The sequence below is a fragment of the Lynx rufus genome, unplaced genomic scaffold (genome assembly GCF_022079265.1).
Source record: "Lynx rufus isolate CCGP_SWC_20201006 ecotype Redwood Valley unplaced genomic scaffold, mLynRuf1.p SCAF_2, whole genome shotgun sequence".
In the NCBI taxonomy this organism is placed as follows: domain Eukaryota; kingdom Metazoa; phylum Chordata; class Mammalia; order Carnivora; family Felidae; genus Lynx; species Lynx rufus.
Window position 1 is genome coordinate 60303872 of NW_025814834.1, and position 288358 is coordinate 60592229.

General features: G+C 40.8%; 1 protein-coding gene across 8 annotated transcripts; it reads right to left on the reverse strand.

Annotated features, from left to right (window-relative positions):
- Positions 1-4565: 4565 nt before the first annotated feature.
- On the reverse strand, positions 4566-139293 carry RAPGEF4 (Rap guanine nucleotide exchange factor 4). Of its 8 annotated transcripts, none has more exons than XM_047084119.1 (27): positions 139218-139293; positions 134646-134665; positions 101869-101922; positions 101455-101561; positions 97357-97478; positions 89241-89424; positions 73316-73400; positions 71033-71093; positions 68419-68495; positions 67834-67980; positions 65669-65784; positions 59623-59711; positions 55124-55202; positions 40959-41109; positions 39157-39245; positions 38160-38190; positions 37876-37954; positions 36330-36476; positions 34487-34584; positions 28794-28919; positions 28194-28372; positions 25219-25309; positions 20860-20910; positions 18771-18858; positions 18298-18362; positions 7867-7921; positions 4566-4745 (listed from the first exon to the last, which is right to left on the reverse strand). In XM_047084119.1, the coding sequence occupies exons 1-27, from the start codon at positions 139273-139275 to the stop codon at positions 4618-4620; spliced, it is 2577 nt and encodes an 858-aa protein (XP_046940075.1). In that variant the 5' UTR covers positions 139276-139293; the 3' UTR covers positions 4566-4617. The 8 variants fall into 8 exon arrangements, with proteins under 8 accessions (XP_046940075.1, XP_046940069.1, XP_046940068.1 ...); XM_047084113.1 differs by having other exon boundaries at positions 34487-34551; positions 139218-139290; XM_047084112.1 differs by lacking the exon at positions 101869-101922 and having other exon boundaries at positions 139218-139290.
- Positions 139294-288358: the final 149065 nt, after the last annotated feature.

Sequence of the window (288358 nt, forward strand, 5' to 3'; positions counted from 1 at the left end):
CTCAGCTCTGCCACCGTGACCTTCCCGCCCTTCACACTGCCGAGATTATTCCTGCTTGAACATGTTCCTCTCTCTCTGCTTAGTTAGCATCTCCATTCTTCAGAGTATGCGCCTACTGTCTCTTCCACAGGAAACATTTCCTCACCTCAGGTCAGGTTAGATCCCCTATGACAGGTCCTTGCAACACCATATCCTTCCCTGGAAGCGTGCTCATATTATTTGTTCGATTATTTGATTAATCCTCTGTCTTCCCTGCTAGGTGATAAGCTCCAGGAGAACAGGAACCCTCTAGTTTTTCTCACCATTGAATCCTGAGCTCATAGAGGGCCTGGCACGCAGTAAGCCCCTTGACCATTATTTGCTAACGAGTGAGTGAATAGAAAGATAACTAACGGAGACTAATTAAGTTAAGGTCTCTTCAAATTAAGTTAAATGTTTATAAGTCAGTTTAGAAGTGACTTGCCCATCCAACACCAGCTGTTCCGGATGCAGGTGTAGGGCTCAAGGGTAGGCTGCCCAAGATGGGCCACTTTGGCATGAAGATTATTTGAGTTAAAAAGCAATCAAACCCCAGCAGATTCAGGAAAAGCTCTTTACTTCCTCTCTCAATTGCATAAAAGAATTTAGATAGAGGACCTGCTCCAGGAAGAGAGCTATCACCCTACGTAACTACAGTATAATATGAACTAGGTACTGTAGAGAAGGAGGAACCTAGCAAGACCTGTTTGATCAAAGTCCTCTCTTTGTCCCATTGTTTCTGAGTGGCCCAGCAAACATTTGTTTACCAAACATAGACTTCTTTTCATTCTTTCTGAAGATTGCATTTCTTCCCTTTGAAGACTTGGCCCCCTATTCCCTTCTCCTTAGTTCAAGATGATATATATACCTCATTTTGCCCATCTTTAAAATTTCCATGTCTGTGTGGGGATTTCCCATGAGTATGCTATTAAATTTGATTTTCTCCTGTTAATCTGTCTCGTGTCAATTTGATTCTTAGTCCAGCTAGAAGAATCTTGAAGGGCAGAGGAAATTCTTCCTCCCTTACCTAAAACAAATAGAGAAAATTAAGATCATTCCAAAGCAAGAAATGTAATACATTTTAGATTGACAGTAAAAGGAAACCTATTGACGGTAGGTAGGGGTTCATTTTTACCACATTGCATATCTATGCTGATTTTTTTAAAAAAATTATAAGCACATTTTGAAACCAGAATACATTTGATTTTCTCACACTGGTGGTCATTGATCTGCATTCATATTTGAGAAGAAATGGGGGCGCCTGGGTGGCTCAGCTGGTTAAGCACCCGACTTTGGCTCAGGTCATGATTTCACAGTTTGTGGGTTCCTGCCCCACGTCGGGCTCTGTGCTGATAGCTCAGAGCCTGGAGCCTGCTTCTGATTCTGTGTCTTTCTCTCTCTGCCCCTCCCCTGCTCAAGCTCTCTCTCTGTCTCCCAAAAATAAATAAATGAAAAAAAATTTTAAGAAGAAAAGCCACTGAACTCAGGAGAAATCTATTTAACCTGCAAAGTATTCAGAAGTTGCTGGAAAAGCTTAGCTCCTGTACAGTCTAGTGACCTTGTTAAGCAGGTATGTTAAACACTCAAATGTATAATTTTCTACAGGTGTTTTTGGTAAAAACATTCTTTTTTCTTTTTCATGTCCTACAGCAAATCTCATTATCCTTCTTGTGACCCTGTAGGCCTCTCATTTTCTTTTGGCTTGTTTGCAAGTTTTGAAATATTAACTGCATCTCCTGCTTCAGGAAAGGTTGCCTGGCTACTGTCCATTTTTAGAGCGTTAATTCTTTTACTTTGCCATTGCTACTTGGAATAACGGCATTTAATGCATTTTCAAAGAACCCAGGCATAATTAAAAATCTCTTATCTTTATTAAGTACAGCAGTAGTTATTCTCATTTGGAAGACTAAGAGGAATATACATTGGGGGATATGTATCAATTTTGAATCATGTTGAAACTAAATTAAAATGTCAAAAGGTGTCAGTCATCATGAAATTGAGGGAAGAAGGCTGTCAGACATAGGATTCCAGCTTTTTTTTTAAATTTATTTTTATTTATTTTGAGAAAGTTACAGAGAGCAAGCAGGGGAGGGGCAGAGAGAGGAGACAGAATCCTAAGCAGGCTCCATGCTGTCAGCACAGAGCCCAACACGGGGCTCGAACTCACGAACTGTGAGATCATGACTTGAGTTGAAATCAAGAGTCCAATGCTTAACTGACTAAGCCGCCCAGGCGCCCCAGGATACCAGCTTCTAAGTGAGGTAGGAATAAAGAAGAGTAAATGAGCAAAAATGCCCAAGGGACTGGCTATCAGCTTCATCTCTCAGCTTTCAAAATTATCTAGAAAGGGAAAACTATATAATGGTGAAAATTTGTAGCCAATATTGAGGTCTACGAGATAGTGAAATGCTGAGCAACAAAGACATCAAGAAAATTTATTCAGTGGCTTTTTAAAAACATTCTCTAGTAAATTCCAGACACTATGCTCCACTAGGCAGGAGGGAGAACACTGCATAAAACAACTCCCCTGGGGACCTTGAACTATGATATAAATGAACACAGAAAGGCATTTGCCTGCTTTAGCATTTCTCAAAGTGAACGTCCACTGTGAGATGTTAGGAGAGATTACAGCAGGACTTCTCAGACTCTTTAATATGTTAATGAACATTGGGAATCATTTCTAAGAATGGGGTAATTATGCAGTGGTTCCTAAATTTATTTGAAGATACCATCTTGGTTTTGTGCTTTTGCTTTGCAGTCGTGGGTCTGTTTTTGGAGGAACAGTTTGTGAACTTGTGAGACCAGTCTAGCCTGAAACACATGCTGGAAAATGCTAACATGAAAAATGGAGACATATTTGAGCTTTAAAGAATTTTAGAAATCTCTTCATCAAATATTTACTAAGTGCTTGAATCACTAAGAAACGGTATGAGGCCCCATATCAGGCAGCTCTAAAATCCAGAGCCTTTTCATAGGGGCTAATAGCCAAAAAGCGGAATGACTCAAGTGTCCATCAACTGACAAGTGGTATATTCATATAAGTGAATAGTATTCAGCCATAGAAAGAAATGAAGTGCGGATACATGCTATGGCATGGATGAACCTTGAAAATGGTATGCCAGGTGAAAGAAATCAGATATAGAAGGCTACATATCATACAATTCCAGTTACACAAAATGTGCACAATAGGTAAATCCAGAGACAGAAAGCAGATAGTGGTTTCCAGAGACTGGGAGAGAGGGGATGAGGTGTGTCTGCTAATGAACATGCGCTCTCTCTTAGGAATGAGGGGAATGTTCTGGAATTAGTGACGATGGTTGAACTACCTTGTGAATATACTAAAAGCCACTGAATTTTACACTTTTAAGAGGGTGATTTTTATAGCATGTGAATTTTATTTCAATTAAAAAAAATCTGAGTCCCCACCATACCGAATGGTTACCCCTCCCGTATTATAGGAACTGAGAACAGCACAACCTTTTCTTGTCAACAATTATATTTAATGAAGATACTGTTATTTACAGAAGATATACATACATACAATTCCTACGCATTAAATGTAGCCTAATTGTGAAAAGAGGAAAAAATGTACTCCAAAATTACATACTAAATAAAATAAATAAAAAGTAATCATTTGGCACAATATCTATTATATAGCAAATAAATAACTCTATACCATTGATTGAATGAACTATTTACAATCTATTTGAAAGTGCAAAACAATTGCTGAAAATTAAGATATCTGTAATAACATTTAAGTCCAGAAAATATGTGTTTTTTTAGTCAGTAACAATAATTAGCCAATAGTAAAGATTTTTAATGCCCAGGAAAATATTTTAATTTTGAAAAATGTTTTGTGCATATTGTGCTCTTTTGAAATGTTCTTTTCTTATCTTCACGCTGGCAATTTTTAGAACCTTGGAGTTTCTTAGTGGAATTCTTATGTATGTAATCCTGATTTGTGAGTTTAAAAAAGTTACATTGTAAACATAAATATTATTCTATATATCATCCAGAAATTATGGACCAGTCCTCCCTAAATTACATCAATAGCCATAATGTTTTATAGTAATGTGGTTGGGTTCAATTCCTTCAGAGGTAAGACTATGAAGATGCTAGAATACAAGTTATGGTTTGGATTTATGTGATTCCTCGACACCTTCCAAGACCCCCATGCTCCAAAATCAAGGTTGAGATAAAATTGTGAAACTATACCACCACAGCATTTGTAGCACATCTCACTCGGCCAACTCTCTGCGAAAAACTGTCAGGGGCTTGATATGTCTCTTGACAATGGTGTTTCTACCATTATCATCGGGACTTAATTTATGTTTCAGCAAAGAGGATGGCACAATTGGAAATAAAATAGTGTGACTACAAATTGGAGATTCCTATGCTAGAGTGTGAAAGCTTTATGCAAGTCAAAGAATTTCTTCTCTTACTATGACGCTGGTACGCTGCAGCCCTGACATGTCTCAGGGTGCGTTTCTGCTTGTTTTGTAGAATTTTCTAGTGACAATACAGTCAGTAGTAGCATAAATGGCATTTTTGAAAGACTGTGGACTGGAGGCAAACCACTGCTCTGGGCACTTTAAATGTCTACGGTCGACGAGGCTCTAATCTGTGTGACATCTGTGATAAAGTTCTCTGGTTGTCAATCACATTTAATTGCCGGACATAACTCCGGACATCCTGATGGTTCTTATTAGCTTGAGCTGCATCAGGATCTGTTGAAAGAGAAGAGAGCAAATTGGCATTGTGTAATATATGCATATAAGATACAGCTTTATTTTCTCCAATTATTTGTTACATTTACCATGGATTCCAAGTTTCCATTGAAACCTTTCAACATACCATATTCATTGAAATGTTTCCACTGGGATATTCCATCTCCTCTCTCCTACCCTTTTCTTCTCTGGAATCACCTATTTTGATCATTTTCCTTTGTTGTAAAAAAATGGCACCAAATTAAAGTGAAAGCATCACCTGATAGCCCCTGGTTATACATTAAAAATTGCTTCCTCTTTCCATCCCACCTGTGTCTCACACTCAGCTCTCTTCTCCCTTTGATACAGACAAGGACTAATGGCAAAAGACGTACTTTTTTTCTTTTTTTAAAAGTATTATTTATTTATTTTCGACAGAGAGAGAGAGAGTGGGAAGGGAGGAGAGAGGAAGAAAGAGAATCTCAAGTTGATAGGACAGAGCCTGATGTGGGGCTCGAACTCACAAACCATGAGATCATGACCCGAGCGGAATCCAAGAGTAGGACGCTTAACTGACTGAGCCACCCAGGCGCCCCAAGACATAGTTTTCAGTAGCTCCTAACAAAAGTGCTTAACACCTGGGCTGAACTGAAGCAAGCCAGTGAGATTAATAAATCTGACTCTCCTTGTTACTTGCAAAGAGTATACAGTATCACTGCATAGATGTGTGCTCTTCGAGACTGTTCACGTGTAAGGAAAAGCTCAGCTCATGTGCTGAAGTCATAACTTCTGCTAGACCTTCGATTTCCTGATGCTACTTGTTCAGAAATCCCAATTACTATTCTATTCTCACCTACTTCCCCAAGCATGTAAGCAGTGGAGCCATCTGAAGTTCACAGATTTCTCCAAAACCAGGCTGAAAGAAGAACCAAATATGTGTCCAGAGCCCTCTGCAGAGAATATATATGGGTGAGGAAGGCCAAATCTGACAGTGGTGAACTGGAAACCCAGGTCCCTTTGAAAGTGACTATTCAGCTCCCGCATGATGCTGCTGTCTGGGAATCTGCATTCTGAGTTGCCAGATCTTCCTATTTTTCTAGAGAAATGAGAAGTCTGGATTTCTTTCCTGGAATTTTTTAATGGCAACATTATTTCCAAATAAAAGGGGAAACATGTTCTGTGTAGACCCAACACTTCTGCTGCGGTCCATGGGCTACTTCTGCCCCATGGATCACCAGTAGGGGGCTCTTTTCTAAGCAGGGCACTGACATCACTCCCAAAGACAGTTAGAATGCCATCTGCATATGGGGTGGAGGGTAGTGTTGCAGGTCTGAACACAGAATAGCAGAGAGAAAATACAAAGGCCCCTACTTGCTTTAGGAAGAAACTCATCAGTATAATTATCACATATAAATAATACCACAGTGTTTAATTCCTCACTTTTTCCCTGGCAGTGTACTCTATATGTACAATATACTGTAATTACATTGTACATATTCCCACAATGTTTACAAATCTATTCCTATAGCTTTATCTATAGACTGTTGACTTCAGAGCTGAGCAGCTGTTGTTTACCAGCAGTTACTGATAACTTCAACATATGCAGTGGATATTGTGTGTGTGTATATATATATATATATATATATATATACACACACACACACACACACATATATATAAAATCCCCCCAGCCCACCCCCACTTTTCTAGGAGAAGATGTAGGAGAATGTAGGATTTACTTCCAAAGAAGCTTATGGAACAAAACATATTCTATCACAGTTCTTCGATCTCACTGAGAACCTTCCCAAGGCTACAAACCCTCTCAGGCACAGAAATTTTGTGTTTCATTTCAGGAATTTCCTAGAGCCCCAAAGGGCCATGGGTTCATGGGCCTTGTTGTAGACTGACATCACTTATATATTCTCATATTTCACTTGTATGGCTGCTTTAAGACCATGTCTTTATACATACAGTAAATTACTAGATGAAGAGATGTGAGACATTTTAATCCTTGCAGAATCGACGCAGGAACGGTTGACGACATGCAAGACTATTCCCATTTTGGAAGGAAGAGGAGGCACGGTCATTTGAGTAAAATTTTTAAAGGGCTACTTGCTCCCTAAGGAAAGATTACTTTTCATAGATTTTTTTTCCTCCTCTGTACATTAAAAAGTGAGCAGTTTTCAGTTCTGGCATCCTGCGTTAGCAAACCCTCACTTTGAGCCAGTCCTGGGCTAGGGAGGGTAAAGACAGCTCTGGTTAGTAAATTGAGAAACTTTTAGCCTCTTTTAGCACAAGGTTTATTGGAAGGGACTGTACTGAGCCTCAAAGTCACGTCCATCTCAAATGATCATGTTGGCTTAATGAGCCAAATGACTTCAAGTGACTCATACAATGAATTTAGCAAAGAACTTTTATAGGGGCCACCTTCTGACTCCCAGCCCAGCTCGAGGGAGCCAAAGCTCCACCCCCACCCAAAGTCCCAGCCCAGGAGACAGCAGCACTGGTCTGGCGAGCTGATCTGGTTCTGTGATGCAACCTAATCCCCATCGGTTTAAGGTTGCTATTTATTATTGGTAATAGTTTTATATTAAAGCATTGTACGGCAGCAGTTATTTTGCTATATGTTCAGATTTAGGAAGAACATCTTAAATTCACCTGAGAATACTACAAATAGAATATGAATTCCTGCTATGGGACCTTTTACAAATGTGTTATAGCCATTAATGCATTCTTGCAACACCCCAAGAGACAATAAATATTATCTTTCCCAGTTTATAAACGACAGAACTGAGTCATCAGGAATTGATGTGAGTTTCTCCACATCAAGCAGTGAGTCATAAAGAGTTGCTTTGAGGCAGGATTCGTTGGTGATCATACCTTAGTCGTCTCTAGTCACACTAGAACGAGCAAATTTATTCTCTTTAAGTTCATTCATAAAATAGTATTTCTAGGGTTAGTTTCTAGTTCTACAGCTAGAAAATCCTTCAACTCAAGGCCTCTATCCCATGAGAATTCGTGGTCCAAAGTGCCCCTGACACAATCAAATACTACCCAGACTTCTAGAATGTCTCGGTAGCCTCATTAAAAAGGACTTAATCACCCAGATCTAGATTGCAGCACACGGTAGCATTTAACTTACTGAAGGGCTGGCTCCTGCAGTATCTCACTGTTCTGGCAGTATTCGCAATCATGCGCTAAAAAGAATAGAGAAAAAAAGGAAGAATGAGATGCAAGTAAGCTTAGTGTATAGCCCATAAAGGAAACCAAACCATGATTTATTTCAGTAACACCTGAGCCCGTGAAAAACATTCTGTTCTGAGACATTGACTATCTGGAGGCAGCTGGTTGATGTAGAACAGGTTTCATTACTTGAAAGAGGCATCTATAGTCACACATACAAGGCACTTCTCAGATGAGGAGTACTAATGGCATAATTCTAGTTGAGTTGTTTGTGCCTCTGACATAAAAATCAGTCTGTTGTTTCTCAGACCGTGTCTTACTCCTCAGGACTCGTTTTCACCATCCCTTCCCAGAGGTCACTGTGACCTTGTAAGCGAATTTGTGACTATCTGAGATTTGGAGAAGGGTTAGCTTATCAAGTGCCTCATAAGAAACAGGACTCAGTAATGAGGCATTAGATTAGACTGAATATAATCAAAATATTCTACCTATACATTTTTCTCAACTCTGTGCATTACTGACCCTTCTAATCTTCCAGCCAAAGTGTGTGTTTTAATGTTAATCTCAATTATCTGATTTCCTCTCTCCTTCCTTCTTCTTCCTTTCTGATCATAACACTAATGTGTGCACATTTGAGAAAATGAATAAAAGTTAAGAGCAAAGTAGAAGTCACTTAGAATACACCTTACAGAGTCACTTCATTAATATTTTAGTACAATTCCTTCTAATGCTTTAAAAATAAGTAAGTAAAGGGGCGCCTGGGTGGCGCAGTCGGTTAAGCGTCCGACTTCAGCCAGGTCACGATCTCGCAGTCCGTGAGTTCGAGCCCCGCGTCAGGCTCTGGGCTGATGGCTCGGAGCCTGGAGCCTGTTTCCGATTCTGTGTCTCCCTCTCTCTCTGCCCCTCCCCCGTTCATGCTCTGTCTCTCTCTGTCCCAAAAATAAATAAACGTCGAAAAAAAAAAATTAAAAAAAAAAAAAATAAATAAAAAAAAAAAAATAAAAATAAGTAAGTAAAAATTTTTCAAACAATTGAAGTCATATTTTACATATGTATTTCTGTTGTGATATACATTTTTTTCATGTGGCATTGTGACTGTTTTCCATGCCACTTGCATTTTAAAGCATTTTTAAAAAACGAGTAGGTATTCAACTTTATGGATGGATGGTAACTTATTTAACCTTTGTTAATTTTGTCATTAAGTGATCCTCTCAATTTCTTTGTAATGTTTTGGTTGCCATAAAGACTTACAAGTGAATTTTTTATACTGCACTCAGTTTAAGACAAAAGAAGAAAGGAGGAAAAATATGAAGGGCAGAAACATGGGGAAAAACATCCATGAGACCATTTCTCAGCCAGAATGTATGCACATTTCTTGCTGATGGTATTTGAACAGCAGCTGGGACCCCCAGACTCTGTATATTGTCTCAGGACACCTTTGCTACTCAGACTCTAAAGGGGGTCCCGCGGAGATGGTGGATTAATTCTAACACGAGCAGAAAATTGATCAGGCTCCAGCCAGGGAAAGAGATTTTCTTATCTCTGAGTGGCCATGTAATTCTAGTCCTTGCTTTCTTCTCTCATGGACCCTTGGCTTGCCAAAGTATACAAAATGACTGAGAAACCTTCTGTAGTGTTAAAACAGACAAGCAAACAAAACCCCAACTTATTTGGCAGGGAAAAAAAAAACTCACAGAAGAGTCAAAGCTTTACAAGTGTATGTGAACACTGATCGCAGCCTGCTGAATACTGAGGCTTTGCGGACTCTGTCAAGTATTAAGTGATATGCATCTGCACTGGGTAATTTCTCATACACAGAGAGGCAATCGGAAAAGTTTGAACGTCATTTTCATAAAAGATCCTAAAAACCAGCATGTCTGTTGGTCAGCATGTGAAATATACTACAAATACCTCCAAGAAAACGTAACATACAATGTAGAATTAGCCTCTGATATATGGAGCCCTGAAATAAACAGTAACTATGATAATTTTCCTGCTAATTTACTGTAAGTTGTTTTTTCACTTCTGTAAAGGCTTTGCATCGGAAGGGCACGAGTATATTCTGTGTGGAATTATTGTAATTCTTCAGATACTGAATGGAGTGTAATTACTGAAAACCCAGGGAAATGCTGCCAGAGTGCCCCTCTGAAGAATAATAAAACAATTAGCAGGGGTCAGAAACCTCTTCCTATACCATTTTGTAGGGAGCAATTGTTCTGCTTTTTAGTTTTGAAAGCTAAAACATTTCATTCTGACTTCGGTTTTAGACTACTCTTTACAGCTATACTCTGAGGCTTCATAATTTTTAGCTCATTATGTGGTTTAAAATGTGAGAACAATTGTTTAAATCAGTAATTTCCAGCTCTGGAGTTCATTCTACCTTTCTAAATCTTTGATTAATTCTAACAATGGTTTTAATTTTGACGTATCCTTTTTAATTGTACTCAGAGGTAACTTCAGTTTAACTTTGAAATCCAAACCTGGCTTTGCAACAAGGCCCATTGTTTTCCTCCGTGAGGTCCGCAGGGAAACGCTGCAATATGTAAACCCTCGGTAACCGCCTGTGAACCCCACCAGCACTGCCAGGCGATGCATAGTTACGGAATGCTTTCACAAGGCCAAAGAAGGGTTAACTTGATATTTTGACTCCACCCTCTTTTGCACCCATGGACACCTGCACTATGCTGTTAACAGCTGCACCCAACTACCAGGCTCTCTCCTGGGTTGCCAAAAGAGGCTTCAGAAGTCCCCTTCTTCAAGTGTCTGCAAGGTGCATAATGCCTTTTATAGCCTGCCTATCAACAGCAGCTTCCCACCGTTCGGATGCATCCAGCGGGAGCTACTCATTCTCGCCAAGGCCAGCCCCTTCCATTTTTAGACATTTCTAACTATTAGACATTTCTTTATCATTCTCAGTCAAAGTCATTTTCCCTCTGCTTTTCACCCACCGATCCTCGTTGTGAGCTCTGGAGCCACAGCATATACATTTAGTTCCTTCTTATCAGGACAGTTCTTCAAACACGAGAAGACAACCATTGTGGATGTCTCCCCACCTCCCAAGTCTTTTCTGGTTCAATCTATATATTGCCAATTCTGGGGCACCTGGGTGGCTCAGTCAGTTAAGCACCTGACTCTTTTATTTTTTTAATTTTTTTTAACGTTTATTTATTTTTGAGACAGACAGAGCATGAACGGGGGAGGGTCAGAGAGAGGGAGACACAGAATCTGAAACAGGCTCCAGGCTCTGAGCTGTCAGCACAGAGCCCGACGCGGGGCTCGAACTCATGGACTGCGAAATCATGACCTGAGCTGAAGTCGGCCGCTTAACCGACTGAGCTACCAAGGCGCCCCAGCACCTGACTCTTGATTTCGGCTCAGGTCATGATCTCTCACGGTTTGTGAATTTGAGCCCCGCCTCGGGCTCCATGCTGACAGTGTGGAGTCTGCTTGGGATTCTCTGCCTCTCTCTCTCTCTCTCTCTCTCTGTGTGTGTCTCTGCTCCTCCCCTGCTCTCTCTCTCTCCCCCAAAATAAATAAATAAACTTCAAAATAAAATAAAAATTGTGAAGTATTGCCAATCACTTTAACAATTTTCCATAAGACCTGTTTGGGTCTTTTTTTTTTTTTTTTTCAACGTTTATTTATTTTTGGGACAGAGAGAGGCAGAGCATGAACGGGGGAGGGGCAGAGAGAGAGGGAGACACAGAATCGGAAACAGGCTCCAGGCTCTGAGCCATCAGCCCAGAGCCTGACGCGGGGCTCGAACTCACTGACCGCGAGATCGTGACCTGGCTGAAGTCGGACGCTTAACCGACTGCGCCACCCAGGCGCCCCTGTTTGGGTCTCTTTAAGGCAGTCTCTAGCACGGTGCCCTGGATTAAGCAAATCACAGAGTGCAGAAGAATTATTTTCCTTCCTTGATCTAGATGATGCTACAGATCTGAGTCCACAATTTAAAGAAAAGTCACCTTACTGACATCTGTTGAACTACTAGCGGATAAAACCTCTGAACCCATTTCATTGAGCTGCTGTTTGGACACAGCTTCATTCTCTGTAGATGTGCAGTTGATTTCTTGGCCCAAAGTGGAGGATTTTGCATTTATCTGCTTAGAGTCTTTCTATCCTTCTGCAGACTTAAGCCTTACATGTTGTTTTTGACGGCAAACAGCCATTCATTCACTGGTGTTCTCAGTTAAGGTTGGCAGAAACTAAGGTTAAAGAGAAACACAGGCTTTGTTATCCAACTACCACAGCAGGGATGAAGCCAAAGATTATACCCTAGGCTCGCTGATCCTGCCGGAGCAGGCTGGCCCGCCTGGAGCAGGCCAGGCAGCTTTCCTATAATGCCAGGCGGTGGGGAAATACTTGCTTACTCCAAGGCAGAGCCTCCCATCTTTTTCCCCCATCTCAGCAACCCTGAGGTTTATGACACACTCCCTTTCGAAACTGGCTTATTAAAATAGCAGTTTGTACGTGGGGGGTGAAGTGAGGAGAATATGCTCCTTTCGAAGGCGTTCTCACCATCAGTATAGGTGGACGGCGTGACCCCCCCACTCCACACCTGAACTCATTTTGATGTGTCCCCACCACCCCCACTGGGAATCTCCACCTCAGAGTTGCAAGGGCCCTCGCCAAGAAAGCAGTCCACAGTTAGAAGTTAGAACCTTGGGGTTCCACGTTTCAGATTGCACACAGCCACCCACTTTTTCCAGAGACTAATTCTAGGTCCAGGTCTTCAGCGTTTATTTGCACAAATTAATATGTTCGTGCGGTTCCTCACCTGGGAGGCTACGAGATGGGCCCATAGGAAGGCTGATGAATTTCCCTCAGGACATGAACTCATGGAGGGAAGCTCAGGAAGAAAAAAGGAGGTAGCAAGCCAAGGACTCTGTAACTACCCTCAAGTTCTTATTTCTTTAGCTGAAAACAGAGCGATTCAGAAGCAGAAGTCTCTCCCAGGGCCTGCCTTACAAGATGCCCAGTACAAAGGTGCTGTCCATAGGAAGGGGCGAGTGGCTGTCTGCACTCCAACCCGGCACAGGCAAGTGGCCCTGAGGCTGCAGTTCCAAACACATTTCCCTCCAGCTCTGATGCAGGTAATTCCCCTTGAATCCTGTGAAGGGTCGGAGGCACTTCTCAGACTGGGCCCTTGGCCTGGACCTCCCTGTTTACCTTTCTGTGGTACCGTGCCCTCAGGAGGGGGCTGGCCAACTTCTGCCTTTGTGCCTATCCAGACAAGTTGATAACCTAGCAGGCTGTCTCCAGCTTTTCTGGCCACCTCTATACTGACTTTGGTCCCCCGGGCCCAGCTTTCCCTTAGCTCTCCCATCCTTGAAGAGGAACAGGCTTTTCTGTCTATTTTTCAAGTTCAGACCAGCAGGCCCTCCAGGCAATGCCACCTTGCACTGTTACACTCTCTTGACCTCCCTCCCACAGACAGACAGCTGCCAGGACAGCCTCCCTCTTCACAGGCTATGTGGCCTCTCAGCTCGGAGTCCTTTGAGGAGCCGCTCCTGGACTTCAGCCCTCTTTTAAATGCCTACCCTGAACAGTTTGGCCTTTCCTTCTCTCGCCACTTGAGATCTTTGCCAACCTTGTTCTTAATGTTTCCCGTGTTACCTTTTCTTATTTCTGCCCCTATTGATTTGACTCTGCGTCCATCTGAATGCCTATCAAATAAAAAAAAGATCTCTGTCAATAATTCCTTGCTGAGCATGTGTAAAACCACATCTATATCACCTGATTATTTTATCAGATCCTCATATATTTAGGACAGGACTTTTTTCCCCACAAGATCTAGAAATATATAGTCTCTCACCTACAAGGATGGTGCCCATGATAGCAACCAAGTAGAATTAACTGCATGGTAAGGAACAGAGATAAAAGACAAAAGGCCCCGGAGCTCAGCCAGGCTCCACTATATGCATTTTTGAGGAAGAACCCTGAGCCCCGTCCCCTGGCTATGGATCTTTAATATCCAAGAGGTGTGTGACATACAGATATGCACATGTAACGTGCAAGATGCTCACGGTACATTGTACATATCATGGCCATGGGACATGGTAGCTCAGGTGCCTGTCCAGGCAAATGCAGACTATTGTGCTTCTCTGCATTCAGGAAAGGACAATGAGAGGCAGACACAGCACCACAGGTAGGAGGGGAGGTAGGATGATGTCCAGTTAGGAACAGAAAGAAGGCTGAGGGAATCATCTTGCATAAACTATCAGTAATGCAAAGTGCTTGGGAAATTCCGCTTAATCAAATGTTCTAATAAAATAGAAAACACTATTTGGATTAAATCCCAACTGGAATATAACTGGGTTATTCTTTTATTGGGTGCTAGAGAAGTATCAGTGAACAAAACTGATTAAATACCTGGTCTAGGACACTTATATTCTAGTGGGGAAGACAGACAAGTAAAGAAGAATGTTTGAGGGTGGTCAGGAAAGAGCACTTGGAGGAGGGGACACATGAGCTGAGACCCAAATGATGAGAAAGCCCAGATAGGTGAAGACTAGCAGAGAGACAGTTTCAGGCAAAGGTAGCAACTCAATGCAAAGGCCCCGAGGCAGGGAAAAAAAAAAAAAAAAAAAAAAGAAGAAAGGTTGGTTTTGCCAACTTGGATTGAATACAGAGAAGATGAAGTGTGAGGTGAGGCTAGATGGTGCTCAGAGTAACAAGTCTGGATTTGATTACATTATGTTGTTGTATTTAACATGGTTTTGTTTTCCTCTTGATATAGCTCAAGTTACCTCTCTTTGTGCCTTTGGACATCTCTTTTATTACTATTGTAAACTAGTTTCTATATCTTTTTTTGCTTTTAATATTTCACATATTTATGTTTTACCTTCTTCACTATAAATAATTTCCTAATGGTCAAAGATGATGGGATTTCTTTGCATTTCCTAGCAAAACCTTTTGCCGGAACAGTCAACACAAACTGCATTGCTTTGAAACATATTTTTTGGAAAATCTGCTTTTAGCCCAGTTTGTGAGTTCTATATAAAGAGATAAACTTGCAAGGTCCTCTTGTAGGTTTTTATTGTGTTGGAAAGTTCTGAGAACTGCATGTATTTGAACATTTTGATTTTTACTTGGAGGTTCTTTTCTCCATAGCTTGATATAAATCCGATGCTTTCTCCATGGATCTTGTAATAATATTATTGGTGATAGAAAACATATCATTGCTAGTTATGTAATGCTGTAATTACTGATACAGAAATAAAAGGATTCAAAGCATTTCTCTTTCCTCAATGAGTTAGCTTCTGTTAATGTTTCCAGAAGTGTAGAAGCTTGCCCCATGCCTCTCATTCCAAATAAAATGACTATCTTAAAATAATGTTCATAAATAAATACACCTAAATATGGGTATGTCTGAAATAGAACCAACCTCCTAATACAGTAGCATCCATGGCTATCAGCATGCTTTATGCAGCCTGGGATAGTGGCAGCCAGCCAGCATATTATCCTCTAATCCATTGCTAGTCTACCTCCTAAATGTTATAAATATTCATGTATGCCATAGAAAGATACAAAGGGCTTTATTCAAACATTTTTTTGAATACTCCTTTATGTTCCCCCCAAATGAAAGAATGTCTGCCTTTTTTTTTTTTTTTTTTGCATAAGGATCAGAGTGTGAATTCTCTTTTGTTCATACTCATAAATCCTGAAAACCAATATGCAACAAATTCTCTAATCCTCATTTCATACCTCAAGGGTAAAAAGGTTCAAAATAAAAATACTTAGGGCTGGCACAGTAGTTTGCTGTGACTGGGCAATGCTGCCACCAAGAAAAGGCATCTGTGTTCCTGGCTTCCCTGGTGACTTCTGCCCCTGGCAGGGGTTCCCTCTGGGGACACCGCCTACCAGCCCCACAAAGTCTGCCAGTTCTGCTCACCACCTTGGCCTGGCTGATGAATGACTGGGAAGTGGTGTGGACATCAACTTGAAAAGAGAGTTGTATCCTTCCCAAGACACACAGCATCAATGGGGGGCCACTAGTGGGAGTTGTATGTGGCAGGGGTGATGCTATGGGAACAGGGGTGGGCTTGTTTATGGGGACAGAAGGTGGGAAAGCTAACAACAAGTGCCAGGTTGGTCAAGGTCAGGTTTAAAAAACATAATCAAATCTTGTTTTGAAATTCCATTTCATTTACCAGAAACACTAAACTCACAGAAAGGTAATTGTAAAATTAAACTTTCTCGTGGTATGATTTATTAAATGAAATACAATTTATAGTTGCTATAGTAGAGAACTAAACAGTTCTCTTTCAGTACTCCCTTCACTCTCTTCACCTTCTCCCTTTCCCCTTCCCTGTACCTGCAATGGGGTGGTGCTGGTCTGCCATTTTGGACCATGGTGATATGGCAAGGGAGGAGAAGCCGGGAACTTTGACTGCTTCATAAGCTATCACATTCGCTTAGACATTCACATGAAGAAAAAAAAAACAACAACTTAGCTTGCTTAAGCCATTGTCAATTTAGGTTTCTGTTATCACAGCTGAACTGCTCTCCCGGCCGTTCAGTTGCTTTTAAGTTAAAGTGGAATCTCTCTGAGAACGGGATGTGAGGAGCAGGGTATGAAGGGTCTCCTCTCACAGGTAGGCATTTAAGAACCCATGGCTGTGGGCATGAAGTAGAGAACTGGAGAAGTGGAGAAGGGGAATTCTCTTAATATCCAATGAACACGACTCTTCCTTTGAAGGTTACGGAGGCAACACCAAGATCTAAAAGCCCAGATGAAACAACTTTCATTCTCCGTGACAGATAGTTTTGCTATCCTTGTTTGTTCTGTTCAGTTAACTTTAATGATCAAAAGTTCTAAAGCTCAGTCAACTCTTTAGGGAACTCTGACTTCTACGCCTCTGTGCACATGTATATTTTATAGTCAAATAGTTGGCTCAGCTACCCCTCAGTTTGCATTTCTGCATAAGTGATCTGGAAGGTTCTTTACCTATTTGCTAAATCTTTCATTTCTGGAAAACAAGTTTTGAGAAATCAGGGAAATATGTTTAATTCTCCATACTAATAAGTGAGCAAGACAAAAGAATGTTTTTTCCTTTGACCAAAGAATTACTAAACTGACACAATATTAGAGATGTTTGTACTCTGCCTTTGGAGGAGAAGACCGCTGAGGAAATATTTGCCATCTAGTATGGAGTCCTTTTGAGGAGGTGTGAACTCATGTGCTATTTCCTAACAAGCCGAAGACATGGAAACCTGTTGCCCAGCAATTGCTTGACCTTTTCACCAGGCTGGGCTTGCTCATTCCCAAAGCTGGATGGTCCAATCCTTACAGGATCACTGCATGATGTTTCCAGTTGCCCTGGAGTCATACATACCGGCTGGATATCAAGGAATGATGAGAAGAACAGTTTTCTGAGAAGAATTCTATAGCACTCTATGGCATACAGGAATGCTTACATGCCCTGGACCCATTGACAATCTCCAGACATGGAGAGAGTAGGCATGATCGCTACTTCCGGTTGGGGAAATGGACGCACAGAGAACTTATGGGGCCGCTATGGGGGACGAAGCTGAGAATTGAACCTCATGTCTCCTGAACTCCCAAGTCCTGAGCTTTTCCTGCAGTGCCACATTCACCACTGCAAACCATAACCCCAGGCAGATGCTTACCCACACAGAGATAAGGCTGTAACACCCCATCCATCCAGGCTGCAGCCAAAGGATTTAGAAGACAATGGAGCATTCCATTAACATGCACTTTGTAGCTAAAGATAGGTTTTGGCACGACCTGCTTTATTGCTTCACGGAAGATAAGAAAATAAACTGCAAAGTAACCAATGCCAGATAACAGCTTTTCCTTGATGAAGGGAGTTGCAGAATACTGAATACGTGCCAGTTTCACTTCTGTTATTTCTTTAAAAAATTGTTTTTGGTTGTGAAGATTTTCAAGTTCCCTCTCTGAACTTGGGTGAACTTTATTTATTTATACATTTAGATGAATACTCCGCAAGAAAGATCTGCCATGGAGTTGCCTTTTACCTACGTGCACTAAAGTCAGGCTCAACAGATAAACAATTCAAAGGCATCCTAGGGAAGTCTAGCTCTACAAACCTGACAACAAAACAACAACATAGAAGTCACTCTGGAACATTCACGCATTTTAGCAACAGGCAGCCAAGGACGAAGCACACGGCATAAAAGCTAGCTGCTGCTGTGAACTGCAGCACAAATGCCATTCAGTTGCACAAAAGAGAACTGACAGGCTAAAATAGGTAGCCAATTTGAGCCGAATATTTCAAAACTCCTTTATGCGTAACTACCTTTTTAACATGGCAGCATATATGGAAATTATTTCCTTTATTAGTACAAATGCAAATTTTATTTTAAAGAAACATTGTGGTTAAGGTTACAATACCGTACGTACCATTTTTTCAAAGTTTACTAGATTGTCAATGAACGTCTTGTTCCCCTCATGAGTAAATGTCATATCTGCAAAGAAATAAAAGTCACATTCTAATCACTAACAGAAATATGTCATACTAAGAAACCACAATAGCACCATTAGATTATGCTGGAGGATTTGCATAACACTGCAGTTGAAGAAAGCTGATAATAGTTCCTTTTATGTTAGGTGTTTAACTTTTGAAAGCACTTTACCTGAGATTAGTAAAATTTCCAAACTAACTGTTTCCCTAGCAAGTCTTGCAAATCATGGATCCCTGCTGCTCCCGTAATCTTCCTAACACTTTCAGAAAAGTCAAGGGGGAGAGGAGGTGATGAAGAAGGTGCAAGGGGCAGGACTGTTCTTCCCAAAGAGATCAGTCTGTTGAGGCTCTTGTTCGTTTTCTTCCCCACACACTCATCACTGGCTTGACCTGTGGGTTCCCTCAGAATTACCTTTAATGAGCAAAGGCATGAAGGGGATGAGAGGAGGCTCCAGCTTAGCTACTGTCAGCCTGTAGGCCCTGTGGTTTCTAGAAGGATCCTTTAGAAAAACAAAGAGATGCTGGTTAATGACTAATGACACACATACCACCCCCTCTGCCTCCTAACACACCTAGGTTTGTTATCCCACAATCAGATAGTTTTCAACCAAGTGTAGCTATAAAAGAAAGGTAGACTTGGGAACGCAAGCCGGTGCAGCCACTCTGGAAAACAGTATGGAAGTTCCTCAAAAAAGTAAAAATAGAACTACCCTACGACCCAGCAATTGCACTACTAGGCATTTATCCAAGGGATACAGGTGTGCTGTTTTGAAGGGACACATGCACCCGCATGTTTATAGCAGCATTATCAACGATAGCCAAAGGATGGAAAGAGCCCAAATGTCCATCGACGGATGAATGGATAAAGAAGATGTGGTCTCACTGGGTGTTGTATGGAAACCAATTTGACAATAAATTTCATAATAAAAAAACTATGAAATGAACAGAAAAAAAAATAAAAACTACTTGTAAAAAAAAAGAAGATGTGGTCTATATATACAATGGAGTATTACTCGGCAATCAAAAAGAATGAAATCTTGCCATTTGCAACTATGTGGATGGAACTGGAGGGTGTTATGCTAAGTGAAATTAGAGAAAGACAAAAATCATATGACTTCACTCATATGAGGACTTTAAGAGACAAAACAGGTGAACATAAGGGAAAGGAAACAAAAATAATATAAAAACAGGGAAGGGGACAAAACAGAAGAGACTCTTAAATATGGAGAACAAACAGAGAGTTACTGGAGGGACTGTGGGAGGAGGGATGGACTAAATGGGTAAGGCGCATTAAGGAATCTACTCCTGAAATCATTGTTTCACTATATGCTAACTAATTTGGATGTAAATTTAAAAAAAAGTAAAAAATAAAACAAAAAGAAAGAATTAATAACCTGGAAAAAAAAAACACTTGCCGGTTCATAGCACAAAAAAAGATTCTTAATCTCTGTTCTTCAATTTCTCACGTGTAAAAATGGAGCTGATAATAATGAGAGCTACCTCATAGGATTGTTTGGTGATTAAATAAACTAATGGTTACAAATTACTTTGCTCAATCCTGGAACACACAGAGTTCAATAAAGATTGGTTGTTATTATTAAAAAAAAAAAAGAAAGAAAGGTAGACTTAAATTGATTTTTGCTTTATTTATTTACTATTTTAAAACATTTTTATTTTAGAGAGAGAGAAAAAGAGAGAGCATGAGCCAGGGGAGGGGCAGAGAGGGAGAGAGAGAGAATCCCAAAGCAGACTCCATGCTCAGCACAGAGCCTGATGCTGGGCTCGATCCCATGACCCTGGGATCATGACCTGAGCTGAAATAAAGAATCAGATGCTCAACCAACTGAGCCACTCAGGCACCCCTGAGTTTTGTTTTAAGACAATTTCCCGGCTGACATGAAAATAACTTGCTTTTTGTTTCGTTTTTTGCTTGAGAGGGAGATTTGCCTGCAGGGACTGAGGGGAGAGACGCCCTTTGAGAGCAAATACAAAATGTGTAAAACAAACCCCACCCATGGGATCCCCCTCTCCCAAAGCACCCCCTCCTCCCTGGGAGTTCTGACTCCCCTCCTCTCTGCCTTGCACAGCCAGCCCCATGTGCCCTCTCTGAGACCATTCCATCACTCCTACCAAGACCTACTCGCTCCTTTTCTGGTGTTAACACCTCCCAGCCAATGGGGAACAATAATTTTGGCAAGCCAAGGAAAATGCAGCTTCCAACCCATAGCCAACCTATGCTAGGCGGAAAGGATCCTATTACACTGCTTTTCTTAGTTACACAAATTGACCTTATGTGGGACATAAGTCCTCTTTAAGTTGGTTCCTGAGGGTGCCATTCATTAGTCAGACATGCTTGTTTTAGCAGCACTAAAACGGGATCATAAACTTCTTAAAGTCATACAAGGACAGGTAAAATTTCTGAAATGAGAACTTCAATTCAGCTAATCAGAAACTGGATTAATGCAGACAGTGAACAGAATAAAGGAGCCACTGTCACTTACCATTAAACTTTCAAACTCCGCATAGAACTTCTTGAACTTGCTTGGCAGTTTCTGTTAATGAAACGAAAATACCACACTCATGTGTCGGATTCAATATCTAGATCTGTATCACGTGTTACCATTTCTAGGGGAAATGTATTTCTTTGGCTCTTAATCAAACATCTCTAAAGCAGACCAGACTGTTATCTGTCTTGTCATTTGAGCATATTCTGGAATATAGAGAACTTACCTTTTAAAACTCTTAACCTCGTTGAAACAAAAGTAACTATGGATGCTTTGGTCTTACTGTTTTTATAATGTTTTCTAATTATTCATTAGGAGGACTGCACTCTCAGACCATAAGTGGTTTGGAATCACCGCCTCCCACACCTTAAATTCTCCGATTCCCACAGTTAGGAATTTAGACCAAAGAATATTAGGATTAAAAGTTTTAGAAACCACCTATTTCAATCCTCCTCCTCCCTTACAATGTAAACTCCATGAGGACAGAAACTTATCTGTTTTGTTGATTGCTATCTCTTCAGTGCCTAAACAAGTGTCAGGTACATAGTTACTGCTTAATAAATATTTATTTGAATAGATTAAACCTTTGCTTACTATAGGGAAGAAATTAAGTCTCACAGCTTTTTTTATTACTATTTTTTTAATGTTTATTTATTTTTGAGAGAGAGAGAGAGACAGAGTGTGAGCAGGGGAGGGGCAGAGAGAGAGGGAGACAGAGAATCCCAAGCAGGCTCCAGGCTCTGAGCTATTAGCAAGAACCCGACTCAGGGCTTGAACCCATGAACTGTGAGGTCATGCCCTGAGCCAAAATTGGATGCTTAGCCGACTGAGCCACCCAGACACATGAGGTCTCACAGTTTAAATGACAGTTTAAAAGACATGCCCAACGTGGCACAGCTACTGATGGCCAGAGCCTCTGTAATTCACATCACCTGCCCCTTTCTAGGGCTTCTCTTACATACTTGTGCTTTTCCACACAAGCATTTCTCCCCCCTGATTTCTCTGACCTGCTGTTATACAAAAACTGATGATTCTACCAATTTAGTACCTGAGGTAGCACCGTGGCTGTACCCATATATCGATTGACAGAAGGAGGCCATTATCGAGTCACCTTTGAATTTACTGGCTCTCACTTTGCTTGGGTCCTGAGATCTTAGTAACCCTAACTTCTCTCCTCTGACAGGGCCACGCCAAGGCAGAGCAGCATGGCGTGCATCCTCTCCCGAGTCTGTGGAAGCACCGTCCTCGGCCCTAGAGATCTGGAGTTCAGCTGTGCTTCCCACGGGAAGTCTACCGGCAACAACAGATTCACCAGTTCGGCTTCTGCAATCACAGGAGAGCTCCTCTCTCTTCCTTCTCTCTCATAGCTGAATTAGTTTGTCATCTTCCCATTTATTTTTTTTTATTTTTTATTTTTTTTTCCAACGTTTTTTTTTATTTATTTTTGGGACAGAGAGAGACAGAGCATGAACGGGGGAGGGGCAGAGAGAGAGGGAGACACAGAATCGGAAGCAGGCTCCAGGCTCCGAGCCATCAGCCCAGAGCCCGATGCGGGGCTCGAACTCACGGACCGTGAGATCGTGACCTGGCCGAAGTCGGACGCCCAACCGACTGCGCCACCCAGGCGCCCCTGTCATCTTCCCATTTAAACATCTGTGCAGGGGCGCCTGGGTGGCGCAGTCGGTTAAGCGTCCGACTTCGGCCAGGTCACGATCTCGCGGTCCGTGAGTTCGAGCCCCGCGTCGGGCTCTGGGCTGATGGCTCGGAGCCTGGAGCCTGTTTCCGATTCTGTGTCTCCCTCTCTCTCTGCCCCTCCCCCGTTCATGCTCTGTGTCTCTCTGTCCCAAAAATAAATAAAAAACGTTGAAAAAAAAATTAAAAAAAAAAATCTGTGCAAAAATCTTACTAGTCTCCCACATGTCCTCCAAGCTCATTTTCCTAGTACCTCGTTTCAAGTTAGGTCTCTGGGAAACCGGATATCCTTGCTTTGAGGGAATGTCCAAAGGGAGGAGAGCTGGGAGAGGCATCAAAGGATGCAAGAACCTCATTCCATGTGTAGTATCCAAATCACCACGTTAGCTGATAACTTTCTACGAACACAGACTACTTTAAAAATTTGAAGTGAATTACATTTTTGGCTAGATTGGTCTTTCTACCTCTCTTTCTTAACTGGTGTTTGGGTCAAAGGGCATAGGGCAACACATATTTTTGTGGGTCTTAATACTATTATCTATGCACACCCTGTGCCTCCAGAGCAACGATTCTCAACTGGGCTCAGGTTTGCACCCCTCCCCCCAACATCCACTGGGGGCCATTTAGTGATGTCTGCACACATTTTCTGTTGTCACACCTGGGTGGGGTGGGGTGACAGGTGCTACTGGTAGGTAGCAGGCTGAAGCCAGGGATGCTGCTAAGCATCCGACCTCACACGGGACAGCCCGCAATGAAGAGTCATCTGGCCCACGGTGTCAATGCTGCCAAAGCCCAGAAAGCGCTCCAGGATTTAACTCCCATTTGCTTAATCTCAGAGTGGTCTTTCCCCTCCAAGTGGGACCATTCCCTTTGCCATGAGGTTTAACTCCTTCTCCCGTTTTGTTCACTGACGGTTTCACGTGTGCTCTGTAGTTCCGGGTGGGGGAGGGGAGGGCGGTCAGGCGCCGGCTGTCACACTGCCCCTGTGAGAGGGAGGCATCATGCTCTTTGCTGGGGCCTGTATGGGAAGCGCATGGATTTGGGTAGATCAACCCGAATTAAGGATGCTTACGAATGAAAGGTCTTCCTACAGAATGATATAATATTTCACCTTATAAAATAAAATCTTACGAATGAGGAGGGGTTTTCTCTTTCGGCAACAGGCCAATAGCTCACAGACTGATGGATTTCTTCATATTCCCCGTTAACTTTCTCCTTTTGCTGACTGCACCATCCTGCTCAACCCAAATAGCCTCCTATTTTTCTCTTTAGACAAGAAAGGAGACTCTGGTCGTGTTTCCACCGTGCTATGGCCTTGATGTCTGGCTGCTGTTATGTGATACTCACACCTGCCTTCCGGGACCCCTGTAAGGCTTTATACCTTCCTTGATTTTCCCAGCCAAACCATCTAGACCCCGCGTGGGCATCAGTCGCTGGAAACAGGCTGGGGAAAGCAAACTGAGAGGGAACCCTAGGTTTCCACAGATTCCAGGAGCCTTGGGCCGCACGACAGGGGAGCCTGCATAACGGCTTCATTGCTTCAATTCAGTGGCAGCCCTAACTCCGTCCTTTTACCAGCTGGAAGATGATACAGCTGCGTGGCACGCAGGCCTCACCAATTCCCTCATTCCTATATTCAGGGGATGAGCTGCTGTGTGCTGCATCTGCCTGGAATTTTAAGAGAAACCCAAGACAGAAGAACTTGTGAGGACCTGTCCTATAAACAATGGAAACATTTAGGAGAGACCGAGAAAGAAAACAGTTTCAAGAGGGAAGTGGGGAAGGAAATGTTTTAAGGAAAATATTTAGAGATGCAAACAGCTGCCTTTGGTGCCTTTTAAAAGCACCCTTGCAAATTAAGTCTCTGTTACCTACTCCTTGACCTCTTTTTGCGTCCCACTTACACATACTTTTTTATTTTTAGTAAGAGTCTATTTTTGTGTGTATGTTCTATTAGAGATTAGTATTTCTTTAACTATATACCACACGTAGGGGTCAGGCACATTTTGAGTACTTAGCTGATGAAAATTGGAGATGTGTACCACAAATTAACCAACTGTCAACAAACCATTAATCATATTTGCTATAGAAATTCACAGCACACCTGCATAACTTTTGCTCCAACTTGAATATCAGCCAACTGTTGTTCTTCCATACACAGAGCCGACGGCCAGGCGGTTAAGAGATACTTAGTACTCAACTGGGCCAAACAGTTGGCCTTCTGGCTAATTTTCCCTGCAGCAAAATGACTACTTGGTTAAAAATGGATCTTCTGTCCTCTCTTAATTATAGATAAGGCTAATTGCAAAAGCAATAAGCAGACATTCCAGAGAACAGAATCTATGAACAAAAAAACCTTTGAAATCATCCAATCAACGATGGTGATTCATGTTGTACGTAGGAACCAGATGTATTATTATTTACATTGTAGAGACCAAGAAGCTAAGACCCCCTCATCGCCCCCCTACACAAAAGGACAATACCTTTTTAAATTCACACTCTCAGGCAACTGGAAAAAGGAAGACAGGTCACTTCCCTCAAAGTGTCCCACCTTTTCCATTGTTATACCAGTGTGAGTGATATTTCTATTCAAAAAGCTCACTGGTGAGCCTGTGTTTTTATTCTTAAGGCAAAAGTCACAGCTGGATCTCAGCTGAAGCTTACCTCCCACGTGAGTGCCAAGCGGCTTACAGCAACATTACTTAGCCCCATGACGATGGCAAAAAAGGAATTCAGATTTTTGTACTCCTTACAGCTGAAACACAAGAGGCACGTGTTTGAGTAAAATGCCACTTTTGAGTGAGATTTAAAAAACTTAGAGTTCTATTTTCTGATAGTCATTAATATTCGTCAGGACTCTTTATGAGAACAGGCAATGATAGATTTAATGCACCGTAGAAGTTCCACTTGGATGACCATGTTCGGCTATTTGACTTCCCACTGTAATGGTTCTGGCCATCTAGGTTCAGGTTCTGAGAAGGAATTGAAAGACCCCTACCCTGGGGATCGTTACTACGATCCCAAAGCTTCCTAAAAGCCTCATTGGACATGGAAGGAAACATCTCATGGGATAAGAAGAGAAGTAGGCAAAACGTCCTCAAAGACATTCAGACTTTTAGCCTGAAATTGGATGCCCCTCTGGCAGCCTGAGAGAGGAACTAGGAGGTCATATTGCTACAGCCACCATAACTTCTACCTGCCATGTGAATGCTTCTAATTTGTTGAGAAATATCAATTTACAATCCCTATGAAGCTGAGAAATAACCTAAACAATTGACCTAAAAATAACCTTATTTTCTTTGCATTTAACTGATGTCAGTGAGGCTGATCAACTTGAATCTGTACTTATGCAACTATTAGCCTTTATGAGTATATATTTGGGAATAAGAATACTGTGGAACAATATCAAGGATTCTTATTAGAATGGCAATATTAAGCCTAGGTACTTGATTTAACTTAAAGAAAAAAAAAAAAGGAATCCCTAACTTCCTCATACTAGCTCCTTGAAAAGGGAAAGAATTAATTTTTCAACAAGTGCAAATCCTTTACCCAAATCAATATGGTCGACTAAGTCGACTGCATCATAATTAAATCCTGTTCAGATGAACATTCTTGCAAAAGGCTAATTAAATCATTGCTTTTGCTGCCTGTGTTATCCTTACAGAAGAAGCAATGAGTGATTCTTAAGTGATCTCTGTGGAAAGAGGAAAACAGATTTCAGAAAAGCTATCATGTGTCTTATCTCACTGGTGAAAAGGTAAGCAAGGACTTTGCTGTGTTGGGGCAGTGGCTCTCAGGTCAGGGGCTGAAAGGAGTTTCAGAGACCCCCTGGGGTGGAAGGGGTATAACATCATGAATATGTGTTTGCTTTTGTCCTTTCCATGTGATCTTGAAAGGACACACAGGCACACAGACCTGCCTTTCTGATCACTGCTCTGGTCAGTGTTACCAACTGACTTTATCGCCTTAGGGAAGTCACGAAATATCCCCATGCCTCAGTCTCCTCATCTGTAAAAGGGGATGATAACACTTGAACCCCCAACTTCATAAAGTTCTGGGCAAGTCGAAGAGCTTAAATAGAATTTGTCGAAGTTCTCTAAAAATACCACGTAAAGCATGCTACTGCCCCCCAGATTTAGATCACATTCTTGTAGATCTTGGTTTATGAGAGTTCATAATCTTTTCCAGCCAGGCTGTGTAAACAGTTCCACTGTAGGGCAGCACAGCTTAGTAAAGGTTAAATAATATAAAGCAATTTATACCCAGGGCCAAAGCCACCTACTCATTTCCATAATCAGAAGGAAGAAAGGTAAAAAACACAAAAACATTAAAAAAAATTCCTGAGTTTTTGAAAGGCTCTCTTATGTTTCCACCATAAATAACTGGGACTGGGAAAGCCCAAAGGTTGTGTGGTCTCCCACATAGGTGTGCAGATTGCTGTTCTCTTCCCCCTGCTCCAGCCAGCACTGCCAGGCAAAGGTGAAGACCGGATGTGCTCTTTACCACAGGAAAGCACATATGTTCAGAGTTTCGGTTATCCCCTCCTTCCAAATATGCAAAGGCACCTGTCCCTTGCAACAAGGCTGTTCAGTCTCCTAGAAAAAATGGCTATCCTGTGAACCAGAAATTCATAAGTAACATTTTACCAAATCTTTCTTCAAAAAGGCAGCTTTTCCAAATTAAGAGATAACAGCATTTGAATCTGAGGGTTTGGATAGGCTGTTGAACCCTCAAATTTTTGGCAAAATAATTCGGAGCATTTGGCAAACTGGCGTGTATAAAATGTCAAGCAGCATTTACTTCTTTGTTTAGCTCTGGAAATCAGACTCTGTATGGGATCTAAACTATTTGGCTCAAGAAAATTGCTAGCTGGGGTCACTTGTGCTCCCCACCTTCCTGTGCTAGAGCTCCCTGAATTTAGAAAGAAGTCTCCCAGCCATGGGCCACATTTAGCATTTTATTTTTAGCACTGTGGTGATACCAAAAACATGGAAGTAAACAGGAGGTTGTCAGGCATATCTAAATAGCAGGAGAAGATTAAATTCATGTCAGGGAGAAATCTAACTGGCCCCTGCAGTAAATAAATTGTTTCCCATGAAGTGCCATTAAATAGAATATTTATAAGTTGCTTGCTTTTTCTGATGTTGATGGAGATGATTTTCATGTACTAGGTTAGCTCAGCTTTATGCATTTTACTGATTTTATTCTGGCTAAGTTGGGCCGTGCTGAGGTACATGCATGTTTCTACTGCCCTCTACTGGCGAGATGGTGTCATGTTGGACATTGACTTGAACGGCCTTCTAAATACAACTTTTCTAGAACTTTGTTTGCTGAAGGACTCAATAAACTGGAGGAGGCACAAAGCCACGGTAGTTCAGAGCAAAAAGAGGTCACAATTTTGACTTCAGCAGCAGTGCTATAAGATGGTAATTTATTATGTATTGATGTCCAGTATTCCAAAAGCCATATGAAATGAATCTTTTACAAGAGTTCAGTTATTCTGAAGCTCCTGTGATTGTTCCTCGTGCATAAGAAGATCCTATATCTTGCTTTTTTTTTTTTTTTTAAGGTGCAGCCTAAGGGAACAAAATGAAAATGCAGCTCAAATGTTTTTCTCTTCTTAAGCTAATGATACTTACTGGGCTGCTATCTTAATAAATTTTTTTAAGAGCTGAACACGCTTGCTGGGCTGAGAACAAAGGCAAATCTCAGTGACAACCCAAAACTGAATTTCATTAAATCTCCTCAGGAACAAATCCAAGTTTGCTGTGGTCTTTTTAAAATTATGCCTTCCAAATGTGTGATAGATTAGCTCCAGCTAGAAAAGAAAGGAAAACAATTTCATTTCTTTGTTTTTCAATCAAAACACCAATGAGGCTTCTCTATTTGTCAAGACAAATTGACATGGGTCAGCACATGTGAATACAATCACTGGCCAGGATTCAACTCGTACCACAGAGCTAGAGGGCTTCAGGGAGGCTTGTTAAATATATAACTATACACGAGGTGCCGTTGGCTTAATATACTCAGGAAGACATAGCTTGCTGTAAACCATTAAGATTTTTCTTTAATACTCAAAGACTTTACAATAGGCTTTATTAATCAACTCAATATTTACAAAAAGGATCATGTGGTTTCCACATTGCAGCACATAACCGACATTGGCATTGGAGTAATGCCAGTAGACTTCATCCAGGATTGCAATGGTGCCTACTAATTCTCTCAATCGAGCACCTTACCTCATGCACACAGTTGAAGAGTTCCCAATCATAAATTGTCATCTGGTATGCTAAATCTTTGGAGCTCATCAGTTCAAAAGTTCCCATTGTTCCAACAGTTGGGCCTTCCTGCTCTGGCAAGGGAGTCTATGAATAATAATGCAAAAATACATCAGAATCTCAGAGCAGAGAAGTACTTTAAACATTTTTTAAATTGGATTGATTTATTTATTTTTGAGAGAGAGAGAGTGACAGAGCGAGTGAGGGGCAGAGAGAGGGGAGAGAGAGAGTGCAGAGCCCGGAAGGGGCTCGACCTCACCGGATGAGGGGCTCAAACTCATGAATCGTAAGATCATGACCTGAGCCGAAGTCAGACGCTTAACAGACTGAGCCACCCGGGGGCCCCAGATAAATACTTTTAATGCTGAATGCTTTATGGAGGGCCCGAGGGGAAAGGATTCTGGAGATGTTTTCAGGAGGGTCTTGAAACTTTGATTTTGCCCAGAGGAGAAAGATGCCTCTGCTCTTAATGCCCACTAGCTTCAGTGCCATCTCACTGTCATCAATTCCAGGGACTGAAAAACGTGGACCATGGTAATTAAGATTTGGGAAGGAGTGACCTGTGCTGGGGCCTGGGAGATCCCTGGAAACAACGCCTCTTGTCTGGTGAAGATATAAGAATTTCTTGGGGAGGTTTTCCTTCTGTGTTCCACTGAAGCTGTTCTGGAGCAGGTGCTGGCATGGCAGTTGTGGACATTTAGCCACAGCACTCCCTACTGCGGCAGGAGCCAGAGACTGTGGTGACGGTGCTGTCCATCCAGCTCTTACAACACACTGCCTGGGTTACTAGGTGACAGAGGGCTCTGTGCACTGAGGTTACATCTCCACTCTCTGAGACATGCTGAGCCAGAAACGATATCCACATGGTCAAGGTGTTTTGGGCTAGGGCATCAGAAAACCAAACGCTGCTACTTTCTGGAACGCCCTCATTCAAAACTTTCAATCCCACTGACTCATCTCACCTTGTATTTTTTGATAAATGACCTAGAGTGTTTCTCCTCAGTAAAACGAATGATTTGCATACATTGGAAACTTATGTATAATATGTGAATATTTATGGCTCTGTAATATATGTCCAAAGTTACAAAGGCACATGAATGGAAGGGGAATTTTCCATAAACCACAAGAGACTCAATAATAGAGAACAAACTGAGAGCTGAGGGAGGGAGGTGGGTGGGGGAAGGGCTAGATGGGTGATGGGTATTAAGGAGGGTACTTGTGATGAGCACTGGGTGTTGTATGTAAGTGATGAATCGCTGGGTTTTCCTGAAACCAATACTGCACTGTATGTTAACTAAAATTTAAATTAAAAAAAAAAGAGAATTTCCCTAATATCACGCTAGCCATATTGGGATATTCAATATTTAGGTTGGAAACCCGAATATTGTGCAAATTCTATCATCCTCGTTATCATCATCATCATGCATAACCACTATATTCCTCAAGTGCTCACTGCATTCTGGACACTGAAGAAATGACGCATTCAGGATGTAAGTGGTCCCTGCAATATTAGTCTAAGGGAGGAGTGAGCCCTGACCAGAGAGTACCGCTCTGCACTCAATAAACAGCTGCTGCCATTCATTTGTGGGTATAAAGGACAGACAGAATCAACACACACCTGACACCCAGATACAGACAGACACGTGGGAGAACATGAATGGGCTTTTTGAGAGTTAGTGGGCATTTCGAATGAATTTTGCGGCTGAAGAGGTTCTTGGAGACCAAGAAGCCGGGCTGTAAAAGATTCAACAGGCAAACCTGGGTGGGTTAGAACAGCAAGGTTTCCCCAGAGCACTCAAGCTGGTCTGTTGAAAGATAGCAAGGGAGGCAGGAAGGTTGGGAAGCTGTCATGAGACGTGTTTATCAGAAACAAAGAGCCTAGGGGAACCAAACAGCTTTACAAAGTCTGTGAGTACCAGACAAGGGGCTGGGGTTTTGCATAGACTGGCTTCAGAGAGCAACAGACTCTAAATGCAAACCTCACTCTAACTCCACAAATTCCCTTATCTCCTGAATGTCTGTTTCTGGCACTGGGAACTCAGTGTCACAGTACCGGGTACACAGGCTTTTTAAGGGGATTGAACGGGAATAATTTGAGTGTATCCCGTAAGCACAGCGCCTGGCACAGAGAAGGTCCCCATTCGCAGCCCCTTCCAAATTATTGTGTCCCCGCACGTACTGCAGCAATACAAATGTCCGGGGAAGCAGGATCTGTACAATACCTGGATGTAAGAGCTAAGCACTGTTGTTCCGGATTCACACTATGCAGGGCATGGACGGCAAGGAAGAAAAACATTTACTCCCAAGTTTTGAAACTTAGGGAACTGACCTGAATCTATGGGTAAGTAGCTTGTGGAAGCAAGTAAGGAGAACGGTTTTAAGCAGGCCAGGTCTCAGGTGGAAAGTTGGGGACACTTTTAAATACTGGGCCTGAGGACTCCTTGTCAGGCTCAGACAGGCTCTCCACGTTTTCCCTTTCCTCTTGCAGCTGCTGCTGTGAACAGCAGTTCTGTGGAACTGCCCTCCTGCTCTCTCCCTCTGCAGCCTGCCCAGCTCTCCGACTCTTTTCCCTGGGGCCTCATGGCTTCTCATAGAGGGGAGAAACCAACCCAACAACTGTAGGGACGATGCCAATATTAAAAAAATAGATCAGGGGCACCTGGGTGGCTCAGTCGGTTAAGCAGCCGACTTCAGCTCAGGTCATGATCTCGCAGTCCGTGAGTTCGAGCCCCGCGTCGGGCTCTGTGCTGACAGCTCAGAGCCTGGAGCCTGTTTCAGATTCTGTGTCTCCCTCTCTCTGACCCTCCCCTGTTCATGCTCTGTCTCTCCCTGTCTCAAAAATAAATAAAACGTTAAAAAAATTAAAAAAAAGATCAAATTCTTTAAGTCATGGATGCTGGTCTATCACTGCTGCATCCCCTTTGAGAGAGTAACAGAATTTCTTTTTTTCGAGTGGGCAGGGCTTACCAAGCCTTCTCCCTCCTTGACAAAGGGCAGGCTGATCCCTTCCCTCCATGAAACACAGAAGAGGCAGTCTAAGTGGCCAAAGTGGCTCTTCTAAGTGAAGTGGGGAATTTACATGCTGATCCTGGGGGCCCAACAGATCACTTCCTTGCTCCACTTCCTCATAGATGGTCCTATGGAAGTTTCCTACCAGATGAAGCACAGCAGAGATTCTGTGGGGTCTACACTACACAGGCAGGTCTGAATACTGCCTATCCTGAGGCACAGAACTCCCATATACTCTCCCCCTGGGAGAACAGCATTGTTACCCACCCCCCATCCCCCAATATCCAGTTGAAGAACCTAAGATATAAAAAGGATATGCTGATTGTCAGTGACAAAGAGATGGCTAAAGTAAGCTGCCACCCCAGCATCCCTCTTTCTCCCTCTGTGCCTGGCTCTGCAATGGCACTTGTCACATTGGATTCTCCTTACACTCTGGAGTCCCTCACTATACTCTGAGCTCCTTGAGGCACAAAAACCATGAAGGATTCGTCTTCAAGACCATCCCAGAGGCAGAACCATCCATGATGCCTGGAATGATATAATAGGCCCTAAATAAAAGTCTAAGGAACTAGTGAATTGGTAAGAGTAGAACCAGATTACAGTATAATGGGATTTTATTATAATTTGTCTGTACTCACATTTATGCTCAAATAAAGTGTCAAGAGAGTAAAGCTGCAGGTTCCAAGCCTTTAACCAACTAGGATAAATTGATGGCAATCTGCTATTTCTAGACAACACAATTTAGCCCTACGATTTGTTCTGCTCCAGGCTGTTTGTGTTAGTCTCATCTCCCTAACATGACCATAACTGTCATAAGAATGGAGTCTCTGGGCTGACTGGTCTAGTTCTAGTGTCACACAGAAGCCAGCATAGCACCAAGTACAAAGCAGACACTTCCTAAGTATGTGTTGATAGATCAAAGAGTTTGGCCAACATTCTGTACTGCAGAGTCATCTTGCATACGTTCTTCCTAGAAAGACTGTCCTCAGAGAAATCTTTAGAAACCTGGACAAGGCCCCATGTCTCTGGTGTTGTGAGGCAGGTAAGGTTCAACCATTTCTTAGTATGATGACGTAAAACTGTGCTTCAGTGGATGGCAGAGCACAGACATGGAGGAAGCTAACAAGTTCATTTCCCCAGTACTTGTTGCCAAGTAAATGCCTTTCAATTACTCAGGCCTTAAAATGGAAGACTAGCAAGGACTAAGAATTCATAAGGTTGCAGGATGATGTGCGGATAAACAGAGGCTTGAAAAGTCAGTATCTTGCCCTACAGGGAGCTGGAAAAAGTCCATACTGTCCATCCAGACACCATGTCTTTGGATAGTATGGCCAAGAACCAGTTGGCAAGACAGGCTGAACGCTGTGTGGCCAACACATCACGCAGCACCTGTAAATAGGGCTACAGCCGACCTGGCTTATGATGGTGTTCATTTCCAGGAGAGGGCAGCACGACTCATTTATGACAGTCTCCCCCCCAATCCCTCAGTGTTGGGAAATACCTTTTAGAAAGCAATGAATGTAGATGACTAAAATTCTAAATGAAGAGGGCTGTGTGTAGACAGATCTTCCAGTACCAGTGGTTGAGGCAAGCAAGGGTGCTCATGGGCAGTGACGGATGCAGGACAGTCAGAGAACGAATGCCATGTCTGCTAAGTTCCCCTCCAGGCGGATTTAAGATACAACAGTTGCATTGCAGTGCACAAAATGGCTCCCCCCAGACTAGAACACAGAATTACCATGAGGCCAAAGCAAGCTCTAAAATGTTCCTGAGAGGAGAGGAATCTTGATTTCCTTCTAATGTCTGTTTTGATGACATTTGAATGTATTTATGCAACACTCATGTGGTTAAATTCTCTGAAATGTGAGGCTGGTTACCTCTCGCTCCTGTGTTGCACTTTTCTTAGTAAAAGCAGCCCTGTGTGTCCAAAGATGGAAAAAACTAGTTCTCGTCCTCTGAACTGGCCCCATAGGTTTTCCAAGATACGTTGAGAGCTATGCACCAACATGTCTAATTTTTACAGGGTAAATAGAAATGAACCCTACCATAAACCCTACCTGCATAAAAGAGAGTAGGTTACTCCGTTGCTAACATGAGCCCATTAATCCTTTTAATTTGCAGACAGCTCTGTGTGGGCTTGGAACAAATATTTTAGAAACTCAGGGAAGAAAGGGCTGGCCTCTGGTATTTCCTACACAAGTTAGACCACTTCCAGGAAACAGAATTTTTCTTAGACTGGAGAGTGGCTTTGCCATAATACCTTTTCTACATCTCCCTAAGGAGTATGATACATTGCAATATCTGGTCTTAAAAATTTTTTTTTCTATCCTGGTCTAAGTATTCAGATTTTTAACATTAATATTTAAATTGGAGGGATTTCAAGGAGGTGATTTACTACAAACTGTTCTAAAAGCTGAATTAGGCCCCAGTCATGGTGCTACTTGGCTAATTTTCACGAAAGAAAATCTAAAGCTCAGAGTGTATCAAATGAACACCTGAGGCTTACCTAATAGAGCACAGAAAAAGAAAAAGCCGAGTAATATTCAAGAGTTTTTGGCAACTAGGTTCAACGTAACTGCAAAATTAAGCTCCAGACAAGTTTTTCTGATTGCAGACACTACTCTGAGGAGGCCATCCACACCTACCAGTGAATCGAATTGCTCTCGCGGGCAAGCAAATAGGCGTCCATTAATGGTGAGCGTCGTAAATACTGAAACATCATTAGGTTTGAGCACCACCTTTTCTGTGAACATAAAAAGCATGAGATTGCCTATTAAATGCATCTGAGATTTGCTGCACTGCCCTAATCACACCAACAAATTGCCGGCTCGGTGAATTACCGGAACACGCAGAGCGACTGCATAAAATACAGTCCTGAAGGGACCCACTGAATAAAAAAGACACGGCATTCATGCAGGCACATGACACTCAGAATGCCATCAGAAATGACCACAAAACAGGAATGGAAATACCCGAGGGTCAATTCCCCCAGTTCTGCGCTGCAACTGTAATTATATATAAAAACCACATTTGCTATTTATATAACAAATTATGTTTCCAGATGGTAATAATGCCCAGCACTTTGGAGATGGAAAGATCACTTGTAGAAAACTTAGGGGGTTTCTGAGATCTCAAATAGATTTTAGATGTAAAATTCACTATTATTTTTTCACTCAGTCCCTCATTTGGAGGGCAATTGCTTTACCTGGATTAAGCCTCCTATATTGTAAAAATTAATTCATTCAACAGATATTTATTTAGCATTTACTATTTGCTGGACACTGCTCCTAGTATTGAGGATACAGAAGGGAGCAAACAAACAAACAAAAATCCCAGTCCAAAAAGAGCCTGCATTGCAGTGAGGGATGCGCACAGTGAGAAAGACAAACATATCAGAGAGCGAGTGGCCAGGAGGAGAAAAAAACAATAGGGAAGGAAGCAAGGAAGTCTGTATAAGCAGGAGAGGATACAATTTTAGAAAGAGAACCAAAGAAAGCAAGGAGGGGGCCTCGGTCAGACACTGACATTTGGGTAAAAAACTGAAGGAAGGTGAGGAAGGACCCAGGATAGCTTGGGAAATGTGCCAGCGGGATGGGCGAAAAGGGACATCCTGGGTCCCGTGTGACTGGGGCAGAAATGGAAGAGGATATCTAGGGAATCCATGATGCATCTAAAAATCCTGCAGCAGTAGAATCATTTGCCTTCAGACATGGCAAAAATGGCTTACCCGATCCTGGAGGATCCCCAGTGGCTATGAAATCATTGCCAGACCAGATGGGCTTACTGCTCCTTCCTCTGGACTCACTGCAACGTGTGCGGACGGTTCCAAAACTCTTGCCAGTATGGATTGTAACTCGTTACTAGCTACCTCCCGCCCGCCACAGCACATCCCTCCGGTCCCAGTCATAGTCAGTGGCCAGTGGATATATATGGTGAATGAATATATGACATTTCAACAACGCATAAGGTAATCATGTAATCCCATGGGGAAAATATGCTTATTTTATCCGATGAGTTGAGCTCCTGCCCTCTCTACAGGGTAAGGAGGGGAACCATCAACAGATGGGAACAACTAGACCATGACCACCTCCAACTTCAGACTTCTGGAAACCTATGGCCTGTAGCTTCACGCCAGAGGCCCTCTTTGGGTCCACATTTCTCAGAGCTCGAAGGCCTTAAGCTTTTTTGTTTAGGGTTTACACAGAAAGAACTCCAGGCTGGCATCCACACCAGAGTCCTCAGCTCCAGCTGGCCTCAGATCACTTCACCTTTTTCTGCTTTATAGTGGGTACCTACAAAATGGGGCATATTAGACACTTATCCAGCCCACTTCTAACCGTATTATTTTGTTATTTGTGGGAGTACACACAAGCACCAATTTGTCCCTCTGGATCCGCTTGGATGGGCCACGCTAACTCCTGGCAGGGTTTCTCATTGGACTGGACATTCCATTTTGCAGAAGCCCAAAGTGCTAATTAAGGCTGTTACCTCCTCCAGAGCTCATCTTGACGATGATCAGGCCTTCCCCAGAGCCTAGTTTGTCAGCAACTGCGCTGATGACTTCCTTCACCGAGGCGGCCACCGGCACCCGAATGGTTGTGTAGGTGTGGTCCATGCAATAGACTTTAAACAGAACTATTGGGAAGGCAGTAACAATATGGCAAATTGGTCTTGGGAATTCTTAAGAAAACCATCAGCAATGGGAAATGTTTAGATATCCTCCCAAATTGGCATCGTCTTGTCACTCTTACTATTGTATCTATTTGCAGTCACCTATGCCTATGCCTGCCCGCTTCCCAAACTCCTGACCTCAGCATTGGTCTGAGAATAGGTACACACGTGGCTTCCATCTCCAACTCAAAAAACGATAGCAGGGGTGCCTGGGCGGCTCAGTCGGTTAAGTGTCCGACTTCGGCTCAGGTCATGATCTCACGGTCTGTGAGTTCGAGACCCACGTCGGGCTCTGTGCTGACAGCTCAGAGCCTGGAGCCTGCTTCAGATTCTGTGTCTCCATGTCTCTCTGCCCCTATCCCGCGTGCACTCTGTCTCTCTCGCAAAAATAAATAAACATTAAAAAAAATTAAAAAAAAAAGATAGCAGATTTTTGTGAAAAATCCATATAGAAGTGATGGGAAAAAATGAAGTATGTGTAGGCCTGTTTTCTGGGTGTGCCCTTGTCTGTAAGGGTTTCTTTTTCATAACACAGGAAGTGCTGTGCTGTAGGCGGATTGCTGGGTCACTGCTGCCTGGTGTGGTGGTGCAGAGTCAACATGAACACCTCTGCAAACAGGAGTGCTTCTGTCTAGGACGTGAACACGCTGACATTCCTGCTCACTTGTTCACTGCTTTGTGTACTCTGGGGCTGGGCCACAGCACTTGGGGTACTGAGCTCAGCAAACCCATATACGACACCTACATGCTCACCTCTGAACACAAATCTTGGAAGCAATTGCAGCTACTGTAAGTCTTGGGTTTAGAGGCACTCCTAAATTACAATTTGTGGCTTCAAATGAAAATGTTATCATTATTATTAATTTTATTTTGGTTGTGATTCTCTAGACAAATCTTTAAGTGACCAAATGGTAATCGTCAGCATCTGCACCTCCCTGATGGCTGCCAACAAGGCTGTGCTCAGGATCAGAGTGCTTCCCCCTGGGCAGGAGTCCTGTTCTGCAGATGACCCTGGCCCTTCTCCTCTGTGTGACATTGCAAAGTGCCAGCTGCCTTCCTGCCAGCTCTTCCCAGAGGGGCAACCTTGACAACTAGTTCGTGACATAATCTTTCCTTCCTTCAGGAAAAGGTGGTAGTGAGGGAGAGGCTGAATCAGGGAAGTGTGGACCAGCACTTCCACTCAAGGCCCAGAGTTCAAGAAGATAAATAATCGGAACGCAAAAGGGCACCTTCAAGCAAACTATTTGGAGTGCCAAGACATAGTCCAAGAAAAGCTATTCTGTGGGGCTGAGGGTTCCCGGGGGGAGATTTTATTCTGACTTTGAGTAATCTGTACAACCATGAGTTGGAAGACACGTCTCACCTTCATCAGAGCCGCGGACAGGCTGGCGCTTCTGGGCTCTCTCATCACCTGTGTTGAACTGTTGCAAAAGAACTTTGTGCTGTAAGAGTAATAACAGCTTTTAATGACCAATGTATATTTGCAACCCTGAGGAAACACACCCAAGAAATAGCCAGAGTCAAGAAATGAGGAAAACATATTTTCTTTTTACAAACACATCACTTTTCTATATTGCGCTATAATATTTCTGGAGAATTGTTATGCAACAGGGCACAATTAGAGAATCCTAATCCATTGTCACTTACCTTCTTTTGTGGAGCCTTTGCATCTTCTGAACTACGAGAAAGAGAGAAAGCACATTATTTAATAGCATTGGTACCGTTATTTTGAATTACTTCATTTGTGTATAACTTTAATCTTACATCACAAAAATGAAATGGCAGCAATCCTTAGGGAGCAATATGAGCCTCTTAATTTTTTTTTAATGTTTATTTTTGAGAGAGAGAGAGAGAGAGTGAGAGAGAGAGCAGGAGCAGGGGAAGGGCAGAGAGAGAGGGAGACACAGAATCCAAAGCAGGCTCCAGGCTCTGAGCTGTCAGCACAGAGCCTGACATGGGCTCGAACCCACGAACCATGAGATCATGACCTGAGCTGAAGTCAGACGCTTAACCAACTGAGCCACCCAGCCACCCCAAACCTCTTTATTTTAATACCAGGAGACCAAGCACAGAGGAGACACAAAGAGATCAGCTCTCATCACAGGCAGATCCCTGGCAGAACTGATGTTGAAAACCATTTTCTAGCTTTCAGGTCTTTCTAGCAGCAGACACTCTTTCCAGTATTTACTGTATGGCTCAAAGTACAGTGTGTGAAACCTTCCATGTTTTCACTAAGAGGACACAAACATTCACCAGCAACAGCTCTGGCAGTAGAAAGTGAATTTTCCATAAAGTAATTCCTCCTAAACTTTCTTTAAATGCCACTATTACTGGATTCACTGTCTCGAACAAAAAGGACCCAAGTTTACTGAGTGAGATGCCCCATAGGAAGATCTTTGCCTTGTCCCAGGCTTTCTCTTGGCAGATGTCCAGCAACAGAAGACAGCTGAGCAGAACTTCCCCCCTCTTTATCTGGCCTCATCACACCTACGCCTGAGGCCCCGTCCCCTCAAACCAGAACACTGTGTGCCTGCTGAAAACTGGCTTTCACCTTTTGGGGGCAAAGGGCTTTTTGTAAGATGTTTGGCCTGAGAGGCAGGCACTTACTTCATGAAAACACACCCAAAGCCAAGCCCCTCCTTACATTTGTTTGACAATCTTCTCTAACTCGGGCAGTTGCTCCTTGAGGGCAGCAATCATCCGGGCATCATCTGATACAGACACATAAAACTCCTGTAATTGGCAAAAGTCACAGGCTTTTAATAAGAATTGCAAAGGTGCACAATTCTGTAAAGATCAATAAAGATGTGTCCTTATGTTATCTGCTTTGCTAGCCATCTCCAGACTATGGTTTCACAGACTGGAGACGAAAAAGAAAAAGAAAACATTACAATATGTCTAAATTCAAAATTGCAAGTGAGAAAAGGATTTAGAAATAGGTAGTGGTGAGGGTTACATAACATTGTGAATTAAATAATGCCACTGAACTATGTCCTTGAGAATGGTTAAAACGACAAATTTTATGTTTGATATATTTTACCACAATAAAAGAACTCGAATTGTTTTTTAATTGCAAATGAGTTGTTCATGTGATATTTATCGGAAAGGCAACGTAATGCAATGTTTCAGAATGGGTCACTTTATAACCTACGCTTCAAGAGCACTTTTTCACCTCTATTTTTTCAGGGAAATTTTAACATTTATTTTAAATATTATTTTAGCATTTGTTGTTTAATATTGCCCACTGATGGTGGTCGATTTTTGGTAGTAAAATGCTGGCATAGTCTTCAGTACCATACTGAAGTTATGCTGAGTTTGTACCAACTCAGGACTCTTTATGGACGTCCTGGGAACTATCCTGATGGCCCGGCAGCAGCAGCTGGGCCCTGCTTTGTTGAGGAGCAGAAGATGACAACTGTGGCAATGCCTTCTTAACCACCACTGTGGTCCATCTGCAAAACAGTCCTTTGTTCAACCTGTAGAGGCCAGGAGTCAATGTATGAGCCAGGCTACTGTTTTTCCTTTATATTTTCAAAATACTTCTTTCCACAGCTTTTGGGGACACTCATAGTTCCTCTTCCTCCCTTCCCCACCAATCTGCCTGCCAAATTACATGATTACACAGGAGAGAAGGGGTACATTCCTTTTGGATAATTCATTCTTGAACATACAGACTGATAAAGTTTGAAATAGAAGCCACATTGCCTTTTGCCTGCATAGAAGATCCTCATCTAAGTTTTGGAGGACAGAGTGAGTCATCAAGGACTCAGTGCCAGGGTCAATGTTGCAATGTGGGGCTGGGACCATGGGAAGGAAAAGGGAAGTTCAGCTCAAAGCAGTGCTTACAAAATAAATCGTGTCCCTTTGGAAACCACTTCATGGTCCTAGAAAGTCCTCAATAAAATGATCTGTTTCACTCCACTCAAAAATAGGTACCATTTGATCTAGTAATCCTATTTCTAGGAATGTAACCAAGGACAGATCTACTTGCTGAAAAAGGTTCACTGTACTATTATTTGAGGAATGTGAAAACTGTAAATGATGTAAATATTCAACAATATGAGGAAAAGAAGTATATCTGTGGCAGAGCTACTCAAAGGTCATTCGAAATTTTTATTAGAAAGACTGTATTGACATAGAAAAATTCCTTATATAAAGTGGAAAAAGCAGCCTACAAAATGATGGGTACTATGTGATTATAACCATAGAAAATACACAAAGAAAAAGAGACCAAATGAAAATACATTAAAATGCTAGCTGTTATTGAATGAGTGGCCGGATAATGGCTGAAGTTGTTCTCTATTCCTCTCAGAGTACCCTTCTGATGAACATGTTAACAGAGAAGAGAATTTGCAATCACAGTCTCTCCAGGGAAGCTACCATGCTTATGGAGAGTCCTGGATCGTAAGACAAAGACGTACTCTGGGAAGGGATGACCCCACGTACCTCGAGGAAAGCCACGGCCACATCATCCTCTTGTAGCACGTCCCCGTGCACGGCGGCCCACTGCAGCACCAGGCGGATGACTCGCCTCTTATTGTTGAGGGTGTAGTCTGTTTTCTCCTGCTCCGTGCCTTGTGAAGGCTGTGCGTGGTAAGTGCCTCGGAGTCAAGGAAGACATCTAGCCATTTCACACTCATTTCACTGAGCTACTTGCAAAGGTAGAGAGTGACAGGTCCCGGTTTCAGAAAGCCAGCCTTCTGGACTGATGGCATTCCTTCCTCAGGCCCACAAGAGAAGCCCCGCCCATGTAAAGATTCTGGAGCAAATGCATACAAACCTTTGCTAATGTCTGCGGACTTTGACATGACAGTTGTCCAAGGAATGAGACTTGCATGACTCCACCTGGACTTGTGTGTTGACAGGGGTTCTTTCTGTGCCTAGCTCTGGCTACCACCACACTCCCTGCCTGACCTTCACCTGGCCCTTCACCTCTAGGGTAGGGAATGCTTCCTACTGTTGCTTGTCTCTCTAGCTTGTCCCTTGCCATCTCTTTTTGCTTCCCAGAATTCTGCATATATCTCTATTAAGCCACTTCATTGTATACATTTCAGCTAAACCCTTCTGAGTGAGCATCTAAATTCTGCTGGAGCTGTAATTCATACCAGGAGTGCATGGGGGAAAGTGAGGCTGGAAGAAGACAGGCTCTCCCATTGTTAGGAAGAGGAAGGGTTCCTACCATATAGGTCTGGTAAGGGACTCAGACACACTCTTTACATCATAACTTCTCCTGTCTAGAACCACAACATAACTCATATTGGCTTTTTGTGCATTTATGGCTAGTCATCTTAACTAAACTAGAAGCTCCTGCAGGCCTAGGAAGATACATTAAATACCTTGTATTCTGTACCATGCTTAGCACAGTGACTTTCAGCTAGCAACTGTATTTATCCATCAATACAATAAATACATAATTGAATGCCCACTATGTGTAAGGTAAGGGCTTCTGCTCTCAGTTTACATTCATGTGTGTATTACAGTAGAGAGAATATAGTATGTGATCAAGAAAGATTTTAGATTAGACATACCATTCCTTTTTCAGTGGTTTATAGTAGTTCCTACTGCAATTAGACAATTAGTTCATGGAACAATTTCCTCTTTATAATTTACCCTGTATCTTGCACTAGAGTACTTCAGTTAAGCATCCTTCCCTTTCTACAAGTGAGCAAACTGACTGTAAAGGAGCAAAAATAGCCAGGATTACATGGTGAGACTATAGAGTTGATTTTGACCAAGACTCTTAATTTCCAACTACTTCTCTTCCCCATTACACAACACCCCTGTGCCTCATAGTTGGCTATAAGACTGGCTATGCCTTAGCTTACGACCATGACTTAAAAGGCTCAGTAGAAAACTGCCTTGTGGCAGTGCTGTGCTTGAGACCTAAACCAGTAAAGGGCCTTTTCTAAAGGGACTATAAATAATCATGATCAAGGTAAATGACAGAACCTTAAAGCAAAGTTTACTGCATGTAAATGGGTTGCAAAATGACTTTCATAAATTGAGCACAGGATTCATAAAAAAGAAAATTGCTCAACCTGTATTGCTACAATTCTTTCTGAGCTTACAATAAAAAAACGGGAAGAAAGATCACTTTGTGCAAAAATTATTTCTTTTCTGATTAACCCTTAGGTCTCTTGCTTGTATATACACACAACTCAGTTTTTCTTTCCCAAGAACTGCAGTGCTGGGCACTACATTTTATCACTATTTTTTTTATGGTATCTTAGCAACACAGTCTGGCACACAGTGGGCACCAAATGAGTTATTCTTGACTGATTGGAAAATACATAGTGTTCCACCCAAGAGTCAGTAAGAGAGAGGGAGAGAGAAAGAGATTGTTCTTCTTACTTGCACAAGACTGCAATGGTTTGGAGTATTAAGGTTGATATCAAGTGGATATAATGCTAACTTTCCAGGTTATTTTGACTTGGGACTCAGGAAGTAATGCAAACGCTTGTGAGTTGGATACAGTGCTATCAGCAGCATACCTGTGGCTAATCTATAAGGCCTTAGGATAGGATACTAAATTTACATCATCTCTGTGGGTCAGGACAAAGATTTTTCTTGGCTTCTTTCCTATGGGGGAAAATCTTTATTTTGTCTGCAATGAGACAGAACACAGGATTGGAAGAATTAACATGATGAACCTATAAATGTGTATGGAGCTTTATAGTTTGTAATAAATATGCCCAATGCACTCACATGATTGTATAACGCTCTCTATAAATATTTACAGATGAAACAGAGAGAAGAGATCTGCCTGAGGCTGTTCAGTGGATAAATGGCAGGGTTTATAAATCCAGACAGGGCTCTTTCCATTGTCATCACCACCACCCCGCCCCCAGTCCTAAACAGTGGCTATAGTGACTGGACATTAGTGCTTGGGTTCATGAAATTATTGAGAATGATTGCATCTGGGAAGCAAAAATCCTAATGAGAAAAATATTCCTGTCTTTCTTTCTGCCTTCCTTCCTTCCTCCTTCTTTTTTTGCCTAAGTTCTAAGTTTCCCAGAGCCGACAAGTACTTTCTAAACCAGCTCTGAGTGTCCTCTGCTCTTAATGAGTGGTTCCACAGCCTCCTGGGAGCCAGCAATGACCAAATCCAGAGGGACGAGAATGAGGCTTGCTTTCTTTTCTCATGAAAGTTAAGTATTTTTGCCTCTGGGAAAATAAAAGGAAGCACTGATTTATTTCACAAAGTCTCCCTTTCCCCTCACAGATGTTACTGGAGGTGGGGGTAATAGTACTTTTAGAAGCGGAATCCAGAAAGATGCTCAAGGACTCTGCCCCTCCACAGGCAACATATTGTTCTATTCCTGAACAGTCTGTTGAGCCAGATTCTCAAGGGGCACAGAGAACACTTTATGTAATTGATTATACCTGAAATGCTTATTGATGCAGTATCGGGGCTTCTATTGATTCTCATAACACTTTCACCAGGCTTTTAGGAGATTTATTTTGATATTTTATTTAACTTTTACAAAAAAGGTGGAGAGAGGGGAAAAAACTATATTCCCTTCAGATAGCAGCCAAAAGGGGAAAGAAATCCTACCAGGTCCCTTGTCTTAATGCGATGTAAAACAATGCAACCTAAAAAGAGTAACATTTCAAGTATAGTTTGTTTATACATTCAAACACATCAGGAAGGTTGCAGAAACCATTACCTTTTTTGGCTAAAACCAGAATAATGCATTAACCACTTGATGGATAAAGTTCTACATACACGGCATAAAAATCTAGCTCTTCTCTAGGACAAGTAACAATTTAAAAAGGATTATCAACAGATACCACACATATAAACTTTTTTTTTCCACATAAGTTACTTTTAACATCTGAAGAACACTATCTGAAATATATACATGGCTAATGTCTATGTTATGTGCAGGTTAGCAGAGAAAATAAAAATGATCAGGAAATACTTGGATTAAGTAAGGCCGTGACTCCTGAGATCATGACAGTTAAGTTCAGGTAAGAAGCAATATGGCAGGGGTGCCTGGGTGGCTCAGTCGGTTGAGCATCCAACTTCAGCTCAGGTCATGGTCTCACGGCTCATGAGTTCAATCCCCACATTGGGCTTGCTGCTGTCAGCGCAGAGCCCACTTCAGATCCTCTGTTTCCCTCTCTCTCTGGCCCTCCCCCAAATATGCTCTGTCAAAAATGAATAAAACATTAAAAAAAAAAAAGCAATATGGCTGCTTGAATTCATGGAGAAAAAGACACAGAAAGATAACACGGTGTCACATAAAGTGCCAGTTAAAAGTCCGTAAGAGAATCTAGAATTATTCACTGAATTTTTACTTTTATTTTTTATTATTATTTTTAAATGTTTATTTATTTATTTTAAGAGACAGAGAATGCACAAGCAGGGGAGGGGCAGAGAGAGAGAAACAATCCCAAGCAGGCTCCGCGCTGCCAGTGTGGAGCCCAGTGTGGGCTCCATCTCAGGAACCATGAGATCATGACCTGAGCTGAAATCAAGAGTCAGATGTTTAACCAACTGAGCCACCCAGGTGTCCTTTACTGAACTTTTATTTTATTTTATTCAAAAAAATTTTTTTCAATGTTTATTTTTGAGAGAGAAAGACAGAGAGAGAGAGAGAGAGAGAGTGCACACGTGCACGTGCACGAATAGGGGAGGGTCAGAGAGAGAGGGAGACACAGAATCCAAAGCAGGCTCCAGGCTCTGAGCTGTCAGCACAGAACCTGATGCGGGGCTCACACCCATGAACCGTGAGATCATGACCTGAGCTGAAGTCGGATGCTCAACCAACTGAGCCACCCCAGTGTCCCTGAATTTTTATTTTAAACACAATTAAGAAAAGGCCTTAATAGTCAAAATGGCCAAAGTCATCACGGACACAGTTGATTTCAGATGGTTCACAGAATCATAGAATCTGTGAGTTGCAAAAGCCCTTTGATTTTACCTCCAACTCCACCACTTCAGAGGTAAGGAAACTGAGGTAGAATGAGTTTAAAATGATTTTTTCCAAATCTATCAATGGGATTCTTGGGATTAGAACTCAGTTCTCTTATCCCTCTCCCCACTACTCTGTTTACCTATGTTGTCACATTTTGTCTGATATTAGTATCTCTTAATGCTAACATATATTATGTATGCAGCAGAATTAGGTGATTTAGAGGTTTATTAGGCAACGGAGAAATTTGTCTCAGATGCAGAAACTGATCCCCCTAAATCCTCAAAGAAGACAAAGCACATACAGAAAATCAAGTGTTAATTGTTACAACTCCCTGACAATCTGACAGTCAGGGAAGCAGAGGGTTTCCACTGTTCCTCTCTGCTGTAGCTTCAACCCGTGCTCTTGTCCAGAACCTGCTGATTTAAAAAGCAGTGGCTTGGGGGTACCTGGCTGGCTCAGTCGGTGGAGAATGTGACTCTTTTATTTAATCATTAAAAAAATTTTTTTTGTTTATATATTTGAGAGAGAGAGAGCGAGAGCACACGGGTCAAGTAGGGGCAGAAAGAGAACAGAGAGAGAACCCCAAGCAGGCTCCATGCTGTCAGCGCAGAGCCTGATGTGGTGCTCGCACTCACGAACCGTGAGATCATGACCTGAGCTGAAACCAAGAGTCTGACACTTAACCTACCACCCAGGCACCCCTCAGTGGAGCATGCGACTCTTGATCTCAGGGTCCTGAGTTCAAGCCCTGTATTGGGTGCAGAGCTTGCTTAAAAAAAATAAAAAAATAAAAAGCAGTGGCTCATTGCTATTAACCAAACATTTGTGAGGATTCAAATCCTAACTTGAGGTTTCTCTTCTTATGGTAATAAGATTTTTCACCATCTGGGAGCATTAAATCAGAATCCTTAGCAGCAGGATCTGGAAACATAAAAAGTCCCAAATGTTTGTTGATTGACTGGTTACCTTAATTCAATCACACTGTTTGGGGTGTTATATATAACCCAGTTTTCTAGAACAAACAAACAAACAAACAAACAAATCACAGCTCCTTAAAAACCCTTTATCTACATTATCTGAAATTCCATTTTGTCAAGATGTCAAATACAGATGATAGATACATCCTAAATAAGTTCGTATTCGATATCACCAGGTGGACTAAGTCCACTAAGTACCAAACATCGGACGCATCTTTGAAACAGAAGCTTTTAGATACTGGGTATTTAATCCATAGGAACACAGACTTTCAGAATGACTAAACCTTTGTCGAATTGGACCAGCCCCTTTGGCACCACAAACGTGGCTGAGGACAAATTGGATCTGTTCTCAGGGAGGATTAGAGCCGAGAATCTGGAGAGGTGAAGGCCACAGTGTAGGCTACGGTCTTTCTACCCTGCCAACAGCAGCCTTAATATTCCATTGAGTCATTTTCCTCATGCCGGCTCTGCCGTTCAAACACTGTAATTATTTCATATATTTTTACCTAGTTATTATCTTACTCACCACAGGCACCTGTAATTTTTCTGTATTTTTTTTACTGCTCATTTACTTATTCTTAATTCAGCTAATAATGGTTCCACGTATTAAAATTATCAAGGGGAAAGTAAGTGAAAACCACCTAGGACGTAGAGGCAGCAGATTCATTACAGCCTACAACAGGGAATAAAATATTATGTATACTTTTTGCAGTAAGTACATGCTAATTATGCAGCTATTTATAAAACACTTATCAACATTCAAACTGATACTCTTCAATGTTGTTGTTTTTTAAGCCCTGCTTTGCATACAAGATCTCTGCTTGCAGCTGAAAACAAACTTTGGGGGTCATCTGCCCACTGACTAGACAAAGCTTAAGTATATTCTTTACATTATGCTACATTCCTTTCATAATGGCACCGTAATTTATTTCTGTGGGCAATATTTATGTGGGGCTTTAAGGTTTATAATGTACTTTCACACACAGAGCCTCACTTGATCTTTACAACAACCTGATGAGCTGGGCAGGACAGGTATAATTACCCTTTCATATAGACGGGGTTCAGAAAGGTTAAGGATAATTGCTGAGTAATATAGTTTGTAAGACGCAGGCATTAAACACAGAGTTTTCTGACTTCAGAGCTTTTGCTTTTCCCACTGTGTTATGGGGCCTCTTTACTACCTGCTTGCCTTTGTGGAGCACCTCAATATCCTGAGCGCTGAATCTATCCCTTCCTTCACGCGGCACGTGTGTGGAATGCAAGTTCTGGAATTAGACAGCCTGGGTTCACAGGCCAGCTTCCCTACTTACAAACCATGAGACCCTTGGTCGGTTAATTGACCACTTAGGGCCTCAGTCTCTTCATCAGTAAACATCATAGGACTGCTGTTAAGGATGAGATGAGACAATACTGGTAAACCATGTAGAATAGTATCTGAGACATATTAAGTGCTCAGCAAGAGTTAGCCACCATCATTATTATTGATCCACCTCTGGAAATAATGTTGCATCTTTTGGATGGGTGATTCTTTTGGGGATTTTTCACAGGACCCAGCGTTTCTGGGTTTAACTCTGTGATGCTATTCCCATCACACAGCTGCTCCTGTGTTTGTGTCAGCCTATGAACTTGGGCTTGTAGGACTGCTTTCTGTGCTGTCATTTTCTTTAAGTGCCTCCCATTTTCTTGCTCAGAATTTTATTTTCTCACTGATTTTCAGAATTCTCTGCATTTTTGGAAGCCTCTAGTTCTTGGCTATTCTTTTTAGTCTTAGCTCAGGGGCTAGTATTCAGAGTAGAGAACTAGGATGTAGAGTAACACCCCACTGCTGGGTCAAATACTGTCCTAACACTGACTAGCTATGTAGCTTGGGGGAAAATTACATGTCTGCTCAGCCTCACTTCCTTAGTGTAAAAAGGGTACCCATCCCATGGTGTTGATATGAGGCTAGGAAAATGCATATATAGTACTTTGTAGAATATCTGATAATATGGTCCTTTTCTCAGAAAGAGGGCACCATGATCACATCATATTACCATCAGACCAAGTCTACTTTATTGAAAATAAAAGTCCCAAGTTGCATACCTACAGAAGTAAATTGCTCTCGTAGCAACATATGGATTAAACACCCACATAACCAATTGGGGGACTACAATGGTAAAACTTGGCTTCAACAAAATTTAAGCTCACAACTTCCCTTAGACATCTAAATAATATTCCTAAAAACTTGGCTTAATCTAGATAATAAACACCCAACACTGTTTTGTAAATAGCCAACAAAAAACCCCCAAACTTGGGGGCGTCTGGGTGGCTCAGTCAGTTGAGTGTCCAACCTCGGTTCAGGTTATGATCTCACGGTTCATGAGTTCGAGCCCCAAGTTGGGGTCTGTGCTGACAGTTCAAAGCCTGGAGCCTGTCTCAGAATCTGTGTCTTCCTCTCTCTCTGCCCTTCTCCCACTCATGCTCTGTTTCTGTCTCAAAAATAAATAAACATTAAAAAAATAAGAAAAGCAATTTTTTTTTCAACGTTTATTTATTTTTGGGACAGAGAGAGACAGAGCATGAACGGGGGAGGGGCAGAGTGAGAGGGAGGCACAGAATCGGAAACAGGCTCCAGGCTCTGAGCCATCAGCCCAGAGCCTGACACGGGGCTTGAACTCACGGACCGCGAGATCGTGACCTGGCTGAAGTCGGACGCTTAACCGACTGCGCCACCCAGGCGCCCCAAGAAAAGCAATTTTTGATAAAAGTTCCTCCTAGGGAATACAAGTGAACTTATAAAGAGAACATCCTAGGACAGTTTTACAGAGAAATAAATGATGGAGGCCCTTCCTTTCAGTAAAGGAAGGTGTTGTGTTTGCTTTGTCTCTGTGTAAGAGATACACAGAGGTATATGAAGGTAGTCTTAGCTGAAACTTAGTGGCAAATCTGCATTCTATTTTTTCTCTTTAACTCAAGAAATGAAATGAATTATTTCCATGCCCAAAGCACAGAATTTGTGTTGAATACTAAGCCAAAAGAAATTAGGATACTAAGAAAAAAAATTTGACCAAAATTATTGCTGTATTTACATTCTTATAAATTTAAATATAAGCCATTGATCACTTAAGATTCTTTCAGCTGTAGTAACAATCTGTTCTGAATGACAAGGACCTGTATTTGCTGACATAACAAAGAATCTTCAGTAGGTTAGCTCCAGGATTGGTACCAGTGCAAAGGTGCCATCGCAGACCCATTTTCTTCCTGAGTCTCCATGCATGTCAGCTTTGTCATAGGACTCTTCCCCCTCGTCATTGTACGAAGGCAAGGTGGTCACTGGTAATTGGAGCTACAGGCTTCCTGCTCTCTTTCTTAAATATTGAGAAAACTTTTTCCTGAGAAGCCTCAGGAAGCCTCCCTTTGACTCTCATTGGCTCAGTCTACTTTGGACATGCAATCAGAGAGCCAATCACGGCCAAAGCTAGTCAACCCACTGAGACGACCCTGATGGCAACTACAATGTCTAGTGCAACTAGAATTATATTAGTGGCACATAGAGTTTCTCCAAATATTTGCTAGTATATGTGGAATTCTGGCTCACTTGACTCCATGTGCCTTGATTTCTCCTACATGTAAAAGGAAGTAAGTATCATACCAGTCCTTTTGAAGCCTCACAAGTGGGGGCTGGGTTTTGGAAAGATAAAGTAAATGATGTAAAAATGCTCCAAATCAGGGGGCGTCTGGGTGACTCAATCGGTTAAGCGTCCAACTTCGGCTCAGGTCATGATCTCATGGTTTGTGAGTATGAGCCCCGTGTTGGGGTCTGTGCTGACAGCTCAGAGCCTGGAGTCTGCTTCGGATTCTGTGTCTCCCTCTCTCTCTGCCCCTCCCACACTTGTGCTCTGTCTCTGTTTCTCTCTCTAAAATAAGTAAACATTAAAAAAAAATAAAAAATTTAAAAAAATGCTCCGAATCAAGGATGTAGTTATTAAAATTCAAAATAATATTAACTTAGTTGTGATCACTTACTGAACTGAAGGCCTGCATGCATTTGTGCAAATAAAAATACGATAGTTTAATCATAAAACACAAAATTAAGACAATAGGGGAACAGTGCAGTAATAAATATCAAAAGCATTAAAATATTACATATTCCTTGCCTTTGCCTTTTAAAGTAAGTGACTGTATAAGTGGGCAAAGATTTAGCTGTGAGGATGTTGATTCATCCTTTTGTGTTTGTTATAGGCAAAAAATGTGGAAAAAATCTAAATATACAATAGGAGGAAGCTAATAAAATAAATTATGATATATCTATCATTTAATATTGTGAATCAATAAAAATGATATCATGTTTTTCTCATGTATCTGTGTCACTCTGTTGCCCAGCACTATATGACATATTGTGTTTAATAAGTATCTATGGAATTAACTGAAAAAAGGTATAGTTTCATATATATATATATATATATATATACATACACACACACATATATACATTATATATGTATATATACGTATATATATGAGAAAGAACATATTACAAAAAAGCATATACAACATGATCTCACTTATATAAGACATCTATATTTAGAAAATAGTGTGGAAAAGTAGTTGATGGCAGAGAAAGATATTCATAAAATATTTTCTAGTGACAAAGCAGACAAAATTACTTACAGTCAGATCCTATTGTTATATTCAAAAATATATATCTACATGTAAAGAAAAAAGACTGGAAGGATACATACCAAAATATTAACAATAGGAATACCTGATAGGGTTATAGGTGGCTTGACTTTTCTTTTGAAAGACCAGTGGAAAATTGAACTGAATTTTAAGTGCAAATTTTAAAAAGATTAAAGAAACTAAAGATGAAAAGTACAGAAACTGAACAAATATAATTTTAAAAACTCATTAGAAAGCACTTGTATTCATCCGGTGAAATCGTGTTCCAAGCATAGCTAATGAATAGAGATTTTCTCTCATTAGCACATAAAAGGCCTGAAATATTAATGTTAAACAGAGTTCTACCATCTTCCTTTGTGCTAAAAGCAAAATTGGAGGTGACATACAATGTGGATTAAGGACAGAAATAGGTGTCAGTGGCTCAGGGCTCAAATCTTTTCTGTACTAGTAATTACTTTTCTCTGAGCAAATCATAATTTTTCATTATCCTAGTTTATTGATTTGGAAAAAGCGCAGTGAAAATACTGACTTCTTCACAGGGCTGCTAGGCACAGTCACAGATATTAAGTACTTTGAAAACACTGAGCCAAAGCAACTCACTTGAATGTGAGTGCTTTAATGGAACGGGGTTAAGGATTTCGCTATCCCTTATCTCATGTCAACAATATGGGCGTTAACCTACTTGCTCAGTTTTACATTATTTCTCCTGTCACTTGTGCGCAAGGCAGTAAGCAGTTTATGTGTATTTGTTGTTTTCTCTGTTTTGCCACCTATTTCTCCACTCTCTCTGTTTTCCTTTACAGGCCATCTCTGGGGAACTGCCTATAAAGTGCTTTGCCTTCCTTTGACCAATATGTCAGCAGCTACCCAATCTAGGCCAACTAGACCCTCCTTCCTTGGGATGTGGGAATGAGGTGAAGGCCTAGGATGCTTGCAGCAGATTTGCCCCAATAGCAGGGTCTTTACTTGTTGCTTCTGAGGCCCCTTTTGAAAGCTGGTGCTCCTCAAGGATTCCTTCTATTTTCTGAGTTAACCCATATTCCTCTGATGAATTCCTATATTCCTTAAGATAGTCACCATTGGGGGATGCCTGGGTGGGTTGGTTGGTTAAGGGTCTGCTTCACCTCAGGTCATGATCTCGCAGTTTGTGGGTCCAAGCTCTGTATTGGGCTCTGTGCTGACAGCTTGGAGCCTGGAGCCTACTCTGGATCCTGGTTCTCCCTCTCTCTCTGCTCCTCCCCTGCTCACACTCTCTCTGTCTCTCAAAAATAAACATTAAAAAAAAAAAAAGATAGTCACCATTGGTTTATGTTACTAATGACCAAAAAATATAGGTTATATAAGAAGCCCATATAACATGTCCCCGGAGGAAAAGGGCACTAAAAATCGAGTCCTCAGCATAATATAGAAACACTTGCATGATCTTCAGGGAGTAAGCCTTTTCTGTTTGCTTGCCTGCAGCAGGGTGAGCCCCTGGTGTCCCCAGGATGCCCTCCCTAGGTGTTACAGAACAGCAATTCTTGTTTGAGGCTCTCGTTCCCAAGATCTAAGGACGAGACTTATGCTGTCCAACACGGTAGCCATAAGCCACATATAGCTATTTAAATTTAAATGAATGAAAATTAGGTAAAATTATAAATTCAGTTCCTCAGTAATAGTCGCTAATTTCAAGGCTAGTGGATACTGGTCTAGCCCAGAAATAGGAAACTTCCATGATTGCAAAAAGTTCTATTGAATGCTTGATTTATTTGGCTTCACCAAATTATATCTACGTTGCTTTGAGCCACCTGAAACAGATAAACATGTATCATGCAATACATTGCCAAGAAATGTTGTTAAACTCCATAGGATAAACTTTTTTAAGAAGTTTATTTATTTATTTTGAGATAGAGAGAGAGAGTGCATGCATATCTGTGCATGAGCAGGGGAGGGGCAGAGAGAGAGAGAGAGGGAGAGAGAATCTCAAGGAGGTTCCATGCTGTCAGTGCAGAGCCCAATGGGGGCTCCATCCTACGAACTGTGAAATCATGACCTGGGCGGAAATCAAGAGTTGGATGCTTAACTGACTGAGCCACCCAGGTGCCCCTGAAGGACAAACTCTTAAATAAATAATCTGTGAAGAAAAACAGTGACACGCTTCAGGCTTGAAATCCTAAGGCCTCGATGAATCATGGCTCTGCCACTTGCCTTGGGCATGTCACTCTACTGTTTTTGAGTCCTGGAATTCTCATTTGTAAAATAAAGCTAATATTAACCCCTATAAGGACAAAGTAGTATAATATGGACCAATGCTATTAGCCTGACAGAGAGTTGATTCAAAATAGAACAATGAAGAGAATCTAAGTTCTCATAGGACCAAGAGTGAAAGAGGTGATCTGAGGGCACTAGGTAGTTTAGATGACACCCAGCCATCCTGGATTCCCTCCATCTACAGAGAAAAGAATCAGGATTGGATATCACAGGCCTCCCCTGATTCTACTGTTCACTTCTGTGACTTCCTCTCCTCCACCCAGTACCCTTTTTCACACACCTCCCTACCTGGACATAGTATGGACTTTCACTCTGGGAGCTTCTGTTTTAAAAACAAAGATCAGTGCTATGAATGTTCTCAACCAACTCTAAAGGGGAACAAGCTAAAAAATGAAGAAATAAGAATTTGCAAAAAAAAATAGAAGCCTGGTGTTTGGGGTTTTGAGTTGTAAAGATAATATGACATGGCCCATATACTGTCTCGCTCTTCTTTGCATTTTGTTTGCCTTAATCTTATCAACATGCTAACTCTTGGGAAAAAATAAGTCTGAATTCAATGGTGGTTTTTATTTTTTCTTCCAAAAAGTCTCAAAGGTCTCATAACAATTATTATGTATGTTGTTAAAAGAGCACAGACAGATCCTGAATGTGTTAACTTGAGAAAAACCAAATATAAGCCAGAAAGAATATATAATGTATGTAAGTCTCATTAAGCTGTCATTACTTGGAAAGATAGTTTCCAGGCAAATAAACACCCAAATCTCACTCTTGCAGCTTCTTCTGAATAACACATTCAACTCAAATCTCCCATCCTCACACATTCTGTTGACTTCAAAGAGAATTATGAGTGAACAAGGAAATGAGAATCAGGTAGGGCAATTATAATTCTGAAAAAGAAAAACATGCAACATTGATTGGATTGCTCGGAAAAAAGAAAGCCATTCCTCCTTCAATATATTTAACTACTCAATAAGCCAAAGTGTTTTGGGGTCTAAATTTTTGTTCCTTTGAAAAGAAAGTAGAGTTGGAAAATATACTGTCACATGACCCCCAAAGTTGAGGGTATAACTGCATAGCATTCACCATTTTTATTTAAGTTCGACTTAATTTTCTGAATGCTGTCTCTGTGCCAGAAACCGTGTACCAAATGGTCAATTCAGCAGACTATTAAAAAGCTGCCCCCAAACAAACTCAGTGCTCAAGCTGCCTAGGGGAACTGCCATTAGAATGCCAAGGTTTGTGTGACTTAAGGCAATGTGGTAGTAATAACAATACAGTGAAAGAATACATTTTGTATCTAGAGGAGAGCATGGACTAGGACAGATGTGAAGGAAAAGCTACCCCATGATGATAACCTGTATTTATGTGCAAAAGGATTAATACTGGCGCTTAGAGGAAGAACACAGGCAGGCCCCGGGCCATGCTGCCAGGTACCCTGCAGAGGTACAAAGTCTGCCTCCAAGGTTAGGGAACTGTCCCTACTAATACTCTCTAATAACACTCTTCTCCATAACTTTCTTTAGGTTACCTCCCAGGTATGTATCACTTTCCTAAGGTAACTCGGCTCACATTCCCCTACACAGGTAATGGGGAGGAAATCCTGAAACACGGCACAACAAAACCATGCTAGAGAGGGCTGAAGCCTACGGCGGGGGAAAACTGCGGGCATTTCAGAGTTTGACAAAGGTGGACAGCATGACCCTGCCTGGGTCATGACTTACCTTCAGAGAATGAAATGAGATAATGACCATATACATGTGCAGTGTCTTCAAGGGAACAGAGGTTTTTCACAACAAAAGGATATTGGGCCACCAGGGCTGGGCAAAGCTGGGTATTTGGCATGAAAACACAGTGCATCATAACAAAGTCATTTAAAATGGAATCTGCAGGGGGAAAAAAAGGAAAGCAGAAAAAGAAATTAGGTTTTTGCAGAAATCCTTAGGAAAGCAAGAGTGTCTGTTTATCTGTTCTTGGTCAATGTCAATGGTTCTTATACATTGGCTTGGGGGATTGTGGTTTTACTGTACGTAGAGATGCTGCATATAAAAGATAATAATGTTGGGGCACCTGGGTGGCTCAGTCGGTTAAGCGTCCGACTTTGGCTCAGTCATGATCTCACAGTCTGTGAGTTTGAGTCCCCGCGTCGGGCACTGTGCTGACAGCTCAGAGCCTGGAGTCTGCTTCAGATTCTGTGTCTCCCTCTCTCTCTGCCCCTCCCCCACTTGTGCTCTGTCTCTCTCTATCAAAAATAAATAAACATTAAAAAAATTATTTAAAAAAAATAATAATGTTGACAGGCTTGAGGTCAAAACACAATTTCTTAGGAGAGTGAACAAAAAGTATAGTATTTTTTAAAAGAGACTGCCTTTACAAACAGCACTGGTCACCTTAGCCACAATGTATATATAAAAAAATACATGTAATTAAAGAGCCACCCATGGGCATCCATGCATGCAGGATTAAGACACGGTCATTTCTTTGTCTACGTGACAGCATACGTCTTTTGTCAACATCTGTTTTCCTTTGTATCTTTATCACCCAGTTTCCAGAGGGAGCAATGAAAGATCAGAGGCAATGGATTTCTAGAAGGAGGTGATCAGAACAAAAAGTTGGTGAGAGAAACAAAAGAAGAAAAAAAAGGACAAGATAAACGCTCTGAGCAGTAACTGAAGCAAAATGAAAGCTCTCTAGTACAGTTAGAGGGTGGCTGTCCTATATTTGAAGCTATTTTGTCAGTAGGTAAGCAGGGGGATGGGTAGGGAAATAGGTAAGTCCCAAAGAGAAGCTTCATTTTGAATTCAGGGCTGGTTCCTCATTGCAAAGACAGCAGCATCCAGTCAGCATTGTTGGGAGAGCAGGGGAAGGCAGGTGTTTAGAAGTACACTTGCTGAAACTTGCTATCTGAGATGCTATGTGGATTCTGATTAAGAAATGAACTATACTGGCTGGGGTTGGTGAGACTCTTCATATAGAAAATGGTAAGAGATGTGAAAATTTTAACTGAATACATTAGATTTCCAATGTCTATGTTTTAAATTAAATAATATTTTAACAAAAGAGATATAATTGATAGGTAACGCTGTGTAAGTTTAAGGTATATGACGTGTTGATTTGACACATTTACATATGACAATAGGATCACCACTGTAGCGTCAGCTAACACCTCTGTCAGGTCACATAATGCCATTATACTCATTTACATATAAGTGATGAGTGTAATCCTCCGCGGTTGTCAGTTGGCATTGCCAGCTATTTCAGTCCTATTATTCAGTCCCAGAGAGGAAGCAGAGCAGACACCAGACTAGCTGCATGGAACTTCTCCCCTTAAGTACAAAAGGAATCTGGCTTGTCTAAGTTTCACATCTAGGCTTGCCTTTAGACATTTTAGATATTCTCTGAGGACAGGGGAGTAATGCTTGTTTATAAGGCTCTCAGAAGGACTAGGCTGCACAGGAGTTTAAATTTTGCTAAAGCAGAGATTTGAGTTGGGGACTCCAAGGTTGGTGAGCTGGTCACCTAGCAAGGTAACAACCCAGCACCCATATTTTACTGTGGCTTTCTTGTTCTCTACTCATAGGCATGAACTCTTGAGGACTGATTTAAAAAAATCATTTCCTGCTAGAAAATAATTTCTCAAGTCACTCAATGACTAATGCTGGTCACAGAAATAAAAAATTTAGGAGACTAATAGGTCTTAGGGAGAAAATAGATGTTTCGGTAAATTAAGAGAATGTACTGTCAGACCCAGGAGTGTTTATTTCTATGGTGAAAACCAGTTTTGCTGTCAACTCTGACATTTCTCACTGTATTATAAACCCATAAATGCCAAGGTCTTTCCCTCTACTGCATCTGTGTTTCAAGGGCCTACTAGCGTTACTTTTAGGATGACTATGGCACATTCATATTTTTGATTATGAGAAAGATACTGATTTATTCTTTATCTCCAAGCCATGAACATTATACTTGTGAGAAAGAATCCAAAAAGCCAGCAGAGAATGAAGTTTGATACTAAATTTTGATGTTAACCTAGTTCTAACAACAAAAATGAAAGGGTCAGGAATCACATTCTACATGCCAGCCACAAAATGCACTGATTTCTAGGCTTCAATTTTTAGAAAGCAATACTCTAGTCCCCACCCCTCTTAGAGGTGACTTTAAAAGAAAGGATATATTTGTTCTTCATGGGTAGTAAAGATCTTACAGATCTTTCCTTAGATGCCATAGTCTCTAATGTACCAGAATCCTCCTTTTCAGTCAATATTTACTTTACAGAATATGCTGTTTCTTGTACCAGGTAATCACACATTCTGGGCAAATACTTTATCAGGGGTATGGGGGGATCTGTTATATTTTTCCTGACCTCAGGTTCTAGAAAAGTGGTTTATTTGGGGTTAGGTATGGCCCTAGAAACAAGGATTCCCCATCTAATGGGTCCATTGAGGGTTTCCTTTCTCAAAAAAAAAAAAAAAAAAAAAAAAAAAAAAAAGGTTTTATCACACTTTTCTTGCTCAGACATCTTCGACCATTCCCCAATGCTTATCTTTGTATTTAAGACCCTGTAAGATCTTAGACCTTATTCTTAGACCTTGCCCTTTTCCTCCTACTTATGTATATGATAGTCTGGCAGAACCAGACTGCTTGATGCTCCTTGCCCATTTCTAGGTCAGCACTAATGTCCTTCAGTATGGAAGGCTTTGTTCCCAGTCTCTAGTCACTAACCTCCAGCCTTCCTGCAGGGCCACTTCAAGGCTATATATTCTCCATGACACTTTGCCTCAGGTACCCTCAGCTAGTCCCCTCCTGAAGCACTGGCCACATTCTGCCTTATGTTCAAGTTATTTGCAGATTCCTTTATGTCCTCTAGCAGGTTATAAACTTCCTGAGGACAGGAGGGTGACTTTTTTCTTCACCTTGCCCAGTTCAAAGCATCCAGCTTTGTCTCTGCCCAACAAGATACTCAACAGATATTGAACCGAAAATGAGTGCCCTAGAGTCAGAGATCCTGGCTTTTATATCCACTACTCCCCAATTAATTTGCTACACGAGAAAGCAAATCTCAGATAATCTATTTATAAAATTAGAAGCTGGAATGAAGAGATAAAATAAGAAGTAAATCAGTGGCAAAATACTTTTAGGAGATATATAATAATAATGATGACTTTACCTTGAGTATATTGCAGAAGTGATGGAACTGGGCTTTGAATTATTACTAAATATTTGAGATAAATCTTTGAGTTTCTTTTAGTGATAAATGTTCTTCTTTGGGCTTAATATGCTTAAAATATTAACCTATTATTCTGAGACAGGCCAGTAAGACAGGATTTTTTTTTTTTAACTTGAATATGGGTTGTTCCAAAGTCATGTACAAGATGGTAACCAAAATGGAGAACGATATCATAACTCTGAACACTCAGGTTCAGTGGTGAGATTCATCTCATTCATCCTTGAATCTCTGTGTCTTAGTCAACAGGATTGTTTCACTGTAAGGTGGTATTATGAGTTGAATTTTGTCCCCCCAAAAAGGCAGGTTGAAGTCCTAACCCTCAATACCTAAGAATGTGACCTTATTTGGAAATAGGGTCTTTGCAGATGTAGTTAAGAAGAGGTCATTAGTGTGGGTCCTAATTCAATATGCATCTACAAAACAAGGAATGCCAAGGATCGCTGGCAAACCACCAGAAGCTAGGAGAGTGGCATGGAACAGACTCTCCCTCACAGCTCTCAGAAGGAGCCAATGTGCTGTCACCTTGATCTTGGACTTGTAGTCTCCAGCACTGTCAGACAATAAATTTCTATTGTTTAAGCCATCTAGTTTGTGGTACTTTGTTATGACAGCCCTGGGAGACTAACAGGTGCTGGTGTTTAGTTACACCCTGGGGCAGCCCAGGGTCCAAGCCTAAGAATCTACAACCACAGACAGAATCATTTAACTCTCAGCTGGAACAAGGTTGTGCCTTTTAGGTAGACAGCTTCAAATTCCTTATGGCAATAGATAGGATTTGAGTTATTAACTAATGGATGTCTATGAAAGTCTATTCTTAATATGTATAAGACTGAGCCATCTACAAAAGACAGACAGAATTTGAGCAGGCAGAGGAGGGTCTGAAAGATTGTTCCCTGACTCAGCCACGCAGGAATGCTCTTCTAATGTTAATACACATAACTCCCCTCTAAAACTGTTTGGATACACATACTGCAAATGAATTCAGGATTTTTGCTGTTGTTGTTATCTTTTTTGTTTGTTTGTTTTTACAGTGCTCTGCATGGATTTAATGGACACACAAAACTGTTCTCGGTGTTTACCTGTTGCTTCATTTAAAGCTGGCTCAAGGCGTATTGTTTCTAGAAAATGCTCTAAAATTTTTTCAGGTGTTCCTGACATCACAGTATACCTGGATAAGAAATAAAAACATCATCAGTTTTTCAAAAGTGGGCAAATCATTAATGAATGACTTTTCACATATCTAAGTTTTTTGTGTGTTTTCTGTTTTGTTTTCGTTTACTTATTCCTTGTTTGAGTCCCAGAGAACCATTATGACTTAACTTATGGCCCACATTCTCCTTATGGTAAGAGAGACCATGTACCTTGCCAAAGCCACACAGGAAGACAATGAAAAAACCCTTCACGAATTGAAGTAGTTACTAAAACGTTATTCTTTTTTCCCTACATGGAACTGAAGTAAACTTGGAGAGCGGCTCTAGCAGGCTGGGAACTGAGAAGCTTCAGCCTTGCTCCAAGGGGAATGGAAAGGAACATGTAAATCACAGGGCAGTTCGGGCCAGGCAGGGGGAGCTGGCGAGGGCAAGTGACAGTAAACTAGGTTACCCATATATGGGTTATTTGTAGCACAATCTCGGTCCCACATTGGATTCCCCTGCCTATTTCTGGAATGCTCTGTCTTTCCCAACTGTACACTGGTGTGTGCTTTGGAAACACAGCTAAGAATAAAACAAGAGAAAGGAAAACAAAACCCCAAACGCCACTGAGCAAACAAACTCCAGTAGCATCTGGATAGGAAATAAATCAACACTAGAAAATCCATAGATTTATTTCAACGTAAAATGTATATTATTTGGGGGTAGGGTGTGTTAGTCATTATTTCAGAAGATCCATCCGTGGGTTTCATCAACCAACAGGACAGGATTTATTTTTTAAACTGAATGTGGGCTATTTCAAAGTCATATCGAAGATGGTAACAAAGCAGTGAATGAAGCCACAGGCAAAATACATTAAGGTGATCTGGGCACTCCTATGCTAAAACTCAGACTTTGCTTTTCTGCTCGGAATTTCACATAAAGCAAAATGATGGGAAGAAAAACAACAATGAAAAACAAATGTTCAGAAAGCAGTGGTATGATTCGGCTCCAGGAGGACTCAGATTTCTTTGTCTCCTCACCAACACTCTTTCCTTGCCTGTTTGAGACCTTGGAGGAAGTGTGCTTAGATTCCAAGAACATCTCTAATGTATTAATCCTCAAGGTCTTAACCTCCTGCCTGAGGGAGTAAAGAAGAAGCAATCCAACACATAGCCCCATGCATGTGAGAACAGAGACTGAGTGAAACAACTCTGGTATTGAATGAGTAGCAAATGCACTCTACCCGGATGGTAAGGTGACCATTAGTTAAGACTATTCTATGTGTGCATGCTAGTGTGTGTGTGCACTCAGGATCAAAAAGAAGCTGAAGAGTTAAATCTTTGAGGAAACCTGACTTTGGAGCCTAGAGGAAGAAAGGGGGAATAGGAAAAAAAAGATCTATTTTAACCTCACGAGTATCACCCCTTTCTCAAAATAAATAAGGCAAAAGACAAGGGTTTTACCTCTTGTAGGCAATGGCTATTTGAGGAAAGGAGAGGGTGTATCGATAATGGCCTTGAACACTTAAATGGAGAAAACCGCTGAGTTCATTCAATAATTCCTGAAATACCTGATCCTTGGATAGTACTCTCTAGGCAAGCTGGAAGATGGGTGGCATTGACCACATTAATAAGGAATCTGGCTGGAGAGGGCATCAGCATCTGTTGAGTATTTCCTACGCCCCAAACAGCTAGGTGGGCACTGAACCATGTCGTCATTGCTTATTCCTGCTAGTTAAATATTATCTTCATTCTGCAGATGGAGAATCTGCTGGGCAAGGGGAGGCCGCAGGCCTATGGTCACAGAGTTAGTAAGTGCCAGATCTCTGCTGTGAGCCTGGTCTGGCTTCGGAGCACAAGTGTGTGTCTTGTGGCCCGGCTCTGCCTGTGCCCCAAGACGCTTGGGGCAGAGGGTATGTCTAGGTACCTGGAGCTCATTCTGAAAAGGAACTTGTTTGTGTCTGAAAACAAGTTTTATTTAAATAAGATGATAAATACATTACACAGAACACCAGTGACTTGTATTTGGCATGGCACTGGGCAGTCGTCGCTAGCAGGCTGTAAGCTTTCTGGCTGGTTACATGATGGGTATTTCAGTTTGAAATGTGTTCCCTCCTCAGAAGTTTAACTCTGCCGGGTTGGCTTAACATTCTGGTGTTCTTGGTTCGGACATCCCTTAGCTAGAGTATTTATGTCTGGCCACAAAGAATGAAGACCGAGGGGGCAAACCAGATTTCCTATCACCTCCTTAGAGAGAAGCGACATCTCTGCCCACCTCATCAGTCTCAGACACCAGGAGATCTTGCTTTTGCTACCAAGGGCTCCCTCTAGTGGTACAGCTGCTGTGGCTGCCTTAGCCCATCCTCTCCCTCCTCCGCTCCACAGAGGGCAGTGCAGGTGTTGATATTCTTAGGTCACGGAACTCTGAAGAGAAAGAGCCAGGGAGCTTCTGGCCAGATGTAGCCATCTGTGAATTTGTAGCCCTGGGCTTGGCTGAAACACCATATTATTGCTTTGTTTCAGGCTGGACACTGCCAGACACCCTCTGCTTGACCTCTGTTTAACTGAGGGACTTGAATCCCAGACAGCACGGCTTTTTTCAGTTTATTTCATGAAGGAGCTATTCTAGTCCAAGTTAAAAAGAAGCCCAAATTGATTACATTATCCAAGCTGTGGGCTTTTAAGCCTGTGACAGAAAAATCTGTTCCTAATGCCAAGTCTGGAAATGAGGACACTTCTATCTGCACCTAGAACAACAACTTCTATCTGCACCTAGAACAACAACAACAAAGGATGGAGGGGAGGAGAACCTAAAAGAGACTATCTTTCTGCAAACAAGATGGACCTGAGCAATTGGGTGGTTGATAGTCTAAGGAAAAAGCAACACAGTAACTAAAGCAGAAGCAGTCCCTTTAAATTCTCTCTTTCCTATTAAAATCACATAACCACACAGCAGAAGATAACCAAAATGGTAAATGTTTGAGAGCCTGAGATAGTTTATTCAGCATGAGAAACACTGTCTTGATATTGATGTTTTAATATCACACTCAGAGTTGAGTGGCTTGGGCAGTCAGGCAGCTTTGAAAATTTAAAATGTATACATGAAAAACTCTTCTGGATTTCTCAGGGGAAAAGTTAATCAGAAAAATAACATTATGGGGCACTGGGTGGCTCAGCTGGTTGAGCGTCCAACTTTGGCTCAGGTCATGATCTCACAGTTTGTGAGTTCAATCCCTGCATCAGGCTCACCACTGTCAGCGCAGAGCCCGTTTTGGAGCCTCTGTCTCCCTCTCTCTCTCAAAAATAAATAAACACTTAAAAAAAAAAGAGAAGAAAAATAACATTACAACTGGCACCAATGTGATGACCCTCTTTGAGTTCAAAAGGGATGATTTCTGAAAAGATGGAGGCCCTATATGTTCCTGAATTTTAAGTCTACCCACAGACATCGTTGTTGGCATATTGTCAAAGTTATCCAGAACATCAGGCCAAAATTCACTTACATGGTGCCGTGCCCCCTTTAACTCTGGTCTGGCATTGAGAAAGCCCGACATGGAAAGAGACCCCTCGAGAGAATGACTTTTTCCTCTTCAGGGAGCTGATCTTGCCCAGCGCATTATTTTGTGCTGACGGATATTTCTTAAAGGGTGCGCTGTGAACATGCACACGTTTTTGAATTATATAAGAAATCTGGATCGGTCTACAGAACACAGAAAAGGAGATGTAACGGAAATCAGATCCAGGCCTAAAATAAACTGAATACATGAGCTTCTCCTCTTCTGTTCCCTTTAGTTTGATTTCATAAGAAAATCTATATTTGGAAGGCGCTCTGAATGGACTATGTTGTAACAAGCAAACGCTTTTGATCATTCCCCCATGGTATGAAGAGGTGAAAGAAGCAGGGCCTCCGGGGGACTTCTTGGTCAAATGTTTCAAGGTTAAGGAGAATTTTCAAGGCTTACTTTTTCAGGTGGTAAAATTTTCCTGAGACATCTGAGGCATTATTAAAGAATGCAGATCTACACTGTAAAATGCTCCAGATATATTTAAGCACACTAAAGAAAATCAGTGGGGAGGGACCTAACCTTCGCATTAAAAATATCTTCATTCTCGTCTTCCATGGGCTGAACGGATAACTGTTGAAAACATTCATGAGAGAACATTTTCAAGAATGGGTAGCAGCGGAAAAAAAAAAAAACAACATGAAGAATTCTGGATGGCAGTTTACAGATTTGGAAGTGAAAGAACAGTTTTTTATACAGTCTGTTTTATGTCAGCCCTTTTGAAATATATTGGTTTGCAGTGTTTACATGATAGTGTTGAGGATACAGTATTTACGTACTGTATATTGCCATAGTAAGCTTCATGGCTGAAGGAAGAAAAGCATTGAAGTTGTCAGCTGGAATTGCTGCCAGCTTTACCATTACAAGCTTTGTAATCCTGGGCAAGTAGCTGGCTTCTCTGAGCCTGCTTTTTCCATCGGTAAAAAGGAGTGTGTAGTCAGGATTACACGAAACACGCAAAATATATTATGGCTACTCAATAATATTCTATTTCTTCCCACCTTCTTTGAAAATACGTTGATTCATCCAGATGAAAATGTCTGAGCTTTGGGCTTTGAGTCTAAACAATAAAAATTCATCAGTTACCGTGAGTGGCCTGATTAAAGGGAACACCCCATTTGTGTTGCAAACAAAGGAAAATTACTTGGGATGCATTCTTTTTCAACATATTATTTGGTGACACTTCTTTGGCTACAGGATTGGTGTTTTTGTTATTCTAAGATTGAAAATTAATCTTTATTTTAAAAACAAGATTCTGCAATCTTTCACAATTTCTTAAAGCTACATTTCCTTGTTCTCCTGTCTTACTATTCAAGTGTTTGTACATTTGATGGAAAAAAGCCTCATGTAAGAAGTTGCAACAAAAGGGACGCCTGGGTGGCTTAGGTGGTTAAGTGTCTGACTTCAGCTCAGGTCATAATCTCGAAGTTCGTGGGTTCAAGCCCCATATCAGGCTCTGTGCTGACAGCTCATAGCCTGGAGTCGGCTTCGGATTCTGTGTCTCTCTCTCTCTCTGCCCCTCCCTTATTCATGCTCCATCTGTGTCTCTCTCCAAAATGAATAAACATCAAAAAAATAAATAAATAAACAACAAAAAAAAAGAAGTTGCAACAAAAGATGGAACAGGATATAGGCATACTGAAAGAGGCTCAAGTTAAATAGAGAACCAAAGGGCGCCTGGGTGGCTCAGTTAGTTAAGCATTTGACTCTTGATTGTGGCTCAGATCGTGATCTCACAGTCGTGAGATCAAGCCTCGTGTTGGGCTCTGGGCTCTGTGCTGGGCATGGAGGCTGCTTAAGATTCTCTTTCTCCCTCTCCTTCTCCCCCTCCCTGCTCTCTCGCTCTCTCAAAGCAAACAAACAAAACAAAACACCCTGGGAGCCTAAGAAGTGTGAAGCGAACACCCTTTTGATGTTAGCAGTATTGAGTACAGATGAGGCCAGATGGATGCTTCTAGACTGCAATCCACAGACGGTCTTATATTTTAAGTCTGGGTTCCTGCCAAAGATGCTCATTCTGATAACAAGATGAAAACACTTCTCAAGAAATCCCACATGTGAAATTCAAATACCAAAGGTTCTTATCACCTCGGGGCCTACCTATCCTCTGTGTGGCCTGGCACTCCTATTTCCATTGTTCTCGCCGCCTTCTGTTCCAAAGCTATCACGGTTGAACACTGTATGCAGAGAGTGTCCTTAGCGTAGGGGAAGAGTATCCTCTGAATTACTCCAGGCAGCACCAAGCTCAATGCAGTGCCAGAAATGGATACATTATACTCCACAAGATGTGTGATTAGTCAATAGAGAGAAAAAAAGTCACACACACTGCCGTCTTCCACAAAAAAGGAGAGCATGCTATTGTAGAAATGATGATACCATGTGAAAAGGTTAATCATAGTCTGGCAATTGCAGTGTTGGATGCAAACCTACTTTTGCTGAGGCTGTGAGTTTCCTTGATTAGAAGCCCTGTTCCCTGCTGGGACCTTCTCCAGCACCAAGACATCTTGGTCATGTTCTTTAAGTCTGACTGTATTCGCCTCAACGTCCTGCAAATACAAATTACACCACATACAGATGCTGCTGTTTTCTCAGACAATGAAAAAAATTTCAAATGCTTCAGAAACTCATTTGGTGCTTGTGATGCTAATTGTTGCATCTACAAATTAAGTCATTTTCAAAGTCAGGGCTGGAATGGTCACAGATAGGACCAGATGAGGTTTGAGGCATATGGTTTTAAAACTCTGCTTTTACCCCAGATTCAGAAAAACAACCGAGTAGAGAGGAGTGTGGTTGTACTGTGAGAAACCTTTCAGAGAGGGTGGCATAACGGGAAGAGAGGGGAGCAAGTACACTTATCCTTAGAAAAATACGTGGCTTTCTTCTGAGGGCGTGTCATTTTCACAGGCATGCACCTTTTCTCTCTCATCAAAAGATTCTGTTTGTTTTTTTAAAAAATCAGCTCGAGGGGCACCTGGGTGGTTCAGTTGGTTAAGCGTCTGACTTTGGCTCAGGTCCTCGTCTCACGGTTCATGAGTTCGAGCCCCACATTGGGCTCTGTGCTGACAGCTCAGAGCCTGGAGCCTGCTTCAGATTCTGTGTCTCCCTCTCTCTCTGCCCCTTCCCCACTCATGCTCTGTCTCTGTCTCTCTCAAAAATAAATAAACATAAAAAAAATCAGTTTGAAATGTGTTAAAAACATTTTTCAGTTATTTTGAATAATTTTATAAACCGTATCAATGATAATGATCCTAACCTGATTCTTTCCAAGAATTTTTTTTGGCTAAGTGTAAACTCCATGTGTGTAAACTTCAAAGAGTTACTAAAGTTTACCTCTAAATTTCAATGTCACTTGAACAATTAAATTAAAAATCTTGACAGACTTTTTTTCATCATTTGGTCCCCATTTTAAAAGAGATAACAAGTCAAATTCCGTGAGGCATTTTTTTTTCTATATTATTCAATGGTATAATTTTAAATTTAACTTTTTTTATTAAGGGAACACATTTCTAAGACAAACTTTGTTGTCAGAATCTTGTCCTCAAAGGCAAAGGCTTAAGGCCGTGTGAGAATAGGTGTTCATACATAAGGAACGGAGAATGACATTGTGAAGCATCATTAAGTAAGGCTGAACGTACCAGTAACTGCATTTAGAACTTCAGGGTAGGATAGAGAAAGATGCTAAGGCTGGGAGAGACAGAGAAGAGAGTGTGCTCAGTGTAGGAAAAGAGCAAAATGACCCTAGAGGAAACAGTCTCCCAGAGTGAACTCAAGCTGGGGCAGGCTGGACTGCAGGCCACCTGAGAGGTCAGGGCTGACGGGACACTGTCATCTTTCCCAGTAGTCCACAGACAGTCTTTCTAGGGATTGTGTGTGTGGCAAGACCAGGGACCATCTCTTCTCATCCTCACCCACTCTCACAAATACTTTATTGAACAAGCTTTGAGTAGGCCCATCTGCAGAGTCAACTTTAAGTGCAATTTCACATCTCTGTCACCCCAGTTATTCTTCGCCTACCCGCTAAAGTCTGAAATTCCTTTAGTATGAATCAAATTGACATGAAGCACTTGAAAATGCTTGATTGGAGTAACCATGGGTGACGTTAATTCCCACTAAAATGTAATCACTCAATAAGTGAGGAGAGGATGTGATGATACAGGAAAGCTTCAGATTTGGGAAGAAATAGGAGGTGGAGACTAAGAAAGTCTAGGATGGAGAAAGACCTGGGGAGTGAGGTAGGAAAGGACACAAAAGGGCAAGCCTAGAATTGCCAAAGAGAAATGGCTCAGACTTTGGCATTTGGCCAAGGCAGTCCCTAGATTTTTTTTTTTTTTTTTTTTAATTCTCATGGGCCAGTATGGGTGTGTCCAATTATTTGGTGTGGCACACGTGCCATATTGGCAGCTTTACTGGAATATCACCCTTGGATCCCAGAACGCACACCAGCACACTGAACATACCAGGTTTAGAACCAAGGCTCTTTGTTCTTAGAGCGTTCAGTAGTCACAGTACCGCTCAGTTAACACCACACTCTGATCTTCGCTGGTCTGGCAAAAGGAAAAATGGGATACTTCTCAGCCACACTGCCTTGGACTCACCCTCAGGATCCGGTTGAAATCCTCCTTGTCCACTCTTAAGAAATGGCAATTATCTTCTCGCAAGACGATAGAAGCAGCTCTTGGGGCATCGTTCACTAGTGCTAACTTGCCAAAGTCATCCCCCTCATGCAGGGTACAGACCACACCCTGGAGGGAGCAGAACATTCAGATGAACAGGATCCCTGAATCTGAGCAGACAGCCACTCACCTCATGCCACAAGACGCCCTTTACCCAAAACACTGTATATAAATGGACTGCGCCAGGGATGCCAAAGGAGAGTTACAGAATTAGATTATAATGTTTTATTGTTCTTTCATTTAGTGATATGGGCTATGGCCTAACTAAAATGTACACATTTAATGTATTTATTTTAAATTGATACAACATCTATAAGGAGATGAGCCCCAGAAAGTTCAACTCGAATGAGTATAATAATTTAGATAATCTGTGACTGGAGATGCTGTAATGTCTTTTCTACACCGAGTAACAATGTTGTTGCAGGTTTAATTGTAGCACTTCCATACTTAGAGCCACACTAGTAAATGGAGCATAATAAAGTTTCACAAAGAAAAAGATATACATACCTTGCCATAAATGACTACATTCACTGATCCTTTTAGAATAATGTACCAGGAGGTGCCTTCTTCCCCCTGGTTAAACACTAGACACAAAAAGATGAAAAGACTTATGACAAGAATAGAAGCACATCAATATAAATTACAGCTTATCAAATCATCATTTTTAAGTCCCCAGAATTATACATTTACTCCAGAAGGAAAAAAAAAAAGTCACTGGCAAATACTAACTTATTCAGGTGGAATGGTATTTCCTTTTCTATAGAACACGAAAGGAACATAGATACCACGCTACTTGCTAGGCTCTAAAAGGTACGGATTTACTATTGAGCCATGTGCCAGCAATCCATTTCTTAAAGCGATAAATACACTTTCCCCTACAGTCCATCAAAACTTATTACGCTATTGAAAATAGTTTTTAAAAGTAATCTTCACGCTAGTGTGTGAAGTTTGAAAACGTGCAAATCAGCACTACATACTGTTTATGGATAAGTGTCTATATGTTACTAAAAAATGAGTTGTGATAACACTCACTGCACATAGGGTAGGAATTACCTTGGGGAGGGAAAGAAAACAATGAGATAAAGGAAGGAACAAGAGGGCTTCGTTTGTATCTATAATTTCATTCTTTAGAAAATATGAAAAGATAGTATCATGTCCGTGTTTGATGAAGATAAAAAAAGGTGCTGGTAATAATCTCTATTTTTTTTGTTGGAAATACTTAAATATTTCTAATAAAATGAAAACAATCAGTAAGTCTGAATGAAAAAACATATATGAGAAGTTAAGTCATCAGTGATGATAAAAATAAAAAATCTTAAAGTGAACCATTAAAATGTAAAGAGAAAACATTCTTCCTAAAATTAATATCCATGTTAGAAATACCACTATTGATGACTGGAAGTAAAACATTTTGAAATGTAATCTTTATGACACTTTTTGCTTTTACGATTCATGTTCCTGCTTCTTTGACTAACACAGTCTGAAGAAAGAACAAGATTTTCCAAAGAACCTCTCTTGAAAAGTTAACAGGTGTCCATTTAAAAAAGCGTCTTATGGGGCGCCTGGGTGGCTCGGTCGGTTAAGTGTCCGACTTCGGCTCAGGTCACGATCTCATGGTCGTGAGTTCGAGCCCCGTGTCGGGCTCTGCGCTGACAGCTCAGAGCCTGGAGCCTGCTTCAGATTCTGTGTCTCCTTCTCTCTCTGCCCCTTCCCCACTTGTGCTCTGTCTCTCAAAAACAAATGTTAAAAAAAAAAAAATTTAGAATGAGCAAATATCTGGACTTGTAAATTGCCATTAAAATGTATGGTTTTTTATTTATTTATTTTTTTAAATTTTTTTTTCAACGTTTTTATTTATTTTTGGGACAGAGAGAGACAGAGCATGAACGGTGGAGGGGCAGAGAGAGAGGGAGACACAGAATCGGAAACAGGCTCCAGGCTCTGAGCCATCAGCCCAGAGCCCGACGCGGGGCTCGAACTCACGGACCGTGAGATCGTGACCTGGCTGACGTCGGACGCTTAACCGACTGCGCCACCCAGGCGCCCCAAAATGTATGGTTTTTTAAAAAAAATTAAAAAAAGATAAAAAAGCGTCTTATGTTTCACGCAATTTAAAAAGTGTCAGTTTAAATGGAACGGACGTTTTTCTTTATTGCAGAACTTTGAGAACCTTAGTATGCTCAGGTGTCTTCTGACTCTCCAAGGGAGATTAGAGAAAGCGGCCTTTCCTGCCTTGAGTAGACCAGGAGCCACATTTACCAAGAAGGATTTTGTAGAACTTGAGGAAAAGGATGGCTTAAACGATTCTGTTCACATTTACTAATATCAAATTGGAACGTCTTGCTTCCAAATGCCCTCACAGAACTAAACAAGTTGGGTTCTGAAGAGATAAGAATATATTAGCCCTGCATTGGTATTTGGGGCAATGAGTTTCTCTCGGGCTCAGAACTGGTACAGCAAGTGAGAGAAGAAAAACCAAGCAGGGCGATTTGTCACTCTAACTAGGGATCTGGAGAGACAGACTTGTTCTCTGAAAATCAAATTGAAGTGAAGCTGCGTGAAAAGGTCCTTGTAGGGTCCTTCCTGAAGAGCAGTGACTTCACCCCACCCTCTTTATTTAAAAAAAAAATTTTTTTTTTTTAACGTTTATTTATTTTTGAGACAGAGAGAGACAGAGCATGAACGGGGGAGGGGCAGAGAGAGAGGGAGACACAGAATCGGAAGCAGGCTCCAGGCTCTGGGCCATCAGCCCAGAGCCTGACGTGGGGCTCGAACTCGAGGACTGCGAGATCGTGACCTAAGCTGAAGTCGGATGCTCAACCGACTGAACCACCCAGGCGCCCCATACCCCCACCCTCTTTAAATACTGCCTTGAGTCAGCAGGGAGCCAGTGGAGACTCAGGCTGCCAACTGTTACCAACCTGGTACCAGAAAACCCTAGGGCAGCATAATAACAGGCACATGCTGGGAATAGTCGTGAGGCTCGAGAAACCGAACTGCCACATCATGTCCTTCCAGGTCTGACCTGGCCCCCCAAGAAGGAAAGCATTTGCAGTCAGGTTCCCATGGCATATGCTCTTGAGAAGCTCGCCAGGCACAACGTCCCATTACGTTCACTTACACACGGTTCCTCCTTTGGCATGAGACTCAAAAATGAGAACACCTGCTAACTCTCGTTTCACCTAGAAGAAAAAGAGAAAGAATTGGAAAGGCCAGATTGGGGGGTGGGGTGGGACTTGTTCTCCTGAGCAGTGCTGAATGTACCCTTCTGTTCACACAGCCATTTCCCACTTCGCTAGCTGCTAGTCTCGTCTAGAACCACTTTCACCAAATTTGCCACTAGATTCACTTATTTTTGGGAGAGCATAAGCAGGGGAGGGGCAGAGAGAGGGGGACAGAGGATCCAAAGCAGGCTCTGCACTGATAGGCTGACAGCTTGATGCGGGGCTCAAACTCATCAACCGTGAGATCATGACCTAAGCTGAAGTCGGACGCTCAACTGACTGAGCCACCCAGGGGTGCCCCTACCACTAGATTCATAACGCTCTGACAAAAGCTATCTTATAAGCTAATTCATTCAAAACAGTCTCCCCAGAAACCATTTAAAACATGGCTTCACATGTGGGGCGCCTGGGTGGCGCAGTCGGTTGGGTGTCCGACTTCAGCCAGGTCACGATCTCGCGGTCCGTGAGTTCGAGCCCCGCGTCAGGCTCTGGGCTGATGGCTCCGAGCCTGGAGCCTGTTTCCGATTCTGTGTCTCCCTCTCTCTCTGCCCCTCCCCCGTTCATGCTCTGTCTCTCTCTGTCCCAAAAATAAATAAAAACGTTGAAAAAAAAAAATTTAAAACATGGCTTCACATGTATGAACTAGCTAATTTCGCTGCCAGTCTTCCATCTTGGGTGAGAATATCATCGGACCCTGCTGCTATGAGAGGCTCTTCCTTGCATCACACATACTACATCACCACACACACACTGGAAAATTCAAATGAAACTTCAATGTGCAGGCAGATTTATATTCCTACATAGCTAATTGTTTTAAAATCCTAAATTATGGTTGCAAATCTTGGCTCTAATTCCCTAAGAACAAAGTGACCTCAGAATTTCCCCCAGTGCCTGGGTACCTGGGGTGTGAGCTAGAAGAGGAGACTCCCCATAGTCCTTTCAATTCCACCATGCTGAGCAAGTCACAGCAGGGGCGTGCTGGGGACCTGGAGTGCAGGCAGGGAAAAGGAATCTCCCCTCACTTCTGTCTACAGCATGAGCTCATGATACCTACAAGGTGCAGGGGCACCCCAGCTGAGGCGCCCAGGCACTAGACCTATCCCCACCTCCCACGGACAGAGTGAGGATGACAAGGGCAGTGGTATGTGGGAAGGGTGGCTGGTCTAGACTACACCCCTGAATGCCCTATGTAGGTAGGTGAGCAAGCTTCTGGACCCACAGTAGTGCAGCAGGAGAAGGATGGGAAGGCAGCTCCATCTGAGTTGAAGGGGGAGGGTTTGGAGCCCTTCTGCTTGGAGCTGTGGCAAGTGCCTCATTGCTCTCAGCAGAGACCTGACCTCTGCCCCCAGAGAAAGGACCACAGACATTGCTACCATGCATGTGGTAGCATAATGCCAGCAAGTAAGCTGGGAATGATAGGCAAAGCAGGTATGTAGATATTGCTGAGGGGCCTCAGAATATGATCTGTGAATATTGAAAGAACTTCTATTTACTATTATTATTGAATTATTAACATATAGGAGACTTGTGCTACCTGGAAAACACATTCCTATATTTCTTCTATAGGAGGATGTATTTCTGTCCCTATTCAGAGCCAAATTTCTGTCCACTGCCTTCCTAAATAACTTCATCACGTAAAAGTTCAGAGTCAGACATAGCCATTGGGCCATTTTTCACTAATGGGCCCTGCTACTGTGTCCTAACATATCTGAGGCAATGTTTCCTTGAACCTTCTGCTTCCTTCTCCATAGGGCAGCACACCTGGGCAAAGCCGGCCCTGTGGGCCAAGACAGGCCATCTTGATTTTTCTCCTTCCTCTATATTTCATGGAAGGGTCTCAGAGTTCCCCTTAAGGTCTGGATCTCTTGTCAAAGTGTACAGATTCCAAGATTCAGGTTTTGAAGAATGAAGTACATTTTCCAGTCTTACTCACTCGCTCATACTGCTTCAGGGTTTAGGGCACATGAACAACTACTAACAACATGGTAACACTTGATCCCATTTGGGGACTATTCTTGAGTGTAACTTCCTTTATGTCTCATGAGAGAGAGTAGGCATGATTTATGAAGAATTCAGGCATTCCTTCACCACCACCCCCATGCCAAAATACACTCCTTCATTGCTAACAGTGCATTCAACACCTCCCCCTCCCGAGCATGCTCAACAAGGAGACGACCTACTGTTGTAGAAAGATGGGATAAGGCCTTAATGTGAATGAGCTCTTCATAGATAATCTCTAGGTCATCCACGGTCCTCTGGCCAGGTCTACAAAGAAAAAAGTAAGAAAAAAAACAAAGAAAAAAAGTCATCACAAAAGCTTGAGATATAGAAATGGAGTACAGTAATGTGTTTAGGGATTTCCTAGGAGAAATCTCTATGAAAAGACTTTGACAGAAGAAAAGATCCTGCCATTAGAACCCCTAAAGGGATTTTTGAATTGAATGTGTTCCTTGATGGAAGAATGTGCATAGTCCTCTTCCCTTCCAATCTGAGGGAGGAACATCTCCACTCACATTATAGTTGGCTAACTTATCTCTCACTCTGTAGATGATTGCTCTAAAAAATTGCTTGTCATTACCATCAGAATCAGGAACTGCAAAACTTGTCTTTTAACGCAACTAGGAACAATTGATTTCATTAGCTGGATGACTGATCCAAATTCCTTGGGATCCTGTGTGATGTCTTAGCCTAACAGAATAATGCTGCTGTTACTATTGTTTCAGATGATGTAATATGTTTCTAGACAGGACTCAAATAGAGGATTAATGTAGACTCAACATTTTCTTACTTATCCCTGAAAAAGTGAGGGCATGAGATGAGCAGAAAGCAAACAGCAGTGTTTAGGATTAGTACCAAAGGGAAAGAAGGAAGGTACACACTCTCATTTCCCCAAATCTGTTCCATGGATGACAGCTCTTTCGTGGGATGTCAATCAGTGTATGGGTTTTTTTTTCTATAAATTATTTTTTTTTATATAAATTGTTTTAAACTAGTATCCAACAGCCTGCCTTTGAGGATAGAATATGGAAGTGTTATGGACGTTTTGGCATGGGAGGACTGAGTGGATTCCTAACCATCTTTAATGTGTGTGACTATTCTGGAATCACTAGTAGTGTTCAATTACACACCAATGATAATCAATACGATTGATCAGTAATTTGGGTGTTCTATTGCTCCCTGCAATATAAGGAACCCTGGCTAATGTGTTTTTGAAACTTCAAAACAAACAAAGGGGTGATCAAATCTCAAAGAGCTATGTGGAAGGACAGGCAGCATTTACTTTCCGCTAACTGTTGCAATCATGTATGTTACCTATTCTGTAACCATCAGTCTGTTTTCTGTATTTTGTCCTGAAATTCCAACAATTTATGATATTACTCAATGTTACTGTATGTTAAACATGTAAACCTTAATGAGCTACTGATGGTATTTCATCCTTAATTGCATTACATTTTAAAAAGTGTTCCTTGGTCGGATAAATTTGGGTGTGTTGGAGTACTGAACACAGCACTGGATTTTGAGTATGCAGATCAAGTTTTAACCTCAGTGCAACCACTCAGCAGCTATGCGGCATCAGTCTCGGTCTCATCTGCAAACTGAGGACGATACCTTCCTGAGAGAGATGCGAGAGCCAAGGAAGTAGCGAATGTGAAGGTGTTTGCATATTTAAGTGGGAAAAAAATAGCAAAGTGATTTTCAAAGCTCAAACCCTTGTTTAAGTAGCTTTAGGGGCGCCTGGGTGGCTCAGTCGGTTAAGCGTCCGACTTCGGCTCAGGTCATGATCTCCTGGTCTGTGAGTTCGAGCCCCGCGTCAGGCTCTGTGCTGACAGCTCAGAGCCTGGAGCCTGTTTCCAATTCTGTGTCTCCTTCTCTCTCTGACCCTCCCCCGTTCATGCTCTGTCTCTCTCTGTCTCAAAAATAAATAAACATTAAAAAAAAAAAAAAGGAGTTTTAAACAGGGGCACCTGGGTGGCTCAGTCAGTTAAGTGTCTGACTTCAGCTCAGGTCATGATCTCACGGTTGGTGGGTTCGAGCCCTGCATTGGGCTCTCAGCTGACAGCTCAGAGCCTGGAGCCTGCTTTGGATTCTGTGTCTCCTTCTCTCTCTATCCCTCCCCCACTCACGCTCTGTCTCTCTCGCTCTCAAAAATGACCATTAAAAAAAATTTAAAAAAATAAGGTAAACAAACAGATAAAGTATATATACTATCACAGATAAAGTATAACATGTGGGCCAGCAAATTACATCTAAAACTAAGTCATTGGATAAGCAGTTTGAGCAATCAAAACTGAATTGTGAATATCCTGAAATAGTTGATTGGGTTAAATAATTTTGCTGCCATATTATATATCATGTAGGGAGTTGATCGAGTGGGACTAACTGGAGGAAGAAAGCTCTATGCATATCTTGCACATTACCTTCTCAAGGGCAGCTTTGATGCAAACAAAAGAATATGGTATCTTTCTCTTGTAGCATCAACAGAGGATGTTTCCTAATCCTGACTATTCAAAGGGACACGTACTAAATCCGTGACCCAGGGGGATGCCAGCCAGCTTTACCTCCTGTGAAGGATCACCACTGAAGGACACAGCTGTGCACCAATCCAGTGCTTCAGGGCAGATCTCAGACAGTATGGGACCCAAAGATACCAAAGAAAAAACTATGGCCATGGGGGCTCTAAAGGAGCCAGCCCTTCTTAGTAAGGGGCCTAATCTACTACTTGACTTAGACATGGGGATTTTGAAACTGGGACCCTTGGAGATTTAAAAGTCAATTGAATCACCCCAGCTGATCTACCACGATAGAGGCAGCTAATGTGAAAGTCTCAGGTAGGCATAATAGGATTATGGCTCTTCAGCATGAGGAGCGGCCCTGCTGTTCCTGCTACTTGACATCAGCTGCAAATAGCATGGACCCTCCTAGAAGCTTGGCTAAAAGGGAAAACAGTTGCCAAGTCTCATTCTCACCTCCATGGGGAGGAAGAAAACTCAGCTGGGAAAAGAAAAGGTTAGAATTTATCTCTAAAATCTTGACAGATTCAAAGTTGGAAATCCATTCATTGTGGAAATCCAAATCAATGTGAAATCCATTCTGATCAACTCTTATGGCATTAGAATCTATAAATCCTATTATATTAAAACTGATTGTGTATGTCAACTATACTTTGATAAAAAATAAAATGAAGGGGCTCCTGGGCTCAGTCGTTTGAGCGTCTGACTCTTGACTTTGGGTCACGTCATGATCCCAGGGTTGTGGGATCGAGCCCTATGTCTTAGGATTCTTTCTCTCCCTCCACCCCTCTCTCCCATTCATGTTCTCTAAGATGAAAAAAAAAAATGAAAATGATTATATTTCATCCAAGAGTTAAAACATATAATGAAGAGCTGTCCAGTCCTCAATGCAGCATATTGCAAATTTGACGCAGTGGTTCAAGGTTGCCCTGTGAGTCACGCTAGGTCGTCTTAGGACCTGCATCAGAGTGTGGGAGAGGAGAAGTGAAGACAGTGACTCTGAAGAATTTCTGAAATCTCTTCACCGCCCTGCTGCCCCACACAACTGAGCACTGCCTGGAGCTCCACTTACCCCTTTCCCTCCCTGCCACTTACCACCCCCGTCCCCCCCCCCCCCCCAATTATTTCCCAGTGTCTTCTCTGGTCTGTTATTCTTTTGTTTACTGCCATTAGCTCTGTGCTCAGTGTGTTCTACCTTCTCTCCCTGGGGAAAAAGACAAAAAACCCCACCTTTCATCTATGTAATGCTGACACCTAAATCTTTATCTCCAAACAGACTTCGTTCCTGAGCTCCCAGAGTTTTCTGGCCACCTCCATCTCCTCCTAGATAAGCCATAGTGCTCCCTCATCATCACACAAGGATCTGTGAAGCCAGATCTCAATCTCCCACATCTTCCAGACACATTCATCTCCCCTCTCTTCACACCTTACCTCATGGCTCTGCTCTCTGCTCCAGCCATACCAGACATCTCTGTATCCCTCCAAAATGCTAGGCTTTCTCGTGTCTCCAAGACTTTCCACATGCTCTTTTCTTTGCTATATCTTTTTCTGCTGCAAGCCCAACTCAGATGTCATCTCTCCCAGCTAAAATTGGTTGTTCAACCCTTATTCTTCCATGGCACATGGTCCTGCTGCTGTGGTGATTACAACATACTGTGAAGAATGCTCTTTGTTTAAATATCCATAACTCTAGTCTGCTCTTCTCAAGAGAAGCAGCATCTGGTAGTGCAAAGGGCACTGGATTGGAAGCAGAAACTGGACTGGAGATCTAAATCAGGAACTTCCTAGGTATGTGATTGGTGTAATGCCTTGTTTCTGCATCTGTAAAATGGGAATAATTAATACGATTGTCATAAAGATCACAGGAGTTAATATACGCAAAGTATTGATATATTGGAAATAGAGCACAAGTGCAGGATGGCATTATCACCAGGGTGGATGTTCAATATGAATGAAGACACACGTTCCTACAATTCATGCTGAACTGAGGGTCTACCCAAGGGAGAAGGCAGCAGTATTATGGACCAGTTCTTGTTCTGTGCCCAAGGGAAATGGGGGCTTATGCTCTGCCATCCTTCCTATCAAAGGTCAAGTAAGATGACGTGCCCATGACACAACTCACTTTTGATATGGCACACGTTTGTGTCATGGCAAATAGTTCATTAATAATGAAGGAAGGACATAGGGTGAAAATATTGAACCTCATCTCTTACTCCAAATCCCATAAAATGATAGAAAAGACATATTTTCTATAGGATTATAGATTTTATTCATCCAGCTGTGAGGAAGAAATTACCACATTAGACCAGCTGAAGTCACTCAGTAGAACTAAATCAAGATCAGTGGCAGCTTGGACAGAGGTGACCACCCAAGACCAAGTAGCACCTGTGGGGCTCAGCCCTTTTATGGCCTTATTTTTATCTACCATGCTAACGATCTGATTGGAAAGGTATTTTATAAAATTTTTAAATGTTTGTTCATTTTTGAGAGAGAATGAGAGAGAGCATGGGCAGGAGGGGGGTAGAAAGAGAGGGAGACAGAATCCCAAGCAGGCTCCACACCAGCAGCGCAAAGCCTGATGCAGGTCTTGAACCCACAAACTGTGAGATCATGACCTGAGCCGAAGTCAGACGCTCAACCGACTGAGCCACCAGGCACCCCTGGAAAGGTATTTTAAAATCCAAAACAGCACTGAAAACAAACAAGCATCACCATCACCACAAACCACATAATAGTACTATGGGCAGACAGAGTTTTAGGAATTCTTGGGTGACAGAGAACAGATAGGGATAAAACGTGTGAGAAATGACTGGAAGTGGCCACAGCTCAATATTCACAGAAAACCACCACAGGAGGAAGACAGCAGATGAGATAAGGGCAGGACAGGGTCAGAGTGGTTCATCAAAAGACTGCTTCTTTCGGGTCAGTGGCCTCTTTTCCCAGGCCCCACAGTGAGCAGTGGGCAGTGGCAGAGTTTATTGCCAGGCTAAACCTTGAGACCTGCTCTCTAAAACATGCCCGGGGAGAAGCCTGAGAGAGAAGCCCTGGGCCCTCCTGCCGGACACAGAGGAGGAAAAGGAGTAGCAGCTCTCCCAGGAGCAAAATACCCAGAAAGGCCCCATTCCTGGGAAATCCTCCTTAGTTTGGCAACTAGTGGGAGGAAGAGGGGTGGCTTCAGCTTGCCTGCTCCCCCACGTGCCTCTCACAAAGCAAAGCCTGCTAGGAAACATGGCCTCCGCTGCCTTCAGGGGCAGCTCTGATGGGGATGCAGACCACACCTACACAGAAATCCATGTGGCGGCTTATTCTACCCCCTGGTTCCCCATTCAGCAAAAGCCACTCCGGAGAAGTAAACACTTCCCTGGGGACTTGCTGGGTGCTGTGGAGAAACCCATGGCAGCTGTTTGAAACAGGATGGAACAAAGCTTAAAAACAGTTTAGTCTCCGAGTCCTAAATAACATTCAAAATGAAAGGAAAAAAAAGAAAAGAAAGCTACAATCCTGTGGTCTAAAGCGGTCAATGTAATCACAGGGCAGGCCACAGTTATTTGGCAATCCACCCAGGTAGCAGTGAACTTTTTGGTTCTGTTTACAGCCAATGTTTTAATGAGGTGAGAGAAGCTAGGACTGCAAGGTGTGAGGGGACTTACTCTAAAAAATGAGTATATTCACAGTCAACAAAGCAATAAAAGCATTTGTGAGAGGTTTGCCACAAGCAAACTCACTGACGTTTCAGGGGGCCTTGACTTGTTGCTGGGACTGAAAGTTGAGGGAAGTCCCAGGGAGGAGGTCAGATGGAGCATGGGCGGCCAGCCTATGCCCACGAAGGTGGATCACAATCCGAGCCCCTCTCCTATCCCAGGTGGATCTTCCGGATTGTGGCAGCGATGACGGAAAGGCAGCCCAGCCTCTCCCAAGGCCGCCAGCTCGGAGCTGCTGTGCCATCTAGTGTCTCAGAGAAGATTCCCCTCTCTACTCAATCTTGATCTGCAGCTTTCCCCAACCCCCCCCCCCCCCCCCCGCCAAAGGGCACCTGATAACAACTAAAAGTGAGCCTTCCCCACCACAATCACTGAACAAAGTCACATTTTAAAAGCGGGTTTCTCATGGCAAACAGTGGCATTAAGCACCTCTCACGCTTTGGTCTTTACGGGGGTGACAGGGAAAAAATGGAGAAGAGGTCCTGCAAATCAGACCCCAGCCTGTTCAAACAGTAATGAAAGGGTCCCAAGGACTGAAGGCAATTTGGCTTTCAAGAGTCAAGGGAACACTGTGCCCCAAGCGGGAGGAGGGAACCCCATGCACCTTCACAGAGTAACCTATGAGGCTGGGGAAGTGAATTGACTCTCTGGCTGCTCTGAGTGGCAGCCGGTGAATGTACCTGGTCTTTACTTGTCCTTCTCCAGATGTCACAGGGAGAGATATTAGGCATCCCTGCTTCTTTACAAATCTGCGTGGTGCCACATTGATGTGGATTTGTCGGATCCTGCTGTGGAAAGGCCTAGTTTCTGCAGGGGATGCATTCTGGCAGCAATGTCTAGTTACAGACAAGATAATAAACGGGGATGGATGGAGAAGCAGTTTATACATTAAAGGATGGGAGGGCTCAGGTGATATTGGAAGCTGCTGGTAAATACAGTTTTATCAAGGAATTTATCAAGGTCAGAGACTGAGCTCCTCAGTTATTGGAACGTGGATAAAATGAGGGATTCGTCCAGACACCAAGCAGCACGTGGGCATGGCCAGTGGTAAAATATGCAGGTGAGAGAATAAATAAGCCATTCTTCTAGACCTGTCGTCTAGTAGACCTATTCTCTGGTGCATGGGAAAAAAAGCCAGAAAAGTCAATGTTATAAATATCTAGTAAGCCATGGTCATGCTTCAAAATAAAGGAAATGCTTTATTATTTTTTTTCTGAGGGGTGGGGGTAGGAATGCTTTATTTTTCTTGCAACACTCCACCTCATCCCACCTCACTGTCCTGCTTATAAGTCATTTCTCAAACGTGGTCATCTTCCAACACCCTTAAGATTGTGAGAGCTCACCTCTTTCCACTTCCCTTAAAGGAAGTTTGGTTTTATTTCCCACCCTCTTATGTAATAAACCAACAAAACGTGTTTCTTTTCTTTACCTCCCAGGATCCTTGCTTCTTAAGAGTTACATCTTCCATGTTAGAGACATTCCAGGAACCTGGTGACTGGACATTTGCAGCGTCCTGTCCAGATCTCTCTGCTCACTTCTCTGCCACACCACCACCCCTTCGCCTTATCTTTAACCCAGAAAAGAACATTTTAGGTTTATCAGATGCAATTAGGCATTTTTTAGTTCTGATAGCAAAGCCTATACATCCCTATGTACATTCTTTCCTTTATTTGTGAGGTTAGAAATGAACATTGTCCACCATTGCAGTAAAGGGCAGATGCTTTATGAATATTTGTGAGAAATGAAGTCACCCTCATCAAGACATGGGTAAGGAGCCATAATTAAGGCCCCTGAGTGCTAAGTGTTTTTAGGACAAAGTAATTTAAGGTTTTTCATGTTTAGAAATTGAATATGCCCAACATACTTCCAGCAAAAGTGGTTACTATGGGGACACACTAGAAGTTTAATATTAAACCTTTTAAAAGGTGCAAGTACAAATATTTTCCTGCAAAACATCTAAGCAGCAAGTTGAGAAAACAACAAATTTAGATGGCATCAGAGAGTATAGCTACCTGCCTTCGTGTATGATGCATATAGATAATCAGATAGAAAATGCAAACAGTTTTTGAGGAGGTGCTATGTATACACATTATTACTTTTTCCTTGCAAAAACTCATTCTTTTTTTTTTTTTTTTGCAAAAATTAATTCTTAATCAGGGACAGATGGACTACCTATATTTCTTTGGATTTCACTTCTTATTTAATAAACACCCTAGAGAGGGTGAAGTTGCAACCTAATAAAGAAGATTGAATATTCTCCATGAAAAAAAAAAATGGAATGAAATTGGCTTTGGAGTAAGCAGACATGGACTCGGATCCTGGCTCAGCCACATATACTTCCATGTGATGTCAAGGAAAGCACTTGACATCTACTAAACTCAATTTCTTCAAATGTAAATCGTGGATAATAACATAAGTCCTATTCATTCCATAGAGTGGTTTTGAGGTTCAAGGACATGATGTATATAAGGTCACTATGTAAACTATACAGTGTGATTCATACATTAATTATTAAGTTTTGTTTGTAATTCCGGCCAGTGGGTTGACGTGAATATTTTTCTAAGTAGATGACAACGCTTGTACTCCACTCAGGTCCATGAGGTCGTAATTGAGTAAGATGAGATTAGTCTGTCATAATTATTATATTTTTTTAAGATTATTTATTTATTTTGACAGAGAGAGACAGAGAGAGAGAGCACGCACAAGCAGGGGAGGGGCAGAGAGAAGGAGAGATAGAATCGGAAGCGGTCTCTGTGCGGTCAGCGCAGAGCCCGATGCGGGGCTCGAACTCACAAACTGTGACATCATGACTGAGCCAAGATCAAGAGTCGGATGCTTAACCGACTGAGTCACCCAGGTGCCCCTGTAATTATTATTTTTAAATCAAATACCCATGACATCTTTCCTCACCAATGCTCTAAGAATAAACCCAGCAGGCCATTTTGAATCCTGTTTGGCTTGGGAAAGGTGATAGGCCACAGTAAAGAATACAGACTCCAGAGTCAGACAGACCCGCACCGGATCCTGAGTCCAACACTTTTGGGATAAACACAGGCAGGTGATTTAACCTATGCCTGTTTCCTAATCCATAAGATGGGGATGGTATTAATAATTACCTCACAGTTCTGTTGCAAGAACTGAATGAGATAATTGTTGAGCATAGTGCCTAGCATAGGTAAGCTCAATAAGTGTTGGCTGTGATTAAATATAATCGTATTTGTTTTTCCCTTTACAATCTCCTTGTGAAGCTGGGAGAGGGCAAGCCGGTATTACTAAACTCACTTTATAGTTTAAGAGATTTGTCATCTGGAGATGTTGGGTTCTTATTAGTGATTTGGTAAGATGAGAATCCAAGGCTCTGGAGCCCAGTCTTGCTTTCACTTTATTTGGCAGTTTCTTGGGTCAAATGCATGTATCTCAAATGCTGTCATTAAATTCCCAAAAAATAATTAATTTTAACCTCACAGAACTCAATATCTTGCATTGTGTCTTTAGTCTCAGCATTCTCTACAGACAGCAGAGAAACCTGCCGATTGCAAAGCGGACCATCCACACCTCTCTTTAATGTTCTTCAATGGTGCCCCAAATGTCTATAAAATAATAGTCAGTGCATACAGAGTGCATAGCTGACCCCCCTCAATTAGACCTGGGCCTACCTCCCCAGCCACATTTACTAGCACTCTTGGTCTGGGCATTCATTCACTCTGAAACAGCTTATTGTTCCCTGCTGGAACTTTCCTGACATCTTTCTGGCCCCAATCCCACCTCTGCACTCCTGTCAGGCTGTTTTCTTTCTTTGTTCTGGCAAGAAGAACACTAAAATATTATTTTTGCTGCTGTTATGAAAGGGCTTGAGAATGAATTTAAACATCCAACAAGGACTAACTGAATGTATTAGAGACATTCAGAGGATAGCCTATTATACACCTCTTAAAAATCCCATCCTTGAAGAACATTTAAGGTTAAGAGAAAAAACCCACAATATATGGCCCTTTGTAGCAACATGGATGGAACTGGAGAGTGTGATGCTAAGTGAAATAAGCCATACAGAGAAAGACAGATAGCATATGTTTTTGCTCTTATGTGGATCCTGAGAAACTTAACAGGAACCCATGGGGGAAGGGAAGGAAAAAAAAATAAAGAGAGGTTAGAGTGGGAGAGAGCCAAAGCATAAGAGACTCTTAAAAACTGAGAACAAACTGAGGGTTGATGGGGGGTGGGAGGGAGGGGAGGGTAGGTGATAGGCATTGAAGAGGGCATCTTTTGGGATGAGCACTGGGTGTTGTATGGAAACTAATTTGACAATAAATTTCATATATTGAAAAAAACCCCACAATATATTACTAAGTGTAAAAAGTTAGGAATTTAAAAATAATAAGAAGGACAGGCACCAAAATGTTAACAATTATCTCTGGGAGATGTAATTGTAGGTGTTATTTATTTTTCTTTAACTCTTTTCAGTAGTTTCCAAATTTTCTACAATGAACATATTGACTTTAACAATAAAAAGTCAGTAAAATCTTATAATGAACCCTACACTGTAAATGGGCAGCTGTATCCATCTTCTCTCCCAAATATGAATCTCAATGGCAGTGATCCAATGGCTGGCTTCATGTAAGCATGAGGGATAAGTAGTAAATTGTCTTTAGAGAGGAGAGGCAATAAACCCAAACCTAAGAAATGGACCTCTTAATGCAATCATTTCTTCTGGTAAATTCTATAAGCTTTCATTTAGGGCACAGCAATCTTTCCAGAAAAAACAAACAAAAACAACAACAACAAACCAAAAACAAAAAAAAACAAAAACAAAACAAAACAAAAAAGGCAAAGTTTTGTCATGCAGTGAAAGAAAAGATTCACAGTGAATTTCTTATTTCATAGAGATTAGGATCTTTAAGTCATGTTTCTCTCTTTTTTTTTTCATATTTCTCTTTTCATCTGATTTGCATTTGAGGATGAATTTCATAACTTTGAACATTTCTTAGCACATCCCAACAGAAATCAAAACCCTAGGAACCACTGACTTTAGGCTTGCTAATCTGGGTTCCCCTGAGGAAGCAACTTTCCCTATAATTATCAGGATTTCAAATTTCACACCCTCAAAAACAGCTTGGACAGAACAAGACCCTATTAAAAGAGGCTCTACTAATTTAGAAAGAAATACATAGCCTCTCATATGCCCTCTAGAGCAAATGTGTGGAACAGCAGGTGGGAGCTATCTTAATGCAGCCAACTAACATCCCCACTCCCACCTGGTATTTTCTCCTATCATTTGATCATCTGAATTGTTTCCTTTTAAACTTATGCCCCATAGCATATGTTAGAAAATATTAGTTTATCATATGAAATAAATGAACTCAAGTTTCTGGCTTATTGGGAAGATTCCAGAATCTGCCAAGAATTCTTTTTGTTGATTCTCTTTCCCTTAGCTATGTATATTTTACATGTTTATATATTAAACATATATATATATGTTTATGTATATATATATGTGTATATATATATATATATGTAAGTATATATATATATTTTGTCCTTCTGGTCAAGCCAACTAACCTATCTCTTTCTGAACTACTTAAGCTTCTAGGCTTTAAGGAATTCCCGAATTGCAGATCTACCTAGAACTAGATTTGGCAAATGGCATCTACTTCATTTCCCTCCCACTTCTAAGCTGGTTTCTGATAGACTATGCTAAACAGCGGGACATCATGTCTCACTTTTCTTGGAAGAAGAGGTTGAGAGGCATGTACAGCAAGAACCTTCTTTGTCTCTTTTTATCCAGCTAGCTGCAAGTTTATAACATTCTGCTTATCTGGTCACTCCACATCTTTTTGCCCATGGCCCCCTATCCAAAATATCTGCTCAAAGGTAAGCAGAAGGAACATTTCTATTGGCAAGGATCTCCACTGTATCTACTCGCTGTTGGGTAACCTCTTGCTTTTAGACTTATAAACAAAGCAAAATCAAAACAATTAGCTCCAAGAGCTCATTTTAGGTTTGATGGCTCTGTCTGTGAGCTGCAACAACAGCACCATCAACTGTCATTGTTCTATAGCACTTGCCCCCCAGTGCCATCCAGGTCTGCACCTGTGAAACCAGGATGGGCATTGTGAGTCACTCTGCCTGCCACCACATAAAAAGCTAATTTCACATTCGGGATGTATGTTTTTTTTTCAATACCAATAGCAACAAGAGTATGCCAAAAAATTTCCCCTGAAGCTCTATTCTGTTTTTTAAACTACAGAACATTCTTTCATAGTTTGACAGTTAAAATGCTGCAGTTAATGTAATAAACAGAGAATTTTTCTAAGTAGCCTGTCAAAACAAGTGACACTTTTTTTTTTTTTGCTAGCGAGTCTCAGATTCAGAACAATGGGAAGTACCTTTCAAAGCAACATCTTCATTATACAATCAAATTCTCAAAGTAATCTTCTCATCAAAGAATATTGTGTTATTTCTTTCCCAGTAATTATCAGAGTTCTGCAGCCTCTCTGGCAGTGGTGACTATTATAAAATGCAGCTGTGCTGAGTTTAAAAATTGGGGGGTCCTGCCCTGGTCGACATGGAGCCAATGCATCTCATGCCTCCACATTTCCTAATGACTTGGCTATCTGGGCAGTAAAGCGCCAACATTTCCAGGACCTTTACACATGCCCTCAGGTTTCTAGGAGCAAAGTGCTCAGGGGGTCTCTTTAAGGACAGCAGTGATACTGGAAATTCTTGATCACCTAAGCATATTTTCTTTCCACGTAAATAAATTAGACGCTACAAAGGTTATTATCAGACTCCCTCCACCCCAAAAAAGGTGTATGTGTGTGTATGTGTGTGTGAGTGTGTGTGTGTGTGCATGTGCATAGGTTTGAAAGTCTGTCTCAAAAAAATTAGATTCCTTCTTTTTCACTTTCTCATCTCTTGGGAGCTGTCATTCCAATAGAAAGAAAATCTAAGACTATTAAGTCAGAAGAACTACCAGTTCGATTCCAATTTTGTAGTTTGATAAAACCTGGAAAGGTAAGAAAATCCCAAGGGAACTCAAAATGATATGTCTTGGAATACTAGTATAACCTGTATGTTCTAGTGATAGACTGGAAAAATCCAACCTTTGGAATATAGTTTTCTCTGAAGAATCTTTGGGCTGCCAAGGATCATGCAATTCAGTGCTGTATGCAAGAAAAAAAGCACAAGCACAGGCTCTCTTTCTAAGGATGACTCAAGAAACCAGCTCTCAGGGTCTTGTGAGGGTGAATCAAGACAACAGCATGAATGTTTCTAGCACACAATAGGCACTCAATAAGTGTGTTTGTTGCACCAGATCCTAATTTGGGAGTGCCTCACCTCCTGGATTATAAATTCTCCAAAGGCAGGAACCATTTTATTATTATTATTTTTTAAAGAAAACCTCTTGGTACATGTTCAAAAATCTTTGTGAGTCAAATGGCATTTCTGCTTCCCTTGAAGCAACTAAGAGCTGCAGGAACATTAGCTGCCAGCAGACATTCATTTGTTCATTCGTTCACTCAGCAAAAGTTTATTGGTGGTCTATTTAGTGGAATGCACAGAGCTAGGAATATGGCCTTTTCTAACTTCTATGCCAGATTAAATCCCCCTTCTCCATATTATACTCTATTAATGTACACTACATTTTCCTTTGTAGCATGTACTGCAGCTATGACAAAATGATTCCTTGCCTAACTAACTATTTAAGGTCTGTCTCTTGGACTACGCAGAAAGCTCCAGGAAGGAGGTGCAACCCTCTTGTTCGATGTTTTAGGCTTAGCAACTAACATAGTATCTAGGACAAAATAGGTGTTTATCAAATATTGGTGAAGTGAACAAATACATGAAAAAAGAAATGGGATATGTCTTTGCCTTTCAGAAACTCAGTTTAAAGCAATGTTTCTCAATAGGAGCATTATTTTCAGGATAGCTCCTTATTTTGTAGGGTCCTAGGTATTGTTGGGTGTATTTGGCAACCCTTGGTCCTAACCACTGCCCAGTGAATGGCAGAAGTGTGCCCCCACATGTACTGAGGCAACCAAAACATCCTCCCACACTTGCAAATGCCCCACTGATTCAGAACCACTTCTGATTCTGATTCTGTCCCACTTCTGATTCAGAACCACTGTATGGCTTTGACTTGAATGAAAGAGGCAAGAAGAGCAAGAAGGGGATGGATCTAGGAAATGATGAGAAAGTAAAAATGATGGACAATGGGACATAGGTGTGTGGGGAAGGGAGAGAGGAAGTGGACTCACATGAAAGAAAGCACAGTTTGGAACGGTGTTCATTTGAGTTCTCCATGCCTTGATGATTCCCTTGTGTCCCCTTAGCCACCCACCCCTGTGATGTTTCAGGGCAGACAGAGCATAAATCAGCTGGGCAAGGTTCTTGGATACTACCCATAATTAGGTCAGTGAAGTTCTGGCTTTTCTGTTTGATAGTTTGGATTTTCCCATACAATTTTTGTTTGAAGAAAGGGTTTTGAGGATAAAGGACCAGAACCTAACCAGTGTTCTAGAGTTAAACATGGTGGTGTTAACTAGGATAAGGGCAGGCCTATGAAACACATGGAGGTGGACATTAAGACCCAAGAGAAAGTCCTGACAAAGGAGACATCGCATGACAACAAGTGAAATATGTTGAAGAAAGGAAACAGAGTAGCACTAAGAAGTACTATAAGTTGGCATGAGGGGCAGATATTGAGGAAGTTGGCCTAAGGGGCATGGCACTTTTGCAAAGTGCCCCGTGGACATACAAGACATGTGAAGTTTAATGCACTTGTTGAGACCCACGAATAAATGGAGGTTGGCCATGCCTGTGACTCAGAATCGACATCCACAGCTGCTGGCACTGGCCACAGGGTGGAGGGCCATTTCATTCCCAGAAGAAAATCATAAGCCCGTGCATGGTGGCCTCAACACCAAGTGCCAAGTCATGCCTTATTAAAAAGTTTTCCCCAAGATTGGGACTGTGGCATATGCTTCTTTATATGTCTCACAGCAACTGGGAGAGTTCTCTAAGTACAACAGGGGCTCAGTACATTCTTTCTGAATCCATCTGATTAAACACTTCAGAATCCTCCAGTTTAGCTGATAGGTTGTTACTGAAGGTGAGGTGGGTTTCAGTTGAGATGGAAGGGAGAGAGCATCTTACTAGTGGGAGGAGGTCTTGAAGCACTAATGCAGCAGTGGTATTCTCTTAGGAATGTGTCTTTAAGCTAACGAGCAGAAGGTTCAAAATGGTGTGAAAGGATGTGTTGAATGAATGAACGAACAAAGGCACAGGCATGATGTCTATGGTTCTGATGACCTCCGCCCTATTGCATTAGAAAGACAGGGGCTGTCACATTCTGGCATGGAAACAGAGCAGTTTCTGTTCGTCATTGCCCAAAGGTTTTTTTTTAATGTTTATTTATTTTTGAGAGAGACAGAGACAAAGTGTGAGAGGGGGAGGGGCAGAGAGAGAGGGAGACAGAATCCAGAACAGGCTCCAGGCTCTGAGCTGTCAGCACAGAGCCCGACACGGGGCTCGCACCCACAAACCGCGGGATCATGACCTGAGCTGAAGTCGGACACTTAACCAACTGAGCCACCCAGGAGCCCCCTAAAGATTTTTTAATATGTGGACTTAGTTTTGACATCCCGAACCAACCACTAAAATTCTGTACAGTTTTAACTCATGCAAAAGGGAAATGGATTTATCTGGCTCAAAAGTAAAATAGAAAAGAGACAAACACTGCTGTGTCCCACCTCCAGAGCCTCCCCTTTGGCCCTGAGTGCAGGCCAGGACCTGGGAAATGAGCCTGCTTTCCTGTGGCCCAGGTGAGCGTCGTGCTTCCGCATGCCCGTGGCCCCAGGGGACTGGCACAGTGTGCGCACTGCGCTCTTACTCACGGTTTGCGGAGGGTCATCCTCATGTGGGCGTCCGGGCCCATCTGCGACAGCAGCAGCATGGTGTCCTGCAGCTCCTCATCACACTCCTTCTTCTCCTCCTCAGTAGGCAAAGGGGCATCCTCGTGCTCGTCATCCAGAAATCGATAAAATAAATATTTGTCTTGGAAATGGTGTTCCTGGTCCACTACGTGAAACATGAAGGCAAGGATCAGCTGTTGTCCCTCTGCCTCACAGCCCCGTTTACCAGAAGCAAATGGCTGGTGTCGGGCAAGAGAGCCAAGTGGCAGCAAAGCGGTGAGACTCCTCAGCCCTCTGACCCCGCCTCGCCCAGGGCCGTGCAGCTGGAAGACATGACTTCCCAACTGCGGTCATGCAGGCTCTCTCTGACCCGCCCGCCACTGGCTGGCCCCACCACGTTCTTATGAGAACCTGCCAGCTTTTCTGAGATGAGCACTCTGACCAGCAAAAATTGCCTTGGTGACATCTTCTGGCATGTGGGACATGTGTCCCAAACAGGAAAATAACCAACTGCCAGATCATGCTCTATAATGGTTTTCGAGCACAGACTTAAAACAATCTTACTCGACTGTAGACTAGGAAGATGGCGGCGTAGGAGGACGCTGGGCTCACCGCGCGTCCTGCTGATCACTTAGATTTCACCTACACCTGCCTAAATAACCCAGAAAACCGCCAGAGGATTAGCAGAACAGAGTCACCGGACCCAAGTGCAGACGAGAGGCCCACGGAAGAGGGTAGGAAGGGCGGCGAGGCGGTGCGCGCTCCACGGACTGGCGGGAGGGAGCCGGGGCGGAGGGGCGGCTCGCCGGCCAAGCAGAGCCCCCGAGTCCGGCTTGCAAAAGCGGAGGGGCCTGACGGACTGTGTTCCGACAGCAAGCGCGACTTAGCGTCTGGGAGGTCATAAGTTAACAGCTCTGCTCAGAAAGCGGGAAGGCTGGAGGACAAAGGGAGGGTGAGCTGCGGAGCCCCCGGACGACAGAGCTCAGTTTGGCGGGGAACAAAGGCGCTCTCCAGCGCCATCTCCCCCGCCCATCCCCCAGCCAAAATCCCAAAGGGAACCGGCTCCGGCCAGGGAAATTGCTCGCTCCGCGCGAACACCCAACTCTGTGCTTCTGCGGAGCCAAACCTCCGGCAGCGATCTGACTCCCTCCGGCTGCACAGGGCCCCTCCTGAAGTGGATCACCTAAGGAGAAGCGAGCTAAGCCTGCCCCCCCTGCCGCCGTGCACCTTGCCTTCCCACCCCAGCTAATACGCCAGATCCCCAGCATCACAAGCCTGGCAGTGTGCAAGTAGCCCAGACGGGCCACGCCACCCCACAGTGAATCCCGCCCCTAGGAGAGGGGAAGAGAAGGCACACACCAGTCTGACTGTGGCCCCAGCGGTGGGCTGGGGGCAGACATCAGGTCGGACTGCGGCCCCGCCCACCAACTCCAGTTATACACCACAGCACAGGGGAAGTGCCCTGCAGGCCCTCACCACACCAGGGACTATCCAAAATGACCAAGCGGAAGAATTCCCCCCAGAAGAATCTCCAGGAAATAACAACAGCTAATGAGCTGATCAAAAAGGATTTAAATAATATAACAGAAAGTGAATTTAGAATAATAGTCATAAAATTAATCGCTGGGCTGGAAAACAGCATACAGGACAGCAGAGAATCTCTTGCTACAGACATCAGGGGACTAATGAACAGTCACGAGGAGCTGAAAAACGCTTTAAAGGAAATGGAAAACAAAATGCAAACCGCCACAGCTCGGATGGAAGAGGCAGAGGAGAGAATAGGTGAACTAGAAGATAAAGTTATGGAAAAAGAGGAAGCTGAGAAAAAGAGAGATAAAAAAATCCAGGAGTATGAGGGGAAAATTAGAGAACTAAGTGATACACTAAAAAGAAATAATTTACGCATAATTGGTATCCCAGAGGAGGAAGAGAGAGGGAAAGGTGCTGAAGGGGTACTTGAAGAAATCATAGCTGAGAACTTCCCTGAACTGGGGAAGGAAAAAGGCATTGAAATCCAAGAGGCACAGAGAACTCCCTTCAGACGTAACTTGAATCGATCTTCTGCACGACATATCATAGTGAAACTGGCAAAATACAAGGATAAAGAGAAAATTCTGAAAGCAGCAAGGGGTAAACGTGCCCTCACATATAAAGGGAGACCTATAAGACTCGTGACTGATCTCTCTTTTGAAACTTGGCAGGCCAGAAAGAATTGGCACGAGATTTTCAGGGTGCTAGACAGCAAAAATATGCAGCCAAGAATCCTTTATCCAGCAAGTCTGTCATTTAGAATAGAAGGAGAGATAAAGGTCTTCCCAAACAAACAAAAACTGAAGGAATTTGTCACCACTAAACCAGCCCTACAAGAGATCCTAAGGGGGACCCTGTGAGACAAAGTACCAGAGACATCACTACAAGCATAAAACATACAGACATCACAATGACTCTAAACCCGTATCTTTCTATAATAACACTGAATGTAAATGGATTAAATGCGCCAACCAAAAGACATAGGGTATCAGAATGGATAAAAAAACAAGACCCATCTATTTGCTGTCTACAAGAGACTCATTTTAGACCTGAGGACACCTTTAGATTGAGAGTGAGGGGATGGAGAACTATTTATCATGCTACTGGAAGCCAGAAGAAAGCTGGAGTAGCCATACTTATATCAGACAAACTAGACTTTAAATTAAAGGCTGTAACAAGAGATGAAGAAGGACATTATATAATAGTTACAGGGTCTATCCATCAGGAAGAGCTAACAATTATAAATGTCTATGCGCCGAATACCGGAGCCCCCAAATATATAAAACAATTACTCATAAACATAAGCAACCTTATTGATAAGAATGTGGTAATTGCTGGGGACTTTAACACCCCACTTACAGAAATGGATAGATCATCTAGACACACGGTCAATAAAGAAACAAGGGCCCTGAATGAGACACTGGATCAGATGGACTTGACAGATATATTTAGAACTCTGCATCCCAAAGCAACAGAATATACTTTCTTCTCGAGTGCACATGGAACATTCTCCAAGATAGATCATATACTGGGTCACAAATCAGCCCTTCATAAGTTTACAAGAATTGAAATTATACCATGCATACTTTCAGACCACAATGCTATGAAGCTTGAAGTCAACCACAGGAAAAAGTCTGGAAAACCTCCAAAAGCATGGAGGTTAAAGAACACCCTACTAACGAATGAGTGGGTCAACCAGGCAATTAGAGAAGAAATCAAAAAATATATGGAAACAAACGAAAATGAAAATACAACAATCCAAACGCTTTGGGACGCAGCGAAGGCAGTCCTGAGAGGAAAATACATCGCAATCCAGGCCTATCTCAAGAAACAAGAAAAATCCCAAATACAAAATCTAACAGCACACCTAAAGGAAATAGAAGCAGAACAGCAAAGGCAGCCTAAACCCAGCAGAAGAAGAGAAATAATAAAGATCAGAGCAGAAATAAACAATATAGAATCTAAAAAAACTGTAGAGCAGATCAACGAAACCAAGAGTTGGTTTTTTGAAAAAATAAACAAAATTGACAAACCTCTAGCCAGGCTTCTCAAAAAGAAAAGGGAGATGACCCAAATAGATAAAATCATGAATGAAAATGGAATTATTACAACCAATCCCTCAGAGATACAAACAATTATCAGGGAATACTATGAAAAATTATATGCCAACAAATTGGACAACCTGGAAGAAATGGACAAATTCCTGAACACCCACACTCTTCCAAAACTCAATCAGGAGGAAATAGAAAGCTTGAACAGACCCATAACCAGCGAAGAAATTGAATCGGTTATCAAAAATCTCCCAACAAATAAGAGTCCAGGACCAGATGGCTTCCCAGGGGAGTTCTACCAGACGTTTAAAGCAGAGATAATACCTATCCTTCTCAAGCTATTCCAAGAAATAGAAAGGGAAGGAAAACTTCCAGACTCATTCTATGAAGCCAGTATTACTTTGATTCCTAAACCAGACAGAGACCCAGTAAAAAAAGAGAACTACAGGCCAATATCCCTGATGAATATGGATGCCAAAATTCTCAATAAGATACTAGCAAATCGAATTCAACAGCATATAAAAAGAATTATTCACCATGATCAAGTGGGATTCATTCCTGGGATGCAGGGCTGGTTCAACATTCGCAAATCAATCAACGTGATACATCACATTAACAAAAAAAAAGAGAAGAACCATATGATCCTGTCAATCGATGCAGAAAAGGCCTTTGATAAAATCCAGCACCCTTTCTTAATAAAAACCCTTGAGAAAGTCGGGATAGAAGGAACATACTTAAAGATCATAAAAGCCATTTATGAAAAGCCCACAGCTAACATCATCCTCAACGGGGAAAAACTGAGAGCTTTTTCCCTGAGATCAGGAACACGACAGGGATGCCCACTCTCACCGTTGTTATTTAACATAGTGCTGGAAGTTCTAGCATCAGCAATCAGACAACAAAAGGAAATCAAAGGCATCAAAATTGGCAAAGATGAAGTCAAGCTTTCGCTTTTTGCAGATGACATGATATTATACATGGAAAATCCGATAGACTCCACCAAAAGTCTGCTAGAACTGATACATGAATTCAGCAAAGTTGCAGGATACAAAATCAATGTACAGAAATCAGTTGCATTCTTATACACTAACAATGAAGCAACAGAAAGACAAATAAAGAAACTGATCCCATTCACAATTGCACCAAAAAGCATAAAATACCTAGGAATAAATCTAACCAAAGATGTAAAGGATTTGTATGCTGAAAATTATAGAAAGCTTATGAAGGTAATTGAAGAAGATTTAAAGAAATGGAAAGACATTCCCTGCTCATGGATTGGAAAAATAAATATTGTCAAAATGTCAATACTACCCAAAGCTATCTACACATTCAATGCAATCCCAATCAAAATTGCACCAGCATTCTTCTCGAAACTAGAACAAGCAATCCTAAAATTCATATGGAACCACAAAAGGCCCCGAATAGCCAAAGGAATTTTGAAGAAGAAGACCAAAGCAGGAGGCATCACAATCCCAGACTTCAGCCTCTACTACAAAGCTGTCATCATCAAGACAGCATGGTATTGGCACAAAAACAGACACACAGACCAATGGAATAGAATAGAAACCCCAGAACTAGACCCACAAACATATGGCCAACTCATCTTTGACAAAGCAGGAAAGAACATCCAATGGAAAAAAGACAGCCTCTTTAACAAATGGTGCTGGGAGAACTGGACAGCAACATGCAGAAGGTTGAAACTAGACCACTTTCTCACACCATTTACAAAAATAAACTCAAAATGGATAAAGGACCTAAATGTGAGACAGGAAACCATCAGAACCTTAGAGGAGAAAGCAGGAAAAGACCTCTCTGACCTCAGCCGTAGCAATCTCTTACTCGACACATCCCCAAAGGCAAGGGAATTAAAAGCAAAAGTGAATTACTGGGACCTTATGAAGATAAAAAGCTTCTGCACAGCAAAGGAAACAACCAACAAAACTAAAAGACAACCAACGGAATGGGAAAAGATATTTGCAAATGACATATCGGACAAAGGGCTAGTATCTAAAATCTATAAAGAGCTCACCAAACTCCACACCCGAAAAACAAATAACCCAGTGAAGAAATGGGCAGAAAACATGAATAGACACTTCTCTAAAGAAGACATCCAGATGGCCAACAGGCACATGAAAAGATGTTCAGCGTCGCTCCTTATCAGGGAAATACAAATCAAAACCACACTCAGGTATCACCTCACGCCAGTCAGAGTGGCCAAAATGAACAAATCAGGAGACTATAGATGCTGGAGAGGATGTGGAGAAACGGGAACCCTCTTGCACTGTTGGTGGGAATGCAAATTGGTGCAGCCGCTCTGGAAAGCAGTGTGGAGGTTCCTCAGAAAATTAAAAATAGACCTACCCTATGACCCAGCAATAGCACTGCTAGGAATCTACCCAAGGGATACAGGAGTACTGATGCATAGGGGCACTTGTACCCCAATGTTCATAGCAGCACTCTCAACAATAGCCAAATTATGGAAAGAGCCTAAATGTCCATCAACTGATGAATGGATAAAGAAATTGTGGTTTATATACACAATGGAATACTACGTGGCAATGAGAAAAAATGAAATCTGGCCTTTTGTAGCAACGTGGATGGAACTGGAGAGTGTGATGCTAAGTGAAATAAGCCATACAGAGAAAGACAGATACCATATGGTTTCACTCTTATGTAGATCCTGAGAAACTCAACAGGAACCCATGGGGGAGGGGAAGGGAGAAAAAAAAAAAGACGTTAGAGTGGGAGAGAGCCAAAGCATAAGAGACTGTTAAAAACTGAGAACAAACTGAGGGTTGATGGGGGGTGGGAGGGAGGGGCGGGTGGGTGATGGGTATTGAGGAGGGCACCTTTTGGGATGAGCACTGGGTGTTGTATGGAAACCAATTTGTCAATAAACTTCATAAAAAAAAAAAAAAAAAAAAAAAAAAAAAAAAAAAAAAAAAAAAAAAAAAAACAATCTTACTCTATAGGGATCAGGATTCGTATTTTTCTTTCCATATGTACTGTTTGTTAACATGTCTGCACTTTAAAAAAAAGTTTAGAGGGGCACCTGGGTGGCTTGGTCGGTTAAGCATCCGACTTCGGCTCAGGTCATGATCTCACGGTCCGTGAGTTCGAGCCCCGCATCGGTCTCTGTGCTGACAGCTCAGAGCCTGGGGCCTGTTTCGGATTCTGTGTCTCCCTCTCTCTCTGACCCTCCCCCGTTCATGCTCTGTCTCTCTCTGTCTCAAAAATAAAAACAAACGTTAAAAAAAAATTTTTTTTAAATAAAAAAAAAGTTTAGAATAAAATTAATTGTTTGAACAAAACTGACGAGACCGAGCTTCTAGGTCATATAACCCTAGGAGTAACTTAGGGTAATTTCCATCCAGTTCTGATTTTAAAAGTTTTGTTTTCCCCTTGTTCCTTTTAAAGAAAAAGACTTAGATCTTGGTAGGACAGTCAGTGAACTTGGCTCAGGATCTCTCATTTCTATGTCTTAGAGACGCAGACCCTCAGGACCCATCCCAAACCTGCTGAGTCAGAATCTGCATTTTTAACAAGAGTCCCAGATGGCTTGAATGCACATTAAAGTCTGAGAAACACAGGTGAAGCCATCATTAGATTCTCAGGCCTTGGTAAATTAAACGAACGATTTTAATGGTTTGTCAGTTTGGAAAAGTGGTCGTTAAAGCAAATGGCATGAGCAGATCAACCACAGTCACACTCCAGTCCTGAACAGCTACCCTGCCCCACGATAGCCCCTGCGGGTGTCAGGGGCTGCAACAGTCGAGCACATTCCTGATTTTAAATACGGTCATCCCGGGGCGCCTGGGTGGCGCAGTCGGTTAAGCGTCCGACTTCAGCCAGGTCACGATCTCGCGGTCCGTGAGTTCGAGCCCCGCGTCGGGCTCTGGGCTGATGGCTCAGAGCCTGGAGCCTGTTTCCGACTCTGTGTCTCCCTCTCTCTCTGCCCCTCCCCCGTTCATGCTCTGTCTCTCTCTGTCCCAAAAATAAATAAACGTTGGAAAAAAAAAAATTAAAAAAAAAAAAAGAAAAGAAAAAAATAAATAAATACGGTCATCCCGTGTGGATACAAATTGGCTCTCCCAGATAACGCCATTGTTAAAAGGCAGCTTCTGAATTCATTACTTCCTTTTCCTGCCACCAGCCCCGCCGCACATCGCATTGCTCTTCATTCTGCCCCTGCATCAGGATTGCTATGCTCAGAGTATAATCACACTACCAATGAACCGTGAATGCAAACTAATAAACATAATTGGAACTGATGCACTCGGGTCGCAATTTCATTTTCCCTTCATACAGTCTCCCATGTTAGGGGGGCACGATGGCGGAACATAGCAATCAATAGCATCCGCTCGCCGCACTCGTATTGCTAAATGAAGATGCCGGCTCTCTAGGCCCCTAAAGGGACCATAATTCCTTTTTGGCCCATTTGGGAGTGCAGCAACAACTTACCCAGGGAAAGGGTTTTCCAGGGCCTGGGGCTCATCTTACCGTGGGGCTCATCTTACCGTGGTTGAGAACGCCGTCTTCTACCAGCACTTGCCACATGCCAACAGCCTGAGTTCGGGAGTGGACACAGGGAGTCTGCTGCAGCATCCAGTCCACCAGCTCGGTTCCCACACAGCATTGCCTAAGGAGAGGGGAACACAAAGGATGGGAAGGCACACCCTCGCGGAGGAAGGCTGGGAGATGGCTTCTGAAAGACCTGCCCGAAACGCTTGTGCTCCTCCACCATAAGAGGTCTCACTGCAAACAAAGCATGGCATGGCGTGGCCTCAGGTTCTCAAACTTTTGTACAAACCAACAAACCACTCAGCTCATGAGGGAACCTTCCAAGCAATGAAAGAGCATTACACACTGCAGCACCAGGGGGTACCGAAGGGCCACTAGATGGGGAGTGTTATCTAGCAAGCTAAGCCCAGGGCCAGGAACTCTCTTGTCTCGCTGGTCCCGGAAAATCTCAGTGTAAAACGAGCGCAAAGTGACATCTGACTTCCTTCACCCGAGCCTGTGAGGAACGAGTTAATGTTTGTGAGGCACTTGGAGGTGCTCCACGAAAGGCGGTGTATAAGTGCAAAATTATATAGCACTTTATATTTTCAAGTAATACTACTGATCTTCCCCAGAGGGGTGTTGGGAGAAACAAGCAATTAGCGATGCAAATCTCTCTGAAAAAAGTCCTATGTAATGAGCATCAGCACTTCTGCAGAGCTTGTCATCTGAGGAGCTCCACATGCTTTCTGCATAGTCACACATTCACCCCTAAGTTGCCCCTCTGTGGTAAGTTCGTCAGGATGGGTGAACTGCGTTCATTAGTTAGGAAACATATAATTAGGAAATACTGAGACCTTCAGTGGGGTGAGGGAGAAGGGCAGGTGTTTGTGGCATGATGGTTCAGAGGAGGAAATGGAATCTTGAAGCCCTAGGAATGAATCCCAAGGGCCAACACAGGAAGTCACAGAGCAGCTGGGGTCTTTGCTACTGGTGGCCTCCCATCCCGGGCTAAGGATGGCACCATCTCTGGGGGGTTGAGCTCAGGAGCTCCTCTCTAGTTTAAACTGGGAGTTTCCTGGTGCTGTGCCACTTTAGGAAGAGGCTTAGCCTGGCAGGAGTCATTAGATACAGCACTGTGTCTGCTAGACATTAGCTGTGTGAGTCTGGCCATGTCGTTTAAACTCGCTGGTTTTCAGTTTTCTCACCTATAAAAAAAAACGAGGACGAAAAGATGGCCCCTAATGTTCTAGGAACTCTGAAATCTGTCTAAGCTCCTGGGATGCCCTGATTCAGGTCCAATCCTAGAACATTTCACAAGCAAGATGTACTGAGGAGGCCGTCGGATTTCCAGGGCTACTCTGAAAACAGTCTACACCCACAAAAAGAGCTTCAATGAGCAAAGGGGGCACCTAGTAACTATTCATTCTGAACACAGGAACTGTCAAAACATGGCTCTTCTAGTTTCAGAATTTATTAACAGGAAAAGTGTCATAAAAGTATAAACTAATCAATTCCATGTGGCTTTTAATTCAACGATTCTCTTTACTAAGAGGAACTCTGAGATGATCTCAGAGCACCTGGGTCCTTGCTCAGGGTATGAGAATCCTGCAGTCAGCATACAGAACAAAGACCCACAGCTGTGCCACTTGCAGCTGATAGAATCACTGAGTTTCCTCTCCATTAAAGATCTCTAGCCACTTTAGAATCGACAGCAGACCTTAGCATGGTGATGACTTGGGGGGATACCGTGTCTGGGGAGCCTGCAGCCATGATATAAGCAGGTGGGGAGGAGGAGAGAGATGGAACTAGAAAGTACAAGATGTGGGGCAAGGAACTTAAACTGGGGTGCAGAAAAGAGAAATCATGCCTTTGGCTTCCAAATGAGTCCATGGGTTATTACCAACAGATCATTAATTTGTGTCATAGGGTGTGGAATACACACGACACCTGTATTTCAGGGATTGAAAATGTTAGTATGATGGAGCAAGAAAGAGTTTACGGCTTCTGACTTCTAGTTTCCATTTTGTCCTAAAGATGACATATTTTAACGGAATTTCCCTAATGCAAGTCCACACTTGGAAAAGCATAGTCACATCTTAAGTCAGGGGAAAAAATAACAAAGACTTAAAAAGAAAAAGGTCCTTTAGCCATATGAGATTTTGAGATTCACTTGAGGAGTTAAAGTGCTTTAACTCTCTCTGGGAATATGTAACACATGATTTTTGTTATTTTTTTTTTAAAGTTTGGGGGTACCTGGGTGGCTCAGTCGGCTAAGCATCCGACTTGGGCTCAGGTCATGATCTCACGGTCTGTGAGTTCGAGCCCCGCGTCGGGCTCTGTGCTGACAGCTCAGAGCCTGGAGCCTGCTTCCGATTCTGTGTCTCCCTCTCTCTCTGCCCCTCCCCCACTCGTGTTCTGTCTGTCTTTCTCTCTCAAAAATAAATAAACATTAAAAAAAAAGTTTATTTATTTATTTTGAGGAAGAGAGAGAGACCGAGAGAGAGAGAGAATATTGTGCTGTCAGCACAGAGCCTGCTTGGGATATTCTCTCTCTCTGTCTCTCTCTCTCTTTGCCCCTCCCCTACCTGTGGGCATGCATGCTCTCTCTTTCTCAAAATAAATAAGTAAACTTTAAAAAAGGGCTGGATGAATAGTCTGTCTTAAGAAATGGAATGTGTCTTCTTGATAAGACTAAAGTGTTTCTCAAATCCCATCTCATTTCCAAAATTCTCTTCAAGATGAGGTGAATTAATGTAACAAATATCCTGTCAGTTTTAGTCTTATAAACATGTTCATGACAAGCACAAGTGGAAGAGTGTTTGTTTTTGAGGAGTGCAGAAAAAGTGATCCAAAGAGGAAGAATTTGCCTGTTTTGCCATCTCTGTCCTTGGGAAACAGACTGGATCTTGAGGCACATGTACTCAAAGGCTTCCTATAGGGTGAATGAGGTCTAATTTTACAGGTTCTATCATAGTTGACAGTCATAGAAATATATTTATCCTTCATGCTAACTTTAAAATTTGTATCCTAGCTTTCACTGTGTCTTATGAATTTGGTTCATGTGAATCAAAAGGGTTTTGACTCACGCCAAGTCTGATGGGTTCTGAGGTCATGTCTAGACTAAATGGGAGAGTTGAGTGACTGCTAAAAAAGGGCTATGAGGGTAAACCACGGGTGCAAGGAGAAAGTGAAAGCTTGTGTGCCATGCATAGGCCATTCCAGTTCCTAAACCCATGGTGAAGTGAAAAAAAACCAAAAGCTAAAAGATCAGACATGAATCCTCAGTTGACCCACCAGTGTTCAGTCATCCCAGGAGATTCAACTACATAATTCCTTAACTCCAGTGACAGCTATAGTGACTCCTTATTCTAAATAATTATAGACGTGATACAGTTGTATACTCACTATATGCGCACTAGAATGAAATCCTACAGTAGAAAGTAAACTCCGTAAAGAACATTGTATATTTTATTCACTCCTGTATCCTTGGGGCTTAGAACACAATAACATCTGGTGCCCAGTAGGTATTTAATACATTTGTGGGACGAATGAATGGTAGAATGAATGAAAAGATCACTGAACTTGGAAATCAACCAAGGTTGGTTGGCTTAAGCCCTGGCTCTGCCATTCACTAGACTTGTGACTTGGACAAGGAAAACTATTTACTCTCTCCGAGCCTCACTTTTATCATCTGAAAAATGGCCTAACACCTACCTAGCAGGGCTGTGGTGAGGATGAAATAGGATAACAGGGAAAATGGCCTGGTGGAGGGCTTCAAGCAGAAATAAATGCTAAGTAAATGTTAGTTTAATCTCATCTAAATCTAATAGTTCCCCTAAAAAAACACTAGCGAACAGAAATGGAAAAGTTTTCTTCTCTTTGTTTATCACAATTAAACCAATGTCCAAGCAAATTAGTTTAGGAGTAACTGCTGGGAATATTAAGGATAATTAAAGCTAAGCAGGGATCTAAGACAAACTTAGATCTTCCAAAACCTGGAGGATTATAAAACATGCTACCCATAGATGGAAAACAAGAAAACGCAAGTTTGTTCCAGTGTCACTAAACATGAATCTGAGGGAGGCCACAGCCTTTAGAATTATTGCACATACCTGTATGTCTTTAGGTGGTATTTTCTATCTCTTATCATGTGAGGTGCTCGAGAGAGAATGGCATTTCGTAAAATTTTTCCAGCCCTGAGGATCTTCTCTGAAGGAACCTGCATTTTAATCAGGTGAAAGGAGGGAAAGAGGAAGAGGGAGAATTTATAGAAGGAAAACAAACCAGATGAATACTTAAATCACTTTCTGACTCTGCCTTGAAAAATACAACTCATTCACATATTTACATTGTTCACTTGTATGACATGTCCCTTTTATTTGAGAACTGATACACACTGAATAGTCGTTATGTCTAGAAAATGCACCCGAGGTCTCCTGATGTGATGCTCTGACATACTGGCCGCCTCCAGTGGTTACCTAAGAAGTTGGTTCTGAAGGTTCATCAACCCACCTACATCCCATTACCTTGGTAATGGTGTTAGCAGGACGAAGAGGAACGTGAGGTTCAATGAGAGGTGTCTGAAAAATAAAATGTTAAGGCAAAAGAAAATTAAACAAAAAGTACACTAAAGAAAATTATGGGTTGGGGGATAATAAGAAACATCCATTTTTATAAAACTCAAAATAGAATTAAAAAAAAAAAACAAGAGATAAAATCTGCCTGAATAACTTGAATGCAGATGCATTCAAAGGGCAAAATTAGACCTTCAATTTGCCAAAATTTAAATATAAATTATTAAAAATGAAAAAAACCAAACAGATAGGAATGATTAGATGTTTGCAGGCTTAATGAGAAGGGAATCAATATCTACTCAAAGCATAACAAACATCAGAGCAGAAGAAAAAGCAAAACAAGATAAACATGTATGGAGATTAAAATGACCTATCTCGGGAGATAGGGATAAAGTACTGAATTAGAATGGAAATGAGCAATTTCATCCTCTGTCATGTAGTTAAGATTCTTTTCCCTCAATTTGTATTTTTGGAAAAAAAGTTGTAATTTCTAAATGATACTTCTTGGTGGTTTTATGTACTCAAGTTCCGAGGACCCACTGGGGCAGCTAGGGCACCATCTCTGTCATTTGCAAAGTGGTATACAGTTTTCAGGATTCCGTGACTGAAAGAACAGCTCTAGGATACAGATTAAGCTGCCACTATTATCCACATTCTTCAGATGAAGGTGCTGAATTGCGATCCTAGGAAAATGACTTGCTACACAGCTACACAGGTAGGTCCCTTAGTCCTGCCAAACCCTTCCCTCTAGTTCTCTGTGATGTCTGGCAATGGCATTTCCAAATGGAAGAGAAAGATATGTGCAGTTAAAGATGGTGGTAGGACCATTAACACAATGCTATTTATGTCACTTCCAGAAGGTTTCAAATGATGATGGGTTTAGTTATGAGATTGTGATAGGGCAGAAATAATGCCTCCCCCTCCCAAAGACGTCCATATCCTTATCTCCAGAACCTGTGACTATATTAGATTACATGGCAAAAGGGATTCTGTAGATGTGGTTAAGTTAAGGCTCAAAATAGGGAGATTATCCCGGTGTTTCCTGGTGGGCCCAGTGTGATCATATGAGCTCTTAAAAGATGGAAGAGGGAGGGCAAAGCATTAGAACTAGAGAGACAGCAGTGTGAGTTGGACTTGGCCTGATTTTGCTGGCTCTGCTGATGGAAGAGACCAAGAGCCAAGGATGGAAGGCAGCTTCTAGAAGATGGAAAAGGCGAAGCAATATATGGCTCTTCCCCTAGAACCTCCAGAAGGACTTGGCTGCCAACACCTCCATTGTTAGCCCAGTGAGACCCATTTCAGACTTCTAACCTACAGCATTGTAAAATTATTAATTTGTGTTGTTTTAAGCCACTAACCCTGTGGTTAATTTGTTATAGCAGTAAAAAAACAAAAAGCAAAAAACTAATACGGACATTATTATACTTTATAATGAAAACTCTACTTTTTGCAAACTGAAGCCATTACACTGAAAATGAATCGGCAGATTTTCCCTCTAGTCCTAATTTAAAAAATACAACCAATGGAGGAAATAAAAGTCAATATTAATTTAAAATACTTTATGTACCTAAATACAAATATGCATGTATAAACATATACCTTCCTTTTTATCAACAATACATTTCAGATGAGTTGCTGCTTTGGATATTATAATAGAATTAAGGAAACGAGGGACAGAATGGAAAGCTTTAAGAAAAGCATAGGTGAGATGCAGATTTACTTAGAATGAATGAAATCTCACCGACTTACTTAAACATTTTCATCACCTCCCTGGCATCAAGGAGACTTTTTTGTTCCTCTTGAAATCACTAGAGCACAGGTGTCAAGCAATATTATAGTCTTTAAGCAGCATAATGTTTACAACCAGCAAAGAATCTAGACCAAGGAACGTCAGCGTGGTCCAATTCAACAGGAGCTTTAAACAGAGACTGACTTTGCCCGGAAATAGCCCACATTCCCTTAGGGCAGTCCTCTAGATGGGAGAGCTACCGTGCCCTGTGTTTGTACTACTTCCTCAAAGAAGACAGAGCTGTGTGATCCCAAGTCACCTGAAAAAATGTTCAAAAGCACCAGACCAGCATGCATCAGGGCTCTGGAAATGTGTGCAGTTAAAACATGCTGATTATTTCCGAGTTGTGAGTTCCCAGCAGTCATGCGTCCCACCTCTTTACATTGCATGGGTTGGTTTATATGTCCAGGACTATGCCTGGTTGTATATGTAAATTGTAGAAGCTTCTGGTTATTCTTGAAGATAATAGAAACCCATTTCTTCTTCCCGTCTTAGAAGAGGTACAGACATACGTGGTCTAGAGTAGATGGATGTGAGATTAGCTTCTGAGGCGATCTTTTCTTCCCTAGGAAAAAGTTGACTTTCCTTTGCAGTAGTATTTGAGAGGCTGGCTGGGCTAGAGGTCAAGAAGATGCCCATGCTTGAGGACTACTGATGAGTATTTATTCTTTGATGGTGCAATGAAACATTATTTGAAGAGTGAATCTTTTCATTTGTTTCTACAGAGATGGCTATATTTGAACAAAATGCTAAAAATGGTCCCTAGGTCAGTTAATCTGGATAGTTCACTTTTTGATTCCTTTGAAAGTATTACGAAAGCAAAGGAACCATCAGGTTTCAACCAGAATTGTTCCTTTGATTTGTAACTTCTGAAGAGGTAAAATGTAGGCAACATTGCCATTCAGCCTCATAATCCTGGTACCAGTTCCAGGACCAAGAGGCTATTTAATCTGTTGAAAGGCAGCGTTCTCAGAACCTTCCTTGGCTCAAAGATTTTGTTTAGGGGTAATGCGATGAATGGATGCTTTGAGAAGGGGACAGTCTTTTTATTTAAATAAAACCTCCAAGGAACACATGCAGGGTGAAAGCAGGGAAAGTTTTATTTTGGGGGAATAAAAATTTGTCTTTGAAAGGGAAACTATATCCAGTGAGGCAAGAATCCATGTTGTAAGAACTATAGTGGTGTCTAGCAGCCATAGGTGGTGAGACAGAGGGCATCTGTGACAGGCAGACCGGGTCTCTGAGAAACAAAATCACTGTTCAATGCCTGCTCAGAGACCCCTCCATTATGAGTGTGGCTTTATTGCTTTTGTATCTGCTTATCTCCTTTTTGGGTTCCCTTAGCTTTCAAAGTAAAGCTCCTTTTAGGAATTTCACCTTAGCTGTGCCTTAGAGAAATGAGGAAAGGAATGTCATTTCACAAATGATTAGATTAAATGGGGGAGGGAAAAAAAGCAGGATAATAATATTGGTGAGAATTAAAACAAGAAAAGCAGCCCTAAGGGCAAGACTAAGCATTTCCTGTGTCAGGCTTTTTATACACGCTGTCTACACATGCACCTTTAAATCTGTTATCTCGTTTTTTATCGAGAACTAGAGCCAGAGAAATATAGGGACTGAGTTCATTCAGCTAATACCTGGAAGAGCTGGGGGTTGAATCCGGGTCTATCCCACTCCAGTATCTATGCTGCAGATACAACAACCCCATACCACCTGCATTTTTCTTTGAGAGACATTTTTGCTCACCCTATGGATGAGTTAATGTTCTGCTTACTTCAAGTCCAGTGAGAAAAGTGCATCTAAGCCCTTCTAAGTTCTCAGGTATCAGACCTGACTTTAAGAATCTTTAGCAGTAAGTATTCACTGTGACCCACTGAGATGACACATTAGCACTGATGCATCATGCTTGGTCTGAATTAACTTTTTAAAAAGCGTGTTTGTTATGATAGAACATTTGGTATTGAGGAGGAGCTGTCCCACCAGGGCTAAGACAAATATACCAAGGACATGGGTAGCAGTCAAAGGGTAAGCAGGATAATGAAGCCACTCAATACTTCTCGCAGGGGTAATTTTTTTTTTTTCAACGTTTATTTATTTTTGGGACAGAGAGAGACAGAGCATGAACGGGAGAGGGGAAGAGAGAGAGGGAGACACAGAATCGGAAACAGGCTCCAGGCTCTGAGCCATCAGCCCAGAGCCCGACGCGGGGCTCGAACTCACGGACCGCGAGATCGTGACCTGGCTGAAGTCGGACGCTTAACCAACTGTGCCACCCAGGCGCCCCTGCAGGGGTAATTTAATGCTGGGAACTGGCTTTATGGATGGTGGAGGACCTGCAAAGGCAAATGGGTAACAGAGATGCCAAATCCAGATGTCAGCAGAGCAGGAAGCCCTCCAGTGGGGGACAGAGGGACGGGAGACTGAATTGGGCATCCTGGCAGAAGCTGGAACCCCGGGGGGGGCCCCCAGGTCCTAGCTGTAGAGGTGCTGCTAGGGATGCTGCCCGCCCTCCCAGGGCCAAGAGGGAGGCAAGAACCCTCTTGCTTTCAATCTCCCTCCAACCAGGGGCCAGAGAAGTAAGGAAAAGAATTTCACTTATAAATGATTAAGTTACACAGAAGAGAGAAAAAGGTAGCATGGTGGTATTAGTGAGATGATCCAAGTAAGAAAACCAGTCCTAAAAGCAGAGCTGTGGCCAGAGGAGCCTGGGAAATACTCTCTGCAGAAGTTGGTCTCCTTGTGATACACAGCTGAGTGCAGGAAGGGCAAGAACTACTTTAAGGACAAGCAGACCCAGGACCTGCACAGCAGGGTGGTGGCAGTGGCCACAGAATGGGGACAGGGCTGCCACATACCAGTCCTGTCACCCTTTCACGATTCCACGTCCTCCCGGGCATTCTTCCTGTTGCACCACGGGCAAGGAAGGTGGACAGTGAGCTAGCAGGGTGAGGCTTCATTAATGCCTCTTTGGTGTGTTTCCTAGGGCTGCCCAATGTTTTGTCCTATAGCCAGAAAACACACATCACAAATAAGCCCAAAAAGGAACAGACCCCTCCCTGATTAAACTGCATACATTTCAGCACATCAATCATGTGCTGAGGATAAAAATTCTTCTTCCCCACCTGGGCATGAAAGAATCCAAATTGGTCTGTGAAAATATGATCCTAAAAAGCTAGGCAGAGAGAACAGATAAAGGCAGAGGTATTCAGCTTTCTCTCGGCTTTTCTTGGCTTTCTCCACCAAAGACTTCCCTCAGGATTGACCATAATTGGTTTTTGTTTGTTTCTGGAGAGGGGATGCATTCTACTGCTTTTTATTATATTTATATTACTACTGAAAAGGAGAAACAGTGAGGGAAAATATTCCTTTTGGCACCGGAGCCAATTCAGAAATACTAATCAGGTGATGAAAAATAGGAATTTAGCCTCTATTACAAAATGCACAATAACTCCCCAGTAGGTTATAATGAGGTATAAGGCACGGTAATAGGTCTTATGAAAAACCATATTCAGGCCCTTTTGAAAGGGGGTAATTCATTTGACTCGAGTGTTTGCTCACAGAAGCCTTTTGCGAGGCACAACATTTTAAGCCATGAGATAAGAATAACAAGCTAGATTGGGACCCAAAGCTCATGGCAGAACTCTGGCAACTCAGTGCAAGAAAAAGTCTTGTAAGTCTACATCCAGTGTAATGCAAGTATTTACTAAAGTTGTGTTGTGTGCAGAACAACGTGCTAAGCTAAAGCAGAAGCCTGATAAAGTACCCGGTCTGCATGAGCTCTTGATCCTGATGGGAAGGCAAAACTTCTGGGGGTTAAACAATTAGGGAGACAATAGGAGTCAACAAACAAAAGCGACGACATTCTAGATTTCAAATTTCCCCTTTCCAATTTGAAGTGAGGAAATCGCTAGAAAGCGGGGAAAATCATATTCTATTTTTTAGTGGAAATGCTATACTTTTAGGAGTTACATTCCTTGGCATTTTGAAATAATACAACTAAGGCCTTAGAAATATATGTCTCATGAGAATTGTCATTTGTGTCAGCACTCTTTGGTTAACGGTATGAAATTAAAGGCCTAAGTCAGACTTATAAACAGATTTCACCACTCTGAAATGACTACCTAAGTTTTCCACTTGTTAAATAATGGAAAAATAAATCATCTATAGACTTTTTGGTTTCTTGGGTAAGCCTTTTTTTTTTTTTTTCTTAAAGTTCTTAGTTCAAAATTGGGTTATAGATTCCCAGTTTCAGCTTTCACATGTAGAAAGATTAAAAGTTACTACTGCTGTCCATACAACAAGAAAGAACCAAACAAAGTGAAAATAATGGTTTTTCTGGGGCCCATCAGAGGACTGAGATTACAGGGCAAACCACCACCCCAGAATTGGGAGAGACAAGAGAATCTGGGGTCACACCTGGGATCTGCCCACCTGGAACAGAGGCCACAGACTGGTAGGTGCCCTTAAATGGTGTGCAGTTAATTAAATGAGAAAGCTTTAGACTGTTGTGTCTCTAACATCATAGCAGCCTGCTTAATTAAGGAAACTAAAATCTAAGCCTGTACAATCACAAATGGCCAACTAGGTTTGAAGCCATAGCAAGTCAGTAATTTCTTTACTTGGCTTCCATCTTTTGAGTATAAAAGTATCTCCCTGAAATCCTGTCAGTGGAGTGCTCCTGACCACTTCCAGTTTGGGGATGCCAGATTCAAATCAATTTTTGGTCAAAAAAACCTTTTCATATTCCTCAGTGTATGTTTTAACAGCGGTAATTCTGATGAATTGCTGAAGTGACTCGAGAGTGAGAAACTCCTGGGGGCGGGGGCAGTCTTAGGTGGGCCCCTACACTTTTGTGGGTTTTACCTCCTGGAACCTGACCAAGTCCTCTTGGTGAGGAGCCGAAAAAGATCTCCTAGTGGCTCTGGCAGGAGAAGGGAAGAGAGTGTATTTTGAAATACACCCAGAGCATTCTCCATACCAAAGGCCTACTGTCCTGGGAGAAGACTTTACGAGAACCTTATCTTACATGGGGGAAGGGCATTTCTCTAATTGTAGCCCCCTCTAGTCTTTCTCTTTCACCCAAGGAGGAAAAAGAAGCTAAGAAACTGCTGGGAAGGTCACAATGCAGGGACACAGACCCACTAAATGCCTGAGCCTTAATGATAAGATTATAGGACATTCCCCTTCCCCTATAAGCCCCTACCATACCAGTATAAAAGCAGTGGATCACAGTCAAAAGAGTTGCAACATGCAGACTCTATCTAAGGAGGAGTTCTTAGGGAAGCCAAACACAACAGAGACAAAAACAGGGCACTAGAGGAATTTGAAGACTTTGGCATTTATAGCTACAACAAACATTGAACAATGCCCAACTCCCAGGCTGATTAACACAAAAGTCACACTAGCGACATATTTATCTTAGCTCCTATTACTCAGTATATCATATCTGGCTTTCAACCAAAAATTAAAAGGCATACTAAAAGCAAGGAAAAAACAGAGTCTGAAGAGACAAAGTAAGCATCAGAATCAGACTTAAGTATGACAGGTTTTAGAATTGTCAAGCAGAAAATTTAAATTAACTATGATTAATACATTAACAATGGAATTGTATTCCACTAATAATACTAATAAGAAAGCAGATAATATGAAATAGTGGATTGGGTAATATAAACAGAGAGATAGAAACTTCAAGAAAGGAACGTCTTCCTTCCTTTTTCCTCCACTGACCAGCAACAAAGAAGGTAGAGCAGAAAGGGGTGGATGTGGGAGAAGGCAGATCATACCTCTCAACCCACCAGCCATGTTTCTTCAGACACTAGACATCAGCAAAAGCTGGAGGTTTTAGAAATGAATCCAGTAAGTTATTTTGTGGAATATATTGACAAACTGATCTTAAAGTTTATGTGGGAAGGCAGAAGACTCAGCATAGCCAACACAATATTGAAAAAGAGGAACAAAGCTGGAGGACTCACACTGTCTGATTTCACAAGACTTACTATGAAGCTACAGTAATCAACACAGTGTGGTATTGGTAAGCAATAGACAAATAGGTCAATGGAATAGAATAGTTAGCTCAGAAATAGATCCAAATAAATATAGTCAATTGATCTTTGACAAAGGAGTAAAGGCAATACAAAGGAGCAAAGACAGTCTTTTCCACAAACCGTGCTGGAACAACTGGACAACCACGTGCAAAAAAAAAAAAAATGTGGATACAGACCTTTAACCCTACACAAAAATTAACTCAAAATGGATCACCCACTCTAAATGTAAAGTGCAAAACTGTAAACCTCGCAGAAGACAACCCCGGAAAAAACCTAGGTGACCTTGGGTACAGTGATGACTTTTTAGAACACAACACCAAAGGCACAATCAATGAAAGAAATAATTAATAAGCTGGATTTCATTAAAATTAAAGACTTCTGACAATGTTAAGAATGAGAAAACAAGCCACAGACTGGGAGAAAATATTTGCAAAAGACATGTCTGATAAAGGACTATTATCCAAAATGGACAAAGAACTCTTAAAACTGAGCCATAAGAAAATAAACAACCTGACTTAAAAATGTACCAAAGACTTTAACAGAAACCTCACTAAAGAAGATATACAGATAGCAAATAGGCATAAGAAAAGATGTTCCCTATCTTATGTCATCAGGGAAATGCAAATAAAAACAATGAGATACCACTATATACCTATTAGAATGGACAAAATCCAAAACACTGACAACACCAAATGCCAGCAAGGACATGGAGCAACAGGAACTCTCATTCACTGATGGTGGGAACGCAAAATGGTGTAGCCACTTTGAAAGTTTGGCATTTTCTTACAAAACTAAACATAGTCTTACCATGTGATCTAGCAATCATGCTCCTTGGTGATTACCCAAAGAAATTGAAAGCTTATGTCCACATACACAGAAAGTGAACTAAGAAAAAGTTATATGATATATAATTCCAACTATATGACATTCTGGAAAGGCAAAATTATGGAGGCCATGTTAAAAAGATCAGGGGTGCTTGGCTGTTAGAGCACACAACTCTTAAACTTGAGGTTGGGAGTACAAGCCCCACACTGGGCACAGAGATTACTTACAAAAAAAAAAAAGGATCAGTGAAAATACTTTGTATGATACCATAACGATGAGTATATGTCATTATACATATATACATAGCTATGGGTTCAAACCCACAGAATGTACAATATCAACAGGGAACCATAATATATGCTAGGGACTTTGGGTGATTATGATGTATCAACGCAGGTTCATCCATTGTAACAAATGCACCCCTCTGAGGGGGGATGTTGATTTTGGGGGAGGCTATGCATGTGTAGAGGCAGAGGGTATATGGGAAATCTCTGTGCCTTCCCCTCAATTTTTCCATGAACCTTAAACTGCCCTAAAATATAAGCTCTTAATATAAAAAATGGACATGACTAATCCATAATAACTGAAATATATCTTTAGGGACCAAAGAAACAAAAACATTTATGGATTAAGACTGAGGTATTTTTATGGTTGCCATGTATCAGTGAGAAAGAAAGTATTCAACTCAATGTGGTTAAGAGTGATTATTGGAGAGAGGGGATTATTTCATGTCACTGAGTTGAGACTCCTCAATCCAACCAAATCAATATACAAGTTCATATTTTTAGAAAGTGGCTTTTAAGTTGTGGGAACTGAAGTCTGTAGTTTTTAGCCGTAGGTTGTAGTCTGTTTGGTCAGGCTTATAGATCAGAAGAGACTTAAAGTGTACTGAAGGCTGCGTGGTGAGTCCATGAAACTGGAACAAAGAAGTGCCTACAGGAAAAGGTTGCCCAGAAGCTTCTGGTGTGGGAAGTCTGCTTCTCTAGCAGGTGCTAACAAATGGTTCAAACTTCCCTCCAGCAGATTCTAATGCAATGCGGCAAGATGACATGTTTTTAGAAAGATTCTGTCAAGCCCTAATCTACAATAAAGATTGCTTCTGATTTCTTCTAGTTGTGGGAGAGAACCTCAATTAGCTACTAATCTTTCTTTTCACATATAGGATCTTTTGAGTGTTTGCTTTCCAGGAGGTGTGTCTAAATGTCTATTAGATACCCCTAAGCCAGATATTTAGACGCAAAAATAAGATGCTAACTTTCTGGAGAGGCACCCATTTTTATCAGTTGGAATTGTTCTATTTGAGGTCAGACAGAAACTCGTTCATTTTTTTTCCCTTATGAATTGGCCTGATTAGGCTCAGATATTCATATAATGATAATAGCAACATATTACTAGTAAATCTTTATTTCAGGAATAGGGGCTAAGAGATGCAAAATAAGCCAACTGTAATATTCCACAGCAGTCACTGTCTATTGTGACATGTTTAACCCTCACAACTATGATTTTCATGCAAATATAAACTTATGGATTATTAAATATCCTTTTCTTTCTCTTTCTACAAATTTCAGCCTCATATTCATCATTTGCCCTCTCTTCCATTACAAGAATTCTGTCCACAGAGCCAGAATTAAGTACTGCGAATCTGCCTATTCCAAATTTGGGAATAGTTTGTTGAGCACTTTTGGGAAATAGAAAGTGAATGTAAGACTTAGAGACAGTGTTCAATTTTCAAAACTTTTGTAGGATTAGTGCTTCTTAATCAAAGAACTAGAACACCCTCACATTTCCTTTTATAACTTCAAATTTAAATCTGGGCATGGTACATACGGAAGTTAACATTTATTTAATAGTTTAAAATAGAATGAATAATAAAAAAAAAATAAAAATAAAATAAAATAGAATGAATATAGAAATGCTATGTTTGAAGTTCTACTTTCCCTGAAGCCAGGGGGTCAGGCTCTTGCTGGGTACAATCCAAAGGCAAGAGAATAGTGTTCATCACACATTTTGGAAAAGTATCTCGTGCTGAAGATGCTAAATGAATTGACATATACAAGCCAATATAAATATATATTCTGTCCCCTACTCCTCTCCCACACAAGAGGAATATACATTGACCTAACCTTGCTTTTTTAATGTATCTTAGAGATCATTTCAAATCAGAACATAAAGTGCTACCTCATCCTTTTTCTGGTGTTTCTACATGCACTTTTGGGAATGCCATTGTACAGATATGATAGATAACTTATTTAACAATCATTTATTGACAGACATGTAGCATTGTTAACCCTGAATTTACTGTATGCGTGATGAAGGATAAAGCACACAAGAAATTATGAGATATCTAAATCTATCATCCCTGTGTCCTTGAAAACCCAGAATTCTCACTGCGGAAGAGAGATCGATGTTAGGCTTCAAATCAATGACCAAACCAATAGCAATGAACATCTTGAGTTTTGAAATCAAGATTCTTGGGAGAAATGGCTGATTCCAGGGGCAAGGAATGTCTAAGATGAGCCTGGGCCATCTTGTCATACTCTGCCCATCCTACAGCAGTATACATGCATCCCTGCCCCACATCTGGCACTCTCTGTCCCTCTTCCTATAGTGCTTATTGTACTTGGCATTTTATAGACTTGTTTCTGAACTGAATTCTCCATGGTAATGTTAGCTCCATAAGGACAAGAACTTGGTTTTACTCACTGTTCTACCCCCGGCTCTTGGCAGCTACTCAACAAATATTTACTGAATGAATGGAAGAATTTCTTCATTGATTCATTCTTTCTAGCAGGTTTTGTTTGTAGGTGAGTGAAGAGGAAACTCTGTGAGAGTTGGCAATGGGCAGTTTATGTTCAGTTGAGGGGTTTGCGAGGAGTTGGTAAAGGGGACCTTATGTGTTCAGGTATACGACAGAGTGGTGAGAAGAAACTCACTGTTTCCTTTGCCACTGTGCTGTAAAGAAGCGGGTTCAATGACTTGCAATTGAGTAGAAACTTCCTGATAGGACTATTAAGTTATGCCGTTTCCCCCCAGCTTTTGGCTTTTTAATGGGCTGGGTTTTGTGTCTGTTAACATGAGGAAAAAAATCAGTGCTGCTCAAATTTTAATATCTGTATGAATCACATGAGGGTCTCACTAAAATATAGATTTTAATTCTACTGGTCTGGGGCGAGACCTGAAATTCTCCATTTCTGCAAAATGATCTTCATTTTGTGGATCACTGCTCTGTGATCCACACTTTGAGCATCCAGGAATTAGAGGACTACCAGCAGCACCCTTTGAATCCATAATGTCATAATCCCTTACTAAAGTGTGAGTGTTTCTTAAACATTGGGTTTAGTTGATGCAACTATAAGGTCATCACCCTAACAACATTTATATGACCCAAATAAATCAGTATGTTTTCTAGTTAAAGAAATAACTTCCAAACCATTTTTATTTATTTTTTTAAATACTCAAGGACCTTACAGGAAAATTAAATGCTTACAATTTATTAAAGGAAATGTATTTGGCCTTTAGGAGTATTTGACTAATATATACTTAACATTCACAAATAACACACTTTAAAACTTCTAAATTACAAATAATTCATCTCAACCAAATTCATTACATAAACACTTAATAAGGTTTCCAAGCATAGGTGTAACCCAGCATAATTCTTATACTCTCCTCCTCAGGGATTAAGGGGAAAAGTAATCGCATTCAATATTTATGTAATTAGTATTCGAAAATGAAGGAGTGTTCACATATGAATCTAAATATCAATGGCATAAAGTAGTTTCAGAATTTGCTATGTACCTCAGTCTCTGTCCTTATTGTAGGTGGATGAGGCAGAGAAGGAATGTATTAATGGACAGTAAAACATTCAGAGACTCTCTGGAAAAGCTACAGAGACAGGCTGAGTGATGACCCAGCCAGGACCAAGGCCCAAACCACACTGCAGTTTCCCTTGGCCCAGCCTCATGGCCTCTGCCATGGGGCATCACTGAGACTCACCAAGTGTACATGATGGATCCCAGAAACTCTGTCGCTGCTCACCCTAAAACCCAGCCTTTCCCCCTGCTACCCTCACCCAAAGAAATGGATTCTGCAAAGACTGGCAGAGTTTGGGTCACACAGTTGTGTTTTAACTGTGGTGCCAAACTTGTAAAAACTATTTATATAATATATAATCAAAATTGCATCTATCTTACCTATCCTGAAAAACAGCCAAACTTCCTATCTCTTAAAAATTTGGAAGTATTTTCAAACAAAAATTCTTACAAACCCATTTAGTATAAATTAACCCTTAAAATTATGTAACATAGTTAACACACATATAATGACATATAACGTAACGAAACACCATGTTCTATAATTCTGAGTAAAACTGTGTAAATATCAGTTTATTCAATGGATATTTGAGAATGTCCTCTGTACTATGCTAATGTGACTCAAAGGAATCCAAAGGGGATTATTCTGGTAAATTATGCTGTTTGGTTATAATGCTAGATTTGGATTACAAAATGTTTAAAAATGAGATCGGCCTAATTAGAGACACACTCTGATACAATTGGGGACGGCACAGAAACCACTTAAAAAATATCAGCCCACTACAGGTGATTTTTCTCATTCTCTGTGCTTTGAAGTTTCATAATCAATGCTGTTAGATGAAACAATTTAAATGGCCATCTGGGGAGATTAGGGATCAGGTGTAAGTATTCCTAAATTTCTTGATTTTTAGGGAATCTATGGAATATATTTTCTATAGACATCAACTGTGTCCTGAGTTGACCTTTGGGCCCTTCTGCATTTCTTCAGTCTCCATGACTACAAATATCTCAAGGCTTGTGCCACGGTTATGCACATATCTATTTCTCCAAGTACAGCATGAGCTCCTTAAACTAAAAAATTGTGGTGTGCCTGCATGGGTCAGTTGGTTAAGCCTCTAACTCTTGATTTCAGCTCAGGTCATGGTCTCAGGGTCTTGAGATCAAGCCCTGCTCTGGGCTCGGGCTCTGTGCTGGACACAGAGCCTGCTTGGGATTCTCTCTCTCTCTGTCCCTCCCCTTAGCACTTGTGTGCCTGCATGTCCTCTCTCTCTAAAAAAATGTTAATAAATAAATAAATAAATAACAAAAAAAAAATTGTGTCCTTGTTATCTTGGAATCCCTGTGGTGCTTTGTTCATAGAGATTATTCATTAAATATGTATTTAATACATGGAGAAATCTCTGGAGCTTTCCCCTGGCAGTGGTATGAAAAGAATGGAAAGAATTTTTCCTCTTTTCATTTCTCAAGTTCCAGTTTTGCTCTTCAGGGTTGGATATGTAAAGATTAAGTTTATTGGCTGTTAGCAATCAATTTATGGACTATTTTCTTTTTGCTTCTTCCTTCCTGGGAGTAACATTTCTCCTCAGTTCAAATCTAAAGTAAGGTGTTTCAGGTTGGAAGAGAGAAACATTAATTTCAAGTTGACCTTGTATTTCCTTTAGATCAAGGAGGTTCTAAAAAGCAGATTGTCCTAGAGAAATGAATATAGCCATTGGTTTCTGTATTAAAACTAATAAATATTAATGTGGAACAAATTAATTAAGATAAAACTTTCCAACAGGAAAACACAAATGCGTTTTCCTAGCTTTTAAATGCATGCTTTGCAAAATGCCCGAAGCCATTATTTTAATAGCATAGTAACTCCCAATTGGGAAAGGTAAAATAATTACCATGAAAAAACAGACTTCTTTGTCCATGAATTGAAAATCATCCACTAAATGGACTTTTATACAATCTTCTGCATGTAGGTGTATTTGTCTGTATTGATTGGAAATTTTAAAAGACTTCGTTTTCTGTCTCAGGCAACCCAGTAGGTTAAAGCTATAATAATAAGCACAATTTTAGTGCCCATACAGGACAGGAACACACAAATGATTTCGATAACCTGTACGGGCTCGGGAACCCGATAGTAGCATTTGATTTACGTCATATAAAATTCCTGGAATAGCAAAAACCTATTAATGTTTTCAAGAAACCTTTTGAGCCTTTACAAAGCTCATCAAAACAAAAAATATCAAAGTCCGAGAGAGCGTATCATACAAAGTATGAAAACAAGGCAGGAAAGCATGTATATTACCTTAAGATACCAGTTCATTTCACAGCTGGCTTCTACACCAGGGCCCCTAAACACAGTCTTCTTTCTTTTTCTCTTTTAATCATCAAGTTGCACTAGTGCAGATGCTGGTGTCATGAGATACGCAAACTGTGTATCTTAAAAGGCCAAAGAAATAAGTAGAGTGATATATGAAACGTGATCTATGAAATAAAATTTGATTACACTCATAGTTTTCTTCCTCTCCCTTTCTGTATTTTTCTAATTTTCTGGAGTATATAGAAGAAGAAGAAACCCAAATTTTAAAGCCTTACTATTACTGGAGAAATAATAAGCTTATGGAGCCTTAATCATACTTTAGAAACCTGGCATTTCTACCTCAGGGTCGGCAGCTTTTTATTCAAAGTAATTTGAAAGCCTTTAGAAATACTTGAAACATCTGCGAGTACAATGAGAAGGAATCAAATGTTATTGTTCTTTTATTGACTAGAAACTTAAACTGTGGACATGATTTTTTTTTTCCTTTTTAAGTAAGATGAGGATTACAGCTCCCTCTGTGGACTTATTTTCACAGGGTCTCTTGGAAGGTGAAATGTTCCGGTGCATATACAGCAAAGCTATTGAAGCCCCTTGATTAAAGCTTTCAGCCAGACTGGGGTTAATGATTAAAAGATTTGCTGATTTACAGGCTGTTTCTAGAGAAAACACCAAGTGTCTCATTCCCATCTGCCGCCAGTACATGAGGCTCCAGATTCTGGAAGGGTTATTTTGCAGCTATGAAACAGAACCGCCTAATGTGGGAAGGTAGTCATAACTGGCTGTAAAGGGAACACAGACCTGCTCTGGGCACCCACCCAAGACAGTAAGAGAGGACTCCATTACTGGAAGGAAGGAAGGAAGGAAGGAAGGAAGGAAGGAAGGAAGGAGGGAAGGAAGGAAGGAAGGAAGGAAGGAAGGAAGGAAAGGAGGGAAGGAAGGAAGGGAAGGAGGGAGGGAAGGAAGGAAGGAAGGAGGGAGGGAGGGAGGGAGGGAAGGAAGGAAGGAAAGAAGGAAGGAAGGAAGGAAGGAAGGAAGGAAGGAGGGAGGGAAGGAGGGAGGGAGGGAAGGAGGGAGGGAGGGAAGGAAGAAAGGGAGGGAGGGGAGGAGGGAAGGAAGGAAGGAGGGAGGGAAGGAGGGAGGGAAGGAAGAAAGGAGGGAGGGAAGGAGGGAGGGAGGGAAGGAAGAAAGGAGGGAGGGAGGGAGGGAAGGAGGGATGGAAGGAGGGAGGGAAGGAAGAAAAGAGGGAGGGAGGGAGGGAAGGAGGGAAGGAGGGAGGGAAGGAAGAAAGGAGGGAGGGAGGGAGGGAGGGAGGGAAGGAGGGAAGGAGGGAGGGAGGGAAGGAGGGATGGAAGGAGGGAGGGAAGGAAGAAAAGAGGGAGGGAGGGAGGGAAGGAGGGAATGAAGGAGGGAGGGAAGGAAGAAAGGAGGGAGGGAGGGAAGGAAGGAGGGAAGGAAGGAGGGAGGGACGGAGGGAGGGGACAGCCTCAGCTGTTCACATGTCTTAGCTAAAAGTGAGGGAAACAATCTCCATGTGATTTAATTTTGTACTAAATTATCTTATTTCAAAACTTTGTAAGTAAAATGCCCTGGGTGGTTCAGTATGCCTGAAAACGCCATAAATTATTGATCTGTTAGTTATTAGTTGGTAATATCATTGCTTTTTCTTACTTAGATAGCCATTTTGAAAACTACTTCTATCATTAGGAGTTTAAACCTCAGTGATCTTAGAATATTTTTAAAGAAGAAGCCCATGAGGGGTACCTGGGTGGCTCAGTCGGTTAAGTGTCCAGCTCGGTTTCAGATCAGGTCATGATCTCATAGTTCGTGGGTTCAAGCCCTATATCTGGCTGTGTCAACATTGTGGAGTCTGCTTGGGATTGTGTCTCCTTCTCTTTCCACTCCTCCCCTGATATCTCTCTCTCTCTCTCTCTCTCTCTCTCTCAAAAATAAATAAATAAACATTAAAATTTAAAAAAAATGAGCCCATGGGAATCTTTAGAAAGATACAGAGCAGAGAAAACTCTGAGACTATATAATTCGTATGAAAACTGGTCTCAGGATATAAATGTAATCATAAACCGGGGTGAAGGGGAGATCATGAAAGTGGTTTTCTTATCTGATTTGGGGTTGTGGGATAGGGTTCCATTCTTTTCTCATCTCATCTGCTTAGGGCCTTCCAGAATAGGAATACAGAAAAGAAGACGAAGAAGGAAGGTTTGTGGATTCATCCTATAAGAGACTATTCCAATCTAAGGGGAGAATAAGAACAAATATTTATTGAGTGCTATGTGCTAAGTGTTTCACATGAATTATCTTTTCGTGGTGGTGGTGGGGAGGTCATATAATATATAATAGTAAGGTTTTTTCTCTTTTCTCTTTTTTTTTTAACGTTTATTTATTTTTGAGACAGAGAGAGACAGAGCACGAATGGGGGAGGGTCAGAGAGAGGGAGACACAGAATCGGAAACAGGCTCCAGGCTCTGAGCTGTCAGCACAGAGCCCGACGCAGGGCTCGAACTCACGGACCGCAAGATCATGACCTGAGCCGAAGTCGGCCGCCTAACCGACTGAGCCACCCAGGCGCCCCTATAATAGTAAGTTTTTTAAGATTTTACCAATCCCCCTTTCCACGTCCCCCCTGGTACCCCTCAGTTTTTTCTCTATAGTTAAGAGTCTGTTTCTTGGTCTCTCTCTTTTTCCCCCTTTGCTCATTTGTTTAGTTTGTTAAATCCCACATATGAGTGAAATCATATGGCATTTGTCTTTCTCTGACTGACTTAGGAAATCTTGCTTATTGCAACACATGGAAGGAGCTAGAGAGTATTATGGGTGAAATAAGTCAGTCATGTGAATTATCTTACCGAATACTCACAACGATCCTTAAAGAAGGTACTCTTATCATTCCCATTTCACAGATAATGAAACTGAGACTCAGGGTCATATGGCTGGCAGGTGGCAAGTCTGGCACATGAACCCTCTGGTTAGCCACTACCCTATACTGCCTGCTGCAGAAAATGTCCTTGGCCATCTTCCTTGTGAAGTAACGGCAATTTTTAAAAAGAGCCCATCTTGATCACGTCCTTTTCTATTTAAAACCCTTCAACGGTCAGAGAGGTCTTTTCCTGCTTTCTCCTCTAAGGTTTTGATGGTTTCCTGTCTCACATTTAGGTCCTTTATCCATTTTGAGTTTATTTTTGTAAATGGTGTGAGAAAGTGGTCTAGTTTCAACCTTCTGCATGTTGCTGTCCAGTTCTCCCAGCACCATTTGTTAAAGAGGCTGTCTTTTTTCCATTGGATGTTCTTTCCTGCTTTGTCAAAGATGAGTTGGCCATACGTTTGTGGGTCTAGTTCTGGGGTTTCTATTCTATTCCATTGGTCTGTGTGTCTGTTTTTGTGCCAATACCATGCTGTCTTGATGATGACAGCTTTGTAGTAGAGCCAAAGCATAAGAGACTGTTAAAAACTGAGAACAAACTGAGGGTTGATGGGGGGTGGGAGGGAGGGGCGGGTGGGTGATGGGTATTGAGGAGGGCACCTTTTGGGATGAGCACTGGGTGTTGTATGGAAACCAATTTGTCAATAAACTTCATATATAAAAAAAAAATAAAAAAAATAAAACCCTTCAACGGTTCCCCTTTCTTCTTGAAACAAATCCAGACTTCTCAATGCTGTCTAAAAGCCTCTTCCTAATTTCACCCCTTGCCTACCTCTCCAGCCTCGTTTCCACCATTCTCCCCCTTGCTCCAATTGCTCAGAATGTTTTCCAGTCCCTCAAAAACACCAAACTCTTCCGTTCTGGAGGTTTTGTGCAGTCTGTTCCCTCTGCCTTTAACCTGCATTCTCTTCCCTTTTCCTGACTTCCTCACCTTCAGTCTCAGGAAGATGTGCCAGGCCCTCTATTAGGTGCTTCCAGAGCTTGTAGCTGCTCCCACATGTGACCACTGAGCCCTTGAAATGTGACTAGTCTGGATCTAGGTGTGAGTGTGCAGTACTTGCTTAAGTTTGAAGAGTAGATACAAGAAAAGGAGTGTAAAATATTTTGGTAATAATGTTTTACATTGGTTACATGTTGAAAAGGGAATCTTTCAAGTACCTTGGGCTAAACAAAATATATTATTAAAACTAATTTCACCTGTTTATTTTTACTTTTGAAAATGTGGCTGCTAGAACATTTTAAATTACACGTGTGACCAGCATTATATTTTTTATCAGACCGTGCTTCTTTAGGGCATCTTGTACTTCCTTTTAGTTGTAGTAACTTCTTGACTTCCTGATTTTTTTTTTTTTTTTTTTTTTTTTTTACCAGAGGGAAGGTCATCTCTGTTTTATTCCCCAGTGCTGAGAACAGAGGCTGGCATAGCATGCTTGAATTGTTGACATAATGTCAATGTTGACTCCTTATACTACAGTGTGAGCTATGCATAGTGACTACCTTCTGAAGAGTTCAGTATGGAAAGAGGGGTGAGGGAAGAGTGCCTTTACGGTTGAGAAAATTTGAAAATACTACCTTAGCTAGGTAATCATAGTCAATGGTAAATCATATTGATAGTATGTATTCTTTTTTTTTTAATGTTTTTATTTATTTTTGAGACAGAGAGAGACAGAGCATGAGCAGGGGAGGGGCAGAGAGTGGGGGAGACACAGAATATGAAGCAGGCTCCAGGCTCCGAGCTGTCAGCACAGAGCCTTACGTGGGGCTCAAACTCACAATCTGTGAGATCATGACCTGAGACCAAGTCGGACGCTCAACTGACTGAGCCACCCAGGCGCCCCGATAGTATGTATTCTTAATGTGATGTGATGAAAGTGGACTATAACTTTGTGGTCTTGCCCCCAAAACCCATAATCTGAGTCTAATCTTGAAAAAATATATCAGACAAATCACAACTGAGGAACATTCTCTAAAATGCCTGATCACTATCTCTCAAGTCTGTCAAAGTCATCAAAGCAAGGAAAGTCTGCGAAACTGTAGTAGCCAAAAAAGAGCCTAAGGAGACATGATCACTAAATGTAAAGTGATATTGTGGATGGGATAGTGGAACAGAAAAAGGATACCACATAAAAACAAAGGAGATCTGTAAACAATGGTCTTCAGCTAATGATAATGTAGCAAATTGGTTCATAAAAACAATGCTGAAACATGAAAAACTTCCAACCCATAATTCTCTGTCCAGTGAAAATATCCTTTAGGAATTAAGGTAAAATAGAGACATTTTCAGATGAAGGAAAATTCAGTAGAATTCATATCCAGCAGACCTGTTCTACAAGAATTTCTAAAGGAAGTTCTTCAGACAGAAGGGAAATAATACCACAGGGAATCTTAGAACATCAAAAATGAAGGAAGAACAACAGCGAAGTGACCAAAAATAATCCCAGAAACAGGAAGGGGATTGTGTGAAAAACCTAGCCTTGACAAGATATGGCTGACACAATATTAAATAATAAAAAAGTATTTTAAAAAACTTGATTGAAAAAGTAGAATATTAAACTATACATGCAGTATGAACTAAATTTTGTTTCTATATGTGTATTTGTTTCTGTATGTTAAAAACAGAAACACACAGAACTCTGGGTGGTGGCATCTATGAGAGATTTTTAAAAATACTTTTATGTTTCCAAATATTCATCATAAGCATTATTACATTTATGATCCGTAAGAGATAACCATTATTTAAAAAATTCACTCTCTCACTAGACTTCATTTGAGACTCTTAGCATAAACATTTCCTTTTGGGCACACAATATAAGCTTCAATGATTCATCTGAATGTAAATTTGGCTCATTGGGTTTAAAGACTTAAAATCAAATAGATAAAAAAGAAGAATTCCTGTAATATTCTAGGACAAATAGGATTGCTTATGTCATCTACTGGTTCAGAACCCACATCTAAGTAGCTCAAAAGATTTAACAAGATCAAATCTTGTTAATTTCCACATCATACATGTTAAGACAGTGAAAAAGAAATTATGATTCCGACTGAATGGAATGCATGGAATTTCTAAAGCACAATGCGTATTGCAATCAAAGCCATTGCAAAATGTGATGTCAACATTATTCTCATAAGTCTTCTGTCCTATTTCTTCATAAACAAGAGATGAAGACTAACCCTAAATGAGATATTGATTGCATTATGATGTTATCTGAGTACACCAGAGGAAGGGGACTGATTTTTTAGCAGTCAGCTAAATGTGCCTCCCTGAGGAGAAGGAGTGAACAGGTACTATTTCCTGTTCCCCCTTCATTAGGGCACAGACTTTCTCCCCATCTTCAGACCTGAGCCCACAGTGGTATCTCACCCACACTGGCTTAGAGTTGGAATGAAGGGGCCACCCTATGCACACTAGATCTCAGTCAGTGTCTTTCCCCAAGGTTTTCTAACTGTAGTTGCTGGGGAAGAACCAGGGACTGGTGGTGGCCATGTTTACAGGCTTGCAGAGAAGTAGAAAGAAGTAGAGGCTTTGGCTTCTGTTAGCAGAGGGCCAGCTCCACACCTGCTCTTCCTGTGGACTGGGGATGTGAGTCTTCAACTTCCCCTCTTGTTTGCTTTTGAGGAGGCCTGATATGGATTTCTGTCACCTGTAATTTATGTAGTCTGACGTTATACAGTAACTTAGTAACTGCATTCTTATGAAGAGGGAGAATGTCGGGGGGTGAATAATACAACATTTTCTTGGAAATCCTTTGCGTTCAAGTGACATGGCTCTTACAATGCACAGACAACGTTAGCACTTAACTCCAATCTCTGTCAGTAGCATTCTGATATAATTATCTGTTTACCTACTTCCCTCCTAAGCTGTTTAGGCTGTTAGGCTGTTTGCTCTTTGAAGTCAAGAATTAGTTTTATTGGACTTGACATCTCTAGAGCCAAAGCATGTGGCTGCATGGCACATAGTAGGCACTTAATAAATGTTAGTTGATTTTAAAAGGATTACATAAAATATGATCACTTTTCATCCTATTATGGAATTATTTCTTTCCTTCAAACTTTATTAATTGGAAGTTTGTGGCTAGGCTGGAAAAATTAATTTATTTTAAAAAAGGGGGTTATTAGCCCATTTAGTAGTATAAGAAACTATAAAAGAGAATGATTATAAGCTAATTAAGAAAGCAAATTGTTTCAAGCAGGCCATAGCCATTTAAAATCACTGATTCATATAGAAATAATTTGTGGGCTCAGTTACAAAAACCATCCCTCTACCTATTCATTAAATTAGGTCCCTGAGGATGTCTATTGAGCAACGCTTTGTTAGCTTGATTCATTTACTATTTGTACTTGATATATTCCATAAATCAACCTGTTATTAATTTGAAAGGTGATATCTGCAGTTGTATACAGAGTTTACTTACAAACATAAATTATCTTAAAATCTACAAAATGTAATGTGGGGGGGGGATGAACTTAATAAAATCCTTGCTGATTTTTGTCTCATTATTTTTATTTTTTTCAGACACATTCTAATTTTGTTCATGCCCCAGGCATATGCTACTTAGTATAAATACCCAACATTTAATCTCATTTTCACTCTCTGATGTTTATTATCATTAACTATTGGCTGGACAGAGGGAGAGTACAAAAGCCTAATTATATTCCTGGATGCTTTCTAGTACAGTGACCTTCAAACCAGGTCTCTAAACTCCCCTAATCCTCAGCTTTCCCTTTTATAGTTGTTGGCAACTGCATACTTCCATGTGGTCAGGGCCCAAACCCTGAAGGCGTCTTTAACTCCTCTCCTACTCTCTCACCTCACATTTCATCCATCACTCTTATTTTCAAATCCATCCAGAATGCAACACTTCCCACACCTCTCCTGCAAGCACACCATCGTCACTCTCTCTCCAGGAGGTACCACTGGAGGTACCACTAGCTGCCTAGGAGTCAAAGAATTCAGTGACCTTGCTATTTAAAACTATTTCCTTCTCATCTGCTGGTTTGTGTGAATGAGATTTCCCAGCACTTACCCATATAATATCTAAGAAGAAGAACAGAATTGATGTTAAACCCATTGCAGATATATAACGAAAGCATCCAAGGCATTCAATGAAGCATTTCCAATAATAATTTACTTTAATACTTAGTAATTGTTTATAAAAATCTATAAAATATTTAATTTCCTTCGACAGTTGTGTACTACTACTGTCATAACTCAGGCCAGAAGAAAAATTTTCACAGACAGCTATAGTCATAAGAAAGATTTAAAATTTACATACTTCTTTTTGATACATGAAAGTATAAAAGGGTAATCAAGAAGAAACTTTCAATCAAAAATGCATCACAACATGGAGATGCCATTTAACGCTGGACAGGTTACATCTGAACAGTTAACATGAAGAAAAATTATCTTCTATTTTAAGACACTGTTATGTTTGAGCCTTTGTTTTTGCTGTTGACTCTGTATGTTAACTAACGCATTGACACAATTAAAAGGTAATTTGTTCTGGAAAAAATACATTACAATAAATTCTGTGGGGGAAATAGAGCAGGAACATGATTTAAAGGAGGAAAAGAAATAACATAATATTGCTAATCGTTAAAGAGTGTGTTTACAGTTTTTAAAAATGGTGACTAGCAAATTGTTTCTCGTAATGCCTAACTCTGGTATAATACACAGTAAACATTCTATAAAAATTTGCTGATTCATAGAATCACTTCTTGGGAAAATCTGTTTGATTTACAGGATTGGAACTCAGTAAGTATCTTTCTATGGACTTGCAAACCAGATACCCCTTCTTTCAGGAAAGTCAAATATCAACATATTAGATTAGAAGACATAAATAGAGGAATGAATGAGATGGATATTCTGACTAATTTGAAAGTTTCCAAGTAGTAGGTATTTTACAAAAGAAAATAACATTTACTATTAATATTTCCACTTCCACTTTCATGTAAGCATTTCGTGCCATGTACCTGAAACTTCAGCTTTAAGATTAGACATGCAGAAACACGGGGATGGCCACCAGAGGGAGCCCAAGTGTTTTTCTGAATAAACCACACACCAAAGAGAGAAAAGAAAATAGAAACCATAAAGGAAGGAGTGGGGCAGGAAGGCCCACTATTACCTGTTTCAGTCACTTAAAAGAATTTCTTGTTGAATGACATAGCTATTTTTGCATTTATGCTACAAATTCTTTTAGTAGGCGGTTGTACATTGCAATGCTTTGACACTTTTAGGAGAATTGGTTAAACATATATTTAAAAATCTCACATACCCTAAAACTAGAAGGTCCAGGGTAGACTGCCGTGAAGACATCCATAATGTTCTGCTGTGCCCCCAAACAAGCCAGGCCCCTTCTCCAGCTTATCTTCATGTTCCTGTTCTTATTCTATCCTGGTCCATCTTTGTAGTCAACTCTGGGTGTGGTTTCCTCACTTTGTTTGGAACTGGGCTATCAAATTACAGCACTGAGTGAGCACTTGGTATGACATGGGAATTTTTCATTCTCCCGGCTGAGCCAAATTACATGGACATTAAGATGAACGACTTTCCATTTGGCATCCTGCAGTCTTCCTAGAACAGAGAACTGGACCAAGTCCTAACAGGATTCAAGAGAACCTCTATATGGCTTCCCCAGAACCAATCTCCACTTAAATCGAACCCACTGGCCAACCTCAGTGATCCCCTATACAGGTTGGAGAGATGGCCTGGGGCTGAGGCTACAGACAGGGGTGTGATCTTGTTTAGAATTAAGCACCAGGGAGGTTTAATAAGTTCTAAATTTGAGCGGTATGGAGTTTTGGAATTTTCCCATGCCTTATCTTATTTGATCTCCCAATAATCCTTTTACTGTGATAGGTAAGGGATCGCCATTTTGTTGATGAGAAAACTGTAGCTCAGGGAAGTGAGTAACTTACTTGTTTAGTGTCGCCCCTGTTAAGCGTCAAGGACAGAAACTGATGCATTTCTGGGGACACAGACTATAACAATGAACAGGTATTAATTCAGTCATATTCATGTCTTCTGGGACAGAAAATTATCACCCTCCTTTTCCCTCATGTTACAAGTGGGTGAAAAGCATCACAGACATGAATTTAGTGACTTAGCACTTGTTTTACCCAGTATTTCCATGGTATGTTTTCCTAAGTAGTTTTTTCATGTCTGGATGGGATAATTTTATCACATATGCAAATAAATTAGCACAAACAAATTAAATTCCACAAGATTAGATCCTTTGCCGAATGCTGCTGGATTTAACATGCTTATTAATGCTCAAAAGTATTCTTACTAAATTTGACAATGATACCCAATTGGGTGGGGGTGGCTGGCCCTTAGGAGAAGTGGAATAAAATTTAAAGTGGCCTTGACAAATGAAAAAGTTAAAGGACAAAATTCAATAGGCAACACTGCAGAGTGATTCATTCGAAAGAAGGGTGTGTGGAGGGCAGGGGTGGGGGCTTGGGGAGAAACAAAGGAGAACCACAGAAATAAGGGAGCACTGCCTGGGCAATTACAGAAGAAAAGGAGTTGGAGATTAGAGTGAACAATAGGTTCCAAAGATATTAGCCATCTAGATCTCTCATTTTTATTGGGAAGTACAACTAGGGGGAAATTCAAAGTGAATCCCCATTCACACTTTTAAAATAGACCAAGTTTTAGGGATAAAAGTATGTTTGCTTGGGACCCTGAAATACCTGGAGCTTGGAAACCAGGTCTTGATGACTTTGAAAGGGATACTACAAAGTACAGTGTTTAAAATAATGGAAAGTTTTTATTTTAGATCTGATGAAATTAACCTCAAAAGAGAAAATTCTGGATCTCTGTTCCTTTATTTATGCAATGCTTTTGGCCTGGAATATTCTTTCCCTTCCACCTGAGTAACATCTCCTTTCCATCAAGAGTGGACACAGGCATTTCTTCTTCTGTGAAGCCTGCTCTGAACCCCTCCCCCTCTCCCCAAGAACTGCACAAAATGTGTCTCCCATGAATCTCCTGAAAGTACATACCGGGCGCCAGCACTGGCTAACCACTTGGAATAAATCATTTCATTAATCCTTCTGGAAGCCCCCTGGGGTAAGACACTGCTATTATTTCCACTGTAGATGGAAACAGAGAAGTAACTGACCTGTGCACCTTCACACAGTTAGTGTGTGGCAGAGTTGTGACCGTAACTCAAGCCTGAAGAGCTCCTAAGCTCACGTCCTCATGCCACGCTCTCCTGACCACAGGTCCCATGACTTGTACTTATGTACTTATGTGTTCACACTGGCTCTAACTCCCTGAAGGAGGGGACCATGCTTTATTTATTTTCATAGCCCCACATGGGGCTTGGGATTGATCACTACATGCTTGTTAAAGATTTTCAATAAAACAGATGGCACATTCTGTGGGTATTTCTGAGTCATTCTTTGAGGGAAAATAAAAAATAAAACTAAGTTGAAGTGAACAGAATTTAAACATTTATAAAAACTGGCAACTAGAATTATGAACAATGACATCATATTAGAAAAGGTAGTTTTACAATTTCATTTTCTGGAAAATTTAAAGAATGAAAATAGCTAAATATACACATACATACATATGTATGTATTTATATATGTATGTATGTGTATATGTGCATCTATCAATCATCTATCTTCCACGTAATTTTACTTAAAGGTAAAGAGAATGACTACAGAATATTTTAATATCTATTTGACACAGAATTGTTATTAGAAAAGGATCCAAATCCTAAATGACATGTAATCACTATATTAATTTACCCAATCTGAGAACACTACAGACTTTTCTCTCCTAAACATAAGACATATTTAGCAAATAATTTGGTTTCAATTTCTCAAAACAAGAACAATAAAAATTCAGATACATCAAACAAAAATGATACCATCTAATTTATTCTCACCATCAATTGAGATAACGTGCTAGCAGCCCAAAGTTACTGGTGATGAACATAATTGCCTGTAGCACAGGATAAAATATTTCTGGAGACAGCAATATACTCTCCCGTGACTTTGAAATCAGCAGTATAGTATAATACTATCAACATGACATTGTGTTCCTTGCCCCTGCTGCTAATGGAACTGATTCTCAGCACCACGGCCAATATGGGCCTCACCTCAAGGCCATGCCATTTTTTAACGTGAGAGCAGGGAAGACGCTGTTGGCTTCAGAGACTGGGGAATCTCGTTTCTTGTATTATCACTATTTTAAACAGTTAAACACTTGGATGTTCTCTGTGATATCTTGCCCAAGTCAAATTCTGATTACACAAAAGCCTGAGGGGATGTACTCCAAGCAGGGAGAAATGTGGTAAAGCTCAGTGGCAACCCTAGGAAACCACAAGCATCGCAGCAACATTAAAAAGTTCTATTCCATTAAAGAAATCTAAGCACCGTAGAGAAACCAAAATGAGAGCACCGAAATAACCAGCAAGTTCATAATATTATAAAAATAACTCTAAACTATATGAATGAACCACCACCCCAATGCACCCCAATAAGTGCCCTTTCATCCAGGAAACTCACGGTAAGCTGGTCTTGTGAACATTGCTGAGAACATTCAGAGGTCACAAACCCATAGCTTAACTGGCAAGAGGGGGATCAGGTTTTTAGAATGTTACCCACATTTACCGTTCACTATCTGGATAAAGGGCAATTATACATCATCTTAAAAATTCAATCAATATACCTCTGCAGGAGCTAGAGACAGAGAAGGCACCGTCAGCTTTTATAACAGGGCAGAGGACCAGATGAGACAAAAGCAGGAAGAGATTCAACGAGGGCATTCTGCCCCATAAAATGCATAACTCACAAACACAAACACAAACATTTCTTCAGAGACCGAGAGCTGATGCTGTCGTTGGCACCTTGGACATTAAGTCACTGGTGTTTTTGCAGGAGGCGGGGCAAAGTAAGTGTTGGCTCCCTGAGCTATGTGTTCCAACAGGCCAGCTAGAGAAATGAATATTTACGCTCAACGGGAGGGACGGAGCCAGCAACACTGTCACATCTAATCTTCACTTGAGTGATAAGCGGTTTGTCCTTTCAAATCAAAATGAGCAGGCTTAGGGTTTTCTGTCCTTTGCGTGTGGTTGGTGTGCCCTCCTTTGCAGAGCCTCGCGCCTTTGGCCAGTTAACGGATGTGTCATTGCATGGCGGTGACAGCACTAGCTAGCCATCCTCACCCCAGAACAGAGAGAACTGGCTGCTGGCAGTAAACCTGTGAACTCTGGCCAAGATGTCTTGATAAGCTCTGGACGTGTATCAGTCACATTTTAAAGCAGGACTTTAAAAATGGTTTCACAGAAAATGTTGGTTTGAATTCAGCAGGTGTTCTAAAGCTGGAGTTGAAAGGTTTTACAGGGTTTTTAGGGGGTTATCTAAGTTGTTGTTGTTTTTATATTTTAAGTTTGTATGAGGATACACAGTTTCCCTTTTCTTCATCTGGCCCAGAATCATAGCCCATCTATAATGGTAAAATAAGATGTTGTTATTTAATAAGTGGGAAATATTTTGGTTTTCTTTAACCTTAAAAAAGAGCAGCAATAAATGTTATTATATTCCCAAAAAAATGCCTGAAATTCCTATCCTTTTGCCCCTAATAGCTATTTTCTTCTTATTGTTGTCACCTTAATGAGAATTTTCAAGCTGTGTAAATTATATCTTCCCTATTTGCCACTTAAAACCTATGTCTTTATAATAGATGCCAAAAATGATTCTTTATATAAATGACCCATGATTTTTTAAAGTTTGACAAACTCCTGATTTCAGTCATCTTCTTAAAATAAGACCTACCAAATAGTTTTACAAGACCCCCAAGCTTGCTCGTTACTAATTGGTAGCGTCCAGTTCTTCTAGTGCTGAGGAAACCATTGAGCTCTAAATTGATTCATGTTTTTTTTTTTAATATTTTATTTAAATTCCAGTTAGCGTACAGTGTAATATTAGTTTCAGGTGTACACTATAGTGATTCAACACTTCCATACAACCCCCAGTGGTCATCACAGCAAGTGTGCCCCTTAATCCCCATCACCTATTTCACCCATCCCCCTACCCACCTCCCCTCTGCTGTCAATTTGCTCACTATAGTTAAGAGTCTGTATCTTGGTTTCTGTCTCTCTGTCTCTCTCTCTCTCTCGTTTTACCCCTTTGTTGTTTGTTTTGTTTCTTAAAGTACACATATGAGTGAAATTGTATGGTATTTGTCTTTTTCTGACAGACATATTTCGCTTAGCATTATACTCTTAGATTCATGTATATTGCAAATGGCAAGATTCCATTTAATGGCTGAGTAATATTCCAGTGTGTATATATATAACACCACATCTTCTTTTTGCATTCATCAGTCGATGGGCACTTGGGCTGTTTCTATAACTGACTGAATTATTGAAGTGATTAGTGTTTTATATTGGGAAAGTACTCTTCCATATTTAGTAGGAACCTCACTAATCACACTGTCAACACTGTAACTGCCTTAAAAAAAAAAATGGGACCTCAGATGATCCTTTTGGAAACTAGATGTTTATAAATAAGGAAATGGGATTACTTTGTGATATCTTCCTGAGTCTATTTTCTGGCTCCTTCTACTTTGAGGAAGAAAAGGATAAACTTCTAAAATTACATAACTCCATAGCAATCGCCTGTCAAAAGGATGGAGCACAATAAGGAACAAAATCTACATAAGTAGCAGAAAATTTTAGACAAGTACATTCCTCCAAAGGGCAACTGTAACTTTCAAATATAAAGCTTTCTTGTAGTTGTGAGTTTTAGCTTCTGTGTTAAACATGGTCATTCAACAGGGCACATACAGAAGACGGAAAAATTACAACTTAAACAGATCAAAGAGAATTTATTTATAAAACCAACAGCCCCAAACAATCATAACCCTATCAAAATAGTCTACTTTATTGGCCAAAGGGTCATTTTTCTTTTTCTTTTTAATCTTTTTTAAATGTTTATTTATTTTTGAGAGAGAGACAGAGCATGAGCAGGAGGGGGCAGAGAGAAAGAGGGAGACACAGAATCTAAAGCAGGCTCCAGGCTCTGAGCTGTCAACACAGAGCAGGACACAGGGCCTGAACTCATGAACCACGAGATCATGACCTGAGCTGAAGTCAGACACTTAATCAAGTGAGCCACCCAGGTGCCCCTCATTTTTCTAATATTTTATTAATTATTTTATAGGTTCCAGTACCCTGTGTCATCTAAAGTTAAATGATGTCCCTATCAATTACAGTAAGCAGTAAACAAAATAATCCAGCAAGTTAACTGCCAGCCCATTTGTTTCTATGAAAGTGCAATTGATGAAAAGAAAGTTCTTTTTATGCAAGGTGAGACTGTGTCTGGAAATAAAATAGAGCTGAGAGGCAGCTAAAACACCACTTACTGACGCCTAAGTATTTGGTTAAAGTTAAACATGATGATTAATGAAATCAAGAGTAGGAACTGAAAAGGAGACTATATTCTCTCCACAAAGAAGCTGCTGGACACCGAAACAATAATAGTCTAAGTGCTTTTATTTCGGTCCACAGGCATGTTATTGCTATTTAGAAACATAAAGGGAATATAAGATCACCCCACCTGTAGTTAACAGAGGTAAAGGATAAAAGAAATCATCATAACACAACTTGTCTCTTATAAAGGAAAAATTTCAATTAACACCACTTTAAGGCTCTTAAGCTTCTTTTTATCTTTCTAGAGCTTTGACTCTATTCATGAATGTCTTTCATCTCATTTGCCTTACTTTGACTGATGGCATTGAAGAGCTTTCTTAAAAGCATATGGTGACATTACATCCACTCAATTTGCTGATGGAGAAAAAGGGTGCTTTTCTGTTTGTTAGAGAATTTGACATAGAATGAATTACCCACGTAAATACAAATAAACATCCACTACAACTGATATTGGGGAGACAGCCTAGCCCCTAAATCTTCAAGGGCAATATACTGGGAACAATTCAATGTATCCGACTTCCTATAAACTTCAAATTCCTATTTTGTCACGAAGTGAGCTACATGATGACAGCTGGTACGCCTCTGCTTAGAACATTGTGCCTGTTGTCCCACTGCAGGGAGGTCCAATCTAAAGGTCACGAGGGGCCTAAGAGAGACAGAGCTTCCTTTTGAAGCTTAGAACATCTTAGACCTCCTATGGCTTGGCCATTCTGTCTCTGGCCTCCACATCACTGATGGTTCCTTGATGAGGAAGCACCAGACTCTTTCATCTTCTTTACTTGGCTAGTGATCTGTGTATTACTTGTTTTGGAGTGCTTTGGGACATCCGTATCCAAAATTGTGGCAGGATGAGTTTGTTAGTTTAGACTCTAAAGGCTCGTGCTTTGGCTTTCCATGAACCTGATTATCTAGAGCTTTGCTCAACCTACAAAGATACATATGTTATATATAATATATATGTTATATATATATTTTTGAATATATGTATATATTTTAATAGCAAAAGATCAACAGAAAGACTCATTGCAGAAGGAATTTTAAGGAGAACCATAAAAGGCAAAAGAACAGTTACTTCATATAGAATAGGATATTTTTCAGTGGAGAAAGATCTTGAGAAAATGATACAAGTCTCGAGAAAATAATAATTACAGTAATAGTCTTAACATTTACTGAGCTCTATTGGACTCGTCTCTATGCTCTCCACAGATTATCCCATTCAATATTCATAATGGCCTTTAAGGTGGTCACAACTAACATCCACATTTAAGGATGAGGTGAAGAGGGGTGCCAGGTCGGCTCAGTCAGGTAAGTGCCCAACTCTTGATTTTGGCTTAGGTTGTGATCTCATGGTTTGTGAGTCTGAGCCCTGCGTTGGGCTCTGCGCTGACAGCATGGAGCCTCCTTGGGATGTTCTCTCTCCCTCTCTTTCTGCCCCTCTCCCACTCTCTCTCTGTCTTAAGATAAATAATAAACTTAAAAAAATAAATAAAGATGAAGCAAAGATGTTTAGAGAAGTCAAGTAGCTTGTGTAAGGCCCACAGTTAGGAATTGAAATTCTCTGCTGAACCACACCAAGTGAAATTTTGGTGTGACATTTTAAGTGACATTGCTGGGTCTGGAACCCAAATCTGTGGTGGTACAACAGTGGGCCAGAATTCCCAACCAGCCCTTGAAACTAACATTATGAAAAGAAGACCTAAGGAAAGCTAGAGTAAGATCTCAGAAAAGGGATACAAATAATTTGAATTGAATTAAGATGATATCTTTGTCCACAGACACAGGATCAAAAGCAGGGAAAGGAAAGGAAAAGGTTCTGTAATGATTCTGTAATGTTGCCACTTGGGTAGAGCAATCAAGAAACACAATGATACATCTAAGAGAGCCACCAAGCATGGCTTCAAGTTAATCACTACACACTTCCATCATTAACCCTTCCATGTTGCTGAATAAATTTAGATTCTAGTTAATATATAATTAATATTATTATTATTTACATGCAAAGCCAATGCCATTGCACCACTACCATCCTTGAAATGTGCACCTGGTACTGGTTCTTGAAGAGATTGTCCTAAACTTGTTCTCTTACCTGTCTATCTTAAACAATTAGAGCATTTACTTATTTGCAGCTTCCAAAGAGAAGGATTGGAATTCGTGTACTTGAATACGATTAAAAAAATCAACTGACACTGAATTTCATATTTTGTATTACTACTAAGGAAAAACAACTAATTTTCTGTATGTTGTTCGAGTAATGATTTGGTCTACTGCCATGGATACATCGTGGGAAAAGGAAAAACACTCAGCAATTGTACTGTTTGCCCCTAGAATAACCTTTCTTCAGACTAGTTAGTATCAAGGACATGTGATGACCATGTCAGAGCAATCGACCTCCTCCTCCCTCATATTTCAAAGTGACTCACCCAAGATGCCAGAGTAAGATTAGAAAAATATTTATTGCTCTGTTGAATGTGGATGGAAGAGTTCTCTTTGTTGGTAGGGTTACTATAATTATTTTTTTACCTTATGATAGTGTTTAGAAGCTAGGCAGAGAGGGTGCTACTCACGTTCTCCTTGTCAGGAATCCCTAGAAGAAAGAGAGAGAAAGAGAGAGAGAAAGAGAGAGAGCATGAATTGTAAGACGAATCTGCAAAATGGAACTGAAATTCTTTGCTGAATCAAACCAAGTAAAATTTTGGTGGTTCCAATTTGTATTTCCATCAAAACTTACATCGTGTTGTTTAGAAAAATAGCAGCACCCACCAAAATCTGTAACATACATAAATCAATGAATCAGGAGCGGGGCTGTTTGTTGCCAAACAACAAAATCTCGTAAAAATCACAGGTAAAAATCCATCTCTGATTCATTTATACTATACAAACAACTAATTCCTCTGTTAGGTACCAGAACACTCGGAATCTGGGACAGACATGTCAACTCTCGAGGTTGCACATACTGTATTTTTACTTTTCAAACTATCTCACAATGCTCCAAGGATTTCAACTTAGCTTCAAGTCCTACATAAAAGCCACAGAACACAACTTCCATTTGGGGCAAAGCAAATTCCTGCTGCCTCCAAGTCAGGTCTGAGCATGGCAGTGTCTGTTTCCAGGGGTAACCCAGTTTTCTCAGTGAAAAAGTTAATCATCCATCCATTTACACATTTGTTCATTCATTTACAAGCATTTCATGAGCCACAGGCAGGCCCTGGTCCTTTGCACTTCCTTTGGGGCTGTTAACACTGGCTCATATGATAAGGGTAGCCAGACTGGAAGGTCCACAGCCCCAGCAGAGATTAATGCTTCCAAGTGACTTTATATCAGGAGATGGAACCACAGGTGGTTTGTATGGGTGGCTTGCCCCTGGGCCAGTCTGAGGTGGTCTGCGATGTAAAAATACAGTACATCCAAATTCTGAGTAAACAGCACATTCTATGTTTAATAAAGGAGTGCACAGGGTTTACACAATCGGCTTTAAAAGAACTGAGTGCCCACTTTAATAGGCAGCAGCAGGAGCGCCTGGGTGGCTCAGTCAGTTGAGCACCTGACTCTTGCTTTCAGCTCAGGTCATGATCCCAGAGTCATGGGATCGAGCCCCATATTGGGCTTCACAGTGACCATGGAGCCTGCTTAGGATTCTCTCTCTCCCTCTCTTCCTCTTTCTCTCTCTCCCTCTCTCTCCCCCCTCTGTCCCTCTCCCCTGCTCGCACGTGTACTCTCTCTCTCTCTAAAAATTAAAAAAATTTAATAGGCAGCAGTAAAGTACACAGAATGGGTAAGGGTGGAAGAGACATTCTGGAAATGCTCCCTAACTAAACTTTGAGCCCCCAAACTGAGATAGTACCAGGACATCAAAGCCCAGGCAGGAGCAGGGGGACAGAGAGAGTATTAAGGGGCATGTTTGCCATCAGTTCCCAAGTCTGTCAGAAGGAGTAAGGGTGGCCTAATGTCAGCACTTTGAAACTTTGAATCCCAGCCATCCATTCATTATTCCATCCATGTGTTCAACAACCCTTTGAAAAGACTGGAGTTGATTGTATGAGGAGATACAGGGGTATAACAGAAACTTCCTTTCTAGGAGTTTCAATAAGATACACAGTTGCACAAATCACCCTATCTGAGTGACTAGAAATTAGGGTATCTGTAGAGAAATAATACTGAAAAGATGATTTGGGGCCATGCAGGAACTTGAAAGTCGGGCTAAGACATGAGGAATCTTGGAATTTGACCTTCTGCGGCAAGCGGTGGGCAATCATTAAAATGTTTCAAGGGGCTCCTGGGTGGCTCAGTTGGTTAAGCATCCGACTTCAGCTCAGGTCATGATCTCATGGTTTGTGGGTTTGAGGCCCACGTCGGGCTCTGCGCTAACAGCTCAGAGCCTGGAGCCTGCTTTGAATTCTGTGTCTCCCTCTCTCCCTCTCTGCTCCTCCCCAGCTTATGCTCTTTCTCTCTCAAACATTAAAAAAGTGTTTTGAACAGAGGAAAAAGGAGGGAAGGGTCTGCTCAAACTGAAAAGACACTTACAACATAAAAATCAGATACAAGAGCATGGTCCTTGAAGTCCAATTTGAGCAAAGAACTATAAAGACATTCAGTGGGAAAAATCTGAATATGAACTCAGCAGATGATGTTATTAAGGAAAGTCATACCAGTTATTAGGTGCGATAATGGTGTTGTAGTTGTGCATGGAAAAGTCTTTATTTTCAAAAATACCTGCCAAAGAATTTGGGGTGAAATGTGTGTATGTGATTAGAAGGAAATAAGGCAAATATTAATATTAAAATATTAAAGTGTATATAGCAATTAATAAACCCATATTTAAGTATTAAAATATTAAAGTGATGAAGATATGGATATTAACTACATCATTCCAAATGTTTGAAATTTTTCACAAGAAAAAGTAAATTTAAAAAGTTCTGTGGAAGTCAGGTATAAGTCAGGTGTAGGGTAGACCAAGGGCGAGATACTGAACTTCAGAGTCAGTTGAGTCATTCTTGCCCTCAGATCAAAAATGATGAGGCCCTTGGCCAGGTGGCTGCAGAGGGAACAGAAAGGAAAAAACATGAACCCTGCAAAGGAAGGAGCAAAGGACAGGATGGGTGATTAACCTCAGTGCATACAGGTGACAGAAGGGAGGACTCCAAAATGGTTGAGGTTCAGAGCCTGGAATGGGAGGAGAACAGGGCAGATGGGAATGGAAATGTGGCTTTCAGGACAAGGGATGGGTTTTGTGGGAATCGCGATGTGTTCTGTTACTGACACTGTGACATTAAGAGGCCAGCAGAACATCCAGGTGGAAAGGGAACCAGCAGTCGTTTGGAAAGCTAGGCTACCACAGAAACAATCAAGCAGAGGTATTGGCTTGGGAAGTCTGTATCCACTGTAAGAAAGGATGGTCATGGGGAAAGTATAGAGAACAAAAGAGAAAAACAGTCAAGGGTGGACTCTTGGGTGGGACCCAAACTTCTAGCTGAGAGGAAGAAGTACCTGTGAAAGAGACAAGATGCCAAGTGGCCAGCAAGATACCAGAAAACCAGGATGATGTGGTGGAGCCTGGGGACCGAGGGAGAATGGAATCTGAACAGGGAAAGTCTTACTCAAAGTCAGAGCGATGGGGAATGTTAATGATGGAGTCTGGTGTTGGCTGGTCGCTGGAGATTTTAGATGGTTTGAGTCCAGAGGTGTGGGGGAGAAGCCAGAATCTAGGGGCTGAAGAGTGACTGGGGGTGAGGAAACAATAGCTCACATCACTTGGGTGCTTACTCTATGCCTGGCACCCGCTAAACACCTGATGTGTTTTGCTTCCTTTAATCCTCCCAGCAATCTTGTGAGGAAACTGAGGCACAGAGAGGTTAAGTGCCTTGCCTGAGGTCACACAGATAGGAGACAGCACAGCTAGGATTTCAACTGGAGGACTCCTCATGAGCCAGTCATCCTTACCTCAGCCAGGAAACAAAAATCAAGCACAGGGGAGGAAAGGAAAGGAAAGAGAGACCTTGTCTTCCTGCTCGCTCCCCACCCCAAGGACAAAAGAGAAACAAAGACAGGGCAGAGGCTACACAGGAACTATGACATGGAGGGCGAGGAGTGTGAGGAAGTTCCCTTACGATCTTGGTCAAGCGGGGAGGGGGATCACCTGAGAGTGACAAGGCTGGCAGTCAGTGGAGACTGGAGGAGCTACAGAGAGGATTTGAAGGGTGACTGTCGCTCAGAAGACCCTGGTGTGGGGGGCGCCTGGGCCGCTCAGTCGGTTAAGTGTCCGGCTTTTGATCCCAGCTCAGGTCTTGATTTCAGGGTCTTAAGTTCAAGCCCCACGTTGGGCTCTGCACTGGGTGTGTGAAGCCTACTTCAACAACAACAACAACAACAACAACAACAACAACAAAGAAGACCGCGGCGTGGAGGCTCTGCCTGGTTCATCTCGCCGTCTAGCTGTTGAAGTACCACAGCTCCAAAAACCTCAGCCCTTGCCACCTTGCCACCCGTACAGGTTCAAGGGCTGTTCGAATAAGGGGACTCGGCAACGAGCAACTCCCAGGGCCAGTAACAAGTGCTCAAGACGTGCTCCCGACACGCGGGAACAGACAGACTCAGGACTTCTTTGAGTCTAGTGGACACTCATGAGAAGAAAGTACCACAGAGAAAAACTTCCTGTTTTTTGTGATCAGCCAGAGACTGGTCGCATCAAAGGCCTGGAATTTAAAGAGGCCGTGATTTACAAAGAATAAATAATGACTCACGCTGCTTCTCTCCTTGACCAAGAGCATCAAAACAAAAAGAGGTGGGGCTCTCAGGTGTCTAGATGTGGCTGAGACAAACACAATTCATAAATCCCGTTTTACAAAGAGCACAGAAACACTAGAATTCACCATAAAATGAAGAGATTTTGGGAAAGCGTTTGAAGTATGAAGTTCCATCTGGTACCAAAGCACACCTCCTTCTAGCAGGTCAGACCACAAAATAATACTATATTAACAGTTTTTAAAAATGACTCAAGTGTAGGCTGGCAAGTCTGTTAAGCCACACAAGAGTCTGATGACTTACTCTGTCACGCTGGTGTAGGACATATTTTTTGTCACATAAAAACACGTAACGCACAACGGACTTTTAGAGGCAAAATGTTCACATTTTTCACTTACTGTCATTGTTAGAGCCCGTTTCCATAACACCATAAGGAGGAGCCAGCAGTCCTGCCATGTACTGTCGATATTTCTGAAAGACAAAATTGTCAACTCAATGCACAGATATTGACTCACGTGGGGCATTCATTTATTTACACAATAAAAAGCAGAAATGTTGGGTGTCAGGAAGCATCTGACTCGAGTATTTATAGAGCCATGAAACGTGCTGTCTGGGATCCGTGGTCTAAAATAAAGATGCTGTGTTATAAGAGGTCTTCCTGGATGAGACAGAAAGTGCCCCCTGCCCCCGCCCAGGCAGGGGTACCATCCCAGCCAGTTCATTTAAGTACTCGTTACTGACTAACCCAACTGCATGGGCTTCTACCCTCCCTCCACCTCTTGCCCTGCTTCTCACTCCAGCAAACACATGCTTGGGTTTTTGTGGAAGGCACAGACACTTGGTTTTTATAGATGCAGATACAAATAATTGTGCTGCCTTCTTAATAGGTGAATGGTACTGAATCAGCTTTCTTTCAAAGTAAAAAGAAACGCATCTCTGGAAAACGTCAGTTTTGAAAGAAGCTGATTCGCTTCCATTTACCTGCTTCTTTTACTCTGTACACCTGCCCGTTACGTGACCCCTACAGAACTTTCGGTATGTTGTCAAATAGAATGGTTTGACTTCATTTAGGACTATTTGGATTCCTCTGAATTGAATCCCCTGGCTTCTGGGCCAGGCATGCCTTAAAACCTGGGGCTCAGTGACATCGATGAGCCCCCAGAGTCTGTGCTGTTTTGAAGGAATAAGGCTTGGTGAGCAGAAAGCCTTTTAGACCATCCACTGAGAGAGGGATGACATTTACAAAGAATGGAAAATAGACATTAGACATCCTGTCTTCTCAGGTAATAAATACAGCCTCCTCCCCTCTCAGAATGAAAGCCAGGCAATTTTATTTATTGCATGGTGTCATGTATATTTATGGTTTATAATTATGATGACACATAAGTGTTAAATGGCATCAAAAGAATCAACACTCTATAATGTGTTTGTGGGTTACACAGACGTCAGCAGAAAAGCCTTCATCTGTAGCAATGGGCAGCTGGCGACATGCAGTGTTTGAGCAACCATCTGGCCCATTTGGTAGATGTGAATGGTGTTTGTAATGTAACATTGATGATTTCTCAAAAGAGCCTTCTTCTAGTCAAGATGTGACTAGCTTTTTTTCTTTTTTTTAATCCTTTTTTCTTCTCACTCTGAAGCAACTATACTAACACCTGCATGCAAACATTAAAAATCACGATTTTCCCTGCCTCTGAGTTAACTAATCACTCAAACATACCCACAGGACTAATCTATCACCCTGAATTCCTGACATTTCCTTTGATAGCTTCTCAGTTCTGATTCTCTTCTTTCTTATGACACCATCCACTCTTCTTCCTCCTGAGAGAGCACTGATTAAACACATTTCTGGGCATGATATTATGCTGGACTCCGAACAAAACAGGCTCACAGAGAGCAGATGGGGACTGGTATATGTTCTAAGAAGGTTTTGTGACCCCCCCCCCATAGCCTTTTGAGTTCTTCTTATTGTTAGCAACTCCTTACCAGGCTCTTAAAAGAAATAATCCATGTTAAGTTAAAGGAGCAATCTGCTTTGCTTATAAATGTTGTTTCGGATGCAGCGGATGTTCTTTGTCTCAGGCACCTCTATGCCAGTTCCCATGAGCTCCACGGAAGCACCCCCTGACCCCTAAGTGAACAGGCCTTTGCCTTCTTTCATAGCACTTGGTCTGTTGCTTGTTCGTTCATGGAGCACATCATTATGGCTGTTGCTCCTGGTAACAGAAAATAGAGCAACCCTCTGGAGAGCAGAAGGTGGGCTAGTTTTCAGGACATGCATGCATTAAACACCTACTATATGCAGACAATGTCCCAGGCACTGGGCTTCCTGCAGAAAATAAGCAGATGGGCCCTTTGCACTTATGAAGTGTCTATCTCCTGTAACATAGAGCACCATGGCTTATGCCTAATATGAACTAAACACTTATCTGTCGAATTTTAGAAATTTTATGGAGAATTTCAAACATATATAAAAACAGAATAACACATACCTAACATCTAGCCTCAATAATTATTAACTCATGACCAATGTTGTTTCCTCTACACTCCTATCCACCCACCCTTTCCAGAATTATTTTGAAGCAAATCCCAGATATCATATCATTTGATCCATAAATATTTCAGATACATCAAACAAAACTACAATGTCACTATCACAACTAAGAAATGTAACATTTCCATAATATCCATTTGATGTTCAAATTTATGTTTCATAAATGTCATTGCTGAATTGAATTTATAAAGTACTTTAATAAGACAACATCGGTCTTAGTAGAACAACTTTTGGCATAGTGGAGATTGCAAAAACAGGGTTGAAATATTAATACCTACACATAAGAAGCCAGCCTTTCAAAATTGATGGGACACTTTTTAGAAATCATCTGCATAATCAGGGAAATTGATTTCTTGTGTAGCACAGTGCAGAGCACTCTATACCAATCAGGATAAAAACAGCTCACGGAAATAAAACCTGTGTCAGAAAATTGGGACTCCTAAATGATTTACATATAATCTGCATACAGCTTGGTCTTCGGGCAGCATGTCATCTTCCAAGCACCACTTAAAAAACAGTCTACAAAAGAACCTGTTGTCTGAAAAGATGCTGAACCTCATTCACGACAGAAAGGCACATTAAAACTATAGAGTGCCATGTCCTTTTTTACTTGTCAGACTTGGCAAAGCTTTAAAAAATTTACTAACGTACAATTGGTGATCTCAGACATTGCTTACGGGAATGTAAAATGATGCAACCTCAGAGGAAGGCAGTTTGGAAGCATCCATCACATTTAAAAATCTGTATTTCCTTTGAGGAAAGACCCTCCCTTAGAGGGCAGAAATAGGACCTCCTGAAATACCTGAATACATAGGCAGACGGGCATATCTGTTGGTAATAGCAGACAAAATAACAGTCTCAAACAGAAAATAACTCAGATGTCCACAAGTAGATGGCACCTGGGCTACTTCCTGATAAGTAAAGATGGGTTATTTCCTGATGAATAGATGATGTTGGAATATTATGCAGCCATGAATGAAGCAGCACTACCTGCTGATATAGAATAGTCTCCAGGGGTGCACGGGGGGCTCAGTCGGTTAAGTGTCTGACTTCAGCTCAGGTCATGATTTCACAGTTCGTGAGTTCGGGCCCCACGTCAGGCTCTGTGCCGACAGCTCAGAGCCTGGATCCTGCTTTGGATTCTGTGTCTCCCTCTCTTGCTGCCCTTCCCTTGCTCATGCTCTGTCTCTCTCCCTCTCAAAAAATAAACATTAAAAAAAAATGATCTCCACAGCACTGTACGCTATAATTTTGTGAGGATAATACATGTGCATATGTGAATATTTATAAGGATTTGTAAATACATAGCCTATCTCTGGACACATACACAAGAAAGTAGTATGAACGACTGCCTCTGGGAAAGAGATCTAGGCGGCTGAAGGTCACATGGGAGAGGGACTTAGTTTTCCCTGTTCATCACCCACTGTGGCTGTCTGCCTGGGGCCAGACTGGCGGCGCTGGCTTGCAGTGGCATACAGAAAGGGATAACGACGGCAGTGGAATGAGCAGACAGCCCTTCTCTCCTAAACATGTGGAGTTGGGAATAATTCGCTTTGACTATAAAATCTTTCAGAGTGGGGAAATGGAGGATTCCCCAGGGTGCGGAAATGGGCTGCCTTTTATTGCACTTATTGGTGCTCAAGTGATGAACTGAAAAACGAGAGATGAATGGATTAGTAAACCTAGATTGTGGGGTGGTTGGTCTCTTCATAGACGTTTGAAGCCATGCCATGCTTTCTGAGTAACAGACTGAAACTGAAGGGAATTCACCAAGACTCCCATATGAAAGTCAGCACAAGGTCAGCTTTAACCTGAGTCAGCAGCTCTCCAGAGGTGACCCAGCACCTCTGGAACATGGTGTTTATGGTGTTTACTCAACGTCACTCCCACATGCCTCCCACACCCTGGCTGCTGGAGGTGTGCAGTGGCCCAGTTCAGTCCCTTGACAATGTCCTCCTGGGGCCCCGGTTGACCTCTCCCTGCAAAACCTTTCCCTGGACCCCAACACATTCTAACACATCAATAATTGAAATGCCCTCACTCAATCATTTTATTTTATTTTATTTTATTTTATTTTATTAGGCTTCCACCATCACTCAATCATTTTAAAATCACCACATGCACCTGGGAAAGAGCTATACCTTTAACTGCCACAGACACAGATCCTCACTGTGTAAGGGCCCTAGCTGGAGGATTGTTCAACAGTTCCCACTCCCTAGCCCTGCATGAACTCTGAGGGCAGTTAGGAAATCAGTTATTCACATGACAAGAGAACCACAAGGGTCTTCCAGGGTCTTAGAAGAATTCGGTAGGACTCGTTCTTAGGATCTGCTCCTGGCTTTGTCACTAGTCATCTGGGTCAATCTGACAAGTCTTCTGAGCTCTCTGACTTCAATATCGTCCATAAAGTGGGTGCTCTAAATTAGATCAAGGGTTCCTTGGGAAGAACTCTGGTGGGTTGGAGGACCCTCAGGCAAGGGTACCATCCAAACAAAACCTCAGCCCCTATGGCAACTAGAGTGTCTTCCCTTGTAACTGTTTTATAAATTAGAGTTCAAAAAGCAATTTCATCTGAAAGATGACTTTCGCTTCTAAAAAATAAAAGTTTACAAATCACAAGACTAATCCCTGAACTTCCAGCCAGAGATGTCACTCAAAGATCTCTATAAAGAATCAACAAAGACCAATTTAGGATTTGTCTACGAGGTATTAAGGATTCTACCCTCTGTTAGAAAGACTCCTATGGTTGAGAATTGGCCGAGTGACAGGTTGCTCTGTACCTGAAAGGTTTATCAACAAAATTGGTCCTGAGAATTTAACAGAGATGAACCACAGTGCATTGTGGACCATCTCAAAAGGTGTACAGAGCCCTGGAATGGAACACAGCAGGGCAAAAGGGGGTGCGAGAGGGGTTAACAGAAGCTCTTCCTGGAGCTTACATTTTATTCTATGTCAAGTAGTTTAAAGGATTACTTTTATACTTTTATATTATGGAGTAGAAAGCTAAATTTGCATAAATTTTAAAGATTAAAGCATGAGACTTCAAAGAAATTTTGAGCTTGCTGCTGGCTACTTCTAGCTACAAAGGGTCTAGACCCCAGGCAGTATGTATTGATTTCCTCTGCATTTGGAGAACTTCAGTGGAAAAAACCAAGAACCTCTGATGTTATGAAAAGCACGCAGACATCGGAATCGTACAAGAACCAGGTCTTAATTCTGATCCTACCACATGCTACCTGTGTGAACTTGAGGAAGTTGGTTACTTCAGTTGCCTGGGTGAAGAGTCTCATCTTTCAGGACCATTGGGAGGATATGAAATAAAATCTATAAAAGTGCCCAGCGCATATTAGGCACTTAATAAATACTTGCTGCTGCTGATAACAGCAACAACAACAACAACAACAACAACAACAACAATGCAACCAAGAATTAATCAAGATAATCACACTATATTTGATATGCTTCCCAAGCAGATACCGTTCAGCTTTAGCAAAGAACATTCTCTTCATGACAATTTCACATTACTGAGGATGTGGATATACATAATGTAAAGACCTATAATACATCTATTGACCGGTCTGTTAAATAGGGCTGTGGAGAAATAGGAATTTAAATAATAGACTTTCTTAAATAATTTTATAGTATACTGCCTATATTTATACCCACATGGTAAAACTGTCCAAGAAGAAAGAAAGGGCATAAGACAGTAAGCCCAAAAATAATTTCACAAAAATAAGTAAAGCCTTTTAGCCATCAGAACTGTTTTATAGACAAAGAGTATTTTTTATTTTTGTGTGTTTTATTTTTTTATATAAATATAATTTATTGTCAAATTGGTTTCCATACAACACCCAGTGCTCATCCCAACAGGTGCCCTCCTCAATGCCCATCACCCATTTTCCCCTCTCCCCCACCCCCATCAACCCTCAGTTTGTTCTCAGTATATTTTTAAAAAATTAATCTGTAACTTACAACTGGCCAGTTTATGAAGTCACATCAGTGTCTGTGGCTGAGAACAGAGGGAAGAGGGAAGGCAGTATGAGGGGTATGGCATCCTGGGGCTTGTGAGGTCAGATGCCTGTCTCTAAATCCAGATGGAGATGTGCTAAAGGCTACATGAATATGTATTTTTAAATTTTTTTATTTGAAAGAGAGAGAAAGCACGAGGTGGGAAGAGGGGCAGAGGGAGACAGAATCCCAAGCAGGCTCCATGCTCAGTGTGGAGCCCAACGTGGGGCTAGATCCCACAACACTGGGATCAGGACCTAAGCTGAAATCAAGAGTCAGATGCTCAACCAACTGAGCCACCCAGGCGCACCAAGCTACACTAATATTTTGAAGAAGACACAAAAGATGACAGTCTCAGGTTAAACTCTGGTTTGTCTCTCAGCCAACTCATGGCCCCCTCACTGAAGAAAGCTGACTGGAAAGCAGGTAGAACCACCCGGTGGAAGGGGGTCAAGGGGTAAACCCAGCTCTGCTCTGTACGCCTTGAGTCCCAGGCTGGTGCTGCTCCCATCCAGAGCTAGGGCAACTTTTTTTTCTAGTTTGCACAAAGGCTCTGTATGAGCCAGCTGTAGTCCAGGAGCCAGAATACAAAAGTGGAGTGGCATCTGCTGGGGGAGGAGGCATAACAGAGCCATGTCTCAGTTTACAAAGCAGGACTAACAGAGAATAAAGAAAGGCTGGCAGCTTGAACCCTAGCTGGACCCACTGTGACAAGAGAAAATGGGGTCCTAGTGGAGTATGATTCCCAACCCTGGAGGTGAAGGTCTTCCTGACACACTGTGAGGCCTTGTCTGAGGGTCTGCAAGCTGCTGCCTGCTGCCGCGACCTACCCAGGCTGCTAGCAGGAGCCCCCACGGGGGGGCCAGGGGGTACAGGACTGTCACTACACTCCTGCCTGGCCAGAAGCAGCTAGGCCGAGGTGCTGGGCACATCCTTTCTCAGCAACAGTCCCTCTGTCCCCCCGTCCCTCTGCCTAGGAGATCATCAGGTTGCAGGGAGAGCACAAGTAGCATCCTTAGGCTGGGATATCAGTGCTAGAAAAGCACTAAAAACAGGAAGTCATAAGGATGACTGATAGGCATTGCTGTGAACACCCGGGGAAGAGGGGATGTGTTCTGAACAGGAAAGCACTAATACGAGCTCATGGTAGAGGTGTGTGTGTGGAGGGGGCCAAGATTGGGGCAGAATAGAAGAGGGCCACTCTGGGGGTCTGAGGCTATATATCCTGTCATAACATCCCACTCATTACATCTGCACTGGGTTCTGCCAACCCAGTAAAGCCGAGTTTGTAAAATGTAATGACAAACAAATTACCTGTACTTTCTCTGAAAGCATTAGGAGTATTTGGGAAAGGAACTTACAATAGGGATCTAACGTTTAGGCCCCCTGTTTTTGGTTTCTTGGTAAGAATTTTTCATGACTTCTGTATTGTGTGCAATATGTGATGTGAAACTGGCTACGGCACATTGCTCTAAAATCTCAGAGAGCTAGAGAATTCTCAAATATAGGAAGAACAGGAAAGAAGGGGAAAAGCAAAGCAGTTGTAAATGGAAACCTTCAAGCAGAATTTTTCTGTTTACCCTCTTAAAGCTGTTATTGCTTCTCCCACAGCAGATCACTGGTTGGACTGAGTTTACCTCTTATGCCAAGTGATTTTGTTTCCCTGTTTCTCAATTTCTATAGCATTCGCATAATAGGACTCAAATAACTTCCATCACCATGTCTTCAATGATATTTAATTATATCCTTTGGTCCTAAGATAGATATTTCTAAATGGAAGCAAAATTCTGCTTGCCAACTCCTGGCCATTTTTAATTCACGACTAACCTGCCAAGAGCAGTAGTTTGGAGTGTGATAATCACAACGATAGTCCTAATAGAGAAAATTTCCAACCCTGAGTCATTTAGAGTGCTAGGCTAAAGCCCAAGCAAGATGACCCTGCAGGCAAGCAAATAAAGTCTCACTCAAAGTGCACCTGTTTGGGGGCACCTGGATGGCTCAGTTGGTTGAGTGTCTGACTTTGGCCCAGGTCATGATCTCGCGGTCTGTGGGTTTGAGCCCCGCGTCGGGCTCTCCGATTCTGTGCTTTCCGATTCTGTGTCTCCCTCTCTCTGCCCCTCCCCCACTCATGCTCTATCTCTCTCTCTCTGTCTCTGTCAAAAATAAATAAGCATTAAAAAAAATTTTTAAAAAAACCGCACCTGTTTGAAATTCTCTCTCCCACTGGTGGATGGTAGAGGGTGGGGCAAATTCAGATTACAGAGTCAGGACACAGACACAGAATCTGAGGCAGAGGAGGCTTGGGGGTAAGGGGCAGGGGGCATGGAAAACAACAGCCCTCCAGGTAGAGGAGGAACAGGTGTGATATTAAGAGACCAGGCCAGGTGGGACAGAGAGTCAGGACAGGGGTCTGGGGAGAGGGGAAGGCGGTGAGGCTGAGCAGTGCAGGGACTGAACAGGTAAGGCCTTTCAGGTCACAGTGAGGATTCTGAACAGCACCCTCATACCACACAGAGTAGTTTAAGTAGAGAAATGACAAGAACAGATAGGTGTCTCTAAAAGATCATTTTGGCTGCTGCCTGGAGAATGTTTTTCATGGGAAAACAAGGAAGGCATTGGGCCCTTAAGGGAGAGACAGACCTGAAAGTGGAGGAGAGGTAAGAGAAGGAGATGTGAAGTAGGGGGTAAAGGTACTTCATTCCTAGGGGTGAGGCAATCTCCAACTACCTACGGTCAATGACCTTAAAGGCTCAGATTTCTTATTCAAGCACATTCAACACATCTATACTTTGTTTTTTCCAAATATTCTTAAAAAAATTTTTTTAAATGTTTATTTATATTTGAGAGAGAGAGAGGGAGTGCACAAGCAGGGGAGGGGCAGAGAGAGAGACAGAGACAGAATATGAAGCAGGCTCCAGGTTCTGAGCTGTCAGTACAGAGCCCAACGCGGTGCTCAAACCCATGAGCTGTGGTTCATGACCTGAGCCGAAGCTGTACGCTTAACCGACTGAGCCACCCAAATCTTTTTTTTAATGTTTATTTATGAGAGAGAGACAGAGTGAGAGCAGGGGAGGGGCAGAGAGAGAGGGAGACACAGAATCCGAAGCAGGCTCTAGGCTCTGGGCTGTCAGCAAAGAACCTGATGTGGGACTCGAACCCATGAACCATGAGATCATGACGTAAGCCGAAGCCAGATGCTTAACCAACTGAGTCCCTCAGGTGTCTCAACACATCTATACTTTTATTTTATTTTATTTTTTTTTTAATTTTTTTTTCAACGTTTATTTATTTTTGGGACAGAGAGAGACAGAGCATGAACGGGGAGGGGCAGAGAGAGAGGGAGACACAGAATCGGAAACAGGCTCCAGGCTCTGAGCCATCAGCCCAGAGCCTGACGCGGGGCTCGAACCCACGGACCGCGAGATCGTGACCTGGCTGAAGTCGGACGCTTAACCGACTACGCCACCCAGGCGCCCCAACACATCTATACTTTTAATATGACTAAAAAGTTTGGGGATTTCTGGGGGCTCACTGGAATGATTATAATTTAAGTTAGTGCATGCTCTGCATATTTGAGTAATTAAATTAGCCGTGAGTTTCTCTTAGGGAAACACAAATTGAAAGCAAGACACACACACAGTAGGTCAGTGCTACTTAAATGAATCATAAAATACTCTGCTGTGGAGCTATTATTGCACATTCTCATAGCTCTCTTTTCACTAAGGCTGTACCTACTCCATCTAATGTATAAGTGTGACTATGCATGTTGAAAAAATAGCCTCTGCCTCCTTGTTTATAGAAAAAAACAGTTGGTTGACATTTTATTTAAGCATATGACTCTTTAAGGGTGGTGGATATTAATATAGTTACTCTGAATTAGAACAATCAAGCCCAGCACTTATGAAACTAACAAGACTATCAGTAATACATATATCATGGAAACATGCAAATTCCAAGAAAGTGCTTAAATGTTGATCATACAGCATTAGGATGCACTGATCATTTAAAAACCTAAAATAAAGGATCATTTCACAGTAACAGCCTATGACTCTCATCCCATTAGAGCAAACTACCAACATTTTGCTTTTGCTTTCTGGGTCTACAATATACCACACATAGGGGAGTAGACAGAGAAAGAGGGAGATAGTAAATAGTAATTCAATGGGTGCTGTGGTCTGGATGTATCCCCCCGCCGCCCAAATTCCTAAGTTGAAATCCTAACACCTAACGTGATGGTGGGGACTTTGTGGGGGTTCTTAAGTCATAAGGGTGGAGCCCTCACAAATGGGGTCAATGCTCTTCTGAGGCCCCACAGACTCCCCCATCCCTGCTGCCAATGGAGGTCACAATGAGAAGTGCCATGTGGCACTTTGACCTCAGACTTCCAGCTTCCAGGACTGTGAGAAATAAATTTCTGTTGTTTACAAGCCACACCGGTTTTGTAATAGCAGCCCAAATGGACTAAGAAGAGGAGGCAGGAAGACTTTCTGCCCCAAGTAGATATCTGAACTTCCCATGTTAGAGACGTTTAAGTTTCTGGCTTCATCTCTCAAAATCTGAAACCACTGGAGCCTAGGAACTAAGAATTTCTTTGGTTCTATTCTGAGCAAGTTTTTCTAGAAGCATCCATACATAACTCACCTATCCTATCTCCTCAACTTCAGTCCTACCCTATAACCTCTAGTGGGCGTTTAGTACCAGCTTTTGCCATATGCAGGCACATTGATCACTAGAAGGGAAATTATACAAGGACAGTGACTTTTATCTGTTTTGTACCCTGATGGAACTCAATAGCCTGGAGTCAGGTACTTCTCAGCTTCAACCACTCTCGACTTTTGGAGACTGTCTACATTGATTCAGACCCAACTCCTACAGCACTTCCGCCCTTTTGCACATTGTTTGCACTTACTTTCTTCATCCCCCTTCATTATCATCATTTCTATTATTTCTGCTTCAAGCTGCCATAAACAACCTTACAGCATCCTTATCAATCCAAATCCAATATATCCCTACTGAACACATCTGGGAATCACGGTCATATAGGTGTGTGGTTGTGGAAGCTTCTAATCATCATGCAATATTATATGCCTTGAATCCTTTGAGTGGTTCCTGGTTTCTATCAATTCTCTACTTTAGATAATCTGAACTCTGTTTCTCCTACAGAGTGTGAACTCGGGGGCCTCACCCAGGCCCCACACTTTCTATAGTCCCCTCTCTATCCTCACCTAACAGATGAGGCCCCACATCTCCTAGTAGGAATACTAGGAGGTGTCAATAATGGAGGCAGTGCTTTAGCCATTCTGGAAAATAGGGTGAAAGAGAACAGTATAATGCCATATGTCTGAGGGGGTATGGGAGTGGGCAGGGCTGAAAGAGGTGGGGGGACACAAGCTTTAAGATTCAGGCAAATGTGGGGCTTCGTCCCAGTTCTGCAAACCTCCGCTGATGCTAACAGACTCGTGAGCTGACACAAGCCATCCCCCGCCTCCCCTCCAGTCTCAGCTCCCACACTCTTCCCCAGCCATACTGGCTCCTTTCAGATGCTCTAGCACACTGAGCTTTCCCCTCAGGCCTCCTATATCTCCTGCTTCCCGCCATTGACCCTGCCAACATCTGCTCACCTGTGCTGACCCATGGTCTCTTCAGAATGGCCTTCCCTGAAACCCCAGTTTATGTTAGTCTCTTGTGACTCCTCTCCTGGCATCATGTCTTTGCCATCATGTCTTTTACCGGTGTGCCCAAGTAATGTGAGGTTATGTACTGTATGTGTGCTGGCTTAATGCCATTCTCCTCTGTTCCACTACAGACCAGGAGGGCAGGGACCACATCTATCTTCTCTCTCATTGCATACTTAGAGCTGAGCACAGGGCCTGTGACATAGCAGGCTTTCAGCGAATATTTGTTGAGTGAATGAATTACTGACAGAATTTCCACTCTGAGGTTCGGTTCCTCAATAATAAACCAGACATATTACCATATACCCCTCACGGTTGATGGAAGGACTGAATGAGACAATCCGTGTGAAGCTCTGCACAGCCCGGGCACACAATAAATATTGGTTCCTATTCCCTCTACATCATGATTTTTTTCTCACACTGATTCTGCTTAAGGGGTGCATTTCCATTTAAAAAAACTAAGACTTGGAGGAAAAAACTGTCTAATGCATGGAGATCTACAAAAACAAATCTAATGACTGGAAGATATGATGAAAGAAGCCACTTAGAATTGTATGACGTACGTGGTCAAATATCTCTGTGATATTTGTTTGCTCTTTATGAATCAGCTTCTTGCTTTCAGAGAAGGGACAGTGGGAGCATGTTGATGCTGATAAAAACAAAACCTAAACTTAACTCATCAAAATCTATGATACTGATCAATTTTGTAAGTTAAAAGGAAGTACAGGGGGACAGAGTGACCCGTCTGCTCCACCAGAATTAGTGCCAAAACACACTCATTAGTGAAAGTGTAGTTTTAAGAGACCCATGCATAAATCTTGCTGGAAAAACTGGTAGCTATATATAAATAGCTGAAGGTAGAAAATGATTCATTTTACATATCCAACATTTTTTTTCGTAATTCCGCCTATTGTCGCTACTTGCTAAGGCCTATCCTTTTTTAATAAGTTTGCCTTTTGGCTTTGTTCTAACTACTCTTCTCTCTCTCTTTTTTCCTTCCTGTCTCTCCTTACATCCTACCTCCCTCCCTTTATACAAATTCACAAAAATAAATTTTACTTCTATAAAATAAGTAAGAACACATGATAAAAAACTGAACTACAAGGTGTACAAAATGAAAAAAATAATCCTCTCCCTTCCTTACCCTCCACCTTACCTACTAATGACTTACCCAGTCCCACTGTCAAGCTAATCACTGCTGACACTCACTTCTTCTGTAACGTCCAGAATGTTTCCACACACACCAATATCTATCAATACATGTATCTATCTATCTTCTTATCAATTGGTTTGATAAACAAATGAGATCACATGGTACGTGATGTTTTATCCTTTTTCTTTCTCTCTTTCTCTATTAATGTATTTTGGGTGGCTTTTGCTATCAGAACACATTTCCCCATTGCTTTTTTGTTAGACACTTCATTTTTTTTTGCCCACTTCTCCATTTAACCCAACTGGGGGAAATCTGGAAAATATACTGAATCAAAATATCTTCCCTGAATGTAAAGCAAAAAGATAAAGATCATATATAAGGGTGTTATCAAGTGGAGATTTCAGCTATATTCATGAAAATGAGAGAGCACTGTAAAAATTTAATTCCAAGCAAACAAATATGCAAGCATATCACTCAGAAAATTTCTTTGATCTCTCCGATGGCTTTATCTAATTGGCGTCATTATGTTGTAACTCCACTGAGTGCCAACTATGTATCTGTAACCTTGGCAAAGGCTTCCCATACAGCTGAAGAAAAAAATGTGTGTGTTCTCTCCCCTAACGCTGTCAGAAGAAAAAAGAAATTTAATTTCAGTCTCTGTCAGCTTAAGAAGAATAGAACAGAAATTGTAAAATATTAAGATGGTGTTTGAGTATTACTGTTAAAAGGAAACAGATCTACAGCTTTTGATAACTGTGTTGCGGTTATAGAAGAAATTGTTCTTGTTCTAAAGAAACATGCCCTGAAATATTTAGTATTTAGGGGTAAAGGAGTACAACTTCTCAACTTACAAATGATTCAAAAAAAAAAAAAATAGGGAGAAAGAGAGAGCATGCCAAAGCAAGAGGCAAAAGTGCAGTCGAGTCTAGGAGAGTTCTTTATATTACCCTTGCAGCTTTTCTGGGTTTACTTTAAATTACATCAAAATTATAAGTTACCAAAAAATGAAAAGGAGTCGGGAGTTGAAACTTGAAAGGATTACTCTCTTTTTTTAGTGTTTATTTACTTTTGGTGGGGGGAAGGGGCAGAGAGAGACAGAAACACAGAATCCCAAGCAGGCTCCAGGCTCTGAGCTGTCAGCACAGAGGCCGACGCGGGGTTTGAAGTCACGAACCGCGAGATCATGACCTGAGCTGAAGTCAGATGCTTAACTGACTGAGCCACCCAGGTGCCCCAAAAGGATTACTCTTAATGCATTTATCCTGTCAACATCTGCCTTCCCAACTCACAGGCTCTGCCTGCATTTCCTAGGTCCAACAACCTCTGCTTCTGCAGCTAGTCCTTATCAGAGCAGAAACTCTGTCCCCACTGGCTGGGAAGGGCCAGCGCTGCCCCTGGGTGTCATGTGTCCACGTACCTGGCATGTGGGGAGAGGGGTGCAAGAGGGTGGAAGGACAGCACCCCAGAGCTACAAAGCCACAGCCTTCCCCTAATCCCACCTCACATGGCCCCCATACCTGGGCTTTGGCCTTTACTCCTCAATGAGTATATGTTTGTTTGTTTGTATTTTGCTGGCCCTCAATGCAGTCCACAGCCTGCCTTGCCCTTGTCTGCCTGTCTTCCCTAAGGGCTACCTCTTGTCCTTTCCACTGCTAATTCTGGCCTGAAATACTGCCTGCTGTGACAAATATTTTTCACTCTCACTGTTGGCAAAACTTTCCCCAGGCCCCACTCACCAGACCAGAGGATCCCTGGGGTCTCAATGCCATCCTCTATCAAATTGGAATTTTCTAAGCCCTTTTAGTAGTCATTCTGATTGTTGGCCACTTCCCTTAAAGCTTTTGTAACCAGGTTTTCTGGGAAGTGCATTCTGGCTTCCATGAGGACCAAGGACACTGGATGTCCCATCTTTAATGTTAACAGAGCTGAACAGTCTAACTGCTCCATTCAGGTTAACCTTTGATCACACACCAAAACAGATTTTTCTGCAATCTAGAAACTGAACTTCAAATGTCAATTCTGCAGTCAGAATATGCCTACATTGGACTTTCTTATAAATGATCTCTATGGTGCTAGAAGGAAAGAAACAACCTTTCTATCAGTCAACACAAAAATCTAAACAAGATGATACAAGTGTACAATGATTATGAAAACCCAAACCATAAAACACAAATGTGTGCTTTCCAATATTTGTAACACACAGAGATAGTCTTGATTTTATTGCAGGTTTAAATAAAATTCCTGATGTTTTAAAAATAATATTACCTTTTCCTCCAAATCAATACATCTATAGCTTAAGTATCACATCTATTGAACATAGTGATTAAACTTTGTTTAAACTTTGTGTTTAAACTTTGGGGGGAAATTATAGCATATTGCATCAGAGAGGTAGAACAATGTTGAGAAGAGAAAACTTGAGGGAGTAGAGGAGTACTTTATTAAAAATTTTTTTAGCAGCCTCACAGGGAAAGGAAATATTGCCAACTGCTTTCCTGGACGGTATGCAGCTAATCCAGACAAAAAGGATTCTCCTTCCTTCAGTGAAAGTGTCAAGCTGAAAACGACACCATTAAGGACAGACATGGGGACAGCCCAGGAGGGAAGCAGCCAGGTGAGTGACTCTAAATCTGGACCCCAGCTCTCAGGCGGATCTTGTCTAACCCTTCTCCACCCACCCCCCAACCCCTCCAAGTGATGACATTCTGGCTTGTCCCCTGCTCTCTCCTTCAAGGAGAAGTGGGCTGCTCCAGCCTGTCTGCATCCCAGGAAACTGAAATGTCTGGCCAAGTGACTCTTCATCTCATCTGTGGGTGTAAGGAAGGAGCTGGCCAAAGGGAAGGATTTGAGTCTAAGAGAGTATGTTGACCAGAGACTGTCTAAATGGGCCCACAGAGTGAGGCAGGCCCGAGGAAGGGAAGGGGGTGGGAGAGATGTTGCAGAGAAGAAAGGAAGAACCAGCGCTATTCCAATAGAACAAAGGGGTGCTGGTCTGGGTGATACCAGTGCTGGCCAGCAGGATGCGTTCACAGGGTGCAGGATTCGGCAGCTCCGTGACACTCCTTCCTGGCTCTCCTGTGTCCATGCCAGCTCCTCCTTCCTCAGGAGCGGACCCAATCCCCATCTTGATGTTTACCATGATCTCCACCTCCCTTTCAGATCTTTGCCTCCTGCTTTGAGGATCTTCCACCTTGATGCTTGGCCCTCAAACCCGCAACTCCTGGATAGGAATCCTCCTGGGACCCACATCCCTCTTCTCAGCTTGCATCTACTTTCCCAGAACAGACCCGACACGCTTATGTGCAGGTTGCTCAGATGCCCTGGTTCCAGCCTGTAGGCCTGGCCCTCTAATTTTGCCAAATAACACAGCTCCTCTCCCCGAGGTCAGCCACCTGAGGGCCTCTCACCCTCAGTCTTGTCATGCTGCCAGTCAAGCCTCTCACCTGAAGTACGACACACGACACTTTGCGCACTGCAAAGTTCTGTACACATGCTATTTATAAGCATTGAATGTAGTTGCTACGCCAGGAAGCTAAGACATGCAGCGAAGAAGGAAATTCCAAAGATAACTCTCATTTAAAAGCTTCCCATTGAAACAAGTGCTCACCTTTGTTTTGCTGAATTAATGTATCCCAATCTGGTTCTCAAGAGACCACTAACCGGGGTGTGGTTTGTCTTTTTGGGGTGATAAAAATGTTCTAAAATTGATTGTGGTGGTGGTTACAAACCTGCTAAAAGCTATTGAATTGTACACTTTAAGTGGGCAAATTGTATGGTATGTGAATTATGTCTCAATAAAGCTGTTTAAAAAAGAGAAAACACCATGTGGACTTCAGGATGTGCACCTAACCTACTGAATATATCCACCTGGCTGCCAGAAGGAGGGATCAGAAAAAAGATGCAGAAAAGTCATTTTCTGGAACTTCTGGGTACGCTCTGCTGAAGCATACACCCTGATTTACCTGCATGAAGCCAAGTCTGACCATCCCTCCCGCAGGCAGCTCCCCACACAGGAGCATGGAACACCAGGAGAACTGGTGTGCGTAGGCTTCTCTGTGCCTATAGCATGCAGAGTTACGCCTACTTTCTTCAGCATTTGATTTTTCCAAACAAAAGGAGAAACCGAGCACATAAAACCCAACAGTGAATTGATGAGCAACTTTGCATATATATAGAATTTCCAGGCAATAAAGCATGCTCTCCAACAAGCTTGTCTTTGTTTGGGAGAAAATTACGCTTTGCTTTCTCACAATGCCCTCTGCCAAGCCCAGTGTGCCCTCCTAATTTAAATTAGTCTTTCAATTGTATGATCTTTCCAAAGGAAACTAATTTTCACTACGCTCATTCAGGGAACTTAACCAGAACTTGAATTTTTTGTTGGGGGGAGGGTGGCAAACCCATGTGGTAAGGTTTTCTGCTTTGCCACAATCCTGAGATTAATCATTTTTTGAATATCTATAAATATTATTTTGATTATGTGAATGCCTTTAAATAGCTGTTTACAAAAAACTCACAATACTGTAAGACTGCAAAGAAATAAGCCTAATATAAAATGTGAACAAGAGAATTAAACACAAATTGCACAATTATATTCTAATTTGTAGATTATAATTCAGTGTTCCATAATGATTTATCCTGAAAATACGTTATCTTAAAAAAAAAAATTAAAAACTGATTAAGATAACTTTTCTCACAAATCCTAAAATGCTTCATTCACTGGGTAATTTCATTCTGTGCTATCTCAATGAGGACATTTTGAATCAAAGACCTCAAGAAGAAGGTTAATAAATCTTGACAGCTTCCTTAGATTCTGTTCTCTTACTTACTGTTCGTTAAGTTCTGTATGAAGTTCAGCAGTTCACACAATCTGGCATAAAAATGGAGGATTTAAAAAAGAAGTTTAAAACTTTGATTTCTCAGAAAATGTCTTAATGGTGTGTCTTTCTCAGTGCTGAGTTATTTCCCAGAAAAGGCTCTATTTTCACTATAATTTTCTAAAATAAATCTGATAGAAGAGAATACCATGGCAATGGGAAATGTGAGAAATTTGACCAAAGTGGATTAATTTTTTTAAACTGTCATAAATATATAGCATATCATATAAATTCATTATCTGGACAAGCCAATCATTCTGAATGACTTTAAAGGAAATTCTTGTTGGTTTTGTTTTTCTTTTTTGTGGAGGGGGGGAGTGTTATTTTTATTCCTCCTCTCCCCAACCATTTCCTTCCATATACAAAAATAAGATAATCATCTCTGAATGCCCTCGGTGACCCAAGCATATAAATTCTGGGACAAATTATGTCAGGATAAAATTCAAAATTGGCAATCTCAGAGAACCAAGTTAGAAGTAGATCTGCTGTGTTTAAAATTAAACCATTTTAGTAATAATTAAAATCACATAAAATTGTGAACAAAAACTCAGGAAATATGTCTTTTTTGGCCTGTTCATGTAAGTTACAAATCAACACATGCAGTTTATCTCAAGTGAAGGGTGCACCGTGAACTCTCTCCAAAAGCAGAGTTGGTAGAAAGCACTCCTTGGATAGGGAGACTGCAAGGATCAAACAGGATCTTAGACTCCTTGCAAATACCCACTGGCTCAGTTGTCTAGCAGTTTGCCAATGGCAAGTTCCAAAAAGCCAAACTTTTAATTAAATACTATGGAAAAGTAGCATGCCACATGCCTAAAACAACAACAACAACAACAACAACAACAACAACAAAAACCAACAAAAAAAAACAACAGCCCCGAACACCACACACCACCAGAATGGCTCATAACAGGATGGGAATCAAGAATAATCACTAAAAGCAGAATCCAGCTATTGTCTCAGAAAGATTAAAAACAAAGAATAGAAAACATGAACGCAAAGGGCTGCAGGGATGCTACCAGAGAGCATTTAAAACAGACCCAGAAAGTAGCAACAAATCATTCTTCTCTCCCACCTTCCCTCACATACCAGAAGCTATAGGGAGCTCTTTAGAGAAAATTCAAAACACAGTTCTTCTGTTTGGGATTCTTTGAAGACTACTCAATGTATGAAGCACCAATCAGCCAATGAACACGCAGAAAGTTCAAGTCCAATATTATGATAATTGTTATGCAATATTCATTGCCCACTTCAAAGGCCAAAATAGTGTGTGCAGATGCCTGTGTAAGAATGAGTGTTTAAAAAAAAATTTTTTTTTTTAATTGAGAGAGACAGAATGAGAGTGAAAGCGGGGAAGAAGGGCAGAGGGAGAGGGAGAGAGAGAATCCCAAGCAGGCTCCATGCTGAGCATGGAGTCCAACATAGGGCTTGATCTCACAACCATGAGATAACGACCTGAGCCGAAATCAAGAGCTCGAACTGACTGAGCCATCCAGCCGCCCCAAGAGTGAATGTGTTTTAAAAGTTTGGTACAAAGTGGAAGAAGAAAACAGACGGCAAGACACTGATACCATTATTCTGGATTTCTCTGAAATGCCCCCTCAAAGCAATGACAGATTTCAGCACCTGCTCATCACAAAGTCACAGATGAGTTTTCTCTTCTCATTAAATCCTCATTCTTGCAGCCAGTCTTAACAGCTCGTGGAAGACTAAATTCCTATTCAGATTGAAATGAATGTATCATGTTTTTCGTATTTGTCCGGACAGAGTCACTTATATGTGCTTCCAAAATAAACTTTTTTTTTTTTTTTTAATGAAGTAACTTTTTTACTCTCTCCCACTAAACCCTTTTCCCTGGAATAAAAAGAGAAAGAAGGAAAAGTGTAAGAATTAGAATTGGAACTTTTATAAGGCTTAGCTCTGATAGTGTACTGTAAGCCTTGCAATAAAAGGGAGCTTAAAATTTGGAAGTCATTACAAGAAAGCAATATTGCAAAGTGCGAAGAACCCGGAATCGCGGGCTAGACATGTACCACTGTGAGGTGACTATTTTTACATGAAACCATCCAGGATAAAGTTGTAAATGAACTTAGGTCTTTATACAAATCTGTATAGGAACGCTTCAGACTCTAATGTTCTCTACAGACTACTCCACACCAAATACATAGTGAGCAGATTCCTGGAAACAGAGGACAAAGTGAAAAAAAAAAAAGGTGGTGCAGCTGTGTATGGGTGAGGCTATGGATTGATTACCCTGGAAATTACGTAGAACTGACATCTGTGACAGGTCCAGCCCACCGTGCATCTTTGGGGGCAGAAACATTTTCTCTGATTTCTCGTGTCTTTAAATTCAAGAATGTGAAAGAGGTATTTGTAATAATGAAGTAAAGCAGGGATTCTCAAATAGCATCTTTACCAAGGATCTGGGTGGAATCTCCTGTTGGCTTGGACCTGAAAGATCAGACTGTAGCATTGTAAACGTCAATGTTTCAATGAGTGGGGGCTGACACTGGAGGTGCATTTGGAAGTGAAAAGCACGCTGACGCTGACGGGATTTAGCAACCATGCCTGAAAGGACTCCAGTCTCAGTAAAGGTGCTTTGGCTTCACATTGCTTCAAGCCTTTCAGGCAATCCTGGAGCCCTTTCTTCCGAAGAAGACAAAGAAAGTTAAGGTTGCCCTGACCAAATGCATCATATAGAACAGGACAGTGGCTAATACCCTGTGCCCCTGAGGACCTAACTAAATCAAGAAACTCATTTTGAAAAAATAGAAATAAAGTTGCCATTACATTAAGAAGAAAGAAAAAGAGCTTGGAATCCTGAGTCACAAAGCCTTGTGCTCCACTGCCATGGTTAGAAGCAGCAAGCAATCTGGGGAGGTGCTTTGCAAAGTACTACTGTTTCATGATGGCTCAGGAATGCTCCTGAGCCCTCCCCAACTTCCGTTGTCTTTCCCACAGGACATCAGGAGGATGCTTTCATCTCTTGGTTCTAAATGAACCTCAGACTGTGCCCTAACCCCTGCAGTTCTCCCCCCAGGACTGAGAGACTTGCACCTCTAGGCAAGTGTGTCTTTGCTCAGCTTCCCCCTGTCTGGTCATGCTCATTCTTCACAACTCCTAACCATGGATGAACAACTGACTGCTGCCATCATGCTCTCATAACACCCTGTGCAGATTTCTAGCATCATCTCTCTCTGGTAGACCATACACTCCTATTTGACAGGAACCACACCTTACTTCTCTTTCTAGCCCCAGCCTGTCCCATGGTGCCTGACCAAGAGTGGGACCTTGATAAAGTTGCCTGCACAGATGAATATGTAATGAGTTGCTATCAATATATGGGGCATTTTTCAATATAAAGGTATTTTTAATTTTCTGTTTTTCTCTTTCATTTATAGGTTCAAAGTTTGAAGACCTGTACATGCAAGAATGCCACAGCTGAACCACAACACACAGAAGGCTGGCATAAATGCGTGCTAGCCTGGCCAACACTGTGTCCAATTCATTTTATGGGCATCTTTTAATTTGCATTCCTCTAAAGAGAGCTTGTATGTAGCTTATTTGGGAGGTGAATCCAGGAAGCAGGAGTGAAGGGCAGGAAAACCGAGGCAAGGAAGGAAGGTTAAGACCGGAAAGGCTGTGTTACTGAGCTGGTTTTCTTACTGGGGACCCTTGTAGAACACATCCCAGATTTCTGTCTCCAAAGCACAGGAGTCTGGGGATTTATCTACAGACTCTCATTCCCCATTATTTGAGGAGTACCTTCTGAGCACTAACTACCCCCCTCCAAACTTTCCAACTATCCTGAGTTTAGGTTGTGCAAGCTCTTGTGGTTTAGGGGAAAGTCCTGAGGCGCCAAGGCAGGGAACAGTTTAGGTGGGGTGTTGACTGCGCAGGAGCTATCCATCCCAGCTGCAGCTGAAATGGAAGGTAGGCCAGGCACACATTTAACTATAAAGGAACTAAATAAGGTCTTGCATCATCTTTTCCAGGACTATGCAGCTAAATAAATAACTTGATTCCAAAACACAATCCATTAATCCATAAAAAGAAAGTGCTTCATGGGATGATGTGGATGTCCTAGCTAGACCTTGGGGATAGAGTTCCCAGGGGACCAGGTGACATTGCTAGCTTATACTTGGTAATATCTGAGATTTATACATCTCATTCAGGCCCCCAACCAGCCCTGACTCCCACCCTTTACCTTCCCTTCCATCCCCCACCATTCACAGGACAAACAAAAGGCTGAGAATTGCCACACATCTTTTCTCACGTGCTATGATTTCTTTTCACCATGTAAATTGGTCTTGGTGGTCATTTTATAAAAACAAGTGAAGGCAGCAGCAAAGAGGAGAGAAGGGACTTGCCGATCTGAATAAGTTCAAGCATTTACAGATAGCTTCTTCCCCTCTCCTCTCTGGGGCTCTGATAATTGATTAGGAGGAATTCCTATCCACCTTCCATGGTGGGGGAGTCTACTACAAATGACAGCAAACTTCTACTACTTAGCTTTCTCCAAGTATATTTGATAAAGCTTCTTGTATTCATTATCACTGGAATTTTCTATGCCGATGGGAAAAAGGAGAGACCAACTGCAGAGTTTTTGTTATTTTTTACCTGAACTTCTGTACTACACTGTTCTTTACTCGGTAGAGATGACGTCAGGCACCCACCCCACCCCTCCTCTATGCACGTGCACCCTCCATGGATGCACCCCATCTGCTCTGCTCCCACCACGCAGAACAACTGTCAATAAATTTGGCCCTTTGTTTCTTGCAATCAGTCTCACTTTTCCAACATGCGCCTTTTAGCTTCATACTGGCCCAGAATTTTGAGATACACAGATGTCATGGCAGTGAGATGAGGAAAAGGGACATAAAATCAGAAATCAAGGCTAGCTTCTAAAGAAAGGTCTTTTATGGAAGAGCACAGAGGATGTTTAGGGCTGTGAAAATATTCTGTATGACACCATAATGGTGAATACATTTGTCCAAGTTCATGGGACGCACAACAGCAAGAGTGAACTCTGATATAAACTAGGGACTCTGGGGGATGATGGGTCAGTGGGGGTTCATCAGTGGCAACAAATGTTACCACCACGGAGGGGAATGTTGATAATGGGGGGGGGAGGGGAATGCTGTGCATGTGTTGGGGCAGAGGGCATATGAGACATCTCTGAACTTTCCCCTCAATTTTTCTGTGAAGCAAAAACTGCCCTAAAAAATAAAGTCAATTTTTAAAAATTAATAAATAGAGGGGAAAAAGAGGAGGAGAAGGAATAGGAAGGAAAGGGACACAAAATATACATCAAGAGACTGAGTGAAATCAGAAAACACCAAGAGACACGTGCCTGAAATACAGTATCTATCAGATGTCATAGGGCAATGTTTTGAAAGTGCAGGTAAGATCTCAAATAAGAAAGATAAAAGATATAAATCTAGTCTGGCTTCAGGGATGTGTGACCCACACAGCCACCCTGAGCCCCAGAAGGGCCCTGTGCTTAGTTTAATGCTCTGCTATCATCTTGGAACTCTTCATAAGTTTTAAACAAAGGCCCCATATTTTCATTTCACGCCAGACAAATTATGTATCCGGTCCTGAGTAAAAGAATAGGAAATGTGAAATAAGATTGTTCCCTTGCAGGCTAAAGCCAAACAAGAAAAGTATTTGCAGAGGTATTCCCAAAGCACTCACTCCCTGCTTCTCACTAATTCATGTGAAGTGGTCTCTTTTGGTTTGAAGATGCTCGGAATTTCAGATTTCCATGTGCCTTGTCACATGCATCCAGTGAACTGACAGGTGGGGTAGATTAGCCCTGAAAATAGGAAATCTCATGGATGAAGTCCTAAATGCATGATATTCTAAACCCCCTCCCTGGTTTCCTTATTCGCAGAAGTGAGGAAATCATACCTCAAAAAATAACCACTGACCATGCTTCAAAGTAAGATTCACTTATACAAAGCCTAACTTCACTATGAAGAAAATGCGTGGAGAGTCTCCCATAGTGCAGCCTGACTAGAAATCGACTTTCCTAAGAGAGGGCAGAAGAAGCAACAAAAGGTCTCCCAGGGGTCCCCAAGGACAACTGTGGAAAGGGCTGTCGCCAGTCATCCAATTCTTGACTCTGAGCCTTGGCTCGTATCAGTCATCAAACTTCCTCTCCTTAAATAGAGCCACTACAAATGTCACCACCAGCTTTCCTAGGACAAAATCAGGGATTTGGCGTCAGAACCTCAGCTGCCAAAATAAAAACCCTCTAAATTACTTTCAGTTCCTTCCTTCCATGACCTCTGTTCACTGTTTACCGCTGTGATGGTTGTTCAAGCCTTGCTCTCGATCCTGCAGGAGCTGGCCCTAGTGGCTTTTTAGCTTGACAGCTGTAAAATATTAATGCATACCTTCTTCTTTCTTTTAGGGCTACAGAAAAATACTCAATGTTCCCTGGGTCATTCTCCAAAAACCTGGTGGATAGAGCTCCAGATATATACAAACAACCTTAAACAGTTTTGCAAGCTATAGTAGGTTTTCTTTCACAAAATCTGCTAAGAGAATCCATTTATTATCTAGAAGTTTAAATATTGGCTTTGACCTGAATTTTACAAAATGTCAATCCATATTTAAAAATTTTTATTGCTGACTGACACTAAAAAGTAATAAGCTAGACATAATCATAGATGCACTGGTTAGCCTGAATATATGTATATATGTATACATATAGATTTGATTAAAACTCATGCTTGTGCATAGACATGTCCTCTTATGAAACCTTGTTCCATCAGTGAAAATTGCAAGTTGAAATGACCTCCATGGGAGAAGAGGCACTTGTTATTTGGATGCAATCCTAATTACAAAGTAGCTTGATGAATAGAGACCAAATACTGCCCATGTTTATAGCAACAGGATATAATTTGGTCTCTCAACAATTGAAATCTGTTTGTAAGCAAACAAGACCTCTTTACTGACATTATTACCATGCATAAGTATTATTGCCAAAACCTTAACAATGGAAATCCAGCAAAAAATGGATTTCTTTCGTTATGAAACATGCCCCCAAAGATGTTAAAAGCCCATTAACTTAAAAGTGGACAGTGCCATGTGATCTCTTCAAGGAAAAAAAATCAGTGCCACAACTCTTATAACTTTATAAATATTAAAAAACAGATTTTAGTTTGTGAGTTTTCATTCAAATAGATCTTTGACATGACAAATATGATTTTATTGGTATTTAAAATTAGGTCCAAACTATCAATCTCAGAAATTGTTTGTCAGCACGCACTCTTTCCTTTCCTTTTCTCCTCTTCTTTCCCTCAAGGAAGGGGTGCCTAGGAAGTCGATTAAAGTTCATCCTTATCGCCCCATAAGTGGTTTCCAGCCTCAGGAAGATGGACGACTGGGCTCTTCGCCAGATCAAATTCCCCCCATTAGGCACTTGGAGAGTATGAAGCATCCAGCAGTTAACTGGCTCTAGCAACATGAAATCACCATTACTCAGACACATGAGGGAAACTCTTTAAAAAGGCTGCTTTCCATTTTGAATTCGACCTTTCATAGAAGAGAAGAAAAATATTAAGTTGGTCATAGCAAGCCAGGTCATAAAGCTGCTATTGCAAAGGCCATGGTGGGTTCAAAACAAGTTTTCAACACTTACATATAAAGGTAGAAACAATATCAGGGAATCAGAATCACCCTTATTTACCAAAGGTAAAAACTGAGGGAGGTAGAAAATCAACTTATTTGTCTGCAAATGAAAGATGGAGCTAATACTAAAAGTCTCCGATCTACTTTCTGCCCACCAACAAATTCCCTGCTTCCTTCACCATGGAAATAAGTACTAACGATTTCACTAAGCAGTTAACTCTCAATTAACACACTGTCTAGTCAACCCCCACCATAGGGTCTCTGTGAGGTGGTGCTGCTCAGTCAGCTTGGGCAAGTCCCTTCCTTTTTTTTTTCCATCTGTAAGGGCAGGAAGGGGAAAAGTAGAACAAAAACAATTCTTTTTTTTTTTTTAATGTTTATTTATTTTTGAAAGAGAGAGAGAGAGAGAGAGAGAGAGAGAGAGAGAAAGAACGAGTGGGGGAGGGGCAGAGAGCAAGAGAGGGAGACACAGAATTTGAAGCAGACTCCAGACACTGAGCTGTCAGTTCAGGGCTCAAACCCATGGACTATGAGATCATGACCTGAGCCAAAGTCAGACATTTAACCAACTAAGGCACTCCCGAAAACAATTCTTAAACACTTTAAAGTTAAAAATTCTTTAATTCCTCCGACTGTTCTGTGTGTCTCTGATTAACACCATACCTTTCCTGTGCACTGGTTAATAGCAGGCAACCTTCTGATATTAATCAGCCACTTCTCAGTATCTATTTGTTGCTAAGCACCTGGGGATACACTGAATAAAGATACAGAACCTGATCCTCTACAGCTTATACTCTAGTAGGAGATAAAGAAAAAACTAGAAATTATGATACAAATAGCAATGATAAGTACTCCTGATACACATCTGTATGAAGTGCTATGGGAACTCAGAAAAGAAAAAAATGCATTTGGGGGAATACAGAAGTTTTACGAAGGAGATGAAAACCAAGCAGGGAATTGATAGCTTGCATGAGTTTTCTAAGCAGGAAAAAGGAGGCTGCTTTTCCAGACAGAGGGCACAGTCTGTGCAAAGGCTCAGAGACACAACAAAGTTTGACAAGCACAGGAAATGGTGAGAGCAGATGGTCATGGTCAATATAAGGAGTTTCCTAAAGCAAGGAACAGCAAATTTTCTTCTGTGAAGGGGCAGCAAGTAAATATAGGAGGCTTTACAAGCCATACAGTCTCAGTCACAACCACTCACTTCTGCCATTATACCTAAAAGCAGCCATAGATAATATGTGAGTAAATGAGTGCAGATTTATTTACAAAAACAAGCAGCAGTCTCAATGTGGCCTACAGGCCTTGGTTTTACATCCTCTATCCTAGAACATCAGGAGATAAGATTATAAAGGAAAGTTCATAAACCAGATTCAAGAAGTCTCTCTAGGCATCACAGAGATGCTTGGGGGAAATACTACCTTTTATTTTTTTAAGAAAAGGGTGAGATGATAAAATTTGTATGTGAAAAATGATAACAGCAGCATGGAACATGTACGTTTTTGCACCCAGTATCATTAAAATAAAAGCTATGGTATTTCTTTACTTCATTATACACTGATATTCTAAAATTAAATCTAGCTAGAGCATGCTTTCCCAAGAAAACTTAGGAGTGGGATTCTTTTCAACCAAGTAAGCATCTGGAAAACACTTTATATAGTATACATCATGCCCCACTTGGTCTGAAACACCTGGCAAAAAAGAAAGAAAGAAAGAAAGAAAGAAAGAAAGAAAGAAAGAAAGAAAGAGGAAGAAAGGAAGAAAGAAAGAAAAGGGATAATAAAATCTTTACCTCTTTAGTAAAAGCATTGCCTATAAAACTAGTAGACATCACAATGGAGACAGGAATCTGACTTCTGTCTGATAAAGGGCTACAAGGTTGTACTACATAATCATCTGTAGGTCTGGAAATGTTTCACCTGCTATGAGTAGCATTGCCGCATGCACAAGCAGAATTAACAAAAGAAGGGGGAAATAGTAAGGAAGGAAAAAAGGCAACATTCATAGAAACTTTATTTCAAGTCACATAGTAAAAAAAAAAAAAAATTATTTATGGCTGGTTCATGTCAGGGACTGTGTCGAGTGCCAGCTCACAAAAGTGAGCAAGAGACTTCACTCTCAGAGTTCATAGCCTAGAGGAGGCATTGGTAAACATTTTTGTAAAGGTCTACATGGCAAATATTTGAGAATGTTGCTGATCAGTAGGGTCTCTGCTGCAAATGTTCAACTTTCTGATTGTAGCCCCAAAGCACCCATACATAATAGGAAAACAAATGGGTGTGGCTGTGTTCCAATAAACCTGTAATTGTTTGCAGATCCCTAGCCTAGAGAAAGAAAGACATTAAATACATCATTGAAAATAAGTCACATCATTGCAAATATGCAAAGCTCTTGAAGGAGAAGCACAGTCTAGAACACATGTTGGAGAGACTGGACTAGGCTGGGAAGGTCCAAGAAGGTTCCTGTGAAGCTGAGGATGTGAAGGAGCGGGTAAATAAGACAGTGGGAAAGAACAGCCCAGACAGAGGAACAGCAGTGCAGGGAAGCAGAGATGAGGTCGGGGTTGGGGGGACAGAGGTAGAGATGAGAAACGAAGAGTAGCCCCCCGTAGAAGCATCTGGAAAACACTTCACATCATACATCTCAGATGCAGCTGGAGTGAAGAAGCAGCCAGGCCACTCAAGGGCGCTAAGCTGCAACAGCTATCTTAGATTCTATTCTGAGGCAAGAGAAAACCATTTAAGGTTTGGAACTCAGGCAGAACTTGATCGATTTGCATTTCTAACAGATTTAGAGGTGCTGGTGGCAAGAGGCTGGAAACCAGGACTGGTATGCCACGAAAAAATTGTATCTTACGTTGGCTTCCACTGAGACAGACCCTGAGACAAGGTCTTGGGTTCAGAGAGTGTATTTGGGGGGTGATCTCAGGAAGCACATGTAAGAAAGTGGGGAAAGTGAGGCAGGGAAGAGAGAAAAGCCAATAATGGGGATAATGGGCATATTAATGAGTGGATTACTGCTGCGGGGAACTGGGGTTCCGTCTCACTGGGGACCCACTGAAGAAGTGAGTAGAACAAATCTCAACAAGGTCTTGGGGAGGGATGAGAAAGCTGGGGCATTTATCCACCAACCCTCACCCCTTATCTGTTGAATGCTACCCCAGAGGCATCAAATCCTTGATAATTTTTGGTTAGTTTGTTGGCTGTGATGATTCCTCAACAGACAAAAGCAGAGAGACACAGATGCTCGAGGTAGGAAGACGCCCAAGGGCAGATGTCCACTGCCGCTGCAGATGAATTCAGAAATAGGCCAAAGTATATGGAATTGGGCAACAACAGGGTTTGCTACAAATTACTGCTCAGTTTCACTAGAAAGTAGGTAAACAAGAAAAATGCAAATGATTTTCAAATTCCATCAACATTTCCTAAATAAATTTCTCACTTTTTATCAAAAACTGAAGCCTGCTAAGCTGATGTATGTTGCATGTGTATTTTAGCGGATAAAACTGATGGCATATCATGGGAACCATATTCAAAATATTTAACAAATGGAACAGCAAAGGCACTGACCATTCCGAATGGGCCATGACCCCTTGCAAATTCTTTCGGGGCCTTTAGGTGTGGACCCACTGAACACCACTGCTGCCATATTTTCTAAAAATGCTCCCAGAGTAAGGTAGGAATGGAACAGGGAAGGCTCAAATGCAAATGTAGAGTTTTTATATAAGGGGGAATTGATTTTGGATCTGCAGCTAGGTAAAGCTTGAAAAAGAAAGTGCGGCCTGACCCAGTGGCATGAGGAAGCCAGAGGGATCTTGGATGAGTTCCTTCAAGAAAAAGCCTGTTTTCTGGGCAAACTCAGCATTGACATTACAAACATGAATCCAAGACAGGAATTCCAATGCATGAACACTATCTACTGACTGCAAACACAGGTTTTCTAACCAATCTGCCTCCCTGCTGCAAATAGGGAATAAAAGTGCTAGTTATCCAAATTACAGTCCAAGGTCAACGTGAGATTAAGGTCTTGTATCTGAAGGTAAAATATTTCAAACCGTTTTCGTGGCTTCCAACTTGGAGACACTGTTATCGTAGTGGCCTCCCAGCAAGGAACGGCTTTATACATTTTAACAGCTCACTGCTGGCTCCCTGGTCCTGGGGTGGAGTTACATGGGTAGAGTAGAATTTAAACACTGTGATCACAGGTCACTGTTGTAACAAAATTGCTGTGGTGGCAGTTTAGTTGCTAGAAGAAGCCTGATCGATGAAGACAAAAATTGGTCTGGTACCAGCTGTTGTCCCAACACCACGCGTCCAATTATTTTGCTGACTGTATATATCACTCCCCTCCTCTACTCAAAACTGACTCTTACACATGGCTTGTTCTTTTCACTAACCTAAATACAAGTTAAGGAAGGATTGGACACTCTGGCCTTCTTCCATACCATATTTTGCATCTCATTTTCACGCTGCCTGAAGTTAGATTTGGGTTGGGCTTTCTGTGGTCCTAACAACCATGTGAGCATTGATTCTGTGGCTGAAGTCCTCCCTTAGATACCGCGAACTGCAGTAGGCTTTTAACCAAAACCACCGTTTCTAAAGACATCTTCTAGGAGAGTGAAAACATCTGGGTAAAAACTTCACTAGGTATTTACCCAGCAGACTTCTTAATGACAGGCCCTATTTTCCTTCTTCTGATGTATGTCTGACCAAGGAGCTGATCTTCATTTTCACAGTCTTCCTCCATCTCTGATTTGAATGTTTTTTACCTTTTAGCAGAACAGGTGTGGCCTCAGGGTCCTTGAGGTTGGGGTAGCTTCTTTTTACAGATAAAACTCCCTGCTTTAAAACAAACCTAGTCCTGATGTCTCCCCATGTGCTGGTTCATCTGCTTCCCTGCCCCTCTCCATCCTTCCAAATCAGTGGACAATCAAAAGGCAAGTTTAAAATTTAATGCTGTAACATGAGGAAGCACAATAATTTGACCTGAAGCAACTGAATGTAGGAAAATGGCCCTAATGCTCCAAGAAGACAGCACTTCAGAATTCCTGGATCTAGCGTCTGGCTTCCTAACAGTGGTGTTGCATCTCACTTAAACTTTATTCAGCTTTAGAATATAGATATAACAGATATTATCCTATCCTCACATTTGTCGATGGAGAAACAGAGTCTCTGAGATGAAGTGACTCACACAGTTATGAACTGCAGGACCAACGTATAAATGCAGGTCTTGAGATTCTGAATTCCATATGCTTCTCTCATAGCACATGGCCTCTACCCTTCTCCTCCTCCAGTAGCTTCACAAGGTACTTTTTGAAATTCTTTGTGGCTTAAATTAGGTCTCCTTGTCTTTCAGAAAACATGAATTTTTGTCCTAGTCATCTCTCTAAAGTTCCTGCACTCTGTTAAGCAACAGAGTAAAACATGCCCTAAGTGGGGCCCATTAACTGAATAATAAAGGCAAAACTGGGCCCATTCTGAAGGCAACCATGGGGTTAGCTACCCACAGAGAACATGGGACTCCAAAGAGGAATTCATTCCAGGTGGATACCCACAGAGGTTTAAAGAGATTAGGAAATGAATATGAGACAGAGAGAGATAGCAAAATAAATTCAAAACTGAGGAAAAGAACATTAGTTAAATAATCTCAAAGCATTTCATACTGTGCACACTGGGACAGAAGATTAGCCCAGAAATAAACTTAATAAATTTAATTTGAGAGATTTAATATAAATTTACAAAAAATTACCAGATCTACTTATCAACGGCTCCTTATTAAAATCTATGAACACACCACATACGTATTTTAACACTTTCCCATCTGTATGCACAAAAGAGCTTACGGTCAAAATCCATGAGAAAATGGGATTTCTCCCCCTCGTCTCAGCTTACTGAACACCACAGGGTGGCATTTTCATTACCCATTCCCCCACCTTCCTCCATCATCCACCAGACAGGAGCTTCACATGGTTTCATAAAATGTTTTAAATGAAGGTACTTCATTTAAAGGCCACTGATGAATTTCTCTGATAAGGCATGCACAGTATTCTCTCTCCATGCAGATCCACGGAAATACATAAAAAACCCTGCAAACATGATGGAGTACCACTAATGCTAATAATAACAATTTTTGCATTTTGCAGTAACCAAGTATATGTTAACATAAGAGAAAGTACTATCTCATTTAAGCCCTACTGACAACTGAGATTCTGTCTTATTGTCCTTGTTAGAAAAGAAATCAAGTGCTGATCTAGGACTTGCACCCGGGAGCACAGGCTGCTTCCTTCTGTTTAGAGGAAGGGCATTATGTTGAATTCCAGTTAAAACTGTAGGACAGAAAATAGAACAATAACTTTTTCGTGTCTGGCAAGACTTCATCTGTCATAAATATACGGAATATTGATGACAAATAGGAGATAACCGATTTGGAAACTGCAAAAATCACTCACTTTTGTCATGAGAGAGCTCATTAAGAGCCTCATCAAGTCACTCTTATTTATATATAATTAAAATATGCTTTGATTCCCCAGAGTACAGCATATTAGAAAAGAAAATTCTAACAGTGAGAGAAGGTACTAAAAGTAGGCCGTTGAGAGCTGACCATTGAGGAAGGTCAGACAGAAGAACTCCAAAAGCAGAGCAGAAAAGCCTGTCAACCATACACGTACCTACAAGCTGGGGCACTTATTCCTGCGTTAGGCACGGGATAATAATGATTGCTTATGATAACGTTCCGGAGTTAAAGATAAGGATGTTCATTATACTGTTTTGGGAAGTAGAAGCCATTTTTAAAAGCTATATCTCTAAATTAGTTAAATAAGAAACACTGTGGTATGTAACGGGTTTTCAGAAAACTTGACCAACTAGAATGATTCCCATGTTAAAGGTTCTGAATAATAACAATGGCTAAGAATGAACAATGAAATGAACTTGTCTGTGTGTCCTGCTGTTAAAGCTTTGCATTAATTGTCTCACTGAATCCTAACCACCAGACCAGGAGGTAGATAATTTTGGTATCTGTAGGTTACAGATGAGGAAACTGAGGAAGAGGGAGGTTAAGGAACTTGCTCAAGTCATCAGCTAGTGAGTAGAAGTGCCAGGATTTGAACATAGGCTGTTTGTTCCAAAGCCAAAACACTGGATTTAGCCGTACCCGTTTTTAACGGTTGCGTTTCTAGGCCTTTCCCTAATATCCAACCATAGGAAAACCCCAGTTCTCAAAAGCGCATTTATAAATCAATTGTTTGAAGTTCAGACTTTACATCATTCATTCAACAGTCATTTCTTTTTTTTTTTTTTTAATTTTTTTCAATGTTTTATTTATTTTTGGGACAGAGAAAGACAGAGCATGAACGGGCGAGGGGCAGAGAGAGAGGGAGACACAGAATCGGAAACAGGCTCCAGGCTCTGAGCCATCAGCCCAGAGCCTGACGCGGGGCTCGAACTCATGGACCGCGAGATCGTGACCTGGCTGAAGTCGGACGCTTAACCGACTGCGCCACCCGGGCGCCCCCAACAGTCATTTCTTGAGCATCAACTGTCAGGCGCTGTATTGGGGGCTAGAAATAGAGATGGACAAAACACGACTCCCGCCCCGAATGAACTAACAGATAAAAGGAAGACGGACATAGAAACAATTAACTACCATACAACGTGCATTTATGGGCGGTCACTCTCAGGTCAAGGAAGATGCGGTGCCATGTCTAGTGGCTGGTAGCCTAGAGAAGCACTTTTTATAGTGCAAAGGCTCTCATGAAAACTAAGAATAGCCCTGACCTCTGCACCTCCCTAAGCTACCCTGAGCTCTAAGTCCACCAAAGCTCTGGAGGCAGCAGGGAAGGGGTGTGGACAGTAGCACCTGAGTAACATGTTATGTTCACCCATCTTTAATGATGGACTCTCTGGTTCCAGTCAGCAAATGGGCATGAGATTCCCCCACTCTATTCAATCTCCAGGTAGGGGGCCGCCCTGGCCAGCTATGTACAATGCCTGGCTCATCTGCAGGCTGAGCAGGTATGTTTCCCGAAAAGTATGGAAAAAAACCTCTCTCCTGATCCATCATAAAAATAGACCAACCACTACCAAAACAAAAAAAGAAAAACTTCCATTACGCCCACCTTTGGTTTCCTGAACACTCTCTTTGGGAAGCAATTCAGTGTGCTCTTCCCAGAAAACTTAGCTGCAACTTTCCTATATTTATATATATATTTAATGAACTTCACAAATAATACATTCTCATTGTAAAAAAAAAGTTAAAAGATGGAAAGTCGCTATGTGCCCCAGCTGCGGTTTTGGTCCTTCTTGGAAATGGATGAAGTAGAAATAGGTGTCCCGCAGCTGCCACACACAGAATCCTTCTGGATCCAACCTCACATGGACACTAGAATGTCTTGATGTAAGGAAAAGATGAGAATGTGAATGGGCCCATCAGCAACCATTCATCCTCACTTTGGGCACAAGCAGGACAAAGAGAAAAGAAAATGACTGAGGGAAACTGGGAGGGAAGAACCTAGACAAAAATGATTGTGGGATCAGAGCCCAAGCGTCACCTCTCCATCTCTAGTTATGTGTCCCTGCCTCTCTAACCTTATGCGTTGTTTTTTCACACAAGGTGGGTGTGGAATTAATTCATTGCCAAGTGAAGATTCTAATGCAAAGAGCACCAACTTCAGTAATTTGTTTTAACAAATTCAAAGCCCAACTCCCACAGCCAATTTGCAATGCTGGCTGAGTCACGGAGGGGTCACAGACAAGGTTTCTCAGTCTATTTGCCTCTATTCTTAGGGATCTTCTTAGAGCAAGAGAACAAAAAATAATGAGGATCTATTCACACTGCAGGTTTTTAATATGTTTGGAATTAAACAGCACTATCTTCACAACAGTTAGTAGAGTCACTGCTCTCCCAAGACAGAAGGTCCTTCATACCTAATGCTCCCCAGGGTCTTAAGAACAGTCACAAAGAAAGAGATTCAGACCAGCCCTTGGCTAGGTGTATTCCAGGATGCAGGCAGCAAGGGCAGAGGGAGAGGTCTTTACTCTGAGAGGCACACCAAAGTGTGCAAGAGGGCTGGGTCTAATTGGTGTCATAGCCTGACAAGGTATAAAGAAAGCCTGGAAGAGGAAGGTTTGTCTGGAGTAGGGAGTGGCTTGACATCTGGGTCTTGGACTGGACTTTAAACTCTTCTCTTTAAACTCAATGGCAGCAAGGAAATCTTTATAAATAAAGATTTATATCATCGCACTTGTACATATCTTCAGCTGTGTGACTGTTGAATTAGGAAAGAAAAGGTAGCAGCTGAAGGGCTAAGGAGGAAAGACCTGGAGCCACTCTGATATTTTCTAAAAAATACGGTCCCAGGACCGTATTTGTAACGAATGGAAGACAGTTGAGATGTCTTGGCTTCCAGAGTATTCTCTAACAAATTCTTTTAAATTTTAATTGTCATCTTAAATGTACATGTATGCACACACACAGTAGCATCCCTCTGAACCAAGGTTTCAGTAGGACACATGAGAATATTTCAAGACAAGATGAAAATAGGATGAATCTTAGAGTTCTTAGGAGTCTCCCAATGCCTAGTCTTGAATATCAGCCATTCCTCTTTTGTCTGACTATATTGAGGGTGCAATCATGGACACATTGTAGTCACTGTGGAAAAAAATCATTGGACTTTGTATTCAATGATTTACACTCTGTCCTCTAAAGTAGCATCTCCAGTTAAAGAGCCCCATTACCTTCCCTGAGCTGGTGGTGTATTATAACAATCAATTGCATTTGACTAATGCACCCAAGGAATGGGCATTCAATAAACGTGTTCCAGTCAGCCTGAACTGTTCATAGACAACGAGAGCCTAAGTGAGGTGGGGTTGGCAACACTGTTGCTGCTTGGGAAGCTGGAAAGAAAAGCAAGAATTTGCTCAGCTGTTCAGCCTCTCGGACAAGATTTCAAAAACATAATTTCTAACTCATGGCAAAGAGAGGGCATGTTTGGTGACACAACAGCTTTTACTTTTTTGTGCAGGACAGTATGACTGCAACAGAACCCCCATGAGTATTAAATCCTACACTGTAAGAAATACACAACCAGGGCTGGGCAACTAGCAGACCATCCAGATGGCTTAAAAAGTTCCTTAACCTAAAAGTTGTAAATTGTAAAGACAGGCATAACAATGCTGCTACAATTGCTCACCAGAAGCCAGTCAGTCATATATTTTCAAAAAGAATCCTAGCTTTGCACATATATGCCTCTGAAGAGTTGTGTTAACAGGGACTAAAAGTACCAGTAAAAACCATTTAGAAGTTAACATATATTTGGTAGAAACAATAAAGCTGAAACAAGGTGATAATCTATACATTAGAGAGGTATAGTTGATTCCAGGAGAGAAGGACTGTAGAAACTAAGTTACAATTTAGAAACTAAATACAGGTATTTGAATTACCCAGGTGTCTCAGAAATTGGATTTTAGATTTATGTGATTTTAGTTCTCACATCTTTTCATGTCACCTCAAAGGTAGGTGGTGTGTCATGAGAAGGATATGGGACCCAGCACCAGAAGGCTTGCTCCTGGGCTCTGCTTCTCTCCTGTTGTATGGCTCAAACAGGCTGATTAACTTCTCTAAGCTTCAGTTTCTTTATTTATAAAACCAGTAACAGGACCCTAACCAACTGCCGCCCGGCCCTCCTGACTGGGAGGATTAAAGAACCATGGAAGAGTAAATGGGAAAGTGCCTAGAATATACTACCTTCACAAGAAATGTTTGTTGGATCCGAAGGACTTACCCTCGTTTTAATATATATTTGCCTTGGATGATCATTTGCTTATCTCCATAATGCTACCATCTCAAAAAAAAGTTGCAACTCCCCTGTGGAATTTCCTTCAGTGCCAAGAGCAATTTGTTTCCTCCTTTTGTCAGAATGTATAATATCCCTTCAAATGAGGTCTAGGAAATGGGGACCTTATTCCCATTTTACAACTGAAAGCCTAGGCACAGAAGAGTTAAGTGATTTACTCAAGGATATAAAATGGGTCAGAAGCTGAGATAAATCATCTAGATTTTGTGCCTCACCCTCCACAACACTCCATCTAACCCTGGACTCTGGGAGGCATTTCTCCAAGTTCTTGAAAAGCAATGTCCTGTGATTGCCACATTTCACTTGAGTCAGCTCTCTCTCCGGCAGACAGCATGCCAATACCCGTCAAAACACTCTGCTGAGAGCCTCCACACCTCAAAAATCAGGAAAAATGGAAGGCGAGTGAATTCACAAGTATCCCTTTTGAGCAACATTCTGAAACTCGAATAAGAAAAGTCTTATTGATGTCTCTAATTCCTGCAAATTAGCAGGGTTTCAGATATGATACAGTCTGGTTTGATAATGATGGAGCCTTATAGGGAGAAGTAACTGTCTCTTTTTTTCGCCTTAGAAGATATATGTGAGGGGCGCCTGGGTGGCTCAGTCGGTTAAGTGTCAGACTTCAGCTCAGGTCATGATCTCACCGCTTGTGAGTTCGAGCCCTGTGTCAGACTCTGTGCTGACAGCTCAGAGCTTGGAGCCTGCTTCGGATTCTGTCTCGCTCTCTCTCTCTCTCTCTGTCCCTCCCCCACTCGTGCTCTCTCTCTAAAATAAATACACATTAAAAAAATGTTTTAAAAGAAAATATATGTGGCTTTTTGTGAATTAAAAGCAGTGGGCCACTGGCCAAGCCACATTTAGGTAAGTTATCTGAATCCCAAGGCTGGCAAGTGGCGTTTATTTTTCTTATTCTAATAGAAATAAATATACAAGTTTTATACCAAATTTTTAAATTGAGCAAAAGGTGCTACAGCTGTTTTGAAAACATTGCAAAGGTTTTGATCAAAGCCTAAATATTCCCAAGCTGCTCATCCAAATAGCATAATCCTTAATATACATTCAGTTTGATGGCTTTACACAGGATTTTTATAGACTTAAATATCAACTTATAGATAGGATAAAATCATAAAATCATTTTAGGAATAAGAAACAGGCAAAAGATAAATAACCTCACCGGCTATATCCATGCGTATAAAAGCAGAATGCTGGTGATATTCCTGGTCACTCTAAGACATTCCACAGCAACTGAAATGAGCCATTACCATCTAGAATTAATTATATGGGTTTCAGAACTTTGTAACTGAAGCCATAGCCCCATCTTAGAGCTCGTCTCCAAGGTTGTGGCTGCTCAAAAACAGGAATAGGAAAACAAATCCTGACATAAACCGATACAGGCCACAGCTGCTTAAGGGGGATAAAAAGCTTAAAGACTGAGCTGGCATTTTTTTCCCTCTCCCATGAAGCTTTAAAGTCTCCACAAGTTTAATTGGACCCTAATTTCAAAAAAGATATTCTGGACAGCTTCTCAAAATTGGGAACTGGCTTGGTAATATATATACAAGATATAGATATAAATACATCAGCCACATACATATGTAATACAGCATAGTGTACAGGGTCCTGATGTAAAACGCATTCCTACTTTGGGCTGCCATTCTAGGGGATACCATAGAAAAGGCTTAAAAAGCAGTGCAGCAGATACCCTCAATCCCTCTAATTGGTAAGCTCAGGCAAAAGCAGCCGTGACAGCATAGGGAGGCTAGGTGGGAAAGAAGTGGGAATAAGAGATGAGGAGGTGATTCCAGGGGAGTGCAGTACCCCTGGGGTACCAGAGTTTCCAGGATGGCTCCTAGTTTGAGCTGATCATTCCCTGGGAGCGAGGAGTTCACCTTCAGGGCGTCCCCAGCTATTAAACACTTATGATTTCCACTGCAATGTCTCCATGAAGGGTGTCAGAAATAGTATCTACAGCTCAGGTGAAAAGATATTTTATGGATTCTTTTCATATTTTATATTGTGTGAGCTCAGACTTCCAGGCTTCAATTTAGATATTGGACATAATCCCTACCCTCTAGCTGTCTATATCAGACTGAACAGATAAACAAAAGAATCCCCATGCAAGAACAGAAATATAATGACATTAGGCTGAATATATGCAATTGCCACTTTTGTAGGCCCAAAGTGGTTGAATATTAGCAATTTTGTATGGCTCAACTTAGTAAAAGTCACCAGATGCAGTGAGGGATCAAATGGCTTAGTGACTGGACTTACAACTTGAAGATTGAGTCGAGTTGTTCTGAACACACTCTCTAGTCCTATATACCCCACACAGTGACATGGGTGAAGATATCTAAATACCAGAGACCAATTTTCTGTGATTTTCAATACACAAAATCTAGCATTAACTCTTTTCAAGATGTTGGCCTTCCTTTGCTTTCTACTATTTTCCTCAAAATATACAGGTATAAAATTACCCATAGGGGAAAGAACTTTTAAAATATATATATATTTTATGGGGCGTCTGGGTGGCGCAGTCGGTTAAGCGTCCGACTTCAGCCAGGTCACGATCTCGCGGTCCGTGAGTTCGAGCCCCGCGTCAGGCTCTGGGCTGATGGCTCAGAGCCTGGAGCCTGTTTCCGATTCTGTGTCTCCCTCTCTCTCTGCCCCTCCCCCGTTCATGCTCTGTCTCTCTCTGTCCCAAAAATAAATAAACGTTGAAAAAATATATATATATATATATTTATTTTTGAGGGAGAGAGAGAGAGAACACGCATGAGCGGGGTTGATTTCCTATGATTTCTATAGGGGTTGGGGCAGAGGGAGGGGGACAAAGGATCTGAAGTGGGCTCCACGCTGACAGCAGAGAGCCTGATGTGGGCTCAAACTCACAAACCGAACCGTGAGATCATGACCCAAGCTGAAGTCGGATGCTGAATTGAATGAGCCACCCAGGTGCTCCAACAAAAAGATTTCTAATATTTTCATTGGGGAGGGTCAAAATAGCGCATATTAGTTGTTTGTTTTTTAACTTGTTGCTATTCACGAGAACACAATACATAAATGAATTTATCAAGGCTTCAGGCTTGTTTTTTTTTTTTCACAATAAACTTTCTATTTGAAAAGAATTTAATTGTTTATGAAGAGCTTTCCCGTTTTATCTCACTTAGGCTCCCTAAAAATCCATGAGCTAAGGATTAGTATTCACACTTTACAGAAAAGGAAATGAATCATTCTAGAGATTCTCATAGAGGAGAAGAAAGCCAGTTTTGTTTTTTAACTTAACCTTTGGCTTCCGAATAAGTTTTTGCTTGGCTTCAGATTTGGTACCATAAACACTTACTAAGCACCTACCAGATGCCAGGCCCTTGACTGGCTGTTTTTCCTTGTGTTATTTTTCATTTTTTGGCAAACACTTTATTTAGCAGGAAGTCAAGCCTTTCTGAAGTGTGCAAAAACTTAGAAGTCAGGACATTCATCTGGGTCAAGAGTAGATATCTCTGCTTTTAGAAAAAAATTATCTGAAGAGCCCTTCTTCTTCACGTAGGCTACTTTAAGCCCTTTCAAGTGCCATTCACATTAAAGAATAAGTAACAAAGATGAGACCTAGGTTGTGTCACTTAAATGGCCTTGGGTAGTCTCAAGTTGAAGAAGTGTTCCTGGGACTTTAAAAACAAAGGACTCAAAACCTCCTATGATTTAGACAAAGAAAATTTTCCTTTTCCACATGAGCTATGGACAATATAAAGTGATGATACTAAGCTCCTGTGCTAATAAAAGTGCCTTTTGAAGAGGCTTTCTTGGGTGAACACTTTACCATTCTCATAAATCTGTCTTGCTCACCGTTCTACAGATTATGCCTAGAATAATGCCTGGTACACAATAAGAGTCAATGAATGAATGGAAACAAGCACACAGATAGCTTAAAGGGACACGGGGTAAAATGCCAGTCCCTCCAAGACTGAGGAACATCTCAAAGAACAAATATTATAGAACCTCTTCTCACTCCTGAAAGAATTTAGTTGGCTAATGCTATTAGCTGGGGAATGCAGTGTTTGTTATGTCTCAAAAATGACAAAATAAAATAAAATCTTGATTTTATGCTGTGAATGGTAGTTGATCAGGGGCAGTATAAGGTAGCCTCTGTCTTATTCCAACTTTGGACCAGCTCTCAACTGTTGTAGTCAAAATGGTTCTCCAGCCACCTACGCTCTGATTTCTAAACAAACATCAGGAGCTCCTGTGGAAGATCACCATTAGTTCTAAGGCAAAATGACATACATGGATGATTGCAGCATTGTCTGGGTCTCTGGACGAACTGCCGTCCTCCCCAGAGGCCTAGAATGGCCTGAAAAACGTAGGACTCATTTTGCAAGGGAGAGACGAGTCGTCTGTCTTTGTAGCTCCACATGCCTCTCCGCTACAGAATGAGCTGAGGACGCTGACAGATTTGCCCTGATGCTAGTATTTTGGGAAGACCACATCCACAGGTCTTTCCTTCTGCAGTGCTCCAAATGTGACTTAATATAAGCTTATACTTGTTCCAACACCGAATTTTAGAATTTAGTTGTCTTTTTAAAGAGTTTGAAGCCCTTCCTACATTCTCCTTTTAGATTAGGAAAAACTATAGGACTCCACTTAGTTATGATGAAGCTGGACCATAATTCTGTCCTCTAAATGAACAGAAATGTCAGCTTCAGACAAATAGCTGCCTGCAGTGTTCAGATCTCTGCACAAATTAATGCTTTAAGCAAGGTATGAGCACAGGACACCTGAATGGTTCAGTCAGTTAAGGGTCAGACTATTGATTTTGGCTAAAGTCATAATCTCACGGTTTGTGGGATCGAGTCCCGAATCGGGCTCTGCGCTTACAGTGCAGAGCCTGCTTTTGATTCTCTCTTTCCCTATCTCTCTGCCCCTCCCCCACTCATGCTCACTCTTTCTCTCCCTCAAAATAAATACACATATCTATGTAAAAGAAAGTACAAGCACCATTGACAGGACAGAATTATACACTTAGCTCCTCACTCTGCTCCAAGGCTCCTCCCACTCTGCGTGCCCCTCCACATTTCTCTTTTTAAAACTTAGAATGAAAAAGTAGAGATGGTCTGTGTTATGTAAGAGCACGTTATTATGCAGTCCACTCTAATTCCACAAAATGAAATACAGGACTCATATTTTCCAGAAGCACTGGGATGTCAAAACAAATTTAGAGTTCTCTGAGGATTGCAAATGAACCTTGAAGCAAAGGTCTGTCTTTCAGTTAAGCATTATCATTAAGGATATGAGTTGTGTGAATAATATTGATCAAAAAACATTTAATTCATGTTTTTATTATTTCAGACATTGATTACTGGGATGCCCGTTTTGTTAGGTGGCCCAATAATCTGTTCATTTGATTCCAATCTGTTCAAAATGCAATTGCATGCCTGGATGATAAGAGCTCAACAACTGAAGCATGCCCCACCTTCTCCAGTTTCTCGGTCATCGATTAACAGTTAAAATTCGGATTAACTTAGGTATGACCCGATGTGAATTTATGAAAGGTGTTCCGCTTTCTTTTTCTCATTATAGTTAACATATATCCTATATTCTTCAACAAAATAGCTTTAAATATGTTAAATAAGCAATGTAAATATTTATTTTTCTGTCCTAAGCCACTAGACTTCCTCCATGTCACATGAAACCTTTCCAAAATATAGTTAGAATTCAAAGGTTCAAAAGAATTTCTTAAATATTTACCCCTTTGCCTTTATAGGCTGGCCTGGATGAACATTAGTCTGTGCCCATTTGATCAGGGTAAAACTGAACAAGGCTAGCAGATTTAGTTCTCTTTTTGACCACAACTTGCACATGGCCATGTCCTCAGTTGCAAATCTATTTTACTCCCACAGTGCTAAAAAAAAAATTAGACTCTTCCCATCATTTCTGGTTTTAAAGTGACATAGGTACAGTTTCAGATGATGAGGAATCTGTTTATATAAGCAAAGGGGTACTTTTGTGAACGTTCGTGTTTAGGCTTAAAAGTCTTTTCTCTTGGATGACTCCTCAGACCACAAGTAAAACCGACTCATTTACCTTTTGCTTTCCAGTGTAGGTTAAAATATTAAAGGCTCTGTGTCTCCTTGCCCCACTAGCCCTGCTGACCCCCTGCACTGCTCCAGGATCACTCGATTACCTCAAGGACACAAAAAGACCTGGAGGAAACAAAGAAGCCAACTGAGTGGCTAAGTAGAATTTTTTTTTTTAATTCAAAACACAGAAAGGCAAAGCACTTTTTATTTTAATAACCAGTTATGGGACAAAAAAGGCTTTGAGTTCCAAATCTTTGGTTTAATTAGAGGGATAATTTCCATCAAGTTTATCTATAAATAATAGAGTAAGAAAGAATGTAAGAAGATTTCAGAGTTAGTGTTTCAGCCCCAAAGGAGATCAATATAACAGAATAGATAATGATGGTGAGGTGTCTTTGAGGGAAGTGCTTGGGAGAGAGAGTAATTTATTAGCAAATTAATGCGGTGGGTCAGAGAAAGAGGCCTCTCTCCTGAATGCCCAATTCTGGGGTCAAGTCCCACTTGAGTTTGGAGGAGATTTCCAAGCAGAAATCCCTATCTTACTTCCTTAGGTGAGGGCTGGTGTGACCCAAGCGTGGAAGTCAATAGCATATAAATATTAACAGAAGGCTCAGGAATGGATGGAACTCCCACCCTATTCCTCCCAAAGTCAGAAAAGAACAGTGCCCCTGAATATCACCTGTATTTTAATAAAAGTAATAAGAAAGATAAACTCACAGAGACCACAATGTAGGAGAGCACCAAGACGCTACAAGAAAACTGTATTTCAAAGAAGATGGTGTTCTACGGTGTCAAATGCTGTAGAAAGATTAAGGACTCAGAATCCCCTTCACATTCAGAACAAGTAGACAGTGGACAACTTTAGCTAGAGGGGCTTTCATGAAGTGGCTGAGGTAGAATTTAAACCATAGTGGTTGAGGAGTGTTTGGGGAAGGAAGGACCCAAGAAATGTAGGCTATCGCTTTGGGAAGTTTAGCTATAAAAGGGGAGAAAAAGTTAGGGAGATTAAAGAGTATGTAGGGAAGATAAAGGTTTTGTTGTATCTTTTTTTTTTTTCTTTTAAGATTGGAGCAGGTAGAGTCCAAGTACACTCTGATGAACAGGATCCACTAGAGATGAAAAGGTGAAACTTATAGCAAATAGAATAAAGTGTGCATAAAGCAAGCAACCCATAAAGATGGAGGTGAATGAGGTGTAGAACACAGGTGGAGAAATCAGGGGAGGGAAAAAACTCTTATTTTAACCTGTGGAAAGGTGGAAGGGATGTACACAAATGGACAATTTAAAAAATATGTATGTATTAAATCACCAATATTTGCAATGCCTTCCTCTCACTCAGAATGATTTCCCTGCTGAACTATCTATGACTTGTGCTGACTGAGGTAAGGGGTGGGAGGAAAATGACAGACATCAAGATGGACTAGTTTGTTCTACCTACAAAGGAATGAGATCAGACAGACAGGAGTAAGATAAGGTGAATTCACATGGGGGCAGGGGAAGAGGCAGAGAAGGAGGACAGAAAAAGAGTATATATATCTTCCTCAACTTATGATAGGGCTATCGTAAGTTATCAACAGGTTAATACACCCAATGGAAGTTGAAAATGCATTTAATACATCTAACCTACTGAGCATCATAGCTTAGCTTAGCCTACCTTAAACGGTCTCAGAACATTTACATTAGCTTACAGTTGGGCAAAATCATCTAATACAAAGCCTGTTTTATAATATAGTGTTGAATATCTCATATAATTTATTGCCTACTTTACTGAAAGTGAAACACAGAATGGGTGTAAGTGTATTGGTTATTTACCCTTGTGATCACATGGCAACTGGGAGCCAAGCATCACAAGAGAATATGGTACTGCCTATCCCTAGCCCGGGAAACGATCAAAAGTCAAAATTCAACGTTTGGTTTCTACTGAATGCATATTGCTTTCACATGATTGTAAAGTCACAAAATCATTAAGGTGAACAACCCTAAGTCAGGAGCATCTGTAAATTGATGGCTGCCATGAGAAGCCAGACTTTGGGGAGAAAGACATATAAAAACAATTTTTAGGAAATCCGGCTATGTGTTCTTGGATTAGTTCCCCCTCTTGTTCATGGCTGACTCCTCAAGAAATTTTCAGTAAAGACTTTCATTGTCTTCCAAGGCTTTGGGGAGACAGATTTGACTTTCACCATGTTGAACTGTACTCAAGGCAATTGGTTTAATTGGGGTTAGGCAGGTAATAGATTTGGTGGCAAGAAGTTGAAATCCTGAATGCCAAGAGGTAAGGCTATCTACTGATGTGATTTGGTCAAAGATTGGAGAAAAGTTGAAAAGTCTTCAAATAGGTGTTGGGAAGAGAATGTCAGGAATATATTAGAAAATACAGCATCAATCTGGACAGTAACATGATTTCCTCAAGCAGTGCTTAGCCATCTGGTTGGAGGCTGGAGAAAGAACACAACTGCTTTGATTAAAGGTTGGTATTTATTTGGCCTGGTAGGTGCCAAGGGCTGGCATATATCTGTTTTATTCATTTCTAAGTATCTAATACTACAATGCCTGACAAACAGGAATTATTCAACACATCTTTATTAAATGGATGAATGAGAGAACTGAAAATATTGGTAAGAGGGTGGTTGAAATGATAGGCCACGGTACCCACACTGAATAGGGAAGGCAAAGATGACAAGAGGGGGCTAAAAGGGGAAACTTAAGAGGACCAAAAGTTCCCATCCCCAGGTCTACCCATCACATGAGTGGCATCGCAACTCAAGAAACAACTTGTCTGAGTCTTAAGCACCCCCTAGTGGCTGATCTAGCAAGCTATTAGGCCCAGTGGTCTCCCTTATTTCTTACTCCTTAAGAGCAACATACTCCTCTTTTCAATGCCAGGACTCCCTCAACTTCCCTTCATGCAATATCTTTCTCACTCATTCTTCAAACCTGCTCTTTCTCCTCTTTCTTTTAACTTTTGTTCCAGTTACCTTCGGTATCCCTCCTTCCTTCTTCCCCTTTTAATCTTATCCACATTCCCTTTCCTTTTTCAATGTGTGAAAACAATCCTGGTCATGGCAGGTATTATTAAAGGTAAAGTTCAGTAGGGGCGCCTGGGTGGCTTGGTCGGTTAAGTGTCCAACTTCGGCTCAGGTCATGATCTCACGGTCCGTGAGTTCGAGCCCCGTGTCGGGCTCTGTGCTGACAGCTCAGAGCCTGGAGCCTGTTTCAGATTCTGTGTCTTCCTCTCTCTCTGCCCCTCCCCTGTTCATGCTCTGTCTCTCTCTGTCTCAAAAATAAATAAACGTTAAAAAAAATTTTTTTTTAAAAAGGTAAAGTTCAAGGAGGACAAGGAAATCCCTACATTTCAAGATTAAAGAAATCAAAGTCTCTTAAAGTCAGTGAAAGTGGGCATCAATTTTAAAATAGCCACATCCCATACCATCTTGTAATTAAGCTGCTCTTCTCCAAGTACCGGCATTCAAAACATTTTCCATTCTTATTCTTACTGCTTATGTTTTAATTATTAACATAAAAGTCTTTTTGCTATTAATTTTTTATTGCAAATGTACATGATTTCTACTGTAGGATGAGTTGTGTAGACTTTTGCAAAGTAACCCAAGGATGTTTACAACACTGTTCTGATAAAGGATTTGCAAATGAGCATTTGACCACAACCTATTTGCCAGTTGGTGGTTTGGCTTCAATTTCCTGAAAAATCACAATAAATTATTTAAGGAATAACAGTTGTCAAACTTTCTGACAAGTCATAATGAATGGTTAAGTTCTGAAAGGTCAACCAGCTATCTTTTGGCTTCCATCTCCTCTTCAAAACCAAGCTATTTTGAGAATTTCCATTCCTCATGCTCTTTTTCTTCCCAATCCTGACACTATTTGTATCCTTTCAGTGGCATTTTTTTTTAACTCAGGAAAACTTAAACAAGTTCCAAGATTGCAGAAGAGCCTTATTATTTGCAGATTGTGGGTCTTGTCTGGGAAAAACTCCAAACATAGATTTGCCATTTTAGGCAATTCCTTTGAATTCTCACTCTATTGTCAGCGTTAGTCCTATATTATTGGTTTATTATTGATTTTTTTTCCCTTTCCTTTTACATAAGTTAACTAGGCACTCCAATTTCCTCTTCTCTCTTCTTATGTTTTCTTGGTTTATAAGTCCCTGAAGAACTGTATTGTTTCAGCTTTGGGGGGTTTGGAGAACAAACCACACACACACACACACACACACACACACACACACACACCCGAACCTGCCATTATCACAAACCCATAATCTTGGCTCTCAGCCCTCATGGTTGTTCCTTCTTTATAATCTTCTTCTTCACTTTACTTTAATATAAGCAGCTGCCACATTCTGTCAATTTTTCCTTTAAAATATATTTCAGATTCATCCTTTCCTCTGCATTTCCACTGGCACCATCCTGCCTCAGGTCATATTCTCATCAAAGGTTCTGCTCCAGATTCTGAGCCAGCTTTCCCGCTACCCTCCTCATTCCCTCCCCACATCTACCTCCACCTCCATGGCCAGCACGCACTCAGTCTGTATGGTGACTTATCCTGCTTATCTTCTATGAAGGAGGAAAGCACTGCCTATGCACTAGGCACGTCTCCTTCTCACAGTCCTGCAGGATGAGGGTTACTTTCTTCGTTTCACACAAGAGGAAACAGACTCTCCTGGGGGGTATTTTGTCGCAAATCACCTAACTTGTGAGTGGTCAAGTCACAAGCTCTCAAATCTTAAGACAGGAGAGTCACCTTTGTTGGAAGGGGAAAATAAAGCCTTCGCATAGCAAAGATTTGATATTTAACCTCTTCAAAGTCAAGAAAGTAGACAGACTTGCAATGATTACCATAACAAGACAATGGTTTTCAAGAAATGGGATTTATACAGGAGAAGTATAAATCCACATGTCTGCTCTCAAAAAGTTTATAATCTACTTGGTTAGAGTATGTATCTAGAACATGCTGGGTAATTAGTACATGCTAAATAAATACTTGCTCAAGCCAGGACCAAGAAATTGAAGGAAAGTCCTTGCTACTCTTATTTTGGCTTGCCACTAATCGCATTGTTTAGTCACTGCTTCTTAATATAAAATGCTCTCTACGACACTTCCTCTTGACCCAGTCCCAAGGAATATCAGAACAATACAATGTTAGGAAAAAAGGCATTGAGATTACTGGGCTGCCTTCCAACCCACAGGCCTATTTATTTTTCCTAACTACAAGATAATTATTGCTGGATATTATTATGGGATTTTTCCATATGTCCTTTAGTTAGGACAGTGATGACCCAATACAGCCTTTTAATGTACTCTGGTCTTCTGCCAGCTTACCTCATTCTACCACTTTGCCTTCGGTTTTTATTTTTATGACTATTCAAACTTCCCATTCCCTAATCAATACCTCATTTGGCCACTGCTACTGTTGACTACATACCTTGACAAAGACTCCTTGGAAAGGGTCTTTTTTGCTTGCAGCAGGCTCGTTTGAAACGAGCTCTTGCTATGTTCATCATTTTGGCAAACAAGGACAAGTTCAAGGAAATTGGAGGCCAAACTTGACAGAGCACTGGGTGCAGCTGCTGGCCCAGCTGTGCAATGATTCTCAACTGGTCCATTACCTCCAAAACTCAACTATTCAGCACAGCCTTCCCTAGTCCAGCACTCCTGTTGGTCTAATATATTTGGCAACAGCCATTATTTCAGAAATGAATGCTCATGTGTATTTATAGCAAATCGCATGCCTGCTCTATCAACAATTAAAGAGATTAGGATTCAGCAGACATATTCCTCTAATTAGGACAAGATGGAAGACATAATATATAGAATGCTGCAGTCTGGTCAAGGTTTATTCCTTCCTAACAAGACCACCATGCTGCTTTTCATCAGTCACTCATCCATTCTCTCTAGGGCCACCCTCCCCCTACAGAACACTCACTTCCTATGTCTATCCCATGGAATTTTCAGTCAGGGAATCCTGTTTGCAACTGACACTTCAAGTTTCCCCTTCCTCAGCTCCTCAAACCACACTTTAGGCTTGGTGGACTGTTTTAAAGCTTGTTTTGAAATAACGTGGACAGTACCATGTGGCCACTAATTTCATTCAGTTACGCCCTTCCCCTGGAGCCTCAGAGTATGTTAATACGCTCACACTTATGTAGTCTTTCGTCTGAACAAAAGCCCGAACTCAGTGTCTGGGCCATAAATTCCATCTTGCTTCACTCTTACCCATGCATTATTTAAGCCATCTTCTCGGGGAGCCGGCATGAGAATTTCCCTCAGAGTAACAATCAGCAGGCGCTTTACGCGCTGTTCTAACGGGAAATGTAGGATATCTGAGAGAGTTCCACCCATTTGCAGTCTTGATAATGAAATATGATAATCTAATTTGGTAAAAATAAACTGTGAAATCAGAGATTTGAGGCGAAAACTTTAAAGATGCAATTCAGACGAGCAATCAATGCTTATTCAGCTTCTGTACCATCTCAGCTTTCTCCCTGTGCAGATGCTTAAGTGATGCTAAATTAAATAATTGACAAATTTTTAAAACTGTTGGAAATTGCCATCTGTACTTAATTTTGGAATATAAAAAGGTCCATAGAAAACACCCTTTATGATTATTTTGTCTAATAACAGATATGAAACAATACAAACATCCCAGTCATAAAATATAATGCATTCCAAGCAGTCTGGCTTACATATTCAAACACAGTTTTTCAAAACAAAAGACCACAGGAGGAAAGAAATGCTGGGTTACCACTGCATTTTTTTTTTTAAGTGAATGGCAAAAGAACTGAATTTTTAGTTTAAAATCCACCTTTGTAACCCTCACCTCCCCACGAAACAAAAAGCAAAACAAAAAACAAAACTCACCCACAGGCTTCCTATGGACAGTAAGGATAACCATCACTTTCTCACATTTCTCTCCTGGATAAACACGGGGCTAAACTGTCCTCTATGAAGAACTTTATTAGGTTGATATTATATCCATAGAAAATGAAGTCTACGACTGTAAATAAACATGCTTGAAGCTTCCATGAAAACACAGAAAGAGAAACAAGCTCCCCGCATGGGAACACACTGGTAAATACGTGGATAAAACAAGCTGAAACTTACACCAGACACTTCTCCCAGGTCCAGCACGGCAGTAGCCCTAAGGGTACATTCTAGTTTTTTTTAATCCATGTTCTGCTCTTCTCACTGATGGGACTACTCAGGCACATGGTCAAGTTGCAATCAGCTTCTCCCTCAGTGATGTATGAGAGCTGGGCTGATTTATCTTGTCTTTCTGCAGCATATTAGCACTAATGTTTCTGCGTATGCATCCTACCTTTCTTTAGCCGTAGCCCCGGCTTTATCATTGGTAATCTAAATTAAAGAGCCAGTGAACAGAGCAGGGTTGTTGTCCCCCACCCCTCCCTGTTTTCCATGAAACAATTGCCAGGCAGTCATTCCCGGACAAGGATTCCACTGTGTATTCTATCGAGCCTCCCCTTCAATATCCCATTGAGACTGGAAGTTAGTCGCAAAAGGATAGGTCCAGCGAGACTGTCTTAGTTCAAAGGTCTATTTATGATTTATCCTTTAAAATGGTACGAAATGACCTCAGGAAATACGAGGGAGAGCTGTCATTTGCCAGGTTTTTCAGCCCAAATACAGAATTGACACTGTTTACAAAAAACAGAGTAACTTGATACCCCACTCATTGCCCACTGTTAGGGCACCTTCTGCTGACTTTTTTTTACTGACAAATCTTTCTTTTTCCACCCAGGTTTGTTTTACATATGCATAATTTAATGTTAATTTTAATGAGGAATATGAGTGCTATGATTTGGCAAGTTATATACAAGAAGTACAAAATCCTACAAAACTTTGGGGGAATTAAGCAAACAAATTGTTATTAACCTTGTTATAACCTACCAATAAATACTGTCTGAAGCAGGAGCCAAACACTGTATTTAATTCAGGAGTTGTCAATTCCTTTCTTCAAGACACATTTGGAATTTTTTCAATCTCCACAAATGTTTGGGAAGAAGAAACATGTCAGAGTACATTTTTATCTCTCGAAAATTTTGCTCTCTTAGCAGCATCTCAACGCTTTTAACTCAGATTTCCAATGATTACTGAAATATTAGGTTTGTTTTCTCATTTTAAGCAACATAACTTTTTAACAGCTGTTAAGCAACAGGATTTGGTGGATAACAAAGTATAACAAGTTTCATCTCTATTTTTGTGTATTTTTGTTAAGAGAAAGCATGATTGTTTTCATAATTATATTACATTTTTAATTTTGCTTTTTCAAATTAATAAATTATGACATATATTTTCCATAAAGGCATAAAATATAGACTTGTCATTTTTAGTAGCTTTTTGATATTCAATTCCCTAATTCCTTGATATTCATATTGCTTTAGTATTTCATTGTAAAAATAAAGTCTCTTTTCAGAAATGCAAAATACTCACATTCTAGGCCCTTGACTCTCCTCCACACACCCCCCTGCCAAAGAAAAAGTCAGTCTCAAACTTTCTGCTTCTCAATATTCTTCAAAATTGCAGTTGAGAGAAATAACACTTGGGGGTTCTGCTTGAAGACTATCTGGGGTTTAGTTCTTCTAGATTATATCTCTGGGTTAAAATTTAATCATTTACATTAATTTCTACACTGTAGAACTGGGTTATATTAAACTGCTCCACATACATCCAGAGTAATTATTTTAAAAATTCCAATCTGGGCTTGTTGCTCAACTGCTTAAAACTCTGCATTGCTTCCCGTTACTTTTAGGATGAAAGCCAAAATCTTTATCACGGCCTTCAAGGACTCAGTTTTATTAAACTCAGAAGATAAGCCCACCTTCCCAGAACTGAGTGGCTGGAATTCAGAACCATCAATCAATCAAGTATTGAACCCCTGCTCTTTACTGGCCAATCAGCTTGACTGCGGTATCCGAGCACTGGTGTGGGATGCCGAGAGAATTCCAAAATCAAATACATAGGCCCTTCCCTTTAGTTTGAAAGCAACATACGTGAATAAGATTTCACTACAAATCAGCTTACAAACTATGGTGAAATCAACATGAAGCCAGCCAGACTCTAAAATGCAAAGTGAAGATAAAATCAAGGGCTACAGGGATAAGATGAAACGAATCATTTCATGAATGTCAACTGAAACTACTTAGTCCAGAGGAGAAAAAGGGAAACAATCAAGAAGGAATAGTACTGCTCAAGTTTTTGTTTTTTTTTTTTTAAGTTTATTCATTTATTTTGAGAGAGACAGAGACAGCATGAGTTGGGGAGGGGCAGAGAGAGGGAGAGAGAATCCAAGGAGACTTTGTGCTGCCAGTGCAGAGCCTGATGCAGAACTTGAACCCATGAAACCATGAGATCATGATCTGAGCTGAAACCAAGAGTTGGACGCTTAACTGACTAAGCCACCAAGGTGCCCCAAGTTTGGTCTTACTGTTATGCTTCCAAGGTCTATAGTTCACATCAGCTAAATCTATCTTAAATTTACCTTCTTAAAAGTCAACTATCCCATAACTGTGGTTTTGAATTTCATCAATAAATAATTTTTAAACATTCATTATATTACTGTTGATATTACTTTCCTTCAAAAGTTCTCTTTATTTTAATCACTAAAAGAACGACATGATAAACTACACCAGTTTCTAAGTAAGGCGGCCCAAGGAGTACATCACAGAACCCTGAAAATATGAAATTTCTCATAACTAAAGATCTACTTTCCAATTAACCAAAAACAACATAATCCTTTAATACAACTTGTGTGTAAGCTTGTACATGAAATAATGTACACACCCAAAGATATGAGAAGTATCCACTGAGTAATGAGATCTTGAGAATGGTCCAATGCATAAAGACTTAACACCAGAAGGCTCCATGAGTCCAAGAATATTTCCTATTCTTCCTGCCATTGTCTTAAAAATTCATATCATTGAAGTGTACCCTTGGACCAAATCCTAAAACTCTAGAACCAAACTACTGGTGTTCAAATCACAGCCCTGCCACTTACCAATTGTATGACCTTGGGTAATGTACGTAAGCTTAATGTAGTGTGAGTGTCTTTAAATTCATCTATAAAGGGGGATAATAGACTTCTGCTTTTGGTCATAAAAATAACTCCTATCAGACCAACCTTTTCACAGATAACAGTTATGAACACTGGATTAAAATATTAAAAAACAGGGGCGCCTGGGTGGCTCAGTTGGCTAAACAGCTGACTCCTGATTTTGGCTCAGGTCATGGTCTCACAGTTTGCAAGCCCATGCTGGGCTCTGTGCTAACAGGGCAAAGTCTGCTTGGTATTCTCTCTCTCCTTCTCTCTCTGCACCTCCCCACTCATGTTCTCCCCCCTCCACCCTCTCTCTCAAAATAAATAAACTTAAAAAAAAAAAATCTTTAAAAACACAGCTATCTGAAGGCACTGGAGAGTGACCAAGAGCAGGCAGGAGTGAAAGGGGAAGATAACACTTGAAAAAATGGCTCTTGATAAATTACTCATGTTTTATAGCTTTTTATGTAATGGGAGACCTAGTCAGTTCCACGTGGTAGCTAGATCTCTGGCATGTTGTAGCTAAGAAATCAGAGATGACAGCAGCTATGAAATGTGGGAGGAAATCCCAGAAAGAAGACAACCACAGAGGAGAAGCCTCAAATTCAGTACATAAAATCTTAGAAAATCTCTTACTACTCCCAATACTATACATATGTGGAGCAGACCTCAAGTATCCCAGCAAAGATGACAAGAACTAAACATATTTCTGCTAATGTCCATCACAGGGAAGACCAAGTTGGAATCTGACTTCCATTAAATTAACTGCCTGCTAAAATAGAAAATCAATTCTCTTTAAAGGTATATGACAGAATTTAGAATCTCTATGTCACTCACAATGTCTAAGGTACATTCCAAAATTACTAGATATGCAAAGAAACAGGAAAACCCATTCTCAAAAGAAAAGAGAATCCACAAAGACGTACTCCCAGATTATGAAGATATTGGAATTAGTAGACAAGGATTTTTAAAGCAGTTACTGTAACTATGTTAAAGGATATAAAAGAAATTTCAGCAGAGAAGGAGAAATTATAAAAAGAACCAATTGGAAATTCTAAACCCAAAGAAAAATTTGAAAAGAAAATTTACTGGATGACCTAACAACAGATTAGAGAAAAAAAAATAATAAAAAGTTACCAGTGAACTTAAAGATAGAATATAAATTATCCAATTTGAGAAATAGAGAAAAGAACTTTAAGAATGAACAAAGCCTCAAGGTCCAGGGGGATATAATAGCATGTCTAACACATGTGTAATTGAAATCCCAGAAGGAAGGGTGAAGAGAGAATAGGCAAGAAAAGAATTCTGAAAAAATAATAATCCAAATTTGTAAAAACAGACATAAATTTACAAATTCAAAACTCTCTGCCAACTCCAAACAGGATAAATAAAAATAAAACAAAATATAAACCCATGCCAGGGCACATATTGGAAGTGCTAAAATTCAAAGATAAAGAGAAAATCTTGAAAGCAACCAGGGGAAATGGCATATCATACACAGGATAAAACCACACTAATTTTTCATCAAACATAATGTAGGCTCAGAGATAAAAGAATGACATCTTTGTAGTGCCAACAGGAGCAACAACAGTCAAGCTAGAATTCTATATCTGGCAAAAATATTCTTAGACAATGAAGGTTAAGTGAAGACACTTTCAGAAAAACAAAACCTCAAAGACTTAATAGCCAGCAGATTTAAACTATTTGCAATGTTGAAGAAAGTTCTACAGGATAAAAATAAATTCTACAAAAGGTTATTTGGACCTACAGAAAGAGAAAGGAATGAAGACCACTGAAAATGGTAAATGGGAAATATGTAAGTGTAAAACACACACACACAAACACACACACTCCTTTGAAATTCTTTAAAAGACATAAAACTATTTTCTATAAACTATAAAAACTATAGTGTTATTATAACACTATATTGTGGGGCTTATAACACAAGCATGATGACGATATAGCACAAAAGATGAAGGAGCCAGTAAATGAAACTATGCTGTTGCAATGTTCCAGTGCTTGACATGAAGCAGTACAATATTACCTCTAAGCAGAATGTGAAAAGCTAAAAATATATATGGTACTCTCTAGAGCAACCACTAAAAATTAATGCAAAGAGATACAATTAAAAAGTCAATAAAAAAATTAAAATGGAAATTGAGGCAGCCATGAAGATACCTGCCTCACCTGGATCTCCCTTCTAGAAGAAACTTGACAGCTGTGAGGAGTGTGGTTAGCTGACAGCATCTAATGGCAGCACCTTAGGGATCCACCGTGAGTGAATCAAAGCAATGTTCTTTGCAGTTAGCCAATAACTGAACATGACAGGGATATGAGCACTTGGCCGATTCTGCGCAGTGCAATATTCATCTATCAGCAATCTTTGATCAAAATCCTCCATCAGGCTGGCAGAAACTTTCTCAAAATCACAGTGCAGTTTAAGGTTCTTTCTACCCTATCCTCCTTTCTTGTTCCCTCCTTTCACAGATGTCAGATACCTGCTCTCTCTCCTCTTTATCTTTTGATGGCATTGCACCCTGCAAATCTCTAGCACTTGTAACTTCACCTTGGCACGTGCTTTCTGAAAAACCAAACTAATGCAGAATTCTAAAAGATATTCAGTTAATCCAAAATAAGTCAGGAAAGGAAGAGAGAGGAACAAAAAAAGTAGATGGGACAAAGAGGAAAAAAATAGAGAACTTGTAAATCTAAACCCAATCATATAAACAATTATATTAAATGTAAACAGACTAGACACTCCAATTAAAAATGGAAATTGCTAGAATGCATAAAAAATTAAAACTCATAAGTATGTTCTCCGTCACCTTTAAATACATGGAACAGATAGTCTGAAAATAAATGCATGGAAAAAGAGAAAGCATAAGAAAGCTGGAGTGACTATATTAATATCATATAAACTAGATTTCAAGGTGAAGAGTATTACTGGACATAAAAAGAGACACTTGATAATGATAAAAAAGGCATCTGAAAGAAGAAAATAATAAGTGGATATGTGCCTAAAAATAGAGCATTTTGAAACAAAATTGACAGAATTAGTGAATAAATAGACAAATCCAAAATCGTAGTTGGAGATTTTAAGACTGTTTTCTTGGTAATTAATAGAACAACAAGACAAAAACAAAACAAAACAAAAAACAGTGAGAACAGGGAAGATTTGAATATCACTATCAACTACACTAACCTAATTGACATTTACACAACACTGCACCCAACAACTGCAGAATACACATTCTTTTCAAGTGTACATGGTACATTCACCAAGATAGACAATTTGGTGTGCTATAAACAAGTCTCAATAAATTTCAAATGAATGAAATTCTACCAAATATGTTTTCTGACTATAATTAAATTAAACTAAAAATAGTAACAATAAGATATCCAGAAAACCCCAAATATTTAGAAATTGATAACAACTTCAAAGAAGTCAGGGGCGCTTGGGTGGCTCAGTCTGTTTAAGCGTCCCACTTCAGCTCAGGTCACGATCTTGCAGTTTGTGGATTCAAGTGCCATGTCAGGCTCTGTGCTGACAGCTCGGAGCCTGCAGCCTGCTTCTGATTCTGTGTGTCCTTCTCTCTGCCCCTCCCTTGCTCACACTCTGTCTCTCCCTCTCTCAAAAATAAACAAACACTAAAAAAATTTTTTTGAAAAAGAAAATAAAGAAGAAATCGCAGCAAAGATATTTTGAAGTAAATAATAATGAGCACGCAATATATCAAAATTCGTGTGCCATAGTTCAGTAATTAGAGGGAGATTTATAGCTGTAAATGCTTATAGTAGAAAAGAATAAAGGTAGGGGCTCCTGGGTGGCTTAGTCAATTAAGCACCCAACTCTTGATTTCAGCTCTGGTCATGATCTCACCATCATGAGATCCAGCCCCATGTCCGGCTCCATGTCAGGCTCTGTGCTGGGCAGGAAGCACTCTCTCTCTCCCTCTCCCTCTCCCTCTGTCCCTCCCCTGCTCTCTCTCTCTCTCAAAAAAAAAAAAAAAAAAACCCACACAAAAAATAAAAAGAAAAGGATGAAGGTATAAAAGCAATGACCCAAGTTTCTGCAAAGGTAGAATAAAAAATCCAAAGGAAATAGAAAAAAGAAAACTGTTTTGTTTTTTTTTTGTTTTTTTTTCAACGTTTATTTATTTTTGGGACAGAGAGAGACAGAGCATGAACGGGGGAGGGGCAGAGAGAGAGGGAGACACAGAATCGGAAACAGGCTCCAGGCTCCGAGCCATCAGCCCAGAGCCTGACGCGGGGCTCGAACTCACGGACCGCGAGATCGTGACCTGGCTGAAGTCGGACGCTTAACCGACTGCGCCACCCAGGCGCCCCAAGAAAACTGTTTTTTAAAAGAGCATAAATCAATGAAATAGAAAAACAGAAAAGCAATAGAGAAAATCAAGAAAACTGAAAGTTGGTTCATTGCAAGACCAACAAATTTGACAAATTCCTAGCTAGACTGAAATAAAACTAAAATGAGGGAATACAAACTACCAGTATCAAGAATGAAAAAGATGTCTCTACAGACCTGACTATATTGAGGGATAATAAGTATGATAAATAACTTTGTGTCAGTGAACTTGGGAATTTAGATAAAATGGACACATTCGAAAAATAGAATTTGCCAAAAGCAACACAAAATGAAATTAAAAGTCTTAACAGCTCAATCCTTATTAAAGTAATTGAATATACTACCAACATCCTTCACATAAAGAAAACTCCAGCACAAATGGTTTCATATTCAAGGAAGAGAGAATGTTAATCTTACACAAACTTTTTTGAGAAAACTGAGCAGGATGGAACCCTGCCCAACTCATTGTATGAGGCCAGCATAATCCTGATACCAAATCTGAAAAAGATACTATAAGAAAAGAAAATTATGGCTCAGTGTCTACAAATATAGACACAAAAATTCTTAGCAAATATTAGCAAATAAAATCGAGACATATATAAAGATAATCATCCTGTTTTACATCATGACCAAGTAGGGTTTATCTCAGGAATGTAATACAGTTTTAACATTTAAAAACCAATTATTATAATTGATACTATTACCAGAATAAAGGAGAAAAACCATATAGAATGTTAATATACTCAGAAAAGAGTCTGACAAAATTCAATACCAATTCATGATCAAAACTTTCAGCAAACTAAAAACAGAAGGGGGATCTCCTCAATCTGTAGTTATCTTATTTAGTGGTGACATATTGAATGCTTTTCCCCAAGATCAGTAACAAGGAAAGGATGTCCACTCTCACCAATTCTATTCACCCTGTGCTGGAGGTCTTCAACAGTACAAGGCAGGAAAGATAAATAAAAGGCATAAAGGTTAGAAAGAAAAAAATAAGACGCCCACTTTTGTCAGATAACGTAATTGTGTAGATAGAAAAACCACAAAGAAATGAAAATGGGATAATGGTAGCTACCTCATATAGTTGTTAAAAGAATCAAGTGAGTTTCAGTTTGAAATGTGTTTAGAACTGTGCCTGACACACACTATGTAAGCATTCAGCAAAATTTAAAACTACATATACTTAAATATAAAATCAGGAAGGGTTACATATTAGCTTACTGACGATGAGTATTTATTCATCAGAATAGCTAATAGAGAGCTACTTCAAGGAATAAAGTTACCCTCATTCTGGGGCCCAGATTATGAAAAAGTTCAGGGCAAGGAACACCAGAATGGCTAATTCTCACTAACATTCCAAAAACAGAAAGATGAAGTGTGTTATAGTTTGACACTGTCTACAGTGTTACTGCTTTTATGTATGATTTATTATGTCTACATAGTCACACAAACAAGTCCAGTTGTTTTTAATGAATACATATCTTGCTGTGATCTGTAAGTACTCTCACAGCAGAGTATCTATGAAAGACGTTTAAGTAAAAAAAAAAGAAGTTGGTATAACTGTAGTTACAGTACAATTCAATTTTTAAGGCAAAAAGATATGCATATATGATAATTGCATTGATATGTGCACAGGAAAATGTCTGAAATATCCAAATGAAAGTGTTAATAGCAGATAGCTCTAGATAATGGGAGTAGAAAGGACTTTCATTTTTGGGGTGCCTGGGTGACTCAGTCATTTAAGTGTCCAACTTTTTATATCAGCTCAGGCTGATCTCACAGTTTATGGGATAAAGCCCCACATTGGGCTCTGTTGATAGCATGGAGCCTGCTTAGTATTCTATTCCTCCCCCCCCCCCGCCCCTCCCACTTTCTCTCTCTCTCAAAATAAAATAAACATTTAAAAAATATTTTTTAATTAAAAAAAGGACTTTCATTTTTTGCTTAATATCCTTTGCATATAGTTTGAATTTTTTTAAAAAAATGTTTAATGTTTATTTATTTTTGAAGGAGAGAAACAGAGCGTGAGTAGGGGAGTGAGAGAGAGAGAGGGAGACACAGAATCCAAAGCAGGCTCCAGGCTCTGCGCTGTCAGCACAGAGCCCGACAGACATGGGGCCTGAACTCAAGAGTTGCAAGATCGTGATCTGAGCTGAAGTTGCACAGTCAACAGACTGAGCCACCCAGGCTCCCCTATAGTTTGAATTTTTAATATTTATTGATATTTTTTAATTTAAAAGGTAAAATAAAATCCCTTACTAATGCAAAAAAAAATCAAAATTTGAAAGTCACAATGTTTAGAGTCCTTCCTTTTATTTTCTAAGTCAAACAAGAGAAAATGAATTCTTTTGTGTTTTTAAACAAAGGTAGAGTTTTATGTTAGACATCAAGAGCATATTCCAGATATCTGCCTCTCTAAGATCCTTCCCAGTGCCCCCACCTCCCTCTACCCCTAATGGGGAATGGGAGAGTTACAAACCCAGGTCAGATCAAAGATTCAGCGTATGGTCACAGGAGGCTCATCAGAACTGAGAGCATGATAAGGCAGTGAGCTTGATGTACCTGTGAGCCGGCCTGCTCTTCTCTAATTCATACCTTCTCACTGTACCTCGACTCCAGGAATTAGCTTCCCCAACTCCCACCCCTGCATGTGTGGATACCATGGGGAGGAATATAGATCAGAGACAATCTATTACCACTGGAAGCACAGACTTTAATTAAAATGACCTTTTAAAATGTCTAATTCATCTACAGACAACCACTTCCCAGGTAAAGAAATGAGTCCATGGAAGTAACTTGCCCAAGGTCACAGGGTTACTACATCATCACGGCAGGATTCTTGAGTGTCAGGATAGCATCTTTTCTGCTACAACAGAGAGAAGGTCTAAAAGTGCATGCCCTATTAATGCTGGACAAGGGGCTGTGCCTTCATGAACAAAGAGAGAAGAGAAGGATCCAGGCTCAACCAGGCTCAGAAAGGAGCAGACTTCCTGCCTTTATCATAGACTTTAAATTGGAGTGCAAACATCAAAAACTGGCTCTGGCATTCATTTACTTTCATTACTAGTGTTTCATAAGATGCATATACGCTTTCTCTACAAATAATCCATTAGTATAAAAAGGAGAATGTTTCCTATTTGAGATATGCCTTGGGGCCACATCATTCAGAGATGCTTTTAGTATATAACTAACACTAATGAAGGGCTCTTGTTAGAATGTTTTCCACATTTTCGTTATAGGCAATAGGAAACCTGGAGATACTTAATGCAATGTGTTCTATTATGCTCTATCAAATTGGGTTTCTTTTTAATAGTGGGAACTATGAATCAGTTTCTAAAGTTTAGGAGGCTTGGGATTGACTTAAAATCAATAAATCAGAAACAGATTCAACCAAGTTATCCTGCAAACTTGTCAAGAACTATGAAGAAATCCCTCATTCCTCCATAATAAAAAAAAGAAAAGCTCCCAAAGAACAGTCAAAATAGCACTCCCAAAGATTATGAGCTAAAACCCATACTTAAAATAATCGATAAGCAAATAAGAAATCATTCTCACTTATTTATCATTTTAAGTTCTCTAAACTCCTCTCTTACAGGTGGTTATTTATTAACACCGATAAATGGTTATAATACCCTCAGAATAAAATTGAGCCTTTGTGCAACATCACATTTTCCCACTAATAACAGAAAGTCTTTCAACAAATTATTTTAAGTTCTTCAAAGGCATTAGAAATTTTATCTATAGCCACAAGTCTGCAAAGACATATCTTGGGGTTAAGGAGAGGCATGCTTGCATTCATTCTAAGAAGCTAAAGGAGGTTGTGTAAGTGGCAGTCCCTGGCTGGACTGTTCAATTGAATTGAATGCTGTTCAATTCATCATATTGCCACCCCTCCCAGACACTTCATTACTAATGATTTTCCAATACCGAAGCTTTTTAAAACTTTGATCTTTTGTGAAAACTCAGTAGGATGATGCACACCTTCCAGCTGAACAAACAGACTAAAGCAGAAAGACCATCCTGCCACAGAGAGGAATCATCTGCCCTGACTTCACCTCACTGTTTCATTAAAGTGGTGTCTTTCAAAATATGCAAATGACAGTAATAATTTGAACAAACAAATGAATTAGGTGAGCCTCTATAGGCAATTTACCCAAGGTAATTAAGAATGCTAAATAAACAAATTATTATTTTAAATGGCAAGAAAGCTTTAATTAAACTTGATTTCTATACTTAAAATGAATTACTAACTCAACAGAAAGGATCTAGTATAAATTAAAAGCAAAGTGTCAAGAAGGAAAAAAAAGAAAAGAATGTACACTCGACTTTTGATTCACAAGATTAGTACCAGGTGTCACTGTATTTTTGTTGGAGCTGGCTCAGAGAGAAGTTATCTCTGTATATGAATTTAGAATAGACAAAATGTATTTGAGGTACCTCAAAATGAGCACATTTTAAATGGTAAAGATGCTAAGCAAAAACGGAATCAACCCAAACCCAAGGTAATTTCTATCCAACTAGCATCTCAATATTTCTCTGCCAATAAGAAATGGAGCCCAGCAGGCTATGGCTCATCCAAGGATGAAGAGACCTTCTGTAAGGGGTGGACGGACATAGTAACCCATAGTAGACCCTCAACAGGAGTATGATGTCCACCATCCATGAAGTACATTTGTATGATGGACCAAACCAATGGGCCCCAACCAGTGACCATAGAAATAAAGGAAAATCTCCAGAATTATCCATAGATGGACAAGGCTAAAACATGGTCTCATTAAAGTAGATAACACATATGTATTTAGTCCTATAAAATAACATAATCTTAAAAATATTATTATCTATTTTTAAAGCTTCAAGTAACCTTAAGTAATCTCTGAAATTAGACATGTCCATGTCTCTTCCCCTTTTAATGTTTTGTCCCAGTAGTTTTAATGGGGCTCTGATTACACCCCAGCCACCAGAATGCAAGCAGTAAAGCCCTCACAGAACCACCTGTTTTCTTCTCCACATGAAGCACCTTGCCTGGTTTAGCCTCCTGGGTCTTCCCTCTTCCACCTTCTGCCCAGTGTCCCACAGGAATACACAGTGTGTGTCCTGTCCCCTTTGCTTCTGGCTTTCTGGTCAGGCAGGATGACCCAGGACAGGAGTCAAAGAGGAAGCTAAGAGCATCATGAGCCGGGTGGTGGCAGAATGGAGCAGGGAGGGGCCTGGAGAAGCCATTGTAAGTCACTACCTTTGGCATCTGGGCCAGGTCACCCAGCCATGCAAGACCATTTTCATATTGTTTCCCTAAATAGTCTGCCTGGAGAGTGACCCTAGGGATACCATTAAAATATCAATGACAGTGCTAAGAAGGTGATGTCAAGCCTCTGTTCCAAGGAGCAGAGGGAACATCAGATTACTGTATTTCCTCTTATGTACTTTTGCCTTCATTCTAGAGAGGGAATCATGCAACTCCTGACTCTAACAAGAGAGGGAACAAGTATGTCTAGAAGTCAAGATCTGAAAAGGTCAGTGCCCCTAATTTTTCTATCTGCTCATTCATTCCTTTATTCATTCATCAGTGGGAGTCATTCATTCATCATTCATTTACACATTCAAGGCATACAATGAGACCATTCCATCCCCAAGTTTTATCACATTCCAGAGGTAGAAGAGACATCAGACAGAATTTGCTGGAGACTCAGGATGAAATGGGAGCATCTCAGAGGAGCATTGAGTATTTCAAGAGTGAGAAGTTCAGGGAAGGAAACAGAGAGAAAGCTGCCTGTGACTGAGTATCAGTCCCAATAGAATGTGCCTGCTCCTTCAACCCACCAGAAGGGGAGCTGTGCATGGTGTGAAGAATCTCTGCATTACAGCAGAAATCCCAAGAGTGCTAGAACATATCCTTTGTGTCTAGCAGAGAGCACAATATGCCGTGAGCACTCAACAAATATTTGCTAAATAAATGAATGATCTAAGAATATGGATCTGCTCCTGGGACTCATGTTGGATGAACCTTAGTGAGTGAGCATATTAGAGGACATCCAACAACATAACCCTCTAGAAGCTGCAGACAAGAAACTTCCTCGAAAATGTTTGCACAGTGTTGTGGAATTGCACAAAGAAAGTATGCCGGGCCCTTAAATGTTTGCAAGTGAGTGCATAGGTAAAATGCAGTACATCCAATCAATGGAATACTGCAATGAAAAAAAGAACTACTGACATATACTACACTGTGGATGAATTCCAGAAATGTTATATTCTGTGAAAGGAGCCAGAAATGGAGACCACACATCACATGATCACACTGAAATGAAACGTCCAGAAAAGGCAAATTTATAGAGACAGAAGGTAGATCTGTGGTTGCCCGGGGCTGGGGGTCGGATGGGTTTAACTATAAACAGCATGAGGGACGTAAGCAGGAGGATGAAACGGTTCTAATACTGGACTGTGGTGATAGTTACACCACCTTGTACAGGTTCCCATTGAATCACACTCTTGAAATGGGTGAATTTTATGATATATAAATGCACTTCACTAAAGTTGTTTTAAAAGTTTTGTGAAGGGAGTCATAAATTATAGGTTTGCCATCATGCTGTTATGAGGAGGCTGCTATGTTGTTGGAAAACACAAAGACAGAAGCCCAAATTTGAAAAGACTCCCATCTCCTAATTCCCAACCTCAGGGCCCTTCCTAAAAAGCCTGCTTAATGGTTGCCAGGGCTGGAGGGAGAGGGGAACGGGGAGTGACTGCTGAATGGGTATGTGGTTTCCTTATGAAGTGATGAAAAAGTTCTGGAATCAAATGGTGGTAATGTTTGCAAAACATTTTGAATGCACTTAACGCCACTGAATTGTACACTTAAAATGACAAAAATGGTAAGTTTTACGTTTATGCATTTTACCAAAAGTTGTGGCCACGTCTGAGGAATATTTTCACATTTTCCTCTCATCTGTCAAATCCATTCCCTGGTAGCCACAGAAGGGCCAGCTGCTGTCCCTGGCCATCTCACGGAAGGATGTCTTAGTCCAGGTGACAACACAGCTCTCAGAAATTTGTGTGCTGTACTCTATCACCTTTCCTCTGATTGGCAAACATCAGATATTAATTTAAAAAAAAAATCTGGGCTTGGTTTGCATTTTAATCCTGCCCACTTGAAACCGGTTGGCATCATTCAAAACAACTCACGCAGGGACGTTCCCTGAACTGTCAAGGCCATTCATTAAGTGTTGCTGCCATGGCTTCCTGCTCCCCGAAAGTGTAGGAGGCAATGACTTCTCCTGTCACAGATTTAGCCATGGCATATTACGAAACACTTGCTGTTTGTCAAAAATACTTTAGGTCCATAAAGCTCTAAGACTCCCTGTTCCCATATAATCCAAAACCTCTCCAGCCTGGCCTAGAATCACTTCCACGTGATCCTTATTGCAAATGCCCTAGGTCGCTATCATCTACAATAATTCCTAGAGTACTTCTTTTCACCATTATCATTTGTACTAGTTAGTATTCCTATCAGACAATCTTTCTTTGCTTCTTCCCAATAAGAAAACAAGTTGCTTATGAATTAAGTAAATTTCCCAAGGATGCCAATATATTTAGGCCTAGAACCAGTCTGAACATGTTTAGTATTCATATATTTGACTGGTGTTGTACATAGAAAGTAAGGATTATCAGCTATAAAATATTTTCTACCACAAGGATGACATTAAACTGATACTTTCATTTTGAGATTGGCTAAAATATGCTACTGAATGGAGTCTGAAAAAAAAAAAAACCCTCAGGTTTCCATTTGTGAAATAAAATTCAGAGAGCTAGTACTAAATGCCAAATGTCTACAAGAACTCCTCCGAAGAATTACTTCTTTGCTGCCAGCCAAAACTCACAGGGACACACTGTGGCTGAATTTTCTAATTGTGCTTTTTAGATGCTGGATAATTTTCTGACTATTAAAGACAATCATAGCCAAGCCTAACAATAAAAGTAATTGAATCTCATGCTTGAGAGCATACAGCTGATTCACCATGGGGTGTCGGACAGGAAGGAGGCAAATGAGAGGAGGTGAGAAGTCCAGAAGTAATTTTCACTCCATGAAAAGCAGAGACTGCCTTCACAGTAGAAAAGCCTGAGATGGAAGTGTGTCCTTATTCTCCAGGCCCATTCTCCCAGGTGGCACCTGAAAACTATCAACAGGCATTAGAGACTGAACCCCGGCTTCTGCCCCAGGTCTCCTAAGCCCAACCTAGGTCATTGAGATGAGATTTCCAAGAGAGGACAGGGTGAGGTCATAGCCATTCTGCCCTTGGGAGGCTGTGCCTGCTCCAAGTCTCCCTGGGTGCTGGGCAAGACAGAGCATACAGACTTACTCAGTGGTGTATGCTAACCAAGCATAAAATACAGCCTAACTTGTATGTACAAGAAGAGTTTTTGCTATATATATATATATATATATATATATATATATATCAATTGCATTTAACCTCAAAGATTAAGCTTCTTTTTTATATACTTTTAAAGCTTATTTATTTATTTAGAGGGAGAGATCTTACATATATTTTTAAGTTTATATTTATTTTTGAGAGAGAGAGAAAGTATGAGCAAGGGCAGGGCAGAGAGAACGGGAGAGAGAGATTCCCAAGCAAGCTCCACGCTCATAGCACAGAACCCAACACGGGTCTCAAACTCATGAACCATGGTATCACGACCTGAGCCGAAACCAAGAATCAGACATTTAACCAACTGAGCCATCTATTCACCTCAAGCTTCTTCTACATCTAAGGCAAATAACACAAATACTACATGAACCCTGCCTTAAGAGCCTTAACAATTTCATGATAAAAGTACTAGCAGCTGTTCGGATATAAGCTAACCAACCACCTGGTGTCAGAGCAAGATCTATTTCTGTGAATATTAAATGTGCACAGATTTCAAGATTTAGTGGCAGTCACAGAGAAGGCCTTCACAGATTGGCCTTTACAGAGAAGAGATTCTAGTATGGGACACTTGGGTAATTACTTAATTTTCTCTTCTATAAATGGGGATTCAAACCCACAATCTCAAAATCAAACACAAAGTCAAAATCAAAATGGCTGCAATGATATATATGAATATGAATATTCACAAATGGGATAGAGATTATAAATAACCTCATGTCCTTAAGACTAGATAAGAGTCTGTCTATATTTCTACTTAGCTCTAAAGAGTGACATTACCCCTTATTCTTTTCCTTTACTCTTCTTATCCAATTACTTTGGATCCTGTATTCCCAACCAACATCTCACATACTCACCTCCTTTTTCTGGCCTATATTCACCCTAGGCATGTCCTCATCACAGCATATCTAGACTACCATGATAAATGCCCAGCTACTGTGCCACCTTCAACCTCCCCCTCATACTATGGAGCATTCTACAGCCAGATCGTTCTTGTTAATTATCACTATGATTACAGGGAAAACTCTAAAGACTTGCCAATATCAGCAGATCCAAGTCCACATTCTTTGGCTTAGATTCCTACCCATTTTCCCCAGGCTCCTATCCACAAATTCTCCAACTGATTTCCCAGCACCTTTAACTTCACCACCTCTGTAATATCACTGCTATAACTCCATGGCCTGTGTGGCAGACTGTGTTTTGCAGAAAGGTCATAACACTATCTCCTATCCCATATGGTCTTTCTACAATGTGACTTTAATGCGTTAAAGGTTGGACCTATGTTCCCTCTCCTTCAGTCTGAACGCATCTGTAATTATGATCAAAATAAAGTGGCAATGGATGACTTACAGATTTAAGGAGCTTTTGCCTGTTTCTCTTGGGACATTGGTTCTTGTTACCTAGCCTCCTTGCTGGGAGGAAGCTAAGCAGCCATGTGCAAAGGCCACATGTAGTGTTCTGGTCACTAGCTTGAGCTGGGACCAGCTGACAACCAGCATCAACCAACAGACATGCCAGCAGGGAGGCTTCAGCTGATTCCAGCCCCTAGCTGTCCTCTGAGTTGCCCCCAAATGATCCCAAGTGGAACAGAGATAAGCTGTTCTCTCTCACCCCTACCCCCTGCCATGTCCTATCCAAACTGCAGATTTGTGAGCAAAATAAAAGAGGGTGGTTGTTTTAAATGACTAACTTTAGGATAGTTTGTTATGTAACAATAGATAACTGGACTAGACTAAAATACCGTCCCCCTCTTTTTGGCCTTCTCAAATCCCACCTACCTTCCAAAGCCCAGTATAGTCCCCCACCTCCTTCATGTTGTTAACCTCATCTAAAAGTGATTTTTGTCTCTGTCTCTCTTGCTTACAGCTTGAGTAGCACTCAATAAACACCCAAGACCATGAGAAAAAAGACCATGCTGTATCTTCTAGGGTACCCATTCCCATCATCTCTCGGAATGTCTTACACATAGCAGATGGTCTATATATACTTGCTGCATAACTAATTTTCTAGCCTCTAGAGTAAAATGCACACAGGAGGCACTTAATAAATGACACACACTATGGCAGGTGATTAATATAAAAAATGATAGGAAGAGAGGGACACCACAAAATTTTAAATGGAGGATTAGGTAGTTATAGGAAATCTAAAATTTCAAGTCATTAAACTGCCTTTATATTGAGTAAAGTAGATGTTTTTTAAATTAACAGTTTATGTTCAGAAGTGGGTGTGGGTGTGCGGGTGTGTGTTCAGCCAACGTGTAGATTTGGATGTCTGCTTTCGGAATTGTTCCCTCGTTAATAATTAAATTCTAAATGGGCATTTTGAGAACTGGTAGTAACTATCCACACTGTATGGTCTTGTAATTACTCAAGTGTAATTAGAGTATAGGAGGGCTCAGAAATAGGCAGAATGTTTCCTGTCAAGTGCCACCTGTACCAGGACTTCTTGAAATGGGGATCATGAATCCTAGATGGTTGTCATTGGATGAGATTCATGAAGTTCATGCCTGAAATTACATACAAAGTTTTATATGTATGCAGTTTTTTGAAGGAGAGGGTCCGTGACTCTCAACAGATCCTCAAAATAGTTTTGGAAACCCGGTTAATCCAATTATCACATGTTCTTGTAACTCCTGTTCAGAGATTTCTGCTAAATAGGCAGAACTGGGCCAGCAATGGGGAAATACCAAGGCTGGTCTGACTCTGCCAACTGCCTTGCATGATGGCCTGGGGAAAATCCTTTAAAACTCTTTGGAGCTCCTTGTGGACCTCTCAACTATAAAAACAGGAGGCTGCACTAGGGATACCCAGGCATCTCAAGATAGTTTCCCTGAGAAACACCCTGAGAAAGGGGAAGGAAAGGTCTACTTCACTTGGTGTTTTTCCATTGGATTTTCTTTGTAATGTTAATTTTGGTTAAATCAATATGTAAGTGTTTACGATTGTTTATTCAGTAAATATAAATTGAGTGCCCACCATTTGACAGTCACTGGCTATGGACTTTCTACTCAATCCTTTAAGACTTAACCATTACTGAGTAGTCCACCCCAACACTGCACATAATACTAGGAAGTAAAGTAGACAGTAAAAGTATGAAGAGAAAGTCATAGAGGACCAAAGAACAAATGCTTCATCGCTAAGTGGGTAGAATAACTGTTGTGTAGGAGATCAAGTAGAAACATAGTACTCCACTGATACCAGGTTGATTTGGTTAATCTGTCTGGTAGGTGGATGTCCATTTACTCCTTTGTCTTTAAGATTTGCATGCTCAGTTAAAAGAACAGCTTTTTGCCTTAAAGAAAAATCTTTCTGTAAAGACATGTAAATAGCTACATTCCTGCTCAGAATCTCTGAACGAGCTCTCACAGGAATAAAATCATAAACAAGCAAAAAGCAAGTAAACACAAATGCTTAATGGAAAGGAAGATACACAGGAAGCAATTTAGACCCATGGATAATCTGATCATAAGTCACCTCATGCTCAAAGTTTCAATGGAGGAAGATTTTACACAAGCTTTGAATTACACATGAAACACAAGACAAAGTACGAGAAAGAAAACAGGTATTTAGCACTTAACAGGATAGAAGTTGTGACATAGATCATTTCATCATTCTGTGGACCATTAATTTCCCCCCTAATGTTAGTACTTTTAATTTTTATATTAATCCTCAATCTTTCATATGTATGTGACTTATCTCTTCAATTAGACATATACTTGGGCCCAAGGTACATATATTTTTTGGATGTTATTTGAATGATGATGTGCCCCTGCTAAATACTCAGTAAATATTCTGTGAATAAATGGAAGTTTCTCCTTAAAGCTTAAGATGATAGAAAATACTGAGTTTATAAGGAAAGTGAATAATTTCTTCTAACTCACCATAATTATTTCCACAATATATTTCTTTCATGAAAAGTAAAAGTATAAATGGAGATCTACCACTGATAATTTGGAGTTGGGGACATGGAGATCTATAGAAGGAGGGGGCTGTTCTCTGTTTGGTATATGGGGATCAGGGGGAGGGTTAGGAGACAATCTTATGTATTGCCTACATTTGGAAACTGGAAAAATTTGTAGTTCTTAAGAAAAAATAAGTTTAGTAAAGAATAACATATGGTACAAGTAAATGGGGTTTGATTTTCTTCAAATATGTGGCTCATGTAATTCTTCCTCCTGACCTCTCCCACGACTGTGTGTTTGGTGTTTTATTGTGAATATCCCATACCATTCCGGCCTTTAGATAAATTTTCACATATGTAAACAAAATGCCTAGCGCAGCAAAAGATTTCATGTGCACATTATCTTCAAGTTGTATAAAAAATGTATATACAAAGTCCTCTGGATTCATCTCCGGACAAAGAGCACTCCTATAATAAAAATAAAAATTAAAAAAAAACCCACATGTCTATGTGGTAAAAAGAACTAAACATTCATCACTAGCATGCTTAGAAAGATCTTACATTTATTTAAGATATTCACTTTATACTACACATGAGAGTTCCTTAGACAAAACTAATTTTGGGTTCTTCTTTAGTTTTTGTCATAAATCAAACATCCAAAAGCTGACTCACATAATATACCATACTTCATTTTCTCTAAGTCAATCACAACAAAAACAAATTGCAGGGAAAACACAGGTGGGATTACCTTTCACCCAGACTTCCCAGTGCATTTAGAGATTGGACTATTTGATCATCTTAGCATGATGCACCATTAACATGACTCTCCCTGTGAAGTGGGCTGAGATTGAAATGGAGAAGACATTTTTTAGGAGGATGTCCTTTCACATCATGATCTATACAGAATAATAAACGTGTCTCAGGTAACTAGAGGGATTACCTTCCAACAGGCCACTTCTTGTAGGAAATGATATGTAATAGCATGAGGGAATATAATAAGAAGAGTAGCTTTCTTGTATAAGAGGATGTTCTTTTCTTACGTAACTCTTGATTTTTCACCTCAGGGTCTCATAAGAAGCATGACCAACACAGGAAGCACTTCATGTTTGTCGAATTTAACTCAATGTTATAGATTCCTTTTCTTCTCAGTGTCAGGGAGAATAGTAAGTACCCTATACTAATTTGGGCTACTGCTCTCCAACGAACATAAGCATTTTTCTCACATATATTCCATTAAAGGAGGTTGAAACTGGGTCTTTTTGCTCGTTTATGTGGTTATTGGCTTGCTTATTTGGTTGGTTGGCTGGTTTGTTTTTGATATTCTTGATCTTAGGACAGTAAGAGAGAGAAACAGCATGGTACAAATCATGGTGTCTGGAGTCAGATGAGACTAGTTTAGGTCATCCTAACTCCTTTACTTTATTAGCCATCTAACCTGGGGCAAGTTCGTTAAATCTTTGTTTTCTTACTTATAAAATGGGACAGTAATCTGTACTAGCCAGGGTTGTTAGGTGGATTAGATGAGACAAATGGCTACTTAGCATCATGACAAGCCCACAGTAAGCATTAGGCATCACTGATTTTGTTTATTATTATTACCTCATCAAGTCACAATTAGGATAAAACAAAATAATATATAAGTGCTTCTTGACAGCTAACAAATGCTAATGCTTATGTTCTAGAAGAGCATGATCTAATAGACAGTATGAGCCATCTTCCTTACACACCCCAGGGAGTGTTCTTGAGTGGCTCTCTTGGCCACATGTTACTGTTAGAGCACATACATAGGTCTAGCTCAGGCATACCAACACTTCATGAATCTTTCACTCTGAATTAACTCAAAAAATGCTTCCAGTGGCCAAAATTCACAAGAACTAGAACTAAGCATCAGAATGTTCAGGTTTGCAATGAGAATGCTGGTAGACATTATGACTTTGATGTGGCACTTTTGGATGCTGAAAGCACTAAACGACTATAGCCTTGGGAGATGCTGCATGTAGCCATGAGCTATTTCCAGCCCTTCTTGTATTTCCTGGCTTTACCTGGATGGGATATGTGCAGATTTGTCACTCATACCATTCAAATAATTATGGCCTGACCCATCTCCTGTGTCACATCCTCAAGTCTCCTCACATGACTCATCCTTCAGCTGGAAAGCAGGAAGTGCTCCATTTGGGGGAGGAAGCCAAAGGACACCACACCTCAGGACAATACTGTTCTTACTCAGACAGTGTATTATTCTCATCTACCAGGCAACACCCAAACAGAGCATGTTTAATCACAACAGCAGAAAGGAAGACAAGGGCTGTGAGTTCACACTAGTGTCTCATATCTGAGATACCCCGTGACAAAGAGCTACAATGAAGAAACTATTCCACTGACCCCTTGCCCAGATGACTTCTGGTGGTTCCAAAGCACCAAACCTCCCACCTCTAAGTACAGAGACCTAAGCCTTCTTCAGCTTCTTCTGGCATATCTCTTGGAAGTGATACTCACCGGCACAGAACTAAATGTAGGTAGACAGAAGTGGGTGCATTTTACACATATTTATCCAAGCCTACATGTCTATACATGAGAAAGTTTGGGCACCCAAAGGAAGCTACTATGAAAATTTTTGTTGCCAAGATGTTTGCTATTGATCAATTTGCATTTTTCTTTTTTTTTTTTTAATTTTTTTTTTTCAACGTTTATTTATTTTTGGGACAGAGAGAGACAGAGCATGAACGGGGGAGGGGCAGAGAGAGAGGGAGACACAGAATCGGAAACAGGCTCCAGGCTCTGAGCCATCAGCCCAGAGCCCGACGCGGGGCTCGAACTCACGCACCGCGAGATCGTGACCTGGCTGAAGTCGGACGCTTAACCGACTGCGCCACCCAGGCGCCCCTCAATTTGCATTTTTCAAAATAAGCCTGTGTCTACACTGACATGTGACATCTTTAATTGCATGAAGAGTGTATTTCCATTACAATGGGTCAGGAGTTACCTCACCTCCCATTTCTATTCAGAAGATCTGGAGTGGCCAGAAATATCACCTTCATTCAAGGATTGGGAGAGTCTGGAAAAGCGATGCTTCATCTCATCTTCTTTTTGCCCTGGACTCACATTCCAATCTGGAAATGGATACTTTAGAGGAATGAAAAACTGGTTAGCCTTAGCTCTTTCATGACTCTAATCTTTCAGGGCCACTGAGAATTTGGCTTCTGAAATGGAAATGGATAACGGTTAAGAAAGTGTATTATCATACAATTGTGTGGAGTTCTGTTTTAGTGTTTTATAATTCCATATTTATTTATCACTAAGGGTAACACATGAGTTTATCATAAAAATAAGAATGTATTCTAATGTTTACATTTATAAAACATATTTGAGTGACTATCAAGTTATATATATATATATATATTTTTTTTTTATAATGGTTATCATTTAATGAAATTCTTTCACTCAGTGTTTACCTGTGTGCTAGACACTCAGACACTCTACAACCATGCAAGCTATATTTTATCTCATCTCATTTTATAGATGAGAAAACTAGGGTATAAACCTCTGCTCAGTATCATACAGACAGGAAGCAGTAAAATCTCATTTTGACTCAAGTCTATATGATAGCCAGGCCATGTGTTTTCCACCCTAGAAATTGCCCCATCTACATATTAATGAACTTGCATATTGTACTATATGTTTACAGCTTGACAAGTAATTGAGAAATAATGTTTTATAAAGATCTGAATCACTCCAGCCACACATCACTAATCCAGAGGTCCCTTGTACAGATCTCCTAATCAATCTGCACAACTAAGACTTGCAAATAAGTCATCTAAGCCACCAAACCAAAGGTGACATTTATTTTACACATGACACTGCTACAAGCATGAAAGCTCCCTTCTTCAAGGTCTATCTACTCTTGCTTCAGACACCATGCCGAAAGGGTGGCTGTGTCGTTTCCCAACACTTCACAGAGAAAAAGCACCCAGGGAAGGCAATAAAGGGGGGTTTGTATAGACAAGAATATTGATTGCTATGAAAAGCGAAAGCTGGGAATTTGGAGCAAGGGGGAAAACAGAAAAACTATGGAATTCTGTAACACAGTGGTGCCATCTAGAGGAGGGGCAAAAACTACACAGCTTAGAAACCCTTGAGGGCTTCTACAAGCCAACAGAAGTACAGAATAAGATCATGAACTTATAAAGATGACACAGTCATTATGTAGGAGGAAAAGAAAATGTAATATTTTACCTAAGACAAAATAGGAGTAGAATATAAAGTAATTTATAAAAATTTGTTCCAAAAATATTTTGATGTTTAAAGGAAGAATATTTCCCTTTATTAAAAACCAATCTTTGGACAAGCTTCTCATTTGTTTTTGACAAATAAACACCTTATTTATTTCCAAGGGGATTGCTTGTTTTAAAAGAGGTTTCCAAGCTTTTCTGGAAGAGGAGCTCACTAGCTCTGCTCTGCTGTTTACTAGCACCTTTTTAACACCATTTTACCTTGCCTCTACAAGTTTTTAATTAAGAGTAGTTCAGTTCCTCTTTCTTCATATTATGGACCCAATCTTAGACACTCCTAGCAATCTCCTCCCCCCAAGTTTTTGGAGCCGTGTCTGCCATTTTCCACTCATGATTATAACCCATTTTTTTTTTTGGAACCATTGACAAGCAATGCATTGGGTACTTGGGAATGATTAGATTCAGGCATGAAGATGGAATTACTTCATCTCTGCATCCAGGGTTCTTTAGCTCCAACCCTGTAAGACAGTCCCACCAGAAGTATCTGATCTGTAAAAAGAATGAGGGACCATGTACTGAAATGGCTAAGCCATTGATCTGGCCAAGAAAGTATGTGACATAATTTTAAAAGACATTCTTCCCTTTAGTTTCCCTCATATAGGTAAGGATGAATTATTGCTGGGAACTGCATTTTGTAGTATACACACCTAGCAACTAACTAATTTAGAATTAACCTCCTGGAGTAGCATCTTCCCAGTAGAAAAGGATAAAAACATTAAGTGGATAAATTAAAATAATTTCTAAGAGAAGTGACAGACAACAAAATGTCTTTTAAAAAGTTTTGCTTTATGGTAACATGTCTTTAGGGATGTGTAACTGGGGCATAGTTCAAGAGAAAGAGATTAGACGAAAAAAATTAATGAACGAAATGTCTTGAGGAAAAAAATCATGAAGCAAGTCAGAAAATGTCTCTCTAGTCCTAAGTGCCTGGTCACAAAATACATCTTTTTTTTTTTTAGTGAAAATTCAGGATTTTTTAAAAATATATATAATTTATTGTAAAGTTGGCTAACATACAGTATATACAGTGTGCTCTTGGTTTTGGGGGTAGATTCCTGTTACACACAACACCCAGTGCTCATCCCAACAAGTGCGCTCCTCAATGCCCATCACCCATTTCTATCTCTCCCCCGCCCCCCCCCCCACCCCTCAGTTGGGTGTTCTCTGTATTTAAGAGTCTCAGTTCTCTGTATTTAAGAGTCTCTTATGGTTTGCCTCCCTTCTTCTCTGTTTGTAACTATTTTCCCCCTCCCCTTCCCCCATGGTCTTCTGTTAAGTTTCTCAAGATCCACATATGAGTGAAAACATATGGTATCTGTCCTTCCCTGACTGACTTATTTCACTTAGCATAATACCCTCTGGTTCCATCCACATTGCTGCAAAAATGGCCAGATTTCATTCTTTCTCATTGCCAAATAGTATTCCACTGTATATATAAACCACATCTTCTTTATCCATTCATCAGTTGATGGACATTTAGGCTCTTTCCATAATTTGGCTATTGTTGAAAGCACTACTATAAACATTGGGGTACTTGTGCCCCTATGCATCAGTACTCCTGTATCCTTTGGATAAATTCCTAGTAGTCCTATTGCCGGGTCATAGGGTAGTTCTATTTTTAATTTTTGAGAAACTTCCATACTGTTTTCCAGAGCAGCTGCACCAGTTTGCATTCCCACCGACAATGCAAGAGGGTCCCCATTTCTCTACCTCCTCACCAGCATCTGTTGTTTTCTGAGTTGTTAATTTTAGCCACTCTGACTGGCATAAGGTGGTATCTCAATATGCACCTTTAGCAAAATCTTGGAAGACATTTTAAGACATATGGTAAACAGGGACCATGTTTCTTTAATTTACAAAGAGCTCTTATATTGTTATAAACTGTAGATACAACCCAGTAGACTACTGGACAAAGGATATAAAGTGGCCACTCACAGGAAAAAAAACCTGCCAGGAAATATTTTTTTAAATGTTTTATTTATTCTTGAGAGAAAGAGAGAGAGAGAGACAGAGCATGAGCCAGGGAAAAGCAGAGCAAGAGAGGGACACAGAATCCAAAGCAGGCTCCAGGCTCCGAGCCATCAGCACAGAGCCCAATGTAGGGCTTGAACTCACAGACCATGAGATCATGACCTGAGCTGAAGTCGAATGCTCAACCGACTGAGCCACCCAGGCGACCCCAGGAAATATTTTTAAAGATGCTTATTAACCTCATTCATGATTAGGTAAACAAAATAATAATAATATACCAATTTTTTTCCTGGAGAGATTTTCAAAATTTGAAATTACACAACGTTAAAATATACAATGTTGGGAGGAGTAGAAATTGGTGCTGACTTTCTGAAGTGTAATTAGAAAATATTCAACTTGGGGCGCCTAGGTGGTTCAGTCGGTTAACCATCTGACTTCAGCTCAGGTCATGATCTCACGGTTCATGGGTTCGAGCCCCCTGTCAGGCTCTGTGCTGACTGCTCGGGCCTTGGAGCCTGTTTCCGATTCTGTGTCTCCCTCTGTCTCTGCCCCTCCCCTGCTCGCACTCTGTGTGTGTGTCTCTCTCAAAAATAAACATTAAAAAAAATTTTTTTTAATAGAAAATATTCACCTTGTAAATTTCACATAACATCCATATAATACCATTAGTAAGGACTTACTCCATAAAAGTATATCAAGATATATGTACAAGAATGTCCACTACAAAACTTTTTACAAGAACAAACACCAACATAACTGTCCGTGAACAGGGGAATAGGTTAAATAAATTATGGTAATCCAGCCAATGAAAAACTCTGTAGCATAATGTGGCTAACCTGAATGCACTGAGACAGAAGGGTATCTAAGATCCACTAAGTGGAAAAAAAGGAAGATATAGATAATATGAATGATGTAATCTCATTTATGGAAGTGTATAGTTTAAATGTTTAACTATAAATACCATTATATAGTTATTGTTCATAACAAAACACCCCAAAACTTAGTGGTTTAAGACCAGGACTATTTATTGTTTCTCAGATTCTGTGGGTTTCCTGAGCAGTTCTTCTGTTGGTATCACCTGGGCTTACTCAGATGGCTGCAGCCAGCTGGAAGTGGGTTGGGACTGAAGACACTCTCTCCTCTGGGCCCTCAACTGGTATGGCTGAAATGACTGGAATGGACCACATGGTTCTTCCTCTCAGTGTCTTCACATAATGGAGGAAGCGCTCCCCATGGGCAAGAATAAAACCACAAGGTCTCTGTAGGCCAACACTCAAAGTCAAACACAGACCTTCCCATAGCATTTCCTCAGTGAAAGCACATCTCGGGGCTAATCTGGATTCAAGAGGAGGAAAGCAGACTCCAACTCTTGGTTGGAAAAATGAATTTGGCCAAATTTGTGGCCATATTTAATCTACCATTCTATATATGTACATATCTACCTATCTATAGCTATATCTATCTGAAATGTTAGCAAAGAAGCAATTAAAATAATTTCCTCTCAGGAGCGGAGCTGGGAATGTGAGCAGCAAAGGAAAAGTAAGAAAATAATTTTCAGTTAATGCATTTCTATCCTCGGGGCTGGCTTCATGGGCATGAGACCTGTGCAAATGCTCAAGGACTCTAAGCCCTTGGTGTAATTCTCTGCTATCACCATCTTGACATTCTTAGTGTTTATCTTTTTTTTTTTTTTTAATTTTTTTTCAACGTTTATTTAGTTTTTTGGGACAGAGAGAGACAGAGCATGAACGGGGGAGGGGCAGAGAGAGAGGGAGACACAGAATCGGAAACAGGCTCCAGGCTCTGAGCCATCAGCCCAGAGCCTGACGCGGGGCTCGAACTCACAGACCGCGAGATCATGACCTGGCTGAAGTCGGACGCTTAACCGACTGCGCCACCCAGGCGCCCCCTTAGTGTTTATCTTTGAACTTGTGTTTTATAACTGAAGTACAATGGGACAGTGGAATATGTATGTGAGCAGAGATAGTACAATGTGCATGTCCACTGTTCACTGACATCCCTTTCACATAGCATTCACAAGAGAATTCTCTGCCTCACGAGAACAGATTTCCAGTCTACCCGTGAGGCATGGGAGTTCAACACAACTCAAGTACACAGTACACATGTTATATCTTCCAATGAGCAAATCCAGGTGCTGACAGCCCCAGAAGCCTCATTTTCTACTCTAATCAGATCTTCCTTTGAACACAGAAAGAGTGCAATGGTATTGACAAAGGAACTCTATCATATCCTTTCTTATTCATGTTACTTCCCTGTATGAGCCAACCACTTACACTGAAAATAATGACATAGAGGGAAAGGAAAGCTAGGGCAACCCACAGTTCCTTTTCCTGAGTCCTGCCTTAGTGATCTGTCAGCTGAAGCTAGAGGGTGTGGGTAGAAGGTGTGTGCATCAAGAACTGAAATAAAAACAGCTGAATTAGTTTTGTACATGGTTTCTATTGTTCTGGTAAGAATATACTACATATGCACATACAAGCCAGGAAATAGAAATTATTTGGTAACCCACATACAAGTTAAATATCCTTATATTTGCATTTAAAACTGGCATTGCACCATAGAAAGAAAAACAGAAAATTTGTGCTAATAATATTTTTTCTTTACTTTGAACATTAAATAGCAAATAAGAAGTATAAGGAGTTGAGATAGAAAATGCAGGAGAAAGGAAAATGCTTTCTATTTTAGCACATCTAGTGACACTTTCTTCCTGTGGGAAAAATAAGGAATGTTACATTTTTATTTTGCACTAGGCCCCACCAATTTGTTGTCAATTTTGTCTATACTGTTTGAGTTTGTATGTATAGGTCCTGCTTTTTTACATTAAAAAATAGGTTTATTTTTATCATATCCCATACCCTCTTTAATTTTACATTTAAGTTTTATGAGCTTTATGCTACCCATTACATCAAATCAACATAGATTTGGGGTTTTTTTAAGTTATTAAAAAATAATATCCAGGAAACTGATAAGAAGACAGGTACCCAAAAAAGAAACATTTTTATTAAACAAAGGCAATGTTTCATATTATAATTCCTGCTCTCTTTTGTGGGCAAACATTCTCCCTGATTTATAGCACTGAAACCATAGCCAGCACAATGAAATTAAGCAAGAATAATATGTCAGATTAAAAAAAAAAAAAACAAATCCAATTTTATGAACTCAATTCATGACAGCTGCACTATCAACCTAAATATTTATTCTCTCAAGGGCCATAGATGCAAGGTCATCTACACCACAAGGGATGCTTGTCTTGATTGGTACATATACATCAACTCAGGAAATGTAAAAGATATGAGGAAGTTATTTACAGGGACAACTTCTTGGAAAATTAATGCCGAAAGAATTTCCCATGTTTTATTTATTAGCATGGCATCAATGTGATATCCCATAGCTTTGATGATTAAACACCTCTATTCAAATTTAAGGAGGTGTTATTTCTTTATTTACTTCTTATACTCTCAATATTACTAATCATGTATATTACTTTGAATTTTCCACAAACTTATTAGTTTGTAATAACTAAAAATTAAAATGAATTATATTACAGAAACTCCTACATGCTTGGCTAGAATTTTCTCTCTGAAACATAGTCACATTTTGTAATAATGTTCTCAGATTTACAACATCACACCATGCTGACAGGAGATCCAAGTTATTGGAATTTAGATAAATAGTAAAGGAAAAGGAAAAAGTCACCTAAATCCCTGATAGGTATGTTAGAGTCAAGCTGTGTGAAGATTGTGATTCAAAATGTCTTTTAGAAATTTTAAGACTTCTTTTTTTTCTCAAGAGGTTGAGAAAAAGAGTCAAATGTAAGATTTGGAAGTCATTCCCAATAATCAGTCAAAGAGAATATTCTGCACAAAATATTCTACAGAAGAAGCCAGCTCCCTTCTGGCAAGTGAGCTAGTGGTTAGGGCTGGGGTGAGAGAAAAGCATGTTTTTCATTACATATATTCTGTTGTACTTTTTGAATTTTTACCGAGTGTATGCATTACCTGGTTTCAATAAATTAAATTTCTTTAAATAAAAAACAAAGACAGCTATTGCTTTGCATAATGGGCAATGCTCTAGCTAATTTTTAAAAGTACCATTGTCTAAAGGTATCCAGTTAGCATTGTGGGCATTATTACATGTGGATGGTTTTGGGGGAGAGGTATGGAACAGAAATACAAAACCACACTTCCATGAAAACTTATTAAAGTTCAATAATTTTGGAACTGGATACAAAATACTCAAATGTGCTCTATTTAGAGAAGCGATGGATCCATAAATTAGAAGTATTTATTTTAAAACAGGCTTTGGTAGAACCTCTTTACTGCAAAGCATTTCTGTTTTGAGGCTGGAACTTGGCATTTTTCCTAATGATTTCTTTTCACTACAAGATGAGTTTCTGGATACCAATATCTCAGCCTGAAAGCCACAATGAAAATTATTTCTATCATCTCCATTCTCACATCACAAATTCTGTAAAGATTTGTCGAGAGTAAATGTTCTCCCACATAAAGTGTTACTCTCCCACATAAAGGGAGAATAGGCTATATAGTCTGATCTGTATCCCAATTCTATAGAAAATGGTCCCTAATCTTGTGGGGGTCAACAGAGCCCTTTCAGATTAGGATGAAAGCTCTGGACCCTCTTTTCAGAAAATGCACACAAATAAAAATTATCAGACATTTGCAGGTTTCTCATAGCTGATCTGTGAACTACCCAGAGCTCATGAAACCTGAATTAGAGTCCCCTGTTGTGGACCAATCCTCTTTTCTGACACTACATATAAACCTATTGGCCAATGGATAAAGTGGTTAACTAAATGGATAACTAAGTAAGTTATCCGATTACTATAGGGCAAAATGCTAATATTGGGTCTAATCCTGAATTCTTCCTAAGTAAAAAAAAAAAAAAAAAAAAAAAAGAAAAGAAAAAAGTCTCTTTTTATATCAAAAGCTCCCATAACTGATTTCTGGATACTTAAACTATATTCTTGAGACTAAGCTGGTAATAACTTATGACTACAAAACTAACACACGTGAAAAGATAAGAATGACTTCTGGCACTTAGTTGGTGGTTGATAAAATTCATCTTTTATTGGTAGTTATTATTCAAATACAAAGATCCACCATGTGAATGTAAAATCCAAATGACCACAGTGATTTTTAATCAGATCTGGTCTTAGATCATGTCATGGATTACCACAAATGGGATGCTCTAAGGGGCTCACCTTCCTTCTCCATCAGATGAGAGAAGACTCTGCCAAGTCCCACAGGAACACAAGATAAAAAAGAGTGACATGGAATATTCTGTGCCTTCTGTGACCCAAGAACCCAGGCCTAATGGCTACTAGGAACCCTGGCTACACCAGCATCAGCAGAGCCCCCACTGAAAACCCCAACTGATAAAGATCTGTAGGTCTCCAAATCTGGCAGAAAACAAATGTATCCCCAGGGTGTATCTATTAACAGTCCTTAGTTTCCTCTGTCATTTTTTTTGTTTGTTTATTTGGAGAGAGAGAGAGAGAGAGAGAGCACAAGGTGGGGAGGGACAGAGAGAGAGAAAGAGAATTCCAAGCAGGCTCCGCGCTGTCAGCACATAGCCCAACACGGGCTCAATTCCACAAATCGTGAGATCAATGACCTGAGCCAAAATCAAGAGTTGGTCACCTGACTGACTGAACTACCCAGGCACCCCTGTCTGAGTCAGTTTTGAAGCAACACTTGGCCTCTTGCGCTTGGGGCTCTGTCAGCCCCAGGACCTCTTAGCTTCTAGGATTCTTGGTCTATTTGGAGGAACAACAGTGCTCTGGGCCGCCATTTTCTCTGAATCTTAACAATCCCATGTTTAGCCTTCCTATCCCCATCCCCTCACCTGATCTCAACCTGTCTTTCTTAAGTCATTTTCTTTTTCATCATCTGGATCCTCATCCCCTCAAGAGGAAACACAGCCTCCTCTTGGCTTTTCATTCACAGACAGACCTGGTTTACAACACGAACTGCCAAGAGGTAACACCTACGTGAAAGGGTTGCTGTCATTCCTTCCTGCTGTTGTTCACCTGATCGGGAGGAGATGGGGGCAAGTTAGGGGAGACAGCAGCTGGGCTGGATCATGGGACAGGTGGAGAAAGAAGGGAAAGTACAGCAGAGATGGGGAAGGCACATGCAGGTGCGGGAGTGAGCAGGAGTCTGCTCAGGGATGTTTCACTGACGATCTGCCCTTCAGTTCTCTGGGTTAACACTTCTGGGCTTGTTACGTGTTTTTGCTCCAGGGAGCAAGCAGGCACAATGCTGGTGTCCAGAGAGCAGGCAGACGGCCTCGGAGAGGGGACAGAAGGAGATGAAAACCCTGTGCCATTCTCAGGAAAGGCTAGGTGGCTCTGACAGGCTCATCTCTCCATAAAGAACCTGAGGATGAGACAAGCCCACCCTGGAACTGGGAGGGTTATGGTGACCCCTCCTCCGTGTTCCACGGAAGCGGACACGTTCCCAGTAGCACTTGCATCCTCTGCTTGTGCCTGGGGGCACCTTGCTGTCAGTAACCTTCCTGTCACCCTTAGGATGACAAGACACACAAGGAGACTTTCTCTCAAAATGGTTCTGACTCTCCCTGGCAGCCACCCTCCTCTTCCCCCACTTCCAGCCCCTACATGCCGCTCTGCTATAACTCATATCATCAGATTTTAAAATTTATTTTCATATATTTATCTTCATTAGACCGTGAGCTCCTTGAGGGTCACATGCTATTCATGTCTGTGTGCCCAGTGCCTAGCACAGCACCTGGCACTTCATGGATGCCCAACTAGTGCGTGCTGATAAGACTTAGGTTGATAAGAATATCTGTATAAGTTAACAGAGGCAATATGGCTGGAAAAGGATGTACGGCCACATTTAGAAAGTTTTGGGTGCCAACATAGATGGTTTAAACAATGTCCCTGGGCAGCAGAGACCGCAGCACTAGGGGTCTGAGCAGGCACGTGTATATCTGAACTCCTCCATCTATACCCATCCATCTCTACCTCCCACACCATTTACCGGGTGCTTCCTTGGGGCAAAGGGATTGACGGTCTCATATCATTTCTTCCTCGAAACCTTTAGTGATAGGATTACTGTTAACACCTTTTACAAATGAGGAAAGAGGTTTAGGCAATTCAGGAACTTGCCTGAGGACACAGAGCTCCTGACAGGCACGGCCAGACTATCATCAGAATCTGACTGATTCCACTCCCTGGTCTTTGAAAACCATGCTGCCTCCCTTACACTGGCTAGACTGAGGAGAGACAAGGCAGGTAACAGTGCTGGTGGGATGGAACTGAAGAGAAAGAGATAAACATACAATTGATTATAAAAGGAGGCTGGCTGGGACGGAGAGAACCAAGGGGGGAAATCAACCTGAAATAGTGAAGTAAACTTGGTATTTCCTACTAGTCTTTTTTCACTTTTTCTGAATGTTTAAAAGTTTGAATAAAAAGTTGGAGGGGAAAAAAGGTAAGTCTGACATTTCAGACCTAAGAGAAGTCTGAAGAAGAGGCTAAGATGAGGGAGAAGAAAGTATAAAGCCACAGGCAAAAAGCAAGAAAGAGAATTTCAGGAAGATGAATTGCCAACTCTGTTAAAACTTCTCTAAAAATTTCTTAACAATGTCAGGACTCATAATAGTTTAGACTGTTATCCATGTGCTTGCAATTACTACTATTGGGAAGTCATGTAATGATTCTAATTTATTAATTTTATTTTATTAATTATCACCTCATTAAATATGCCATCTGCTATGTACGATGAAACCTTTGGTAATTAAGGGAAGAAAATGTTGATGGAAGCAGTGTGATCCACAGTTTTCAGAGAACTAACATTTTTCAAGCTATTTAGAAACTTCATAATTTTCGATAAGTAAATCCTTTTTACAGTGTTGTTCACAAAGTGGTATATATTCCTAAGTAGGTGGATCTCTTATTAAATGCCATATCTGATCATTTTACTACATTTCCCCTTTCCAAGTTCTGCTGTGTTTTTTTTTTTTTAATTTTTTTTTTAATGTTTATTTATTTTGGGGACAGAGAGAGACAGAGCATGAACGGGGGAGGGGCAGAGAGAGAGGGAGACACAGAATCGGAAGCAGGCTCCAGGCTCTGAGCCATCAGCCCAGAGCCTGACGCGGGGCTCGAACTCCCAGACCGCGAGATCCTGACCTGGCTGAAGTCGGACGCTTAACCGACTGAGCCACCCAGGCGCCCCTCTGCTGTGCTTTTTAACAGGGATTAGAAACAAGTTATTATAGAGATGTTTTCTCCTTTTCAGTATATTTGTACGAGGAAATTTATTTTTCTAATTTTTTTAATGTTTATTTATTTTTGAGGGGAGGGGGTCAGCAGGGAAAGGGCAGAGAGAGAGGGAGACACAGAATCCAAAGTGGGCTCCAGGGTCCAAGCTGTCAGCACAGAGCTCGATGTGGGGCCGGAACTCATGAACCGTGAGATCATGATCTGAGCCAAAGTTGGATGTTTAACCGACTGAGCCACCCACGCACCCCTGTACTAGGCAATTCTATGAATTTTAAACAAAGTGAAACATGGGCAAAAATGCCCTCCAAACAAAGTAAAACCCACAACAAATAGAAAGGCCTAAAACTGAAAAGCCATTTTCATTAACACTTATTGGTAAGAGCTGCGCTTTCCCCAGAACTACTAAAGAGGTAGATACAATTCCGGACAGTGAAGAAGAGAAAACAGTTACAGATGCTCAAAAAAGAGGACTCACTTCACTGACTTCAGGAGATATTCCAATCCCACCCATTTTTCACTCAGACCCAAAGTTTAGAGCAGTGTTTGGGGGGACAGGAGGAAAGTGGGAAAGGGTTTTACCATCAAATCACTGGCATCTTCAAAAAACGCAAGCAGAAGAGTGGTGGAAGAGACACAGGTCATGGTACAAATATCCAGAAAAGAAATCTTAAGAAAATTTTGTTACAGTGCTATAAAATAAGGTCCACATAGGGGTAATAAGAAACAAATGGTGGCAATATATGAATTTGTAAGAGCATTTATAAATGCTTTAAAGCAGTAGAGAGAAGCAATAAAAAAAGTTTTAAAAACTCATTCAATTCATGCAGACAGAACTAAAACACATTATTGCTTATATCATGTGATTTTTCACAAACCGTGAGATCATGACTTGAGCAGAAACCAAGAGGTGGACGCTTAACTGAGCCACCAGGTGCCCCAAACTAAAAACAATTTTTTTAATGTTTATTTAGAGAGAGAGCACAAGCAGGGGAGGGGCAGAGAGAGAGAGAGGGAGACACAGAATCCAAAGCAGGCTCCAGGCTCTGAGCTGTCAGCGTGGGGGAGATCATGACCTGAGGTGAAACCAAGAGTTGGACACTTAACTGACTAAGCCACCCACGTGCCCCTAAAAAGGTTTTTAAACAATAAAATAAACTTTTTGTTGGGGACTTAATGGATTTAGAATGTATGTACTTTAAGTTCGTGAAAAATGAAAAGTCAGCAGACCAAGATAAAATATTTGCAGGAATTACAACAAAGGATTAATATCATGATCAAATAAAGCATTCACATAAACTGATAAATAAATGCCAATGTATGGGTGAGTAAATATGATCAGGAAAGAAATATGTAAAGAAAATCTCAACCATCCCAGCAGTAATCAAAGAAACACAATGACAATAACAGTGCCTATTATAATGGAGGAAAATATATAACAGTCATGCTGGCCAAGGCTCAAATAGTCCTGGTGGCAGGAAAAAAAAAAAAAAAACTATTGAAAATAAATGTGATCATATTTATCAAGAGACATAAATGTTTCCACACCTTTCAACTTAGTATTCTTTTTCTGGGGATTTATCTTAGAGAAGTGACTCTCAAAGTATATAGTCCAGGGTTGGGTCGGAGATCACAACATTCTCAAGGGGCCCATGAGCTCAAAACTCCCTTCATAATGATGCTATGATATTACTTGGCTTTTTCACTCTCATTCTCCTACAAAGGTACAGTGGAATTTTCCAGGAGCTACATGATGTGGAACGACAAGACTGCTCTGACAGATAAGAGAATATGTGTTTGTAGGATGGTGGAATTGAAGGAAGGGGGTGGATTTTGCATGTGATTCTCACACTTTCAATAGCCAGACCACACAGGCAACCTCTAATCACAAACCCTTAAATAAAAAATCCCACTCACTGTATCTCTAAAATACTGTTTGTCATTATTACTTAAATCTGACAGAAACCCCAATTTGGAAGTAGAATGTCTATATGAGAGAAGGAAAAATTACACTAGGAGATTTAACACAAACAAGGAATAAACATATTTTTCAATCACAGAGCCTTAGCACAGAGCAAAAATGCCAGGCAGGTAAATGCAGACCCAGATGCAAAGGGGCACAGTGCCCACTTACCAAAGCCCACTGCTGGAAGACAGGTTCTCAGCCCTGGGTGCCCAGTACGCCCATCTGGGGAGCTTGAAGAAGCCAGCGACACTCAGGGCCCCTCTTCTAGAGATTCTGGTTTCAGTGTTCTAGACAGGGCCCACATATGGGAAGTTTTAACTAGCTTTCCAGGTAATTCTAATGTGGACCTAGTTTTTAAGAACTACAACTGTAAATGATTAAAGATAACAAAAAGTTCTTGCCTTTCAAATGATATAATTTAATATTTTCCATTCACACAATTTGTGGCTTTGCCTTCTTGAATTTGCAAACCAAAAAGGGAGGAAGGGGGCACTAAATTTTCCAATTCAGAAGGCAATCAATCAAGATTAACTTGGAGCACTCCTGACAGCAAGACAGGATTTAAGTCAAGCTATCTTTATAATACAACTAGGTGGCCCAGGAGCTAGAGAGCTTTCCAAAAAGTCATCTAGCAGAGCTGGATTAAACCAGGAATAGATCAGAATTTCAGGCCAGACCACTCTACCACATCAATAGCCTTTAGGAGGTCTGTCTTGCATTTATTGGTTTGGGCCAGACAGCTCAAAACACTGAGGTTAGTGAGATCAACCACGACAAGCCTGCAGGAATTCAGAGAGGCTGAGTTGTGACAGGATTTCCTGCTGCTCCTTCCTCGGTGTCAGACACCCTGTCCCAGTGACTGTGCTCTAACCTCTCCGCGGCAGCCTGGAAACTACACAGGAGTGGAATTTGACCCAATGAGAACAGAAAAGTCCCATGACCACAGGGCTTCCTACACTTAAAGAGCTTAACAATATCCCCCAGTCCATACCACGAGTTCTTTCTGAATCTCAAGTTCTTAAAGTTTTCCCAACTAGAACCGTCTTTGCCCGGGGGACCCATTAAACCTCAGAGCGGATTTCTCCAGATGATGAGTGAACAACAAACAAAACACAAAGCCAGGCATTTGGAAATACAACACATGACACCCTCAGAGGGCAGGCGGACCCCTATTCAAGCTTGCCAGGGCCAATCACAAGGAGAAGAAGGCAGAACACAGCACAAGACAGTGGAGTGAGGAAGCCCTGCCTCTCCTGCATGCTCAGACCCTTGGGAACAAGCTGCCTTAAATGTTATAATTTGGTGAACTGACCCCAAGCCTTTGGGGATGCTGAAACCCAGCCTTGTTAGCCACATAAGAATTCAGAACCAGATCTCTTTGTCTTCGGATGAAATGATATCCTGGATGGAAATGAATCTCTCCCTCCCTTCCCTCGTATGTCCTCCAGCATGCTGTATCTTTCTTATAGTACTTTCCAGTTTGTCTTACATCAGGATGGCTTGTGTTTGTGCTTGTCTGTCTTCTCCACTAGACTGTAAGCCAGACAGACAGACGTGATACATTTTATACCTCCACAGTGTGGGAACCAAGTACATATGTTTGTTGAATGTGACAGGAGTTTCTTACAGATGAAATTTTCAAAGTGGCATCAATTAACATGGAGTTGAGAAACTCCTTAGAGGCATGCAGTGTGGTAGGTTAGCTAGGGGAGCAATGAGGGCCACTGCAAGACAAAAGTGCGGGGCGTGGGAGGCAGGGAGGGGTCAAGGGCAAGCTGGCAAATGCATGGCCATGGGAGGCATTTGAAAACCTCTGCTCACAGCAACTTGTACAAGATCCCAGTATCCTGTGCACACTCCTGAAATGAACACCCAGAGACGTAAAGAAGCGACGACCAATGCTTACGGCAGGCACACCCTGCCAACAGGTCTACCCGCAGCATCTGGGCATTCCTGGCACCTGCCAGCCAAGCCTTTATCTGTTCCAACCCCCTGATCATCTTCTGAGAAACAGTGAAATCATAGCTTGCGGAGCTGGTCTGACTTCAAGTCATCAATAATGTAATAGAGTTCCCATAAACACTAAGGACTTCATATAGTCTGAGAGCGGCAGGCAAGATACCTACTGGGCGTCCAGGGGATGAAATACCATCACTCTCAATCCGTTTCCTTGCCCCAAATTTATTTTTAATATATGCCATTCAAGTATGTCACCAGATAAATACATACAACATTTAATATTAATGTGATAAATGTAACTGGCTAGTTCTGAACAACTATCTTTGTTTATCTTCTGTAAACATATTTAAGATCTCAGGCTAAACAAACACATCCTTCACAATCAAAAAGATGAACCGTCACTCCCCCCTCCACACACACACACACACACACACATCACAAATAAAGATGAAATCAAATTATGTCAGTCCTATTGTACATATTTAGGTCTGGTGGAACATAATTAGAAAAGCCAGAGATGCTTCAGAGTATAATTCTTCAAACCAAAATGCAAACTGTGACATACAATATTTCCCCACTAAAGAATAAAAAAAGATACATTCTGACCTTGTAGAGCATATGTCCTTCTTTTTCTGTCACTCAAAGTTCCCAGACATCCAGTGAATATCTGTCTTTTATTTGGACAACAAAATGCACCTTCATGGCCGATAATTCCCTGTTTGTATCTATTAGTGTTCAGAGGATGTCAGTCCACAGAGAGAAACCCGGCGCTGGTCGTTCTCCAGAAAAGCTCAGGCAGCCGAAGGCAATAGGAAAAGACTTCCTGTATACATATATATGTGTATATATTTAACTGTAGTTACCTCCCAGTAACTTCACTCCCTTCCTTTCTGGATTTGAATCATTCCACACTCCATGGAAAAGCTCGAGGACAGAGGAGTAAGACCCTGGCGCAGACATAAGGTCCAAGTCATTGGAGGCTTCCGCTTGGTTTAAAAGAATCAAAACTGTGAGGAGAGTCAAGAGAACCAGCCAACAGGATGTGTGTGGCTGGAGTTCCTGGCATGAAATCCTGACTTTCATGTTTATTTTTGGATGTATTTTTCTTAGCCCTTTGATGCAAATTTCTGGCCTGGGAAGTAACACTACAGTACAAGCTCCAAAGTTGCCAAAAGTAAGCACAGACTCCCGACTTGGGAGAAATCAGGCCCCTTGGCTCTCGGTTCCAGCTAGTCCTCAGATGAGGGCGTGGGTTCCTGTGCATTAACAGATAGGCATCCCTGTCTGAGGATGGGTCGTGCAGTCTTGCCTCACTGCTCAGGGCCACTAAATACTTACCTGAAATACCAGCCTATGTTGAAAGCCTCCCATTAAAGTGCACGCAAAACAACTTGAAATTGTTTGCATGCTAAAAAAAAAAAAAAGAAAAGAAAAGAAAAAAAGAAAAAAGAAATTGTTTGCATGCTAAACATAGTAATAAAACCATCCAAAGGACTTCTAAGATTTTTATGTTCTGATATTCTGTTTTAAGTATTTGGCTTTAATTTTTCTGACAGCCCAAGACAGACAGGAACATCAAGTCCATTCAAGCAGGGGCAGATGCCTCTGAGAAGTATATTATTCTGATAAGGTTTTTAAGGCACATCAGCAAAGACTAAGCTGCTGTTATTTCAATAATTCCTATTCTCATAGTGGCTTGAAAGATTATTAATGGGAAAGGACTCTTTCTACCCGCATAGTCTAAGACAGGCAGTAAATGGAAATAGCTAAAAAGCTTTTCAGGCCCACAACTGCCAACGTATCTGATAGAATCTGGAAATAATACACTCTGAAAACCAGGGAATAGAGACAGATGTAAAAATATTCCTTCGACAATATTCATTACTCTTAGAAATATTCCTGTTTACAAATTCTATTCTTTTCCTAAGATAGAAACATGCACCTATTTCTTTGTTTTACCATTCAGTTTTGTATCTCATAAAGCATGAAATGGATTTTCAGTTACTTAACAATATTTGCTGAGGCCACAGACACATTTGGGGAATAAACTGTCCCATAACAATCATTACATCAGAGCAATGGTTCTCTGTGACATGGGATCCCTCAGTTAGAATAAATTCACAAAATGTGCCAAGAAGTTTCTGGGTAACAATTACAGCCAAGAAATCAATTTTATTGTGGCATGGGTCAGACTATAAATTTAAAATACTGCTTTTATTTTTAGACTCTGTAGTTTTATTGCTGTCTTTAAATTTCAAATGACTTATTCATAGACACATATTGTTATGTTGAACATTTCCAAACATGGCTCACAGTGAAGGAAAGCTTTTGGCCAGATGATGTCCATGCAACTGAAACACAGCTAAACAGGAGGTGGCACACAAGTTCAAGGACCTCTCAGTAGTGTCTGTTACAAATCTGATCAAGAATCTACTTCTCTGAACACACCGTACTCACCTCCTCATCCAACTTCATGTATTGGGAATAGTCTATGTAGAGATGTCAATACATGCTACAAAGCTGAAAGCATCTTCATACAGATACACCATTAGATGGAAAGTCAACAAGAAAACAAAGCAAACAAAAAAACAAAAAAACCCAAAAACTCTTGTTGTAGTCATTTGTAACCATTGGAAGCCTTCTTATCCTATATGTGCTGCAAAGAAATTCAGGGAATTGGACAGTAAATCAGTTCTTCATTTAGTCCAAGAGCCACCAGCAGTCACACAATCTTGGATCAAATATTAATAACTGGCTTAAAACTCCCAAGTCTACACTTAACTACTTTGCCATTTAACTTCTTCACGGAGGGTACGCAATGCCACAAGTGGCACAAAGTTTAAATTTATGGTTGTCTCAAGCATTGAACGTGACATTCCAAGACTTTTCAATTATTTTCCTTCTGAATGAGATTCAGAAACAGAACTATCTCCTCTCCTCTTCCTTCTCTCCCTCCATCACCTATATACTGCTGAAAAATGAGATGTTTTATACTGTGGTTCACATATTTTATTGAGTTTTAATACCACAGAAGCGTGAGAGGAGGGATGCATTATCAACCAACTCTGAATAAATTTACCATATTCACTTAAGAAAACATGACCTAGTTTTAAGACGGAGCAACCCAATGTTCTCAAATCTGACCATAAATTAGCAACTGAAACATGGAAGAACAGGGAAGAAAATAGTTTTCATTAGGAAAGACGCAGGATGCAAAGAAAAGCATCAAGATGCTACCTCTGTTATATCTTGGGGAATACTTTTTCTGATGTATTGGTTATTGAATAATGCTCTGGCTACATTTATGGGAATCACTTTTTTAAATACTCTAGGTGTTACCAGCTTGACTTACAACATAATAGACAATATAAAGCAAGAGGTACCCGGGATGAAATTGAATAGGATTTCAAAATCTCACATGTAGGTCTCTGAGTGTGTTCTCTTCCTGCAGAGAGCTGAGGAAACTTGCCTTTGGTCAGGAAAGGAAGCAGGATTCCCTAGCTTTGTGTTGCCATTAAAGTCCCAAGTGTAAGATTTAAAATACACTATTTGCTCAGCCTGTTAAAGAGCTACTTTTAGACTGTGCTACCTGGTAGTGGTTATAGATTGTAACTTTCAGAGTGAGAAGAAATAACTCAGAATCCTGGTTTTATCTTTTGTCCCCTTTAAGTGACAAGGGCATACATAGATAAGGAGACAGCTAATCAAGGTGGTACTTGACATGCAATGGGCCCAGGATGACATTCTTCAAAAGTAATTAGTCAAATGAGATGAACATGCAAATTTAGACCCATGATTCAGGTTACCTAGTTTTTACTATCCCTAACCTGTAGCCCAACACTGAGTTACTTACCTTGCCAACAAGAGAGGCACTATTATCCAGCTTACCTTTCTGCTGCCTTCTTCCTGCCACCTTACAGTTCGATGAGGCTCCTACCTGAATCCTTCCCTACATAATGCTTTCCTTTTAATGCTTGGCTTGCAGATCTCACTCAGATTTCAGCTGACAGTATGAGTTTGGGTTTTAATTTTGCTAATTGGTATTATTTACTAGTGTAATAGATGGCTGAGTTATAAACTCCATTATCTAACATAAACAAGGAATAGGTATTCTGAATATCAGATATTTTGCTAGCAGATTAGTGCCATATGTGTCCTCAATGGATCCCTCAAATTCAAATAGAAATAACATTTAATTATAATGATTTTTATACTCTGAAATACTATTACGACTTGGTAGCTTATTTTCTGTGTTCTCCAAGTAAAACAGAAGTCCTCCTGGAGAGAGGGAGCTCTGTCAGTCTTGTTTGCTGCTGCATCTATACCTGATAGGAGACACTCAATGAGTATTTGTTAAAAAACGAATGGTAGAGGGGCACCTGGGTGGCTCAGTCGGTTAAGCGTCCCACTTCAGCTCAGGTCATGATCTCACAGTTTGTGAGTTTAGGTCCTGCATCGGGCTCTGTGCTGACAGCTCAGAGCCTGGAGCCTTCAGATTCTGTGTCTTCCTCTCTCTCTGCCCCTCCCCCACTCATGTGCTGTCTCTCCATCTCTCAAAAATAGATAAATGTTGAAAAAATTTTTAAAAAACGAATGGTAGAATAAAGAAGTCAATTTTTTTATTTAGAAAGTAATTTAGAATTTTACAACTTCTTAGGATTATCATGTACTATATATATATATATATATATATATATGCACAATTGTGCCCATTAATAAAGTTCTGATTAACATGGACTGGTAGACGATGGAGTTTCTTGAATTTCCATTTTAGCCTGTTAAAATGCTGATTGAGCATATAATTTGCACTCTGAACTTAGTTACGTGAACAGGCAAATAAAATGAAGTATGCGACTAATCTCTTACTCCCTATGAGGTTCCAGTCCCCCACCTGTAAAATAAGAAGTCAGACAAAAACTCTGTCCTTTCTTTTCAGCTCAATTAAGTCACTGGCAGGGGACATCAGAAATCTGCACTGAGGTTACACTTTAAGGGTTGGATCCACTGAGCTGCAGAATCATGTGGCAAGGTTGGGGATACCAAAGCCACCCTCAATATCAATCCCCCATTTAATAATTTTCCTTTAAAGGGAAATATCTGTGGAAAATAGTACTAAAATGTACTCAACTGAAGTCTACCGACACACTCAAACTAATAACACTAATGCATCACCGATAGTAAAGCCTCCAGACATGATGAACTTCCTGATGTACTTATTATCACCTTTGAAGCTTTCTGGACAAAAATGTTTGATCTGATCTAATCAAGCTTTTAGCTCTAACTTCCTTTTATAGAAAACCCTGGAACAGCGGTACAAAAAGATACCATGAGAAAATAATCAAACAAATATTGAATTTGGGAGAAACTAACCCAGCCTTTTTAACAAGCCAATGCCATGGAAAGGATGAGAGAGACAGAGAGAGGAAAGAAGGGAGAGAGGGAGGGTGGAAGGGAGGTGGGGGGAGAGAACAAGAGAGAGAGAGGAGGAGTCGGGGGGAGAGAGAGAGGGACAGAGACAGAGACTCAGATACAACAATCAAATGTAAGACGTGGTTCTTTATTTGAACCTGGTTTGAAATATAACAGATATAAAGGATATTTGTTGAATATTTATTTATGGGTATTTATGGGGAAATCTGAACCACGGACTGGATATTAGATATTAGGATGTTATCTTTAGTACTGTAAGTGAAATAATGGTATTATGGGTATGTGGCAGGATATTCTATTTTTCTTAGGATTATGCTGAATATTTATGATGAAATGTCATAATGTCTGTCATTTACATTAAAGTGGTTCAGCAAAAAAAAAAAAAAGATGGAGCAAATATGGCTACATGTCAGCAGCTGCCAAACTAAGTGGGGGTGTACGGGTGTTCACTGTATTATCCTTTCTGGTTTTCTGTATGTTTGAAAATTTTCCTAATAATAATAAGTTTTTCAAAAATGTTCACAGGTAGCTACTTCTCAGGAACTTCCTTCACAGTACTGAGGGCTCCTAATTAAAATAAAATTTTAAATATTTCCACAAACTATCCTCGATGAGCAACTTGAAAAAGTCATAACAGACAAAAGCAGTTATAATGACATACATCACAGGTGGAAATCATTTTTGTTCTTAAGCCGGTTTTCCAAATTTTCTTTTTTGGAAAAGACTTTTTCAGTTTACCTTTTAAAAATGAAAGATCCCCCCCCCCAAAAAAAAGGCTTATTTGCCTCAAGCTTGGTCCCTTTTAATTGACAGAAAACCTCTCCACACACACCTCATGCAAACCTACTTCAGCTTTGCCTTCCTAAAACTAGCTTTTGTCTCTGAACTTTACAGAGCAGTTGGAGCTCTTTAATATTTTCTAAGAGGAACATTTCAAACAAGCAACCCCGCAATTTATTCACTACTGCCAAGAATAAAAGTAACAGGTTTTACCACCAAGGCCTTCCAAGGCTTTGCAGGACTTTTAAGGCAAAGCATCACTCATTCACCTGCAGGTTTGCTCCCTTAATGCATCTGTCATTTGTTTGGCTCTGGAGGAAACTATTTGATTACACAAAATTCTTTTAAGATCAAGTTTAAAATCTTAGCCACACCGGGACAAGTTGCAAAGCCTGCCAGCTCGATGGGTTAACACTTGGACATACTGAGCCAAAGACAAAGATAAGGAACAACCACAGGTTAAAATCAGAAGCTTGCAGAACTGAAAAGGAATGAGCGTAAAAGATGCAAGGTTTAGCTGGGCCTTTCTAAGTGCTCCATTTGCCATTACTACATATAAGATGATTTATTCCCCCTACTTCTTGCAAATGAGTGCAATACCCGAAGGGGCGCTGGTAAGCAGTGGTAAATGCAAAAGCCACCAGCACCGGTCGCATCCATCCACCGCTGTGCCACCAATGCATTCTGAAGTTGGCAAGTAACCAGACATCTTTATGTCCCTCATTTCCCATACCTTATTGCAGGGCACATCATTTTTAAAAGCATTTAAATGAAGCAGATGTTAACCCCATTCATTCCACTTTACCAGGAAACATGTCAATGATGATTTTTAAAATGCAAAAGAAAATGTCAAAGTATTTTGTTCCCTGGTTAAGAATACATCTGTGGAATAGGAAGGAGGAAATACATAAAACAGTCTATGGTCATTCAAGAAATAATTATAAGGTATGTCAAACTACAGAAAATTGAGCAAGCACTAAATTAAAAAAAAAAAAAGGCGGGGGTGGGGATGTCTTATGTCAAAATGGCTTTTTCACTCACTCATTTCAAAAACAAGTTTTGAAAATTAAATTCCATCTACCAGCTCGGAACAGAACACATTAAGGCTTGACTGTAATGCCGTTATCCACGTGGCAGCTCCTTTTCTTTTCCGCAACTACGTTAATTGACAGAGAAGCCTTGGGGCTCACCTCCCATAGAGCCTTGAAGTCCTTCTGCTCGATGCGGAGCAGTTCACTGCTCTCCCTGGTAACGATGGTCGCATGGCGGGGTGTGTTGTCCAGAATGGACTCTCCAAAGGCTGTCCCAATTCCCAGGGTACAGATGGTCACTGCATCCTGAGAATCCCAAAAATCGGTCATGAGAAAACTAAACGTTTAACCGACATGGGTGAGTTGTCTTTTCTTTGAATTTAAGTTTAACTTATACACAATAAAGCACGCGATTCAACTGCACAGTTCATCAAGTTTTGACAAATATATACACCTGCGTAATCATCACCAAAATCAAGACATAGAACATCCCTATCACCCCGAAATTCCCGTCATGCCCCTTTCCAATCAAGACCCTCCCTTCCGAGGTAATCAGTATTCTGATTTCTATCACCATAAAGGAGTTTTGCTGGTTTTAAAACTTCATGTAAAAGGAGTCAGACAATATGCTCTTTTTGGTGTCTGGCTTCTTTTGCTCCACATAATGTCTCTAAGATTCATCCACATTGTCTCATGGATCAGTAATTTTTTTTCCTTTTACTGACAAGTAATTCTCCATTGCATGGATATGTTACAATTTGCTTACCTATTGTTCTATTTGTGAACATTTGGACTGTTCTAGTTTAGGCAGATTATGAATAAAGCTGCTAGCAGTAACCTTCTTCAAGTCTTTTTGTGGACAGTATTATCTTTTTATATGACTACTATCTGCTTTAAGAAAAAAAGGAGGGAATCTTTTGAAAACGAACAGAGATTTTTACTGAGAAGGTCGCAGTTACAATATTTCAATAGGAAACTAGAATGGGGGTGCTTGTATGTCAGCCTGTCTTGAAGAGATGAGGAAACTGAGGGTCAGGGTAGTTGATTAACACGGCCCTAGTTCACACAAATAATAAGTAAGGCAGTCAGGTTCTAACCACGGTTATCTGACTATAGATTCCAAGCCTTTTGTATCATGCTGCCTCCTGCAGCCACAATAGAGTAAAAACAGCATCGGATGAAGTGCAGCGTGGCCGGTTTATAAACTGCTGTGAATCAGTGATTTAAAAGTTTCTTAAGGTATACTAAAAAAGTAATTTCCAATCTGCATGCAACATTGGTGATAATATTTGCATTTAATCCTAACTAGTTTCAAATAATGCAATAGCCACTCAAAGCCACCTGGACATTAATTTTGCAGGGCATTATCAACTAACGGAGATACACAAGGGTAATCCTCTGAGTTAGAAAACAGTTTTCCTTTCATGCATTTAAGACACGATAATAAGCAAACGTTATTAAGATCAAGTTAGTGACTCTGTAATCACATTACTAAGACAAATGCCCATAAGAATCCAGTTCCTTGAACCATAGCAAATTGCTTCTGCCCAGATATTACCATATAAAATTGTGTTTAGGAAAAGAAAATCAATAATATCTCAGAAAAGAATGAAAGATTGGGGGGAAATGTATGAATAGTTTGCTAATAAATTTTCTAGAGAGGCAGTTGCAGACAAATTCACTCAGAAAAATATCCCCAGAACCGAAATATCAATATTCAGCGAGTTAGGTATCTCTGAGTAATTTTCAAACTCTAGTAAAAGCACAAGAGGGATTATGATGAATCACAGACTTCCATAAATTCTCTAGAATATCAGGTTCCCTTGAGAATCCTACTGGCCTACTTTATCATCTGCACCCTTTGGAAAGGCTTCTTTTGCCTAATTTGTACCTTCAGTGTAAAATTCTATTTTAAAGCTTGACAGGTATGGAACCATTAATATTACTCCTGCCACTGTTCACGTAGCTTAAATATCTAAGGTTATCCACAAAGTATAATGCAAAAGGAACTATGACGATCTGTTATTTGTGAGCTAGTTGTAGATTTTTATGGATTATAAACAGTCTTCTCCTCTCTCACCTCCTATCCCTGGCTATGTAGTTTGTCACCAAGAGGTATACAAAGAAAGAGTAGGCTGTGAAAGTCACATGAGCCTGGCTTCTCGCTAGTGAACAGCTCTCGTGATGGACAAAGGATTGAAGGTATTCTCGGCTCTTCCCTGGAGAGTTTGACAATTACCCGTGCATTATACATCTCACCATATTAGTCCTGTTAGTGCTGCCAGTGCCCTGCCGGGTGCCAAGTGTCAAGACACATGTCTTGACCTCACGTGTCAAGACCTCTGCAAGGAGGCGCACCCAGCCTCGGCCCTTTGATCATCTTGGCCCATTTCCAGTGTCCCTCACTCTCCCACCAGAACTGAACATGGAACCCATCCTTCCCACATTTCCTCCTTCATATGTGGTCTTCTTAAGTTTATTTTATTTTATTTCTTTTTTAATATATGAAATTTATTGTCAAACTGGTTTCCATACAACACCGAGTGCTCATCCCAACAGGTGCCCTCCTCAATACCCACCACCCACCCTCCCCTCCCTCCCACCCCCCATAAGCCCTCAGTTTGTTCTCAGTTTTTAAGAGTCTCTTATGCTTTGGCTCTCTCCCACTCTAACCTCTTTTTTTTTTTTCCTTCCCCTCCCCCATAAGTTCCTGTTAAGTTTCTCAGGATCCACATAAGACTGAAAACATATGGTATCTGTCTTTCTCTGTATGGCTTATTTCATTTAGCATCACACTCTCCAGTTCCATCCACGTTGCTACAAAGGGCCATGTTTCATTCTTTCTCATTGCCACGTAGTACTCCATTGTGTATATAAACCACAATTTCTTTATCCATTCATCAGTTGATGGACATTTAGGCTCTTTCCACAGTTCGGCTATTGTTGAGAGTGCTGCTATAAACATTGGGGTACAAGTGCCCCTATGCATCAGCACTCCTGTATCCCTTGGGTAAATTCCTAGAAATGCTATTGCTGGGTCATAGGGTAGGTCTATTTTTAACTTTCTGAGGAACCTCCACACTGTTTTCCAGAGTGGCTGTACCAGTTTGCATTACCACCAACAGTGCAAGAGGGTTCCCGTTTCTCCACATCCTCTCCAGCATCTATAGTCTCCTGATTTGTTCCTTTTGGCCATTCTGACTGGCATGAGGTGATATCTGAGTGTGGTTTTGATTTGTATTTCCCTGATGAGGAGCGATGTTGAGCATCTTTTCATGTGCCTGTTGGCCATCTGGATGTCTTCTTTTGGTCTTCTTAAGTTTAAAGACAGGGAGTCACAAACACAAGGCAGGATCTTAAAGTTAGGAGTAGAAAACCTCGCCTGGAAGGAGAATTACTTCTAAGTTCAAACGTAGCTTTCAGCAGACCCACTATTTTTAGGACAAATGTACCTAGAAATCTGAATGGGTTTGGGAAGTATGGGTTGGGCACTGGGAAGAGGCAGGTCCTGAGAAAAACATTTTCACTCTAAAGATTAATTACTATCTTTATAGTCCATGAATGTTATTTTCTGAATCCCAGACAGGGCCTTGCAATGTGCTTAGAAGAGAATTATCAAAAGAGAAATTTGCAATCTAATGTTCTCTCATTTAACAGAGCCAAGATAGGTTGCTGAATATGCACACTGAAACGTTGAATGAATGTAAGTCAATGAGGTGGGAGCCCTCTGACTTTGGTCCACACTAACATCTAACCAGATCCCTATGGTCAGAATTCCAACCTTGAACCCCTGCAGATAGGCTGAATGCATGCCTTTGGCTGGGGCTGTAAGTATCCATTTCTGAATGTAATATTACTATTTCTTTAAAGTTTACACATACTCTAGGGGCGCCTGGGTGGCTCGGCTCAGTTGGTTAAGCGTCCAACTTCGGCTCAGGTCATGATCTCAAGGTTCATGGGTGAGAGCCCCGCGTCGGGCTCTGTACTGACAGCTTGGAGCCTGGAGTCTGCTTCGGATTCTGTGTCTCCTTCTCTCTTTGCCCCTCCCTGTCTCAAAAATAAATTTAAATTTTTTAAATAAAAAAGTTTACACATACTCTAAAGATCTGCTCATGTCTCCATACATGTTCAATAGAGACTATTCAGATTATTTTATTTTCTGCTCATTCTCAGATTAATGTGCAGAAAGAAAATATTTATAGTGACACAGAGACTGAAGACGCTGGTCAGCACCTGCTCAGGGAATATAAAATATTAACAGAAGCAAAGAAATGTTCTATTTTGATAAGATGGCAATTTACTTTAAGGATTTCCAAATATGAAATGTAGATTTAAAACTCTGAGTGTCTTCAACATAGGAAGGTAGATTGAGCAGATGCTACTGGAGTCCTGCCGGACTCCTCCCTACTCTTCACCTCACCCCACCCCCAAAGTCATTGTAGCTTTCGGGACAGTTGCAATACACACGTGTGGCTTCCTCTCTCAGGCATCTGCATTGCTCCACCTGAGGGCAGAGTGCTGGGCACTCGATGCCTGCAAGAGGCAACCTCCACCAAAGAGGCATGAGAGGAGGAAGATAAATACCCGAGCTTCCTAACTCTACACAGTTCGTGGAGGATTGCCTGGAAGAGTGAGTTCAGTTGAAATCTTAACACACTTTTATTGGCCTTCCCTCCTTCCATGTCTCACTTTTCCACTTCCTTACAAGGCTTCCTGGGGTCATCTTCAAAAATAACCACTTACAGCTCAATCTTAGGCTCTAGGTGGAATTCCAGGGAAACCCAAAACAAGCAAGTGGGTTAGCCAAACATGGTTGTGAGTCCTATGTTACACTGAGACCTCTGGGGAGGCACAGGGCTGAACCGGCATTCCCAAAGGGACTTCTGTAAAAGGGGCAGAGAGCAGCTTATCACTTACTGCTTTGCAGCAGACACACAGTAAGTGCAAGATCCCCTGGGTGACACAGGGAAAGACTTCCTCGTGTTATTAGTAAAGCATATTGGGTCTCTGACGCCAATTCTAGTATATAAGTAGGGGTCATGGGCACTCAAAAAAGGAGTGACCTGTGGCATGTCACTGACATGTCATCTGGTTTCTTCCTCCAATCTCATGCAACTCTCTTTCACCTATCAGTCAACATGGTCACTCCTTCTCTTATCCTCTAAAACACTTAATAACCAACTTATCCTTAATGGTACACATTCTACAGTGCGTCAGCATGTACATGGATCTCCATGTGTGTGAGTGCACTAAGCCAGTATCTTGACTGTGATGCCTTATTTATTCCTCACAACAGTTAAATGAGATAATGCATTTAAACTGCTTCACACAGAGCCTGACTGAAAAGAAATGTTTAATAAATTGTGGGTATTCTTACTGATGGCAGTATTAGAACAATTCTGCAACATCATGGCTATTTCACAGGCTGAGGAAAATCAGGCCCAGAGATGTTCAGGAATTTGTCCAGGAGCATGGCTACTGAGTAGGAGTTCAGATGAGAACTAGTAAGTCTAATCACCTCTGCATATACCTCTGCAATGATCATATGAGATGTTAAGTACCACTTGCCAAGGCTCAGTAGAAAAATCACTTAAAGTAATAATTAAATCCACACAGGTTTTTTTCCTTCAGTCAGTCAATCTGTATTTTTATTTACATACATTTATCTATATATATTAAGTCCCAATCTCCAGGAAAATAGAAAACAGCACTGCTCCCTCTCTAACCCTCCTTTCATTACTGGGGTCCACTTGGCCCTCATTGAGAGGATCAAATCCATCCCAGATTAGGGCACCAACCTCTTAACTCATTAGGAGAAATGTAAGCAATCATTAGTTATTCCTACTCTGATCCTGTGCCCCAGTTGCTAACAACGGAGTTCCTACCTCAGTGGGAGAACGGAGTTACTGCCTTTCTTTCTGTGTCTCTGCCTTAATAACCTATCTGGTATCTTAATTCTTTTCAAAATGGCCGTCTAGTTCTGACAGCCCTCACCAGCATCCTTGCCATACACACATGTATGGCAACATCCTTCTCCAACATCCTTCTGTGGCCAGGCCTGTTCGTCAGCCCACCTGGCTGCCCACTTCCATCACTGGGCCCACTTCCTGACTCCCTGCTCATCACCAAGTTATAGCCCATCATGTTACCATTAGTTAGACCTACCCCATCCTGCGCTCTACTAACCTGGGGGCCGCGCTGCTCCAGTGTTTAGTCACGTTCCATGTCCTGCCCGGCATACCTGAACATGCCCTCTAGACAGCTCCTACCTCCACCATAGACGGCCTCCAGTTTTCAGGCTCACCTCCTCTGCCCAGCTAAGCACCAACTGAAGTCGTGAACATTATCTTGGCACAGTATGTATTTCAGTGGCATAGGCAGGGTCTGGTTATCTCCATTCATAAATGTTCGTGTTAAGTAGGTTAACAAACACGTCCCTGATGGAAGGCAGGGAGTATTAGGCAAAGGACACGCATGTGGCGGCACCGAGAGTCAGAACACTCCAAGCTCAGCAGGAAACTTCCCTGGAGTGTAGTGACAAAAGTACAGCCCTCGTAGACCTAGATTCAAAACTGTTCTCTGCCAATTATCATGGTCTTGCAGCTTTGGGTAAAATGATCCCAGGAAGCTTAATATCCTCATTTATGAAATGGGCACAAGCAGGATTAAATATAAATAAAACAACACGCAGAGTCAAGGATGGTTCCTAGCACATAGTAGGTGCTCCATAAATAATGGAAAATAGTATTTCTGACTTTGTCATGTTTATATACACATTTAGGTTAACCATATTACTAAAAAGCAAATTACATTTTTCTATTATTGAAAGAACAGAGAACCTCTACATTCATTTTGTATTAATCTTCAATGAACGATGGTTTTTCAACACTTAAATTCTAAGTTTCTCTGTCTCCCAGTCTGGATGTCAAGTGGTTTGAATGATCTGCAAAACACTTCAGCTCTCTGGGGGAGCTTGCATTCAAAGGAACCCTTCTGATGAATCCTGCTGAAAATCAAAGAATCCTTTTGTGCTGCTACTAATCACCCCTTAATTTATCTGCTTTGTACATCTGAATTATGATATGCTAGGTTTTCTTAAAGCAGGTGTTCTCATATGAAGCATTTTATTTGTTTGTTACGCTATAAACAAAGCTACACTATGAAAATAGGAACGGTGTTAAGAAAGCCAATGGCTGTGTATCACTGATATCAGAGGTAATAAACACGTGCTTTGCAAATGTCTATACGCATCCACAGAAATCCAACTTACACAAGTTACAGCCTGATGAAATTTAAAATAACTAGCAATCAACAAACAGACATAAGAATTCTCTCTGATCAGTACATCAAGATTTTTTTCCTTAAACTGTCCTTTAACTTCAAGGGGTATCAGATTTTTTTAGTAAGTATATCTAAATCACTCTGTATTAATAGCTCAAGAAAAGTTAACTGTCTCATGGCATATTTATTGTTTTGGATACATGTTGGGTTAACATCAGCGAACAAATTGGTCCTTTAAGTGCAGAGACCCTGAAACGTAAATTCTTACAAAGCAAATATTTTGACAATATTTTTTATTTTAGGACTATAGCCAATACTTGCCATTAAGTTTGGTAGTGCCTGGGTTTATTTCATGAGCTTGAATTTACTATTGGAATTTATTGAATGCTGCAAGTCTTTTTAAAAAATAAAAATTTGTCAAGACATTAAATTGTATGTGCTGTCTGAAGAATTCATTGCCAAGCACAAAGGCAAAATACTTCCAAGTCAAATGTGTTTTTTTTCTAACAGACAGCAAAGACAGATTTGTTACTTTTACAGCACTTCCCTGGAATCACAGTGTTAGACACAGCTTAACGAGATCAGGCAAGCTGGCTGCAGAAGTTTCGATGAGAACATGAGAAGGGACTAGCATTAGCATTCCAATAACTGAATCAGGGAGGCCAGCTTCATTTCAGCAGAAAGCCAATCTGTCCTGCACCGTGGCTCAGTCCTGCATCCACCCAAACAAAGAATTACATGGCAACAAAACTAAACACAGTGTGTGGAAGCCTCGCGCAGGATGCTAAATAAACTCCGGATGGGTTCCTAACAAATAACATGACCTGAACAGACAAGTAATAAGAGATCATAAACCACCACTATGGACTTGGCACCTTTCACGTTTCATGGGCTCATTAAATGTGTTCAGAAAATGTTCCCTGATGATAGCAATGTTCTCTGTCTGAAAATAATGGGGTGAAACGAGAGTAAATGAGAGAATCAGACAGGCTAAGACAGAAAGACAGAGAATGATAGAGAGAGCCACATGATAGAGAAACAAGTCTGTCCTTCAAATTTCATAAACAAAAATTCAACGCTTAAAAACATCTTTGCTGTAGAGACAAAAAGAGGGCAAATAAAAGCACATTTTACTTTGGGGGAAGTACCAGTGAGAGATCGTTTTTCCAAAATTGGACTAAAAATTGCCAGAGAATGTTACAGAAACAGATGAGAGGGTGAATAAAGTGCAAGTGCCAACAGCAGCCAGGGTTCTCTGATCCCAGAGAATGGCTGAATAACATCGGTGAACAGCTTGCCATTCTAATACCGAGTACATTTCCTGCTTTCTCTATGCTAGCACTGCCCTCTTGTGATAAAATGAGAGCATTGCAGGCATTGCAACAGGCTGCACTCCACTCTAGGCAACAAACCTTTCCTTCTGGAATTAGTAAGAAAAAAGTACCAGAACCCCTGCTCTATGCCAAGCTTCCCACGAAGTGGTTTGTATACATTGACTCATTTAAGGTAGAAATCCCCAACTTATAGGTAATCTAACTTGCCTAAGGTCACACAACAATGAAGTAGCAGAGGATTTCAAAAGAGGTCTGATTATAACCACTGTGTGTTGCATTAGGTAAAAATACTTTAAATAAGCATCTGTTATACAGATGTAGAAGTTTTAATGAATTGATACACCATCTTACTTTCTATTTTGCAGCATGAACTTCTAGTCACTTAGCAGTCAGAAGAAATTCTTCTTTCACGCGACAGGAAAAATATACTTTTTTGGTTCAAAGATTAACTTTTAAACCTTATATATTTCCAGGGTTTAAATATTTACCATGCCAAAAAGGCCCTTCACTTATAAAATCTGCAGAGAAAAACAGGACCTTGTCTCTGTCTCTCTCTCTCTCTGTCTCTCTCCCCATCGCGTGCGTACGCGCTTTCTGAAACACACACACAGAGTTGAGTATGGCTGCCTATTTATCGTTTTTGCGTGTATTACTTATTATGTATAATTTATTCCAATATCCACTTTTCACTCTAAATCCATTCAAGTATTAATAAGAAAAGAGTACACTGATAGCATTTTCATTCTAGTGGGAACATAAACTCTCTAACTTTCAGGCCGTGTAGTTAAATAGGCACTCAAGACAGGCAAGTTCTTGAGCACAAGAGTTCCACTGTGGATGTCTGAGGGCGTTTGTGTCCTGGTTAGGCTTAGGTAAGAGACTGAGGGTGGGGACAGGTATTGGCGGGAATGGGAAAGATTAATCCTTGATAGGATCTGTGCTGCCAAGTAGAAATCTTTGTGAACATGTGAGCCAGCTGGGACACAGTGGGTTGGTGGCGTGGTCTGTGGGCAGGTTCCCTTGCTGAGCACTCTGAGTTTCAAGGGGTAACACAAAGAATGCTCAAGGCAGGAAAAGTGCCTAGAAAGCTGGTAGGTGCGCCTTTGACAATTACATATGGACATGGGGTACAAGTGTTTTGGAAGTAAGCTTTGTTTATGGAGTAGTAGAAGCAATATAATGCATAGGAAGGTATTTCCAAGGATAGCTGTCTCTACAAGTTCATCAAAATAACAGAACAGAATAGTCTATGTATTTCTCAGAATTCTTAGAACAAACACAGTTTCAAGTCCATAGCAAAAGAAATGAAAGCAATGGAAGTACGGAAGCGGAACAGTGTTGGCTTGGGGCTCTTCCCAGAAAGGCCTGTGTCAGAGGGAGAGAAGTTGGTTCCAACCAACACTCAGTAGGATTGTGCCCCAGTGTCTGATGTGCTCTGAGTTGGGAGCAGACCCACAGGATGAGAAAGAGTCTGCCTGCTAAGTCATGCCTCCCCAGCTGGCAGACTTGTGGTTTTGAAACTGACCAGGTGGACCAACTCCAAGCAAAACTGGGAGGTAAGCCATCCTTGTTCCCCACAGTCCAATGGCTCTTTGTCTCTATCCCCTCCTCCCAGCAAAGGGCTTGAAGCTTACATTACCACTGAGTGGAGTGGTTTTAATACTTTTCCAAAATGTGGAATCAACAGCTTTCTTCAGAATCTTGGGCACCAGTGACCCAAGGGGACAAAGAAGGATCTATACATTACCACCACCCATGGACACCGGTAGGCACTTGGGAGCAAGTACCCTTTGAAGACCCCTTACAGACATCCACACAAATGGCCACACATGCTGGCCAAAGGTAAGGATGACAAGAGCGGAGTACTGGATTGAGTAAGGAAGTCATGGGGATTTCCAGCTCTATGGGTCACCGCTGTATCATCTTGAACAGACCACTCATTCACATGGGACTTGAGTAAGTTACAACACAGTTGGGTCTGCTTACTAGGGCAGCTCAAACAAAACAATGAAAGTGAAATGGTTTCTAAATGATGGGAGTTACTATAACTATGCTCGTAGGATACCACTAATGGGAGATAAGTGTGACCCTCAACGTGGAGTCCAAAGAATTCAAAAAGAACCTGCAAAACCAATCATACAGAAGGCAAGAAGCTGTGCTTTTTTAATCCAGTGAGCAAATAAGTATAAGGGAATGATGAAAAGGCAGAAAAAGTAGTATTATATTAAAACAGGCAGAAAGGTAATATAAATTTCTGAGCCAAATAAAATATTTATGCCATTTGTATTCTTCAAATTTATGTATAGTTATCGCTTCCTATCACCATATAAAGGGTGATTTTGTTCAGAAAAAAAATTCCATCAGATCAATAATGCCTAATAAATATATGACATAGAAACACTGTATCAGAATCTGTGAAGGGCTTTCTTTCTTATGTACCCTTATTTCAATTACTGGCATCACCATCCACCTCTTTAACCAAGTCCAGATCCCCACTTTCTCTCAGCCCCCATACATCCTATCAACCCAAACTCTAACCCTATCACCTCCACCTTGGACATAGTACCTCAATCTCCCTCCCCTATCACCCATACTTATCTACCCCACCCTCTAGCCTAGAAACCTTTTGAAGGGATGGACCATGCTCATTTAACTGATCTAAAAGGTGGTGGAAGGAGGAACCCACATCCAGGGGCAGCCCAGCAGAGTGTGAGAAGTGGGTCTTCCCTGATATTATGTCTCAGGTGGAGCAAACATCTGCAAGGTGGCTTGGAGATGAGAGGTGTGGAGCTCTGAGCTGGAATCAGTGGGTGGTTGCCTGAGCTGCAGGGGAAAAGCTTCTCCCCACATTCATTATTACTTCTGCTTGGCACCTATACAGCCATAATGGTCAAGAACTTCAGCCTCAGAATCTCAAAGAACTGGCTCTGATACCTAATGGATGAGTGACCTTGGAAGAGTTATTTAGCGTCTACCTGTAAAGTGACACTAATAATAGCACTCAACAGGGGTGGGGAAGGGGGCTGTAGCTTAATAGCCAATGAAAAAATGCTTGAAAAGTGCTTCACACAGCTACCTGTAGTGGGCGCTCCATTACCATGATCTATTCCTGCTCTTATCCTGCCATTCTGGCTCAGCTAACACCCCACTGAGGGTATGTCTGAAACTTAGAGATTCTAAGTTTGGGAATTTATCATCACCATCTCTGATTTCTGACCCTCTGATGAGAAGAAAGGCCACTAAGAGACTTGAATGAAAATGGAGGGTCAGGCTAGCAAGAAACTGCCCTACCCACTTATAAAGATTTCACTCTTTTGTGCTGTTACCTCCTTTCTTTTTCCTTCACTATCTTAGTCTCTTAACTTTTCTTTTTTTTACTTCCCTGCTCACCTTTTTTCCTGTGTGAGCAGCAGGAAGAACGTGAAATTTGGAATATGTCAGACCTGAATTCAAATCTTCACTTGGCCACATACATTTGTATGACCCAGGGAAAGTTACACCTGATGTTGCTGAGCTTTGTTTTCAAGCCCAGTTGTAAAAGAGAACATGAATGCCAAAAGATGAAGTCAGTTAATGCACACAGAATCCCTAGCAAGTATAACACAGTGAAGGCACTTAGCAAAGTTGTTGCTGGTCTCAAGGGGTAGGAATTGTAGGTCTTTCCTTGCTTCTCCTCCCATGGCCCATTATCCAACCCCATTTCACTCCCAACTGAGGCAGCTGATAGTTAATTTTATGTGTTGACTTAACTATGGCAACCAGTTTGTTTAGTCAAACATTAGTCTATATTTTGCTGTGAAAATATCTTTTAGACATCTTTAACATTTATGATCAGTAGACTTTAAATGAAGCAAATTATCCTCCATAATGCAGGTGGGTTTCATCCAATCAATTGAAGGACTTAAGAGCAAACATGTTTCTCTTGAGGTCTCGCAAAGAAGACAGAATTCTGTTTCCAGACTACCACACAGGAATTCTGCCTCGGTTTCCAGCTTTCAGACTGATGACTGCAGCATCAACTTTTGCCTGATGGCCAGCCTGCTGGCTTGCCATATGGATTTCAAACTTACCAGCCCTCACAGTCACATAAGCCAGTTCCTTAAAATAAATTCCTATCTATCTATCTGTCTATCTTTTATTTGTTCTATTTCTCTGGAGAACTTTGACTTATAGAGAGAACTACTCTGATTGGCTTACTAATCACCCTGATTTGGTCATATTACTGGAGGGCAGAGATTCAGGGCCCATTACAAGGCTAGCACAGGTGGAAGTGGCTTTTTTATTTCTCCCTGTCAAGCAACTTGCCATGGGAGGAGGTTCAGCCATCTTGCTCATTCTCTTTAGCTTCTTTCTCCCAGGTGGCTGTAACCATGTCCTGTGGGTGACCGTCTGAGTTGGCTGGAAGGCTGGGCCCTCTCTGTTTCTCAGACTCCTCTTTGGAGAGGTGAAGGATGTAGACATCAATGAGCTTTCTCTTCCGTGTATCTTAGTGATATAAATCAACCCAGAAAACCCTGGTTGGACAGTGTGGGGTGAAGTACACAGGAGGCAGTAAACCAGATCTGGTATAAAGCTAGTAACTCCTAACAACTTAAGAGAAGACCAAGCCCAGCTTAGGAATTGGGTCTGAGATCAAAACCACAGCTAAAGTTAAAAGTCTGTTAAGATTTTTAAAACCCCACAGTTAATAACAAAGTGTTACTCATCTATTCTTGCTAGAACCCCATGATGAGAAAATTGGTCCAGGGCAATATTCCAGGAGCTTCTGGCCATACTATCTTAATACCATCAAAATCTCATGTCAGCTTTGAACATTTGATGTGTCAGTATATTCATGCTGATGTTATTTATCATCCCTTAGGTACATCTGCTCTGCCTTTTTCCTTCTTCTCTTTCCCTTTCCTTCTCACCTTTCTCCCCCTTAATTCTCATCTTTGTCCCCTTTCCTCTCTTTCCTCACCATCTCTTTCCAGTTCTTCCCCTCTCTCCATCAGCACTCATTCACAACCACCTGGAGGAGCAAGGAGAACCATTCTCTACAGGCTCTGTCCCCTCCACACCTCCACACAAGTGAGACCCGGTTAAGGTAAACATCAGGAACAGCCCCGGGCAAGGAGCCCGAGGATCCCCTCCAGGACAGCAGTCTGCAGGTGGAAGGTGTGCAGAGATAAGAGACATGGGGAAATCTGAAAAGATGACACATACCAGAAAGAGGGAACTTGCATGAGTCACCACATTTTTTTCAGTAGGCTTTACACCTAGAGCAGAGGCCAATGTAGGGCTTGAACTCACGACCCTGAAATCAGCAACCGAGCTGAGATCAAAAGTTGGACCCTTAACTGACTCAGCCACCCAGGAAACCCTCATCACAGTTCTTTTGAGTCAAAATTACAGAGCAGTGTCTAAGAGCCTATGTTCAGGTGCTAACTTCTTGGGTTTGAAGTGTGGTTCCCCCAATTTCTATATAGGTTACTTGGGGCAAGTTATTTAACCAGTCAGGGCCTCAACTGCCTCATCTGTTAAACAAGAACAGTAATATGACCTACCCCGTAGGGTTGTTGTGAGGATTAAAGGAGTAAATAAATACCTATCAGGTGCTTAGAACACTGCCCTGCACATGGCAAATATCCAAGAAATGTAGTTGTTCTCTCAGTTCATTGAGAAAGTGAGGCAGCTTACAAGAATAAAAAACTCACCTCTCACCTCGGCATCTGAACTCCAGGAGATAACTGGCTCTGTGAGAGAAGGGGAGAGGGACAGTACCAACAAGGCTGACAGGCACAGGTCCCAGGCAGTTTGTAATGGAAAGTTCTATGTAGTGATGTGCAGAAAAAGTATCTATGGGTTAAGCAGGACTTGGGCACTGGCCTGAGACTCTGCCCATCCATAACAGTGGGAATAACATCGGCAGCTATATTCCAAACTCTAAATGCCCACCTTATCAACAATCTTTAGGATACTTTTCCATTTTTAAATGGTTGGCTGCCCCCAACTCCAATATGCACACATATGCCTGAAAATTTTTAATCTCAGATATAATGCATCATAAATGTGTCTCCATTTGGAGTATGTTACATATGAAAAAGGCTTAGAGACAGAGTCTTAAACATGATACTTGGCTGTAGGCTATTTATTCCCTTGGCTGATTTATACATTTTTCTTGATAATTTTTTCTGATTTTACAATTAGCCAATTCTCTTCCATCAGTTTTTATATGAATCCTGAATATGCAGGTAGAAAACTTGGGCCGTTTTCATACTGAGGCTTGAAGGTGGCCTTTAGACTTCTGAGATTCAAGGTTCCTGACTCCAAACAGGAAAGTTCTGTACATTTGGGCCCCAAGGATAAGGATGAACAAGGGTCCTTGCAGATGTGAAAGAAGAGTCTGGGTTCAATTTTAAATATTCACAAATATTGTGAGAGGAAAAGAGAGAAAATGAATTTTATCTCCTAGGATGCTAAGCTCCTCAAATGTCACTAATGAAGATCAAGTAAGCAAGTAGCACACTTTAGGAAAATACATATCTATTATTAGCCCTTCCACATTTGAGAAGATGAGGCAGAGCAACTGTGAAAGATTTTTAGGGAGACTGTATCAAGCACATTTCTCCTGCATCGCTGTGGCACCTACAGGGCTGATGAGGGATCACATCTAGGACACAGAAAAGTTAGGATACCAGAAGGAGGAAGGAGGAGACACCCAGGAAGACTTGATTCTCTGTCCCCTTTGCTCACATTTCAACTTACACAACATCAATATATAACTGTGCAATTGAATTGTTTGCATTTCCCAACAGATAGCAAGCTCCTGAAAGGCAGGCAATGTGTTCTTGCACTTCGTGTTCCAATACCTGTCACCATACTCAAACCATGGAAAACATGCAATATATATGCTTCTCGAGTAACTTAATAAAAGAATTCAACAAACACTTGTTGAACTCCTTCCTATGGGAGAGAGGCCATTTTGAAAGTTTGAAAATGTAATTTTGATGGCATAAAATATATAGACCTAATGTGTCTTTAAAAATAATACTAATAAATCCTACTTAAAAAAAAAAAAAGATAAGGTATCTTACCTGGTGACTGCTGGTCTCAGATACTTTCACATCCAAAGACCCTGCCAGGACAGCATACCAGTTTGTTCCAATATCACCCTGGCGAAATACTGAAAAAGAAACAGTAAGGTAAATATACCAATATAAGCTGATTTTACCATATGACCACTGGTCATTATAAGCATGACTTGGATCTAGCAAAGCTTACCACCCCTCCTCTATCTGTTCTCAGAAAAGCTTGACGTATTTCTCTTTTCCTCATCTATCAACAAAGCTATATCTTATTTATTCTATGAAGTGGAACTCTATTAAAGGGAACTCTTTCATATTTACAGAGTAAGTAATAAGGGATGATAACCCTAAATGCTAGAAGATCCTTTGAATTTAAGAATTCACTAATGTTCTATGTAATTTATCTTAAATACATTTCATTGTATTGCAATTCTTAGAAAATTATTACTCTAGATGGGGTACATATTAACAAGGTTATTTGATTCAACAAAATTCTATCCTATCACCCCCATTTCCTAAATCTATTTGCATTAAAAGTAGTTTTTAATAGAATGTCTCCTTTTAAGCTAACCAATAAATGAGTAAGAAAAATAAAATCTGCTTTAAAATTTTTAACTAGTATTGTCACTGTCCACTTTCTAAATTTTTTTAACATTTATTTATTTTTGAGAGAGTGAGAGAGACAGAACACGAGAGGGGGAGGACAGAGAGAGAGGGAGACACAGAATCAGAAGGAGGCTTCAGGCTCTGAGCTGTCAACACGGAGCCCAACGCGGGTCTCGAACTCACGAGCTGTGAGATCATGACCTGAGCCAAAGTCAGATGCTCAACCTACTGAGCCACCCAGGCGCCCCATCACTGTCCATTTTCTTATTTGCTTTATAAATTCATTGCTTTTAGGCATTAGGAGTTAACTACTCTTTGGAAATAACTCTCATCAGAAATTTCTGAACCCAATTTTATTTTACTTTTGTAATCTTAGAAAGAAAACTTAGATATTTAGATAGAACCTTAGTTCTTATACCATGTTAAGACCAGTACTTTGGAAAATCATTCTGAAATACAGGTTCAAAAATCTCATACAAATCCAACTATCCTTTTAAATATCCTGGCTAAATAACTAGATTGAATGATCTGATATTTTAAAATTCGTTTCGCAATTAGAGTCAGAAGTCAAGTGACTAAATGAATCACATGACAACTCAGTGGGACAGCTGAGTTCTGGCAAGGCTAGCACTCCCTGCGTAAGAGCAAGCTTCTAGAAGCCATTATAATAATGACGACAAGCTGCTCTAAACTCTCCCAGACATGCTTCAGAAAGACAAGAACAACAATGGCACCCCACACAAGTGCAATAATAAGCTTAAGAGGAGAGATTAAGGGGTTTATAGCTGGCCTCTCCAATAACTCTGCTATTCCCAGTCTTTGTAAGTGACTTTATTGAGAGTTAGGGTTTTCCCTGTCATGAACTTTTTGACCCCCAAAGACATTCTCACTTGCCAATCAATTTTACATTACAAAATGAACCATGGAGGATTCATTTTGAAAATGGTTTTAAGAAACAGAAAATAGAGTCTCATCCCCAAAAGAATGAAGTTTCCGATATCTATAAGAAAAAGATATACTGGCTTGAAAACAATATGTATAGATGACTTTTTAAATAGAAGTATGACTATGTTTGCATGGATACACGTGGGAAGACATCTTGAAGGAAACACATAAAGTGTTAATAGCAATCTCTGGGTTTGGGGATTGTACATGATTTTTATTTTGCTTGTCTTCCACATTTTCTACAGTAATATCTGACAGACCCTGTTGGTCTCCCACTCAGAATGATACCTCCCCTCCTCTTATCTAAGTTAACACAGATTTTATACAAGTTTCCACCTTCCTCTACAGGACTATGAGCTCTGAGCATAGGGTTTCTTCCCTAGCTCCACTGGAGTAATCATGATTGGTCCAAACCAATCACAGTGATCCAATTATCTCTGACAGTGATCAGTTTAGATGTGGGCATATGATGCAATTCTGGCCAGCAAACAGGAAGTCTACTGGGGACTTCTGAAAATAGACACAAGAGGAAAATAGACACAACAGGATATCTTTGTATTGGCATGTGATGGGGCTCAAGGCCAAAGTGGCATATTGATTATTTTGAATTAAAGCTGATTGAGAAACAGTCAGTGCAAGGACATTCTGACCCTCTACTGTGTCCCCCAGAAAGGAGGAAATAAGTCTCCCATGTGAAAGGTACCCTTCCTGCACCAGGAGATAGACATCCTTATCACCAGAGATAGAGAATTCAGGGCTGAGAAGGTTTTATAAACAAACCGTGCTTAGTTTCTTCACTAATTAGTACCCAAGTCTAAGTTTCTTTGTCATTGGTTTTCTACAAACTTAGTGTTTCTTTATCTAAAAGGTATATAAACAGATTGCTATGGTTACTTCTTAGGTCCCATATCTGTGAGACCACTGCATGTATGAAATTAATTTTTTTTTCTCCTGTTAATCTGTCTTGTGTCAATTTACTGGACCCGCCAAAAGAATCATGAAGGGTAGGGGGGAATTTCCCCTCCCAATACATGTAATATCTCTAACTGCTATAGCTGTCAATCATTTGGGTCAAGTCTGAGAACAAAAGCCAACACCTGAGGATGCATGGCAAAACATATACAAAACAAAAACAAACACAAAAACAAAAACAAAATGGGAGAGCCATATGACCTTAGTAATGTCTTCGAGTCACTTAATTAACTCTGAAGCCCTCCTATCTCAAGACTTCTTGAATATGACTAATTAATTTTTCCTTCCTTGAATTTTCCCTCTTGAATAACTGATATTCATGATAGTTGGATGGGGGTTTTCTGTGGCTGCAGCATAAAAGTGTCCCAACAGATGGAAAAGCATTCTTTTTTAATGATAAAATTTTTTTTTTACTTTTTCAAAAAAAATTTTTTTAAATAGTTATTTTTGAGAGAGAGAGCACAAGCTGGGAAGGGGCAGAAAGAGAGGGAGACACAGAATCTGAAACAGGCTCCCGGCTTTTAGCTGTCAGCACAGAGCCTGGCACGGGGCGCAAACCCACGAATCATGAGATCATGACCTGAGCCAAAGTCAGAGGCCCAACCCACTGAGCCACCCAGGCACCCCAAAAATATTTTTTAAATACAGCTGTTACCTGATCATTTTACTTTTTATATTTGAGTGTCTAAGGATTTAGCTGAATATATGAATCAGTACATCCTTCTAGATCTATCTTCCAAGCTACCCTGGAAGATCCATTTACATGCTGTGAATAAAGTGAAGGAAATGCCTACAGGGAAATGAATAAACAAAGCAAAGGGAAATGTCAGCCTAATACCTTTGGTTGAAGCTCAAATATTTGGCACATAAATACTCCATGTGTTATCTAGCCCCATAGGATAACTGCAAATGAGCACAAACCATACATGAAAATACTCCACTGAAGTCGCATTTCTTACATGTAATTCCTTTTTCCAGATTCTCATAATAACCACATAAACAAATCTGATGAAGAAGATTTGGATGAAATTTCTCAAAAGCCTTAACTTCTTTCAGCCTTGTAAAGATGATATCCACATCTTCACTGGATCGTTCCAATGGTCTATAAAGGGGAGAAAAGGCACAAAAAGCTGTATCAATAAGGATTTACTTCAATCAATATGCATTATGTTAATTATATTCAAGTTTATGCAACCATCCCAATTACAAGTATTTCATTGCAAACATTTATACACTTATCCCCATCACAGGTTAGGCTGTGCTTAGGCTAGGCTTTTGTTAACTATTCACCTTAAATCACAACTATTACAGATGGTGTTATACTCTTGATTTATAGTAAGGAATATAGTGGTCTCTACCCACTGTTCCTTATACATAGCTCCTAAAACTCTTGTGATTTTCTACATAAGAGCCATAGAGGCATCTTCTGTTATGCTAGTTGGTCTTTTGTCCTTTGTTCCTGAGATATTTCAGAGGCATAAAGGTAAAATGGCTGTCTTATTATTTATAACAAGACCCTCTCTTTACAACTGCATTTATGTTACTAAGGTAACATTTGGAAAACCCTTAGGTAACCTAAGGATGGAGGCTGGTTGCTAAGGGAACCAACCATGTGATTAGAGGGCTGAAACTTGCAGGCCCACCTCCTAACATCTGGGGAGAAGTCTGCAGATTGAGTTCAATCACCAAAGGCCAATGATTTAATCAGCCATGCCTACATAATGAAGCCTCCATAAAAATCCCTGAACTATGGGGCTCAGACAACTACCACATTGGTGAACATGTGAAGATTTGGGGAAAATGACATGCTGGGAAAGATCATGGAAGCTCCATGCTCCTTCCTACACCTTGCCTTATGCATCTCTTCCATCTGGCTGTTCCTAAATTATATATATATATTTTTTATAAAAAAAGATAAAAAAGAAAAAAAAACAGCAAACTAGTAAGTATACTTTTTCCTGAGTTCTGTGAGCCACTGTAGTACATTAATCAAACCCCAGGTAGAGGGTGTAGGAACCTCTCTGATTTACAGTGGCTGGCCAGCACAGGTGACAACCTGGACTTTTAATTGGCATCTGAAGTGTTTCTGACAGGGCAGTCTGGTGGGCTGAGCCCATAACCTGGGGGATCTGATGCTCTGTCCAGGTAGATAGTGTCACAATTGAATTGAATTGAGTTGAACTGTAGGAGACTCAGCCAGTGTCTCAGAATTGCTTGCTGTGGAAAACCCACACATTGGTGTCAGAAGTGTTGGGTTACCATTGTAGTGGAGACAGTGAAGGAAACACGGGAGGAGTTTTTCCTTTACAGATGGCTAAAGTGGGAATCAGTCTCTGAGTCATGAGTTCAAGCACAGTTCAAGCTTCTGGGTATTGCTTAATCCTTTAGAAGCACCAGGATGTGATAAGATACACGAAAACTCAGGTTTTATTTAAAATTGGAAGTCACAAACACAAATGTCTGATTGGCAGTGGCCAATCAGATAAATCAAATAGGTAAAAAGAGCCAAATATAAGGGGAAAAGATCTCTACTATATGAAAACAATGGTGAAAGCTCAAAGATAAATAAGAGCTGATACTAAGCCTCAATGTTGGCAATACTGTAGGGAATGGTGGGCATCAGAATGAACTGCAGAGATGGGACTGCTAAAAGGAACAGGTCTTACTTAGCTGTTTTCCTTATTATTGGTTTTCTGTGGACACATGGGCCCAGATGTTGTCATATCTTCCAACTATTTAAGGAAAGGTATCTAGATCTTTGTTTACATTTCTTAAACATTGTGTAGACTACACACACACACACACACACACACACACACACACACACACCATCTATGGACTAGATCCAACTTGTTGACCACCATCTTGTATTCTCTGGATTAAGATGAACCAAAAAACCAAACAAAAACAGGAGAGTTTTACGTATTATAAAAACTGTTTCCTTTCTTTCCTTTAAGCAGTTTTCAAAGTCCATTCTTACAATATGCTTTGCAGGATCATATGGTGTTCCTTGACAGATATTTCACATTTCACAGAAACCATGCAGCCTCATGTGTGCTCTGGAGACTTCTGGGACCAGAAGAAATGAGCTGGTCAAGGATGTGACTGAGACCAGTAATTCTCACTGAATACCCATGTGCTTCCCTGAATTTACCATCGTCCCTTGCAGTTATGTTGGAGTCATGTTGTGGCTAGTGGACTGTGAACAAACTGTCCTTTATTACTTCTGAGATGAGACTGTTAAGAGCCACAGGATGTCTTCCATCTCTCTTTTCCTAAGCCACAACTCTACAGCATTACAGGTTAAATTGTGTCCCTCCCATAAAATATGTCGAAGTCCTAACATACAATATCTGTGAGTGTGGCCTTATTTGGAAATAAGGCCTTTGCAGATGTAATCAACTTAATCAGTCATACTGATTAGGGTGGGCCATAATCCAAGGACTGGTGTTCTTATAAAAAGAAGGGAATTGAGGCACGGAAACACAGGGAAGATGGCCATGTGAAGGTAGAGGCAGAGATTGAAGTAATGCAACTACAAGCCAAGGAACCCCGAGAATTGCTGGCAACCACCAGAAACTACAAAGGAGCAAGAAAGGGTCCTCCTCTAGAGCCATCAGGAGAACGTGGCCCTGCTAACAACTTGATTTTGGACTTCCAGTCACCAAAACTGTGAGACCACCAAACACCAAACACAAAAACACCAAAAATGTTTTTTAAATCCACCTAGCTTGTGGTATTTTGTTTGAGAGTCCTAGGAAACTAATACAGAAAGTATGTGTTTCAGATGTTATAGCCACAAGATGGAGACTTTGTGCAAGTGACAAATAAACCTCCATTGGGTGAAGCTACTGAGATTTGGGGGGTGTGTGTACATGTGTATGTGTGTATGTATGTAGGGTTGGGGGACTGTTATCACAGAATCACTTATTAGCACCTAGACCAACACAGAAGTCAGGACTGGATGCACCAGAGTTCCAAGGAACTTGGGACATTGTAGGAGGAAGACAGATCCCACCATGAGAGATGACCATTTTTAGAGAACATGAACAGAAGACCGTCCCTAAGGGGAAGACCTAAACTCATGAAAGCTTACTTAAGAGGCTCTTCACCTGCCTCCATCACACTTTCAGGCCCAAGAAAACTAAACTTAAAGAGTGTGCCCACAACTTTGGCTAGCCTTCCAACTAACCTCTAGTGAAAGGGCTTGGACTCTGCTTCCCAGAAAGGAGGAGGGGAAATCCTGATACATTAGTGCCCAGTTTATGAGATAACCAAGTTCCTGAAAGAGGTGGAAGGTCTGCAGGCTTTATTAGGGAAGATACGGCCCATCAGAACAAGAGCCTCCTTCCACCTATTGGCCATTTGTTAGGGCTTTATCAATTCCCTACCAGAAGGTATGTTCCCAAAGTGAAGGGGCTTTGAAACAGGGGCTAGAACTTGAGCAGTTAATCAAGGGGTACAAATGAATTTCAACAAGTGTCTTTGTGTGCTCAGTGAGAACGCGTTTCACAGGCACTGAGGGCGACCGCAACTGGCAGAGGCACCCCTCGGTGAGGAGCCATGCCAGCGGGGCGCACTTCACAGGAGGCAGTGTTGGCACCAGTAGGAAGTCACACCCAGACACAGCAAGCAGCCGTGTGAACTCCATGGGCTGCTGCCACAGCATTCTGACACTGGCCTGCAGGTCTAAAGCAATGACAGCATTTAAACGACCATGGGAAGAATCACGAGGACCAGATGAGCTGGAAATTAACTGGGCATCGACATGGTGGATTCTACTTAGTTTCACAGGAAAAAAGATACGTGGGGATTAGAATCCATCTTCCATTAAAAAGGAAAGCAGCATCCCATTTTTGTACATTCTTCCTAGAGCACGTCCCACATTAGGAAGGCAGACAGCTTAAAAACATTTTTGGCCCAACATTCTCCAGAAGAAATAGAAAGCAGAAGAAAAATGTAAGTACTTCCATACAGTCCAAAACAAGCACAAAAGAACTTCAAGATTCGTAACAAGATTGTATAAGGCCAGGTGACCAAAGACACTTGAAAAGACAAAGCTAATTTGAGATAACCAGAACAACTTTGAAACCTCTCTTCCTGATATTTTCTTCAGGCATCCCCAGATGAGATCCTAATAATGTTTCCCCCATGTATAAACACTGAAGCCACAGAAACAATGAAAAGCAATGTTTTATCTGTCATTGCTTTTACTGGGTACTCCATGGAATGCAGAAAATTGCATTCAGCTATTAACTAACATTTTTACCATCCCACCTCTCTAATCTACCACTGGTGATAATCCTTCTTTGCCCCTCTTCTCTTGTGAATCCACAATTTCCTAATGCCACATGGATTTTCATCTCTGTAGAGGTCATGCCTGGCACTTCTTTTATAGATTCCACAGCACCCAGTAGATAGCGAAGCTTGCCACAAGTCCTTGGTGTGTGACGGTGGGGCTCTACGGCAACCTCAAACTAACTCTTCTCTCCTACATCTGCTACTGCACCTGCACTCCTTATTCCCATGGATGGGGCAGCCTCATCCTCACCCTCCCCACATGCAGGTAATTCTACCTACTTAATGTCTTTCAAATCCACCCCCTCCTCTTAACTCCTCCTGCCACTGCCTCAGTTCCGTGTGAATGAAAGGCACGTGAAGCTTGTGTTGGGACATGAAGCTGAACAGCATGGCAGTCCCCTCCCAGGAGGCTGGAGAGCTGGGTTCCATCTAGCAGCCAGCATAAGTATTTTAAGAAGAGTAGTGGCATGGTTGGGTGTGGACTTTGAAAGATCACCTTGGCAAGTAGAGGCAGATGTGAGGGAATAAAGACCAGCAGGTAAGAGACCAGTTCAGAAGCTCTTGCAGTATTTCAAAATGATGATGTGGGCTTCTCTAATTATAACTCACTCCAGGATCCTTTCCATTCCCTTAATAAATGTGTACAGCTGCTCCCTCAAGTAAAAGTAAGTGAAAGCTCCAAATTCAGAGAAGTTATTTTTCTTAGCCTGGCATGTGACACCCCAGGACCATTTTTCAAATCGCTTAAAAAGGAAAAAAAAAAACCTCACTTTTAAAACATGTTCAAAAACAATAGAAAGACTCATTTACAAAAGAAGACACTGTGATAGGCAGGATCTTAGATCGACCACCAATGACCCACATCCTCGTATAATGTCTTTGGGTGTGGGCAGGAGCTGGAATTTGCTTTTGGTCCATAGGAGCATGGCAAAAGTGTAAAGCTATCACTCCCATGATTATGTTATGACAGAGATAAAGAGATTTTGCAGATATAATTAGGGTTCCTAATCAGTTGACTTCAAGTTAATCAAAAGGGAGGTTTTTTTCCCCTAGTGGGCCTGACATAATCAAGTGAATCATCCACTTCCAATCAAGTGGAGGAAGTGGGAGATTCTTCTGCTGGCCTTGAAGAAGGACACTGCCATGTTGCAAGAGAGCGGCATGGTGAGGAATACGTGAGACCCCTGGCTGGCAGCCAGCAAGAAAACAGGGATCTCAGTCCTACAGCTGCAATTAACTTAATTCTACCAACAACTATGTGAACTTAAAAGGTGTCCCTAAGCCCCAGAAAAGAGTACAGCCCAGTAAGCACCTTGATTTCAGCCTTTAAGACCCTAAGCAGAGGATTCAGACAAGCATGTCCAGGAACTTGCCCCATGGAAATGGCGAGATAATAAATGTATGCTGTTCTGAGCCACTAAGTTTGTGGTAATGTGTTCCACAGCAATAAAAAACAATACAGACAGGAAGTTACTTTCTCACATTGACTCATTTCCTTATGACCAGCTTGGTGTTCACTTCCTTCATGGAGCTTTTCCTTATAGTGTCTCTCTTCTCTGACCTAGGAATAAATCTAACCAAAGAGGTGAAAAATCTATCCGCTGAAAGCTACAGAAAGCTTGTGAAAGAATTGAAGAAGACACAAAAAATTGGAAGAAGATTCCATGCTCCTGGATAGGAAGAACAAATATTGTTAAAATGTCGATACGACCCAAAGTGATCTACATATTCAATGCAATCCCTATCAAAATAACACCAGCATTCTTCACAGAGCTAGAACAAATAATCCTAAAATTTGTATGGAACCAGAAAAGACCCTGACTAGCCAAAGCAATCTTGAAAAAGAAAACCAAAGCAGGAGGCATCACAATCCCAGACTTCAAGCTATACTACAAAACTGTAACCATCAAGGCAGTATGGTACTGGCACAAGAACAGACACTCAGATCAATGGAACAGAAGAGAGAACCCAGAAATGGACCCACAAACGTATGGCCAACTAATCTTTGACAAAGCAGGAAAAGACATCCAATGGAATAAAGACAGCCTCTTCAGCAACTGGTGCTAGGAAAACTGGACAGCAACATGCAGAAGAATGAATCTGGACCACTTTCTTATACCATACACAAAAAGAAACTCAAAATGGATGACAGACCTCAATGTAAGACAGGAAGTCATCAAAATCCTCAAGGAGAAAGCAGGCAAAAACCTCTTTGATCTTGGCCACAGCAACTTCTTACTCAACATGTCTCCAGAAGCAAGGGAAACAAAAGCAAAAATGAACTACTGGGACCTCATTAAAATAAAAAGCTTCTGCACAGCGAAGGAAACAATCATTAAAACTAAAAGGCAAACGACAGAATGGGAGAAGATATTTGCAAATGACATATCAGATAAAGGATTAGTATCCAAAATCTATAAAGAACTTATCAAATTCAACACCCCAGAAAACAAATAATCCAGTGAAGAAATGGGCAAAAGACATGAATAGACACTTCTCCAAAGAAGACATCCAGATGGCCAACCGACACATGAAAAAATGCTCAACATCACTCATCATCAGGGAAATACAAATCAAAACCACAGGGAGATACCACCTTACACCTGTCAGAATGGCTAACATTAACAATTCAGGCAACAACAGATGTTGGCGAGGATGTGGAGAAAGAGGATCTCTTCTGCATTGTTGGTGGGAATGCAAGCTGGTGCAGCCACTCTGGAAAACAGTATGGAGGTTCCTCAAAAAACTAAACATAGAACTACCCTATGACCCAGCAATTGCACTACTAGGCATTTATCCACGGGATACAGGTGTGCTGTTTCAAAGGGACACATGCACCCCCATGTTTATAGCAGCACTAACAACAATAGCCAAAGTACGGAAAGAGCCCAAATGTCCATCGATGGATGAATGGATAAAGAAGATGTGGCATATATACACAATGGAGTATTACTCGGCAATCAAAAACAATAAAATCTTGCCATTTGCAACTACGTGGATGGAACTGGAGGGTATTATGCTAAGTGAACTTAGTCAGAGAAAGGCAAAAATCATATGACTTCACTCATATGAGCACTTTAAGAGACGAAACAGATGAACATAAGGGAAGGGAAACAAAAATAATATAAAAAAGGGAGGAGGACAAAACAGAAGAGACTCATAAATATGGAGAACAAACTGAGGGTTGCTGGAGGGGTTGTGGGAGGGAGCATGGGCTAAATGGGTAAGGGGCACTAAGGAATCTACTTCTGAAATCATTGTTGCACTATATGCTAACTAATTTGGATGTAAATTTTAAAAAATAAAAAATAAAATTAAAAAAAATACTAATTAAAAAAAAGTCTCTCTTCTCTGAAATCCAATTGATAACAGGGCACCTGGGTGGCTCAGTGGGTTAAGAGTCCAACTTCGACTCCGGTCATAATCTCAGGGCTCATGAGTTCAAGCCCCACATTGGGCTTGCTGCTATCAGCACAGAGCCCACTTCAGATCCCACCCCCTTCTCTTTCTCTCTGCCCCTCCCCAGCTCATGTGTGCACACACACTCTCTCTCTCTCTCTCAAAAATAAATAAACATTAAAAAAAAGCCACATGAAATCCAATTGATTCCGTATCTTTTTGCCATCTTATCTGATTATGTTAATATTTCACGTTTCAAACATGTAAATTTTGTCTTCTTGGAGATACTGCCATTCATTTATTTATTTGGTAAACCCCATTTGGATCTCATCTTTTATAAACCAGTGAATCATTGTTTTCCTACTTGGTTTTGGTATTTTTCTTCTGTGGTTCTTCAGTTCTTCCAGGATGAATCTCAGTCTGTCATTAAAAACTTTCTAAATTAGATAACAAGATGAGACAGACGTTAACCCATCCAAATTAGTTGTACAAAAGGCACAACCTAAAAATATTTCTGATAAAATATGATTATTTTAAGTACTGTGTAAATTGTAATGGTAAATAATGCCTATTTAGCAGCATCAAAAAATATTTTATTAAAATGTATTTATGATCCTTGGAGGAGTGGTTTTAACACTTAACTTTTTATCACACCTAACTTATGAATTATCAAAATCTATGGAATTAGGGGCGCCTGGGTGGCTCAGTCGGTTGGGCGTCCGACTTCGGCTCAGGTCATGATCTCGCGGTTCGTGAGTTCGAGCCCCACGTCAGGCTCTGTGCTGACAGCTCAGAGCCTGGAGCCTGCTTAGGATTCTGTGTCTCCCTCTCTCTCTCTGTCCCTCCCCCACTCGTGCTCCATCTCTGTCTCAAAAATAAATAAGCATTAAAAATTAAAAAAAAATCTATGGAATTAAAAAAAAATTTTTTTAATGTTTTATTTACTTTTGAGAGAGAGAGTACATGGGAACTTCCACAGTCAGGTGTACAAGGGATTACAAAGGTTCTGAATTCCCAGTGCTGCCTGCATGCATTATGCAATGGGGAAGTTTAATATGCTCTTGAATCTTATAATTCAGTCAATTTGGGATTATCTAGGGACTAATTAACCAGTCTCTGGATTAATCAGAACACATATATTAACACAGAGGCATTTGTGAGAAAAATGTATAATAACCATAAAATTAGCAAAAACATCTACCCTTAAGTGACTTCTGTTGTTTGGCTGCATGATAATCAATATTTGCAAACCCCCTGCGATGTGGAAGGCCATCCCCTCATCAATCTGCTGAGTAAGCCCCTCAGCTAACATCAGCAGAAGCTCTGGGGGACCTCTCAGGACAGCAATTCCAATATCCAACAGTCAGACCGACGGGGGTGCAAAGTATGGGAAGAGGGAAGAGGAAGAAGGAGGGGGAGGCAGAACTGCTCTCTGCCCAGCTGCCTTCCTACAATCATAAACAAAAGGCTCAGCCAAGAATTGGGCATACTAACAGACTATAGTAGTACTGTCATCTTGTGAGATGCTTTATTTCTTCAAATACTTCAGTTGTATATATATATTTTTTTAATTTCCAGGTATCTTTTGAAAAACCAGTGAATGTATTTTAGAACATTGGGTGTGATGTTAACCAAATACATTTGCATTAAAATGCATTTACATTTGTTTTTTACAAAAACAAATTTGCATTTGTTTTGACTAATTTTGTTGTAACAATAACTTAGGGTTATAAGAGCTAGTCCCCTCCCTTCATCAACTGTTAAATCCAAGATAAATCACGTAAGCCTTATAAATTATAAAAGGCTACAGAAGCTATTATTATGACTAGCACCATCATCTTCATCATCATTAGCCACAAAGATCTTTTAAAAGAAGTATTTAATGAAAACAAGGAATAAAGTACTTAAAAACATGTACTATTATTCTCATGTGCCTTTTGAGGCTTTTATAGATAGGTACACTTGTATGTTTTCCTCTTTTACTCTCTAGTATTACAACAGTAAGATCTCAAACACTATGTACTTGAACACTAACTAATTTTCCAAAGAGCCTTAAAAATGTTGATTACCACAGCCCTGTTAGATGAAGCAGGTATTCTGAACCCTATTTTACCAGCAAAAACATTTGACACAGAGGTTAGATGAGTATTAGTATACTAAAATCACATGCATTTGTAATGCCAATGATGACATGGATATACCAAAAGTCTTTGAAACTCAAGATGTTTACCACTTATCATGTTATCATTTTAATTATGTGATTATTAACCACTTAGAATACTGAGAGGTTTACTCGTTATTAATTACAAGTTTTACCAACAACGTCAACAAAATTCAGAATGAAGGTGTTGAAAATGCATTCATTCAACCTGCAAATATTTACCGAGTACCTGTATTGGAGGAGCAGAAGGCACTCAGGGCATGGCTCTTGCACCAAGGAAGTGAAAATTGACTTAGGAAGATTTGTACACAGACAGCAATTACCAAGGTGAAACATTGTAAGCAGCACAATTAAAATAGAAAAACAAGGAATAGGAATTAGGAAGCCATCACTTACGAAGATATCATTGAAGGGTGAAAGTTCTTCAAAGACTTCATGAAGGCGTTATTGTAAATTCTTCCTAAAATCAGTTCTTTCTCAAATTTCTCTTTTTGTAACTACAGATGCAGCACTGTCTGGTCATACATTTTTAGTGCTAAAAATGTAGTGTATTGCTACAGCTCCTCCCCTTGGAGACCTGCTGAATGACTCTTCTCCCTATGAGTTTCTTACCCACCAATCTAACACACACACAGACAACACACAATCACACACTTGCACAGATACCCACACAGGCACACAGGTACATACAGTGATGCATACACACACAAATATACAAATACACATTCACAAACACACATATACACACTTACAAAGACCGTTGACAAAATTTACTCAGACTTCTGAACCTTTCCTTAGGCCCATCTGTGTACTTCCTCGTAAAATGCAATTTTAGCAAGAACCCTGCTAAGTCCATGTAACCAGAAACTTCCACCCTCAGTATCTGACATCTGATTGGGTTCCTCATCTTCCAACATGCCCCAGGAGACACCTAATCAGCCTTGTCTTCAGCAAGAATCCTGTCAGATCATTTTAGCCAAACCCCCTCTTACCCCTGATGTTTCCTCTTAGTAATTTTCCACCCACTGACACCCTGCTCCTTGGCTATCAATTCCCACTTGCCCAAGCTGTACTCAGAGTTGAGCCCAATCTCTTGTCAACTGTAAAATCCTGAGTGGTCTGATACCTATTGGAATGGTCTTATATAAAGTCTACTTACCATCTTCAACAAATGTGAATGAATATTTTTTTTCTTTAAACTCACACACAGACACTCACACATAGCTCAACTCAATTGCCAAAATCCTCTCTAGGCTCCTAATTCTGCCTGTGTTCAGGGTGACTCTCAAAAAAATCCCCTTGATGGATCCTGAGACCCAGGAGCAACCGCAGCTTTTTATCCTCACAGCTAAGACTGACTGTCACAAGGCACACCAAGACCTGTGTGACCCTTCCAAAATATGGCCTGCACATCTGTCACCAGGGAGCAGAGCATGTGAAGTCTGCAAATTCCTGGCCTTCGTGCCTCCCTGTTTAGAAATCATGCCTGCATGCTTTTATGTCTTTATGAAAGAGTGAAGTGAAAACTGCCCCCTCAGTGTCCCAAATAAGAGAGTTTTGACTGCAGGTCACTCTGGACTACCACTTTGGCCCTAGCTGAACAACAGGAGGGGTCAGAATACCTCCATCCCCCTTTCAATGACGACCACTCTGTCATCTGTCCCACGGTGAGAGAGATGCCAGCTCTGGGGCCCCAGGGCTATTTGGACAGCTGAAAAAGCCTGCATTCAGGCAGAGGGCAGGAACAGCCCTGCTAATATCTAAATAATGCCAACCCTGCTGTTAGTGAGAAGAGGAAGAGAGAAACCTTTTTGACCAGGCTCAGTGTGCTGCAATTTGTCTTATTACAATTAAAATGAAAATATAAAGTCAAAGTACAGTCTTGCCCAATTTTAACATGCCCTTTTCAAAAATCTTCTCTGATAGTACATGAGTATCTAAACTCAGTACAGGATCTTAATGCTGGGCATAAGTCTCTCTACAACACACCCCCAGCCAGAGGTTCAGGATCCCAGCCAAATTGCTTCCTGGACCCCAAAGAGCACTTCAAGTTTTCATAATTTTCCCCAGGTAATAATTTGCTCTACTAGTATTAAGCTAAAAATAATTTCTTTTGGCTCCTTAAACTTTTAAAATGGCTTCTGGCATGACTCAGATAACTGATGCTTCTTTAAAATGCTTCCCAGATAAGTTTGTATTGATAGCTTTTCTTCTTCTATGTAATCTTTGCCAGAGTAAGCAGGGGCTCTCAAAAATCATTCCACAGTACCTAGTGCTACACTCAAATTTGAGATGACTGTTCAAAAAAACTGCCACTGCTACATTAAATATTTGGAGAGCCCTAAGGGCTTTAGGTCATGAGGATTACAGAAAATGGGAATCTCTTCAATCAAAGCCTTCTGATAATCTTTTCTTAGCTCTATTTCTGGGCAACCAGAGGAGACTTGTGAAGGAAAAAGAAAGGAAGAATACTCAGGAGACTGAGAGGCAGGGAGGACATTACTTTACCTAGAAGAGTGATTCTCAATCTTTTATCCCTTCCCAACCCACCTGAGGCACAGGATCACGCCCATGAGAAGCAGTGAAGGAGAACACATTTTTAGCAGGGAGTTTTGAAAACACCTCCCCTCACTGGATCAGCTGGCTGGAAATCTCTGGCTTTTTAAAAGAGAAGTTGAGGGGGGGGTGGGTGCTTGGGTGGTTCAGTTGGTAGAGTTTCTTTTGATTTGAACTCAGGTCATGATCTCATGGTTCATGGGATCAAGCCCCATGTCAGGCTCCATGCTGAGTGTGGATGGAGCCTGCTTAAGATTCTCTCACTGCCCCTCTAACCTGCTCTCTCTAAAAATTTAAAAAAAAAAAAAATTAATTAAATAAAATAAAATAAATAAAATAAAATAAAATAAATTAAAAAAATAAAACAAAATAGAAATGGGTCTGGTACTATAATGGTGGATACTCTAGTCCCCGTGCCCTACTCCAGTCACCTATTTCCTTTGGAACCTCCTCTTCAACTACTTCCCTCTTCCTCACCCTTCTCCAGACACACAGGTGTCTTTTCTTCTGCCAGGGCTGCTCTTTTCCCAGATCCAGGCATGACTCATCCCTCACCTACCACAAGTCTGAGTACATATTCTCCTCTCCCTGGGCCTACCCTGCCTGTCCTGCTCAGTCCTCTCAGCAACACCTAACCCATTTTCACCCAACATTCTTTTCTTTTCTATAGCACTCAGCACTTAGCACTTACTAACATAATATTTCTAATCATAACAATTTACTTATTTATTTTGGTGATTGCCTCCACTGGAATGTAAGCTCTAGGAAGGCAGGGAATTCTTTTTTTCTGTTTGGAGTACAAGCTCCAGTACCTTGAACAGTGTCTAGCAATGAACATGGCTGAAGAAGAAATATCCTTTTGTGCTTGTTGTATTTGTACATGTGAGTGTATATTATTAAACGCTACTAATATTTCAGAAAAAGTTATTAATATTTTAAAGAAAATTAGATTGCTTTTTGGCTACGAAACTGTCAACAAAATTTTTGCTGTTCTCTACCCTACTTACCAAATCAGAGTAATAATGAATCCTCAGACTACTAGTGTTCTCAGTCAAAGAATGCACAAAGAATCATTTTTTAGTAATAGCTTATGTATACGCCAAGATTTCTTGGAGGATCCATTTATATTTTTCCTCATGTGAGTCCAGGCTAATTTTCACAACCAATCAAGGAAACCTAAATATATAAAAATGTGATATTACTCAGCCTTTCTGAAGGTAAAAACCATATAGGAAATGGAAGTAATGTAGTTCTAAAGCTATATCCCAGAAACAAAGTGAACAGATACCATTTTATAAAGAGATGCACTCAGAGAAACTCATTAAACAAGGCCCAAATTCAAAATGGTTCTAAACTAGAATATATAATACAGCACCAACAACTACAAGGCAGTTTATTATTCCTGCTGGGAGATACTCACGCTGCTATTGTGGTAATTAATCTCTTCTGCCCCACAATACTTGTAATGGACATAAGTATATTTAAATCAGGGGAAGTTGGGCCTAAATTTTACCTTAATTGATAAATAACAGATAAGAATAGAAAAACTGGTATGCAGACACACTGGGTGAAAACAGGTCTCTAAATCAGTGATGAGATTATGGAGGCTTACATGGTCAGTTCTCATAAGGAACTACAACTCAGGAAGAGTAGATAACAGAAGAATTCCAGGACTTTCAGCAAAGAACCAAAGAAAGGAAGAACAAAGAACTTAGCATGTCAAGGTAGGTACCATTCTGACCTAAAACCAAGAGTTTTCAAGCCAACAGCTAAAGAAAGCCCTATAGGTGTCTTGAGTCCATTAGCAAAATTATCTCTATATTTGATGCGGTACATTGGTTGTTTATTGAACATGATGTAGGAGGCAACTTATGTTTTTTTTTTAAATATAAGAAATTTCATACTTATTAAAAAGATCTATTGTTTCAGTATAAAAAGAAGAGAACTTCTATCTCTGCTATGATGGAGTAACTGGTGCCAGACTAACCCTCCCACAGTAAATAATGTAAAAGTTTAACAAAATACATGAAGCAACTGCTTTCAGACATTGAGCTAGGGGCACCTAGCTGCCTCAGTTGGAGGAGCATGCGACTCTTGACCTCAGGGCCATGACTTCAAGCCCCACATTGGGTGAAGTGATTACTTAAATAATTTTTTTAATGTTTATTTATTTTTGAGAGAGAGAGAGAGAGAGAGACTCACACACACACACACAGAGCGCAAGTGGGGGAAGGGCAGAGAGAGAGAAGGAGACACAGAATCTGAAGCAGGCTCAGTCTCTGAGCTGTTAGCACAGAGCCCAACGTGGGGCTCTAACCCACGAACCATGAGATCATGGTTCTGAAGCCGGACGCTCAATCAACTGAGCCACCCAGGTGCCCTGTAAATATTAAAAAAAAAAAAGACATTAGGCTAACAGGTAGCAGATGACTATGATCCCCGAAAGAAGGGGAATAAAAGTGGTAATCCACCCAACATCTCTGATGTTTTGCCTGTGGACACTTTCTGGAACACAGGCAGAGAAGGATAGCCCAACAAGAGCATGGAAACCTCACGCAGTTAGGATTGAGGGATGCTAAAGCATCTGGAATCTGCAGAGAAGTGAACCAAAGAGTAGGTTCATAGAAAGAGCTCCAAAATTCAGCATAGAGGTCTTCTTGAGTCATTAACTGCAAATGTGCAGGACCACACTCATGGAGAGGCCGGGTAGACAACAGTTCCTAAGGAACAGAAGCTGAATGGAGATTCTGAAGGGCACACAGTGCTGAGAGACATGGCAGCTGTGACAAGCTAGAGTAGACGGATCTTACTGATCACCTGGCCATTCAACCGAGACTCCCCAAAAACCCATTCTAGCCCAACACCTAGAACCACCCTAACAAGACTCAAAAACAGCTTCAATAAAAGCAAATGATTGGTCGGTACATTAACTATTCATGAAAACTGAAGCTGACCGGCTTTAAGGAAAGTAACAAATCCCAGAGTTTCAGTATCAGAGCTCATAATCTCTAGCATACCATCAGAAATTACTACATATTCATGGAAACAAAAAAGTGACTCATAAGCAGAAAAATGTCAAGAGAAACAGACTATATATGACCCAGATATGGTGAAATGCCAAACAAGGACTTTAAAACAGCCATAGTAAATATGTTTATGGATGTGTAAGAAAAGATTAGCATAATAAGTGAACAGGTGGGGAATATCAGTAGAGAAATGGATACTATAAATAAAAAGCAAATGGAAATTTTGAAACTGAAAAATACAAAATATACAAAGAGGAAAAAATTCACTAGATAGGTTTAAGAGTAGATTGAGTACTGCAGAAAAACAAAACAGTGAATCTTAAGGCAAGCAGTAGAAATTATCCCAACTGAAGCATGAAGAGAAAAAAAGGATAGAAAACAATAAACAGAGATTAACTGACCTGTAGAATAATATCAAGGGTTTAATCTATGTGCAATTGAAGTTTCAGAAAGAAAAGAGAAAACAGAAAAGAAAAAAAATTTGAAGAATGGCTGAAATTAAAAAAAAATTTTTTAAGTTTTTATTTTATTTTTGACAGAGAGAGAGAGAGAGAGAGAGAGAGAGAGAGAGAGTGAGAGTGGGGGAAGGGCAAAGAGAGATGGAGACAGAATCTGAATCAGGCTCCAGGCTCTGAGCTGTCAGCACAGTCTGACGTGGGGCTCGAACTCACAGACTGCAAGATCATGACCTGAGCCAAAGTCGGATGCCCAACCGACTGAGCCACCCAGGTGCCCCTGAAATTTTTTTAAGTAAAAGGCAGTAAGTACCCTCAAGAGTTCTAAAACCTTATGAAGCAAAATTACTACTTTATAAGTATGGTGTGTTAAAGATGGCCACAAATGCTTTCACATTATTTCCATCAAGAATTGGGACTTATTTCCCCTCCTCACGAATCTAGGCTGGCTCTGTGACCAAAAGAACATGGTAGAAGTGATACCGTGTCAGTTACATTAGGACTACCACTAACAAGCTGTACTACCTCAAACAGTTGCTTAACCTCTCTAGTTTTGACTTCCTCATATCCAAAAGGGAGCCATGAGGCTAAATTACCTCTCTGATTCTGTCCATCTTTATAAAAGTCTGGAGAAATTATATAGGGAGCCAACAAATAAATAATGCTATGCCCTACAATTACGTTGCAGCTTAGACTCAAAATGCCTTGACCAAATAAATACCTAAATACCTTGACCAAAATAGGACTGGGCCTTCCAGATCTAATGCTAAGTCAAAATACACTCAGGAATTTGGTTGGAATAATTTTTTCTATATGGTATAGTTGGCTCCAGCATATAAGTTAGTATATGTAGTATAGGGTCCTATCAGCTACAGTTTTATTACAATAAAGGTTATTTAACACATAGTAGGATGCATTTCTTACAGATATAGTCAAATTCTCTTCTCTTTCACAGTGCTCAGGCTTTAATAGTGAGTAGGCTATTAAATAAATCTAGAGTTAGCTAGTAGAGAAAATACTGAATATGATTTTTTGATAAATTTTTGTTGGACTAAAACCTTTGTCATATCCACCAAATCTAAGACACCTATTTCCATAGTTCCAACATTACAAATGCCAAAGAAAATAGATGCCTTGAATTTCGTTCTTTTTGGAAACAGCTCCTGGTACCCCTTCAGAGTGTAAAATGGCCAAAGCAGCGCTCACCAACACAAATTTCCAGCATGCCTCACTGCAGAGGATGAAATGCCCCAGGCAGCAACTCGATTTGTGCCAAGGACATATGGCAGAGATTATGATGAGTTAGGGATGAATATTCACTTTGACAGTCTTTCTTTGTACTGTTAGTCATTTTGGTTTTCAAAGTGATCAGAATTAATAGTCCAAACCAGATAGGCTGGTGCCTGGAATGCTGGTTTAATAAAAAGAAAGTTGGCTTTGCATATAGTTTCAGCCAAGGTTTGAATTATTGCATCCAGCAATTATGAGTACCTAGGCAATAAGATGCCCAGAGACAGGGTTCCCAAACGGCCAGTGCCTGGCTGATGCCAATATCAGAAACGGCCTGTTACAGTCATGTATAGTCCATTTAATAACAGGATACTGTGACTGTCTACACCCAACATATAACTCTAGTTTGAGAGATCATAACAGCCTTGCTAAATGCCAGAAGCTGGTCCATCTCATCTAGTCCTCCTGTGAGGAACAGGGAGTCCCTCCTCTGGGCCAGCAAAAAGTGGATGCTCACACCCACACCAGTCCCAAGTCTTTGAGCAAGCAAAACAGGAAGTACCTTTGTCCCACAGATTTTCTTCACCCAAGCAGAGATAAAGAATTCTGAATTTCAGTCTCTAATCTCTTTCATTGATCAAGTCCGCTGTGTGTAGACCAAGTGCAAAGCTTTTGAGTTACAGGAAGAATGGTATGTTGATTATGCCCTAAAGCAACTTCTGATCTATAAGGGGATGTAAGACCTCTATCTAAATGATAATGCAAGGATCAAAGCAGTCTTGTGGGTCCACATAAAGGTACACAGATGTCTATCTAAAAACTCCAGGGGGGCTCAGAGCTAGACAAGAGTGAGTAGAGAACACTTCACAGAGAATGTTTTTCTTCTAATTCTCAGCTTCCCACAGCATTTTAGCTGAAATTTGAGCTGGGTCATGGAAAGTGGGCAGAAATTGTATAAGCACAAACAGAAACTTAACAGAAGTTAAGTTTCTAAGCAACAAGATGATACAGTATAAGCAAAGACATGGAGGTAAGAAATTACAGGCAAGAGTAGCCAGTAGTTCCAATGGTTTGAAGTTCCAATGGTTTCTCAAAGAGGAAAACTGAGAAATAAGATTGGAACCCTATGGGGGCAGGGCTGGAATACCAGCTGGTGAGGGTACAGACTTTATTCTGCTAACCATGGGGGACCACTTGAGATTTTAAGGACAGTGAAAAAACTAGAGCCATCATTTGGAAAATCCATCTTCTCACAAGAAATGGACTGGAAGAGAAGGGACAAAAAGTATAATGAGTAATTAGGATAGAGTCCTAGGGCTCCTTGTGTAAATGTTCATTCAGGAGTGACAATAACCTTAACTCTCTTCTCCTTCTCTCTCCAATGCCCACTTAGAAATAGTGTGACACTAAATCCAGTTTTCCATGAGACAATACCTATAGTCCCAGCAAAATTATTACTACTCCCCCATTCACTCTCAAAGGTATCCTAGTTTGGACAATAAATTATATGCACACCTTACTTAGATAACCTTTCTCATTCCAACTCTCTGTAGGTGCTCTCCTAGGTATCAGGGCTACAGAGCCAATCTGCACAATTTTCAGCCCTCTCCCTTCCTCACTCACCCAACAATGATTATGTGGTCAGTTTACCTCCTTCCCCATGTCACTAGGTAATCCTCATTCTTCTGGCTTACGAGCTTCTGCTGCCTCATTCTGCTGCTGCAGGATGGTGGAGGCAGAGCAGGATGCAGCTCTGAGTGCGAAGGCACTGGGGTTGGGATGGCAGAGAAGGCACATCAAGAGGACACAGGGACTCTCAGGGCTAGGGCAGGGAGAGAAGCAGGACAGAGCCCTCCAGCTGTTGATGAGTAAGATTCCAGACCTTTGTCTTTTCCCAGCTGCAAGTGTCATGGGTGTGTGAAGATGATGGAAGGGTACATGGAATGAGGAAAACTAAAAATGTGGCTTAACTGCATAAAAGTAATCCAAATTATAGTCATTTACTTGAACATCATATGAACCATTTGTCCCTAATTACACCGCTGTCCAAGGACAAATATGTAAATCATGAAAGGTGTCAGATCATTTTTACTGTAGTTTTATTTGATTATGATAGTAATCTCTCTATATGTGTCTACAATCATGGTGTGTTACCCGTGTGACATGACCACTTGTTTACAATATTGATCCCTTCTCACATTAATACATCACCTTATACAATAAAAGAATTTTTCAGAGACGTATGAACTTTTACAGGGAAAAAAATGCAAATCCAATAGAAATGACCTTTGAAAAGCAATGTAAATGCACAAAAGTGGCACTACATGGGGACAAGATTACTAAATGAGAAGGAGGATAATCCAGCCATTCAGATGGAAGTCAGTTAAATGAGTTTAATTCAAGAAACAGATGAAAAAGTGGTTATTGACATTTCCTGGAAGACTGAGCAAATTCAGGAAGCAGGTGCTTATGATAAATTAGTAATTTGTCACAACTAGTACAAATAAGTAAGCAACTAGTTTACAACTAGCACAAATAAGGAAAAAACACAAAAGGTCTTGGGAAGAAAATAAACTTGCCTCTTCTCCCCGACCATGGGCAATTTTAGCACATGGACCACACATCTGACACTCCAGTTGCTGAGCAGAGGCCTGGCACATAGTAGGTGCTTTGTTAGTCACATATTCATTCAACAAAGATAGCAGTATTTAATGAACACTTAATTCATTAAATTAATTTTATAATGAATTTTAAAGTAGTTGTTTACTCTATTTATGTTGATGAAAATCAAGTATGTTGGGGGCACCTGGGTGGCTCAGTTGGTTAAGTATCGGACTCTTGATTTCAGCTCAGGTTATGATCTCACAGCTGTGAGATCCAGCCCTATGTCAGGCTATGCACTGACAGCGTTGAGCCTGCTTCGGGTTCTCTCTCTCCCTCTCTCTCTCTCTCTGCCCCTCCTTCTCTCTCTCTCTCTCTCTCTCTCTCTCTCTCTCTCTCTCTCTCTCAAAATAAAGTTTAAAAAAACATTTAAAAAATCAAATATGATTTTTATTCTCTGAACTCAAAAATTCTCTTTATATCGCTGTTTAAATTTCAACAGTCATTATTTTCTCCTAGATGGACAACTTTTTTCATTTTTCCTTGCAAAACAGACAGCTTCCTTCCTAGATTAAGTGTAAGCTGTTACTTAGCCCTCACTAACGGCTGCTCTATTGTTCATGATATAACAACTGTGTCTACTTTACCTCACTGTTAGGAGTTTATTTACTAGCAGGTGCATCTAAATTAACATTTTAAAAATAACACTAAAATGAAAAGAGTTTTTAAAGTAACACTTATTTATCCTCTCTTAATTACAGAAGTGCTTTTGGGGAAAATATTATGGAAAAAGTCACCCACAATTATAACCTCCTCAAACAACTTCAATCTACTACATATCTAGCAGGCTAGCAGGCTAGCTGGCTAAAATCTAAAACCTGTTTTATTTTTCACAAATTATACTAAACTACATGTATTATTTTGTAACCACTGAATGTTTTACATTACAGCCTAACATAGCCTTCTAACATTTTTTAAAGTCATGGCAATCACAGAAAATGGCTGAGATAAACGGATCCATGTTCCCTAGCCACTTGAGCTTTAGAACCTGATTCCCTCACCTCAAAGTCTCAGGGAATCAGTCCCTCAGGCTTAACAACTGTACTTCAGTTGGGAAGTTCTGGCCTAGAGAACCGGTTCTATTAATGTGATTGCTCAGGAACCAACCAGGGGAGTTTACAATAGATGGCAACATTCTTCACCTTAGCATTCATCCAGTGGCTCCAGTTTGTCACCATGATATTCTCCTCAAGGTGGGTCCATTCAAAGATAGGTTACCTCAAGTAAACAATTCAATACAACCTGGCATACATTGTTTTGGGAAATAACAGTAAAAATAGCACCTGTCATATATTGTGTTCTTACTAGAGGCCAGCCAATGTCCTTGCTTTATATAAATTAAGTCATTTAATTCTCACAATACCCTTTTAAGGTAGGTATTATTACGCTGCAGATAGAAAAACTGAGCCTGAAGGTATTGAGTAACTTTCCTCCAATCTCTCAGGCGAAGGAGCCAGAACTAGAACCCGGTCCATTGACTGCATTCTTACCCACCATATTTTTAATCAGATCCACCAGAGATGTGTGATTGCCCCAGGCAGGCTGATAACTGGGGCCACTTCAAATATTCTCTGGTTATTAATTCACTGTTTACCCTAGTACAAAGGCTGAGCACAGAGCAGTGGAAGACAAAGGAGGAAGACCAGCCAGTGGCAGCCCTCAGCTACTCCTGTACTCCCTCCAGCAACTCAGCCATGGCCCAGATCTGCATATCCTACTCAATGAACAAACAAACGCCCCAACTAAGTAGCTGTACATGCACACACCACCAACAATGCCAACAAACACTGAGCCTACATTTACCTAGCGCCATCTTCTTTAGAAAGGAGTTAAACTATCTGTGGTTAGTCATCAGCACCTTATTAATCCACTCTCAGCACCTCATTAAAGTGAATCTGCCATCCCTAAATACACATTCTTTGTTCTAAGAGAATGGCAAACCTAGAGTTGCCAGATTGTGCAAATATAAGACAGGACACCCACTTAAATTTTCATTTCAGATACAGGATGCATAATTTTTAGTATAAGTATGTCCCATTGCAATAACCAGAACACATTTCTATTTTAAAATTATTTGTCATTTATCTGAAATTCAAATTTAATTGAGTGTCTTACATTTTATCTGGGAAACCTATGTTAAGTTCAATTTTCTCCATCTCTTATTTCTGTTGATGCTTTAGAACCTCTTATAGATTGGTGCCCCAAGACAATAGCCTTGGTCTCACACACAGGAAATGGAAATGGAGACCCAAAGTCTGTGTTCCCCACTGCTGTTTGTGCTTCTCAGGGAGCACGCTCATCATCCTTTGTGGTATTCAGTATTGCCTGAGAATGCAAGGACAGCCACCAGATAGAGGAGGCTTCTATCAGGAGCATCAATTTTACTGAAAGACTTTTGAGATTTTTAGAATTCATTTAAAATTTAAATTTTTTTTTGAGATTTTTGAATTTCTCAAAGAACTTAACACATGAATAGGCAGTAGATTTCTGGTTTTCCATCTTGGCCAATGTCAAGTTTCTTCATGAAAGCCAGTAGGCCATAAATATTTTTATGTGCAGTAAAAACACTGTACATTTGGTACTTTGGAGTTCTACGGGAATCCCCAGAATCAGCACTGCAGTGCAGAAACAGTGAGCAATGTCTTTGGCAAGAACTGATTATCCTATCGTCATCAGTGCGTACAGCTGGCACTCTTCCGCCCGAGTGTTCGTGCCAGGAAGTGTGATTTCTTGATGAATCCATAGAAGCTTTTATTTTCCCCCTTTTGGCGGCAAAAAATCTACTGGCTTTCACAAACTAGTGCAACTTCCTACTGGAATTGCTTAAAATGTGATAAATCAAATGTTTTGTTTACAAACATGAAGACTATAAATAGCTCAATTTTCTGTTTTAGTGAGTGTCCCTATAACAAAACCCATCAAAATTAAGAGGTTTCTTTTTATGATGGATGTATTTTTCCTCTTTACATCTTACAATGGCAATGCATTTCATGTATGAATGACTATCTGGCGGTGCATTCATTCGTTCTATGACCTTGAGCTCCCTGACTGAAATAGCTCCCAAGATTTCACCTGGAAGAGATTTAGACCCATCTGTGCACAAGCAGCGCATACATTCTGTCCCAGTCAATAAAAAATTCATGTATCAAAACAACAGGAATCACTGAGGACCGTGGCACCTCATGTTACCCTTTAAGCTTTCCACGACGAACCTAACAGTAAAGTTGCTGGCACACCCAGACCACAGACAGTTATTTGGGGGTATGCACAAAAGTAGATCTAAAAAGCATGAAGATGTGTTTATATGTCTATTTCAGATACGTTTTGTCTTTGTGGAGATACACATGAGCCCAAACCTTTTTATATCTTGCCTGGGAAAATCCTATAACTATGTAAAAATATGACTCTTATAACACTATGCAATTATGCATGTTTTGAAGGAAAGTTGCCAGAATTTTTTGAAGCTAAACGCAGCAGACTTGGCTAGAAGCAAAACAATCCAAACCAAAACCAAACAATAAAATCCAGAAATTGCTTGTAGCTTTCCTCGAGGATGGCTTCAGAATTGTCTTGAAAGGTAAAACCCATGCAAAAGAAAAAAGTGGGTAAAACACACTACCCCATAGCTATGTCCAAATCTGTTCTTGGCAGAAAAAGAGAGACAAACTGAAAAGAGGTGCTCCAACAGACAATTCCATCAAACACCAAACTGACCTATCTTCAAAAGGCATGGCTAAACTGGCTGACAGACAGGGGTTAATGTGATTTTTTATCAAGCAGTTGGATGAAAACAGGAGCAGAAATTAGGTCCCCCAAATAGTTATAATGGTGTAGATTAGACATATATTGACATGAAGAGTAACTGAGAGTTAAAAATAAACACATGAACAAACAATACTTGGTTGTGAATTTTCAACAACATACATCTTAAGGACAGATAACAATAGAACTATCAGGAAGCCTGAGGGTTGGCAGAGCTGGGCTGCAGATTCAAACCTGGGAGTTCCAGCAGATGCATAGTTAAATACATGAGGAATATGAAATGGTTCAGAGAAAATTACCTAATAGGAAGAACAAGCTGAAAATTGAACCCCAGAGAGCACTATTTTCTTTCTGCTTTCTCAGAAAACAAAGATAACAGTGGTCATGTTGCCAACTTTTTTTTTTTTCAACACCTTAGAAGTAAGGGTCCATAGACATGGAAGGTGCGAGAATTTTTAAAATTTTATCTCAAAGTCAGCTATCAGTGAATATCAAACACCAACAGGGGAAAAGAAAAAGAAACCAGCAATCAGCGACAAGAAGTTTGAAACATGAAAGAAAGGATTTATTGAAAGAAAAATGAGGAAACCCACACATAGGCACTAGCATGAAGACAGGGAATGAGTTCGTATAGGCTACAGGAGAGTTAGAAAAAAAATTGATGGGAGCTGAGGGTGGAGGGGTCTGCAGGAGCAGAAGACCACAGAAGTAATGTAACATAAGGACCTACCCAGGTTACCTGGATTTACCAATAACTAGCTCACAGGTAACCTTTGCCAGAGCAACTTCTGTTGAAAAATGAGAATAGTATGAGTCCTTCGGTATACACACTTTATTTTTGCATTTCTTTATGGACTCCTTGTCTATTACATTTTTCACAGGAATGTTCACAGCAGTTTTATTTGTATCAGCCCCCAAACTGGGAATAATTCCAATGTCCATCAACGAATGTTTGAAGAAACCAGTTCTGTATATCCCATGCAATGGAATACTAATCAGAAATAAAAAGATATAAGCTGTTGCTACATACAACATTAGTAAATCTGAAAACAATTATGCTGAGTGAAAATAGCCATCCACAAAAGACTACTATTAAATGATTCTACTTGTATGAAACTCTAAAAAATGCAAACTAATCTGTAGTGACAAAAGCAGATATTAAGAGGCACTGGAGAATTTAGGAGTGAGGCATATGTTCACTATCTTGATTGTGGCAACCGTTTCACAAGTGATACATAAGCCAAAATTTACCAAACTGCATAATTTAGATGTGTGTACTTTATTATGTGACCTTCTACCTCAATAAAGCTGTTTTTGATAGACATATAAATAAAACTGAGAATTCATTTCCCCAGCTGAACTAAAATACAAGCTATAACAAATCTGCAAAAAAAAATCTTTTTAAAATTAGAAATGATAAGGTACAAGAACTCTAATAATCCGCATATAGCACTGAAACACAAAATGGCCTTCAGATCACAGTCCAGGAAAACCCTGACCTTCTGCAACTCTGGCTATGCACAGAGTTCAGAAGTGACAACTACTTGATGTCCTCCCCTGATGCTCATAATCCAGAAACCAAGGTCTGAAGATTACAGAAAAAGTTTCTTAACAATATGCAGATTCCCCCCAAAACACCAACAGCCCACTCAGCTATCTCTCCCACTTCCACCTGCTCACAGTGGCAGCCAGAATGTAAGACAAGGGAACCCAGTGCACAAGCAGTAGGCATCAACATCACCAGGTTCTCTGGTTGACTTTGCTAGACATACCCACATCTGACACTCCTCAGATGTGTCATTTCAAAATATGAGGAAGTCATTGCCACGGCTGGACCAAGACTTCACATACACGTAGGATTTCATCACCCAGCAGCACATACTCAGCATGGGCATAATCACTTTAATCTCAGCTACCAGCCTCCCCAGGGCCATGTTCATCTGTATCCTCTGGATCCGAGAGATGACAAGGCACTGGAGACTAAAAGACCATCCTGGTTCTCTCTCTCTCCTGGAACAAGTGAAGTACAAGTTGGGTTTGCAGAATATTAAACAGAGGTCCTCAGAATAGTTTGGACAAATGGAATAGGTCAATTCTTTTCTGAGTTTTACTCTCACTGCCTGTACTAGATTGAATACTCTCTTTCAAAAATTTAGTCCACCTGGAACTCAGAATGTGACCCTATTTGGAAATAGTGTCTTTGCAGATGTAATTAGTTAAAATAGGGTTAGCCTGGACTACAGTGGACTCTAAATCCAGTATGACTGATGTCCTTGTAAGAAAAGGAGAAGGCACACAGAAACAGACACAGAGAAAAGAAGGCCGTGTTACAATGGAGGCAGAAACTGGAGGGGTGCAGTGCAAGTCAAGGAATGCCAAGGATTGCTGGCAACTACCAAAGCTAGAAAGAAGCAACAAAGGATCTTCTCCTGGAACCTTTAGAGGAAGCATAGCCTTGCAGACTCCTTGATTTTGAACTATTAACTTCAAGAATTGTGAGGCAAGACTGTTGTTTTAAACCACCCACTTTGTGGCAATTTGTTGCAGCAGCTATACAAGTGAATACATGGTTACATAGAAATTCACCATTCCAGAGCAAATCCTCAGACCCTTGCTCATTGCTGGCTCCAACTCTGATAACGCTGACCAAATCGCCCAGTGCAAAGTGTTCATGGATTTGCTTCTTCCATGAAACTGAAAGCACTCTGGACAGACTGAGCTTTTTGTCAGTCTCCATGACCAAAAAGGAACATACCTTAGACAGATGCTGCATCCACACATCATAGAGTACAGCTCCCTAATGGCATCCTTGAGAAAGGGGCAGGTCAATACTTTCTGGAGTTCAGCCATGCTCTTAATTTAAGATGATCTTAAATTAAGATCTTCTCCATAGGCATATGATGTAAAGACCCCAGCTGTATCTAGCAGGACCTGGACTAGCTGCTGTCCTTTTATTGGACAAGTGAGATCAGATCTTCCACCTATATCTTATCTCATCACCATCTCATCTACCAATGTTTGACCGAATTTCCGTTGGAAAGCCAAACAAAGTAAAGGCAAGGAATTCACCAATCTCCACAGAGTTATAAGATTTGGGGGATAGTACTTCTCCAGGTTCCATGTTGATTCAACCATCAAATAAAATTTTATCTACTTTGTTTAGGAAGTATGTAAGGAGACAAAGCGTGTTTACTGGTGAACAAGGAAGTCTTGAGTAGTAATGGTCATGAAATGGAAGTTAGTTTTTACAAGTGGAGTAGTATTTCCACTAATTTATTAGCATGATCAAAAAATACCAAAAAAGAAATAGGAATATGTATACATTCAAACTTTAGCACATACATCAACATATAAAGGTTTAAAAAAGGACAAACTGGACAATATTTTCATTACATGAAAACATAAAAGTAAACATTGATTCTTTTTTTCAATTTTAATGTTTATTTATCTTTGAGAGAGAAAGAGACAGAGTGAGAGCGGAGGAGGAGCAGAGAGAGAGACAGACACAGAATCTGAAGTAGGCTCCAGGCTCTGAGCTGTCAGCACAGCGCCCAACACGGGGCTCAAACCCACAAACTGAGATCATGACCTAAGCCGCAGTCAGACGCTCAACCGACTGAGCCACCAAGGTGCCCCGACATTAATTCTTTATAACAAATTCCTTTATAACAAATTTCAAAAGATCTGCCTGTGTTATCTAGTCATAGAAATTTGCAGGTCTCTTTTTCCTAATCCATATATATCACTGAGTCAAAAATAATCAATTCACATTTTATGTATTCCTGCATAAATGGGGTTTACTGCTTTCACCCCACCTACTCCAAGGAAATCTGATCTGATTTCTGAGACTCAGGACCACCCTGTGTATGTTCTCATAGCCTAATCTGGTCCTTCACAGCAATGGGAACATTATAGTAAATGCTGCTCTGACTACTCATTCAGTGTCTGTGTTCCAGGTAACTTCCATAATGGTTTACTCTCCGTTCTTTTCTCAGGAATGAGCCTCAGCATCAGAGTCACACATAACACATTGCTTGATGTAAGGTTAATGGATTAATATTCATAACATAAAGGTTTTATAAAGGATGCCTTAAAAAACTATTTCCTTGTTTCTGTGTAAGGGAAGAGAAGGAAAATGGCTTGTATGGTGAGATTATGGTGCAGAAGAAGGTATACGCTACTGAGGTAGGCTTTAGGCATTAGTGAGGTTTTGGGATTTGAGGACTTAATCTTAATCCAACTGTTCCTCCAGCTAGAACAAGGTTTACTTTGCCATCTACATGATCATGCTATGTTCTCATCTTGGAGATCTTGGTTAAAAAAAACAAAAAATAAGTTAAAGCCTTGTTTTCTTTAATAACTCTAAGGCAATGCTGAATTTACCTTTCGACTCTCATAACAGTACACTGGCCTCCATGGTCCCACAGAAATGTTGTTACCTCACTGTGTAACCCATAGTCACTCATGGCAGAAGCTCCCAGGTCTAGAGCCAATGTTGCATCATTGGTCAACTCCTCCCTTCTCTATCTGCATATCAACTAAGACACATGCAAAGATGTCCACTCCCCAATTTACACCATGTGATTCCTATCCATGATCTTGAGTTAGACAGTGGTAGGGTCCAAATGCAAAGAAGATATACGGGGAACCTGAGGCCAGGGGGGAATGTAATTATCATCCACGAGCTGGAATTGTCCATTGCTGGCCATCTCTTCTTCTGTCTTCTATCTCTGATGGGGGACAGCTGGAGCTCTAGTCCCAGACAGAAGGCTTCACTATACAGACAAATTCAGCCTCTGGGGTTCTAGAAATCCCAAATCAGGGCACCTGGGTGGCTCAGTCAGTTAAGCATCCCACTTCAGCTCAGGTCACGATCTCACAGTTCATGGGTTTGAGCCCCGCATCAGGCTCTGTGCTGACAGCTCTGAGCCTGGAGCCTGCTTCAGATTCTGTGTCTCCCTCTTTCTCTATCCCTCCCCTGCTTGTTCTCTCTCTCTTTCTCTCTCAAAAATAAACATTAAAAAAAATAATATCCCAAATCATTAATAACTGATAATAATTATCAGCTAAAGAGGGAGTATGAAAATGAGGGCTGAATGGAAGAGATACTCCTTGACCAAAAAACTTATTTTTTAACCACTTTTGAGACTCCATAAAGAGTTTTCAGTGATGAAAGTACAACCTTTATCAGAGTCTGGCAGGAGAAACAACAGAGCCACGGTGAGGGTAGTCTATACCTGAGTAGGTAAGCTTACATGTGGGGTGGCTGGATCACAAAAGAGGGAGAATTTCTAGATACAAGACAGGAAACAGAAGAGGCTGCACACACACATCATTTAATGTCATTCTTGTACCCCAAGTAGGCAATGCAAGAACATTTTGGGGTGGCTTCTTTAAAAGATGGGGTTCTGACACATAGAAGAAATCAGTGTGTTTTACAAAGCCAGTGGAAATAGGAGGGAACTTGTATTAAGCTTTATCATCCTAGGGGTGCCTGGGTGGCTCAGTCAGTTAAGCATCTGATTCGTGATTTCAGCTCACGTCATGACCTTACAGTCCGTGAGATGGAGCCCCATGTCAGGCTCCAGGCTGTCGGCTGTCAGCATAGAGCCCGCTTGGGATTCTCTCTCTCCCTCTCTCTCTACCCTTCCCCTGCTGTCTCTCTCTCTCTCTCTCTCTCTCTCTCTCTCTCTCTCAAAAATAAATAAATAAATAAATTTAAAAAAAAAGAGTTATCATCCTAGTATCTACTGATCTCCAAGATCATTTGTTTTGTAGGCTATACAGGTTTAATTCAATCTCCTTTCTTTCCTATGCTCCACATTTTTACTCTTTCCATTGTTCTGTCTTCCTTCCTAATATGCCAAGATTCCTTCCTTTCTCAGCTTCCTTTAGTCATTCTTTGAGAGTAGATCTGTTGATGACAAATCCTCACAGTTTTCTTTTATCTGAGAATGTCTTGATTTCCCCTCCATTCCTGAAGGCTATTTTCACTGGGTACAGAATTTTGGATTGACAGTTCTTTTTCTTTAAACACTGGAAAAATGTTGTTCCATTTCATTCTGGGTTCCATGATTTCTGATGAGAAATCGCCATTCTCATTGGTATTCCCCCTAAATAAGGTATCATTTCTCTCAGGAATTTTATTTTTTTTCAATGTTTATTTATTTATTTTTTGGGGGGACAGAGAGAGACAGAGCATGAACGGGGGAGGGGCAGAGAAAGAGGGAGTCACAGAATCAGAAACAGGCTCCAGGCTCTGAGCCATCAGCCCAGAGCCTGACACGGGGCTCGAACTCACGGACCGCGAGATCGTGACCTGGCTGAAGTCGGACGCTCAACCGACTGCGCCACCCAGGCGCCCCTCTCTCAGGAATTTTAAATATTTTTAATTTGTCTTTAATTTTCTGAGGTTTGATTACATTGGCATGGATTTCTTTGGGTTTATCTTACCTGATTCACTCAGCTTCTTGAATCTGTAGGCATATTTCTTTTGCAAAATTTGGTAAATTTTCTTCTAGTAATTTTCTTTGGTAAATTGTTTCTTCTAGTACTTTTTAAGCCCACTCTCTCCTCACCTTCCAAGATACCAATGGACAAGAATGTTAGAACTTTTGTTAAGATCTAACAAAAGTTTCACAGGCCCCTGAGTGTTTTCTTTCTTCAGTCTATTTTCTCTCTGTTGTTCAAACTGGATAATTTCTATCACTGTATCTTCAAGTTCACTGACTCTGCCCTCTGTCATATCCATTCTACTGTTGAGCCATCCATTGAAATTTTAATTTCAGTTGTTGTGTTTTTCAGTTCTAAAATATCCTTTTGGTTCTTGTTTATTTCATGTATTTATTTGCTAGGTCTTTTTTGCTTACACATTGTTTTTCATTTGTTTCAAGTATGTTCATAATTGCTCACTGAAGCGTTTTTATGCTGCTTTAAATCCAGGTGGGAAGGGCTGCTTCATTACAGTTAGGCAAGGGTCAAAGTTTAGGCTCCACACTCAGTCTTCACCCATGAAGGTGGAAGTGAGACTGCAGTGTTTTCTGTGGTGTTTGGTTAAAGTAGGGCAAAGATTATCTAAAACTTGTTCTATCTTGCTAGGCTACTCCTTTGTTTATCCTCAAAAAAACCAGACTTTTGTCAAAGATTTTTTTTTTTTGGACCTATGTCCTTTGGCATTTCTGGATTGCTATCTACTCCAGGATCCTGGAATATATGAGACAGAAAGAAAACTCAAGGAACTCACTACTACAGCTTCTTCAGAAAGAGAAGTCCCAAACCAGTATGCCTTCTTCTCTCCACCTTTCAGTCTTTTCCTGTTTATTTTATATATAATGTCTAGGTTTATAGTTGTACTTAATGGAAGAAATAGGAAGAACTGAGTCCCTTTGTCCAGAGTCAGAACTGTATAGATGTCTTTTTAGCAGCATTTTTGCTTAGGTAAACTGAGTAGTTATAATTTCACAACTGCCATATGTATCAAAAGCAATGTGCACCAACTAGAAACTCATTTACAGAGGCACACTTTCTCCTGAGAGGAGATGTTTCCAGGGACATGGCAACCAATGAGCCATATGTTGTTTATTTGTTAAATACTTGCCAACTCTGGCTTTATTGATAATATCACTTCTGAGTTTCACAGCAGCCCGCATGCCTCAGCTGTGATAGTTTGCTTCCTTGCTGTTCAGTATTTATCACGGTGATGTTGACTCCCTGTTCTTTCCTCCATCTGTTAGGGAGAAATAACACCCTATGTTTTCATAACTGCATTCAAGCTATCCTACCTCTTGTCCTCTGCACCTCTATACCTTGATTTTTCATCTTTCTGTACATGGGTTTTCCCATTTACCCACATTTTAGGCAGATGATCTCATTCTAGTTTAGGCCACAGGATTTGCATTTGCCCTGCACTTTACGGGTGAGTTATTTTATTTTTGTTTTCAGTCTTCCTATCTTCCTCACAACAACATTCCAAGAGACCTGGCACAGAGTCTGCAACACTCCCAACTGTCAACCAGGGTAGAAAAGTAGACCTGTTAGCTATGTCATCTGTGAGATACAAAACTTCAAATGCAAACCCAGGTTATAGTCTTTCTTCTTCCTCATATTTGTCAACATGACATGAACTATCTGAATATTTGAAAACATCTTCGCTCGACTTTCAAGACATATTATGTGTTTTATTTTTTTGTTGTTGTTTTTTGTTTTTTTTTGTTTTTTGTTTTTAAGTAGGCTCTACACCCAAACTGGGGCTTGAACTCATGACCCTGAGATCAAGGGTTGCATGCTCTACCAACTGAACCAGCCAGATTCCCCAATACTCCACATTTTGTTGTTTTCCTCCTACTTCATTGGTCACTCCTATTCAGCTTCTTTTGCTGGTCATTCCCTTTCCCCCCAAATTCTTGTTAGAAGATGGTAGTGCTTAATCCTGGGTCCTCTTTTAACACTCACTTCCTGATGTTCCCCAATTTCATGGCTTTAAATATCATCTATGCACTAATGATTCCCAAATTTATATCTCCAGCTCAGACTGCTCTTCTAAACTCCAGAGTCACATCAAATTTCCAGTCAACATCTCCAGCTGAATGTCTAATAGACATCTCAAACTCAAATTGTTGAAAATTGAACTCCTCATTCCCTTTAAATATACCCTAAATCTAGCCTTCTCCATCATAACAGATGGCTCTACAATCCTTCCAACTTCCCAGGCCAAAAACCTTCAAAGTATCCTCGACTACTCTTTCTCACACATTCCCACACTCATTTCCTGTCCAACTGATTCTACTTCCCAAATGCTTCCTACTTCTTCTCATCATCTTCACTGCTGTCACTCTGGTCCAAACCACCATCACCTCTCTCCTGGATTACAATAGCTTCCTAATAGTCTCCCTTTTCCCACCATTGTCCCCTCCCCCACACCATCTTCTTAACATTGTGATCATAGTGATCCTGTAAAAATGAAAGTCAGGTTAGATCACTCCTCTGCTCAAAACCCTTCAGTGGCTCCCTATTTCACTCTGAGTAAAGGCTGAGGCTTTTATAATAGCTCTCAAGTCCCTATATGATCTGCCCTCATTCTCTACAGACTTCCTTTCCTAATCTTTCCCTTGGTCACTACACTCTATTCACAATAGCCTCCTTACTGTTCCTTGAGCAATCCACACATGACCAACCCCAGGGTCTTTACACTGGCTATTCCTATTGCCAGGATATTCTCATCCGAAACATATGCTTGATTAACTCCCTCGCCTCTTTGCTTAAGTCACAATTTCCCAATGCACCATATTCTGACCAACCTACTTAATATTACAATCTTCACCACTCCCACTAGTACTCTTGATCTCTTATTTATTTTCATTGTGTTTTTTCCATAACACATATTACTTTCAAACATAACATGTAACTTATTTATTATATCTACTATTTTTTCATCTATTTCCTCTGTTAAAATGTAAGATCTCAGAGAGCAGGGATCTTCTCTTGCTTACCTAAAGAATCCTAAGCACCTAGAAGGTGTTTTCTAAGTATTCAATAAATATTTGCTGAATGAAGGAATTAATCTTTTTACAGTAATGCCTCAACTATTCAAAAGATATTTATCCAGAAATCTCAGTTACTAAGAAAAAAAATAATAGAAGTGAGATCATATAGCAAATAAGTTTAAAAGGCTTTATATAACCAAAATGGAGGCCTTACAATATTAAAACTCTGAAATGTATACACTTTGCTCAGAAGAGAAATCCTCAGGGGCACAGTAGGTATCCTTATACTATACGTACAGCTCCAATAAACTTTGATAACCTAGATTCTAAATCCAAAGGCTTACAAGGAGGATATCATGTTTGTGCAAGGGAAGGAGACAGGACAGACACTACAGGGCAGCAAGCAAGGAGTGACAGCTTCTGGGCATCATGGAAGAAGAGTCAGGCAAAGGAAACAAAAGCAGGCTTTAAAAAAAAAAGGAAGAAAACAACACAGAGGTATTTGGTGCTGAAACAAATCATCCACATACTTCAAAATCACATTATAGCACAGGATACCAATTTATATTCAGTACACTGAGCCTCAATCACCAAGTAAAAGAAAAATTATATTCAGTATGCTTTAGAAAAGCAATCATATTAAATGTCACTTGTGAATACCATTAAGTACCATTTCTACCAGAATTATTAAATTACATCAAGTTTGAAGGTTTAATAAAAATAAATCTGTATAAAATTTATGATGCTAGATAACTGAAGACTCACTATAGATAACGATACTGTTTGGCTTTCAGCCATTTGTTTATTGTTGTATATCTAAAAATTAATCTTGTGTTCTAAAACAGATCAGCCTCATCAACTTGAAGATTTCATCAGGTTTTCAGCACTCTGAGTAACTTGAGGTTCTTGTCATTTAGAAACCATGTACAGAAAATCTTTAACGAGACAAAATGCACAAGAGATGGTACATCCTGGGGAGACCGGCTAGGATTAGGGCTACATTAGATGGTGCACATCTGGACAATGTGACTCAAAAAGAACCACCAGGCAAATACTCTCATTGTGTGAGTTTCATCTTAATTTCCTTTAGGTTAAAGCTTTGACATCTCTAGGTAACCTTTAAATGTTAAACTCTTGAACACATTAGCTCAAATTACTTTAGCAATTGTTAGGGAGTTTGTGACTGTAAGACTCTAAAGAAAAAGATACAAGATAAAGGAAGAGAAATATAGGGCAGTACCCTTTCATTCTGTGTCTGCCTCCAGGTGTGGGCCAACACATCTATCCTACTTGTCCTATTATGAGACATTAACCTTTGAGGGAGGTACAAGACAGAGCTCAGGGGGAAAATGTCAACCCAAAAAGACTAGACAGAGAGGAAGACAAGAAACAATCCACTAGGGATTACCTGGGCAAATCCAGGGGGTGGACAGTGGCTCCTCACATGGTCTCCAGAAGCTCACTCAGGCTGGGAAGAGCAGTGTTAACGGTAAGAGTTACAGGAGACTGTCATCCCAGCAACCCCAGGGCACTTGAGGCACTCAAAGCAGGCACAGGGAGGCAAGACAGAGTGCAGTGAGGAAGCAAAGGGCTAAGGAAGAGAGACTGGAGCACACAATCCTCCAGTGTTTTACAGCCACAGATCATCATCGCAGTGATGCCCAGGGCTGGGAGGACCTTTAAAAAGATCTTAATTATTTTTAACTGAACATTTTGATAGCTTGATAAAAAATTTGTTATCATGAGTCTTCTTTTCATTGCACTACCTATTAATATGCCAAAGAACATACTTAAACACCATTATAGTCAAAAGAGAATGGGGTTTCATCCCATATTGGTCCCTGGCACTTACCAGCTGTGTGACTCTGGACAATATAATTTTTCCAAACTCAGTTTCCTTATTTGTAAAATATGGATAATGGTACTTATTATCTTTTAAAAAAAAAGTTTATTTGTGTATTTTGAGAGAAAGAGAATAGGGAGGTGGCAGAGAGAGGGAGGCAGAATCC

What these genes read in the sequence shown, in the direction of transcription:
- RAPGEF4 (XM_047084119.1), bottom strand. Translation starts at nt 139,275, where the DNA reads ATGGCAGGACTGCTGGCTCCTCCTTATGGTGTTATGGAAACGGGCTCT. An exon ending in TGGCCGTGGCTTTCCTCGAG is followed by an intron (nt 39,246 to 40,958) that starts GTACGTGGGGTC and finishes TGCCAATTACAG; the next exon opens with GAGTTTTATGTGTCTGTATC. An exon ending in TTTATTAAGATAGCAGCCCA is followed by an intron (nt 25,310 to 28,193) that starts GTAAGTATCATT and finishes CTTGTGTTTCAG; the next exon opens with CTGTAAGGAGTACAAAAATC.